Here is a 288,358-nt window from a genome sequence, read left to right as displayed (position 1 = left end):
CATAATACATACATACATTGTTCCACATGTATTATGTAATCTGAGAAATAATATTAATAATTAAGAATAGAATTTTTTTCCAATGCTGATGTGGCAAGAAAATCCAGGACTACTTGCCAAATTCCAGCCAATAAAACTGACACAGTTGTTGAATTTATTGCTACTCCATAAATTTGACATCACGGAAAGACATAAATGTGTCCATCTATATTTCTGTCATAGCATGTTCATGATCCCTGCCCTGAGATTTATAACAATCCAGACACCAGTCACACAGCATGAATGGGGTTATGCTCTGGAAAATGTGTCCTTCTGCAGTTTTGTTACCATGTTAATATCAGTGTGCTTAACAAAGCTAAATTGGCTCCAGTCCCACTAGGAAATTTGATCGTATGGGATTCCCGTGATGTATAAGTTCTGCTGTTGACGGAAACATCTTTATGCAGTGTATGACTATACAGCGCTTGATCTTGTATGTAAAACAAACAGCAATTCTTGTGCATACTGAAGTTTGATAAACACTAATCTGAGAAAGGAGCAAACTAAGTCTCTCTTTGCAGATGTTCAAGTAATCAACCGTTCTGCATCCAGAATAGCCCTTGAATCACTGAAGATTACAAGGATGGGTGGAGAGTTTCAAAACGTTTCTGCCTGCCTGAACAGTTAATTCTATGCTCTTTCAGTGTTAATCTGATATAAGTTTTGAAATGTCAACAGTTTTTTTTAAATGAGATATTGGAATGCCTTGTGTGGATATGTAACTTGTCAAGACATATCACTTAAATTATTTTGGGGTATCACTCCTCTGAGTTGAGACTTTTTCTATGTGATTCTTTTAAATGTTTTACAGAGAACTTTATTGATTTATTTAAAACATATATATATAACATGTAAAATTACCATGGAAACAAAACAAAACAAAACAAAACCCTTTCAATCACTCTCCAATGTTTCTCAGTGACTCTGCTCTTCCCTCTGCCCCCACTGCAGTCAGGCTACTGTTAATCTGCCTTCAGTCACCAGATTGAATTGCATAGACTAGACTTTATATCGATAAACCAACACAGTGTGAACTTAACTCTCTCTGGTATTTTTAAAGTTCAGTATAACTACTTTAACGTTTGCATTCTTTTCAACAATTTTATTGAGAGACGGATCGAAGGGTTGTTGACATTGTCAATCCAAACAAGAAACAAGCAAACGAGCTTTATGCCCTTTATGTCTTAGAGATAAATTGTCTTTAGTTTTCTTCTAAGTCAGGTATCTGCCCCCTCTCACAGCCGCTTCTAATACATGTGCTTCCTTGTATAAAAATAATGGTTTACCATTATATTTCACTATGGTTCATTGTTCTGAAAACTGGTGACTTAGCTGGAATGTTTTAATCAAGTCTGTTTTGTCTTGAAATCTGAATGAAGCCTCTCGTGCCAATCTTTGAGTATGTGCATGTGCATAGGTGCGTGTGTGTGTGTGTAAAATCATGGAGGTGTAAATTTTTCATAGAGTTATCTGTGACTCTTGTACTTTTTCTATCACACTGGTAGCATGCATGGCTCTTAGGGTCCACTAACTTTGTTACTCTTATGGTAAAGCACTTGAGTTCTAGAATATTCCACAGTGTGATCCATTTAGATGGGGGTCCTTTTGCATATAAACTTGAACAAAAATGAATTTTAGTGCTCTTTTTTAAAGATCTATTTACTTATTTTATGTATGTGACTACACTGTCATTCTCTTCAGACACACCAGAAGAGGGCATCAGATCCCATTGCAGATGGTTGTAAGTCACAGGTAGTTGCTGGTAATTTGAACTCAGGACCTCTGCAAGAGCAGTCAGTGCACTTAAGGTCTGGACCATCTGCCCAGCCCATGATGTTAGTGCTTTTAAGGCATATCATTGTGAGGTCTTTCTGGTTTTCTTTTTTCTTTTTCTTTTCTTTTTTCTTTCTTTCTTTCTTTTTTAACTTTTTCCAATTTTTTATTAGGTATTTTTTCATTTACATTTCAAATGCTATCCCGAAAGCCCCATATACCCTTCCTCTCCCCTGCCCCCCTACCCACCCACTCCCACTTCTTGGCCCTGGTGTTCCTCTGTACTGAGGCATATAAAGTTTGCAAGACCAAGGGGCCTCTCTTCCCAATGATGGCTGATTAGGCCATCTTCTGCTACATATGGAGCTAGAGACAGGAACTCTGGGGGTACTGGTTAGTTGATAATGTTGTTCCTCCTATAGGGTTGCAGACCCCTTCAGCTCCTTGGGTACTTTCTTTAGCTCCTCCATTGGGGGCCCTGTATTCCATCCAATACCTGACTGTGAGCACCAACTTCTGTGTTTGCCAGGCACAGGCATAGCTTCACGAGAGACAGCTATAACAGGGACCTTTCCGAAAAAATCTTGTTGGGTGGCATATGCAATAGTGTTTGCGTTCGGTGGCTGATTATGGGATGGATCCCCGGTGGGGCAGTCTCTGGATGGTCCATCCTTTTGTCTTAGCTCCAAATTTTGTCTCTGTAACTCCTTCCATGGGTATTTTTTCCCAATTCTAAGAAGGGGCGAGGTATCCACACTTTGGTCCTTGTTCTTCTTGAGTTTCATGTGTTTTGCAAATTGTATCTTGGGTATTCTAAGTTTCTGGGCTAATATCCACTATCAGTGAGTATATATCATGTGAGTTCTTTTGTGATTGGGTTACCTCACTCAGGATGATACCCTTCAGATCCATCCATTTGCCTGGGAATTTCATAAATTTATTGTTTTTAATAGCTGATTAGTACTCCATTGTATAAATGTACCAAATTTTCTGTATCCATTCCTCTGTTGAGGGACATCTGGGTTCTTCCCCAGAGACACTGAAACTTATAGAGGAGAAAATAGGGAAAAGCCTCGAGGATATGGGCACAGGGGAAAAATTCCTGAATAGAAGAGCAATGGCTTGTGCTGTAAGATTGAGAATTGACAAATGGGACCTCATAAAATTTCAAAGCTTCTGTAAGGCAAAAGACACTCTCAAGACAAAAAGGCCACCAACAGATTGGGAAAGGATCTTTACCAATCCTAAATCAGATAGGGGACTAATATCCAATATATATAAGAACTCAAGAAGATAGACTTCAGAAAATCAAATTAAACCATTAAAAATGGTTCAAAGAGCTAAACAAAGAATTCTCAACTGAGGAATATCAAATGGCTGAGAAGCACCTGAAAAAATGTTCAACATCTTTAATCATCAGGGAAATGCAAATCAAAACAACCCTGAGATTCCATCTCACACCAGTCAGAATGGCTAAGATCAAAAATTCAGGAGATAGCAGATGCTGGTGAGGATATGGAAAAGGAGGGACACTCCTCCATTGTTGGTGGGATTGCAAGCTTGTACAACCACTCTGTAAATCAGTCTGGTGGTTCCTCAGAAAATTGGACATAGTACTACCGCAGGATCCAGCAACACCTCTCCTGTGCATACATCCAGAAATGTTCCAATTGGTAAGAAGGGCACATGCTCCACTATGTTCATAGCAGCCTTATTTATAATAGTCAGAGGCTGGAAAGAACCCAGATATCTCTCTGCTTTTCTTTACTCCTGACCATTGACTCTCAATAGCTTACTCTCAATATCCCTCTTCCAAAACCCCATTTTCTATGAGTGACTCTAGTCTGGACATCCCATACTCTCATTTCTGTGATGTTAGTTCACTTGAAGAGATATTTAAAACTTGCTGGCTTAATGTCCTGTTCCTCTTTTCTGGTAAAACCCTTGGCACAGAGCATCAACAGGATGGAAGTTAAAGTGGACCACATTCCTTGTAGTAACTTCCTGGCTTTATTAGCATGATGCTAGGTGGCACAACCATATTTGATTTTCTAATTTCATATACAATAGTGGAATATCTATGAACAATGTGAGTCTTTTTTAAAAATATTACTTAATGAATGAAGATGTTAAACTCAATATTTCTTTTTCCCTTTGAAAAATATTTTGTGTTTTTGGTCTATATGTGTGGAGATTTGTATGTTGAGTTTATGTGTCCATATGTGGAGGATGGAAGAGAAAATCATCCACTATCACTCCCCCTACCCTTACCATCCTGAGACAACATACCTTACTGAGCCAGGAACTCATATTTTGGGTAGGTTGGTGGGCAGCAAAACCCAGGGAAACTATCTCCTGCCTTTTCCCTCCCCCACAGTTTGTATTGCAAACATAATTGTATCTAGAGTTCCAGAAATCTGAAACCAGCACCTCAAGGTTATTGAGAAACCATTATTATGCTCAAAGCACCACCCCAGCCTCTTGATCTTCCTTTCTTACTCTGAGCTTCCATCTGAGATTCCTGTTGACTAAGAGACTTGAGCCTTGTGCATTCCAAGACCGGATACATGAGTTCTAGAAGGCACAGCTTTCCCCTTGGGAGCTGCTGGTGCAGACCTTCCTGAAGATTTGGAGATGGGAGGTCTCGCCATAGGGCCACATCTGCCCAGATGAAGCTTTGGTCGCATTAAGCCAGAAATGAGAAAAGACAAAACATGTGTTTCATATGTCTTCTGTCTTTCAGATGTGCTTTGTCCTCATTAACATTGAAGAGATGTTATTGAATAACCATTTCCTCATTTACTGTATGTCTCCAGGACAATTCCCAGTGACCTTAAATGATTGTTTACCCTTTGTTTTATTTTTATAGGTTTTACAATGGTTGAGTCTGCCAAGTGAAGTTGTTCCCGATGTAGCTCACTTATTCATCTCAGAATTCCTGTTTCCAGCTTCTATTACTTATAATGTTACTAAAAATATTATTGTCCAAGGTTTGTAATGATCATGTGCTTTTTAAAGAAAAGATTTCAAAGCTTAAAAGGGGCTAGAGGCTTGACCTGTGTATCTTCAACTTTTATTTTTAAAAAAAATTATTTTATTTTTAATTTATTTTTTACACTCTGTATCCCATTCCCCGCACACCTACCCACCCTCAGACTGCTCCACATTCAACACATCCTCTCCAGCCCATCCCATCTCCACATCGATTCCCCCAACCCCCACCCCACCTGACCTTTAAACTCCCTGGGGCCTCCAGTTTCTTGAGGGTTAGGTGTATCATCTCTGAATGAACACAGACTTAGAAGTCCTTCACTGTATGTGTGTGTGTTGGTGACCTCATATCAGCTGGTGTGTGTTGTTTGATGGTCCAGTGTTTGAGAGATCTCGGGAGTCCATGTTAATTGAGACTGCTGGTTCTTACAGGACTGCCCTTCTCCTCAGCTTCTCTCAGCCTTCCTTAATTCAACAACAGGGTCAGCTGCTTCTGTCCATTGGCTGAGTGCAAATATCTGCATCTGACTCTTTAAGCTGCTTGTTGGGTCTTTCGGAGGGCAGTCGTGCTAGGTGCCTTTTTGTGAGCTCTCCATAGCCTCAGTAATAGTGTCATCTCTGACCCATAGTTGATCCAGTCTGAAAGAATTACAGAGATGGAAATGGAGAAGATCCCGAGGAAAAGAGATCCAGTGACAGGCCCAAAATGGGATCCAGCTCAAGGGGAGGACCCAAGGCCTGACACTATTACTGAGGGTATCTTTAACTTTAAAGAAAGTATTAAACTCTTTTCTAAGATATCGAGACACTGTATGTTTGTCTTAGTATCTAGTTATCTTAGATATCCAGTTTGTATAAGATATCCAGTTACCCTACAACATCTGTAATATTTAGTATGGTAACTTTTGTAGATTTGCCTGTAGACCTTTTGGAAGGAATGAAAGTATCACATCATGGCTTTAATTTAAATCTTCCTTACAGTCAATTATATTGACTCATTTTTATGTGTTTCTTTACCTTCTATAGTTTGAGAAAGTATCATTTTACATATTTTGTCCATTGCTTATAATTAGTTTTCTTACTAATGACTTTATATTTCAAGGTGTCTTTTAAATTATTTTTGAGTGCTTTTATATTTATTATTATTTTTTTAGTGGTTTGTACTGGTTAAAAGAAGTGTGATATAAATTTTAGCATGTGTTCCGGTCAGAAAAGCACCAGGGTAGCTAGGGAGCAGGGTCAGCTGACACTCGCCAGCTACCCACAACACCCGCCACAGGATCTTAAGACTTCTGGTGAGTGGAACACAGCTTCTCCTCCAATCCAATTGCTTGCAGGACCTGAGAATGCATTAGTTAGGGAAGCAGAAAACCGGCCTGAGTAGGGCCACAGGCCTCTTCCGGCCGGACCAGCACCAGGGCAGCTAGAGCACAGGGACGGCTGACACCTGCCAGCTACCCACAACCCCCACCACAGGATTTTTGAGACTGCTGGTGAATGGAACACAGCTTCTGCTCCACTCCAATCACGCGGGACCTGAGACTGCTCTGGTTGGGGAGGCAGAAATCCGGCCTGAGTAGGGACACAAGCCTCTTCCGGTCAGAACAGCACCGGGGTAGCTAGGGCGCAGGGTCTGCTGACACTCGCCAGCTACCCACAACACCCGCCACAGGATCTTAAGACTTCTGGTGAGTAGAACACAGCTTCTGCTCCAATCCAATTGCTTGCGGGACCTGAGAATGCATTAGTTAGGGAAGCAGAAAACCAGCCTGAGTAGGGCCACAGGCCTCTTCCGGCCGGACCAGCACCAGGGCAGCTAGAGCACAGGGACGGCTGACACCTGCCAGCTACCCACAACACCCGCCACAGGATTTTGAGACTTCAGCTGAGTGGAACACAGAGTCGGCTCCAATCTTTAAACAGTGACAACGATAACAACTAACCCCAGAGATTACCAGATGGCAAAAGGTACATAGACTGGACCAGAAAAGAAATACCTCCCGACACATAATAATCAGAACAACAAATGCTCTAAATAAAGATAGAATACTAAACGCAGTAAGAGAAAAAGGCCAAGTAACATATAAAGGCAAGCCTATCAGAATTACACCAGATTTTTCACCAGAGACTATGAAAGCCAGAAGATCCTGGACAGATGTTATACAGACACTAAAAAAACACAAATTCCAGCCCAGGCTACTATGCCCAGCCAAACTCTCAATTAACATAGATGGAGAAACCAAAGTATTCCACGACAAAACCAAATTCACACATTATCTCTCCACGAATCCAGCCCTTCAAAGGATAATAACAGGAAAAAACCAATACAAGGACAGGAACCACGCCCTAGAAACAACAAGAAGGTAATCCCTCAACAAACCTATAAGAAGACAGCCACAAGAACAGAATGCCACCTTTAACAACAAAAATAACAGGAAACAACAATTACTTTTCCTTAATATCTCTTAATATCAATGGACTCAACTCCCCGATAAAAAGACATAGACTAACAAACTGGCTACACAAACAAGACCCAACATTTTGCTGCTAACAGGAAACTCATCTCAGAGAAAAAGATAGACACTACCTCAGAATAAAAGGCTGGAAAACAATTTTCCAAGCAAATGGTATGAAGAAACAAGCTGGAGTAGCCATTCTAATATCTGATAAGATTGACTTCCAACCCAAAGTCATCAAAAAAGACAGGGAGGGGCACTTCATACTCATCAAAGATAAAATCCTCCAAGAGGAACTATCAATCCTGAATATCTATGCTCCAAATACAAAGGCAGCCACATTCATTAAAGAAACTTTAGTAAAGCTCAAAGCACACATTGCACCTCATACAATAATAGTGGGAGACTTCAACACACCACTTTCAACAATGGACAGATCATGGAAACAGAAAGTAAACAGGGACACAGTGAAACTAACAGAAGTTATGAATCAAATGGATCTGGCAGATATCTATAGAACATTCTATCCTAAAACAAAAGGATATACCTTCTTCTCAGCACCTCATGGTACCTTCTCCAAAATTGACCACATAATGGTCACAAAACAGGCCTCAACAGATACAATAATATTGAAATTGTCCCATGCATCCTATCAGATCACCATGGACTAAGGCTGATCTTCAATAACAAAATAAATAATAGAAAGCCAACATTCACGTGGAAACTGAACAACATTCTTCTCAATGATACCTTGGTCAAGGAAGGAATAAAGAAAGAAATTAAGGACTTTTTAGAGTTCAATGAAAATGAAGCCATAACATACCCAAACTTATGGGACACAATGAAAGCATTTCTAAGAGGAAAACTCATAGCTCTGAGTGCCTCCAAAAAGAAACTAGAGAAAGCACACATTAGCAACTTGACAACACACCTAAAAGCACTAGAACAAAAGGAAGCAAACTCACCCAAGAGGAGTAGACGGCAGGAAATAATCAAACTCAGGGGCGAAATCAACCAAGTGGAAACAAGAAGAACTATTCAAAGAATCAACCAATCAAGGAGCTGGTTCTTTGAAAAATCAACAAGATAGATAAACCCTTAGCCAGACTCACTAGAGGGCACAGGGAAAGCATCCTAATTAACAAAATAAGAAATGAGAAAGGAGACATAACAACAGATCCTGAGGACATCCAAAACACCATCAGATCCTACTACCAAAGGCTATACTCAACAAAACTGGAGAACCTGGATGAAATGGAGAAGTTCCTAGACAGATACCAGGTACCAAAGTTGAATCAAGATCAGGTTAATGATCTAAACAGCCCTATATCCCCCAAAGAAATAGAAGCAGTCATTAATAGTCTCCCAACCAAGAAAAGCCCAGGACCAGATGGGTTTAGTGCAGCATTCTATCAAACCTTCAAAGAAGAACTAATCCCAGTTCTCACAAACTATTCCACAAAATAGAAACAGAAGGTACTCTACCCAACTCATTCTATGAAGCCACAATTACTCTGATACCTAAACCACAAAAAGACCCAAGAAAGATAGAAAACTTCAGACCAATATCCCTTATGAATATTGATGCAAAAATCCTCAATAAAGTTCTTGCTAACTGAATCCAAGAACACACCAAAACAATCATCCATCCTGACCAAGTAGGTTTCATCCCAGGGATGCAGGGATGGTTCAATATAAGGAAATCCATCAACGTAATCCAGTATATAAACAAACTCAAAGACAAAAACAACATGGTCATCTCGTTAGGTGTGGAAAAAGCATTTGACAAGATCCAACACCCATTCGTGATAAAAGTCTTGGAAAGATCAGGAATTCAAGGCCCATACCTAAACATGATAAAAGCAATCTACAGCAAACCAGTAGCCAACATCAAAGTAAATGGTGAGAAGCTTGAAGCAATCCCTCTAAAATCAGGGACTAGACAAGGCTGTCCACTTTCTCCATACCTATTCAACATTGTACTTGAAGTCCTAGCCAGAGCAATTCGACAACAAAAGGAGATCAAAGGGATACAAATTGGACAAGATGAAGTCAAAATATCACTTTTTGCAGATGTTATGATAGTATATATAAGTGACCCTAAAAATTCCACCAGAGAACTCCTAAACCTGATAAACAGCTTCGGTGAAGTAGCTGGATATAAAATTAACTCAAACAAATCAATGGCCTTTCTCTACACAAAGAATAAACAGGCCAAGAAAGAAATTAGGGAAACAACACCCTTCTCAATAGTCACAAATAATATAAAATATCTTGGCGTGACTCTAACTAAGGAAGTGAAAGATCTGTATAATAAAACTTCAAGTCTCTGAAGAAAGAAATTATAGAAGATCTCAGAAGATGGAAAGATCTCCCATGCTCATGGATTGGCAGGATCAACATTGTAAAAATGGCTATCTTGCCAAAAGCAATCTACAGATTCAATGCAATCCCCATCCAAATTCCAACTCAATTCTTCAATGAATTAGAAAGCGCAATCTGCAAATTCATCTGGAATAACAAAAAACCTAGGATAGCAAAAATTCTTCTCAAGGATAAAAGAACCTCTGGTGGAATCACCATGCCGGACCTAAAGCTTTACTACAGAGCAATTGTGATAAAAACTGTGTGGTACTGGTATAGTGACAGACAAATAGACCAATGGAATAGAATTGAAGACCCAGAAATGAACCCACACACCTACGGTCACTTGATCTTCGACAAGGGAGCTAAAACCATCCAGTGGAAGAAAGACAGCATTTTCAACAAATGGTGCTGGCACAACTGGTTGTTAACATGTAGAAGAATGCGAATCAATCCATTCCCTTCTCCTTGTACTAAGGTCAAGTCTAAGTGGATCAAGGAACTTCACATAAAACCAGAGACACTGAAATTATAGAGGAGAAAGTGGGGAAAAGCCTCGAAGATATGGGCACAGGGGAAAAATTCTTGAATTGAACAGCAATGGCTTGTGCTGTAAGATCGAGAATTGTCAAGTGAGACCTCATGAAACTGCAAAGCTTCTGTAAGGCAAAAGACACCATCAATAAGACAAAAAAACCACCAACAGATTGGGAAAGGATCTTTACCTATCCTAAATCAGATAAGGGACTAATATCCAATATATATAAAGAACTCAAGAAGGTGGACTCCAGATAGTCAAATAACCCCATTAAAAAATGGGGCTCAGAACTGAACAAAGAATTCTCACCTGAAGAATACCGAACGGCAGAGAAGCGCCTGAAAAAATGTTCAACATCCTTAATGATCAGGGAAATGCAAATCAAAACAACCCTGAGATTCCATCTCACACCAGTCAGAATGGCTAAGATCAAAAATTCAGGTGACAGCAGATGCTGACGAGGATGTGGAGAAAGAGGAACACTCCTCCATTGTTGGTGGGATTGCAAGCTTGTACAACCACTCTGGAAATCAGTCTGGCGGTTCCTCAGAAAATTGGACATAGTACTACCAGAGGATCCAGCAATACCTCTCCTGGGCATATATCCAGAAGATGTCCCAACGGGGGAGAAGGACACATGCTCCACTATGTTCATAGCAGCCCTATTTATAATAGCCAGAAGCTGGAAAGAACCCAGATGTCCCTCAACAGAGGAATGGATACAGAAATTATGGTACATTTACACAATGGAGTACTACTCAGCTATTAAAAAGAATGAATTTATGAAATTCCTAGCCAAATGGATGGACCTGGAGGGCATCATCTTGAGTGACGTAACACAATCACAAAGGAACTCACACAATATGTATTCACTGATAAGTGGATATTAGCCCAAAACTTAGGATACCCAGGATATAAGATACAAATTGCTAAACGCATGAAACTCAAGAAGAATGAAGACCAAAATGTGGACACTGTGCCCCTTCTTAGAATTGGGAACAAAACACCCATGGAAGGGGTTACAGAGACAAAGTTTGGAGCTGTGATGAAAGGATGGACCATCTATAGACTGCCGTATCCAGGGATCCATCCCATAATCAGCTTCTAAATGCGGACACCATTGCATACACTAGGAAGATTTTGCTGAAAGGACCCAAATATAGCTGTCTCTTTTGAGACTATGCAGGGGCCTAGCAAACACAGGAGTGGATGTTCACAGTCAGCTATTGGATGTATCACAGGGCTCCCAATGGAGAAGCTAGAGAAAGTACCCAAGGAGCTAAAGGGATCTGCAACCCTATAGTTGGAACAACATGATGAATTAACCAGTACCCCGGAGCTCTTGTCTCTAGCTGCATATGTATGGAAAGATGGCCTAGTCGGCCATCAATGGAAAGAGAGGCCCATTGGACTTGCAAACTTTATATGCCCCAATATAGGGGAATGCCAGGGCCAAAAGAATGGGAACGGGTGGGTAGGGAATTGGGGGGTGCGTTGGGGGACTTTTGGGATAGCATTGGAAATGTAGTTGAGGAAAATATGTAATAAAAAATATTAAAAATTAAAAAAAAATTAAAATAAAATAAAAAGAAAAAAAGAAGGAGGAAGAAGAAGGAAGAAGAGGAGGAGGAAGAGGAAGAGGAAGAAGAAGAGGAGGAGGAAGAGGAAGAGGAGGAGGAAGAGGAGGAGGAGGAGGAAGGAGAAATGACTCACAAGAGCACTGACTGCTCTTCCAGAGAACTCAGGTTCAGTTCCCAGCACCCTCATAGTAACACATAATAACCCCTAGCTCCGGGGCCATGTGGTCCAGCACCCCCTTCTGGTCTCTGTGGGTACTAGATACATAGACAGTGCACTCAAACAGAATACTCATACGACTCATATACATAAAACCAAATAGAAAAATAGAAGGGAGTTTGGGGAAGCACATATTTAGCAGGAGGGAGGTTGAGTAATAGGGGGCACATTGCCCAAAGAAAATTTTACTTATATATGAAGTTACAAAATAATCAGTTTAATAAAAAAAAACAGAAATTTAATAAAAACAGTAAAAAAAATTTTAGCATGTAACAGAAATCTAACAGTTTTAAAATATTATTAATTAATTTTTTGTTTACCTTCTGTCCCAATTGCAGCTTCCCTCACTCCCGTCTTCTCAGTGCCCCCTCAACTGTCTGTACCCTCCCCTCTTCTCTTTCTTCTAAGAATAGGGGAAGCCTCCTATAGATATCAACCCAACTTGGCACAAAAATTCAACTTTTGAACTTTAATTTAAACACTTATGTTACAAGTGGAGTTTAACATAATTGCTTATAAAAATTTAAAAAATAATATGAAATGTAAGCAGAAAGATCAAGGATAAAATTTTCCATATTGAATGGTTTGTGACCTAAAGTAGCATTCCCCAGCCTTGCTAAACCTCTATACTGACAGAGGTCCTTTTTGACTAAAATTTATATTTTGATACTTTTATACATGTATTAAACAAATTCTGACCACTCCTAGTCTATCTATTATCTCCTTCTTGTCCCCACAGCAAACACCTTTACTACTTCAGATTTTACAAGTGATGCCAATTTTGAAAGGTCAGGTTTAACTATAGCATAATCTGTTGATCTCTGGTTCATTTTGATTTACTGACTGAAGGTCTACCATGAGTGGTAAGAACTGAGATGAATTTAAAATGCCTTAATTATCATGGCAATTCAATTGGTTTTGATGGGCAGCCTTATAACTAATTTACAAGGGAGATAACTTAGAATTCTACATGCCGGTTTGTCAGATCCTTACTTTTCTAAATGAAGTTTCTATCTCTAGGTTTTCACTTATTTTGCGTTAAAATTGGGTGAATCAAGGTTAACTCTCAGCCTTTAGTAAAATGAACAAATGTCTTTGTCTAGAAGCCACCAACATCTAAATTAGGATCTTTTTCCGTTTGAATCTCTAAGTGATGAGTTGCTTGTAGATCTGGGCATTTCTTACTTTCTTATCCATCTTTGAAAAGATAAAAAGTAAAACATGCAGTGTGTGCTTAATTATTATCTTCCAGCTTTTAAATAATTCCTTTGATTATTTCTGACACATTTCTGCAGAACTCTTTGGAGTTTTCTTAAGGACTTCTATTCACCCAGCATGATCAATTGCTTCACAAAATGTGCAGCTGTCCCTTTGAACCGCCCCCCCCTCCATTATTAGTTTCATGCTTATTCTTGGATTCAAGATCTTCTTCTTCCTTGATTCGTTTTTTTTTTTTTTCATGTTTACGAGTAAAAATCACTCAACCTCAAAGCAGAAGACAACTTAAAAGATTTATTTTCTCAAAAAATTCAAAAAAAATATACATTGTTGTAGTTAAGGTTTTAATAACATGATCATATCTCAGTCTCTCTATATCTCAAAGCAAACTACATGTTTGTTCCCTTTAAAAGGTCTCCCTTTGCCCCATGGCTGTTAAAGAACCTGGACTTACAGCTGTCTGGGATTAAAGGGAGCTTTTCTCTATACTAGTAGCATCTACATAACAGAAAACAAACTGAGATTATCTCTCATGAAGAAAGGAGACATTTGCAGATTTTTGTACCAGTCAGCATAGTCAAATGAGGGATACATTTTGAGAGTCTTATGACAGGTACATTCACCCATGGAATTGGAAGTTATGTGTAACATTATTCTAACAATTCAAACAGGCCTTGGAAAGACAGGACTTCCCAAATCTAAATCCATCTGACCCATAGTCCTAGGCAAGCTCACACTCTCCATTGATGGTCAAGTACAAATCCAGGCAAGAACTGAGCTTGAGTGCAACTATTGAGCTTAAATCCCATCATACCTCTGGCAGTCACACACATCACCATGTGAGATACCTTCCCTGGGGTTTGCTAATACATGGCTATACATTTACCAGGGTGGCTACTACTCATGATATGTAAATTGAATTTAAACTTGTCTCAGAAGGCAGATGAAGAGGATACTTCCTCAGCTCAGGTATCTGAATGCTAAGTATAAAGTATATAAAGCTAAATAATAGTTTACTATAAAACAAATTTACTTATTTCAGTTGTTTTACTTGTTCTTTATTGAATATGTTCACTCTTTTGCCAGGCACAAAATCTATAGACAGTCCCTTCTAAGAACATTTCACACCTCTAAATCATATTTCTTAAACTTTTATTTCTTGTGTTCCGATACAGAGATGAAACAATATTTTAAAATTCTCTTATTAGACAAAAAATTATTAACAAATTTTGTCTTCTCAAGTTTTGTCCTTCTCGGTAATTTTTTCATGTCTATCATTGTGCAATGTGCATATTCCATTTATTGATCATATTAAAAAGCATTTTTAGCAACCTGTTTTAATTATTAGAATTTAGTAATAAGTTTCTGGGATTCAGAAGTCTTTCTTATTGCTTATATTCGTTGACTTCCAAATGTTTAATTGCATCATAATTTTGACTAGGATACAATTTTAAAAAGATTTTAAGGACAGTGTTTGCATTTTTCAAGACCTTGTTTTCTATTTATTTACTCATGAGCCTTATGTATTAGTCAGGGTTCTCTAGAGTCACAGAACTTATGGGTAGCCTCTATATAGTAAGGGAATTTGTTGCAGACTTACAGTCTGTAGTCCAACTCCTCAACAATGATCAGCAGCAGCTGTGAATGGAAGTCCAAAGATCTAGCAGTTGCTCAGTCCCACAGGGCAAGCAGGTGAAGAAGAGAGAACCTTCCTTTATCCATTGGTCTTATGTAGGTCTCCAGCTGAAGGTTTGGCCCTGCTTAAAGGTGTGTACCACCAAGCCTGGATCTGGGACTTGCTTTGTCTTAGATTACCTTGAATTCAAAGATCTCCTTGCCTTAGTCTGCTGAGATTTATAGCCACTGTGCCTCAAGATCTCCATGCTAAGATCCAGGTCAGAAACTTATATCTCTCAGCCTCAAGATCATGATCACAGGTGAGCCTTCCAGTTCTGGATTATAGCTTATTCCAGATATAGTCAAGTTGACTACCAGGAATAGCCACTACACCTTAGATAGAATTGGTATTAATATTTCTACATGAACATTTTTAGATATTATCCCATATTTTAGGACTATAATATTGTATTATCGATTGCTGGTGGAAGGCACTATGGATATCATTGTTGTGGTTCCTAAGGGAAATGGGAATTGGTTTTTTCAAGATCCAGCTCTATAGCTCTTGGGCATATACCCAACAGACTATTGATCTTACCTAAGAGAAACTTGTTCAATCACATTCATTGATACTCTATTAACAATAACCAAAAATTAGAGAAAAAAAACCCCTACCTGTCCCTTACCAAATGGATAGATAAAGACAATGTAATACATCGACCCAATGGAGTATTACTCAGCTATTTAAAAATGAAATTCACAGGTACATGGATGGTACTAGTAAAAAATATCATCCTTAATAAGGTAACCCACACTCAGGAAGATAAATATGGTATGCATTTACTTCTATGTAGATAATTGCTGTTAAGTCAATAATAAGTAAGCTATAACACATAGAATCATAGAGGTCACGTATTAAGGGATGTGGAGTGGTGCACATATCTATATCTATCTATCTATCTATCTATCTATCTATCTATCTATCTATCTCTATCTCTCTATCTATGTGATATATATATAAATATATACATATATATATACATATATATGTGATGTGTGTGTGTCTGTGTGTGTGTGTGTGTGAGAGAGAGAGAGAGAGTTAATAAAATAAATTTTAATGGGTGGGGGGATTAATGGGAAGATCAAATGGGGAGTGGGTGGGGTTAAGAGAAGGACTATGGTGACAGACAGTTAAGATCATGGGTCACTTGAATGGCAGTAGAAAAACCTACTATGGTAGAAGCTTCCAAAACATGTACATACATGAAGGTAATCTCAATGAAAGCACCAAATAAGAGGGAGACAGAGGCCTAACTTAATACCTCTCATTCAAATAAAGCTTCCAGTACTAGGACTGGGTTACACCTAATGGAGTTGTTGGCCAGAGTGGTTCCCAAGTCCAGGCTGTTGCCAAGGTTATAGATAGCTCTCTATAAACTGATAGCACAGTCCTATTACTAAAGACAATGCCTAGAGAACTGATTGAACACAGAACTGTTGAGATAATGCCTATCTAGGGCCTTTGCCCTTACTGATTAATGTTCTTGGTACCAGAAGATACTCTGCCTGCTACCAAGGAGAAACATAAACACCAATCACACTAACTTTATAGTTTATAATGGTATTGAACCTACCTGGAGTATTATGGTACAAAGCTTGTGGGAACAGCCAGCCAATATGTGATTTGATTTTAAGCCCACTCCAAGAGATGGTATCCGTTCTCAAATAGTGCTTGGAAGACTAATACCCTGAGACTAGATAGCTTACAGACATTGGAGAGAACCAAATATGTTCTAGTTTAGGAACATAGCAATAATATAAACCCTAATGATATTCTGTTATACTCATAGCTCATCAATGCCTTGTCCATCCACTATCAGAGGAACTTACTCCTGCAAGAAATGGGAACAAATACACACCCATATGCAGAGAAGGAGAGATATCAGAACACACAGCCCTAAGCAATGTGTTTCAATCAAATCTCCCTTTTCTCAGGGCTCAGGGAACTCTATGGAAGACAAAGTGGGAAGAGCATAAGAGCTAGAGTGGATGGAGAACATCAAGAAAACAAACAAACAAACAAACAAAAAACAAGGCTCTCTGAATAAACATGCTCAAAGCTCAAATGAACTCCCAGAAACTAAAGAAGCATGTATAGAGGCTGCATGGGTCTGTGCTATGTGTGGTCCTAGAGCTGAAAGGAGAAGTGGAAACATGACCCATCCCTAACCCAAAAACTATCAATCCTCAGTTGAGAACCACGTTCAAGTGAAAACTTTTCTCAGATGAGGCCTCACTGGGATAACAAATTATTCTTTTTTTTTTTTTTTTTTTTTTTTTTTTTTTTTTTTGGTTTTTCGAGACAGGGTTTCTCTGTGTAGCCGTGGCTGTCCTGGCACTCACTTTGTAGACCAGGCTGGCCTCGAACTCAGAAATCCGCCTGCCTCTGCCTCCCGAGTGCTGGGATTAAAGGCGTGCGCCACCACGCCCGGCTAACAAATTATTCTTAATGGTAGGTCATATGCCCAGCAGTAGATGGCCCACAGGAAATGAATGATGCCATGTCAGGGTCAGGAGTTCATTCCCTCGCCTTGCCTTGCCTCTTCTGCCTATACATTAAATAAATAAATAAATAAATAAATCTTTTAAAAATTAATTCAATAGAAAGAGCAAAGTGAAAGTTATAAAATATATGTGAACAGCCTGTAAGGTAAAAAGAAATGAAAAGAAAATTTAAAAGAAAGAAGAATGGAAGAAATGAAGGAAGGAAAGTACTACCTAGTGTAGGGCAGGACAGGTTTCCCCTATCTCTACTCCTCCAAGTTCCTTCCCACCTACCCTGCCATCCAGATCCACCCCCTTTCTACCTCTCATCAGGCAGGGCAGGGCAGGAAAGGAGGAAAGAATGAACTCCTGACCCTGATATGGCATCATTCATTTGCTGTGGGCCATCTACTGCTGGGCATATAACCTACCATTAAGAATAATTTGTTCTTTCGTCACAGCTTCAAACTTTGTCTCTGTAACTCCTTCCATGGGTGTTCTGTTTCCAATTCTAAGGAGGTGCATAGTGTCCACACTTCAGTCTTCATTCTTCTTGAGTTTCATATGTTTAGCAAACTGTATCTTATATCTTGGGTATCCTAAGTTTTGGGCTAATATCCACTTATCAGTGAGTACATATTGTGTGAGTTTCTTTGTGATTGTGTTACCTCACTCAGGATGATGCCCTCCAGGTCCATCCATTTGGCTAGGAATTTCATAAATTCATTCTTTTTAATAGCTGACTGCCATATCCAGAGATCCATCCCATGATCAGCATCCAAACGCTGACACCATTGCATTCACTAGCAAGATTTTGCTGAAAGGACACAGATATAGCTGTCTCTTGTGAGACTATGCCGGGGCCTGGCAAACACAGAAGTGGATGCTCACAGTCAGCTAGTGAATGGATCACAGGGCCCCCAATGGAGGAGCTGGAGAAAGTACCGAAGGAGATGAAGGGATCCGCAACCCTATGGGTGGAACAACATTATGAACTAACCAGTACCCCGGAGCTCTTGACTCTAGCTGCATATGTATCAAAAGATGGCCTAGTCGGCCATCACTGGAAAGAGAGGCCCATTGGACATGCAAACTTTATATGCCCCAGTACAGGGGAATGCCAGGGCCAAAAAAATGGGAATGGGTGGGTAGGGAAGAAGGGGGGAGGGTATGTGGGACTTTTGGGATAGCATTGGAAATGTAATTGAGGAAAAGATGTAATAAAATATATATATATATAAAAATAAGCCATAAAAAAAGAATAATTTGTTACCCCAGTGAGTGCTCATTTGAGAAAACTTTTCACTTGAAAGTGGTTATATCCATACACTGTAGCTGTACAGATGGCTGTGAGCCATCATGTGGTTGTTGGGAATTGAACTAAGGATCTCTGCTTGCTCTAGCCAAAAGATTTTATTTATTATTATAAGTAAGTACACTGTAGCTGTCTTAAGACACACCAGAAGGGGGCATCATATCTCACTACGGATGGTTGTGAGCCGCCATGTAGTTGCTGGGACTTCAGAAGAGCAGTCAGTGCTCTTATCCTCTGAGCCATCACGCCAACCCTCTCTATTGGATTCTTAAATATGTGAACAAATGTGAGTTTGCTTCTATAGCTGCTTCTTTGTGTGTGTGTGTGTGTGTGTGTGTGTGTGTGTGTGTGTGTGTGTGTGCATGTTTGTGCCTTTTTGGTCTCTTTTCCTTTTGTTTTCTGTTTTCTTTTACTTTTCTGTTTGTATTGGCATATTCTGATGTTTCTTGTTTTATTTTAATTTATTATAAACCTTTTTTTTTGTGATGAGAGATAGAAAGGGGGTGGATCTGGATGGCAGGGTAGGTGTGGAGGAACTTGGAGGAATAGAGATAGGGGAAACCATAATCAGAACCTGTTGTATGGAAAAAATAGATTTTCAATAAAATAAAATTCATTTTGTATAATTACAAATTTTTATTTCCCTTGTTATTTATTGTTTAAATCCCAGGAATCCTTAAAAGATATAATAAAAATTATAAACAAAGTTTATGATGTGTAAGACACTCTAAACAATTATTAATAGTCAGTACCAAGATGCATGAGTTTTAAAGTGAGTTTATAAGTTACCGACCAAATTTTTTATTCTCCCGAACTTTTATATACTGTAACAAGAATTGGCTTAGATAGTTGGCTTACTCTCAACTACAACCATTTGAAAAATGACTCTGTAGTCCTATCCTATTTCTGTGACAGAGGGAATGTGGTGAAAATGATAAGATTCCTAATGATTTGTGTAAAGCAAATTTGCATTATATGTAGAGTTATTTCGAACTATCTCAGAAATGTTTCCCATCACTTTCAGCTTCTTATTTAAATGGTTACGGTGATTTATAGAATAAACATCCAGTAAGATCTATTTCAAGAATGTTATTTATCCATTCTCCCAAACATTGTAAGTCAAAGTTTCCTGTGGACTCATATATTTCCCACAGGCTTGGTGATCAACTTTTTCACAACAAAACATTGCTGTTGCCAAGATTTTGGATTAATGACTGTGTTTATCTTCACAGCAATGGAAAATATTAAACAATGCAGAATTTTAAGCTCAGAGAGCTGACTCATGCTACAGAGCTAGTTGAAATGTGCTTAACTCAAGCAGTGTGTCTTGAAAAAATATATAATACTCACTCTCTCTTGTTGCCAGTCAATGTCAAAAAAACCATATTTCATCCCATCAACATGACTTTTCCTTCTCCCTGTGTACATTAATCCCATATTCTTTTGGACTATACAATGCAAAATTAAATATGGCATTAGCTATTATTATAATTTAAATATGTTCAAACATGCTGAGTTCATGACATTATGAATATCACAGACAAGGAGGTTGATCAGCTTTAAAAAAAAATGTCTTCTAGGGCACCAGGTGGGGGATGGGGTTGCCATCCCGCAGTCAAAAACTCTGACACATAATTGTTCCTGTCTGAAACAACTGCAGGGACAAAAGTGGAGAAGAGCCTGAGGGAAAGGATGTCCAGCGACAGGCCCAAAGTGGGATCCAGCTCAAAGCGAAGCCCCAAGGCCTGACACTACTACTCAGTAGAGCTATGGAGTGCTCATAAAAAGGGGCCTATCATGACTGCCCACAAAAGTCTCAACAAGCGGCTCAAAGAGTCAGATGCAGATATTTGCACCCAACCAATGTACAGAAACTGCTGACCCCTGTGGTTAGATTAGGGGAAATCTGGAAGAAGCTGAGGAACTGGCTAACTCTGTAGGAGGACCAGTAATCTCAATCAACCTGGACCCCGAGATCTCTCAGACACTCGACCACCAACCAAACAGCACACACCAGCTAATATGAGGCCTTCAATGCATATACAGCAGAGGACTGCCAGCTCTCAGTTCAGATAGGGAAGATGCACATAGCCCTCAAGAGACTTGAGGCTCCAGGGAGTAGGGAGGTCCGGCAGGGTGAGGGTAGAGAGGAGGTAAGGGATGTGGAACAGTCAGAGGGTGGACCAGGATGAGAAGTGTAAAAAAAGGTGATTAAATAATTTTTTTAAATGTCATCTTATAGCTAGCTTACTGAAGTTTAGACTACTTTACAGGGAACAACGTTCACAGGGATCAAAGTTCAGGTAGAGAACAGGATGACAGGAGTGACCAACCAGGTCTAATTGGCTGCTCTAACAAAGGGGAAGCTGAAAGCAGTGGTAACTTTGTCTACAAGTGTTCAACCAGGCATTGGCTTCTGGGAAACAAGAGTCGGTTTAATAAAATGATTGGTTTTTTATTCTAAGTAAGTGGTTTTAAGGCCGGTTTCTGTTTGTAGCATATAGTTAAATGTACCAGCTACAAAGCAGTGATGGGAATGCAGTCTTTCTATCTGAATGGACGGAGAGAAGCAGAGGAAATGAGACAGCAGTGAAATGATGAACTGGGCAATAAGCAGAACTTACTCCAGGTGCTTTTTCCCTCATTGAAGAAAGACAAAGTCCGGGCCACATCTTCAGCTTGATCAGAGTCCACAAATCTCCTTCTGCTTAATGAGAACTGACTCAACACCTAAGGAAGACAAATTAGTTAGAGGCTCATTGAGCCATTCTAACTATGCTGAATTCAGAAAGAAGCAATAAAAACCGTAGCAACGTCTTGTGTATTACCTCATTATAGTTGGGACATGATGATTTATGGCAGAAACTGTCTGCATAGACAATGCGTATGTGGGCTTGCTAGGATTTAATGAATTGTAAGATAATTAATCTTCCAAAGTTTACATTTCAATCCAGCCATTAAAAAAAGAGATAGATCCATCAGGAAAAAAACATTTTGTTCTCAGGATTCAGACTCTTTTGTTCTTTCCTCCCCTGCAAGCTTCAGTAAATTTCTGATTGTATGCATGCTCACTGCCATCACAAAATGCAGTCTGTGTGGGAAGCCTGAGGTTTTTCAGAACCTTGTCTCCTCACAACCAAGGATCGGCTCTAGTCACGATGTGCTTAGTCAGAGTTATGTTCAGGCATTTGCAACACCTCAGAGTAATGAAGACGTTTAATAGTGGCCCATGCAAGGATCAGTTAAACGTACATGGCTACAGTACTCTCTTACGTATGTATATATCTATTAGTAAAGGCCTACAGGCATCAAATTCATAATTATTTATAAACTATTTAACAAGATATAAATCCAATCTGCTAAAATTAATTTTGGGATTATTGATATTAAGGGGAAAGATGATCTTTTCAATGACGTGATTGTAGATGTGAATTGTCAAGAGCAGAAGTAGAGGGAGAAGCCACCGTTGGAAGATTAAGGGTAAAATAGAATTGGTAAGAACTAAGCAGGATCGAGGCTATGTCCACGGGTGAGACTCATAAAACCACCCAGCAGTTATAATACTGAGGATGTGCTCAGTACTAACAAACAGATCAGAACAGTCAGGGATATGGACACTGATGTAATGGTGGTTAGTTTTGGGGATATTATTGCAAAGAGGTGTGCCATATATATTATATTACATGTCATCAATCAACAGCAGGCTGTGAAGCTACAGAAGTCCTGGACTAAGTTCTATGGAAATTCCCTATTGTGAAACACAATGAGGGGAGTTCTTTAAGAGTTTCATGTGCCACACCTTTATTCTCAATGCCTTCACTCATCCCTTCCCATATGTGTCTGCACTATGTGATTTTTATTGAATCTTTCTTGTACCTGAGGATTAAGCTTCAACATGAGCCTTTTCTTTCCTCCCTTAATGGGACTGACAATTGAAATACATGTATTTCATATGTCCACTCAACTTAAGTGTAGTCTGTTGTGTAGAGACCTCTCTTGATCCATTCTGAGTCATGTGCTAGATAAGCATGCCCCCACAACCAGCATCCATACCATGCATTTGGGTATCCTCCTATTTACATGGAGATGCCCTGACCCAACAAACCAGGCTCCGTGCTCTGATCTACAGGACAATGTTTGTGCTAAGGTTGCAACTCCTGTCGTGTATGTCTAGTCAGTGACGTAAATGTGGTGAGAGCAGGACAAATCAACTCTCAGTCAAGTGGGATTAGTAATTCTGGCTTTTCCAAGGGACTCTTGTGTTTTTCTGGGTCTTCCTTAGGACAGACACATAGCAGGTGAGGACAAGATCATTCACATTGCATCTCTCTTTACTCCATTATAATGATATCATAATCTAGCTATTTCTCAAGCCTTTCTCATTATTCTTCATTGTAGTTCAGATGCATTTCCTCTAGGAGAATCATCTCATAGTTAATCCTATTTTAGTACAGGGTGAAATCTGCTTCTCACAGGAGCTAGAATAAAATTCAAGTCTCTTTGAATATTGGTAACAAGGTCTTCAATTATTTCATGTTACACTCTCTACATTAGATTATCATCCTTTTTGTCTCTACGAATTGGCAGCTTTTCCCTCCATGCTTAGTTCAATATTTAGGAAGAGTTCAACATTGTTTGTCAAATGGAAGACTAAATCCCTCACTTTGCTGAGCTATCAATCCTACAGACAAACATGAATAAATGTATTTAGGAAGTGACTTACTCTAAAGCATTCTGGTTGCTACAGGATACCAAAAGCTACTAAAATAGCTCTCTATTTTTTTTTCACATCTTAATTTTAGAGCCAGAGAGAAAATACAAAGCTACTTTGGTATTGTAAAGGCACATGCCTACAAATGTGTATGTGCACATCTGTATGTATTTCTGTGCAAGAATTGATGTCATGATATTTAGAGATAATAAAATAAGACCTCATCTTGGGTTAAAGAGAATGTCTGTTTCTTCAATGAGCGTATTTCATGTCTGAAGACACAATTATTAAACCAGATAGTGAAAACGGTAGATTATAGTATAGGAGAAGTATAGGAAACTTAGGTATGGGAGCTCATGGAGCCACTGGGCATGAGGAGATTTTGATATCTGCCATGAAACGATAACTCAGGATAATAAGGCTATAGGCAAGTTTAAATGCTGCATCAAAGAACTGTTGTAGGAGGTCTTTCCTCTCATCCTCTGTCCAGTAGCTACCCACACTGGCTCCTTGCTCTCCCAGTAATACTGTACTTAAGTCCACTTCAAGGTCTGTTCACTGCCTTAGTCTCCAGTACAGCTTCTTTCTCCTCTCTTAAAAAATGTTTGCATAAATATTATGTTGTGAACACTTTATTTACAGACCATTCTTTGTAAGAGTCAAACACATTCCAATACTTTATAGCATGCTGCAATAGTTAGCTACACCATGTAGCTCCTAAATATTGTATAAACGTGTAATTTTATAATCCAATTAATAATCTATTCAATTATAAAATTTTGTTCTTGGTAATTAATATATTTCTCTATTAGGACTCATAACCTGTATATTTTATGTAATCAAGAAGTAATGCCTGAATAACTTCAACTACTGAATCAAATGGAAGTTTTCTAATAAAGATGGGTAGATTATATAGAGTACTTTGAAGAAATGCCTATATTTATATTATATTATATTATATTATATTATATTATATTATATTATATTTATATTATATATAGTTATGCAATATATTATATACAATACATTGAAGAAATAGAAATATGGACAGATGATAGATCAGTAGATAGATGATACATAGGTAGATAGGTGGATAGATAGATAGATAGATAGATAGATAGATAGATAGATAGATAGATAGATATCATTTAAAAAATTCACCCAAAGTGAGAGTTACAATGATAGGCAAAGAAAGAAGAAAGTTGATTATGAGAAACAATGGAGGGCCAGGACTGAACATAGTCACAGATCACAATGCAATTCAATCTAGAAGCATCATCATCAAGGATGCTAATGGTAGAGAAGATTCCTTTCAATAGCTCATATCTACTAAACCTGAATATTAGGAAATAAGTTAGTACATAAGTTAATATTTTAAGAGGTACTTCAGGGTTTCTAAACACACTAAAATTTGACAAAATTTATATCAATGCCTATGTATGCATATATGTATATAGGTAGGTATCAGCTATCTATCTATCTATCTATCTATCTATCTATCTATCTATCTATCTATCTATCTATCTATCTATCTTTCTATCTATCTATCTATCTATCTATCTATCTATCTATCTATCTATCTGATTAAGCTTAATTATTTCAATTTACAAGTACACTATTGTGGGCAATTTGATATAGGACATAAAAGAAATAAGGGCACTACTGAAAATTACTTCAAAACAAGGAATCTTGGCATGTGGAAATTAGTAGTTCCACTTCGAAGTGTAGAAAGGACAGAAATTACAAATAAAAGTGCTGAAATATAATTTTAGTGAGAAATCAATATTGAAAAATCATTCATTGATCTACCTATTTATTTGTGGGCATATTATCTCAGATATATATTTGTGAAAGAAAAAGGTAGTGTTTTGTAAATTTTATCAGTTTAATTCACTGTATACAAGGTCCTTATTGAAGTCTAAAGTGACAAATGATTCAGATCAAGTATTGAAAATTTTCAAGGGCTTCTTCAAAAGCAAAGTGACTGGATATAAAATTGACTTGGTAGCCTTTATACAAATTATAAATGGGTTGAGAAATTAGGGAAACAACATTCTTCAAAATACCCACAAATACTATAAAATATCTTTTTGTAACTCTAACTAAAGAAGTGAAATTTCTGTATGACAAGAAATTCAAGTCCCTGAAGAAAGAAATTGAAGAAGATATCATAAAACAGGAAGACTTCCCATGCTCATGGATAGGTGGGATTAATATACTAAAAATAGCCATCTTACCAAAAATAATCTACAGGTTCAATGCAGTTTCCATTAAAACCCCAACACAAATTTTCACAAATATGGAGAGATTTTCAACTTCATATGAAAAAAACCAAAAAACTCAGGATAGCTAAAACAATTCCAGACAATTAAAGAAATTCTGGAGGAATCACTACCCCTGACATCAAAGTGTAGCACAAATCAATAGTGATCAAAACCATAAAGTATCGGTACAGAGACATATAGAAAGACCCTAGACCTAGAGAAAGACCCTTATACCTACAGACATTTGATCTTTTACAAGGAAGCCCAAACCATACAATGAAAAAAGAAAACATCTTCAACAAATGGTTCTGGTCTAACTGGTAGTTCACATGCAAAAAATGAAAATTGATCCATATTTATCACCGTGCACAAAGCTCAAATCCAAGTGGACCATGGAACTCCACATAAAACCATATACAATGAATCTAATAGAAGAGAAAGTGGGAAATAGCTTCAAACACATGACCATAACATCAATGGCTCCGGATCTAAGATCAAACATTAATAAAAGGGACATCATGAAACTGAAAAGCTTCTGGAAGGAAAACTACCCTGTCAATAGGACAAAATGGCAACTTACAGATTGGGAAAAGATCTTCATTAGCAATACATCTGATAGAGGGCTAATATCCAAGATATAGAAAGAACTCAAGAAGCTAGACTCCAAAAGGCCAAATAAACCAATTAAAATGAGGTACAGAGCTAGACAGAGAATTCTTAATAAAAGAATATCTTGAATGTTCAAGAAGTACTAAACAAAATAGTCAACATCCTTAGTCATCAGGGAAATTCAAATCAAAATAACCCTGAGATTCTACCTTACACCAATCAGAATGTCTAAGATGAAAAACCCAAGCAACATTCTGGCAAGGATTCGGAGAAAAGGGAACACTCCTCCATTGCTAGTGGGAGTGCAAACTGGTATAACCAGTCTGGAAATCAATCTGGCAGTTCCTCAGAAAAATGGAAATAGTTCTATCTGAAGAACCAGCTATAGTGCTCCTGGCCATATACCAAATATATATTTCTCAATATCAGAAGGATATATCTTCCACTATGTTCACATCAGCCTCATTGGTAATAGCCAGAAAGTGGAAACCCTCAGATGTCCTTCAACTGAAGAACTGATACAGAAAATGGGGTTTATTACACAGTGGAATACTATTTCCCTATTAAAAACAAGGACATCATGAACTTTGCACACAAATGGGCAGAACTGGAAAATATCATCTTAAGAGAGGTAACCCAGACCCAAAAGCACATGATTAGTTTGTTCTCACTGATAAATGGATATTAGCCAAAAAGTACAACAATGATATACCCCATATACCATAAGAAGTTAAGAAGTGATGGCCAAGAGAGAATTCTTCAATCCCACTTAGAAGGGAAAAAAATAAGCATGGGAGGTAGAGAGAAGGAGGTACATAGGTAGAAACAGAGAGGAGGAGAGAAAAGAGGGGCAGGATCAGGTATAGGGGGAGATAGGAGAGAAGCCTAGGGGTCCAGAATAATGAATAGGAATATGCAGCTGCTGGAGATTTGTGGTGAGGGGAACCTCTAGCAAGTCATAGAGGCCTGACATTGGGTAGGCTTCCAGGACTCAATGTAGTGACATTAGTACAAATGCCTAACAATAGGGGCATAGAACTGAAAAGACTACCTGCAGTAGTTAGACAGGGCCTCCAGGGAAGGGATGGAGACACAAACCCATCTTCAATTTTTTCAACCCAAAATTGTTCTTGTCTAAAAAAAATGCAGGGACAAAGTGGAGCAGAGACTGAAAAAATGGCCAAACAATGACCAGCCCAATTTGAGATCCATCCCATGTTCAGCACCAAACCCCAACACTCTTCCTATTGCCCTGTTGCGCTTGCAGACAGGAGCCTAGCATGGCTGTCCTCTGAGAGGCTCTGCCAGCAGCTGACTGAGACAGATACAGATACTTACAGCCAATCACTGGACTGAGGTTGGGCTTAGGGGAAGGGTTGAAGAAGCTGAAGGAGCTGGCAACCCCATAGGAAGACCAACAGTGTCAGGTAACCTGGACTCCTGGGAACCCTGAAAGATTAAGCCACCAACCAAAGAGCAGATGTGGACTGGTCTGCACACCTCCCCATCCCCTGCACATTTGTAGCAGATGACTGCTTTGTCTGGCCTCAGTGGGTGGGCAAGGATATGCATAGCCTGTAAAGACTTGATGCCCTAGGGAAGGCAGATGCTTGCAGGTCTGGGGGGGGGGGATACTCTCTCATGGTGAAGGAAGGGAACATGGGGACATGGTGGGGGCAAGAACTCTGCAAGGGGGACTGGTAGGGGTGCAACATTTTGGATGTAAATAAATAAAATAGTTAATAATAAAAAAATCCATCAGGAAACCTGAATAAAAAGTTCCCTCCCCCCACCAAAAAAAGATTCTTGAAAAAAAGTCATGCCAAGTAACTAAACTGAATAGTGGGACAGCAATGACTCTTTTACCTAGAATCAAGAACATACATTTGAAAACAGTATTCCGTTTTGTAAACAAGTTGCATTGTTTAATTTCTTTTTTAATTAAACATTTTAAATTATAATATGATTACATAATTTTTGCCTTTTTTTCCTTCCTTCCAACCTCTCCCCTTTATCACAACACACTACCTACCCTTGCTCTTTCTCATGTTCATGGACTCTTGTGGGATGTTTTTCTTAGTTGTCACAAACATATAGATACACACACACACACACACACACACACACATGCATACATATAACCAGGCATTGTGTACATACATGCATATAAACAGACACTCCCAAATATATAGGTAAAACCTGCTCACTGTTACTTGTACGTATGATTACAGAGGTCAAAACCTTTTATTGGATATCACAATGAGAGGGGATGTCTTCCCTGGGCAAGGCTATTTGACTTTCTCTGGGTATTCCTCAGTTGCCTAGAGTTCTTTGTCTAGTGTGTTGGGCCTTGTGGCATTTACCCTTTCCGTGTTAGCATATCTATTGTTTCTGTTCTTGTTCTTGTCTTGTTTAAGCTGCATAAACAAATATTTAAAGATGGGAAGAGATGGGTATGAATAGAAAAGAATCTGTCTCATATTTCATTGTGGACTAAAATTAAGGGAAGAGTAATCCTCTCTTGATATTTCCCCACAGCTGGGTTTATTGTAAAAACCGTTCCCATAGATGAGCAGAATTCCACTGACTAAAGTATGTTTGGCATTGCTTGGAGGGAAGTCACAGAGGAAGCCAAACTGTTTTGTATTGGGGGTGGGGTGGTATTAATCACCACTTCTTTCATGATTCTTCTGAATCTTAATCAATATGCTGAAGCTCGGTAAAACCTTGCTCTCCCTTGATTCTCCATTCCTATAGATGCACATAATAACAGTTATTTCACTGAACACTTTCCTAAATGCTCATGCTGTTAAATTACTGTGGGAATAATTTAATTCGAAGAGTAGCTGCACTTAGCAAAGGCAGAGTGCTCAGCTGGCACTTAGTCAAAAGCCTACTGTAGAAGCCGAGGCCTTAGATTCTATTGTAGTCTCCAGCTCCACGCGTATTTTAATGGATACTGGAAAGAAAAGAAATATAGGTTTATTTGATGAGTGCCTGCTTGAAGTTTTCAAATGGAAGGAACAAGAACATCCGAGGCTTCATTTATTTTTCTCATCAACTATTTTTTTAAAAGATGCAGAGAATGAGATTGCCGAAATGATGTCTTTTATTGCAAAACTGAACTGTTATTGTTTTTCAAATATTAGCTTTACTTTCTCATAATGAGTTTTCACACTGAATTAAAAAGAGTGCTTCAATCCAGTCCTATTGATTTATTTAACATATGAGTTTTGTAGTCCTAGAAAATTGCTTTCTTGTATTATGATTCTTCCAATCCTTTTTTTCCCCATTAGAAAAGTATTTAGGAAGAAAGTTTGTCTCATATTTCTAAATTTCTAATAAAGCATTCTCCAAAGCATGACTGAGTCATTGTCTTTTTGTAAAAGTACTTGGCCAATGAAAGAAGGCAATTCTACAAATTTTCACTCTTTTATGTACCAGATGTTGGTGTAAAATTCAGATTATCATGTCTACTAAAATTTATACACAATATGCTAAGAGTGTTAGTCTCACTAAGAAAAATTTGCAGATATTATATATTCTTATTTTATTTAAATCTCAGGAAAAGGCTATAATTAGAACTATATTGTTTTAGTAATGGATCGCAGATCAGAGAACAGGACAGTTAGATGTTTCTTGAGAATATCATCAGCTCTGGTTGCTAAGAGACACTAAGTGGGGATTGAAGATGCTGGATGAAATGGAGTCTTCGCCTCGGGAATATATACAGCATTTAAAAATCAAACAAATATGAATACTCTGAAGTGTGCATTTGTACTTCCTAATGGTGCTAATGAAACAAGACATGATAAGTTTCCATTGTTAAGTATGAGTGTATTTATTTTGTAATTTTACCAAAAATTTTTCTGATTGCACTTCATAGCCGTTATTTCTATTTTTGGGGGTTTGTTTGTTCAGTTGGTTTTTGTTGTTGTTGTTGTTTTGCTGTTTGCTAGCATGCACAGTATTAGGTTCCATTCTGGAATTTTCAAACAAGTTTTTACTTTTCCTCCCATTTTCACATTCCTCATATCTTACTATCTTCCCTGTTTATTTGGTGCCTCTTTTCCTAGCCTATGGAGTCCTTTCTAGTTTAATAACCTGTGCTCATTTTCCCCCACTTGCATAAATAAATATAAACCATATAAACTTCTATTCCCGTATGAGACATTATAGGATTTAAAAAAAATTCTCCATGTGCAATACTTGCTTCATAAAATGCTTTACACCTCCGTTGGCTTCCCTAAAATTTAATGATTTCACTTTTTCCTTATTTAATAAAATGCCATTGCATGTTCTTACAGTGTATCTATTATCTGATTTTCTGCTAATGGACATCTATACTGCTTCTACCCCCTGTTGTTTGAACATTGCATCAATATCCCTAGGTACACCAGTTCTTCTGTGGTAGAATATATAGTCTTTCCAGTCTATGTAGAGGAATGGTGTAAGATAGTCTCCCAAAGTAGTATAGAGAATATCAAACATTTTAAATCGCTTATTGTCCATTTGAGTTTCCTTTCTAGAGAAACAACTAGTCGGGTTTTTTTTTTTTTTTGATATTTTTTTTCCATTGGAAGATTTAATTTGGGGGGGGTGACTTAATTTTTGCAGTGATCTTTTGTATATTTTAAATAGTAACCTCTTATCTCCTGTACATTTTTATCCTCATTCTATAGACTGTTCTTCCACTGACAGTTTCCTTTTCAATGCAGGACACTTTATATTTTATAAATTACTGATAATCATTGTGGTTATTTCCTGTGTCAATGGAATCCTGTTTAGATTTCTTGCCTATACCTACATTTTGAAGAGTCTTCCTCATGTTTTTTTTTTTTTTTCTGGCAGTTTTACCATTTAACATTAATGTGTTCGGTTCACATTCAATAATTTTTGTGCAGAGTGAGGTTTGGATCCATTTTCATTCTTCTTAATGTTTACTCCTGAACCATTTGTTGGACTGATTGCCTTTTTTTCTTTAATGCAAGTTTTTTTTTGTTTGTTTTGTTTTGTTTTGTTTGTTTGTTTTGTTTTTTTGTCTTTGTTTTTTGTTGTTGTTATGTTTTTTACATTGCTGTCAAAAATGACGTTGCCATCACTGTGTGGGTTTTTGACTGGCCATTCACTAGGGTCCATTGGTTTAAATGTCTGCTTTTAAAGCAATGATAATCTGTCTTTGTCACTACAGCTCTGTAGGATAATTTGAGGATCAGCATTGTGATACTCCCAACAGCGTGTTTTACAAAGCTTTGACTTTGTAATCCTGTGCCATTTTGTGTCTATTGTTCGGTGGGGAATGTCACTGTAATTTGATGTGTGTTGTATTGAGCCAGTGGGGTCATTTTGGAAGTATGGCCATTTTCACATTATTAATTCTGCCAATCAAAGGAAATAATGATTCCATACATAAGCTAGTGTCTTTGTTTCCTTTTTTAGTGTCTCAGTGCTTTATTGTAGAGGTCTTTCACATCCAAGGTTAGGTTTATTCCTAGCTACTTTTTTTCAGAAACATTTAAAATGTGTTATCTTTTCTAAGCAAGCACTTTACTGGCATATATGGAAGCTAATTATTGTATGTTAATCGTGTATTTTGCAGCCTTCTTGAAAATGTTTATTGACTCTAAGACATTTTCACAAGAGCCTGAAGAGACTTTTACAAATATGATTATGTCAACAGAATATAGTCATTTTTCTTTCTTTCTTTTTTTTATCCCTTTTATATTTTTCTTAAGTGATTATTCTTTCAATTATTCTGAGAATTCTATTGGATTATATTGGGAAGAATAAGCACTCAGGTCATTACATATGTTTGGAGAAATGGTCTCAGATTTTCCCCATTTAGTATGTTGTAGCTAGAGCTTTGTCATACATATCCTCAAGTACTTTGAAGAAGGTTTCAGCAATTCCTAAATGCTTAAGGACTTTTGTCTTAAAGAATGTTGAATTTTTGTCAAATGCCTTTCCTGCTTAGATTGAACTGTTATTCAATTATTCTCTAATTATTGAAAAATAAAAAGTATTTTGTACTGAATTGCAATTTAAGAAGCATTTGTCAAAAACATCACAATAGAGGCAAGAAACAAATTTAAATTTCAGTATTCTAATAATACATGCTACAATTAAAAGCAATTTTGAAAGATTATATATTTCAACCTAAGAAACTGGAAAGATGCAAGGAAAGTATAATCCAAGTACAATGTAGATGGAAAACATAAATCTTCAATCATAAATTAGTTCCATTTTACCAAATAAATTTGACTGATCCACTCATAAATGTATTGCCTTGACAGGGAAAAAACAAAATGCATATGAAGATTTCAATTAAAGTGGTAAAGGTCAGTAGTTCCATACACCAAACAAACAGACAGACAGAGAAATACAACAGCAGCAATATATAGATAGCAACTTGGAAATAAACTGTTCATTTCTAAACAAACTGGTTAAAAGATGAAGTCTCAAGGTAGATTAAAATGCACAAACCTGGATGAGAAGGAAAAAATGCCACGCTAACGTATGGATGACAGATGAAACTGAACAGAGAAGTAAATGTATAAGACACAAATCTCTGCATGAGAATAAAGGACTATCTCAATTAATAACCTTAATTCCCATTTTGGTTTTCAAGAAGTCAGAAAACAGAAATACTATAAGCATAGTTGCATATTTGAGGTGTCATAAAGATAAGAACAGATACCAGTGAAGTTTAAAAACAGGCAAATAAAAAAGAAGAAAAGAGGAGAAAATAATCAAGCATAATCAATGGATTAGTAATCTAATACATTGAAAGGCTTGACAGAACTGATGGAATTGATATAAACTTTATCCTCAATATACTGCAGTAGATGTTGATCAGCACAGAGGCCCACTACTGCTCAAATGATAAGAGAGAGCAGTGTGCAGCCCTAAATGAGACATCCATATTCCACTTCAGTTACAAAGCTCAGCAGTCATTATGTAACAGTGGGCAGGAAGACTTTAAGATCCAGATGGATACAACAGTTTTATTCTTAACAGTCACATGTCAAAATAGCCCACATGTCCACTCAGAAGTTGGTAAGCTCCCACATCATGTGACACCCTGGATTTTACTTTAGAGAACTATACTGAGCATAAATAGATATTCTGCAAATGTTGCACAGTGATTGGTTTTATAACTTCTTGATATGATGTGCATACAAGATGAGGAGCAATTATTAGTTTCTGGAATCCAAAAGTGGCAGGGCAGTTGACAGAACCCATGAGAATAATGATAAGGGAAATGTATGAAAAATTTAAATATTAATGATAAGTGAAAATGAAAGTAAAAAGCTAACAAAATAATAATTCTTTTAGCTTGATTTTGGTTAAAATAGGGATATTCTGATTCTTGACTCTGTCAGTATCATATTCCAGTTGTCATTCTTCACTACAACTTTTAACTACTGGAAAAGACTACGTTCAGAGTATAGGAAATTCATCTCTATGGAAAATAAATCTCTATGAATGAACAGTATCCAAACATGAGAAATGTAACTAAAAATCAAGGTACAACAGTCATTGCAGAAATTATTCGTGACATTAATGAATAGAATTAATGAATATTTAAGGATATTCATATATGCAAAATATTACACGTGTTTATGTACCTGAATGAGGCATATATTGCTTGACAGAAAAACAGTTCCGTGAGACAATTGACAGCACAATTGTTTTATGAATTTAATTTATTAGCATTGCTTTCAAGTGAGGGAGAATAGGGTGGTCTGATTACCTTGTCTCATTTAGGAGGACTGAACCTTCTGTCATATCTTTTGACAGATTTTTTCAAAGATAGCTAATAAACATTTGGTTGCATCAAAAAGGAAAATATGCATATTAAAATGTGAGATAAAATGAAATCAGAGACTCCAAACCACATAGGAAATGTAAAAACATTTTCAATAAAAACTTTGTGTTAAAGACTATAAGGTACCATGTTAGCAATTCCCATAGCTTGACTTTGAAACCAGACATCTTGTATTCTGATAATACCTCTCAATTAAAAAGGATGACTGCAGATATAAGTCAAAATGCTTTATGCTAATTATAATGGCAATGTAATGTAATTTTCCAATTAAATTAAAACTCTTGATTATTGATTTGCTAAAAGAATCTAAACAAAACTTAGAATGAGTGCATAAATTAGAAAGATGAACAATCATATATATGGCAAATGCAGACTTAATGGATTAGGGTAGTGATTATAATAAATACATTAGCTAAAATTTATTTGAGCTAAATATAAAGATCATGAACCATATAGTTTTAATAAAATTCACCCAGTAAAAACTATTTGAGACTCAGTATAAAGAGTTAATCACCTAAACCATAATTAATATAAATATAAGAATTAAATAAACTATATGGTATCAATCAGCTAGTCATCATAAATAATTCAATAGTACTGAGTAAATAATAATAATAAAGACTGCATAAAATTTGATTGACAAACTTTTAAATATCATAGACTCTTAAGCAGAAAAAGTTAATTGAGATTATCAACACACATGAAAATGGTCTTCTTTAAGAACATTTGTTTTTACAAGACACCTGACATTCTGTTTACATGCGTTCATTTTACATTTGATCTTAGCCAAAAGGCCGAGAAGCGATACATGCATTCATTTTAATAGCTCTGTAAGTCAGACTCATCATGTCAACTATATCGTAGAAACTAGCTAAACTCTATGAATGTGATTGGGAGTAATAAGAATGACTTTAAATCAAATTATTTATGTTTTTCCCATGACAATAGTTCCTGTAGAAATATAAATCTAGAATTTCAGTCCTCCAGTCTTATTTCCCAACACAGTCCTTCAAAGAACTTGTGATGTGTATATTCAGCTTCACACACACACACACACACACACACACACACATATACCAAACAAACAATCAGGATATACAATCCCAAATAATAGAAGAACTACTTATAAATATCACCATGCCCAAAATCAAATTGTACTTCAAAGTTATAGCAGTAAAAACATACATGATGATCAGTGGTATCAAACCAAAGACTGATACACAGTTCCACATAATTATGAATATGCAGTTTTTGATAAATAAACAAACATACAAGCAAAAAATTCCACAATTCACACTGGAAAAGAGACAGCATCTTCAACAAATGGTGTTGCTCAAACTGGATTCTGGAAGTAGATGAATATAAATAGATCCAAACCCATGTTCCTACACAAAACTGAACTCCAAATTAATCAAAGATTTCAATTTAAGTCAAATACACTGAATATGATGAAGTGAGAAATAATTTTAAGCTCATTGACACAGGAGAAGATTTTCAGATCAGAGCACTGATAACACAGACATGACTGATAAATTCATAAATAGAAAAGTTTCCATCTGACAACAGGCAACATCATTTGTATGACGTAGCGGGGAACAGAATGGGAAAAAATTTTACTAACTAAACATCTGATAGAGGGTTTGTATCTAAAATATAAAAAGACCTCAAAAAACTGGACATCAATAAACAAACAACCCAATATAAAAATGGGGTACAGATCTAAACAGAGAAATCTCAAAAAGAGAAAACTCAGGTGACTAAGAAACACTTAAAGAAATATCCAACATCCATAGTCAACAGTCAAAATTACTTGGAGGTTTCATCTTACTCCAATCCGAATGGCTGAGATCAATAAATAGTTGACAGCTCAGGATGGTGAGGATGGAGGCTACAGCAAACATGCATCCATTGTTGTTGGGATTGCATGCAAATACAGCCACTGGAGAAATCTGTGTGGCAATTCCCCTGAAGCTTGTAGTAGATGTACCCTGAGATCCATCTATACCACTCTTGAGCACATACTCAAAGGGGCATTTCTTTCTACTACAGAGATACTTGGTCAACCATGTTTCTTGCTGCTCTATTCATAACAGTCAGAAATTGGAAACAACCTAGATGTCCATCGATGAAGGAATGGACGAAGAAAATGTGGAAAATTTATGCAATGGATTGTTACTCAGCCATTTGAAAAATGAGATCATGAAGTTCTCAGGTAAATGGATAAAGTTAGGGGAAAAATAATTTGGAATGAAGTAACCAAAACCAGAAAGATAAATATGGTATATACTAGCTTACATGTGGATGATAGCTGTTCAGTCTTAATAAAGCAATGTACAATCTATAATAGCTCAGAGGCTAGGTATACAGTAAGATAATTTATTAAGATGGGGAAATTATTCTCCTTAGGAAGGGAGAATAGAAGAAGTAGTTACAGATAGATGGGGAGGCAAGAAAGAAGTACCATTGTGGAAGGGAGAAAAGGGAGTGGGAATAAGAAACGATACAGTAAAATCTAATGGCCATATGAGGGCTAGTATGGAAAATTAATACAATAAAAGTTTCCTAAATATATACATGTATGAAGGCAATCTAAATTAAATGCACATGTAATGGAGAACAAGCCCCAAATGGACTCTGTTGTTCACAAAACAATGTTTCTATTGCAGGTGCTAAGCTACCTCTAATGGAGTTGTTGGTCAAAAGGACCCCTTGGAAATCCACAAACAACCCAGTGTCTTGCACAAGCTATTTGTTGCTCTCCACAAAATGACAACAACACTTACACCAATCAATTAAGCATGGAGAAGTAGAGATGATGCCCAGTTGTAGACTTTATTGCTTTTGGGTAGTGTTGTTGCTACTGAAAGGCCCTTTGCAAACTACCAATGAAAAGAGGTAAACACTAATGCTACTAAAAAGTCTTCAATTTACAATAGCATCCTATCTGCAAGAAGTGTTAGTACAATAGTGGCACGAAGCTTTTCAGAGTAAACAACCAATATCTGATTGAACTTAAGGCTCATCCCATAAGATGGAACCCGTGCCTGATAATGCTCAGGTAGCCAAGGACCACAGACCAGATAGGGCAGGGACCTAAGTGAAAGCCAAATACTTTTAATCTCTTATACGCATAGATCAGTTTTTCCTCATCCATCATCATAGTAGCTTCTTCTTGCAGTAGATGACGACAAGAAAAGGGAACACAGATGGATCCTTTGCAGACACAAAAAGACCTTGTAACACTCAGTCATAAAGGAATGTCTCCATCAAGTCCTTCCCATAATGGCCCAGGGAACCTGTGGAAGAAAATGTAGAAAAACTGTAAGGGCCAGAGAAGATAGAGGACATTAAGGATAAATGGTCCTCTAAACACAGCAGGATTGACAGACATATGGACTCATAGACACTATGTTAGCATGCACAGGATCTTCATGGTTCTGTAAAAGATGGTTCCAGCATTGATCAGAATAGTGGACACAAGCCTTTATCTCTAATTTTGGAGCAATCCTCTTATTGATAATGGCTCACAATGAAAAAATCAGCTCTCTCCAAAGGAGTCTCTGGCTGTACAAACAACTCTTTTATTTGAAAAGTATTTAAATTTTAATCTCCCCATTTATTTATTTATTCACTTTACATAGAGATCACTGCCCACTCCACCCCCAGTCCTCTTGCCCTGCCCCTGCACAGTTCTGCCCCTTTGTCCCTCCTCTACTTCTCTGAGATGGTTGAGCCCCCCTGTTTTTCCCCTACTCTGGCACATCAAGTCTCTGCAGGGCTAGATGCATCTTCTCCTACTGAGGCCAGAAAATGCAGTAGAGTTAATGGGACTGGATCATGGGTAGGCAAAAATTTAGGGATAGTCCTCATTCCAGTTGCTGGGGGACCCACATGAAGACCGAGCTGTACATCTACTATAGATGTGCAGGGGGAAAGGTCCAGCCTGTGCATGCTTTTTGGTTTGCTGGTTCAGTCTCTTATAGCCCTCGAGGGTCCAGGTTAGTTGACTCCGTTGATCTTCATATGGGATTCCTATCCTCTCTGGGTCCCTCAGTCATTCCCTCAACTCTTCCATAAGACTCCCCAAGCTCAGTCCAATGTTTGGCTGTGTGTCTCTGCACTGTTTTTAGTTATATTCTGGGTGTATCATACTAGACACAGTTATACTAGACTCCTAATAGAGTATCATTAGTAGTGTCATAGTTTGGTCCTTGCCCATTGGATGGGTCTCAAGTTGAGACAATTATTGGTTGGCCATTCCCTCAGTCTCTGATCCATCTTTATCTCTGTATTTCTTGTAGACAGGACAAATCTTGTCAAATGTTTTTTGGAGTAGGTTGTGGTCCTGATCCCTCCCCTGGGGAATCCTGTTTGGATACAGAGAGTAGGCAGACTCTTCAGGTTCCATATCCCCACTGCTAAAAGTCTAAGAACAAAATCAACCCCATATATTTCTTGGAGTCTCTCTCATTCCAGTTTTCTGGCACATTATAGAGATGTCCCCCATCCTGCCATATCTAGCTGCAACTGATTTTCATTCATTCTCCTGGCCATTTGGACCTCTCTCCTGTTTCTTCCCCTACCTGATCCTGACAGCTCATATTCACCTCCCCATACCCACTGCTATCCAGATCCCTCCATCCTTCTACCTCCTATGATTATTTTATTCCTCCTTATAAGTGAGATTCAAGCATTTCCAATTAGGATTTCCCGTTTTTAATTCTTCTTTGGGTCTGTGGATTGTAGTGTGGTTATTCTGTATTTTATGGCTATTATCCCCATTTATGTGAATACACACCATGCATATATTTATGAGTCTGGTTTACCCCACTCAGGATGATAGTTTCTAGTTGTATCCATTTGCCTGAAAAATTCATGATTTTCCTGTATTTATTTAATAGTTGAAAAGTATTCCATTGTATAATGAACCATATTATTATTATTATTATTATTTTATCCATTCTTCAGTCGAGGGACATCTGGGTTGTTCCTAGTTTCTGGTTATTATGAATAAAGCTGCTATGAACATAGTGGGACACATGTCCTTGTGGTATGATAGATCATCTTTTGGGTATATGCCCAGGAGTGGTATAAATTGGTCTTCAGGTAGAACTAGTCCCAATTTTCTGAGAAACTACCAGACTAATTTCCATAGTAGTTGTACAAGTTTTCACTTCCACAAGCAACAGAGGAGTGTTTCTCTTGCTCCACATTCTCTCCAGCAATTGCTGTCACTTGAGTTTTTGATCTTAGCCATTCTAATTGGTGTAAGGTGAAAACTCAGGGTTGTTTTGATTTGCATTTTCCTGATGACTAAGGATGCTGAACATTTAATTTAGTGCTTCCTGAACATTCAAAATTCCTCTGTTGAGAGTTTTCTGTTTAGCTCTGTACACCAGCTTTTTTTATTAGATATTTTCTTCATTTACATTTCAAATGCTATCCCCAAAGCCTCCTATACCTCCCTCCCTCCCTGCTCCCTAACCCACCCACTTCTGCTTCCTGACTCTGGCATTTCCCTGTACTGGGTCATATGATCTTCACAATAGCAAGGGCCTCTCCTCCCATTGATGGATGACTAGGCCATCCTCTGCTACATATGCAACTAGAGACACAGCTCAGGGTGGGGGGTACTAGTTAGTTCATATTGTTGTTCCTCCTATAGGGCTGCAGACCCCTTTAGCTCCTTGGGTACTTTCTCTAGCTCCTTCATTAGAGGCTCTGTGTTCCATCTAATTGATGATTGTGAGCATCCACTTCTTATTTGCCAGGCATTGGCATAGACTCATAAGACAGAGCTATGTCAGGGTCCTGTCAGCTAAATCTTTCAGGCATATGTAATAGTGTCTGGGTTTGGTGGTTGTATAGGGGATGGAACCCAGGGTGGGGCAGTCTCTAGATGGTCCATCCTTCCGTCTCAGCTTCAAACTTTGTCTCTGTAACTCCTTCCATGGGTATTTTGTTCCCCATTCTAAGAAGGAACAATGTATCCACACTATCAGTGAGTGCATGTATACCAATTTTAAATTGGATTATGGGAGTATTTGGTTTGTTACTGTCTAACTTCTTGAGTTCTTTATATATTTTAGATATCAACTCTGTCAGATGTAGGGTTAGTGAAGATCTTTTCCCAATCTGTAGGTTGCCATTTTTTCCATTCACAGTGTCCTTAATCTTATAGAAACTTTTCAATTTCATGAGATCCCATTTATTAATTGTTGATTTTATATCCTGCTTTACAGACATAAAAAAAAATTGGCTTCATACGGAGAAACAAAAAATCAGGATATCTAAAACAATCCTGTAAAATAAAATAACTTCTGAAGGTATCTACACTCCTTACTTCAAGCTGTACTATAGAGCAATAGTAAAAAACAAACAAACAAACAAACAAAAAACCAGTGCATGGTATTGGTATATGGACAGACAAGTTGATCAATGAAATTGAATTGAAGACACATAAATAAATCTTCACACTAATGGACACTTGATTTTTGACAAAGAAGTCCAGCTCATACAATGGAAAAGAGAAAGCATCTTCAATAAGTGGTTTTGGTCTCACTGGCTGTCTTCATGTACAGGAATGCAAATAGATTCATATTCATCACCTTGCCCAAAACTCTAGTCCAATGGATCGAAGCCTCAACATAACACACATTACACTAAATTTAACAGAAGGGAAAGTGGGAAATAGCTTTGAACACTCAGTAATAGAGACAACTTTCTAAACAGAATATGAACCATTCATTTTTAAGTCATTTTTTATTAGATATTCTCTTCATTTACATTTCAAATGCTATCCCCAAAGCTCCCTATACTCTCCCCCTGCCCTGCTCCCTAACGCACCCACTTCTGCTTCCTGGCCCTACATTATCCTGTACAGGGGCATTTGATCTTCATAATACCAAGGGCCTCTCCTCCCATTAATGGCCGACTAGGCCATCCTCTGCTACATTTGCAACTAGAGACACAGCTCAGGGTGGGGGGTACTAGTTAGTTCATATTGTTGTTCCTCCTATAGGGTTGCAGACCACTTTAGCTCCTTGGGTACTTTCTCTAGTTCCTTCATTAGGGGACCTGTGTTCCAACCAATAGGGTAGAGCACATACCCAGCATTGACCACAAAATGAATTCAAGGATTTGAGAGGGCACTTAAAACAAAAAATTTATATTTTTTTGCTTATATATTATGGATCCAGATTTTGTTTTTTAGTGGGTTTCTGTGTGTATGAACATATACGGCTCTAGTCTGTATGTATATCTCTGCTTTTTACTTGGCTCTTTGTCTTTGTTAGGTTTGCCCTATTCCAGCTTTTTATTAGTGTTGTAGTTGTTGTTTTATTTTCTTCTTCTTCTATTTATTATTATTATTATTATTATTATTATTAAGATGCTTCCTGGTCTTCTAATGAGAGTCAGAAAGGGCATCTTAATAGATACCAATGGGAGGAAGGTGGGCAAATATTCTCCAAGAATATGGGGGAGAGGGAACCATAATCAGAATAGTTTGTATGAAAAATCTGTTTTCAATATAAGAAGAGAAAAAAATGGAAAGGAAAGCTTCTCTTAGTTCCTACACATTGTTGAACACAGCTGAAAATGCAGGTCCAAATCTCTTCTCCAGGAGAACAGTGGTTAAGGGACATATCTTACTGAGAAATATGTAACTCTTTTTATTTGTAGTTCGCTGGTACATACTTTGGACTACAGCTCAAGTATGCTATAAAGTTCAATTTGGTGAAAGGTTTGATATAAAAATGCAGTAAGTTTTTCTGAAAGTGTGAAATTTTAATTTTTTTCTCTCAGTCATTGTTAATTATTTCTACTTAACTGTGAAATAAAACAGTAAAAAACCATTTTATTTTATATGAAAATCTTTTAACACACCATTGGGTCAAAACATTATGTCTAGGATTTATTATCATGTATAATTAAGAATTGAATTAAATTTATATTTGATTCAGCAATTGGTCTTGTCTACGGTCTCTACAGGGAATATGTTGCTTATATAACTCATGGTCTTTTCATACAACCTGAAGAATTCAGCCCTGTTTTGAATGATGATGGACGAATCATCTTTGATCAATGACTCAGAAATAACCGACCTTATTATAAACTAAGTATAGTGGTGCATATTACCTTCCACTTAGAAGTAATTACAGTCAGGCTTTTTATTCAAAGAAAAGGGGGAAAGGTCACGGAGTTGAACATTTAAAATAGAAATGAACAATTGGACTATATTGAACAAAGAATGGCTACAAGTTCATCACCTGGTATGTTGTTTGATTTGGTTGCTAAGAAGCAATTCTTTAGAAGTAACAAATTGAAATTAATTTGTTAACCCCTGGGGCTCTAACATGCTCTGCTTTTTCACAGAGGCCACCTTATCCAGGATTAAATGTGCTACATATTAAGTGCAATTATTTTTAATAATCCCTCCAAATATCACCCATCATTTAGGATTCAAGGAAAATATTTGAATAGTAGGATGTGATATGGTGATGTTTTGATATTCATGAAAGAGAAAATTAAAACAAAAGTACTAAGGGAAGTAAAAATGAATACATTCATTGTAACCAGTGCTGATTTAATAAAAGAAACAACTGAAATCTTTTTTGTCCCCACTGAGTTTTCACAAGGTAATACATGTGACACTAGATTGCAAAGACACTCTGAACATTCTTTTCAGACATTTATAGTGGCCTTGAACCCAATATCAAGATGCTCATTCTTTCAAATTTCAGAGCATTTGAATACTACTTTCTCTGGGTAAATTCTCCTGTAACATTTAACTGGGATGAAAAAGTGTCCCCTTTCAAAGACATTGATGTTTCTGTTTCTTCAATAATTGTATTGATATGCATCTTAGGGTTTTACTGCTGTGAACAGAAGCCGTGACCAAGGCAACTCTTATAACAACAACATGTAATTGGGACTGACTTACAGGTTCAGAGTCCATTATCATCAAGGCAGGAGCATGGCAACATCCAGGCAGGCATGGTGCAGGAGGAGCTGAAGGCTCTACATTTTCATCTGAAGGCTTCTAGCAGAATATTAGCTTCTAGGCAACTAGGTTGAGGGTCTTAAGACCATGACCATAGTTACACACCTACTGGAACAATGCCACAACTTCTACTAGTGCCACTCCCTGGGCAGAGCATATACCAACCATCACAATATGTATCTTCTGCCTGTTAGAATGTGTGACAAAATAAATAAGCATTTCACAAATTTAAAACAAGCCAAAAAAAAAAAACCCTCATTGTCCATCATCTAAAGGATGTTGTTATTTCCTTTCTTAGAATCTCTCTTGCACTTAAGTAATAGTTTAGTTCTTACAAGTATTATAATTACTAAACCATGTGTACTAATTCTCAAAAAGACCCATAGGATGACTACGGTGCTAATGTTACCAAATGATAAAGCACACGAGTCACCAGCCTTTTAACTTATATTTGTAGACTGCTTTGCATTTTATAGAAACACATTTATAAAAAAAAATTGTGCATTAAGCACAATGAGAAGCTGGCTTTGAAAGAAAGGTCATGTTCACTGTATGTATCAGCCGGATACAAACCGCTGAATATATTATTTTTTAATTCAATTAATACATTGAAATATGTTTCAATTATACATATTATAATTGAAATATAATTCAATTAGTATATTGAAAACAATTGAAATGATCATTTTGGCGGAGGATGTAGCTCAGTGGTTCCTTGAATGCCTAGTACATATGACATGTGAGAAGCCCTAGTTTTACCCTTATAGTAAAAAAAAATTTGCTGGTAGTTTAAATAAATTGAAAAAAAATAGTAAAAGATGAAAATATCAAAAATAACAAGATCATTAATCTGTGTTGAATAAAAGCCTGAGGATTACTTGAAAGATCAGATTACAGTTCATGGGTAAGTACTAATACTAGAAAACAGTATCACTTATTATGCATGACATAATTTATATAATTAATTCCATGTCTATTTTTTTAGATACTTAGTCCTTTCAACTCATTAGATCACTCCTATGTTACTATAGGAACTTGCATCCTGTTAAATTACCTCATTTGATGCCTAACTAATCAAGTGGCTGAGAAAATGGTGGATTTTTCACTTGAAATGATTACAATTATCGCTCTAAATTCACATTTAATTTCATCCTGTCTAGTGTCTATTTAATCACGCCAGAATGTCAGAGGATAGTATCAGCAAACTCTGGGATTTTCAGTTCTGGGAATTTTTTTCCCTGGCTTCTTGATCTGTTGTTGTCTTTCTGATTTGACGTCCCTATGTGTGGGCATAGCTAAGACATAAGTAGTTACAATGGAGTGTAACTGTTCTGGATTAGAAAGGAAATTAAAGTTGACCTTCCTGCCCTGATTTGGATCTAGTTCATGTCCATAAGAAATGTAACCCCATAGAAAGAACAATATCAACCAACCAGACCACGCCAGAGCTCCCAGGGACTAAGCCTCCAACCAAAGAGTACACATGGAGGGGCCCATGGCTCCAACTACATATGTAGCAGAGGGTGGTCTTGTCGAGCATCAATGGGAGGAGAGGCTCTTGGTCCTGTGAAGACTTGATGCCCCAGTGTAGGGGAATACAAGGGAAGGAAGGCAGGAGTGGGTAGGTGGGTAGGGGAATACTCTCATAGAAGCAGGGGTCGGGAGGATGTGATGGGGGATAGGGTGATAAGGGAGGGAGGGAAACCAGGAAGGGGATAACATTTGGAATGCAAATAAAGAAAATATCCAACAAAAAGGATAAAAGGGAAAAAAACATTATATTTCTATAAACACCAAAAATAAAATATAAATATTAAACACAAAGTCAAGACATCACTTTTAAGTAAACTGCCCAATTATTTTTATTTAAATTACTTACATTCCAAAACTTACCCCCTTCCTGGTCCCCTCTCCCTGAGCACTTAACCTCATCCCTACTCCCCCTGCCTTTGAGAGGGTGCTCCCCCATCTGCTCACCCACCTCCACCACACCCTCAGCATCATCCATCTTCCTTGGGGTATCAAGTTTCTACAATATTGAGCATATTCTCTCCCACCGAGGCCATACAAGTGTCCTCTTCTACCTATGTGTCCAGGGGCATGGACTAGTCCATGTATGCTTCGTAGTTGGTGGCTTAGAGGTGGTATCTTTCAGTTCCATCTCCCCACTGTTGAGTACTTTGGCTTATGCCATCCCCATTGTGTTGGGATATCATCTCACATCCCAGGTCTCTGGGACTTCTAGAGGTTCCCTGTGCCCTCTAACCTCCAGTGCTACATATTTCAATCCATTCTACTGGATCTCTGGGAGTTCTTCCTGTCTCTTCCCATACTTGATCCTATCCTCCTTTTCCCCTTCCCACCTCCCCTCTCCTACCTAGTTTCCTCCCTCCCTCTGTCTTCCATGATTATTTTGTTTTCCTTCTAAGGGGATTTTGGGTATCCACTCTTGGACCATCCTTCTTGTTAAGCTTCCTATGGTCTGTGAGTTGTATCATGGGTATTCTGAACTTTTGGCTAATATCTACTTATCAGTGAATAAATACCATTCATGGTCTTTTGGGTCTGGATTACTTCAATTAGAATTTTATTTTCTGGTTCCTTCCATTTGCCTGCAAAATTCGTGGTGTTATCCTTTTTAATAGCTGGATAGTATTCCACTGTGTAAATAAACCACATTTTATCTATCTATTCTTCTGTTGTGGGACATCTGGGTTGTTTCCAGCTTCTGTCTATCATAAATAAGGCTGCTATGAACTTAGTGGAGCACGTGTCCTTGGCTACAGTGGAACATCTTTTGGGTATATGCCCAGGAGTGTTATAGCTGGATAATCAGGTAGATCTACTTCCAATTTCCTGTGGAACTTCCAGATTGATTTCTAGAGTAGTTGTACCAGTTTGCACTCCCACCAGCAGTGGAGGAGGAGTATTCCTCTTTCTCCACATCGTCACCAGCATGTACTGTTGCTTGAGATTTTGATCTTTAGCCATTCTGAGTGGTATAAGGTGGAATCTCAGAGACATTTTGATTTGCATTCCCCTGATGGTTAAGAATATTGAATATTTTAGGCAACTATTATCTCTCCATTGATTAGAAAATTAAGAATAGGTGAAAGCCAGACTGGTCAGCCCTACCTCCCAAGGCATGTGGGGCAGGTTGACACTACTGCAAGGATATGTGTGATGTGCAATCGAAAGGTGGGGAAGATGGAGGGGCAGGGCTATGCTTCTCCTGTCAGATCTGGAGGCCTGATAGCAGGTACAGCTGTGAGAGAGGACTGTGGTTGACAGTGAAACTCATTGTTCCCAGTTGGGTCAGTGGAATAGTATGTAGGGTCCTAGAGCATATTCATACTTAGTCCGCAAATGTGCTGCCTGGCCTTGGGACTACCCTGGTTCTGGGCAGTGAAGGAGGCAGAGACTTCATTTTCTGGATTGGACCTCCTCCAAGGACTATCATGGTCCTTAATGCCTAAGAGAGACATATGTGGGCCAGTGGTCCTGGTGCTGCCTGAGGCCAGTAGATGTTATTGGCCTACATTTGTCACCCAAAGCCATCCTGGCATCTGTGACCTATACTGCTCCCTGAAGTCACACTGGTGTTCATGAGCATACTGCCCCTAGGGGCCATATAAATATGAGTGGCCTGCAATGCCACCTGAGGCCATAGTGATGCCTGGGTCCTTGTTATCACCAAGAACCATGTCTGGGTCTGTGGTCCTACTGCAGCCAGTATCTGTATTGATGTCCATTACCCATTTTACCCAGGGAAGCCCACTGGGATGTCCATGGTCTGTGCTGTAATCAATTATGCTAATGTCTGATGGTGGTGCTGCCACAAGGGCCATATTGACATGAGTGATCTGAGATGCCAGGCCTTAGTCCTACTGCAGTGAGCAGCAGTGTCTGTGGTCTGTGCTGTTGCCAGAAACCATGAGAAAGCCAATGACTGAAGCCCCAGCTGACTGTAAAATGCAAAGAAGCTACTTTGGGAGCAACTGCAACTGTACAATTGAAAGATTACTATATAGAAAACTCCTGTAATAACCCCAGTTTGTATATGCTGGCCCCGGGAGTGGCCCATTAGAATGTGTGGCCTTGTTGTAGTAGGTGTGGCCCTGTTGGAGTAGATGTGTCACCATGAGCATGGGCTTTAAGACCCTCATCCTAGCTGCCTGGAAGCCAGTATTCTGCTAGCAGCCTTCAGGTGAGGATGTAGAACTCTCAGCTCCTCCTGCACTATGCCTGCCTGAATGTTGCCATGTTCCTGCCTTGATGATGATGGACTGAACCTCTGAACCTTCAAGCTTACCCCAATTAAATATTGTCATATAAGAGTTACCTTGGTCATGGTGTCTCTTCACAGCAGTAAAACCCTAAGACAATCCTTCTTTCTCCTCCACAAAAAAGTTACAGCCTACAAAGTTAACTCTTTTATTTATTTATTTATTTATTTATTTATTTATTTATTTATTTATTATCATTTCCAAATTTTTAATTAGGTAGTTTCTTCATTTACATTTCAAACGCTATCCCAAAAGTCCCTCATTAATACCCCCCCCATCCCCTACCCACCCACTCCCACTTCTTGGCCCTGGTGTTCCCCTGTACTGAGTCATATAAAGTTTGTAAGACCAAGGGCTCTCTCTTCTCAATGATGGCCGACTAGGCCATAAAAAGAACTTTTAAAAATTGTGAGAGGGTGCTGGAGCATAGCTCTCCACAACTGTTGGCTTCTGGCTGGGATGCAGGTGGAGGAGGCCTCAAGTTTTCTTTAGGAGGTAGACAGTGAGTGTTTAACCATGCTCTAGTAATTATATACACGACACAAATTGTAAATTGTTGTTATTGCTGCTTATTTTGTTGTGGGGGAATATTCTCATGGTGAGTTTGGGAGAGGACTGGAGAACTGGGAAGTGAATATAATTGGTATATATGTAGTGAAATTCCAAAACAATCAATAAAAGTATTATTTTGAAAAAAATTCAAGAGCAAATAAAGATAAGTAAATGCCAATAAAAGAGTATTTATTTTTTAGAAAGCAATATTTACTAACTTTTCAAAATATTACTCATGGATTTAGTAATAGGCACACGAGAGATATTCTCAAAATACTTATTCTGTACTGTTATTGACTACAGGTTTGTGCTTGCAATTTAGTTATTTTGATGTTGAACTATAAGCTAGTCTTTCATCATATTGACTGATGGCCAAAGGGTACAGAGAGATCATAGCAACAACCACTCCTTTATAACTGAAAATGCTGAAATATTTTATATCTATGACTTTTGAAAACAACACAAATCTAGAAGAGTCAATGCTTTTCTGCATTTTGTAGCCTCCCTTCTTTATAGGCATAGACACAACATCCTAGGAAGTCCTGGCTGTTTGACTTCTGACCTCCAGGATCTTCTTCAAGTTCTCTAGAGAGGTAAGAGCAGGGATTGCTTCCCACATACCATTCTACTCAGCTTAGAACTCATTTCTAAACATGACACACACAGTTTTGGACTATGAAGAGATGTCTCAGTGTTTAAAGGCAAAAATGACTTCAGTTCCTAGCACCCACTTCAGGAAGCTCACAGTGGCCTGAAGTCTAGCTTCAGGGTGAGATGCAGTACATATTCACCTTCCCCACATACAAAGGCACACACTCGAACACATACACAGGTGCTACACACACACACACACACACACACACACACACACACACATACATACAATTAAGACACATTAAATTTAAACAAATTAATTTACACATCTTAGAATATTTTATATTTACAAATCAACTCAGAGACAGAGTTGTCTCATGAGAAGTTCATATATTAAGCATGTTTATTGGATTAGTGAGATGGTCCATTGTGTAAAAGTCCTTGCCACCAAGCCTCATGACTTCAGTTGGATTCTACACTACACATGGTAGAAAAGAAACAGCTTCTTCCTCTTGCAAGTCATCCTCTGATATTGCGTATGCATTTTTTTTAATTTCTTTTGTTCAAGTGCTTGTGTAACATGACTGGGTCATTTGGTGTTGAGTATTTTGAAAGAAGTCCGCTCCTCTTCCAAAGTGGTTGGACAGGTCCCAGTATTACGGGCTCTACTCCTTCCCTTCCAATTCATTTAAAATGTTAATTTGCTGTGCTGTGAGCTTAAATTTTAATTTCCTCGGTGAATAGTTGCATTGAGTATATTTCAAGGGTGGTTCATCTTTATTTTCCTTCCTGACATGCATTCAAATCCTTTGGGTTTTAAGAGCTCTTGATGTAACTGAGTACAAGATCTATGTCGTGTAAAATATGCTTTGCAAATATATTCTTCCATGTAATGGCTTGCATTGATCCTGTTCACAGCGTGTTTAAAATGATATAAAGTTTAAAATATTCATCCACCCAGATCAATGTTAATATTGAAACAGACAAAGACATTTGAAATATAAAAACAGCTGTCTTTCATGATTCAATTCAATTTTCTCAACACAAGTACTAACAAGAGAATATGGCTCCTCTCTCTCTCTCTCTCTCTCTCTCTCTCTCTCTCTCTCTCTCTCTGTGTGTGTGTGTGTGTGTGTGTGTAAAATGAATAACTAGAATCATAAATTCTTGTCCACATGAAATGTTCAAATATATTCAGAAATAGGATCTTTGCATAATTGTTTATTGAAATTAAGAGGAGGTTGTACTGTGTAAGGATGGGTCGTTACAAGAAAGATATAAAAAGATTCAGCATGCATAGACTAGATATGGTCATATGCAGAAAGTGTCAGACCCTGGAGTAAGGCAGCTTTCTGTGGAGCAGGGAGGAACCAAGGAAATCTGTACAGCCACAGGAAGTGTGAAAAAGGAAAACAAGGATCCTCTGATGAAACCTCTGGAGAAAGGAAAGCTGTGCTCATGTGCCAAGTTCAGAATCCTTGTCCCCAGCCCAATGTAAGAATTTCTGTTTGTCCACTCAATGTGTGGTAACTCATTAAGGGAAGTCAGAGAAACATATGTATAAGGACAGCTCATCATTTGAAAAGCATCCATTGTAACTTACCACATTAACTACAAAATAGTACAAGCCCCAATTATTATCATACTAGAGGAGAAATGTTTCTAAAAATAATAAAGAGCTCTGAGTGGCTAGAGAGATGGCTTAGTGCGTTTGAACACATGTTGCTCTTGCAGAGGACCTGGGTTGGATTCCCAGAACTCACATGTGTAACTTCCAACGTTCTGTTACATAACTCCCTCTTCTGACTTCTGTTGGGACCAGGTGTATTTGCAGTGCACATATATACAGACATAAAATAATATAAATACATCTAAAAGAAAAATACAACTCTCAGGAAAATATGAGATGCCCAATGAGGTCTTTAATAACCTGTAACACCCTACTTTCAACTCTCAGACCAGGTGCTAAGCAAGGCAGTGTGCTTTCTCTTGCTTCTCTCAGGTGCCATTGTATTGGAAATTCTACCTTGAAAAGAAACACAAAAGAAATAAACTTAGATTTGATAAGCCTGTCTTTGCTCAATGCGGATGTTTATATAGAAAATCTAAACAATGTTCAAAGCAACTTCCCAAAAGTTTAAGTGAAGGTAGTGATATTGTAGGTACAGATACAATTAATAAAGTCAATATATTCTCGCCCTGTCTGGTCTGGATCTCTATACGTATATGAAGTTGGCTTTGAACTCATAGAGATCCTCTTGCCTCTTTCTCTGGAGTGCTGGGAGAACGACATGCAGAAACACAGCCATCTGTATTTATTCTTAGTGAAATATTTTATACAAAGTTATGGAAACTAATATATTGAATGTCTATGAAACCCTTCGATTGAGCTTACAATGTTGAGATGTGATAGAGTATAATGAGAGATAATGAAAGATAAATAATAGATTTGTAACATATATAACATATATTACTTTAGCGGTTGAACCCAGTAGTACAAACCTTCTTAATGCCAAATTACACTTTTCTAGAATTTATCACTGTTTTACATTTACAGCATGCCATGGTCATTTTCTTTGCAATCACATGACTTAAATGTTTATCCTTAGTCAATATTATTGTACCTCTAACAAAAAATGTTTATAGGTAATAAAGAAAACAGAACTAAATCTTCTCTAATTAAACTGTTCCTTACTTGTTATTATATTGGTCATATATAATAAAGATATAATACATTGATATAAAGGTAGTTTTACTCATTTGTTTGAATCCGTCTACAGTAAATATTTTGTTTTATGATTTCACATGACATCTCTTTGTTTTTTAGAGTGGTGTTTTACAAGTTTCATTAAGTGTATAGGCAGTAGGTTCTCTAGAGCAGAAATCTTGACTGAAGTTAGAAGGTTCATCTCACTGTAGATGACACTATTCCTATGTAGGTGGGCCTGGGTATATAAAAAAGAAGAAGAAATCAAGTTGAGGCAGCGGGATAGAACAAGAGTAGAGGGAAAGAGAAATCATTTACTTTGTGAATTTTACTCCATGCCCTTTGTTATATTGAGTACCTGCTTTCACTTTTGTCAGGACCACCTACTGATACTCTTATTATCTGCATGAAAGTCATCTTTGGTCTACATTATCTTTAGTAATTAATATTTTTTATGATAAAGTTGAAATCTCTCATTCTGTAAATAGTTTTCCTTTTTATTATTTCAATTGTTTAATTATTCTTCATAAAACACAGTGTGGAGATACACTACTAGTTTTAACAATACTAATTGCATTTAACAATTTCAATTGCATTAAAATCTTCATATGTTGTCTTCTAGCTTATACTTTTTAGTTATTATTGCTTATAGTGGCAGAAACATGGAATATGGCCACCGAGAAAAGCATCTAATACAAATGATTTAGATAATTTTGCTATCAAGTATATTATAGAAGTGATTAATTATAACTTACAGAATAACAATACCTACATGTTTCAGCATAATATAGCTCTCTGATATTCAGGTTGGTAAGCTTAGCAGCTAAGTGTGCTTTCCTGCAAGATGGGCAATGTGAAATGTGCTGTACCCCACACATTCACACACATACTCTCTCACACATACACAGACACATGGATTAAGTAAATAAATAAATATTTTAGTTTTAATTTTTAAGTTATTGAATTATATGAATTGATACTTTACTACTGGTGGTTCCATGCCTAGGAAAATTATATTGGACTCTTTAATATTTAACTAATCAATAAGAAAGAAAATGAAATTTTATGACATTCCAAGGTGAAATTTTTAGTATAGCATTTTCATTCTAAGAAGGCCAACTTTGTTCCATAAATTATTCTTCTATCTCATACTCTTTTCCAAACACCATTAAAATAGCTCAGTCAGAGACTGCAAAGTATGTATTCTTTGTGTTATATCTATTGTTCTTTTATTCAACCTGTAAATTCTACTGATATCAAGAGAAATATCTGATTATCGATGCAAGAAAAGGAGACTGAAATTTTTACACTAAGAGATTTATAGTTTCAAGTTGTTTTTGATTTGCAAAATACATTAATTCTTTTTCCTTTCCAAAGTTGTCATCTTTTAGTTAAAGTATAATAATAAAGTCTGCTTTAAAAAGATAATCTGGGTGAAAAAATTTCAAGCTAATGAATGTTTGTAGAGTTGATTGACTCCCAGGATTTAAACTGCAGGTTGGCTCTAGAAACTTGGTAACCTGGGCATATCATAAAAGGCATATCATTAAAAGTTCTCCATTTTCTTGTCTAAAGAAAAACAGCTGTGATTATACTTTACAAAGTTAAGGCCTTTTCTGCAAGAAAAAAATTAAAATAGTTTTTAAAAAGTTTAAGACATAATTTTTCAAACACAATTGAACTAAATAGTTAAAAACTATTCTCATGTACATTTTAAGCTTCTCTTCAGCTACTAAATTATTACACCCCCATTGCATATTCTATTCACCTAAGTAATAATTGTTAGCAACCTTTAGTTTTTGAAGGATTCTTTAAGGTATGGGGAGAAAGCTAGAATTAAGTCATTTTAGAAATACACCTGAGTTACAGAGACAAAGCTTGGAGCTGTGATGAAAGGATGGACCATCTAGAGACTGCCGTATCCAGGGATCCATCCCATAATCAGCTTCTAAACGCGGACACCATTGCATACACTAGCAAGATTTTGCTGAAAGGACCCAAAGATAGCTGTCTCTTGTGAGACTATGCAGGGGCCTAGCAAACACAGGAGTGGATGCTCACAGTCAGCTATTGGATGTATCACAGGGCTCCCAATGGAGAAGCTAGAGAAAGTACCCAAGGAGCTAACTGGATCTGCAACCCTATAGTTGGAACAACATGATGAACTAACCAGTACCCTGGAGCTCTTGTCTCTAGCTGCATATGTATCGAAAGATGGCCTAGTCGGCCATCACTGGAAAGAGAGGCCCACTGGACTTGCAAACTTTATATGCCCCAATATAGGGGAATGCCAGGGCCAAAAGAATGGGAATGGGTGGGTAGGGAAGTGGGGGGCGCTATAGGGGACTTTTGGGATAGCATTGGAAATGTAATTGAGGAAAATATGTAATAAAAAATATTAAAAATTAAAAAAAAGAAAAATACCTATTTTCATTAATACATAATAAAAAAAAAAAGAAATACACCATGTCTGTAACCAAATTGTTAAGCTAACTGCAAAACCAATACCAATGAATAGTGACTTCATGCAGAAAATGAATTTTAAATTAAAGCATATTCATTTTTTAAAAATCATTCTCCTTCATAAAAGTCTTTATTTTAGACATTTTAAAATTCAAATAATTCCAGTGTTTGCATTTGAAAAGATATATTTGGAAGTGCTAATTGCTGATTATTAACAGACAACTCAATAAGCAGACAGGAAAACACAAAAAGGATTTCAAAAGAATGAATTCAATGCTGACTCAAATTACATGCCAGGAGATGAAATAAGAATTTTAAAGACAAACACATACTGATAAAGTGTGAAGATTTCAGCGTTTGTCAGAGGATGTGTTTATAAGCCGAAAGGAGAACAAAAGAGAAGGATTTTCAGAGTAACAAGCTATTCACACTTCATCCTTAGGTGCCATCATCTTTACTCATTATTTCCATAATAGTGCTTAAAATAAATAAAGTTGATAAAGAGAAGACGAAGAACAATGCAATGCTTACATGTACCAGACACTTTTCTGATAATTCAAATGCAATTACTAAGTTTAATCCTCAAAGGTGCATAGAAGCTGAATGTTGTTATTTTCCCCTGTAACATATGAAATTCAGACACAGAGATTCACCTGCTTTCGCATGATGCATAGAGAGTAAGTGCTAGAGCCTCAATTCCACCTGAAGTTGCTGGACTGCAGAGTTTGGACAGTGAGTACAGACTTCTCAGTCAACAGTTTCAAGCTAGAGACAAGCACTACACATTTAAATCATATTTTTATCAAATGTTTAAAATCTTCCCAGTGTATAACAACTTCATTAATTTGTAGAATAGAAAATAATACACTAGCCATTTGTTTCTTGGCTTAACATGCACTTTCCTTGTATCATAAAATTAAGGGTAGATGTTATACATACATTCTGTGTACACAAGAAAAGAAGAGGGAAAAACTATGAGGGCTTCACTGCTGAGTTCTCATTTGAACTAGAGGGTAAAGTACAGCAGTAACCAGCTAAAGCAAGCCACTTTCTCCCTCTTGACTCTGCATCATTTCTGCAAATGTATACAAATACAGCATCTGAATTCAGTTGTAACAGTCTATTGAAGAAGTTAGTATCTGTGAAAATAATAGTATGATCACTCGGCTGTTTCCAACAGTGAATTCAGAATATGATAGAATGCTTTGCAGGCAGAAGAGTTAAAAGATTAATTGTTATATTAGTGAATCACAACCTTTAGACTTAATAGATCTTGAAGTAGAAATTTCTGGTTTCTTTGGAGACTTAGTTGTGTCATGTGATATATATGTATATATATATATATATATACATATATATATATGTATATATACATATATATATGTATATATATTGTATTATATTATATTATATATATAATACAAATTTATATATATATATATATATATATATATATATATATATATAAATTTGGAAACCTTCAGAGAGGATGTTTTTGCTGAAGCAGACACATGGGAGGATGTATTGCTGAGAACAGACATGTGGTGCCTGGCATTGAATGCTCATGCAATGCTTTGCTAGAGTGGACACTTGAGAGAACACGTGATGTCTGGAAAGGGTATAACTATAACCAAACACACAGTGGATGATGCTGTGTGGTACTGGTTTGCCTGGCCACTCTTTGCAAGTCTTTGTTGGACTTTGCTGACCTTCGTCTTCTGATGATGCTCTGACATTGGTTTACCTTGCCTTCTTCCCTGATCATTGTTTGTCCTGGCTTCATAGGAAGAAGTGCACAAAAGAACTTCTGGTGGTGTCCTAGCAATTTCTCTCACGTTCAGGAAACTCAGGCTGAATGGCAGAGACTTGCAGTTTCTTCTGAATGAGAAGAATTGATCCAGAATGATGATTTGTCAATGATCTTTGTGAGTGCATCAAGCTAAAGCTACTGATTCACATGATCTAAACTCCTGACAAAGAATTATTTCTAAACAATCCCACATCCTCTTTTTGGCTGTATTAACTTTTCCTTCCATTGTCTCTGGTGGGTAGTGGCATAGAAGGGAGGTTAAAACATTTAAGAACCCTTATTAAAGTAGGTTGTGAAAAAATCGAAGCCTACAAGATCTTTCAGTACAAAATTAGAGAAAGAAAACTCATTATCTGAGTACTGTGTCCTTTGGGAACATTGAGTTTGTGCATAAAATAATAAACAACAAAGGCTGAAAATGAATAGTATGGATGGAATTCTTAGTAAATAAACTTTATTCAATATTGGGTTAAAAAAAGCAAGAAAGCAAGCAAGCAAGCAAAGAAAGAAAGAAAGAAAGAAAGAAAGAAAGAAAGAAAGAAAGAAAGAAAGAAAGAAAGAAAGAAAGAAACAGGCTGGGCTGGAGAGATGGCTCCATGGTTAAGAGCACTGACTGCTCTTCCAAAGGACTTGAGTTCAATTCCCAGACACCAGATGGTGGCTCACAACCATCTGCAAATGGATCTGATGCCCTCAGATGTGTGTCTGAAAACAGCTGCAGTGTACTCAAATAAAATAAAATAAATTTTAAAATAGAGAGAGAAAGAAAGACAGAAAGAAAGACAGAAAGAAAAGAGAGAAGGGAGCGAAGGAGGAAGGAAGGAAGGAAGGAAGGAAGGAGGGAGGGAGGGAGGGAGGGAGGGAGGGAGGGAGGGAGAGAGAGAGAGAGAGAGAGAGAGAGAGAGAGAGAGAGAGAGAGAGAAAGGGAGGGAGGGAGAGAGGGAGGGAGGGAGAGAGGGAGGAAGGGAGGAAGGAAGGAAGGAAGGAAGGAAGGAAGGAAGGAAGGAAGGAAGGAAGAAAAGAAGGAAGGAAGGAAGGAAGAAAAGAAGGAAGGAAGGAAAGAAAGAAAGAAAGAAAGAAAGAAAGAAAGAAAGAAAGAAAGAAAGAAAGAAAGAAAGAAAGAAAGAGGAAGAAAGAAAGAAAGAAAGAAAGAAGCTACATTTAGTTAGAGCCTCAAGGGGGAAAAGGAATAAAGAGAAGGCCTATTGAAATAGGAAAAACGATGTCCTGGAAGAGGATGGAGACTTTCTCATCTCAGGTGGGCTCAGGTAGGATTTCTTAGTCAGCAAAGCCTAGTCAGTGTCTTTGGGTCATATCCTTAAAAACTCAATGAATTTTATGAGCAATGAAAGGTGAAATTTTTAAAAGGAGCTTTATTATCCAGAGGAAGTTTAGATCAGGGGTATGAACTGCTGAGAGAAAGTAAGCACGTCCCTCTACATTAAGAAGACTAAGAAAGAAGATGGTAGGAAAGATTGGACCTGGAGGAAGTTGCCACTGAGGAGCTTTGTCTGGGGATTGATGGGACCTTTTTTTCTGCAAAGTAAGTAGGCTGAGGTTTGAACTGACTGGACTTAGATATGGAAAGATGCTGTTGTTGTTCCTGACACTGCAATAATAGAACTCCATGAGGTGCATCTAGGCAATTCACCATCCTAATGACTACACTGTGGGCCCACCCCACACATGTGTGGCTTCTAGTCAACTGCTCATTAGGTTGCTGTGAAAAGATAGAGAGGGAGAAAGAAAAACAAAAGCAAGACATGAACTAGAGTCTCTCTGTGTGAATCAGTCCCTGTAAATGAACCAGGCCTCTTTGTGTGAACCGGCCCCTGTGTGTGCGAAGCAATACCTTTGTGCATGAAACAGAGCCTCTGTACATGGACTAGAGTCTCTATGCATGAGCCAGAGCCTCTATGTGTGAAAAAAGCACCTCTGTACATCAATCAGAGCCTTTGTGCATGGACCAGACCCTCTGTGCAAATCAGAGCTGCTGTGTGCAAACCAGAGCCGCTGGGAATGAACCAGAACTACTGTGCATGAGCCAGAGTCTCTACTCATGTCCGAAAGAGCATCTGTGCATGGACCATAGCCTCTGGGCATGGACCATAGCCTCTGTGCATGGACCAGAGCATCTGGAAGTGGCCCAGAGCCTTTGTGCATGGGCCAAAGTCTTTGAACATTATTCTCTGGTTTATGGATAGGACAAAACTGCTGCTTGGCCGAAACAATGACACCTCTGTCCACAACCAAACTGCTTGCCAAGGGCAATAATCAGAACTGTTTTTCCCCCATGGTCTCTGCCTTAACTGCCTTCTGTCGTCATCATCACCACCCATTTTCTTCCTTTACAGGGAAGTCTTTTAGAAAAGGGAAAAAGGCAGGAAACTAATTTGAGTAGTACATCTCTGGCCAAAAAGATCAGTTCCTATTGGTAGAAGAGTACTGGTTTGTGAAATACTTTAGTAGAGTATATCTAGTCATATGATTGTATAATTAGAATGAATGGTTTATATGGTACCGTTTAATAAATTTTTATTATACTGAGAATAAAGTAGAACCCAAATAGAAATACTTGAGAAAATGATAAGTATACCCATTTACTTTGAAATGTTTGTTAATCTGGACCAGAGCATCATCACAAAGTAAGAAAACATAGACACAGGAAGTCGTGTTGGACACCTCTCCATTTTGTATAATTCTCATTACAATTTTGAAATGATCAGTGCAAATTATTTTTGAATAAGATAACTGATTCCTATAAATCTGATTAATAATTGTGTTTGGCAGAATTAGTGATTGCATCGAGAAACATTTAAATGTTATGTGAGTATTTTATTGAATTTTATCCCTTCCCTTTCCAAGTATAATATTTTGTGCTACCTAAGGGCCCTATGTCAGCCACTTTAAAGATCATGGTTTTCTTTGAAGCAGCTGTGAAGTGGTTCACAAATTAAAACAGAGAGTAAACCGTTGAACGGCACATATGAAAGTAGAGAAACAATATGACAGCTATGCAGAGGTGCATATGTAGTAGCAGATCAAAGGTATAATGGTCATGGGGGAAAAGGATGGGGTTTTGAATGCTAGGAAAGGAGTTATGAACAAATGATCTCAGATAGAAACCACACCTTACAGAGAACCTGCTGCATGGTTAATTATCTGGTTAGAGCACATTGATGTGGATAGGATGAAAACTCATAAGTCCTGAGGTAGACTATCTTGAGCTAGTTTTAGTCCCTTCTTATCCACTTACTGCTCAACTCTGTCACTGACCTTTCATTTTTGGGACTATACAGTAAATGCTTTAGAATATCTAAACAGGGAAGTTGCCCGGGTGGCTTGTGCTGTAAGATCGAGATTCGACAAATGGGACCTCATAAAATTGCAAAGCTTCTGTAAGGCAAAAGAAACTGTCAATAAGACAAAACGGCCACCAACAGATTGGGAAAGGATCTTTACCTATCCTAAATCAGATAGGGGACTAATATCCAATATATATAAAGAACCCAAGAAGGTGGACTCCAGAAAATCAAATAACCCCATTAAAAAATAGGGCTCAGAGCTAAACAAAGAATTCTCACCTGATGAATACTGAATGGCTGAGAAGCACCTGAAAAAATGTTCAGCATCCTTAATCATCAGGGAAATGCAAATCAAAACAACCGTGAGATTCCACCTCACACCAGTCAGAACGGCTAAGATCAAAAATTCAGGTGACAAGAGATGCTGGTGAGGATGTGGAGAAAGAGGAACACTCCTCCATTTTTGGTGGGATTACAAGCTTGTACAACCACTCTGGAAATCAGACTAGTGGTTCCTCAGAAAATTGGACATAGTACTACTGGAGAATCCCGCAATACCTCTCCTGGGCATATATCCAGAAGATGTTCCAACTGGTCAGAAGGACGCATGCTCCACTATGTTCATAGCAGCCTTATTTATCATAGCCAGAAGCTGGAAAGAACCCAGATGCCCCTCAGAAGAGGAATGGATACAGAAAATGTGGTAATTTACACAATGGAGTACTACTCAGCTATTAAAAAGAATGAATTTATGAAATTCCTAGGCAAATGGTTGGACCTGGAGGTCATCATCCTGAGTGAGGTAACCCAATCACAAAAGAACTCACACAATATATACTCACTGATAAGTGGATATTAGCCCAGAAACTTAGAATACCCAATATATAAGATACAATTTGTGAAACACATGAAACTCAAGAAGAAGGACGACCAAAGCATGGATACTTTGCCCCTTCTTAGAATTGGGAACAAAACACCCATGGAAGGAGTTACAGAGACAAAGTTTGGAGCTGAGATGAAAGGATAGACCATCTAGAGACTGCCATATCTGGGGATCCATCCCATAATCAGCTTCCAAACGCTGACACCATTGAATACACTAACAAGATTTTGCTGAAAGGACCCAGATATAGCTGTCTCTTGTGAGACTATGCCGTGGCCTAGCAAACAGAGAAGTGGATGCTCACAGTCAGCTATTGGATGGATCACAGAGCCCCCAATGGAGGAGCTAGAGAAAGTACCCAAGGAGGTAAAGGGATCTGCAACCCTATAGGTGGAACAACAATATGAACTAACCAGTACCCCCTAGAGCTCGGGTCTCTAGCTGCATATGTATCAGAAGATGGCCTAGTTGGCCATCAGTGGAAATAGAGGCCCATTGGTCATGCAAACTTTATATGCCTCAGTACAGGGGAACGCCAGTGCCAAGAAGTGGAAGTGGGTGGGTGAGGGAGTGGGTGGGGGAGCATGTGGGGGACTTTTGGGATAGCATTGGAAATGTAAATGCAATAAATACCTAGTAAAAAATGGGAACCCCCCCAAAAAAGAATATCTAAACGGCCTCTAGCTTATACAAAACCTTAAGATGAAAATAATATCTGAGATCGTTAATAGAGATATTGCTGCCTATCTGATGACCCGATGTCTCAATCAATGTATTTGAGAAGTGCTTTGATTTGTGATGCTTTAATTATTTAAAATACAAAATGTATTTCCTAGAATAAGTAAAGAAACTTCTACACAAACTACTGGTTGATTATAAACACCAGAGAATACAGTATTTTGTTTACAACTTCAGAGAAACAATGTATGATGTGAAGGGCAGGGAGCATATTTCATGTTTTGAAATCTCTCAGTTATAGTATATAGTGACAAAAATGTCATTTACGATAAAATTTTTACATGTACCAGTTTCCGAGAAGAATAAAAAATCTAGCACCATCATTTATTCCTTAGTATAAAGGAAATATTTCTGAAAAAAATCTATCCTTAGAAGATGTGGTCATTGTTCAATTTTCACAGAATTTACTTATGTGGCTTTACACTACAATGGGAGAGGGGATGGAGAAAGGACTGGGGATGGAGTGGTGGATTTAGGATGAGGTGTGTGCAGGTACAGAAAAGATGGCCAGCTGGACATGAGAATGAATGAACAATTGCAACTGATGGGAGTGGGGAGGCAGGCGGCATCTCCAGGACATGACAGAGACATGGCATAGGGGAGGCACGCAAGAATCAATACGGGTGGCCTTAGCAGTGATGCACATCCCTAGGGATATGTAACTTACTGAGGACTACCTAGACAGGAATACCAGTGGAGAAATAGGGACACCAACCCACCCACAACACTGTTCACCCAAAATGTATCCATGTCTACAAGAAATGCAGGGACTGGGCATGAAGTAGAGACTGAAGGAATGGAGAGACAATAACTGGCCCAACTTGACCCATCCCATGGGCAAGCAACAATACCTAACACGATGAAAATATTTGGTAATTCTTGCAAACAGGAGTACATCATGGCTGCCCTCTGAGAAGCTCTATCCTGCACCTGAATCAGAAGGATGCAGAGGCCCACAGCCAAGCACTGGATGGAGCTTGGGGACTCTTATGGAAGAATTGGGGAAAGGCTTGCTGGCCCTGAAGGGGATAGGAACTCCACAGGAAGTCCAAGAGTCAACTAACCTGAATCATTGTGGCTATCAGAGACTGAACCACTAATCAAAAAGCATACACAGGCTGGACCTAGACAAAAGCCACTTCACCCCACCCACATGCTCACAAACCCCTACCTCACATATATAGCAATGTGCAGCTTGGTTTTCATGTAGGTCCTGAACAACAGAGACAGGTATTATCCCAAAAGTTGTCTGTATGTGGCATGTGTTCTTCTACCTGGGCTGCCTTGTCTGGAATCAGTGGTAGAGGATGTGCTCAGCCTGGAAGAAACTTAATGTGCAATATGTCAAGGTCAGAGGATACCCACAGAGGGCCTGTCAGCGAAGAAGGGCAGGAAGAACAGGGGAAATAATTGTGGAAAGGGGTGTCTGGGAGGGAGCAATGATTGGGATGTAAAGTGAATAAATAAAAGAAAATCAACATAGAGTGTAAGGCAAATACAGCACATTGTGTATCTAGATGGAGGCTAACCAGACTTTTAATCTTTGAATCTAGGTTGAATTTAAAGAATTGGAATGAGTATATTGAAATATCATGTCAAGAAGAAACAAAACATCTTAATTTCCCCCAAGGTAAGAAGATGTTTATAGGTTCCAGATGACAGTAGAAGAATTGCAAAATCATCCCCCTTGTGTGTATGTGTGTGTGTGTGTGTGTGTGTGTGTGTGTGTGTGTGTGTATGTGTGTGTTGTGTGTGTGTGCTTTATTTAACTATTTATCTAGGCATGGCATTTATATTATCAATATATCAGGCCACATGAGTTCAGATGCTAAGATTCCTGCATCTGAAATGCTATTGTGCTCCACTGCTTACAAAATTGAGTACTACAGCTGACTACACTTCCCATAATCCTTCTCTGATTTCATTCCACTCAGCTAGCTCATTTTTTCTCCCTCCTGAGAATCTGACAGGCCAAGGAGAATTCTGATTTCAAAGGGATGCTTAGAATCTGTACTGATGCCATCTAGAAATGTAAATGCTCAGTGTCACACTGCTAAGGGGAGAAAGGTAAGACGATTTATTATAGGTTTTTATAGTTTTTTTTTAAGCATTTGAAGAAACAGTGTCTTATTTTGAACTGTCTTTGTCACTTAATTTTTGTTCCATCTCTGAAAATCAAACTGCAAAAAAAAATCATTTGGCAATATTACTGTTATGTGAATTTCAAATGTGACATTAATATGATTACAAAGAAAGAGAAATCTCCCTTAAGACCTCCAAGGTCTCTGAATGCAACTAAGTCAATTGGAAAATAAGCTTTGCACAAATGAATGATCTACTAGACAAAAAAACCAAAACTATTATATGTGCCATCATATTAACATAACGAAAGATGATCTTAAGTTAATTAGTGGCTTACTAGCTTCATAAGTAACACAGGCAAGTATATATTAATAACTGATTCTCAAATAATTTCCTGTTAGAAAGCATTTTTCACACTTTTCCAAATGAACTTAAACCAAAAATATATTAAGGAAATCTCAATGAATTACAACAAAATTCATTACTGTGTTAATATCTTTAAAAACTGATACTTACTATTAGTGGATTAATCCTGTTTCCTAAATAGTATGGAGAGTGGTTCTGTCTTAATCATGTGCATTGAAAGACTCTCCTTAACTGCCTCTGTCTGGGATTGACCTAAAACCAGTGTATGGATATATGGCATGTATGAGGTTTATAGAGTTGCAAATTATTAAACCATTTTTTTTACCAATTAGCACAGTTTCTCTGAAAATACAATTTTGCCTAGTAGAAATAAAAGAGAATTTGATCTATTAATCTACAAATTACATGCAAAAGACTTACAGAGAACAGCACTCTGAAATTGCACAACTGTCTAGTGTGTGGTCATTTTCTCTTCTGTCCCTTCTCTCAAAGCATGGAGAAGAAATTTCTTAAAACATAATCCAGGAAGAGAGACTATTAAACAATGAAAGCCACAAAGATAGCCTGAGGTGCTCAAGACCATGTCACCTCTCCAGTTATGCAGAAAACTTTAGATTTATGTTTAATGTCCTTTTCATGTTTCTACTCTGACTCTGACATTGTACAAAATTAATAGCCTTATTAATTAACCCAGATTAATTATAAATATTTCTCAATCAAGATGTAGCTCTTCCAACTTCTAATTGGAGAATCTTGTCTTTATGAAGTCTCATGCACCTGGAAAGAGACCAGAGTGGCGCTCGCTCTTAATGGTCTGCACTGATTTAGCTTCAATGTGCTATATATACAACTTTGTCACTCTACTAAGAGTTTCAATATATTTTTTCTGCTTAAACTGTAGCAATGCCTTCAATACCAGGTTCTAGCTACATACATTTCTCAGTACCTTCGTATACTCATCCTACTTCAACAATGATTAATAAATTACTAATAATAAATGCCTAGTATTTTTCTTAGAAACTTTGTTGAATGTGTCCCACTAAAGCATTTAACGTGAGGAATTAGTTAGTTGGAAGAGGGGGTTATAATAACACAACTTAAGCTGCTTTCCAGTGTTTCCACAGGTAAAATTAAACCAAATCTGGGATTTTGTGTTCAGAACCCCTATTACTAACCTTTTGCTATGCTTCAGTCCCTGTTATATCCCAACATTTGTAAAATTGACTCTATCCCTTCTCTAAACTTACTGAAGAAACTTATCTGAGGGTCTTATCCACTGCCATTGGTCTTGTGTTCTATGTTTGTAACTTCACCCTAAGCTTCACTCTTAGATAATGTTATTTTCTATCTGGATAATTACCTTTCATTGAATGTCTTCCCACTTGACCCAGCTATTTCACCCCCCTCCCCAATCAATCAAAGTAGTTTAAATTACCATTGTGCACATCATAGAGGAAACAAAAGCCAATAAATATATTTCATTAATATGGGAAAGACACAAGTAATTGATTGTAAAATATAGTATGTCGTCATCATTACTTGAGGATATTTTTTTTGTTGTTCTGAAGAATATGTTTGCTGCCAGGAGTGTTTCCTATGCCAAATATTTCACCAACAATAGTTTTCCAGAAGATATTTATTCACTTTCTGACTACCTCTAGCCTGTGTCTGAATTCTTTAAGAGCATCTAAATTTACTTCTAATGTCAAGGTCTGCTGATGTATTCATGGATCATGGAACTAGGGTAGCAATCAATTTGCATTGAATGGAGGACCCTTTTTTATTTGAAGCAAAGGAATAGTTGTGTTGATGTTGCTCCTGTATCAGGAATGGATGGCTCCAGCCTACTCTTCCCTTCTTCCCATGCTCTTGCTTACTTTCTCTTTCTATCTGAGGCCATCTTTGCTCTTGAATTTAATCCTGACTCGGCTGTGATACTAAGTGAGAATCCTGGGAAAAAGTTATAGATTCACTAAAGGCCTATCCATAAATATCATGTGTTATTCTTTTCCTTTTCCCAAATCTCTAACTTCAAAAGCTAATTTTTTTTTCTGCTTTGGATTGATATTGGTAGTCTATAGAATTACTAAATGGACAGAACATCAAAGGAGTGAAGATTCTTCTCTGGCCCATAGGCTGTCTTGTCCGGCTTGTCTGGCTTGTCTGGTTTGGCTGCTTTGCCTGTGTTGGCTCATAGATGAATTGTTTGCCATTCTTTATGTTAGGCAATAACATCTATGTAGTTACTATGCTGTGATGATTCATTTTTGTCATCTTGTCTAAAGTAGAGTCACCAAGGAAGAGGAATCTCAAGTATGAATTTGTCTCCATTACATTGGCCTTTGAATATGTCTGTGGAACATTCTTTTGATCATAGATTGATGTAGGGAGCCAAAGGCCAGTGTGGAAGATGTGGACTTTGTGTGTATGAGAAGCATAATGTTTAAGCCTTTTTAATGTCTGCCTCCGAGTTTCTCCCTTGAGTTTCTACTTTGGCTTGCTTGGCTCAATAATGTTTTTTTTTTTTTATTAGGCATTTAAATATCAAGGACCGAGAAACAAAAGCTATGACATTGAAATAGATACTGGCCCACATAGGCTTCAGGTAAAGGATTTTCATGGCAAAGTTAACACTATCTTATGACAATTGGAAAAATGAAGGAAAGCTAAACATATTCAATTCTGATGCATTGCTATATCAAGATGCCAACATACCTTTCATATCTTTTTGAATGTCCTAAAACACAGACACACACATAACACATACACAAACACACACACACACACACACACACACACACAGAGAGAGAGAGAGAGAGAGAGAGAGAGAGAGAGAGAGAGAGAGAGAGAGAGAGAGAGAGAGAGAGAGAGAGTTTCATTCTGTATCTACCCTGGCCTAAAAAACTATTCCTCTTTCTTTGCCTTAGAACCCACATCAGTGTTACTATCTAACATATACTCCACTTCAGGTATCATTTGATTTGAACATTTGCAAGTCAGCTAAATTCCAACTGCCTTATGTGATGTCCAGGTATGGAAAACAGTCACATGCCTTGCCTGGCTAGTTAGCAGACTGCAGCTGGATCTAACATTCTTATTCTCTTCCACCTTTAAATAGTCAGCTTGATTCATTAGCTTGAGCACTCATAGAATTCAGAAGGAATACCAAGTTCCTCTTTCTGAAGCCATTCTGGGTGTCTACCCTCCACTACCCTTGGTTTAGAAAAGGAGTAAGAAGGACTGTCATTTCCTCTTTCAAAGGCATTCTGCCCATCCTGGGTGTGATCTCCAGAATATGGCCAATTTTGCTGCCTATGAATCAACATCAATGCTATCTGCTTTCAGTTATCAGAGTTTTTTTTTAACTCCAGATTTTACTCCCATCTCAGTCCACCCTCTGACTGTTCAACATCCCATACCTCCTCCTTGCTCCCCACCCCCAATCTCCATAAGAATGTCCCCACTCCCCACCACCCCTGACCTCTAAACACCCGGGGACCTCCATCTCTTGAGGGTTAGGTGCATCTTCTCTGACTAAGCCTGCTGTTGGAGGCCTCATATCAGCTGGTGTATGTTGCCTGTTTAGTGCTCTAGTATCTGATAAATCTTGGGAGTCCAGGTTAATTGAGACTGCTGTTCCTCCTACAGGGTCTTCCTCCTCCTCAGTTTCTTCCAGATTTCCCCTAGTTCAACCACAAGGGTTAGCAGATTCTTTCCACCAGTGGGGTGCAAATATCTGCATCTGACTCTTTTCAGCTGCTTGTTGGGACTTTCAGATGTCAGTCATGATAGGTCCCTTTTTTGTGAGCTCCCCATAGCCTTCGTAATAGTGTTAGGTCTTGGGGCATACCCTTGAGCTCGATCTCACTTTGGGCTTGTCACTGGACCTTCTTTTCCTCAGACTTCTCCCCATTTCCATCCCTGCAATTCTTTCAGACAGGAACAATAATGGGCCAGAATTTTGACTGTGGGATGGCAACCCCATCCCGCACTTGATGCCCTGTCTTTCTGCTGGAGGTGGGCTCTAAAAGTTCCCTCTCCCCAATATAGGGAATTTAATCTGAGGTCTTTCTCTTTGAGTCCTGAGAGTCTCTCACCTTCCATGTCTCTGGTACATACTGGAGGGTCCCCCCCAACCTCCTACCTCCTGAGGTTGCCTGTTTCCATTCTTTCTGCTGGCCCTCAGGGTTTCAGTCCTTTTCCCTGACCCAATACCAGATCATTTTTCCCTCTCCACCACCCCCATCTTATTTCCCTTCCAGATTCCTCCCTCCCTCCCCATTTGTGGTTGCTTTCTTCTCCCTAACAAGTGGAACTGAGGCATCTTCACTTGGGCCTTTCAGATTGTTGACCTTTTGAGCTCTGTTGGTTGAATCTTGGGTATTCAGAACTTTTTTTGTAGCTAATATACACTTATTAGTGAGTATGTACCATGCATGTCTTTTTGGATCTGATTTACCTCACTCGGGATGTATTGTTTTAAAGTCCATATTGAAAAAAAAATAAAAGAATATATTTCAACAGCTGTTGTTTTCAACTCTAAGAAGAAAAGTAAATTGAAGAATGGTGTAAAATCTAAGCACCATTCTTTATAAACCAGATCATATCCTCATCACCATGAGTAAGACTTATCATCACCCAGGTAATAATAAATACATAAAAATGAAGCAATTTGACACAGATGGCTGATCAAGAGATTTTAAAAGCCCTCTGAGAGATCCCCTTTGCCAATAATGACTGAAGTTGTTAACAAGATTGAAGGGAGCAGATATATGGTATGGAATGGCAGGGAGCTGTAATACTTTTAGACCAAAGAAACAATGAGAAAGCAAAAAGTTTCTGTCTTGGTAGGCTTCTTGTATATTCTTGCATTCTGAGTATAGATAAATTCCTTTTAACAGCATCTTACACAAAGAATACAGAAACCTGCCAGACTGATCATAACAGCTGCTGGAGAACATTTGCCAGAAAAAGAGTCAATAGAATACAAGCTGTGAAAAGACATACCTATCCATTTGTCTTCAGGATAACCTAGTATCCATGGAGAGGTACACAAGATTATAGTTCAGATATGAGATAGAAGTTTTCTGAAGGGGATGATTCTGATGCTAAGGTCTCGTTCCCCAATTGGTTCTTGATTTGTCAGTAAAGAAAGCAGAGGACCAATTGCTAGGTGAAATGTATAGGTAAGGGAAGCAGGGAGATAAGGAAGATAAGGGAGCAGCAAGGAAGAAGGGAGGAGTTTCTGCCATGCTTTGAAGAGATAACACAGCAATCATGTGAGATCTCTTGGGGAGCAGGAGCCTGCGGCCATTAATACAGGCAGGTGGCCAAGGATGCTTGACAGAGGCTAGGTGGGACTAGTTAATAAGTTTAGGGCATGTAGAGAGATGGAGATAACAAATTGGTAATGGCATGCTTTTCCAGGCAGAAGTTATCTGTGCCCAAAAATTGTGCCAAGAAGACAATTTTTAAAGTAACAAACTGTATGTGTGTGTCTTTTATCCATGGATTCAAGGGAAGCTGAGAAGGGGCTGGTAGTATGGTCACCTCTGGAGCTAAAGTCAGGTAGAGCAAAAGAGAAGTCAGGTGGGAAGATGGTAGCTCGACTGGTACTAGAGCAAATGGTGGTAGGGTAGCGATAAAACTACACACAAGTTTTTAACTGGCATATAGTAACAGTTAACAAGCAAAACTAAATTACCAGAGAATTATGGAATCTTTAAAAGAAATTCTTTTAAACACAAAATTTGGGTTGGTACAGAAGAAAGATCACCTTTTTTTTTTTTAATATCACAGATGTGAGACTACTTGAAATACTGGCTACAGCTTATTAGTTTAGCACATTCTTTTCTCAATAGTGTGTTATTGCTCAAGTGTCCCTAGTGCTCAAAGAGTGTATGCACTTGATGGTGGGTGAATAAAATGCTTTTCATACCAGGTGACAGCTGAGAACAACAAGAAAATAGAAGCCAACTTTTATATTCTAGGCATAGTCAGTCTGTAACCCAAATGCACTTTCATTGGATGAGCTCCATACATATTCACGAATACCTTCTATTCAGTGTCAACAAAAGAATACTGAAATTTTACATCGGGGCTTCCAAGATTCTCCCTTATCAAAGAATCAGGCAGGTTTGGAATCTACAACAAACTCTGCAGTTGAAGACCACTTTTCATGGTCAAATTGACCTGTAGCAAAGAATACAGAGACCATTCTTCTCAGGCAGTGAGATGGTGAGAAACTTCTTTAATATGTGGTCAGTGGTGGACAATTCTGAAGAAGGGCCAGGTAAAGTTGCTGTGTGAAACCTGGAGATCAACAGAGATAGGAAAGCACTCTACAAATGCAAAACTTTTGGTGTCCTGTTCACATACCAGACTGCCTTTAAGTTTTACATCTAGCTGTCTTTACCCAGATAGCAATGTAAGGAAAAAGGAGACTCACAGAGATAAAAGATGCAGGAATCGAGACTTTAAAAATATTATTATTATTTTACACCCCATATTGCATTCCCTGCACCCCCTCATCCACCCTCAGTCTGCTCTACATCCCACACCTCCTCCCTACCCCACCCTGAATCCATGTGGACACCCCACATAACCCCTACACTCCCTGGGGCCTCCAGTCTCTTGAGGGTTAGATACTTTTAAAGGAACAGAATCAAAATCTTAACAGGTTCTGATGGGAGGCATGGAAACATTACTCACTGTGGAGTTGGCCATAGTCAGGCACGGCTCGCCATCATCAGCACAAACTAACCAAGAGAATCTTCACAATGGCCTTCTAAAAATACGTTTTGCCTCCTCACCTTCCCCAACATTTTGATTTCCTCCCAACTTTTGTTTAGAAAAATCTATCTATGACATCAAAAAGGTTAAGGGAAGACTCTATGAATGCTAAGATATGTTGCCTAATGGTTCCACGGCCCATTATTCTGATGAAAGAAGATCTATGGTGCGTGATTTTGAAATACAAACTTTGATTTGTTAGGTTAAGATTTATACATTAACTTTCTTTCTTCATTTTCAATCACCTTTAGTAATCTCAACTTTTTTAGAAAAAAAAAATCCTTTTGTTGTGTTAAATTAAAATACAGACAAGTAAATAAACTTTTTTTCTTGTTTTACCAGAAAGATATAGCAAATGTTTAAATGTGAAGGAAATGCCAAAAAACATATTAAGTATAACTGATCTATCTTGAAACATAGAGCATAAACTAGTAGTTTCTGCTTGTGCACAGCTTGGGTCCAGAGATGGAAGGAGTCATCTCTCTTGGCTCCAGTCCCCTTGAAATGGATTCATTTTGGATTTCTGTCACTAAGCAGTATTTGGCCATTCCCATTCTGAGTAACAAATGGTTAACATGAATGTCAAATAGAGTCACCCTTAGATTGACACTAGATTTGCCATTGACATTAGTCCCCTCAATTCATACTTTGAAGTAGGCAGTAGAATTTGTGTTATTTGTATCCTCTACTTAAAATAAAAGGTTCTTATGAGTAGCCTTTCCTATCTTGAAATGAGAAAAAAAAAGCTCTTATAGTGAAATATATCTTGGGAAATTAGAGAAAAGTAGCAAGATGTTTGTTGTTGTATTTACCATACCTTAGAACTAACACTTAAACTAGTATTTTGTAGTTTTACACTCCTTTTTAACTCATTCAGTGAAGAATATTAGATTTTCTCCCAACTTATATGTTAAGTCAATTTTTATATGGACTCAGCATCAAAGACAAACATGTAATAAACATGGAAGTAAGTTTAATTCTGTTAGTGAAATGTTATAAATAAATAAATTAAAAAAACATGAGAGAGAGAGAGAGAATAGTAAACAGTTGTTCATCTACAGTATCAGGATAGTCCCACTTAAATTTAAGTTAGAGTTTAAATAACATACAGTCTTGACATCCATTAGAAACACACCCCCCCTATATAAAATGAAGAGGTTCTGTTAGAACTGTCTAGTGTCTCTTCCAAATGTGAACATATAAGATCACTTGTAGTTGGAAATAACTTAAAACTACCACTAAAGCTGATAACTGAAAGATGAATCTTGTTCACTATTGTCCTATTCCTCAATCCATTTTGAAATCCCTGTTCAAAGCATTCCATTTTAGAATTCTATACAAGCATGTTTAAATATGAACTACTTTCAAGCTAAAAATGATACTTGAAATTCTTATCTACCCATGTGGGTAGGTACATTTACAAGTTGTAATTAAGGGACCTGGTGACATGGATTAGTAGTTAAAGATAATGGCTATGAAAGTGTACAGATCTCAGTCTAAATCCTTAGCATCGACAAAAAGTCAGTAGCAGCAAACATTCCTCCATCACCAGCAGTTTAGGAGGCAGAGACGTGACAGCAGGGGCTAGCTAGACCTCAGCGCCACATTAGGTTCAGCAGAAGGTCCAGTATAAAAGAAGTGAATCTGAGAGTGATAACAGCACTCGGCAATTTCCTTTGACCCCTTCCCAAGACTCCACATAGAATACATACACATATAGTTCCTATATACATGTACAAAAGCAAAGAACTAAGTTTAAAAAAACCAATAAATTAGAAAGTTATGATGGAAAAATTGAAAGCAAGGATTTTATCGTTTTCTTAGTATGCCATAGGCAGTAATTAGTGTAGAGGTATCCATTATAATCAAGGAGCTGTCAAATAACTACTGATTGAATAAATCAGTGCATACAATTCATGGCAGTAAAAAATATGTTTGTGAAAAAAAATACTAGCTCCATATTGACATGTACCATCCCATCTAGTCAAATATGGACACAAGGTATCCTTGACACTGCCTCTACCCCAGACTGTAGACTTAACACAGCATTTAGTTATGTGAACCCCCACAATTCAGCCTTTATTTATACTAAAATGAAAGCATTTTATGTTTGTGCTGGCCAGTAGCTGATGCAGTTTCCTCAAAATTAGCCTCTCAATGCCCATTCAGAGTCTCATTACTCCAAGTGGAAATGTTGAATCTGTTGTTTGCATGTAACTATCTTTTCTGTTCTAAGTCAGTTTGCCATTTTTACCTTGCTCCAGGTGCAGCACGAGTAGTGTTTAAGAAAGATATTTTAATGCAGACTCAAAACTCAAGGGTCAAGAGAAAGTCAGACCCTTATATTGAAGGGCAAGACACATCTGAGACCATCGGTGTAGGCCTCTCAGAGAGAGATGCAGAAAGTAGCACATGTCCAAGTATGAATATGGACTCCTTGAATGAGGTCATGACTCATTTTTGGTGGTTGTTTTGTTTCATTGTTATTATGGTTTTACAATTGTCAAATATAGAATTTTTGTGGGGTGTTAGATTATTATCTTTGAAAGGTTGCTAAGAAACCTAAATGAGATTGCCAAATGTTCTGGACAGGTACAGGATAGAGTTATAATTGATAAGATAAAAGTTTAGTTTCAGAAATAAAAGAAGATAGGATATCTTTACTGTGAAGAAAAAGAAGAAAGGGGAAAAGAAAAAGGAGGAGGAGGAGGAAGAGGAGGAGGAGGAGGAGGAAGAGAAGGAGGATAAAAGTGTTGTTGTAAATCCCCATGCAATCTTTGAGGAAAGCATTAGCTTGTGAGCATTCAAGCCTAGTTTATTGAACTAGTTATATGAACATTCAGGTCTAGTTTATTGTGACTTTAACAAAATCTGTCCACCTATGAAACCTATGGACTGTATACCAACAGCCTTTACAGCAAAAGTCACTAATAATGCTGGAATTCTCTCATCACAAGAAATTTAGTCATACTCTTAGGTTAGTGACTCTTTTCATGTCTCATGTTCCCATAATTACTCTGGTGGACACATACTCATTTCATAGCCCATCTGTATAGTTAAGGGTACAAATACAGGAGTTGGTACTCTCCATCATGTTGGTTTAGGCACCAAACAGATCATTTGTCTTAGCAACAAGTGCTTTTGTGCATTTGTCTTAGTAACAAGGAGCTACCTTACAGGTATTAACTGTGATGTTATTATTCATCAGCCAATGTAAGTAGGCAATTGGTTATAAATTTGGGAATAGCAGGAGGATATTCAATAAAGATATGAATCTGGGGAATCATTATTGTTCTTATTTCAAAATGGACAGGATTGACTCACAATAGAATTGATTGTCAGCAAAACCTGATTCAGGTACAGAGCTGTGACTGTCTTTGAATTTGTTTGTTGGTTTGTTTGTTTGTTTTGTTTTGTTTTTTGAGACAGGTTTTCTCTGTATAGCCCTGGCTGTCCTGGAACTCATTTTGTAGACCAGGCTGGCCTTGAACTCAGAAATCTGCCTGCCTCTGCCTCCGGAATGCTGGGAATAAGAAGTGCGCCACCATGCCCGGCTTTGTCTTTGAATTTTAGAGGTGTAAACATAGTAAGAATAATGACAGATTCAAAGTGAAAGAGGAAGAAAGGCCTGAGGTACAAAAGGGAACCTCTGAGGTACAAGAAGGAACCTGCTGAACATGGAGCTTTGAGGTGGGGAGAGAGAGAGAGAGAGAGAGAGAGAGAGAGAGAGAGAGAGAGAGAGAGAGAGAGAGAGAGAGAGAGAGAGAGAGAGGCATTTTAAGAGTTCTTTTCTTTAGCTCCTTGGATACTTTCTCTAGCTCCTCCATTGGGGGCCCTGTGATCCATCCAATAGCTGACTGTGAGCATCCACTTATGTGTTTGCTAGGCCCTGGCGTATCTCACTAGAGCCAGCTATATCAGGGCCCTTTCAGCAAACGCTTGCTAGTGTATGCAATGGTGTCATCGTTTGGAGACTAATTATGGGATGGATCCCTGGATATGGCAGTCTCTAGATGGCGCTTCTTTTGTCTCAGCTCCAAACTTTGTCTCTGTAACTCCTTCCATGGGTGATTGTTCCCAATTCTAAGAAGGGGCAAAGAGAGGCCCATCAGACAGGCAAACTTTATATGCCCTAGCACAGGGGAACGCCAGGGCCAAAAAGTGGGAATGGGTGGGTAGGGGAGTGGGGGGCAGGTATGGGGGACTTTTGGGATAGCATTGGAAATGTAATTGAGGAAAATACGTAGTAAAAAAAAATATTTTAAATAAATAAATAAATAAACTGAAAAAAAAGAGTTCTTTTCTGATCTCTTTAATTCTGTGATTTTTTTTTCAAGCTTTTTTTCTATACTGTTTGTTCGTTTCTTCTTTTTGGCAAAATGAAGGAGACTAGTGGTAAAGAGAGGAATCTGGAGAGGGAGATGGGGAGTGAATTTAGTCAAATAAACTTTACTTGAACAAAAATATCAGGATGAAATCTGACTTTATGATGAATATGATGAAAAAATAAAATTAAAAGAAAAGGACTAAAGGAATGTACCCTATGATTATATACAAAGATGTCACTGTTTGTACTCACATGTGTATATACATATATGTGTATAATGTATCAGTCAATTTTCATTTTATAAAATAGATCCATGTTACATCTTTAATGCTAAGACTACTTTAAAATTTTTCATAACCTAAGAAACATGTAAGAAATTTCTATAACATCTCTACTCAAGACTAAAGTTTTGAAATAAGTCAGTAAGATTAAAAGATTAAAGAGGTTTTTATTTCAATATTTCGCATTCCATAATCACCATTAAAATAAAATATTGAGACTAGAGAGTTATCATGGGGGTTAAGAGCACTTGTTGCTTTTACAGAGGAAATAACTTCCTTGGCAACACTTACATATAATGCCTCACATCATTTGTCACACCACTTCCAGGTGATTATATATCCTCTCCTCATATTTGCAGTCACCCGATACACATGGTGCACATATATGCATAAAAGAAAAAATTCATACGTATAAAAATAGCCAAGTACAAAAAAAAAGGCCATGGTAAATTTTTAAAAATATTCACAAAAAAACATTGATTATAAATATTGGTATAAATACGCATAAATATTTTTGCACATATGCATATATATGCATAGGTGTTTTGATTTTGCTTTACTTTTATCCTGCTGTGATTAACTACTATAAGTAACAGAAACCCATGGAAGAAAGAGTTTATTTTGGATTATGACTCTGGAGGGATGAGACCCTCAGGGCATGGATGCATACCAGCAGAAAACAGGCATGTGGACAAGAATCAGAAAGCTGAGAGATCATATCCTTAACCACAAGAAGAAAGCACACAGAGTAAACTAGAAAGGTAAGACTATGAACTCTCAAAGGCAACCCATTTTAATGTTTTTACTTCAGCAAGGCTATACCACCTCCAACAACTGCCATCCCCTGGGAAATAAGTGTTCACATATTTGAGCCTATAGAGGACATTTTCATTATAGCCACCAGAGCTGGAGAGTAAGATAACTGAGGATCTTGGAAATGCTGAGAAAATGATGTACTCTTAAACTCCATCCTCCTTCTTGGTTGTATAATTTTTAAGTAATATTTGATATCTTTAATTTTGTAAGCAAAATTCACATGAAAGAATAAACAAGTAAGTGTCCAAGAGAAATATAAAATAAGTTTTTCTTGCTTTCTTCCATTATTCTCAATGAGTAGCAGTAGATGCTGAGTGCTTGTTATTATAATGGGCAATTAGCTTACAGTGGAGCATACATTTTCAGGGGCAAGCAGCAGACAGTTTCTGCTCAGTCTTTCATCATATACAAGTGCTTCAATTTACTAGGCATAACATCTGTTGTTTTGACAAAGGTAAATTCTGTGCCACTTTATTCAAGTTACCCATGGAGTAGCTCAATGATTTTTATCAAATGGACAAGATGAAAAATAGACAACATATTAGTAGTTGCATTGTGTTACTCTTAACATGGGAAAGACAGCAGTAACATGGTGCATTGTTGCCTTGCGTCTGGATATACAAATATTGGATTAATGGCAGTCTATCTGAAGTTAGAAAGAGACTAACAGAGCCCTTCCCTCAGGTGTTCTCCAGAGATGGTTCATTCTTTTTATCATTCTTAAATATTTAGTCACTTATCTATTCATTTATTTAGGTGTTATTGGAGTTGGGGTGCATAAAGATTGTGTGTGTGTTGGACAAAAGAGGACTTTGGGCATTCTTCTCTATCACTTTCCACCTAGTCTTTCAAGAAAGGGGCTATCACAGCACCAGAATTCCTATTTTCTCACCTGGAAATTGGTAAGCCCCAAGAATCCTCTTGACTCTCCCACAGAGTTGGGTTTAGAAGCATATGGAAGATACCCAGCTTACAGTAGTACATGGATGTGAGCTCCAGTCCTCACAGATGTACAGCAAGTACTCTTGTCCTTGAGCTATTTGACCAGTACTGGTACATTATAATGATTAAAATAGCTATAATTGATGGCATTGTATATATCAAAACATGTGAACATGGTATTCTCATTTCTTCAAAGTCACCTATGTACATTCGCAACAATGAGTTGTTTTTACTTATATATAATTACATACCAGAACTTTCACTACTTGTTTTGGTGTTTACTTTTTATTATTTTAGATTTTTTTCTAATTTTCATTATCACTTAATGGAAAGTAGTGAGAAGACATCAGATACTATAAATGATATAATTTAAACTATAAAGCTTTGGAGGACCATCTGAAATTCAAGACACTATTTCAGATTGTTGGATTATTATTTTTACATGGGGAAATTACATTTTGACTTCTGTAAGCATTATAGATTGGATGTAAAAGAATTGAGATCATGTTGAAAACATACTAAGATATGCTTCCCTAGACAGATGAAAGGACATAGCTATCCAGAACCAAGAGTCAAATAGGATAATAGCCCATTCTCAGTTCTTTAATAGCAAAAATACACTATTTTTGCCCCCCAAAATTTTAAATTCAATTTGAATCATAAAAAATTTTATTTAAACTTTTAGGGGGTGATTTCAAAATTTTGATATATCCATATTACTTTCTAAACCATATTATACTAAATTGGTTAATAATGTTGCAAAGACTAGAAGTTTAAGCTTCAAGTAAAACATCCCATTCTATTAATAGCTGCATACTTATTTTTATCCTTAATCAAAACATGACTTTTAAAGAACCTTAAATAAAAGTTAAAACAAGAGTTTAACCTTTATATTATTCTGTGGAATATGGTGTCCTCAACACCCTTAAATATAAAGAAGATGTGTTAAGACTTATGTGAATAGTTACTGCCCCTAATCACTAGAATATTTTTTCTTCTTTATTCTGGCATAAAACCAATCAAATTTTGACATTTACAATTTAAGTTTGAACTATAAAGATATAATAAAGTATATGTTTTATAAGATTGAGACAATTTGAACTTCTATCTTTTAAATTAAATGTGAAATATTTTTAAGACATGACCCAGAGCTATGGAGACGTTCCAAGACTTATCAAATGTTTACTCCCTATAAATGAAGAATCCAGGGTCCTGAATCAATCTGTTTACAGAATTATTTAGTCTTTCATGATAAGAATCATTGATATTGCTTCCTAGGTTGATGTCATCTGATCAGAATTTTATTTTTCTGGCTTTCTTCTAAGTAAGTAAATTTGACCATTGAACTGGGATGGCACATGCTTCATGCTTAGAAATCAGAGGTCAGGCCTACATCAAGCTACAGAGGGTTAAGTCTAATATATTCTAGGATGTTACCTTATAATAATTAAAGTGTTTCTAGTCAAATTTTTAAAAAGTCAAGGATGGGGTCTTTGCCAAACCAACATGAGGAGACCTTCTCTAATTTGTCCCTTGGGGCTTGCTTCATCTCCTTTAAGAGGATTAGTTATGCATCTTATATTTTCAAGAGAAACTCTAATACAGTTTCCTCACAAAAAGCTTAATTTCATATCTACAGTATCATAGAATACCATATTCATCATCAAAAATAATTATTACTTATTTGTGGTAAACTATTTTTTAAATCCCCTCTTTTAGTCTTAAGCTTACATGTTCATTGCATTATCTTCAGTCATTGTGACCATGGACAACTGGGTGTTATATGAAATAAACCAGAGATAGGAGAAATAATATGTGTATTTCATAATCTTCCTCAGATGCACAACCTAAAATGTAAAAACAAAGGGATGGGAGGGTAAAGTGATATGATGATAACCAGGGTCTGTGATGGAAGAGACAAGAGAAAAAGAATTGGTCAAAGACTTCAAAGTTTTAACTGCATGCATTCAGATGGCACTTGGTACTTCTAAGTCATTTTACTTGTGCAGTATTCCCAGTTTTTCTACCACAGCCAGTTATTTATTAACTCACTTTGGTTTCCAATAATTTGGGATCATCATATGAAAGAAGCAGATGAATTTACAAACATGGTTGTTGGTTTTTGCCAATTTGTTTCTGTTGATTTTACATATATGAATGGATTTATGGATAATTTTCCTGGGGTATTTGCTTAGCAACTATGCCAGTAAGTTTCTAGAGAGAAAAACTGTCTGTCCTGACCCACTGAAGAGTATATATAAGTATATCGTGAATGATAGGTAATAGATTTAATATTTAAGATTGTCTTTTATAAAAGATGCATAAATGAGTCTAAAGTTTAACCTCATGATTATAAAATGTAGTTAATAATGTGTCCTATAGACAAACCACAGTATCCTTTCATGACACAAGCACATTAAGCAATAGTAAAAAGGAAAATGTAGTGATAGCGCATTAGTATTTTTTTACCAGCATTAGTAGATAACTTGCAGTTCTATGGGATCTGACAACCTGGTCTGGCGTGTGGGTGAATCAGGTACACATGTGGTGCACATAAACAGAAAAGCAGGCAAACACTTACACATGTCATAAATAAATAAACAATTTTAAAATATCACTTTTTTCACATGATTTAAAATCCGTAGAGCATTTACACAATCTAAGAAAAAAGAACAATTTAGTCACTGGTATATTTAATCATTAATTTTTTTATTGCATGTGGTAACAAAATAATGAAATAACACAATTGAACAAGGGCTTAACACAATGTAATTTTCATTACATTGTTGATATTATTTTTCTTGCCTTCTCTCAACTACTAAAACTTTGATTTCATTGCTATGACAAATTTAATATATTGATATCATATATTAAATGAAGTTCAGCACGTATTTAGGAAGAGTCGTTATATTCTGTAGAGATTCTTAATAATATTCTTCTAACTTTCTCCTTAAAAACCACTATTTTTCTGGATGTGATAGTGATTAGGGGAAGACTATTGAATGGGTAGCTGATGAAAGAATACTTAAAATGTTCCTCCAAACTGACCAAAATAGCTTTAGCAAACTATTTTGAATTTATAAGTCATTATTGAGAATATAAGAGAAATAGGAAATTTTACTCTTCAATCGGTACTAGAAAAGTTAACGAAGCACTCTTCCCTTTTAAATCATACTGACTACTTAAATTAAAATTAGCTCAATGGTCTCTGCAAAACACATAGATTAAAAAACCATGGAGCCTATTATTAAAAATTCTGTAGCTCAGAAAAATTAGTCAAGAAATATGGTAACTAAGGTTTGCAGACCTGTGCAGAAATTCTAAGAAATATATACCTAGTAAAATTTTCATTATGATTCTAAAACACTAAAGCAGGTTCAGAGCTCTTGACTCAACTAGCCCATCCAACCTTTTCTAGTCTCATGTTAACACGTATAAATAATTACCAGATCTTATTAAGATAATTGTCATAACTCCAATACTTTTAGGTATAACTATTACATAATTTTAGATATGAAAAAATAACATATACAATAAAGTTGAAACTATTGGGATCAATGAAAATATTATTTTCAAAAGTACCAGAAGCATAAGCCTGTTTATGTGTTAACTCCATTTCTTCTCAAATATTTATTGTCAATGACATAAAATATTAAATTTAATAATGAAAAATAGGATCTTGAATTGAATTATTTAATTTTTAAATAATTATTCAGTTTAGATGATTTAGTTCTGGAAAAGCAAATAGAAAACTCACAGTGAGAAGTCAAAAGGAAGTGATACCTCACTGCATATTGGAGGTGGGAGAAGTTTTATTTGCATAACTGTTAATGTAAAATATAACACAGCTCCATCAGTCTTCAAAGTTTAGAGTTAACACTAATCGTGTCTAAATGCTAAATTATACAATCTAGTGGTTTCACATAAAAAGATAGTGTAAAGGGAAATATATGCATACAAAAATGCCATTCTAAAATATCAGTTTTCTTTTACCTAGTGTAGAATTAATATGCTACTAAAAACAAAACAATGAGGTATATATATATATATATATATATATATATATATATACATACACACACACACACACACACACACACACCTGCATCTCTTAATATCATCAGGTTAATTTCATTTTCTATTGAAAAAATAACTCTTGATTCTGTAAGTTTTAAGAAAAAATAAATGTGAAACATAAGTAAGCATATAAATGGTAATAAAATCACTACCAACCTCTTTATTAAAATCATGTGCCATTCTGTTATATTGAAAAATAGAATACCACTGAAGTTCAGTCCTATCTGCTGTACTGAACAGATAAACCACTTACAAGACATAATGAAACAAGAATCTTTTTAAAGATATGTGAAGGGAAAATTTGTTTTCCTTATGAGCTTTACCCATTTGATAAATATTCTAATTTCTTTCTGTGGTCGATTCTAGAGTTACGTTGATATTGTGACATGGGAGGCTGTTACAGTGTGAGGCTGCTACTTGGAGCTTAATGAAAGTAAGTTGGGCTTTGAGAAAATGAAGGCAACTGTGGTAAAAGTTTGCCTCCTTGCTAATAAACATGTGAGTAAAACAATGCCAAGAATAATTACTGATACATTAATCAATTTGACGTCAGCCTGTCCTTCCTTCCTTCCTTCCTTCCTTCCTTCCTTCCTTCCTTCCTTCCTTCCTTCCTTCCTTCCTTCCTTTTTTCCCTCCTTTCCTACTTCTAATTTATTTTTAATTTGATGTGGTGTCCAATATAATATCACAAAGGTCAGTAAGAAGGAATATTTTCTACTACAGTAGCTCATTTTCAGAGAAAGAGGAGAAAAACATACATCGATATGGAACCACTATATGATCTATTATCACTTTCCTTAACTGTCATATGTGTGTAATGCTTTCTTTCAGTTTTGTTGGAAGAAGGGAAACATTGTTCTTTATAATAATGTCGCTTTGTGAATGAGGGCTGAGAAACATAGTTTTGATTATCTCTCTATCTCTTTTAAGATTCCTTAATCAAGAATAAGGTCTGAAGAATTCCCTGAGGTTGCTATCTCTTCTTCTTCTCCTTGGAATCTTATACTCAATCTTTTATAGAAAGATTATTAAGTTGATCTTTTCTTTGAGATGACTATATTTATTATAAATCTTAGGCATTAGTAAAGCCATAGTGCAGATGGTTCCTTTCATTACACTTGGAGCTTTTCCATGGTTTATTTATTGTCTTAATCATTTGAGTCTTTACAATAACACTTTTTGCAACAAGATATTTTTATCTGAAATTTTTAAGTGGAATTTGACTCATATCTGTTTGGTAGAGTAATTGGGGATGAAACTGTACTTTCAAAACAGTATTCATGCCTGCACTAAAGTATTTCTATATTTTGGTGATTATATTATATTTACATTTATTTTCTGGGATATTTTTGCTTGGTTTAAGTTTTGTGGTTTTTATTAATGATACTGTCGTTTGAGAATTTCAAGCATGTATATAAAGCATTTTGGTTACTCTCACTTACCAATCCCTCTTATGTTCCTTCTATCCCTGTCAACACAGAGGAGTCTATGACATCCTCAGCCATGGGGTTTATAACTGATTTATAGCACAAGCATAGAATCCCTTTGACTTCAACCACAAAAAACCTAGTTGCCTTTATTGCAACAGTGACTTATCTTGCCTGGTAGTTTAGTACTGTAGTTCATAGTCGAACACCTAGGTAAGCCTGCTGATGCTTTTTCATCTGCAGTGTCCTTCATAATACCTTCAAGCAGTATAAAATAAGACATTACACAGAAGCGTCTAATTTGAGTGTGCCATACTTTATAAACATTCCTGTTTTCAGGAATGATGTTTTATATACTTACTGTACCAAAGCAAAAAGCTTATGTAGTTATGGTGGTAAAGGCTTAAACTGTTGGGGAAGCCTCTGGGGACCTCCTCCAGTAACAATTCACATAATATGGTATCCTACTTCTGGCTTGTATATTTTGTTTGAAAATCCCATAGCTTCTAGCAAAAACTCCATATATTCTATCAGAATATCTCCTTCCTCCTTCTAATTTATTTATGTGTAAACTTACACAATTTTACTTTTTCTGCTCCTTACACCACTAATCTTAATTGATTTCTCAAAATACAAACAGAAATCCAATACCACAACCAAGAAAACACAATTAAACTCCATCCAAAAAGAGAAAAACATAAACCAAAATATAACCAAATAAAAGCATATGAACACACGCATGTGCATGCGCGCACACGTGCGCGCACACACACACACACACACACACACACACACACACCCCAATGGAATCCATTATGTCCATCAGATAATCCTCAACATGAGGCCTACCCTGAGGTGGTTTATATACCCAGCATCACTCCACTTGAGAAAACTTACTTCTCTTCTCCCAGTAGGTATAAATGATAGTTCAGTTATTAGCTTTTACCATAGTGGTTAGGTTTATATTCCTTCATTAAAAAAAATCATATAATGAAGTAAAATATAATGGAGTAAAATACAATCAAGCAAAATACAATAAGATAAAACAAAGTATCATATCAAAGTTGGACGAGACAAACAACAAAAAGGAAAAGCACTCAAGAGAAAGTTAAGAATTGGAGACCCACTTGTTCACACATTCTGGAATCTCTGCCAAACCTTCACTAACCTGGCAGCCAGAATATAAGTGCAGACCCATGCAGGGCACATGGTACATCAGACTCTGTGAGTTCATATGAACTTTGCTTATGTTGATGTTGAGGGCTCTGTTTTCTTGGTGTCCTCCATTCCTTCTTGCCCTTACACTATTTCCATTTCCTCTTTATGGAGTTCCCTGAGTTCTGAGTAGAGGGATTTGATGGGGACATTCCACTGAAGGCTAAGAGTTCAAGGACTTTTAGGTTTTCCTCTCTGTATAATGTCTGTCTGTAAGACTTTCTATATTTGTTTTATTTTGTTGCAGAAGAGAGCTCCTCTGATGATGGTTGAACAAGGGACTAGTCTTTGAGTATAGCAGAATATCATTAGCAACAATTTTTTTTTAGACCAGTATTATTTAGTTGTAACCAAGACACCTTGGCTCTCTAGTCTCAGGGTCTTAGTCATTCAAATGTCATGTATTAGTTACATCTCATGGCATGAGCCTTAAGTCAATATAGTTATTGGTTTGTTATTTCCACAAGCTTCATGCCACCATCGCTCTAACAAATCTTACAGGCTCTACACTATTTTCAATAAAGGGTTCTGGTTAGTTTGGCGTTTATATTTCTCTTTTGATAGCATTCAGAGCACCTTTTTGTAGGAAAGACATTGCGACATAAGAATGAACCCTCTCTGTAGGCACCAGCTCAACATCACCATGTTCAATGAATTGTGTGGGGATTGCCTTCACCAATGGAGTCTTGCTGTCAGTTTGTGGATAGAAAGCTGTAGTCTCTATAACCCATTGTATTGTTTGGGAATTCCCATGGAGCCCCACTACTCAATTAGCCAATAACTCAGTTAGATATAACAATCTTGATACTCAAATTTTCATTTGGGAACAGATGATGGCCAGTTAGGGAACCATTATTTCGTGATTTCATTTAGATTGATTTCATATACATTAATGTTTATAATGTGTTAGGTTTCTGTATCCTTCAAATGCCTCTTAATTTTTGTTGTATGTCTCTCTTTATTCCCTCTTCCTTTACCCTCCCATGTTGATCCCTCATTTCAGCACCATCCATTCTAATGTATCTATTCTATTTCCTTTCCTAACAAGAACAATTGGTTACCTCTTGACTAATGGTTCTCATGATTTGGCTATGACCCATTCACAAGGGTTGCATATCAAATATTCTGCATATCAGATATTCACATTATGATTTGTAATAATAGTAGAGTTACAATTATAAAGTAGCAACAAAAATAATTTATGGTTGGGAGGGTCACCACAACCCAAGGAAGTGTATCAAAGGGTCACAGTCTAAGTAAGGTTGAAATCACTGTTCTAATCCCTCACTCTATAGCTAACCTCTGTGGTTCTATGGGTTGTAGCTTAGTTATTAATTTAAAATCTAATATTTACATATAAATAAATAGATACCATGTTTGTCCTACTGGGTCTGGGTTACTTCACTCTCAGGATGATACTTTTCTAGTTCCATCCATTTGCCTGAACATTTCATGTCATTTTTTAACAGCTGAGTAATTCTTGATTGTGTAAATGTAACTCATTTTACTCATCCATTCTTCTGTTAATAAATATCTAAGCTGTTTACAATTTCTGGATATTATGTATATTGTACATATTTACAATATTATGAATAGAGCAGCAATGAACATGGGTAAGTAAGTGTTTCTGTGGTAGGATGAAGCATCCTTTGGGCATATGCTCAAGAGTAGTATAGCTGGATATTGAGGTAGTTTGAGTCCCATCTTTCAGAAAAACTGCCACAATTATTCCCATGTTACTGTACGAGTTTGCACCTACATCATTGATGGAGGAGTATTCCCCCTTTTCCACATATTCACCAGCATGAGCTGTCACTTTCATAGCAGCAGCAGCAGTAGTAGTAGTAGTTGTTGTTGTTGTTGAACTTGTCCATTTGGACAGTTATGAGCTGAATTCACAAAAGTAGTTTTGATTTGCATATCCCAAATGTCTAAGAATGTTAAACATTTCTCTTAGTTTTTCTCAGCCATTTGAGTTTTCTCTATATATTTTATGTTGTAAACTTCCATATGGCCCTTTGACAAATACTTTGTCATTGTCAATCATTCCCTATGTTCTTCTTCCACTTCAACCTCTGCACCATCTCATTTCTCCCTCTATTTCCATGTTAACATATTTTACTAACTTTCTTTAAGGTATCCTTTTCAATGTCTCCTATAGTTTCTTGGTATTTAGAGAAACCCATGTGAAACACAAAGATCTCAAGATTCAAATGTAGACTGCATCTTTGAGATTGATAATGTGACATTTCCTTTCTGGGTGTGGATTAAATCACTAAGTATATATTTTTTTCTATCTACCTTCAACAATTTGTTTGAAATTTAAATTTCATGTGTGGCACATTAGATTTCATCATTTAATTGACACCTAGGCTTTCTAGTTTTCCATGACTGTTGTGATTTGAGCACCACTGAACATGGATGAACAGGTTCTCTGCAATATGACATAGAATCCTTTGGGTATATGCCCTACAGTGCGATAGCTGAGTCACATGGTACATCTATTCATGGCCTTTTGACAAAACATCATACTGATTTTCGTATGAATTTTCTGGTTTGTGCCACCAGTAATAGAAAAGAAGTTTCTCCCTTTCCTGGCATCTTTACCAGCATTGCCTTTCATTTAGTTCCTACTTTTTTAAAAAAATTTGGAAATTTAAACATTTATTATATCCCAAAGCACTTGAAAGTTCAACTCTAAGCACAAGACAATTCTTCTTTGTCTTCATGAAGTTGCTATCCTGACAATCTTTCCCACACAAGAAACTTATCAATGGTTTCTCAGGATTTCACAAGTCTTCTTCCAGCTTCAGTAACACGCTGTCTTCCAGAATGGATAAACAGAAAATAATCTTAATTGATTTAGTGTCTTTTTAAAATTACTTTTATTTTTTATTGTTCAGTTCTTAACCTTCTTCTGGTCTGCCTTCCACAGTTCCACATCCCATTCCTCCTTCCCCCTAGTCTCCAAGAGGATGGCCCTTCTCCCTCCCATGCCAGGCCTCCCCACTCCATGGGACCTCAAAACTCTTGAGGGTTAGGCACATTTTCTCTCACTGAGGCCAGACCAGGCATTCCTCTGCTGTATATATGCCAGGGGGGTCAGAGCAGCTAGTATATGCTGCCTGATTGGTGGCTCAGTGATATATCAGGGTCCAGTATAGTTGAGACTGATGGTCTTCCTATAGGGTTTCCCTCCTTCTCAGCTTCTTCTAGCCTTTCCTTTATTCAACCATAGGGGTCCCCAACTTCAGTCCATTGATTCAGTGTAAGTATCTGTGAATGTCTCAGTCAGCTGTTTGTTGAGCCTCTTGGAGCAAAGAAGAATGGGAGGTTAGGGACCGTCTAGAATGAAGCAGAAACCTAGAAGGTGAGAGACTCTCAGGACTCAAAGGGAAGGACCTTAGATGAAATTCCCAAGAATAGAAAGAGGTAACTTGTAGAGTCCATCTTCGGTAGGAAGACAGGACATCTAGTGGAGGGATGGGTTTGCCATCCCATAGTCAAAATACTGACCTAGAATTATTTCTTTCTAAAAGAACTGCAGGTAAAATATGGAGAAGAGACTGTGGGAAAGGTGGTCCAGTGATAAGCCCAACTTGAAATCCATCTCAAGGGGAGGCTCCTAAGCCTGACACTATTACTGATGCTATGATGTGCTTACAGAAAGAAGCCTAGCATGGTTCCTTCTTGTAAGCCACTCTGACTGGTGAGAGATCAGACCTCAAAGCCATTTTCATTTGTATTGCCCTAATGTCTAGTAATGTTCAACACTTTAGAAACTGTTTATTTATTAACATTTATCTTCTTTCAAGGACTTTATTTGAAGTGTGAAATTTGAAAGAGCTAGAAGAAAAAACTATGAAGTATACTAGTTAAGTCTTTTGTAAATAAGGTTGTGATTAGGTAGTAAATAAGGCCATATGGGACCCCAGGAAATTATTAAGCAAAAGAAATAATCTTATAGGGACACTGGAGAAAATTATTAGAGAATTAATATCAAAATCATATAAAGAGCACAAGAAGCAAGACATCAAGAAAAGAAGCAGTCCAATAAGATGCTCTGTGATTTATTTAAACATTCAATCTTATTATAGAAAAGACATTTTTCTCATTTGTTGGTATATTGACTTCAACCCACATTTTCTTAACTCTGTTCTTAAGACTGTATATTAATCATTCTGATTTTTGTTATATCATTACTGTAATAAAGAGCACAATACACATTCCTATAAATGATGAAATTTTACATTGATATTTAAGAACTAACTATACCTTTACTTCCCAATTTAGAAAATTAACCGTTGAGAAAGCTGGTGGTACTACTAAATTGGAAACAAACATTCCAGTATTTAATTTTATGTTTTTAATATTTAGAAAACATCTTCTGTGTTAAAGAGGAATAAAAGCATTAAGAATAATAGTGAACATTTTATTCCCAGTAAAGGAAGCAATTTAGCAGTAAAATAAGTCACCTCACTGAACTGACTCACCAGTGTCTTAAGTCATACACTTCTCTGTATCTCCAGCATCTTTTTGCTGCTATTACAAGCAAATTCTTTTGTATCTCTCCTGCTATGTATTTCCAGCATTTCTTGGGCCTCACCTAAACCCACAAACTTGGAATTTTTCTATCCTCTCACTGGCTCTTCAAATCTCCATTCTCAATATTTGTGATTATTACATTATTCTGTTTCTATGGTGATCATTATCATTTACTCTTTCCTGCTAGACAGACTTAACACTCTTCTTCTGGTTTGTCTAAAGCTTGTAATAAATATTGTTATAAAGACGCATCCAGTCACCATATCTGCAACTGTGCCTACATAGATAAGCATAGGGAGAAATAAATGCATTGCTCTCCCTGTGTTACCACCCTTCATCTCCACCATCCTACAAATGTCCTTACAACTTCTTTCCTGCTTAAAGACTTTTGTCTTTCCTGTCCCCTTGCTCCAGAGTCACCCTCTTTACCTTACATATGACTCACTGCACCACATTCTGCCTGTCAGTTCAAATATCACTCCTGCAGAGTCCCTTCCTGACTATAGAATACAATATGCATATTCTATTTTAAATTCATTCTTTCGTGTCCTATAGTTATTTTCTTTTTAAACATCATATTCTTTTATTTTAAAACATATAAAAGAGTTCTGTAGGAAATAAATTATCTTGAGATGATGTTCTATGACATTTAAAAGTATTGTAATGGACCTGCTTTTTGTTATTAGTCCGTTTAACCACAACATTTGGAACTGAATACAGCAATTACTGGAATTGTGCAATAAGGATGGAAATAAGTGGTAACTTTCAACATCTCTAACAGCAATACTAAATTACAAAATTATCTGTGATTTATTTGTAAAAATAGACAAGTAGTGCTGATAGTATTGACGTTTACTTATAATAAAAATTATGACATTTAAGAGAGTTTTATAAAAAATGGATTTTTTTCTCATATAAGTTAGCAAAACCGAAATGTTGTCATGGACTGCTTAAGTGTCTATGACTCTGTCTTATGAAGTAGAATGTCTTCAGATCCTCACTTTCTACATATACATTTATTTTTAATATGTTAAGGATTTGTTGTTATAAATTAGACTTGTACGAAGGGGACATTACTATACTTTTAATGTCATCTCCCTCAGTTCCTCAATGCTTGAATACCAAGACAGAAGCCATGAAGTTAAACAGCTGATATAGCAGAGGAAGTGTGTATATACATACAAGATCAAGATGAAAAACTATCTTTGTGTAGTAGAACTATATTAGTCCTTAAAAGAATTGAAAATTGAATTTCTCCACAATAAAAATCCAACATGTGTGCCCTTCCCCACCATAGCTACACAGCATGTTTTCTGTGGACCACCAATTTTTAATACAGAAAAAGAATGAAAAAATAACATAAAACAAAAATCAAAATATAAAACAAAAACCAAAAATAAAATAAAACAAAAACACTGATTTGTATTTGGTTCCTCATGGTTTTACTCTTTACCTGCCTCTTTTTTCAAAAGATTATTGAAATAGCAGGTGCCAAATATTGTTTGCTGAATTAATAAATGACTGAAATTACCAGAAAATTACATTTTTTCAGAGTATGACTTTGTGTATGTGATATCTCTATCTCTATCTCTAAATGAATAATGACATATTGATGAGTAAAAAGAAAAGATTTTTCTTTGCTGTTGGCTCATAAGACAGCCACACAAAAATCTGTAACATGAAGCCCTAGCCCTAAAATCAAGGTATTGGAACTGTCGTTAGATATGAAGAGGTAATCCATTTACAAACATACATGTAGCATACTGGGCCTAGCCTTGAGTAGAGAAAACAAACTTCTGTTTTTGTAGAGATTTTTTCCCCCAGGAAAATCTCATCTATTTATATATGAGTATCTAGGGTTCTCTAAGGGAACCTTCAAATCTTCCTGCAGGTAGGTGGAAACTGAAATGTTCAAAACGAAGGGTGGAATTAGGCAAGCAAGTGGGAGGAATGAGTGAGATGCTGTAGGCAGGAGCAAAGTACAGCAGTGGGCTAAGAAGATATTTGTCCTGGATGTGGGTGGGGAGAAGACAGTGAGATTTAGGAAGAACATTGTGAGCTACTTGGTAAAGAACAGTATGGAAGGATCACTTAGTGGAAAACCAACACAGCCAAGTGCACAGCTTGAAAGAGCACTGGGCTGTATCTACCACTCAGTGGAAAAACCCACCACTCACAGACACTGGAGCAGCCTTGATGAAAGTGGCTTTCAGCTACCTCATGACATCTGCTGGCATCAGAGCTCTCTATAAAGTGTAAGGTTCCTTGAATATAATCAGAATCTGTGCTATCAAAATCATTTGCTTTTCTCTAGAGTTAAAGAGCTCTGTAGAACATGAACCAGTGCTGTGCCTGCCAGACCCTACATTTTCATGGTTTGGGATCCCATTCTGCATCTCTAGATCACTGTGTGTTATGCAGCTCAGTTTTTACTGAATGAAATGAATCAATGAAGAAGCATGCTCGACAGGTTGTCTAAAGACTTGAGCGCTGTATTGCTCTAGTGTAAGCAGTTGCTTTAGCCTTTCTGTGTGTCAGATTGGAATCTGTTTGTTTTGATTTGTAAGAAGTTTATCATTTTATCATTTTTCTTCTTATGTCAGAAATCGGATATTTTGTGCAAGGCTTTTGGTCTATAAATTGTATTTATATTACTGTGATCAAATAAAGTTCAGTTTGCTCAACATTTAGTAAGAACATAAAAGTTCAATTGAGTTTATGAAAAATGTGGAAACATGAATAGCATTAAGTATACAATGCTTCAGGCATATAAAATGACCATAAAGGACTGTTAGATTGAAGAAATTCTTACAATGCTTTAGTGGTTTTTTTGCTAAACTACATTGCATATGGCCTTTTCCTCACTCTTAAACACATAGTTATATAAAACATACTTCTTTAATATATCCTTAGGTTTTCAAGAAGTTCATAGATTTTTGACAGGTGTTTTGAAATTGTAAAGAGAAAGGTAGACTAAAATAGAGGAAACTGAATGGTAATTCAAACAACTGGTTCTATTTAAATAAAATAACACAGAGAAGAGGAAGAGAAGACGATCCATCAATTGCTAGATACCTCATCATAGGGCATGCAACAGTCAGTTTCTGGATGTTTATTTTGTGATAAAATAATTATTTTTGAGGCTGCGCTACAAGAAATTTTAAAAATCCAATTTGGTTATTTCACCTAATTTGACACTGGAAGTAAAGATATAATTTATATTTGGGGGAAATATGCTCCTTGTATGATGTTTTTATTTGTAATTCACATCCTTCCAAAGGAGCTATGTATATTAATGTACATTATCTGATTAAAGACAAAGCAATAAGGATTGATGCTGACTGACAGGTCTCCTCAGCAAGAGCATGAGAACACTTGGTTGGAGAACATCAGTGGGACAATGTTTCCCAAATGTCCTCACAACTTCAATGCCATTGCCACTGGAAGCCATTCATGGGCAAAAAATTTTAATGAATATGTGAATATGCATATAAAAATACACAATAGAAATAGGCCAAAGAGGAAAAAGTATCTAAATGTTTACAACCTTACTGCAGACATTAAATTGACCTGATAACCTCTGGGGGATTAAAAGGAGGTTGCATTAGTCAAAAGGTTAATTTATTTAAAATGACTTACCAAACCAAAGTAATGATTTGTCAGTCTACATTAAAAATATACACAGCTTCTAATACTGCTGTGAGAAAGTTTATGTTAGTATATATAGTATTCCCAAACTGAAAACTGCTTGTCTTCAAGTGTAGCAGAGAAAAAATGATCGTAGCTTATTTATACAATGAGATATCACATGGGGATAAGAATACTGAGAGTTAACAATTTGAGATCAATTAAGTGACTCACATGAGAATCATATATAATAAAATAATTCAGAGACAAAAACTGTCAGATGTGATTCCATCCATATGAAGTTTAAAAACAACAACTCAAATAACCCAATTAAAACTGCATTACAAATCTAAACAGAAAATTTTCAACAGAGGAATCTCTAGTGGCTGAGAAGCACTTAAAGAAATATTCAATGTCCTTTAGTCATCAAGGAAATGTAAATTTAAAAAATCTCCGAGATTCCACCTAACAGCCATCAAAGATCAAATCTCAGGGGAGAGCACATGCTGGTCAGGATGTGAAGCAATGCAGACACACCTCCATTGCTGCTAGGAGTGCAAACTTGTACAACCACTCTGGAAATCAATCTGGTAGTTTCTCAGAACATTGGGAAGAGTTCTATATCAAGACCCAACTGTACCACTCATGGGGATATACCCAAAAGATACTTCACCAACCCACAAGGGCACGTGTTCAGCTATGTTCATAGCAGCTTTATTCAAATATAGAGAAACTGGATACAACCCAGACTTCCCTCAACTGAAGAATGGATAAAGAAAACGTGATTCATTTACACAATGGAATACTACGGCGGCTATTCAAGACAAGCACATGAAATTTGCAAAAATAAATAATACTAGAAAATACCATCCTGAGTGAGGTAACCCAGACCCAAAAGGACATACATGGTATGTTCTCACTTATAAGTAGATATTACCCATAAAATATAGGATACTCACACTACGATCCATAGACCCAAAGAAACCAAATAACATGGAGGGTCCAAGGGAAGATGGTTGAATCTTGATTGAAAGGGTAAATATAATGCATATTGGAGTTGGATGAAGTAAGGGAACTGGGTGAAAGAGGGGATGGGGGGGGGCTTTGAGAATATCAGGTACAGGGAGAGCATGGTGGGAGGAGAATCATCACTGGGCATGTTAGGGCATCTCTAGGAATTGCCAGAGTTCTGGACTCGGGTGCTGGGTTGGGAAGGGCTGTTGTTGTTGGAAGGCCCCATGGAGTCTATAGAGTGACTATATGAGAATCCTAGCACTAGGGGATATGCAGCCTGAAGTGGCCACATCTTATAGTCAAACAAGTGGAGGGATAATTACAACAGTCCACCAACAAGATCTTTGACCCAAGATGTGTCCTGTCAACAAGATATGCAAGGACAAAGATGTACCAGGGACTAAGGGAATGGCCAACAAATAACTGCCTTAAATTAAGACCTATCCCATGGGCAAGAACCAATCCTGGACACTATTAATGATACTCTGTTTTGCTTGCAGACAGGATTCTTGCCTGCATAATTGTCCTCTGAGAGACTCCACCTAGTAGCCAATGAAAACAGATGGAGAAGTGCAGCCAAATATTAGATGGAGCTTGGGGAGTCTTGTGGAAGAGTTGAAGGAAAGTTTGGGGATAGGGACTCCACAGAAAGACCAAAAGAGTCAATTAACCTGGACCCTTGGGGACCACAAAGAGTAAACCACTAACCAAAAAGTGATTGTGGGCTGGATCTAGGTCCCCTGCATATATCTACCAGATGTCCAGCTTGTTATTCATGCAGATTCCCCAACAACTAGATCAGGGGTTGTCACTCATTCTGTTGCCTGCCTGAGGATCCTGTTACCCTACCTGGACTGTCTTGTCTGGCTTCAGTGGGAGAGGATGTACCTAGTCCTGCAGTGACTTGATGAGCCAGGATGGGGTCTACTAATAGGGGTTTCCCCCTTCTCAGAGGAGAAGGGCAGAGGAGAATGGAGGGACAGTTACATGAGGCAATTACTGGTAAGTAATGGGGTCTGATACTGAGATATAAAGAGAATAAATTAATAAGTTAATAAAAGAGGGAAAAGGAATAATGACATCATGCAGCAAAATTCTGTTCTTTTGTTTATTTATTTTTTATTAGATATTTTCTTTATATACATTTCAAATGCTATCCCGTAAGTTCCCTATACCCTCCCTCTGCCCTACTCTACTACCCACCCATTCCCTCTTTTTGGCCCTGGCATTCCCCTGTACTGGGGCATATAAAGTTTGCAATACCGAGGGGGCTCTCTTCCCAGTGATGGCCAGCTAGGCCATCTTCTGCTACATATGCAGCTAGAGATACGAGCTCTGGGGGGATACTGGTTAGTTCATATTGTTCACTAACCCACCCACTCCTGCTTTCCTGTCCTGGCATTCCCCTACACTGGGGTATCGAGCCTTCACAAGACCTCTCATTGATGTCCTACAAGGCCACCCTATGCTACATATGCGGCTGGAGACATGGGTCCCTCCATGTCCCTTTGGTTGGTGGTTTAGTCCCTGGGAGCTCTGGGGTATTGGTTGGTTCATATTGTTGTACTGCCTTTGAGGTTACAAACCCCTTCATCTCCTTGTGTCCTTTCTCTAGATGCTCCATCGGGGACCCTGTGCTCGGTCCAATGGATGGTTGTGAGCATCACTTCTGTATCTGTCAGGCTCTGGCAGAGCCTCTCAGGAGACAGCTATATCAGGCTCCTCCTAGTAAGCACTTGTTGACATTCACAATAGTGTCTGGGTTTGGGAACTGTATATGGATGGATCCCCAGGTGGGACAGTCACTGGATGGCCTTTTGTTCAGTTTCTTCCACAAACTTGTATTTCCTCCAATGGGTATTTGAGGATAGAGCCTGTGCAGTCTTTTCCTAGACCACATTGAGACAAATTTTGCTGTTTTTGCTACAGTCATTTTGTCCATGTTTATTATTTTTAGTTTATTTTACTGAAACTTTTGGAAGCAACCAGTCCTTGTCTAGTGACATGCATGTTCTGTGTTAAATTCTCTGGGAAAATGATGATAAGTATTAACAAATATAATGTTCACATTCATGATTTGCTACAGATAGTAATCAATATGTGAAGAGAAGACCTTGCTGTAAAAACAGTTTACTTTATAGTTTGGAGTTCTTTTAGAAAGTCATCTGATATTTTTATGTTTTTATTTGTATTTTATGCTGTAGAGATAAATTTTGCATTAGATTGAATTATGTACTCTCAATTTCAAATTTCTTATGCTTTTATGGGATATGAAACAAAGCTGTGCTGGTGTCCTTATCAAGATAATATCATTAATACAAATGCCACACAAATATCACCAGGCACTTTGTGTAGACTACCAGGAAAAGGAATTCTGGTAATTGTGATATGGTTTCTTTCAGTTTAAACAAATTACATAAAGGCTTAGATGCAACATCAGATGCCCTTTATAGAACTAATTTAAACTCAATAATCAAAATTTAAGATTACTTTTGGATTGGTAATGTTAATACAAGGTTTGATAGAACTCAGTATGAGGGATAGGAATTAGATGCAAATTCTTAACTGGAGTTCCCAGAAAAAGAAAGCTGCATAAAATGTCTATGAAGCTGACTATTAGGCTGCAAAGGTCTTGGGCAGTTAGAATATTGCACATCTAGAGCTAAGTTATTTCTCCCTGTCAACCTGCAACCATCAATATATCGCTCACCTCTGTGTGTGCCTTAGCCTCTCCTAGACCAGAGGATAAACACTTCTAGAATATATAAACAGCCCCTGATTTCCACCAAAGCAAAAGCAAAAGCAAAGGAAGTCAGCAGAAGACATTTGAGGCAATGCCAGAGTTCTGCTTTATCTTAATAAGTTCCCTTTTAAAAAATTGAATATTTTAAATTCTTACATTTCAAATGTTATCACCTTTACCCCCTTTCCCCTCTGCAAACACCCTATTCCATCATTCCATACGTATTTTCCTCAATTACATTTCCAATGCTATCCCAAAAGTCCCCCATACCCTCCCCCCCCCACTTCCCTACCCACCCATTCCCATTCTTTTGGCCCTGGCATTCCCCTGTATTGGGGCATATAAAGTTTGCAAGTCCAATGGGCCTCTCTTTCCAGTGATGGCCGACTAGGCCATCTTTCGATGCATATGCAGCTAGAGACAAGAGCTCCTGGGTACTGGTTAGTTCATCATGTTGTTCCAACAATAGGGTTGCAGATCCCTTTAGCTCCTTGGGTACTTTCTCTAGCTTCTCCATTGGGAGCCCTGTGATCCATCCAATAGCTGACAGTGAGCATCCACTTCTGTGTTTGTTTGGACCCGGCATAGTTTCACAAGAGAGAGCTATATCTGGGTCCTTTCAGCAAAATCTTGCTAGTGTATGCAATGGTGTCAGCGATTGGAAGCTGATTATGTGATGGATCCCTGGATATGGCAGTCTCTAGATGGTCCATCCGTTCATCACAGCACCATACTTTGTCTCTGTAACTCCTTCCCTGGGTGTTTTGTTCCCACTTGTAAGAAGGGGCACAGTGTCCACATTTTGGTCTTCATTCTTCTTGAGTTTCATGCATTTAGCAAATTGTATCTTATATCTTGGTTATCCTAAGTTTTGGGCTAATATCCACTTATCAGTGAATACATATTGTGTGAGTTCCTTTGTGATTGTGTTACCTCACTCAAGATGATGCCCTCCAGGTCCATCCATTTGGCTGTGAATTTCATAAATTCATTCTTTTTAATAGCTGAGTAGTACTCCATTGTGTAAATGTACCACATTTTCTGTATCCATTCCTCTGTTGAGGGGCATCTGGGTTCTTTCCAGCTTCTGGCTATAATAAATAAGGCTGCTATGAACATAGTGGAGCATGTGTCCTTCTTACCGGTTGGGACATCTTTTGGATATATGCCCAGGAGAGGTACTGCTAGATCCTCCGGTAGTACTATGTCCACTTTTCTGAGGAACCGCCAGACTTGATTTCCAGAGTTGTTTTACAAGGTTGCAATCCCAACAACAATGGAGGAGTGTTCCTCTTTCTCCACATCCTCAACAGCATCTGCTGTCACCTGAATTTTTGATCTTAGCCATTCTGACTGGTGTGAGGTGGAATCTCAGGGTTGTTTTGATTTGCATTTCCCTGATGATTAAGGATGTTGAACATTTTTTAAGGTGCTTCTCAGCCATTCAGTATTCCTCAGATGAGAATTCTTTATTTAGCTCTGAGCCCCATTTTTTAATGGGGTTATTTGATTTTCTGGAGTCCACCTTCTTGAGTTCTTTATATATATTGGATATTAGTCCCTTATCTGATTTAGGATAGGTAAAGATCCTTTCCCAATCTGTTGGTGGTCTTTTTGTCTTATTGATGGTGTCTTTTGCCTTGCAGAAGCTTTGCAGTTTCATGAGGTCCCACTTGTCAATTCTTGATCTTATAGCACAAGCCATTTTTGTTCTATTCAAGAATTTGTTCCCTGTGCCCATATCTTCAAGGCTTTTCCCCACTTTCTCCTCTATAAGTTTCAGTGTCTCTGGTTGTATGTGAAGTACCTTGATCCACTTAGATTTGACCTTAGTATAAGGAGATAGGAATGGATCAATTCGCATTCTTCTACATGATAACAACCAGTTGTGCCAGCACCATTTGTTGAAAGTGCTGTCTTTCTTCCACTGGATGGTTTTAGCTCCCTTGTTGAAGATCAAGTGACCATAGGTGTGTGGCTTCATTTCTGGGTCTTCAATTCTATTCCATTGGTCTACTTGTCTGTCACTATACCAGTACCAGTACCATGCAGTTTTTATCACAATTGCTCTGTAGTAAAGCTTTAGGTCAGTCATGGTGATTCCACCAGAGGTCCTTTTATCCTTGAGAAGAGATTTTGCTATCCTAGGTTTTTTGTTATTCCAGATGAATTTGCAGATTGCCCTTTCTAATTCGTTGAAGAATTGAGTTGGAACTTTGATGGGGATTGCATTGAATCTGTAGATTGCTTTTGGCAAGATAGCCATTTTTACAATGTTGATCCTGCCAATCCATGAGCATGGGAGATCTTTCCATCTTCTGAGATCTTCTATAATTTCTTTCTTCAGAGACTTGAAGTTTTTATTATACAGATCTTTCACTTCCTTAGTTAGAGTCACGCCAAGATATTTTATATTATTTGTGACTATTGAGAAGGGTGTTGTTTCCCTGATTTCTTTCTCAGCCTGTTTATTCTTTGTGTAGAGAAAGGCCATTGACTTGGTTGAGTTAATTTTATCAGGTTTAGGAGTTCTCTGGTGGAATTTTTAGGATCACTTATATATAGTGATGGTTTGTATATCCTTGGACCAGGGAGTGGCATCATCTGAAGGTGTGGCCTTGTTGGAATAGGTGTGACCTGGTTGGAATGGGTGTGTCACTGTGGGTGTGGGTATAAGATCCTCACCCTAATTGCCTGGAAGTCAGTCTTCCACTAGCAGCCTTTGGATGAAGACATAGAACTCTCAGCTCCTCCTGTGCCATGCCTGCCTGGATACTGCCATGCTCTCACCTTGGTGATAATGGACTGAACCTCTGAACCTGTAAGCCAGCCCCAATTAAATGTTGATTTTTATAAGAGTTGCCTTGGTCATGGTGTCTGTTCACAGCAGTAAAACCCTAACTAAGACAGAAGTTGGTACCAGGAGTGGGGTATTGCTGTGATAGGCCTGACCATGCTTTTATTTGAAAGAATGTGGATTTTGGGACTTTGGATTTGGAAAGCAGTGGAATGCTTTAAATGGGGCTTAATGGGTCATCCTAGTAGGAATATGGAAGACTTTGTTGCTAGGAGTAATTTGAACTGTGTTGACCTGGCCCAAGAGATTTCAAAGGAGAAGAATTTCAGAATGTGGCATAAAGACTGGTTTTGTGGTATTTTGGTGAAGAATGTGGCTACTTTTTGCCCTTGTCTGAAAAGTTTGCCTGAGGCTAAGGTGAAGAGACTTGGATTAATTGCATTGACAAAAGAAGTTTCAAAAAAGCCCAGCAGAGATTTTGTTCTCTGGTTAAGTCTTATGAAGAAAAGTTTGAACAAGCATAGCAAGCTTAGAAAGGAAAAATATAAAATATATGGTTTGAGTATTAAAGGAGTACCAGGAAGTGAAATGGAACAAATTCCTGTGTTCTAGGAGATAACAGATTAAGGGAGTGGGACCTTGGGGCAAGATCCTACCCAGCTAAATTAAATCCAGGCATGGTAGTACACACCTTTAATCTCAGGAGACAGGCATGCTGATCTCTGCATTCAAGGTCAATCTACAGAGCACGAACCAGGATAGCCAAGGCAGTGAAGGATTTAGAAAACATAAAGCTAGTGATAATGTAATAGGACAAGGGGATCATGTTCTAGTTCCTGTAAGCAGCAGAACTCGGCAGCTTCAGCCACGTGGCTCTGGCTCTAGAGTTAAGAATGGAAGAACTACTGGGAAAATTGATGCTGGTTAGCTGGAGCTAAGGAATTAGCGGTGATTAAGAAGAGACCAGCATCACTGAGGTGAAATCTTCTGGAAATTGTTTGCTGGGAGCACAAAGAAGCTGTGTTCCAGAGATAACCAAGGTTGCACCTCATGCTGCGGATGGACTTGGTAATATGTAAGAGTCACTCAGGTGATACTGCTTGTGAAGGAATGAAGGGATAATGGAGAGAAGCTGAGGCTTAGCACTGTGAGAGGCCAAGGAATGCCATTGGAGAAGGTGAAGCCTCAGCTGTAGTTGATGGCCCAGGAAGCCTAGTTGGTGTGGAATACCCCAGTGTATTGGAGATGTCAGTACCATGGAGTGATCACCAAGAACTGCAGTCGTAGTGGAGTGGATCAACCTGAGCTTAGAGTGCTACAGAGAGCAGAGCTGGAAAAGTGATGCCAGCCCTTAGGAGGAGTCCAAAAGATCAAGTGGAATCCCAGACACTGAAACAAGAAGCTGTAACATTGAAATTGCCTTGGAGACTCAAAGGTGTTAAAGATGCCAGAGCCATGGGACACATGCTGAGGAAAGCTGCTAACAGGGAGTGGAACCAGCCCAGGAGAAAGCAGTTTGTTGCAGTCAACAAAGATGAAAAAGGAGTGGAGATCTGAAGACCACTTTGACATCAGCCATGGAGATGCAGAGTTTGGAGTTTGCCCAGCTGGTTTCCTGCCTTGCTTTGGAGATTACAGTTAAGTTGGATGAATCTCAGGAGAGACCTTGAACTTTGGACTTTTAACATTGTTGTGACTGCTATAGACTATGAGGACTTTGAAAGTTGGACTAAATGCATTTTGCATTATGCTATGTTTAAGTGTGGTCCCCATAGAGTCATGTTTTTGAACAAGTCTATGGGGACCAGGGAGTGGAATGTGATGGTTTGTATATCCTTGGACCAGGGAGTGGCATCATCTGAAGGTGTGGCCTTGTTGGAATAGGTGTGACCTGGTTGGAATGGGTGTGTCACTGTGGGTGTGGGTATAAGATCCTCACCCTAATTGCCTGGAAGTCAGTCTTCCACTAGCAGCCTTTGGATGAAGACATAGAACTCTCAGCTCCTCCTGTGCCATGCCTGCCTGGATACTGCCATGCTCTCACCTTGGTGATAATGGACTGAACCTCTGAACCTGTAAGCCAGCCCCAATTAAATGTTGATTTTTATAAGAGTTGCCTTGGTCATGGTGTCTGTTCACAGCAGTAAAACCCTAACTAAGACATATACTATCATATCATCTGCAAAAAGTGATATTTTGACTTCATCTTTTCCAATTTGTATCCCTTTGATCTCCTTTTGTTGTCGAATTGCTCTGGCTAGGACTTCAAGTACAATGTTTAATAGGTATGGAGAGAGTGAACAGCCTTGTCTAGTCCCTGATTTTAGTGGGATTGCTTCAAGCTTCTCATCATTTACTTTGATGTTGGCTATTGGTTTGTTGTAGATTGCTTTTATCATGTTTAGGTATGGGCCTTGAATTCCTGATCTTTCCAAGACTTTTATCATGAATGGGTGTTGGATCTTGTCAAATGCTTTTTCTGCATCTAACGAGATGACCATGTGGTTTTTGTCTTTGAGTTTGTTTATATACTGGATTACGTTGATGGATTTCCATATATTGAACCATCCCTGCATCCCTGGGATGAAACCTACTTGGTCAGGATGGATGATTGTTTTGATGTGTTCTTGGATTCAGTTAGCAAGAACTTTATTGAGGATTTTTGCATCAATATTCATAATGGATATTGGTCTGAAGTTTTCTATCTTTGTTGGGTCTTTTTGTGGTTTAGGTATCAGAGTAATTGTGGCTTCATAGAATGAGTTGGTTAGAGTACCTTCTGTTTCTATTTTGTGAAATAGTTTGTGAAAAACTGGGATTAGATCTTCTTTGAAGGTCTGATAGAACTCTGCAATAAACCCATCTGGTCCTGGGCTTTTTTTGGTTGGGAAACTATTAATGACTGCTTCTATTTCTTTGGGGGATATAGGGCTGTTTAGATCATTAACCTGATCTTGATTCAACTTTGGTACCTGGTGTCTGTCTAGTAACTTCTCCATTTCATCCAGGTTCTCCAGTTTTCTTGAGTATAGCCTTTTGTAGAAGGATCTGATGGTGTTTTGGATTTCTTCAGGATCTGTTGTTATGTCTCCTTTTTCATTTCTGATTTTGTTAATTAGAATGCTTTCCTTGTACCCTCTAGTGAGTCTCGCTAAGGGTTTATCTATCTTGTTGATTTTCTCAAAGAACCAGCTCCTTGATTGGTTGATTCTTTGAATAGTTCTTCTTGTTTCCACTTGGTTGATTTCGCCCCTGAGTTTGATTATTTCCTACTGTCTACTCCTCTTGGGTGAATTTGCTTCCTTTTGTTCTAGAGCTTTTAGGTGTGTTGTCAAGCTGCTAATGTGTGTTCTCTCTAGTGTCTTTTTGGAGGCACTCAGCGCTATGAGTTTTCCTCTTAGAAATGCTTTCATTGTGTCCCATAAGTTTGGGTATGTTGTGGCTTCATTTTCATTGAACTCTAAAAAGTCGTTAATTTCTTTCTTTATTCCTTCCTTGACCAAGGTGTCATTGAGAAGAGTGTTGTTCAGTTTCCACGTGAATGTTGGCTTTCTATTATTTATTTTATTATTGAAGATCAGCCTTAGTCCATGGTGATCTGATAGGATGCATGGGACCATTTCAATATTTTTGTATTTGTTGCGGCCTGTTTTGTGACCAATTATGTGTTCAATTTTGGAGAAGGTACCATGAGGTGCTGAGAAGAAGGTATATCCTTTTGTTTTAGGATAGAATGTTCTGTAGATATCTGCCAGATCCATTTGATTCATAACTTCTGTTAGTTTCACTGTGTCCCTGTTTTGTTTCTGTTTCCATGATCTGTCCATTGGTGAAAGTGGTGTGTTGAAGTCTCCCACTATTATTGAGTGAGGTGCAGTGTGTGCTTTGAGCTTTACTAAAGTTTCTTTAATGAATGTGGCTGCCTTTGTATTTGGAGCATAGATATTCAGAATTGATAATTCCTCTTGGAGGATTTTACCTTTGATGAGTATGAAGTGCCCTTCCCTGTCTTTTTTGATGACTTTGGGTTGGAAGTCAATCTTATCAGATATTAGAATGGCCAATCCAGCCTGTTTCTTTATACCATTTGCTTGGAAAACTGTCTTCCAGCCTTTCATTCTGAGGTAGTGTCTATCTTTTTCTCTGAGATGAGTTTCCTGCAAGCAGCAAAATGCTGGGTCTTTTTTGTGTAGCCAGTTTGTTAGTCTATGTCTTTTTATTGGGGAGTTGAGTCCATTGATATTAAGAGATATTAAGGAAAAGTAATTGTTCCTTCCTGTTATTTTTGTTGTTAAAGTTGGCATTCTGTTCTTGTGGCTGTCTTCTTTTAGGTTTGTTGAGGGATTACCTTCTTGTTTTTCCTTATTATCCTTTGAAGGGCTGGATTCATGGAGAGATAATGTGTGAATTTGGTTTTGTCGTGGAATACTTTGGTTTCTCCATCTATGTTAATTGAGAGTTTGGCTGGGTATAGTAGCCTGGGCTGGAATTTGTGTTCTTTTAGTGTCTGTATAACATCTGTCCAGGATCTTCTGGCTTTCATAGTCTCTGGTGAAAAATCTGGTGTAATTCTGATAGGCTTGCCTTTATATGTTACTTGGCCTTTTTCTCTTACTGCTTTTAGTATTCTATCTTTATTTAGTGCATTTGTTGTTCTGATTATTATGTGTCGGGAGGTATTTCTTTTCTGGTCCAGTCTATTTGGAGTTCTGTAGGCTTCTTGTATAGTCATGGGCATCTCTTTCTTTAGATTTGGGAAGTTTTCTTCTATAATTTTGTTGAAGATGTTTGCTGGTCCTTTGAGTTGAAAATCTTCATTCTCATCCACTCCTATTATCCGTAGGTTTGGTCTTCTCATTGTATCCTGGATTTCCTGGATGTTTTGAGTTAGGATCTTTTTGCATTTTCCATTTTCTTTGATTGTTGTGCCGATGTTCTCTATGGAATCTTCTGCACCTGAGATTCTCTCTTCCATTTCTTGTATTCTGTTGCTGATGCTCGTATCTATGGTTCCAGATTTCTTTCCTAGGGTTTCTATCTCCAGTGTTGCCTCATTTTGGGTTTTCTTTATTGTGTCTACTTCCCTTTTTAGGTCTTGTATGGTTTTGTTCATTTCCATCACCTGTTTGGATGTGTTTTCCTGTTTTTCTTTAAGGACTTCTACCTGTTTGGTTGTCTTTTCCTGTTTTTCTTTAAGGACTTCTACCTGTTTGATTGTGTTATCCTGTTTTTCTTTAAGGACTTGTAACTCTTTAGCAATGTTCTCCTATAATTCTTTAAGTGAGTTATTAAAGTCCTTCTTGATGTCCTCTACCATCATCATGAGATATGCTTTTAAATCCAGGTCTAGCTCTTCGGGTGTGTTGGGGTGCCCTGGACTGGGCGAAGTGGGAGTGCTGGGTTCTGATGATGGTGAGTGGTCTTGGTTTCTGTTAGTAAGATTCTTACGTTTACCTTTTGCCATCTGGTAATCTCTGGAGTTGTTATAGTTGTCTCTGTTTAGAGATTGTTCTTCTGGTGATTCTGATTATTGTCTATCAGCAGACCTGGGAGACAGGCTCTCTCCTCTGTGTTTCAGTGGTTAGAGCACTCTCTGCTAGCAAGCTCTCCTCTTACAGGGAAGGTGCACAGATATCTGGTGTTTGGACCTCCTCCTGGCTGAAGAAGAAGGTCCAAAACAGGACCTTTCCCAGGTGCTGTGTTGCTTTGGCAGGTCACAGAAGCTGTCAGCTTCTGTGGTGCACACTCTCACCTGTGTAGACTAAGTTCCTAAGTTTGGTGGAGTCCCGGAACCAAGATGGCACTCCCTGCTCCTTAGGCAGAGGGCTCGAAGATCTGATTCTTAAAAGGGCCAGAACTGTCAGCTCGAAGAGCTACCTCTCCCATGCTTCTATAAGGTGCTCTCCCACCCTCTTCCTGCCTGGCCCAGCATTTCTCTACACTAGGGCATTAAGCCTTCACAAGACCAAGGTTCCCCTCTCCCATTGATGCCAAATAAGGTCCCTTCAACTCCTTCAGTCCTTCCCCTAACTCCTCCATTGGGGTCCTTGGGTTCAGTCTAATGGTTGGCTGCCAGAATCAATATCTCTGTATTGGTCAGGATCTGGCAGAGTCTCTTAGGAGACAGCTCTATCTGGCTCGTGCGAGCAAGCACTTCTTGGCATCCACAAATGTGTCTAGGTTTGGTGTCTGCATGTGGGATTTCCATTCCTTCAGTTTTTGTCCACTCTTTGTCCCCTTTTTCCCTTTAGAAATAACACCTACACAACTCATTAAACATGGAGAGGTCAAGTTGGTGCCTCCCTACAGCCTTTACCCTTACATACTAACGTTCACAGTACTGAGAAGTACTCTGCACATTGGAAAGGAGAAAGACAAACTCCAACTAAGCCACAAGCCCTGCATAATGATGACCTGCCCATAAGATACTCTGGTGCAATTGTGTCACAATGCTTGTGAAAGTAACCATTCAACATCTAGATCAAGTTTTGGCTCACACCATGACCAATGCTGCCAGTTTGGCCAAGAACCTGAGAATAGATAGCAAGCAAACACTGCAGTTCTGCTAAAGGAATATAGTAATAAAATGACTCCTAATGACATTTTGCTATATGCACACATTAGCGCCTTGCTCACACATCATAAGAGAAACTTCCTCCAATAGTATTTAGTATTAAATACAGATGCACAATCAGACAATTGGAGAATGATGAGAGACCTTGGAACGTTCAGTCTTAAATAGAATGTGCCCATAAAATTTCAATCCTCAAGGCCCAGGCCACTTTCTGGAAGAAAATACAAAAAAAGTGTGAAAATCAGAGGAGATAGAGGATACTACAGAAACAAGACCTTCAAAACACAGTACAACTGATATACATATGAACTCACTAATACTGAGGCAGCATTCATATGATGTGCACAAGTCTGCATCATATGAGGTCTTAGAGCTGAGCAAAGTGGACATATATCTTTAGCACTAACTAAGAAGCCAAAAGCTATAAGCTATTTCATCTTTGTAATGATTTACAAATGAAAATTTAGTTTGCTATAAGGCAGTCTTATCAGAGAAACAAATTCCTATTAGGTCCCATGCTTAGCAATAAATGACAAATGCAAAAGGAATTCAGAGACATATTTGAAGGGATATTTTGACTCATACGGGTGTCAAAGACTTTTTTTTCGTAACCTTACATGTTTTCTAGTTTTTTTGTTTGTTTTTATGAGAACTCTGTGTGGAAGAATGTGTACATTGCTGCATCAAAAGACAAAGAAGAAGAAGAAGAAGAAGAAGAAGAAGAAGAAGAAGAAGAAGAAGAAGAAGAAGAAGAAGAAGAAGAAGAAGAAGAAATAATTATGGCTTCTACCCATAACCCAAAGTAGTATAATATCACTGTTGTATATATATCCTATATATATATATATATATATATATATAGAGAGAGAGAGAGAGAGAGAGACTGTAGCATTAAAAAATATATACACATCCTGTTGCACCCAGCCAAGACGAATTTTTATATCTAAAAAATAAGAAGAAGCAGTGATTAGTTTGTGAAATTAGTAGAACCAATCATTGTTGATACTGAATACGTATTTTAGTGGGCTGTCCTCTAACAGAATAGCTTAGTAAGCAATTACAACTGTCCTCCGGTGAAATCATTTGCAATAAATGCCACTTTTTTTTCTCAAAAGAGAAACATAACATATTTTTAGGAGATCCATAACATTTTCCATGTTTTATTTCAGAATAATTTAATTTATAAAAATTACAATATTGTACTATTTTGTCCTCTCTATAAATTTGATTCTCAAAGGAGACATCTTTTGCAAATACAAGAGATTACTACATTCTCACACAACCACTGCTTATTAGGTCTGTCTCCTCACTCTTGTAACTTCCATACACGTTCATTGTTGAAATTTAATTTTAGCTGTTAGGGTGACGCATTTTCACATCTCCTTTTATTTTTCTAACTGATTTTAATTTCACGGATGTCTTGTGACATGTTCCAGTTGCACCAAATAATGGAGCCTTTTGTATGATAATGATGGCCATGATATTGGCTCGTTGTCACATAATCACTTGGTTTGTTCAATCTAATCTTACTATTAGGATAGAAAACATAATTCACAAACTCACTTAATTTCTGTTTTTTAAATATCTACATCCTCTATAAATGGTACTAGAGCAGTGAAAGTGGGAAATGAGTGGACAGAACAGCATTCTTGTGTGAAATTAATAATTATCAATTATTCCTCTATTAGCTTCCGACACACGTGTTTTATACTCCACCCTGGGATTCTTTCCACCCAATACATTGTTTCTCATCTACCTTGAGTTTTAGCTAAAATACCTTCATGTCTTCTAGTATGCTCAAATGAAGTCTTTACATAGCACTCAATAGATTGTATTTCAACACAAAACATAGCTCTCACTTCAAAAGTAATCAAAGATAGGTCATTTTGGAGCTGCATGAGTGACCATGGTCTGGGAAAATAGATTCAGGCTGAATGAAATAACGTTTTTATAATGGTTACTCTATTATTTACTATTATGTTGCTGTGATAAAACACCACAACCAGAAGTGTACTATGGAAGAGAAGTCTATTTTAGTTTAAAGTTCTAGACAAATGGGTGCATGGTGGCAGGAAAGCATGGCAACAGGGAGCAAAAAGCAAGGCAGCAAGAGCAGGAAGCTGAGTGTTCACATCTTCAAGTGTCAAGGCAAAGCAAGAGACAGCCAACTAGAAGTGGCACAAAGATTTAAACTCTCAAAGACTCTGTATTGATGTAATTCTTCTAGCAAGGCTGTAGCTTGTAAACGTCTCCCAAACATCACCACCAACTGTGGACCAAGTCCTCAAATATCCACACTTACGGGGACACTTCTCATTCAATGACCACATTTAGTTCTAGTTGTCACCTTGACACAGTCTAGCATCACTTGGAAAGGTGATATTATTGAGACATTCTCTAGATTATGTTAGTCTGTGGGCTACTCTTTGGAGATTATTTTGATTGTGTTAATGGATAAAGAAATGCCTAGCCTAAAAGTTGAAAATACTATTCTCAAGGTTTGGGTCCTAGCCTGTATAAACAGGGAAAACAGACACTGAGTGAGCAAAAGTTTGTGTGAATAAATTCACTATCCTCTGTTCTTGACTATGGATGTAATGCATTTACCTTCTTCAAGTTCCTGGCACCTTGGCTTCCTATAATAATGCTGTAATCTGGAAGGGTAGGGTTGACTATCATCCCCCAGTAGCCCCCCTCCCCCCACATACAGCAAGTTTGTGTTGGTCAAAATCTTTTATCACGTATGTAGTAAATGAACCTAATATGAATATAGTGTCATAGAGTTTTTGATCGTTGTAGAACAAAAGCATCTCAAAATGCAAACTATATCCTAAATGGATTGGTGGGAATATGGAGATTCAGTTATAGCCAAGCAAGGGATTCTCTTCTCCAGGCTTCAGATGCAGGCTGTTGGGATCCTCAGCTTTAATTTTGGTGTAAGCAAGTGGTCTATTAAGTGAACATTTCTCCAAATTTTCATCTGATGGCTGCAAGGATGTGAGGTCAGATACAGATAGGGGCAGTGGATATATATTAAAATGGATAAGTAATCCTCAAGGAACATTTTGATTTAGTCTCTATTATATTTCAATTTTCCACTATCTTGGATATCCCCAGGATGTATAGGATTAGACTTGTAGGGTCTTTAATATAGATGTGTTTTCAGAGGTGAACTTCAGTCATAGAAGCTAACATTCCCCAAAAGCTATCTATTCCCCGCACACTCCCTTGAAAACAGAATACTATTCTTTCACTATTTTCAAAATAGTGAAACTTTTATTAATGATAGTATTCATCATTAATAAAGGTGCAATAAATCTGTGTAATGTTAAATTTGTAAAATTGGAGAGGGATTTTAATGCAGCAATGTGACTACTCTGACTGAAATACAGATATGACCTTAGTACACACTTTTATTCTCAAACAGTGAAGGTAAATTAGTTTGTAGAACAAAGCAACCATGTTTTAAAGTGATGTCTAATTGAGTGGCAGACAAAGTGATGAATCAAAGAAAGATCTAACAGAATATGTTTTGCCCAACTCTCAGGAGAAGAGAGGAAAAATGAACTACTGGAGAGAGTAGGGCAGAGAGAGAAGGAGGCAGCTTTACTGGGGGGAGTTGGGAGTTTTACAGAGACAGGTTGGTTGAAGAGAGAACAACCTAAACACAGATGAAGACAGACAAACAGAAAAAAGGAAAAACAGCCAGATTAGAATAGATTGCAAGAGTTAGTTTGCTGCCGAGCAGAGAAATTCAGAAAATCTGAGAGAAACCAGATGGAATCAGTCAGCTTACAGAGGAGTTTAAGACAGAAAAGCTGAGTTGAACCATCCAACCAGAGTTCAGAAAGAACAAGAAAGGGTGAGCTTATTCAGTAGTAAGTCTGAGACTGAAAATAGTCTAGCCCTAGATTAGATTGTACAGATGCTAGAAGCTTCCAGGGCTAAACCTAGGTTAGCAGAAGGAGGCAGTATGCCTCCAAGACAACCATTACTATAGGTTAATAAAAGTTAGAGTTACATAAAATGTTTCTAGTGAAATATACTTTAGGGCACCAAAAATAAAATGAGTAAACTGTGTAACTTATACTAAATGCAAAGAATAAAGTTGAATGCTATTCATGCACTGGTAAATGAAAGCTGCACACACTGTTACTTAGGTTGCCCTAAAATATTAGTGTTTATTGAAGGGAATTTTCTAGAAATGTTCCCCATCCCGAGTCTTCCATGAGGTATGTTAACACATTAGAACTGGAATGATGTGGAGAGCCTGAAATGTTGTAAATCTAGAACCAAATTGTATTAGCCCATAATTCACCCCCTTAATAGCCACTTATTGCCCCCTCTATATATGACCTAATATTTTCTTCATTATCTTTTATACTTGGGGATGCATAAGCAGACTCCAACATCCATCAACCCATGGCTGAGAATACCAGCAGATAATATCTGAGGCTCATAGGACAGAGTTGCCTAGTTTGGTGGAACCCCTGCCTGATGTTTTCACCTGTGCTGGCTAGTCTTATGTCTGGATATACAAATAAAATTAAGCTGAATGAAGGACACTTTAATTGAGAAAATACTTCCATAAGATCTGGCTGTAAGGCATTTTCTTAATTATTTCTTGATGGCAGAAGGTCCATGCATTGTGCCATCCCTGGGCTGGTGGTCCTGAGTTCTATAAGAAAGCAGACTGAGAAAGTCAGGGGGAGCAAGCCATTGAGCAGCACCCATACATGGCCTCTGCATCAGCTCCTGCCTCCACGTTCCTGATTTGTTTGAGTTCCTGTTCTGACTTCCTTTGATGATGAACAGTAAAGCGGAAGTATAAGTCAAATAAATCCCCTGTTTTCCCAACTTGCTTTGTGGTTATGGTGTTTTGTAGTTGCAATTGAAACCCTACCTAAGACATCACCCACATATTTAGAAAAGATCTTGAATTTAGTTTTCATTTTTTGTCACTGTAAATCATCACGAGACTGTTCTCACTTTGGAAAATAGACCTTGGGATAGCTGGAATGTGTGTTTGTGGGCCATGCTGACTCACATTTTCCTCCAGAATAAACTATCTACTATCCTTTCTAAGGCAAGAGCTGTGTTTTTGGTTCCAAAAGTTATTTTGTTTTGATTCTGTTTAATTGTATGAATATGAGAGAGAATAAATTCCAGAAATTCTGTAATATTTAAGAAAGGGGGTAGATATTTCAAATGAGAACAAATATTTCTTACAAAAAAATAATAATGCTCTTTTCAGTGATGACCTTTGAATATAGCACGCAATGCCTACATAGTCTGCCTGAAGAATAAACCAAATGTTACAAATTTCCACCATCATAATCACTTGCTTCATTGTTCTTTTGTTCTGAATAGAAAAGGAGATAGCTACATGGATATATATATATATATATATATATATGTGTGTGTGTGTGTGTGTGTGTGTGTGTGTGTGTATGACAATTCACAGTAATTCCTTCATTCTTTGAAGGTTATAAACAGTGCACAATGCATAGACAGCAAGGTGATCAGTAAATCTTATCTGCTAGGAGACATGTGGGGAGCTGTGTTAGGAGAAAAGCTATATATGTGATTTGATGGTATGCTTACTCACACTGTTCTAAAAATGTTCTCTTTTCTATGTATAAAAGGTGACAAGGCACATAATTTTTCTTGCTCTGTCTCCAAGTGCATTCTTTAGAGAAGAAAGGTCAAATCCAGTGAATTACACAGCACAGGAAATGAAAGGCAAGTTCTAAGAAGACAGGTTAGGAATGTTAAGTGCTTCAGGGCATGAGACATGGCCCAGTGGAATTTCCTAGCAGAGTTCTGAGTACAAAGACAAGAGAGGGCGCCATGCAAATGATATAACTTAATCAGTGACACACTGAAGGAATCGTTCTCCCCTGATCTAATGACCTCACATTTAGATTTACAATGAAATCCTCAGAATAAATAAAACAAAATTAATCTTGCATTTTCACTACCTCCTTTCTTGAGCTCTAATCAATTGTGAAATTTATCAAAACTTGATAAAGCTTGTGGTATTGTGAAGGGCATCCAGCCACTTACTGAGCTGCCTCAGTATCTAATGCAGAAGAGCTTGACATAGAATCATATTAAATAACTTGGCAATGTTTATGAGCTGCAAAAGACCCATGTAACATTTTCCAGTTATAAACTGCCTTGCTTCAACTTCATTAGTTCATTGCAATTCATTAATAAGCATAAGCTCATGTATAAGAAATGGAACGTGCAGGTTGATGCTAAGGACTTTTAATTCCTGACAACTCAAGCATGTCTGTCCCACATATATGAATATGCTGACATGGGTTGAATTTCTATTGTAAAATCGCTTATTTCTGAGCATAATTACAGTATAGCGGGTATAGGATGGTACCAGGAGACAGTTCCTGACTTTGTATTGCATTCTTAAGGATTACTTTTTAAATAACTACGACAATGAAGATAAGGCAACAGAATAACATACAACCCCTGATCTCTTCTTAATTTGATTAACTTAAGTTTCTGGGACAGAGACACTGAAGCCACATCAAATATGTCACAAGGCTGATTGATTAGATGTTCAATGAATGTGGACAGTTGGAATGTTATAAGAATAAAGCCAAATTATCTTCATATATCTTAGCTCCCAAACAGCTGAGTATTGCACACTTCTATGTCCAATATAACATCCTCATAACTAATAGCTTTTTGGAATCTAGAAACTTTCCCCCATTTTTGCCAACTAGATCGTTACAAACGTCCTCAGATAACATGAGACTAGTAATGGGGATTTCCCTGGTTGGCTGTAACTTGTCTCATGTTTTGACAATGTTCATTAAGTGTCCTGATTCATAACTTTCTTTTTTCTATTACTATGAAAACATTATGAATTCATTACCATGTTTGAACATGGTGTTTATGGTAATCACCATGTCACTTAAACATGGTCACTTATATGAGGCTCAATGTTTTTTATTTTCTTTGAGGTGAGAGCTGTATTTTATGTTGACACTCTAAATACAAAACACCATGATTTTCATATAAATTAAATAAACTAAATAGTACTATAGATTTTATATTTGTAAATATTTAATATCTATATTCCAGCTGTTTACTTCTATATATGACATGATATATGCATAGTGTACTTAAGTAATTTAAAATAATGAAAAATAACTCCCAAAATAAAACCTTTATCTTTAAATGTATGACTTAATGCTTCAAAGTTCTGATGCTCTTACAAAATCCTCTGTGCAGCTTCCCAGCAAATAATTAGATGACCACAACCAGATACTGTTTAAGAGCTGGGAAATTGGCTCAGTGGGTCTAAAGTACCTGACTATGTGAGTTCAGATAATAGAGCCAACATAAAAAACTAGTTGCAGTAGTAATTCCAGAGAGCCTATGGAACAGAGATGGGAGAATCTCTGAATTTCACTAGCCAAATGGCTTCATATGCACAGCAATGGAAGATGTGAGACCCTGTATCACACAGGTGAAGAAAGAGCTCATACGTTAGAAATTGCACATGACCCCACTCACACATGAACAAGCAGCAATACACAGCTGCATATGCATGCACATTATTCACAAATGTGCATCATTCATTCCCATTGTACATGTGTGTGTATGTGTGAGAGAGAGGCAGAGCAGGAGAGACAGAGACAGACAGACAGAGACAGATGGAGAGAGACAGAAGGAGGGATACACTGTTTATGAATGCTCATTGGGCTTACTTGTCACTATAAAGTTATTGATTTCTATCTTATGCAGAAACACTATCTAGAGCTACACTTCATGATATATTCTGAGCATAGTAATTCCTGGAGGAAAAAGATAAATGATGCTAAAATTTGATATTACAAAATGCTGGTGTCCTGAAGAGGACATATTAAGAAAACTGTTTTAAATGGACAAGTAAAAAGTGAAACAGGAAAGGTTATGCAAGCAACCAGTACTGTTTTATCTTCAGACTCTGAAGTCACTGACAGAACTGACACAATCTCACAAAGCCTGGGATCTAGGTCTAAGACATTGCTCTGGAATCACTTATTTGACTATTCTGTGGGAGTATAGTGAAGGCAGTCTCATCATCTCTGATCCTACTTAGGAATAAATTCTCTTCAGGAGGAGTTACTGTCTGATAGATTGAAAAAGGGAAGAAAAAAAACCACATGAAAGAAATGAAAGCAGGAGTAATTATGTAATTATGTTTGAAATAAAATTTTAAAAAAGACAAACATAATTCTATGTGCAGGTGAAACTTCCTCCTAGGTAAAATAATTTGTGGTTTGCCTTTAGTACTTATGGTATGTTTCCTTGTCCCTAGTAGCTCCTTAATAAAACTGTATGTATGATCACAAAATGAACCCTAATCTTAAATCATAAAAATAATTCCAATGATTGGTTAGAAAATGCACAAACAGCACAGGAATTCCTCCACTATTTAACATATAATTTTATTGTGTGTTTAGGGGCTGGTTGTGGACTGGGGGGCATTGCCATAGTGTGAATGTGGACGTCCTGAAACTACATGTGGGAACTGGCATTCTTCCTCCCCCAGGTGAGTTCTGATAATTCAACGTTGATAATCAGACTTAGACACCTGTGCATCTATCCCTTGAGTCATCTTATCCATTGATAAGGAAGAGGCGCTTTTGTGAAATGGAGTTCTCTCTATAATATCACCACTCTCATCAATATATTTAAGATTGAAGTGGTTCCTGATGGCTATGCTTGCCACGCCCATGTTCAGGTGTGAGGTTGAAAGGTTCAGGACCTCAGGATCATCCCTGACTCTAGGGCCAGTATGAGGCCAGCCTGGGCTATATGGAATCCTATCTCAAGAAAAACATAAGTCAAGCAAGCAAAATAAAGCAGAAGAAGAAAAAATTAACGTTAGAAAAGATGCAAAGAAAATCATCAGAATGTTTGATGAGCGTATAGCAAAACATAGCTCTCTCTCATTTATAACTAGACTCAAGAGTGCATAGATTTATTAATATCCACATGGAGAGCTTAGCCTACTGTGATGACTAGAAATGTCTGTGCTCAGTCCCAGGTGATACCTCTCACTTAGTGCTAACACTGTCATGAACACAACAAAACTTCCTTAAGAGCCAGTAAAAATCCTAAACCCTTTTTTTTTGTCTAATTTCAAAACAATAAATTTGACCTCAGATGAACATTGTTACTTTGAAAACTTCTTTGTCCATAAGAAAATGAACTTGCACAATCTTTTCTATCCAGTATGAGATCTTCCTCCAATAAAGAAATTATTTTTAAAAGCAGTAATGACTGTGAAATGTACCCTTGTGTTTCTCAAGTACATTTTAAAATTCATCTAATTTCGATACTAAAAACAGCCCAATGAAGCTATGGTATTATTTCTGTTCTATAATGTATAAAGGACAAAACTGAGTCTGAGTGATAGATAAGTCAGTTGTAGAAAACCATAGAAGAATGAAATATTGGTCTGCTGTTTGGATTCTAGATTCGCTCTTTTCATGCTATTCTCATTAATTTCCATTGAATTGTAATGTATCAGAGATCCTTTGGGGATGTGTGAAAATTAACATGTATTCTAACACAAACCAACAAAGAAATTTGTGTGTAAGATCAATTCTTCTTAATTAAAGATTGACTTTGGGACCACCTACCTCAGCCTGTTTGCAGTGGTTCTCAGAAATCCAGTTTTTTCAACTCAATTGCTCACAGCAGTTTAGACACATCCTTTCTTACAGAAGGCAACTGGAGGCAGGTGGAACCCAGAAGTAAATATATGCTCTCACAGACAAGGCAACAGGACTCATGTTGCCCAGGTCCAGCTGTTGACCAGGCAGATGTTAAGTAGCTAACATGGACCCTGTCTGTCTGACTTTGCACAGATCCAGGAGGTGGCTCAGATGATGGTCAGTGTCTCTCCATGTCCAGCCTGCTAGGCAGAGTTGGAGAGAGGAACGACTGCTTTCTTGCCTTCAGCAAAAGGTTTAAAATGCTGAGAGTTCTTGAGTTCTGAGTGGAGGGAAAAGAGCAGGTGGAGGGACTGAGTCTGCCTTTTGTTCAAGGGAATGTTCAGCATATTACAGATCGTGTCACTGTGCTTAGTCAGGCTGAAGTCGATCTTGACCATAGCAGACACATCTTTGCCAAGAGGTCTTCCCACTCTGGGGACTGCTCCTTCACCAGCATGTCAATCAATGTCAAGCATGGACCTGGTGTGGCAAGACTTACAATGTTGTAATTCACAGATGCTTTCCATCCAGGGGTCAACAGCTTTGGATTCTTTTCTGCATCTTTTAGGTTCTTTACATCAGATATGCTTTAAGGTCTCTAATAGCTATTTACTTGGCCATAGATTCCCTTATAAGACTATCAGAAATCACATTCCTAAAAATGGAGAGAAATTCCACATCTTCTTAAGTGAGCAAAGGGCTTTTCCTGTCTGTTTCAGTAAGGTAAATGTGTAGCATTATGGAGTATATTCTTTCCATACTCCTTCCTCCATTGATCATAAAATGTTTATAGTAAAGTTTCAGAATCATTGCTGAAATGTCTCACCATTTTACTTGGAGCAATATGAGCAATCTTCTCTTTGTCCTCCTCTGCAGTTCATCTATCAGGAAAACAAAGAGAGGAGAATATAAAGATTTTGAAATTGAACAGCACATGCTAATATGCCTAAGATAATTTCTACTATATTACATAGTTTGTGAAAGTTGTCCATCTCTAGCTTGGAAATATGAACAACTTTTTCAGCCCCTAAGGAATATTTAGGTAGAAATAACAGAGAACATTGCAAAGTTATTCCAGTTTCTCAGGGATAAGTGAGCTATAGAACTATAATCTTATCTGGTACACATATGAAATTGGTTTTCTCTTATTAGTTGTTAATAAGTCCAAGGCTAAGGATGCTAAAATAATACTCCTTGTGTGCCTTCTCTTTCCAGAACAGAAGTGTTGTTTAGGTATTATCTTAGTTTCCTTTCCATGACACTAACAATACACTGTGACCAAGGCAACTTACAAAGAAAGAGTTTATTTGGGCTTACAGTTTCAGAGCATTAAAAGTCTATGGTGGAGAGACAGCATGCAGACAAGCTGTAGATATTTAGACTGGGGTAGCTAAGGGGTCACATGTTAATACCAAGTAGGAGTCAGAAAGCAGAACACTGGGACTGGCCCAAGATCTTTGAAACCTCAAAGTCTGTCCCCACGTGACACACCTCATTCAATAGGCTACAGCTCCTAATCCATGTCAAATAGTTTCACCAAATTCAGACCAAGTATTTGAACATATCAGCCTACAGATGTCATTCACATTTGAATTCTCATAGCTATTTTCACTATATAAAAGTTTCAGATACAGGAAGCTCTGTTTTTACCAGTTATATTTGTAAGAACTCTGTGTGCTCAATAATCATGACTGTGCTATAATAAGATACTAAATATTTATATGAATAAAATGTTGTAATACTGAGAATGAAAAAGAAAAATGATCAAAATAAAAATATATCTATATAGCTAAATGATAATAGATGTTTTCTGGAAAGTAAACTGTGATTAGTCAAGTAATTTTGTAGTCAGTTCTGAGAATTTAAATTGCAATAGCATTTTCTCTTTACCTATAAATTCTTAAGAAACCAATGAAACAATTATGTCCCTTATTTTATTTCTGCTCTTTGAAAATATACTTAAGAGAAAGAAATGCAAGAGGAAAAGAACAGCCTTCAAAATAATTATGGAGAATAACATTGAAATGAAGATGAACCAAAGACAAAACCAATCTCTAGATACTCAGAAACTCTTGTGCAAAGACCTAAGGTAGAGTTGACAGAAATGGGTACTGAGTTTAATTTGTCTTCCCTAGGTTCTTTCTGATGCTGATTTGGATATACATCAGGTGATTTCTTACTTCACAAAACAAGATAACTTCCTTTCATGTATATCCCCTAAAGTCTAGACTGCTGCCAGCAGACTCTGACATTCCCACAGGAAGTTCTCCAAAGATGAATGACCTGGCCTCTTTATCCAGCATTAGAAATGTTCTATCAGAAGACGCTGAGAATTTCACATTCTACACACAACCATTCTGCTTGGTTTTTTTTAAATTGATTTGTGATGACATCATACACATTTACATTTTAATTTATTTTACTGTGTTTTCGGCTATACACTATTTATGCAAATTGAATGCTTGATTCTTTGTATTTATTTTTCCTTCGTTTGAATAGCTTAAGTCAATATATAGGAGATATATTTTGTATGGGCTCTGTGCGTGAAGGACAGAGGTCATGTCCCCCTTTTCTCCTTATGAAAACTTCCACAATTATCTGCTATCTGCCAGACTGCAAACTTCTATTTCATTCCCAATTTGTGATTGCAAATATCAACATTGGCACCTCTTGACAACTTGGCTAAATAAAAATTAATAATTTCCCAAAGAAAGGATTAGTTAATAGGCGAGAACAGAAATTATAAAAATTAAAAGTTGAATATATGAGGTTAAATATAGTCTGTACTATAGTGAGGAACATTGTAGTCAATCCTTAATCCTGGACATTGGATTATGTAAAATGTTAGATTGACGATAACTGGGGTGAAGGAACAAGAGGTATAGATCTCTTGAACTTCAAAGTAATATTTTTTTGTAAGCAAAAGGGCTTCTTTTCTTCATTAACTTGTTAAGAGTTGATCACAATCTTTGCAGGTTCCAACATGTATGCTTTTGTTACAGCCAGGGATTCTTATTAATTATTTTATTATTAGCCAGAAGTAAAGGGAAATAATACACATGGAGTATTGTTTCATTTGCCATCTGTTTCTCTTTCTAGAGAATTAACAGATTTAGGATGTCCTAAATTATCTTTGAGCATGTATTACTACTGTTTCCTTGAGTTAGTTCTTCAATCCTTGAACTGCATTTCTTTTTTTGTTTGTTTGTTTGTTTGGTTTGGTTTTCTGTTTTATTCTTTTTTTTAATTAGCTATTTTCTTTATTTACATTTCAAATGCTATCCCCTTTCCTAGTTTCCTCTCTGACTATCCCCTATACTCTCCCTTCTCCCCCTGCTCCCCAACCCATCCACTCCTGCTTCCTGGCTCTGGCATTCCCCTATCCTGGGGCATAGAATCTTTGCAAGACGAAGGTCCTTTTCTCCCACTGATAGCCAACTAGACAATCCTCTGCTACATATGCAGCTAGAAACACAAGTCCCGCTATGTGTTCTTCAATCCTTGAACTGCATTTCTGCTTCTAATATAAACCCAATGATAGTTACCATTGAGAAAGAGACAAGGGGATTCTAACCTGACATTCTTTATTTATTTATAAGCAGGGAGGCTGCATGTAAGAGACATTGTATGGATCATCTCGGACAATATGTGTGAAAGCTAACTGGATCTGAGGGCACAAGGAGGAGGAACTACAGTGAGTATTGGAATCATGTTGCCTTTCTCTCCGGGATGGACTATGAGAATGATGGAATGGAAAACTTAGAGTCTCACATATTCAGATGAGGTATCATGCAAGTAGGATGAAACTAGGCAGCCCTTAACAAGTCTCTGTGTATATTTACTTTGTAAATTGGGATATCCAGGGGATTGTTAGGATGATGACTTTGCATAATTGTGGTATATTATCCTGGACAATAGCTAGCAAAAGTTAATTGCAGTATGCTTTGCTGTTCACCTCTGTACAAAACTTAGAAGTCGAATTCTGCTTTAAAGGATTATTTGAAAAGTAATTGAGAAAAAGTCTTTTACTGACTTTTAAGCTCTACTTTTTTCAAGATGAACTCATTTGTTGATGATGTCTTGATTGCTCTTGTACCTGACTATTTATTAGCAACACTATCCATGAATCCCTGAAATTGACTACAACTAGGCAAAGCAAGTAATCCATGTGATAGCAAGAGATCCCTCTTTTTTGGGGCTTTACTGTTCTGAATTGTTAATGTATTGTGACTTTATTATATAATAAAACAGAATATCCCAGCCTCATACTATGTGAGTACATACCACAGCCTTATATTAGATAATCAGTAATTTGCTTGTATACTTGATAATCAAATATATATATGTATATATAATTGTTTTTGTTTTATGTATGTAAGTGTATTGCCTGAATGTGTGTATGTACAGCATGTATGATTAATGCCTACAAGAGAAAGAAGGGCCATGAATAAGTGATCTACAGGGTGTTGTAAGCCACAGTATAGGTGCTGGGAAATAAACCTGGTCTTCTGCAAGAACAATACATTCTCTAAACCACTGGTTATCTCAAAGTCCCCAATGCTCAAATCTTTTCTGAAACGATAAATTAATGTAAATGAATACAAGTTTATTTATATGTATACACACCACACATGACAACATGTACACACAAGCAAACAACCTGTTGAGGCCATTTATTGTTACTCCTTATGTGTATAGGTTTATGGCTGAAATATTTAGGATTGCACAACCTATCATGGGGGGGGATCATACCTGAGAAAGAATGATTCCCCCTCTTTCTGCAGGCTGACATTGTAGCTCTTCATGTATGGATGGAGCCTTGTCAGATTTTGTAACAACTAGCATATTAACCGATGGTGTTAATTTGCCAATTTTATTTGGGCAACTGTATTGTTGAGATTTCATGGTGCAGCTTCCCTGTTATACATAGAAGGCCAAATCTCCCAGACTACCCCAGACTATCTCCTATAACATAATCAGATGTTCTTGACCACTCAATCTTTCTGACTTCTTTTATTGTAATGTTCCCAGAGTCTTAAGTGTAGATGTTGTGTTGCAGATTCATCAGTTGGGTTTAGGTAACCCACATACAGTTGTTCTCTTTCTTTTTTACCAGTTTTTCTGTAATTATGAGCCACTGCTGTAAAAATAGATGAGGAGAAAAATCATCATTTCTCTGTGGGTATGAATGATAAGTCTAGAATGCTATTAGAAAATGATTTCTCATTTAGGAAAGTAGAAGTAGGTTCATCTCTAGATCCATGGCCTCACTAGCCAAGGGCAGTTGACTAGGATCACAGTACCAGCCATGTATTCTTTCCTATTAAGCAGGCTTTATGCACAACTAAATATGTGTCAGATACCACAATGATAAAGTGCCACTATTGGACTTTTGTTGTTTGTTATCTGGTCATATTGGCCATTGCTGTAGCTCATACAATTTCTATTTAGATAGGACTGTTAGTTTTCTCCTTTGACAGCTTGCATAGCACCTTCATATTCAAGGAGGCAAGGTTAATTCCAGTTGTTTCTTCTAAGCCTTGTGTCTACAGTGTGTTTTGTTTTCAACAATAGGGTTTTATCTTTAAATTCCAGGTCAACTAAGGGAAGCAACATTATTCTTTAGTGTTTTGGGATCTTACAGATTATCCTAATCAAAATATCAGATAGATGGTTCTGATGTTTGGAATTGGAGGTTTTGTTTGATAGCCTATTGCTCTTGGGGGAAACATTGTAATTTAAAATCTATCTATAGTTACCTATCATCTATATGTGTATGCATCATTTACATATCTACATATCACCAATCTATCTATACACATATGCCATAACATATATGTGTGTGTGTGTGTGTGTGTGTGTGTGTGTGTGTGTGTAATTTTAGGAAAACAGAATATTTCTCTATTACTCTATGGCTTTCTCATATATACTTTTTCTCTCATTTACCCATGATCTTCTCTTGATTTTTGATTCCTTTCACTCCCCAGTTAAGTGCCCTGACACCCCTAATTTTTCCCATTCTAACATCTGTGTTTTTCTCCTCCTCTTCAATATTCATTCCCATCAATTGACTCAAGGTTCTTTAGAATTTTCCTGGTTCTACAGTTATTCCAATACACACACACACACACACACACACACACACACATATATATGAGTGACATGAACCATTTAAATTTCTTGGTCTGAATTAGTGTAATGTTATCCACTTTTATCCATTTGCCTACAAAGCTTATGAATTCAAATATTGTTATAACTGAATAAAATTAAAATGTGTATGTGCACATTTTCATCAGTTGAAAGACGTTTAGGCTGTATCTATTTCCTAGCTCTTGTGGATAAAGCAGCAAGCAACATGTCTGAGACAGTCTCTGGGGAGTCAGGTGTTGTAATCTTGGGTGTATGACAAAGAATGGTAGAGCTAGGTGATATGACAGGTCTGTTTTAGCTGTCTGAAAGTTCTGCACATTACTGTAGTAGAGCATCTATTTGTGGTCCACCCAACAATGAATGAGCATTCCTCTACCCCTGCATCCTCACCATTATTTGTTTTTAGTTGCTTTCATTATCTTAGCCATTCTGACTAAGGTAAGTTAAAATATCAAAGTAGTTAACCTATATAGCTATAATTTCTAATTAAGGATGTTGGATACTTTTCTAAAATGATTCTTAGCCATTTTTATTCCCTTTTGTACTCTCCAAACTTTTCTTTTAGGCTACAGTACTACTTTTGCCAATTTTTGAGAAGGTATTTTGTAAACAAAAATGTGACTGTGCATAAAATTCATTTGTTTCAATGTTTGTTTATAAGTCTTCATTTGTTCTAGTAAAGAAATATTTGGCCACCTCCACTGAACTTCGGTGTGTTACTCTCTTATCATGATTCCACAAAATTATTTTCCTACCTATAGTTAATTTTTTTTAATTATAGCTTACTTACAAACAAGTTATATAACTCCAAAATACACGTGTACATCTAGATATTTTACATCATTGACTCCTAATTTAGTTCCTCATTACAGTTTAGGTTACAGCTTAAAGATTTTAATCTTTTAATAAGACTTATTTTATTATCTAGCAGATGGTTTATCTTGGGGAATGGTTCAGGCTCTCATGGAAAATTTATATTGTCAGTACTTTTGTGGTGTTCTAGATCAATGATGCTTAGATCAAGAGTAAAGGTAAAGTTATTCGAACTCAACAAGAAAATCTTTTCAAATTTGCACCATCTTTCTCCCAAACATTTACTGTATCAGTAATCTCTACTCTTACTTATGATTTTTTCCCTTTGTCCCTGAAAATACACTAAAATTTATAGTAAACACCATATAATTCTCCCTTAATTCTAAACAAATTAAACATGACTACTTACAGACATGCCTTTTGACAAAATCATAATCTATTGTGGAATTTTTTTCTGACTTCTATCTGTCCAATGTTTCCCCTAACATCTTTGCATCCCAGAGAATTATCTTGTTCATTCTACTTTTGAATTTTGTGTTGTAACCCAAGTGACATAATTACATCACACTGAGAATGAACAGATATTCGCTGGATACTGTATTTCTCCAACTCATTGTGTGATTTCCTCTCTTTTTTCATTGCCTAGACATACTGCCTTGTATCTTGCTCCTACTATGTACGGGTTGAAGGTCTAACACTAGGTGTTTTCTGTCTTGGGCCTAACTACCCCAAGCTATATGATTTTTGATTTTTTTCCTGCTTTGGAATCCCCTAAAGAACTGTAACCCACTCAATGGGATATTTTTGAATTCCAGGAGTCAAACAGTACTCATAGTTGCTTTGTCACTACCTTACTATGTGATTTGGATCGCCATTGTTTCTATATTAGTTATTTTCTTTCATGTTATAATATAGTACTGAAAGATTCTAAGAACTAGATAAGTCATATTGTGAGCTTCTTTTAAATATCTGCTTCCCAGTATAGTGCTTAGCACATAGTAGTCATGATTAAGTATTTATTGATTGATTAACTTAATCCGTTATCTACAAGATTTTGAAGGATGAAAACATGATTGGCTTCAGTATCAGGGGATGAATAACATAGTTAGTAGGACTCTGTCTCTTGACTTGGAAGTTTGGGAAGACTCACGAATGTGTTCTACTTGTTCATGACCTTCACTTTTGCTGTTTAACCTAAAACTTTCTGCTATATTTTTAAATTAGTTCCTCCTGTTTCAAACCAACAGCTGTATGAAAAACAGATGGCTGCTTCTCTTCATATCCTTTGTCTCATTCCAAGACCATCACAAAACCAGACCTCATTCTTTGTCCTGGGCTAAATAATTCTTCCATTTTTAACACTTCCTGGAGTTTTGATTGCCATGCCCAAAATCCTCTCCTGTACCCTCTGTTTGTAGCCTTGTACAATAGAACTTCCCACCATAATAGAAACATTCTACATCTGGGCCGTCTAGTACAGTAACCACTAGTGACATGTGGTGAATACGAACTTGAAATGTAAGACATTGAAGGACTGAGCTTTTAAATTACACTTAATTTCAGTGAATTAAAATGTAAATATCCACATATGGTTAGGGTCTAGCAAATTACCACAGCTGTTAGATACTGTGGAGTTTCTGTGCACTCTTAAGCAGCTGTACATCTTATTTATTAGTAAGTGGCTGATACTAAATATGCATCAAATATTTATTTTAAAGTTTGAATGAGATAGCTAAAACACAATGTATAAGACAAATATTTTTGACTACATGGTCTAAAGTTTGCTTTCAAAGTAAAGGTAATTTAGTGATTATCAATTATATTTTATGGAAGATGCTTCCATAACCTGATGCTTAATATGGAAGATATAATATAGCACTTTCTATGAATTCTTTTCTGTAGCATTTAATATTTTAATAAAACAATATTTATTCACTATGTGTATATATGTATATACATAGTATATCTATGGAAGGTGAAGAAAGGTGGAAAGGGCCAAAGAGGGATCCTATATGGCCAAATTCAGCTGAAGCTGGAGAATTCTGGGAATGGCTGGATACATTTGTCAGGAATGGGAGCAGTTTGGGGCCATTCAAATATATAATGAATATGAGTCTACCTCTACCTTTAACTAAATGAGTTTCCTAGTATTTTTCCCATTTTTTATTAGGTATTTTCTTCATTTACATTTCAAATGCTATCCCAAAAGTCTCCCATACCCTCCCCACTGCCCCCTCTCTCCTACCCATTCACTCCCACTTCTGGGCCCTGGCGTTCCCCTGTACTGGGGCATATAAAGTTTGCAAGACCAAGGGGCCTCTCTTCCCAATGATGGCCGAGTAGGCCATCTTCTGCTACATATGCAGCTAGAGACACGAGCTCTAGGGGTACTGGTTAGTTCATATTGTTGTTCCACTTATAGGGTTGCAGACCCCTTTAGCTCCTTGGGTATTTTCTCTAACTCCTCCATTGGGGGTCCTGTGTTCCATCCAATAGCTGACTGTGAGCATGCACTCCTGTGTTTGCCAGGTACTGGCATAGCCACAGCTATACCAGGGTCCTTGTATTTTTAAAACATGTACCCTGTGATCTACATTTTCTCAGGTGTCCTGAAAATAAAAATGCTTTGTTTAAATTTAAGCTCTGATGCACCTTTGACCTAGTGCTTATTTCCAGACTTCAAGGTGAGGGATGTGTGTTAATTAAAAAACAGCTGGGAGCATTTATAGATGAGCCTCACATTTTTTGGGTCATGTCTGATCCCTTCCACAGTGCTCATTGTTGAGAAGAATTCACTCAACAAGGAAGCAAAGATGAAGTCAAATCTAAGTGTCAAACACATTCCTTGGTTCCAGATTCCTAAGTAATATTTTAATTCTGATTCAGGAGGAGAAACGTGGTTGTTCTCCTTTATTTTTATTTATTTTTCCCCCCCAGGCTCTCTAGTCTGTTCGTTGATGTAACTGTATTTTTTTTAATATTTTTATTACATATTTTCCTCAATTACATTTCCAATACTATCCCAAAAGTCCCCCATAGCGCCCCCCACTTCCCTACCCACCCATTCCCATTCTTTTGGCCCTGGCATTCCCCAAATTGGGGCATATAAAATTTGCAAGTCCAATGGGCCTCTCTTTCCATTGATGGCCGACTAGGCCATCTTTCGATACATATGCAGCTAGAGACAAGAGCTCCAGGGTTCTGGTTAGTACATCATGTTGTTCCAACAATAGGGTTGCAGATCCCTTTAGCTCCTTGGGTACTTTCTCTACCTTCTCCATTGGGAGCCCTGTGATACATCCAATAGCTGAATGTGAACATCCACTCCTGTGTTTGCTAGGCCCCGGCATCGTCTCACAAGAGACAGCTATATTTGGGTCCTTTCAGCAAAATCTTGCTAGTGTATGCAATAGTGTCAGCATTTAGAAGCTGATTATGGGATGGATCCCTGGATACAGCAGTCTCTAAATGGTCCATCCTTTCATCACAGCTACGAACTTTGTCTCTGTAACTCCTTCCCTGGGTGTTTTGTTCCCAATTCTAAGAAGGTGCACAGTGTCCACACTTTGGTCTTCATTCTTTTTGAGTTTCATGCGTTTATCAAATTGTATCTTATATCTTGGGTATCCTAAGTTTTGGGCTAATATCCACTTATCAATGAATACATATTGTGTGAGTTCTTTTGTGATTGTGTTACTTCACTCAAGATGATGCCCTCCAGGTCCATCCATTTGGCTAGGAATTTCATAAATTCCTTCTTTTTAATAGCTGAGTAGTACTCCATTGTGTAAATGTACCATAATTTCTGTATCCATTCCTCTGTTGAGGGACATCTGGGTTCTTTCCAGCTTCTGGCTATTATAAATAATATAAAATATCTTGGCGTGACTCTAACTAAGGAAGTGAAAGATCTGTATAATAAAAACTTCAAGTCTCTGAAGAAAGAAATTATAGAAGATCTCAGAAGATGGAAAGATCTCCCATGCTCATGGATTGGCAGGATCAACATTGTAAAAATGGCTATCTTGCCAAAAGCAATCTACAGATTCAATGCAATCCCCATCAAAATTCCAAATCAATTCTTCAACGAATTAGAAAGTGCAATCTGCAAATTCATCTGGAATAACAAAAAACCTAGGATAGCAAAAACTCTTCTCAAGGATAAAAGAACCTCTGGTGGAATCACCATGCCGGACCTAAAGCTCTACTACAGAGCAATTGTGATAAAAACTGCATGGTACTGGTATAGTGACAGACAAATAGACCAATGGAATAGAATTGAAGACCCAGAAATGAACCCACACACCTATGGTCACTTGATCTTCGACAAGGGAGCTAAAACCATCCAGTGGAAGAAAGACAGCATTTTCAACAAATGGTGCTGGCACAACTGGTTGTTAACATGTAGAAGAATGCGAATCGATCCATTCCTATCTCCTTGTACTAAGGTCAAGTCTAAGTGGATCAAGGAACTTCACATAAAACCAGAGACACTGAAACTTATAGAGGAGAAAGTGGGGAAAAGCCTTGAAGATATGGGCACAGGGGAAAAATTCCTGAATAGAACAGTAATGGCTTGTGCTGTAAGATCGAGAATTGACAAGTGGGACCTCATGAAACTACAAAGCTTCTGCAAGGCTAAAGACACCATCAATAAGACAAAAAAACCACCAACAGATTGGGAAAGGATCTTCACCTATCCTAAATCAGATAAGGGACTAATATCCAATATATATAAAGAACTCAAGAAGGTGGACTCCAGAAAGTCAAATAACCCCATTAAAAAATGGGGCTCAGAACTGAACAAAGAATTCTCACCTGAGGAATACCGGATGGCAGAGAAGCACCTGAAAAAATGTTCAACATCCTTAATCATCAGGGAAATGCAAATCAAAACAACCCTGAGATTCCACCTCACACCAGTCAGAATGGCTAAGATCAAAAATTCAGGTGACAGCAGATGCTGGCGAGGATGTGGAGAAAGAGGAACACTCCTCCATTGTCGGTGGGATTGCAAGCTTGTACAACCACTCTGGAAATCAGTCTGGCGGTTCCTCAGAAAATTGGACATAGTACTACTGGAGGATCCAGCAATACCTCTCCTGGGCATATATCCAGAAGATGTCCCAACCGGTAAAAAAGACACATGCTCCACTATGTTCATAGCAGCCCTATTTTTATTTTTTTTTAATTAGAAAAAAAAAACCCAAAACTTGATTTTCAGGGAGCATGTCTTTTTGTGAAGCTTGTTGAATTGAACAATGCTTAGTAACCAGTCTCCAAATTTCACCTGTTGAAAATAAATAGATTTTAGGGCCTTGAGAATTGGCTCAGAGTTTAAGAGCACTGATTGCTCTTCCAGAGGGTCTGAGTTCAGTTCCCACCAACGACATGGTGGCTCACAGCCATATGTACTGGGATCTGATGCCCTCTTCTGGTGTGTCTGAAGACAGCTCCAGTGTACTCATAACTAAAATAAATAAATAAATGAACAAATCTTTTTTAAAAAAAGAAAATAAGTTAGATGTTTCAATATCTAACTTAGGTACCAAAAGGTTTTTTTCTTTTTAGTTTTCCAGTTTTCCACAAAGCAGGATTATAACTTCATTACTTCTTGTGTATTTCAACATCTCAGCTCTAAGATAAAGATTAACAGCAGCATAGAAGCCCTTCTGCTTTCTTGTTTCATTTTTTTATATTTTATTAGATATTTTCTTTATTTACATTTCAAATGCTATCCTGAAAGTTCCCTATACCCCCTCGCCCGCGCCCTGCTCCCCTACCCACCGACTCCCACTTCTTGGCCCTGGCATTCCCCTGCCCTTCTAAAGGCACTTGTCTTCTTCTGCCTCTATATGTGATCCGTAGAATCTAGATAATGGCAGACCACTGTGCTTGTGAGGTTTCTGGAATTGGCTATCCTTAAATCTCTTTTGTTTATACTTTTCTTTGTAGCATATAGTGATTTCCAGCACAATATGGCAAACAGGGAACATTTTTACAATTAGCATTAAAATATGTTTCAAAAGCATTGAAATGTCTAATTCATCATCAAAGCTCTGGAATGTTAATGGTTGGAAACAACACAGTGCTCCACCATCTGTTCTCTCTCTCTCTCTCTCTCTCTCTCTCTCTCTCTCTCTCTCTCTCTCTCTCTCTCTCTCTCTCCACTTTGTTTCTCATAGGACGTGAATAGCAATTTTAATAAAAGTCAGATGATCCACATACTATCTAGGGTTGTGGTTTTAGTATTTAGCAACACATAAAACAAAATCTAACTAAAATAAATATACAGTGTTATTTCTATAAGTCCGTAGTCTTCAGATAAGCAGGAGTTACTTTGCATCAGTACAGATATATTACATTGCTCAAAATCAATCAATTTATTTAGCACAAGGGAAACTGAAAACTGCTGCTCCAGTGATCACAAGCATAAGAAACTTCTCAGTGTCCTTTAAGAATTAGTTCTTTCCTCTCATGAGAATGCTATACTTTCAGAAGTTTTAATAATATTTATAAGCATATAATAATTTTATAGGCTGTGGTTGCAGCCTATAAGTCTTATGATTTTTTTTAAGGCCAGAAAGTTGGCTCCTAGACAATCAGCATCAGTAGCATAGACACAAATATCAGGCGTCTGTCATTCTCATACTCCGTCCATGAATCAGTATCTTGGAACAAGCTGGTGAGGTAGAAAAACCAGTGCAGAAATCTCTGAATTTAGTGGAAAATCCTGTCTCAAAAAAAAAATTAGAGACTCTAGATGAAGACAGCCATGGACAACCTGCAGTCTCTCTCTCTCTCTATATATATATATAGATAGATAGATATATATAGATATATATAGTCTCTCTCTCTCTCTCTCTCTCTATATATATATATATATATATATATATATATATATATATATATATATACAGACATCAGGCACAAGAACAATGACACACATGTGTGCCTGCAAACATGTAAACAGGTATACCCAATAGTCCATATACCATACGCACATACATCAGTATTATCTTTACCCATTTCTTACTGATATTTGAAAGTCAGTTGATCATGGTATACTGACTTTATACTAGCAAATTTCTTAGCCCTGTAATGAATTCTAAGAATTACATGAGGCTTATTTTGGACAGTAAGTCTGATTCTCTCAACCTTACTTAAATATCGCTTGTGTTTTCAGGTACAGAAAATCTATTTTTATTCTTATTGAAGCTTATTTTTAAAAATAATTATGAAGGTCTTAAATTTTAATTAACTTTTCAAGGCATCTGTTAATGTAATCACACAGTTTTTGTGGTTTAATTTATCGTGACAGCATGAAGTAACTGATGTTTAATTTTACTAAGGTTTAACCCAATTTGGCCATGGTATGATTTTTACACACAGAAGGTTTAGCCAAAATTCTTCCAGGTAGTAAATTATCTATTCTTGTGAGACATTGGCCTGGACATTTTCTGGAAGTTCTATATTCCTCCTTTTACTATTATATTATCGTTTCACTTCTATCCTTACTCTTTGAAAACAAATAGAGAATTTGAGTTGTTTAGACTTTCAATAAAGTTATGAGTCTGGAATTGAACTGGGAAATTTAAAATGATATTAAATATCCTTGATAAAATCTCTTGAGGACATTACATTTTTTTCAGAAATTAATTCTTTTAACTAGATAACATATGTGATGATGTTTGCTGTTACTGTTCATCTAACCTCTGCAGACATTGGTGATCTCTCTCCTCTCTCTCTCTCTCTCTCTCTCTCTCTCTCTCTCTGAGTGTATGTGTGTCTGTGTGTGTCTGTGTCTGTGTGTGTCTGTATGTGTGTATGGAGGAAAATGTGTATGTGAAAACATACACATCTGCGTGTATGGAAACTAGGATGCTGTCTTCCTCTATTGCTCTTCATATTATATTCTGAAACAGGTTCTTTTGTTGGAATCAGAGTCACTGATTCACCTAGCTTAGGTCAACTCTGGGTCATAAGGTTCTTCTTTCTCAGTTTTCCCAGTGCTGGGGTTACAGATGTATGGCCGGTATGATATTAAGTCTCACTTCTGTTGTTTCTGTTGTAGTTGCTTGTCTAATTCCCTTCTTATGCTTAGATTTTCAGTTAGTGTATTTAAATGAATACCAGTGGACAATCTCAGGTACTCAGAATTGTATGAGCCTTTTACTAAATGAGTCATCTTTCCAACCACTGTTTTGCTGTCTTTACCAATTATACCTAAAAGTGTTGGAGATAGGAAGTTCTATTCATAAATAATAGTTGGCCTTTTGGACCTTCTCATTTGTTTTGTATAGCAATATCCATTTTGTTTATGATTTTTCATTCTTCATCTTTATTTTCAACATTTGCTTCTTTTTTCTAGCTCCTTGAAGTGTCTGATTCTATGTAGGCCTTGTATGTCTTTAACAGGTATGGGATGATTTAAAATTACCTAACATTACTGTATATCAGCAATACCCAATTGTTAGTAGGTATTATTTCTAGTATAAAAATCAAAATAATGCATTCCCTTTCAGTTTTAGAATCTTCTAACCTCAATTTTCTTGCTTATGTATTATTTTACTTATTCTTTATTGCTTTTTCTCAATTCAGCATATAAAGTAATGTACTTTATAAATACATGAATATGTATTCATTATATTCTTTCATATATTACGAATACATTCATAATATACATGGACATACATTTCATTATATCTGTATGCATACACATTGTATTTTTATATACAAACACACACACACATATACATACACACACACACACACACACACACACACACCATTCACTGCATTTCTAAATAATCTGCCTCTTTGGCTAGCTGGATCCAACCTCAAGCTAAGCCAACTGTCAAATTTCTCACTATGGTAAAGAAGTCCTACATTTTCATCCTTTGTCACCAAGTGTGTTGACCAAATCTGGCAAAAACAAAATAAAATGAAACAAAACAAAACAAAAACAAAAAAACCCCCAAAAAAACAAACAAAACAAAACAAAACACCCTCTGGAAATCCTCTCCTACACCAATTAAAGATCAGAGGGACTCTTCATATAGAAAAGCCTCTGATTATCTTCTCTGATCCCCAGTGTGTGCACTCTTTCAGCAACAAATGTTTTTACATGTGTTACCTGAATGTGTGCAGTTCTCCAGATGGTTACTTTTGATGTGCATATGTGTGCACACATGCCCTTGTGTGTGGTGGAGAAATTTTCCAATGTCTTCACCCTGTCATATTTGGAAATACTTCCTGAGGTATTTAGTATCTAGCCTACATTTAGGATCTGCACTAAAGGGATTTTTACCCTGTGTTTCATCTGTGCTAATGACAAATGTCCACAAACACTATTAATGAAAAAGTGCCTTGAATTGACCTGACTTTGTGAATTTCTTACACTGTTTGATGATGAGATTTTGAGTGGGAAATCAACGAGGAGTTCAGCAGCAGACCTTAGAAACATTTGTTCCTTTGCTCTAGCTCTAGTAACATTTCCAGACATTCCTGGAACTTGAGGTAACACCTCAAGGCTCCATGTTGTTGTGACTTTCATACTAAGGATCCTGAACTCCAAATGCTACTAAAGGAAATTCTTTCTCTAAAATTACTTGCTCTAGCTATACTGGATTATATCCAATCTCTCATTCAGAGATTCAACTTATAGAAGGATGGCAGTGTCAAAACACTTTTGCTCACAGTCTACCTTAGTTATGCTGCCCTTACATTAATGATAATTTGGTTTTATTCATTTGCTTATTCGAGATAGGTTATGATTATGTCACTCAGTCTGGTCTTTAATCCATGATTCTCTTTCCTTTGCCCCTTTGCCAAGCTAGGCATTACGAGTTTGTACTACCACACTAAGTTTGAAGCTGTGATTCTTTAATATCATGTCAGCTTTTAGAGCATCAGATTTTTAACATTCTGTTTAATAATGCTATTTTTAATGCATTCATATTATATATTCATAAACCTCACCACCCCTATGACAGCAAATGGAACTGACACCCTACCATGAAGGCAGTCATGACATTGGCATAACTCTAAAATGATAGACCATAGTAGCATCTCCAGGACTTGGATTTGGCACACATTTCTTAGTACAAAAGTCTGTCATTATCATGCATTCATTTAAGAAATAACTGAGCCTTCCACAAGTGATAAAACACAGGATGAAATATGTCAAAAGAGATATTGCTTTCTTGCCTTTCTAACCTTATTCTCAATATGGTGAGCAGGCAATAAACAAACAAACAATTTTATATTATAGTATTATGTAATGATGTGAAAGATAAAGAACTACTACAAAGACAAAAACTACATCTTGTTGAAAAATGTTCAGTAGTAAATTGCTATTTTAATTATGTATGTTGAGAAAGAACTGTAGGAAGCATAGGGCAAAACATAGAAGTGAGACTAAAGACAAGTAAAAAATTGTTATCATAAAGTTTTTTTATATGACATGATAAAAAGTTTAGTGTTTACCCAAATATCAGACAATTTTACACAGGAAGAACCTTGGCATAGAATTATAGCATAAGAAACAAACTAGCCTGGGAATAAAGCAAGAAAAACAGATTTTAACTGGAAAGAGATAGAAATCAAGAAAGCCATCAGTTGAGCAACCTACTAGAGCAGTAGTTCTCAGCATTCCTAATGTTGCAACCCTCTAATGTGGTTCCTTATGTTGTGGTGATCTCAAAGCATAAAATTATTTTCCTTGCTAAATAATAACTTTAATTTTGCTACTGTTATAAATTCTAACATAAATATCTATTATGTAGGATAGTATTGGGTAGCAATTTGGGGGTAAATCTACCCTCAAAGGGCTTGCAGCCCACAGGTTGAGAACTGCAGCACTAGAGAGATGGTGTTAGTTCTAGCATTCAAGCAGAGCATATAAGAAGAGTTGGGAATAAAAGGGCAAACTCTGTCTTGAGGAGTCGCTGATGGTGGTTTCTGGGAAAGGGATAGTCACTGGCATTTGAGAATAGAGTCACATCCAGACTACTATGGGAAGCTCTGATTATTGGATTCAATAGATTAAATATTTAAAAGGAGGTTATTACCTTGGGAGAGGGGATATGCAGAAATTCCTGGGGAAGTTAGAAGTAGAAAGTAAAAAGTTCTCAAAGAAATTAAAAGGTGTTCATTTTGAAAACTCCATTACCAAAGATGAATAAATAAGAAAGTACATCATATTTGAAACATCTTACATTGAAACAAAGAGACCATTTTGAATAATATATTGTGGAGAATAGGGCAAAGAACATTCTGCAAACATATCTGGAGATGTAGGCATGGTGGGAAGAGTAGAATTGAGGGATGAATGCAAGGGAATGAACAACAGCTCTTAGCTTTGTGCTTGTTCATCTCTAGTATTCATTATTATTTTTACTTTTTTATTGGATATTTTCTTTATTTACATTGCTTTTATCTACAAGAAAGGAAACTCCACTTTTGAACAAGGAGAGAATTCATACTAGTCTTGAGATGATGGGTGCAAGAAACTATATACTGTATAGACCATTACTGTCATGCATTCTCTAACAATACAGAATGATCTCAAAGGAATGGGACTCTTACCTAAAGATCACACTCTTAGGATGTTGTAGCATCTGGTACTTTGCTAGAAATCCAAGAGTATCTGTTGAAATGAATTTGACAATGGTAAGATCAACCTCAAACAGCTGTTTTAACAGAAGAATGCAGAACAAATTGTCCAAAGTGGAGTGGAGAAGAGCCCTAAAAACAAGACTGAAAAAGAATGCAATATTTTTTGTTGTTGTTGTTGCTACCCTTAAAGAAATTTTGAAACCATGGCAGCTTGACCTCACTCCCACCAGATCCTTCTCTTGCAACACACAGGTACACACAACAAATAACCCTCTATTAAAAACCTTCCACAGTTGAATTATGTCAAGATGTACTCCAAAATTATATTTTCTCCTTACTATATTTGAAAGCAAATTGCTTACTTTTCCTTTACTTTTCTGTTATCTAAAAATGCTTTCTACTTCCATTATTCTAATCTCTTGATATTACATTCCTTGTGCTGTTTCCTCCAATGTCATCTTAGTAATTTCCTGACTCATAATGGAAAGAAACTCTAGTCATGCTCTTAGATCTAAGAGTACATGCTATTAAATGTCTAAAAATGTCTGTACAATCAGGTTCTCAAGAAGGTTGAATCCCAGACTTTAAAAAACACTCATGGACTTCACACTATGCTTTGCAAAGCCTCCAAACTATTCAAAGCAACCACTAATTGAGGAGTATCAAATATAGAAGATGAAAATGCATACTAACCTTTACAAATATGTGTCCCTCTTTGAACTGTTAAAAGCAGAGGGGCACATAATACATAGGGAGGCCATTTCTAGAAGCAATGAACAAGAAAGTTATAATCCTAAATTAAAACTTGTTCAAAGTTTCTTTGCAATCCAGAAAAGAAAAACGAAACCCTAGAGAGGTCTTCAAACTGACTGTTTATGGACAACGAAGAAATGAGAATGTATAGACAAAAATTGATAGCACTATTAATGGCACAAAAGTATATGAAAGGGTATAAAATTTTCAATCTTCATCAATAAAAGTTAAACCTCAATGTATAGTATGTGTTTAAAAGGAAGAGCAATATATTTTGAGGTTTAACTCAATGCAATGTAAAATATTTGAAAAATATAACTATAATAAAGGATTACCATGAACAAGTCTATAATATTAATTGCCTTGGATTTTTGTATCTTAAGTACTACAAAATACTATTGTTTTTTTCCATAGAGTCTCATCAGTTTACATTCTATTGTAAGTACAAAATTTAGGGCTATAGCTACAGAGCTATAGCTACAGAACATGTAAAAGGAAAAACTAAAATGTTTTCATTTGTCAAAAGGAAAACAGGAAAAAAGAAAAAATAAAATGGAAAACTGACCATAAGCAGAAAAATATAGTCATGGCAGACTTAAAATGTCAATCAATATATTTTCTGATGTAACCAAACAAAACTTAAATTTTTAAGAAATAGACTGCCAAACTATATAAGATTTCAAACTTAGGTATATTTTATTTACAAATAATATACCTTAAGCTTAGGAACAGCAAAATTCACTGGAAAAGGACAGAATATGGATTTATCCTCCTTACTGATAATTATAATAAGGAAGGAGGTCCGGAAGGACATAGTTGGGCCCCTGGATGTTCTTTCTGCAGAATGAATTGATATGGTTTTGTGGGACCCCATTTAGTCTCTGAACATTTTTGTTTAAAGGTGAGTTTGATGTGAGCACTTGTCTTTCTTCCCACTAGTAAGGCCTATCTTGCACACATGTGAGCTATGATGTCATCTGGACCCCTACCAGAGGCTACCCCTATCACTTTCGAGGTTTTTCATTTAATTTATTACTATTGATTTTTATTATCTTTTCAATTATTAAGAATGTTGACTTTGCATATAATTGTGGTCTAATGAAGGTCACCTTAAAATATTTTTAATAATTTTTAATTTAATTTTTTATTATCATTCTTTTTCTTTTTATTAGATATTTTCTTCATTTACATTTAAAATGCTATCCCCTTACCTAGTTTCCTCTCTGAAAATCCCCTTTACAGTCCCCCTCTCTCTCTGCTCCCCAACCCACCCACTCCTGCTTCCTGACCCTGGCATTCCCCTATACTGGGGCTTAGAATCTTTACCTCTCACAATCCCACATTTCTTATCAGTAACATGGAATTAAAATTGGTTTTCTTTTGGACAGATGTTTTAAGGATTAAATAATGTCAGTAAGGCTTGAGCACACTGCTCAGCACTTGGCTCCATAATAGCTATTTATGGTTTTCTTTTTTCTTTTTATTGGTTATTTTATTTATTTACATTTCAAATGTTAACCCACTTCCCAATTTCCCCTCTGGAAACCCCCTAACGCATCTCCCCTCCCCTCTGTTCCTATGAAGGAGCTCACCCACCCATTCCTTTCTCACCACCCTATTATCCCCTACATTAGGGCATCAAGTCTCTACAGGACAAAGAGCCTCTCCTATTGATGCTGGATAAGGCAGTCTTCTGTTACATATGCAGCTGGAGCCATGGGTCCCTCCATGTGTAATATTTGGTTGGTGGTTTAGTCCCTGGGAGCTCTGGGGTTCTGGTTTGTTGATATTGTTGTTCTTCCTATGGTGTTATCCCCTTCAGCTCCTTCATTCTTTCCCCTAACTCCTCCATTGGAATCCCTAATGCTCAATCTGATGATTGTCTGTGAGGGTCCATTTCTGTATTTGTTAGTCTCTGGCAGAGAATCTCATTGGATAGTCATACCAGGTTCCTGTCACCATGCACTTCTGGGCATCAGCAATAGTGTCTGGGTTTGGTGTCTGCAGATGGGATGGATTCATAAGTAGGGCAGGAGGGGTAAGTCTATGGATGGCCTTTCCTTCAGTATTTTCTCTACTCTTTGTCTCTGCATTTCCTTTTGACAGGGACAATTCTGTGTTAATACTTTTGAGATTGGTGGGTGGACCCATCCCTCATACTGTAGTATGTAGCTTCTAAACTTCAAATCTGTATGTTTCCCACGTTCTGTCTTAATCACTCACAGATCTTCCTAGGATATCTTAACTATTCCTCATTTATAGTTTTGAATGGTCTTATTTGTATTTGTCTTTATTCCTAATTTCTATAGCAATTTGTTTACATGGTATTTCCCTGAATAAATATTGTGTCAACAGATAAACCACTCTGAACCTAATTATTTTCTTCATAGGCAAAATCAGGGTTTGTTAATTAATCAACCTAACAACTGAATCAGATATTTTGACTTGATATAAAAAGAGCTAGTCAAGGTAAGGACCACCAGTTCCTTCTCTATATTATTGGGGTTACAGTAAATACATCTTTCATGGTTCCAAATGTGGTATAACTTGACCATTTGTTTACTAAGTGAGCAGAAGGGCTGTAGTAAGAACACTAAACTGTTTTTACAAAATCCAGCCCCAGAGCAATTCACTCTCCCTCACCAATTACATCATCCTAATATTAAGGACAGGACACATCTCAACAGATGCATTGGGTATGATCCAAGAACAATATAGTTGAGGGCAGAAGGTAATAACAAAAACAAAAGCCTTAGAGAAAGCAGCATCCAACAGGACTGTCATCATGTTGACTTTGGTGTCTCTTTCATTCTAAGTTACTTTCACAGTGTGGAGGACAAAGCCATTGTTACCTTTCATGAGATTTTTTTTTTTCAGTTGATCTGGTGTAAGATGTTCCAGGGACTGTGTACTTGACATTTTCTGCCTACAACCAGTTTTATATACACATCAGAGAATATACACAGAAAGTCCTTCAGTCAGCATCACAGACACAGGCTGTCATTTGTCATAATTTGTCTTTCTTGATTATTTTAACCACAAGACCTAAAGTAAAATTTTCATTGAATTAAATTTAATTGAAGAATTTGAGTTATGGCCACGGAAGGACAGAATTTGGCAAAGCATTTAAAGACTCTCAGATCTCTCAACACCTTCTGAATTCTAATTAGGAAAATAGAAATTGGTTTCTCTGTCAGAGCACTCTGCCCCAAAGACAAGGCTCTACCACTAAAATTAAAAGGAACAAAATCAGCAAACCTGAGCCACGAGGGTTTCTAATATGAAAATTCTTTATTAAAGGATTGCTGCTTCTCATGTTGCTCTGTTTTTATCCCCAAATGAAAGAAAATAATGAGAACTATTTTTCAAAGGGAGAAAACAAAGATGTCTATATATAAATGCTATATATAGGTACACATATATGGGATTTGATTAGATTACAAATTTTCACTTTAGAAATACTAGTGAGGTCTATTATAATTAGGTACAAAATTAAAAGCATTTTATTAACCAAACAGTAGCTCCAGATGCTCAGTGTTATGCTTTGTTTTAGCTTTGTTTTTCATTCCACTTATATGCATGCTGTTTATGATGCACCAATTAAACCATTGATGGGTGAAGTTTAGGAAGTGGAAGGTCAAATTTTACATCTTTCCTTTTCAAGTAGAGTTCATGAACCAGCCACATTAACAGTTAGATTCTTTCTATATGACATCTTAACTGTTGAATCTAACCAAGTGTGTGTTAAGAGAATTATTTAGAGTGTTGTAATGAAATGAGAATAAAGATGATGCCTATGACCCTTGATGTTCTTTCTTTGGGTTGCAGGAGGAAATCCATCTCTTGTGGGAGTTGGTGTGGGTCTCTCTTGGATCTGTTATTCTTAGGGAATTGTGTAAGTTGAGGGCCATGACTGTCCTTGCTGGGAGTAGAGGAAATTTTTATTGTATCTTTGCATCTCTCATGCCTGGTGCATAGGAGTTCTTGACTGTGATTCCATAAATAAATCTTACTCAGAGATACCTTCTTCAGGTGTGCTTCCTATTCTAATATGCTTGTGTTGCATATTTTTCTCTCCATCACCGTGAGCTCATGGTTGCATGAGTACTTCGCCTGCAGATATATGAATGAGGTCATCTAAGGTGGTCTGCACTCTATGACCAGTTCTTTGCCTACTTTGATATTTTCTCATGATTTAGCCTTGATATAAAGAAAAAGAGCAGCAATCCTCCAAAATTCTTAGGGTACTGTGCATGTTTTAGTTCTCAACTTCTAAACTAGTTTTGTGATCTTCCTGTTCTAACATCTCAAGTATTCTTTAGGGCCATCTTTACGTTTTCATACTATATATAAATTTTATGACACTTCTGACATTTTATGAGGATGAATGAACAATTAACTCACTCAAATCTGATCATTTATCTTCCTAGCTATGCCCTGTCTAGCAGAGTTCCTTATATATAAGTATTCAGTGAGTTGCTTATAGAAGAGCTGAGCAGATAGATCAAATCTGTATCCAAAAAAAAAAAGAATTGAAGGACAACTGAAATGGCACAAATAATTTTTTGGAGTCAGTAAATAAGAGCAATGATTTAGGAACTCTTGCATGAAAATATTACCCAGTGGAGATAAAGGACAGAAAGGCATAATTCCATAAATAATATCTTGCTTCAACTAAGGTAAACAACATAATGTACTAAGTTAGCCACTCATGCTCTAGGAGTAGCAGAAGGTGGAAATAGAAAAGTCTATTTTATCTAAGAAATAAGAATTAAAATAATAAATTAATCATTAATTTTGCATATAGAAACTCAGTAGCCCTTATCATTTAAAATGCAATAATCTCTCAAGACCTGTGGCTAACTCAAGAAAACATGTAAGTCAACATAAAACTTTATTATTTCTTTCTGATTGTTTAAGATTTCTTTAATATCGTTATTCACAGAGAAATGGTTAAACATGAAAACATATCCTTGTTCCTAATAGTTGTCTGATTCATAAACTAGAGAAATCCCTTTTTCCAGATACATATGATTACACAAATTGATAAATGTAGTTATTCTACTTACTTAAAGTTTAATATTTAGAAGCATAAAGAAATAACTAGGGGTGTTTAATAAACCCAGTAACGATGCTAGTCACTGGTACAAAGTCAATTTTACAGAGAGAGTGAACAAATAAATATTTTCCACCATTTTCATTTCCACATAGTTTGTCAGTATCTTGTAAACATGAATATCAGCTGAGAATCTTGGCTCATGGGGCTACAATGAAGGGCATTCTGTTTTCTAAAGCATTCATTTAGGAGGTCTATATACTAGTAAATATGCAGATTGGAAAGTAAAATGATCCTTTATTTCTAAATCCTCATTTCATTTCAGTCTCATAGGAGGAACAGAATTAGAATCATCTTTTGTGTAGTGATGGAGGGTGAGGGTTCACATGATTCCTGCAATGGCCCTCCCTTATGCACACACATTTTGCTTTACTTTGGCACCAATGGTTATCTTCTAAATAGGCAACCATTGTCTCTGTACTGGCTGGTTTTGTGTGTCAACTTGACACAAGTGAGAGTTATCATAGAGAAAGGAACCTCCCTTGAGGAAATGCCTCCATGAGATCCAGTTGTAAGGAATTTTCTCAATTAGTGATCAAGGGGGGAGGGCACGTTGTGGGTGATGCCATCACTGAGCTAGTTCTATAAGAAAGCAATCTGGGCAAGCCAGGGGAAGCAAGCCTGTAAGTAACATCCTTCCATGCCCTCTGCTTCCTGACCTACTTGAGTTTCAGTCCTGAGTTCCTTTGGTGATGAACAGCAGTGTGGAAGTGTAAGCTGAATAAATCCTTTCCTTCCTAACTTGCTCTTCGGTCATGATGTTTTGGGCAGGAATACAAACCGTAACTAAGACAAACTCTTTCCCATTTAGGAGCATGTGGTCATATTTTGAAAGCTTTATAATATATCATCAATATAAAACATGGCATTTCAGAACCTTGAGGTGATAAACACAGACGACAGCCAGATGATTTTTATTATGTATTTCTCATGGTCATCATAAGAATGTTTCTTATCTTTTGCAGATAAAGACAATAATGAAAGGTTAAACAAGCAGATGTTCAGAGCTCATGTTACAACCAGAACTTGAACTCAGTATGTTCACAACCAAGTCCATGCAATTAACCTCAATGGTGCTTCTACTCTCTAAAAATCTTCAGAGACATTTTTTGAGGAGTATGAAATATATTTGTGTAAGTACATAGTCCATAGTCTCAATAATTCAGAAGTATCAATTGGATCTTCATCGGATACTGTATTCCTGATTAATTTGCATTTATGTTATCACAAGTTATTTATTGACCAGAATGGCCAGTCATTCTGAGAAGTACTAGCACGGAGCAAAAACTAATCATACAAAAGTAGTGTTTCTAGAATATTCATTTCAGTGAGAAGAGAAAAATGCTAAAGATAAATGTGATTTAAAAATTAAAGCAGGGCATAATTTTAGACTATGCATGCAAGGGGACTAGGGGATGCATTTTAGACTAGAGGGGGTGGGTGAAGAATTTAAGAAAGCAACATTTAATTCACCCTCTAAGCAAGGTAATGGAGAGAACATTGTCTGACATGTGACAAGTAGCAATTTTTAGTTTATGGGTTGCTGGTTGAGATATACAAGCAAGATGTGTCTGGTTTGGGGCAGAAGAATAGCAACAGTAGTAGGAAGACAGAGAGAGAATGGGACCATAATAGATAGAACTGGAACAGCTATATGACTTAGAACAGAGGATTAAAATGATATGAGATTTTGGGGGGTGGGATCATTGCCAACCAAAAACAAAACTAGGGGTGTGGGAAAGAATAAGAGGCAGTGAGTCAGGAGGCCATAGCAACAGCAAAGGCAGAGCAGAGAGTCTCTTGTTGCCATCACAAAGAGATGCTAATGACTCAGTGAGAATGTTACAGATTCTCACACATACAGGGTGTGAGTCTGAATGTATTTTAAGGATGGATAGAAAAGAGCAGATTTGGGGTAGTAGAATCTATTGAGTCAGTAGCTGACAGTGTCTCATCTTCTGAATCCTAAGAATTAATAAAAGATTGCCATTCATGCATTGTGAGATGCGGCTGGCAGAAGAAAGGAAAAAGTCAACAAGACTGCAAAAATGTTCACTGTTTATTTTTATTATATATGTTTACATATGAGTATATATATCAAGATCACAGTAACTATTGATCCTGCCAAGGCAGTTATCAAGAAGGTAGCACAATATATGCCAGATTAAGTGATAGACATTTGAAATCTTACAGCTTGAAAATGGCCTTTTAGGTTCCAATAGAGAAGAGGTGCTGGAAATGTATTAAACTAGGGTAGACTTGGGAGAAGTTAATAAAATGAAAACCATTACAAAAACATGTCAAGAAAGAGGCAGTGGTTAGCCCTGTCAGGTCCTGCCAGTTGCTAAGGATGAGAAACATAGCAAAACACTGAAATGGATTCCGATGATCACTAGAGTCCTTGATAGGTGATTTCATCCAGCCATTGGCTACTAAGCCTAAGAAGGAAGCATGCACATAGAACAATAGTTACTTTCCTTTTCAGTTTTGAGATAAGGTCTTTCTGTGTAGTCCTGGCCATCTTGAAACTCATTATGTAAGCCAGGCTGGTCATGAGCTCACAGAGATACATCTGGTTCTGCCTCCAAAGTAATTTCTTTCTTAATGTATTTATAAAAATACATCTGCGACTCTTACAAAAAGGTGTTTCGTGTTGTATACTTTACCTGTTCAGAAAAAAATTCTATTAAACACCAAGTTGAAATTTTTCTAGAGTTCTATTCTAGGATGCCCATTAATTGATGGAACCACTGAAATAGTAATCATTATTATTAAAAAATTATCCAGTTTTGAGCTTTGAATTCAAAATGTCCTCCCCAGGTTCTTTTTTAAATAATTACTCTTGAGTTTGTGGCACTATTTAGTATACTCTTGGAGGTAGAGAATTGGCTGTCAGAAATAGTTCCTCAAGGACAAGAATTTGGAGACTATAATAGGCTCCTTGTTGCACTAGCAATCTGATGACTCCTAGTACACAGTGATGTGAATAGAGTTCACCAAATGCTGCCGCAGAAATGAATTGGGCAGCCCCATTGTGCATAACTTCCCACTGCTATTGGCTACCACCCTCTGAACCAGTGAGCTAAAGGAAATCTTTGATGCAGTGAGTTCTTTCTGTCAGAGATTTTTAATGCTGGCACAAAAGTGACTGATGAGATTGGAGCATTCACTATAATGTCAACTACTCAGGAGGCTAATACAGAGGGAGTACCAGCTTAAGGTCTTCATGGGATATACTGTGAATTCAAGGAAACCTTGGGAAATTTAATAATGATTCCTACTCAGAATAAAATTTGAGAACAGGGCTGAAAATTTAACTGGGTGACAGCACTGACTTAGTAAGTATATGATCCTGACTTCAATCCTAAATATCCCAGAAAAGAGGTGATGATTCTATCATGCAAAAGGAACAATAATGTATTTGACATTAGAGTCTTAAACTCTGTTCATTTTTAATTTGATGATCTATTTTGTTATTTATTTACTTTTATTAGATATAAAAAAGGTTAGACCATAAATGAAAATAAACTAAACATGAAGAAGCAGTGTTTTAAAAAAATATATTTCAGAAAGAGACCTGAGTTTTTTTTTCAAGGGTTAAAATTGCATTGTCCCTCAACAAGTAAAAATATAATTTAAAATGAAAGAAATGTATATGAATTCTGTATTATGTTTATTCTTGTATAGGGCTCATAAAGATTTCATAACTGTAAATAAGTTATGTAAATCTAGAATATTATGTACAAACATAGTATACACATGGTATATAATATCTGTATATGAAGATATATAACACGTACAGAATAGATCCAGTATAAGCCAACATATGGAAGGCATGTTATATAGTGTAAATACATGGTATTTTTAATATCTTTTATCATATTTTTATTTTTACATACACTTAACTCAAAGTAGTACAGAAAATATTTTTAGAATATTGTGTATAGATACACAGGTAGAATACATGGGAGTGTAGATACTACTGGAATTTGAGAAAGGGCACAAGATACCATAGAGCTAGTGCAATGAGCCATTGTGGACTTCCTGCTGTAGGTACAGAAACCCAGCTCAGATCCTCTGCAAATGTAGTTTACATGTTCCTATTCCCTGCTCCCCCCCCCCAAAAAAAAACAGCCTTAGGAATATCTTTCCTAGTTCCATCTGTAAAAATTTCAGTCCCATATTTGAGAACAGTACAATTCACACTTTGAAACAATTTAGGCATGAGTTTTCTGTCTCTATTCTTTCTGCATCCCATGGACTGCTTGAGTCTAGTTCCATGGGAAAGATTCCCAAATGTTATTATTTTGTTGGAAGAAGCAAGAGAGAAAGGAATGTCTTGGATTACTTCTTTAGAGCATACTTAGGCCAGATTTCTTTCTTTTCATATCCTTTTCTGCCTCCAGTATTAGTGTGGTCCTTTAAACAAGACCTAGAGCTATTCATTGCTAAATGATTCACCAATGAAAGATTTTCTTACATTTCTTTCTTTTAAAAAATTTTCTGATTTAAAGAAAAAGAAACGAGAAAATATCTTTAGAAATATTGTATCAATGGAAAAATAACAAATATGATCTTTACAAACATTTGAAAAATAGGTAAATTTTACATGAAGCATGTTATATTTAAAGGCATATTACTTTTAAATACAATTTTATCCTTCTCTCTCTTCTATTTTTTCCCTCAAATGAAGCAATTTATTTGAAAAAAATGTTCCCACTGTCAAATCACCATTTTAATAGATGGTTCATGGCTCTTCTGGTAATTTCTAAAAAACAAAAACAAAAACAAACAAAAATCAAAAAACAAAACAAAAACCCCACTTTTGTTTGCTTAACTCCTTTAGAGTGTTATGTATCCTTTAGTGTACAGTATTTAATATCTGCCTTTGGGGGACCTGAACTTCCCACTTTGCATGATTCTGCTATGTTAGTTTATGAATAATTCTTTTCTTCCCATGTCTCATCAAAGCTCATTTTGAAGGAATTCTCTTCTGTTCCTTTAACAGAAAGTTTTTGCCTGGAGCTACCTGTGATGTTGCCTTTCACTTTGTTTTGTTGTGTTTAGATTTGAAGACAGTTCTAAACTGAGTTCACCTTTTGCCCTATCAAAAATGTTCCTAAATAAGATATATTCTGGCACCTTGCTGTCTATCTCTGACTTTTCTCTGACAGACCAATTAATACGTTGCAATTCTCCTTAAACAAAGCATGTTTGTGGAAATGCAGATAATTAAAATCAGATATTTTAAATACAGATATTTTAAGTTTAAATAGAAAACACTTTCTAAGTTCCTATTGACATGGACTATTCTTTTTTAAAGTAATTTTATGAATTTTTCTTCAGCTATTAAAAATTAAAGTATTGTAAAGACATACATACTCTGATTTGTTTTACATTCTCTTTTTGTCATGGGTTTTAAGCTGAACTCTGGCAAAGTTTGGGTGGTTCCTTTCACATGGCTTGTACATGTGATGTGTTAGACTTCTGTCAACATAGTAGGAATGTACCATCAACACTTCAGCCCTCCAGGCACTTGTACATCAATTGTTTACAGAAGTGAGCTGGACCAGCAAGAATTTAAAGTGTCTTGAAATCATTACATGATTTTATTTCCTTGAGTTCTATGTCACCCAGAAAAGTTTCTCTGAAGAACCCATTATATTCTCTTCCCCTGGTACTGATCAAGGAAAGCAAAAATAGAAGCTCTATGGGAGTGCAGTGTTGATTCAAAGACCAGGCATTGTTTAGAAGCGAATTCCTGGAAATGGCTGCATAGCACAAGCATTTGCTCAGACCAGATACACAATGCCAATTGTTTGCCTGCAAGTCTAGTGCTTTTTTAAAAAGTCCCCTTCTCAACGAATACACTCTCAGGAGAATGCTGTGAGGTTATTTCTCTAGGTGATAAGCATGTGGACTGTACTTTCAATAAGTAAATAAAAGTTGATGTAAGCTATTTAACCCAAACAACACAGTTAATAACACAAATGATTGGGTTTTATGTAATAGTTAAATGAGGTAGGAATATCAACTCTTTTCTTGAAAACATTCATAAGTACAACATGGGCATTCATTGTATTTTGATATATATTTTAAAAATAAACTGTGTGCTTCCTGAATGTGATGTATGAAAAAATTAAGTATGGGTTGATAAGATGTTTCAGATTTGCCTTGTTTGTATAAAGATGCCTGAGTACAGAGAAAGCTTGTATCTATAGTCATTTTAATTCTATGCTCACATGTGGATTTTGAAGAATTTTATAGTGAAACATACTATGATGCTACTGATCTTTTCTCCTTAGTCAGTTGGTATTCTAAGAAAGTCTTCAACACTTTTCCTCACTAGCTATCAATTTCAAATCAGTACTAGTAAAATCAATATCACCTTCATTCCACATGTTGCCAATACTATCCTGTGACCCTTTCATTTTTATTTTATAATTTGAATGTTGGTAAAGCCAAAGTATAAAGGGAGGACAATAATAATCAGAACAACAAATGCACTAAATAAAGATAGAATACTAAAAGCAGTAAGGGAAAAAGGTCACGTAACATATAAAGGCAAGCCTATCAGAATACACCAGATTTTTCACCAGAGACTATGAAAGCCAGAAGAGCCTGGACAGATGTTATACAGACACTAAGAGAACACAAATTCCAGCCCAGGCTACTATACCCAGCCAACTCTCAATTACCATAGATGGAGAAACCAAAATATTCCACGACAAAACCAAATTCACGCATTATCTTTCCAAGAACCCAGCTCTTCAAAGGATAATAACAGAAAAAACCAATGCAAGGACAGGAACCATGCCCTAGAAAAAGCAAGAAGGTAATTCCTCAACAAACCTAAAAGAAGACAACCACAAAAACAGAATGCTAACTTTAACAACAAAAATAACAGGAAGCAACAATTACTTTTCCTTAATATCTCTTAATATCAATGGACTCAACTCCCCAGGAAAAAGACATAGACTAACAAACTGGCTACACAAACAAGACCCAACATTTTACTGCTTACAGGAAACTCATCTCAGAGAAAAAGATAGACAATACCTCAGAATAAAAGGCTGGAAAACAATTTTCCAAACAAATGGTATGAAGAAATAAGCTGGAGTAGCCATTCTAATATCTAATAAGATTGACATCCAACCCAAAGTCATCAAAAAAGACAAGGAGGGTCACTTCATACTCATCAAAGGTAAAATCCTCCAAGAGGAATTATCAATTCTGAATATCTATGCTCCAAATACAAGGACAGCCACATTCATTAAAGAAACTTCAGTAAATCTCAAAGCACACATTGCACCTCACAAAATAATAGTGGGAGAATTCAACACATCACTTTCACCAATGGACAGATCATGTAAACAGAAACTAAACAGGGACACAGTGAAACTAACAGAACTGATGAAACAAATGGACTAAACAGATATCTACAGAACATTCTATCCTAAAACAAAAGGATATACCTTCTTCTCAGCACCTCATGGTACCTTCTCCAAAATTGACCACATAATTGGTCACAAAACTAGCCTCAACAGATACAAAAATATTGAAATGGTCCCATGCACCCTATCAGATCACCATGGACTAAGGCTGATCTTCAATAACAAAATAACTAATAGAAAGCCAACATTCACGTGGAAACTGAACAACACTCTTCTCAATGACACCTTGGTCAAGGAAGGAATAAAGAAAGAAATTAAGGACTTTTTAGAGTTCAATGAAAATGAAGCCACAACATACACAAACTTATGGGACACAATGAAAGTATTTCTAAGAGGAAAACTCATAGCTCTGAGTGCCTCCAAAAAGAAATTAGAGAGAGCACACATTAGTGCTTGACAACACACCTAAAAGCTCTAGAACAAAAGGAAGTAAATTCACCCAAGAGGAGTAGACAGCAGGAAATAATCAAACTCAGGGGCGAAATCAACTGAGCAGAAACAAGAAGAAATATTCAAAGAATCAACCAATCGAGGAGCTGGTTCTTTGAGAAAATCAACAAGATAGACAAACCCTTAGCCAGACACACTAGAGGGCACAGTGAAAGCATTCTAATTAACAAAACCAGAAATGAAAAGGGAGACATAACAACAGATCCTGAAGAAATCCAAAACACCATCAGATCCTTCTACAAAAGGCTATACTCAACAAAACTGGAGAACCTGGATGAAATGGAGAAGTTTCTAGACAGATACCAGGTACCAAAGTTAAATCAAGATCAGGTTAATGATCTAAACAGCCCTATATCCCACAAAGAAATAGAAGCAGTCATTAATAGTCTCCCAACCAAAAAAAGCCCAGGACCAGATGGGCTTAGTGCAGAGTTCTATCAGACCTTCAAAGAAGATCTAATCCTAGTTCTTCACAAACTATTCCACAAAATAGAGACAGAAGGTAGTCTACCCAACTCATTCTATGAAGCCACAATTACTCTGATACCTAAACCACAAAAAGACCCTACAAAATAGAGAACTTCAGACCAATATCCCTTATGAGTATTGAAGCAAAAATCCTCAATAAAGTTCTTGCTAACTGAATCCAAGAACACATCAAAACAATCATCCATCCTGACCAAGTAGGTTTCATCCCAGGGATGCAGGGATTGTTCATTATATGGAAATCCATCAACGTAATTCAGTATATAAACAAACTCAAAGACAAAAACCACATGATCATCTCGTTAGATGCTGAGAAAGCATTTGACAAAATCCAACACCCATTCATGATAAAAGTCTTGGAAAGATCAGGAATTCAAGGCCCATACCTAAACATGATAAAAGCAAACTACAGCAAACCAGTAGCCAACATCAAAGTAAATGGTGAGAAGCTTGAAGCAGTCCCACTAAAATCAGGGACTAGACAAGGCTGTCCACTCTCCCCGTACCTATTCAACATTGTACTTGAAGTCCTAGCCAGAGCAATTCGAGAACAAAAGGAGATCAAGGGGATACAAATTGGAAAAGAAGAAGTCAAAATATCACTTTTTGCAGATGATATGATAGTATATATAAGTGACCCTAAAAATTCCACCAGAGAACTCCTAAGCCTGATAAACAGCTTCAATAAAGTAGCTGGATATAAAATTAACTCAAACAAGTCAATGGCATTTCTGTACACAAAGGATAAACAGGCTGAGAAAGAAATTAGGGAAACAACAGCCTTCTCAATAGTCACAAATAATATAAAATACCTTGGCATGACTCTAACTGAGGAAGTGAAAGATCTGTATGATAAGAACTTTATGTCTCTGAAGAAAGAAATTAAAGAAGATCTCAGAAGATGGAAAGATCTCCCATGCTCATGGATTGGCAGGATCAATATAGTAAAAATGGCTATCTTGCCAAAAGCAATCTACAGATTCAATGCAATCCCCATCAAAATTCCAACTCAATTCTTCAACGAATTAGAAAGGGCAATCGGCAGATTCATCTGGAATAACAAAAAACCTAGGATATCAAAAACTCTTCTCAAGGATAAAAGAACCTCTGGTGGGATCACCATGCCCAACCTAAAGCTGTACTGCAGAGCAATTGTAATAAAAACTGCATGGTACTGGTATAGTGACAGACAAGTAGACCAATGGACCAGAATTGAAGACCCAGAGATGAACCCACACACCTATGGTCACTTGATCTTTGACAAGAGAGCTAAAACTATCCAGTGGAAAAAAGACAGCATTTTCAACAAATGGTGCTGGCACAATTGGCTGTTATCATGTAGAAGATTGCAAATTGATCCATTTCTCTCTCCTTGTACTAAGGTCAAATCTAAGTGGATTAAGAAACTCCACATAAAACCAGCGACACTGAAATTTATAGAGGAGAAAGTAGGGAAAAGCCTCGAAGATATGGGTACAGGGGAAAAATTCCTGAATAGAACAGTAATGGCTTGTGTTGTAAGATTGAGTATGGATAAATGGGGCATCATAAAATTGCAAAACTTCTGCAAGGCAAAAGACACTGTCAATAAGACAAAAAGACCACCAACAGATTGGAAAAGGATCTTTACCTATCCCAAATCGGATAGGGGACTAATATCCAATATATATAAAGAACTCAAGAAGATGGACTCCATAAAATCAAATAACCCCATTAAAAATGGGGCTCAGAACTGAACAAAGAATTCTCACCTGAGGAATACCAAATGGCAGAGAAGCACCTAAAAAAATGTTCAACATCCTTAATCATCAGGGAAATGCAAATCAAAACAACCCTGAGATTCCACCTCACACCAGTCAGAATGGCCAAGATGAAAAATTCAGGTGACAGCAGATGCTGGTGAGGATGTGAAGAAAGAGGAACACTCCTCCATTGTTGGTGGGATTGCAACCTTGTAAAACATCTCTGGAAATCAGTCTGGCGGTTCCTCAGAAAATTGGACATAGTACTACAGGAGGATCCAGCAACACCTCTGCTGGGCATATATCCAGAAGATGTCCCAACCGGTAAGAAGGACACATGCTCCACTATGTTCATAGCAGCCTTATTTATAATAGCCAGAAGCTGGAAAGAACCCAGATGCCCCTCAACAGAAGAATGAATACAGAAAAGGTGGTACATTTACACAATGGAGTACTACTCAGCCTTTAAAAAAGAATGAATTTATAAAATTCCTAGGCAAATGGATGGACCTGGAGGGCATCATCCTGAGTGAGGTAATACAATCACAAAGGTACTCACACAATATGTACTCACTGATAAGTGGATAATAGCCCATAAACTTAGGATACCCAAGATATAAGATACAATTTGCTAAACGCATGAAACTGAAGAAGAACGAAGACCAAAGTGTGGACACTTTACCCCTTCTTAGTATTGGGAACAAAACACCCATGGAAGGAGTTACAGAGCCAAAATTTGGAGCTGTGACAAAAGGATGGACCATCTAGTGATTGCCATATCCAGGGTTCCATCCCATGATCAGCTTCCAAACACTGACACCATTGCATACACTAGCAAGATTTTGCTGAAAGGACCCAGATAGAGCTTTCTCTTGTGAGACTATGCCAGGGCCTAGCAAACACAGAAGTGGATGCTCACAGTCAGCTATTGAATGGATCACAGTGCCCCCAATGGGGGAGTTAGAGAAAGCACCCAAGGAACTAAAGGGAACTGCAACCCTATAAGTGGAACAACAATATGAACTAACCAGTACCCTGGAGCTCTTGTCTCTAGCTGCATATGTTTCAAAAGATTGCCTAGTAGGGCATCACTGGAAAGAGAGGCCCATTGGACTTGCAAACTTTATATGCCCCAGTACAGGGGAATGCCAGGGCCAAAAAGGGGGAGTGAGTGGGTAGGGGAGTGGGGGGGGTGGGTATGGGAGACTTTTGGGATAGCATTGGAAATGTAAATGAGGAAATACCTAATTATAAAAAATGAAAAAAAAAAAAGAAGACCCATGTGAAAGAGTTGTTCAACTCTCAAGTTGGTCATGAGCCACAGGGTTGAGATACACAACTTGTTATATATATATATATATATATATATATATATATATATATATATATATATATATATATATATGCCAATATGCCACAAAATATGCCCAGTAGTTCAAAGGTGACACAAATTTTATAGGTGTCACAAACTCCTTTTTTAAAATTTTTTAATTTTTTAATTTTTAATTTTTTAACTCACTCAAAAGGAATGAATTCATACTTGATATTGAAATATTTTTCTAAAGCCATCACTAGGAAAGATGTTCTCTTGCCTCAATCTGAATAGTCATGAGATTAAAGGCATACATCACCATGTCTGGCATTAGTAGTAATTCTTGGTTAAAATCATATGTACTGTCTCTGACTTTGTATAATTTTGATGTTTGCTTTTTATTCCATAGCCATCATGTAAGACAAAAGGAACTTTAGAAAATTCATTTCCAATAAATCATTAAATATTAAGCAAGGTTATTCGTAATGATTCTGGGCCACTGTTAGAGCCTAGACATTAGAAAGGTTAAAATTTTTCTGTCCATTGGAAGTATAAAGCTTTGAAAACAACAGTAATTTTACAGTCAAATTGCAAGTACACTAACATAATTTTCTAATTTTAAAAGTAGTTGCATAGAAAATAAAATACTGAATTTGAAAAGCACCATAACATTGAATCACAAGATAAATTTTGCCAAATAAAGAAGCCAATCATACATTCCCTAAGGCCCAAAAATATCTTAAACACAACATAAAAAAAAAACCCTCGATCCTAGTCACTTGTTTTACATTTAGTTTGTCTCTGTACAGCAGCTATATATACACACATACACATATGCAGAAGCATGCATACATAAATACACATATCCATACACTTACACATGCACATACCTATACACATAGGAACACAAATGCACATGCACATAAACCCATGTACATGCACATAAATACATACACATGCACATAAATACATGCACATGCACATAAATACATACACATGCACATAAATACATGCAAATGCACATGCACATAAATACATACACATGCACATAAATACATGCAAATGCACATGCACATAAATACATACACATGCACATAAATACATGCACATGCACATAAATACATGCAAATGCACATGCACATAAATACATACACATGCACATAAATACATGCAAATGCACATGCACATAAATACATGCACATGCACATAAATACATGCACATGCACATGCACATAAATACATACACATGCACATAAATACATGCACATGCACATAAATACATGCAAATGCACATGCACATAAATACATACACATGCACATAAATACATGCAAATGCACATGCACATAAATACATACACATGCACATAAATACATGCAAATGCACATGCACATAAATACATGCACATGCACATAAATACATGCACATGCACATAAATACATGCAAATGCACATGCACATAAATACATGCACATGCACATGCTTATTTGAATTTCTCTACAAGTCCTGAGCATTAGGAAACTTGTCTTCCCAAATTCAGAAGTGGTGATGAAGGTTAACTTATGGAAACATTTACCTAGAAATGTGCTTAAGTTTCCTATACAGCAGGTTCAAGTCTGGCATATGTGTTTTGCTGTTTATTCAAATGATATATTCAGGATGTATAGAAAATTTTTATTTTCTATACATTCAGGATATATGGAAAATACGGGCAAAGATAAAGATAAAATGATATATGAACATTTTAGTCCTTGTTAATCCTTTTATATGTTTGCTCTTTTGCAAGTCATTTTCTATGCATGTCTGGTGGTTGGACAGGTGTGTGAATACAAGCATAGCTTCTTCATATTGTTATGTAGTCCCTCCTAAAGAAGACACTCTAGAGTAACCTACCCATTCAGAAAATAGTTTGAATTTTGAATTCAAAATTCATGTTTTAAATCATTTATTTTCATAAATATTCACTCTTGCATTAAAAGAAATAGTTCTCACAGCAGATATTCTTCATGGAAAGAGAATGACTAAAGTCACATGTAAATGGATTGCCATACACCTGCTAGCCTTTATTCTTCAGGAATAAGAAGTGTACTGAACCACAATAAACCCAACAAAGCTGATTTACAGTTAGTGCTTGCAGAAGATGTGTACATCTTTAAGAGCAGTGAGCACCACTCTGATACTTCAGAGCTTCCCAGCATCATCAGAGTGCTTGATGCAACAGTAAAATACAACATATCTTATCATGAACAAGGATCGGCATTATACAATTTATGTAATGTTTAGACATTGTCAAAGGAGGCAATAAAGAAAGGCTAAGTTTTATTGAACAAACCACTCAAAGTCACAGGAGGAATTTGTATCTGGAACCCAGATACCCCAATATCAATATCTGTGTTCTTATTTTTCATATTGCAGGTTTATTTATTAATTTTTTATAGATAAAGGGAGTCCACCAGCATTAGATTAATGGCTAACCAAAAATATAATTAAATGAACATAAATTCACTTAAAGTCACCATCCTTGAGGATGTATATTTCAAGAGAATAAGAAATCTCAGAGTCATTTTGATTGGCATTTCCATGATTACTAAGGTCACTGAACATTTCTTTAAGTGTTTCTCAGTCATTAGAGATTTTTCTGCTGGAAATTCTCTGTTTAGCTCTGAACCTCACTTTTTAATTGGGTTATTTAGGTTGTTGGTGTCTAATTTCTTGAGTTCTTTATATATTTTGGATATTAGATCCCTGTCAGATATACAATTGATGACGATTTTTTCTCAACCTGGAAATAATTTAACACTTTCTCAGAAAGATGGGAATAGTTCAATCTCAAAACCCAGCTATGCCACTCCTAGGAATATACCTAATAGGTGCTTCACCATCCCAAAAGGACACTAGATCTATTACGTTCAGTTCATAGCAGCTTTATTCAAAATAGCCAGAAACTAGAAAGAACCCAGATGTTCAACTGAAGAAGGGGTAAGAACTTGTGGTTCTTTTACACAATAGAATAGTGATCAGTCATTAAATACAAGGACATCACGAAATTTGCAGACAATTCCATGGAACTAGGAAATATCATCCTAAGTGAGATAACCCCAATCCCAAAAGGATCTGAATTGTATATATTCACTTATGTATATATTCACGTATGTATATATTCACTTATGTATATATTCACTTATGAGTGGATATTAGCCATAAAGTTTGGGCTTACTACACTACAATCCACAAACCCAAAGAAGCCCAGGAGTACCCAAGGGAAGATGGTTAATTTTTTCTCAGAAGGGGAAATAAAATAGATATTGGAGGTTGTTGAAAGAGGAGAAGTGGGTGAGAGAAAGGTTGGGGCAGGGAGCAGAGTGAGAGATATCACAAGTAGGGAATAGCAGGGGAGAGAGTATTGAAATCAGCAGTGGACTGGGGTGCATTTTTAGAACATGCCAGAGACAGAATGAGGAGTGTTGGTGGGAGGTCTTAGGATTTCTCTGGAGGTGACACTAGTGAAAACTCCTGGCAGGGGAGATATGGATCCAGAAGTAGTCACTTCCTGTAGCCAAGAAGGTTTCCCAGTGGAGGGATAAAGACAACTTTAAAGACATCTTCCCACATACCTTTGATCAAAATGCGTCCTGTTGATAAGATATCCAGGGACAAATTTAGAGCAGAGAGAAAGTGAATAGCCAACCAATGACTGCCCCAAATTGAGACCCATCCCATGGGCAAGGCCCATTTCCTGCCACTATCAATGATACTTTGTTCTGATTGCAGGCAGGATCCTAGCATAACTGTCCTCTAAGAGGCTCTACTCAACCACTTACTGAAACATATACAGTGACCCACAGCTATGCATTATAGGGATCCTGAGGAGTCTTGTGGAAGAGTTTCAGGCAGCATTGAGGGACCCAAAGAGAGTAGGTACTCTATCAGAAGACCAATAGGGTCAACTAAGCTGGACCCTTGGGGACTCCCAGAGATGGAACCACCAACCAGAATGCAAGCATGGCTGGACCTAGGCACTTTGCACATATATAGCTGATGTGAAGCTTGGTCTTCCTGAAGGTTCCCCAACAACTGGGACAGGGACAATCCCTGAAACTGTTGCCTACCTGTGTATCCCATTCACTTAACTGGGCTGCCTTGTCTGGCCTAAGTCAAAGAGCATGGGCCTGATCCTGCAGTGCTGTGTTCTGTGTGTGTGTGTGTGTGTGTGTGTGTGTAGGGGTGGTGGTGATACCTAGGTGGCACTCCTTCCTTCTCAGAGGAGAAAGGAAGTGGTAAACAGGGGGAGGATTCATAAGAGATGGGACTGAAAGTAGGAGACTTATAATGGGCTATAAAGTGAGTGAATAAATAAATAATGAAAGAAAAGAAGAAAACCAAACTTTGCTCCTACTGCTAAGAGTTTCTAGGTCATTGGGATTATATTAGAAAGTTATTATGGGATCTCAGTCTTTTCTACTTTATTTCTTTCCCCTCTAACCACCATAATGTAAAGGATATGTGCTCAAGCCATGATGGATTGCCTGGCATTTGGCCCCAAAACAGTATCACCAAGTAAACACAAGACCTCTACAACTGAGAGCCAATATCAATCTTTGAAGATATTTTTACCTAGGATATTTTTTTACATTAATAAACATTTTCTGAATGCAGAGGCAAAGGTATCTCACCAGCCAGGGTCTAGCTCTAGGCAATCTTTATTTCCCATGTCCTGGTTTATCCCATATTCTTTCTGATACTTGGACTCAATGAATCTTTCCTATGTGCCTAAGAAATTATTAATTCCTTGGTTCATTGTAAATGTTAACACATATAATTATTTACACTATCTCATGAATAAGATATTTATGATAGGGTACTAAATTTGGTCTCCATGAATTTTTTTCTATCACATGTATCATAAATAGTACCTTTCATAAAACTAGTGTTTTACCAACCAAAGAATACTTTACACTTAGAGAAGAAAGTATATTTTTCTTGCAAGTATAAAAGATATCCCAATGGAGACTTCCAATTTACATTGTCTCTCTACATAATGTCTGGCTGTCAACCTATGAACCTGCTGTATCTCTGAATCTTACTTGCTCTTGGGACCCATTTCCTCCCATTGGCTTGGCTTGTCTAGCCTAAATATAAGAGCTTCACCTTGTGCTATTGTATCTTGTTTGTCTGCCATCTCTTAGAGGCCTTCATTTTCCTGGAAAGGAAACAGAAGACAGTGGATTTAGGAATGAGGGAGATTGGGGAAGAATGAGTAGAGAGAAAACTGTAGTCAGAATGGATTGTATGAGAGAAGAGTCTATTTATAAGAAAAAAAAAAAAACAATAACAGATTAAAGACATTCCAACATGTTTTTTCTAGAAGGCTCAAGTGTCCTTAAATCCAAAGCTATAAATCAAAAGATATGTTATTTACATACAATTGTGTTCTTTACAACAGTAAAGTGGAAAATTAGAACTCCTGCATTTACCACAACGTTACTATTACTGAGATTGGAATTCAGTACTAACTGCCTTTCCTTCTAGAGATAAAAATTAATTAAAGTCTGGGATGTGGAACAAAGACATGCAAGAGTTCCAATTCCCCATTAAAGAGCAGTGGTACTCTAAACATGGGAATCCATGTGCACATGGAGCCATTTGTCTGCTGTGGAATCAAGTGCAGGGGAAGGGTATTATACAGGATCTGTCTGTGAAAGCAAATATTACAAGTAAATAGTTACAAAAGTTCCATGAAGATGTGGGAATTTGGACTCATAGGGATTTTTAGCCAAGAGTTTCAGAGTTGCTGTTACCAGGGAAGACTGGTCAATAAAATATACCTGTTTTATTGTGTTTCTAAAATTTATTCTGTCTGAGTACCCAATGATTGGAATATTTTTAATTCCACATTAGTTTAGTAGTTAGCATATCCTATATTTATATCTATGTCTGTGTCTATCTATGTTTATCTAATACTATACATATATATATATATACACACACACATATATATTCACACACACAGAGACACACACACACACACATATATATATATATATGTATATATATATATATATATATATACATACTATATATGATAGGTAAGTGTGTGTGTGTATATATATACATATATATGTATATATATATACAAGACTTTAGATCTATACTCATTGTATATGCAACAATGAGTTTATTACTCATTGTGGAAAACACTCCCACTGCCCTTTCATGCTGTTTTAAACTGGGGAAAGGAAAAATCTCTGTAGATGTAATTAAAAGTAAAAAAAATTGCAGACCTAGCTAACATGTGTTTATTTCCTGGAGCTGTTCCTGCTGACTTCACACACATATTAAACATTCCATTATACTACTAAATGCACTGCACTGGGATTGCATCTCCAAAGATGATACCATCTAAACCCTATCAGTGGACAACAAGCTTCGTAGAAAGACAAATTCACCTTTTTGATCTGCCCATTCTGTGTGTTTCTCAATGACATGCTAGAGTTGTTCTATGTGCTCTTAGCCTCCCAGTGCTTATAGTCTGTGGCACACATTTCCACATCTCTACCAGCACTTTCAGTCTGAGAGCAAAATATTTCTAATACATTTTCCGACAACCAGAGGCCACTGGAAGATCAACTCCACACTCCACTGACCTCTGAAAATGTTTTCATGCTTCTCTTAACTAAGCTGGTGAAAAATGGAATTCTTTTTTCTCTAGAATTTTACCCTCTGTGTACATTTCCTTGATTATTTATCACACAATTTTCTAGCCTTTAATCATTTACTCAGAATAACATTTAATTACAGATACTTAACTGGTAACATGTTATTTCAGCTTTTTCCTGCCCTTACCTCAGCTTTGGGAGGAGCTGTTATAAGAAAGCCCAGACGATTTCAGAGAACAAGGACGCCTTCCTAGGAATGTGTAGTTGAAACATATGCTCTGCTGTGAAGTTTGTGTCATGGGAGCTGTGGTATCAGCATCATTGACCTCTCCCCACTGCGTGTTCTCATTCCTCCTGTCCTCTGTCTCCCGCCTCTATACATTTCAATTTCTCCAACAACCCTTTTGTTCTTCATCACCTCTTCCTATGTTTTCTTCTGTTTTCATTATCTAATTTTTATGTTTGAAATAAGGCCTGTCTACATCATCTTAGCATCCCTGTTTGCTTTTAATTATCCTGTAAATACACACCCAGTGTCTTATCCTAATCAAAACATGCTTTGGAGTTTATATTTTTGTAAACTTCTTACTTGAGCACTGCATCTGCATCACCCCCACTCATTAACCCTTAGATACACCCATTCCCAACTCTTCAAATTCATATTCTTATTTCATAATCTTTTTAAGAACTATTATTGTTACATATGACACTATGTCAGTCCCTTCTAGTGTGATATGTGTATATGTATATATGTTTGAATGTGTGTGTGTGTGTGCGTGTGTGTGTAATATGATTCCATCTAATGTGTTGCTTTTATGCACATCTGTATATCCTGGAATGACCTCTCTGGTTTGTGCAATCTATATGGGAGCTTATCCCTAAGGAGACGGATTGTTCATTTCAATAGCAGCCATTGACCACTTGAAGCTCTTCATCTCGGGGTAAAACTATATGGAATGATCCCCTGTATACCTTGGCATGCCAACACATCTTGTCATTATGACTTTCCTGTTTAGACAACCATATTCTTGATATTTCATGAAAACTTTTTCCCTGTCATGACTATAGGAAATTATCTAAGGGCAGGCATCCTGGACCTATAGCTCTTACAGTCTTACCACTGCCATTTTCCCTGAACCAAAGGTTAATTGCAAAAATATCAGTTGGAATAGGCAGAATACAATCACTTATTTTCTGTCTTTTGAACAGATGTGGATCTTTATAGTAATCTCCATCTGATATATAGAGAACCATCTTTGATTAGGGTTGAGATTTAAGGATAGTTATAATATAGCTAGACACTATACACATTTACAAGAAAGAGCAGCAGGTATTTCTACTACTACAGGACCTATAGCCACTCTAGCCATCGTTAGTGGGCTAGGTTTACAATATCAAACACAAATTCCTTCCTATTAAGTAAGCACTCAGTCTAATTCGACAGCTATTAGTTCTCCCCAAGATAAAAATGCCACTGCTGCTTCATTTTGAATATATTTCTGGTCCAGTCATTGCTTCATCAATGCTCCTATTTATTGGCATCTTTCAAGGCAACTTCTGATACAATGAGAGCTAGCACTCTCTAGTGGTATGCTTCCAGATCAGTTTCAACTCCATTTCCTTAGTTCCTTTGTCAGAAGTATGTGCTATCTTCAGCAATAGGGTCTCATCTTTCACTTCTGGAAGGTAACCAAGGCCATTATCAATAACTAATATGTATGTAAAATATATGTTTGTATATGTATGAGATTCTTGTATTCCTCCAAGAAACAACTTGATGGGAGATTTTCCATATCTATATAATTTTAAAAAGTAGTTGACCCTTAGAGTCACTGATCTTCTGGTAGAAAAAGTAGAAGAGGCTGCTAAATATTAGAGAAGCTGTTTCTAGCCAATTATGTTGCTAAAATACCCATTTATCATCTATGCTAGAAGGCGAACATTAGCTAATAATTTTAATTATGTAGCATCAACATCCAATATCTAATCATAGATAGCAAGACTGTTATCTTCTTTACTCATTTTATATTGAGAACATTAAACACACACACACATATGGATATATATATATATATATATATATATATCCATTTAAAAAAGAATATGTCCAAGAATCTAAACTTATAGAAGAAAGAATATGCATAAACTTCATACTACACACGCACCCATACACACTACTTGGAGTTCAAGAAGCTCTGTATGATAGTCTCATACTTCAACTAATTATTTGTAATTAATCTTTTTATTATCAAGAATGGAATTTTCATGTGTGCTAGGATATGCTACAGCTTCTGGCAAATAAGCATACCCCAATGATCTTCTCTACCTTCTCAGGTCATTTACTTGGCCTATAAACTCCACAAGCAGAATCTTTATGTGATCATCACATTGCTTCTTCACATGGTACCTGCTCCATCCTGTTAATGCTATTGTAAAAATATTTCTCTGTGCATTTTCTCACTCACTTCTATCACAGGCACCAATCCTGGACCATTTTATATCTATGTTGCTAATTTTATTAACTGATCTTCTTTTCTTTTTGTCAACTATAACTTTATTCTTGTTATATCTGTTGACCTGAATCTGTCAAAACCATTATTTGCAAAATTTAATTTAAGTATCATTTTTTACTGTCAATGTCCTCATTGCCTGTGAGATGAAATTCAAGCTCTTTATCAAATATTAATGCTCAGATAACTATTCTTTGTTAAGAATTCTCATAATATAGTGGAAATATTAGCATTTGAGTTGAGAAATAATGTATCAAAATGGCTGTATCTCTTTTGGTTTAACTGTGGGAGGAGAAGGAAATTGCAAAATACTTCAACAAGCAAAATAGATGTATATATGTCAAGGAAGTCTGCTGATATTGTACTTCCTCATTTGGGAAGGTTTAGAGCCAACCTTGATTCTAATCTTCATCAAATTCATTTAGCTTGGATTGGAAATTTGTATAATTATGAAATTCAGTAATTTTTTTTATCTCAATCAGATGATACATATGATTCCCTTCCCAGTAATGCCAAGTCCTCAATCCTATGTAGCATACAGTCATGCTGACCACCAACCACTTTATACTTTCCACTCTGATTCATTCTGAGGGCTGTTATTGGAGACTGTTAAAGGAAGAGACTTCTGCAACAATGGAGCAAATGGAAGAGCATAGGTAAATCCTCGTTGTACAAATCTGAATGCAGAGAACGTTTTCCTGAAACCAGACTACAATCTAAATGCAGAGTTTCTTTCTTAGTTTCTCGTCCCAAACCACACCTCTGATGAAACGAATCACCCACAACACACCTATAATTGCCTTTGTTTGGAAGTATTTCTCTTAGTCGGAGTTATGGGACTCTTCTTCATCCTCAGCATCCAATTATGACACACTCAGCATGCCTGGAATGCCAATGATGACCTTGTATTTTAATTAGCTGCTTGCACATCACTCTCCTGGACAAGACTTAAGGTGTCTCAAGTATAGTGCTGTGTTCTTTATATATCTTTGTTTTCAACACACACGATCCTGCTGCAATACAGGTCAGGAGGTGAGCAGCTCTTGTTTAGTGAAAAGAAATGCATTATCAATGTTACTAATTACACTTTAAAACGACCTTTTTTACTTTCTAAGGTATGTTTACTCTGTTCTGTTGTGTGACTAAGCATACCTTGTGCCTATAGATGGATTGTTCAGCGTTAAAGTTCTTTCTGAAGCATTTGGTATTCATAACCTCACTAGGAAGCAGACAGAGCTGATATCATTTGTCTCAGCTTAGAGACGAGGGCATTGGCATTTGGAAGAAAGCAAACAAAACCAGGATCACATCGTGAAAAACATTAACCCAGATATCCTGGCCACAGGACCAACAAATGCAATGGAAAATAGCTTGTGTCCATCTACCATATATAGGCAAGAGAAAAATGAAAATGTTACTATAAAGTAATCCTCAGTAAAGAAAGAAATACAAAAGAAAATAGGGTGAGTCTTTACAGATATTATTCAACTTATGAACATGAGAGACTTTTCTGATGTATAGTTGTAGAATTGCTTGAGTGATCTGTTGAAGATGCTCAGATAATAGGAGCCCTGAGGGGTATGAGCTGGAAGGCAAGAAGACCAGTAATAAGGTCTTTAATGTCAGCATTCTCTTTGGCTTAGTCCATTAACTTATTCCAGCCAAAGGAATTCTCCTGAAACTGAACTTGTCCTTCTCAGGCACTTGTTTACACTCTCAACCAGAAAACGTCTTTAGGAATAAAACTCTCAGTCTTTATTCTGGTTTGTAAGTAGTCACCATTCAAGTCTCTGTTCAGATTTTTTCCTGAGTATAGAAAGGCACTAAGCCACATAACTTTTCCATGCCTCCAGGTTTGATCATAATTATTGCAAAGTCCATACCCATCTTCAAACCACTGCCCATATTCTTGGATTGGTTGAAGAGTTTTGGTCACAATGAAGTTAGAGTATTGAACATAAAGATCCTTTCCAGCAACATGTCTTCCTGCATGCTGCCATGCTTCTACCAGAAGAATAATAGACTAAATCCCTGAACCTGTAAGTCTTAATTAATTTTTCTTTTATAATAGTTGCTGTGGGCATGATGTCTCTTCACAGCAATAAAAACTATAACTAAGACATGAGGTGTGGCTGATCCTTCTTACATGAACAGCCTCAGTAACCTAACAGTAATTTAGGCAGGTATATTTGTATTGAATCCTAAAGTTCTATACAAATACATTAAATCTTCCCATTAATGTTATGCTTGAGGGTGATGTTTTAACCTCTGCTCTGGGAATGTACTGTTTACCAAGGCCTGGTTATTTGTGTATTTATATGACGGAGGTGGGTGAAGTAGTGGTCACTTGTAATGGAACTTGTTTCCATGAGCCATTATCAGACAGTTTGAGCAGCTTCTTGCTGTGCAGCCCTGAATCACAATGCAAGAAACAATCATGGAAGAAAGGCTGGAAATCATTCTCAGAGCTCTATAGAGTAACCTGATTCTTAAATAGCTGAGGGTCTGTAGCTGCATATAAGGTAGCTTGACCTAATTAGTTTATGTAAAGATTCCCAGTCTTATCCATTTTGTGGCAAACCATCAATCAAAGGGACTTAATGTCTTCTCCAGGAACATCTGGCTTTCGTTGTTGTTTCCCCATAGTACACTGACATCCTATTTAAGAAGAATGAGTTTTCTTATAAAAAAAATCTGTCCTTTTCTGTTTACCATTTCAAAGGGTACCTATCCCAATTTCCATATCATGTAGCATCCAGGTTATTTGCTACTCTACAAAGATGTCTCTGCTACTGTCCTAATGGCTTAAGATTTTTGTTAATGACAAAGGTCAAAATAAGAAGGTGATTCAAATTATCTTTAATTCTTATTTCCATAATATAATTCTAATTAAAATACAACTCAACTTTTGTTTTCTTTTACATGATTCCCTGTAAGTATATGAAATAAATAAAAACTACTTTTTAAGTTTCAGGTTTTTGCATACAAAGGTAAAATTATTTCATTTATATAAAGAATATGAGTTTGGTAACTCTATATTACAGTGCTATAATAAAAAAATATAGCATAGATTTATCTGGGCAAAAGTTAGTGGATCATGGGTTCAAAGCCAGCCTCAGCTGCTAAGTTAAGAGTCTCATGTAAGCTGAACAGTGATAAATTGTCTCAGAAATGACAGATATGTACTTCAGTTGGAGAGTCTAGCATGACCTGAGAGTGATCTTTAACAATGGAAAAACTATACACTAGTGTATAAAAGCATACATGCTAATATGCACACACACACACACACACACACATATATAAACGTTTGTTCTGTTTCCTCCCCTCATTTGCTCTTTCCTTACCAACAAATTGTCTTGAATACCACTAATAAGTTCTTTCACTATGGCACATAAAATCAATAAATATCTCATCTCTTTCTGATAGATAGAGATAGGGATAAGGATAGGAATAGAGATAGATATATAATGTGCTTTTTGCTAACTGTATTGTTTCTTTTCCATTATTGATATATATATATATATATATATATATATATATATATATATATATATATATATATATATATATATATGAGATAATATGGACCCTGTTACTATCCCTAAATTTGTTTCTTCACAAACCTACAGCACTCTTTACCTGAAAAGTCTGCTAGCACCAGTCAACTTACTAATCTATATTGTTTTAAAACTAGCAAAGAAGATTTCTTTTAACCATTTAGTTTTTTGTTATTTGCATAAAATCCAACATCTACTGGTAATTAAGGAAGTACATCCTTCTAGTGGTAAGACTCGAAGCGATCACTAATGTGAACTTGAAGGCTTGCTGCTACAACATTTACTGGCATTGCCTTTCCTGTCTCTTTCTGAATGCTCTTTTCTCTGGAATTCTTGTAACAGAGGTTCCTTCACCTTACCCTGAGGATGGTCTCAGATTACAAAGTACTGCTTTCTCATATAGTTATCCAAGCCCCAAACTCCTTTTAGAGCATCAGTTCTCAACTTGTGGGTCATGTGCCCTTATAATCCAGTGACCTTCTCACAGGGGTCACATATCATAAATCCTGCATATCAGATGTTTATATTATGATTCATAACATTAGCACAATCACAGTGGTATAGTAACAATGAAAATAATTTTATGGTTGGGGGAATCACCACAATATTTGGAACTGTATTAAAGGGTCGCAGTATTAGGAAGAGTGAGAACCACTGTGTTAGAGGAATCATGTGGTCACACAGTCATCAGAGCTCTGGGAATCAGAATTTCTACAGGAAATACCACTCTGGGAGTGAAGTGGCCTACTCCATGAGCCCAGACCCCTAGTAGCAGGAAAAGAACTTACCTCCAAAGAAAAGATCTCATCTTCCAATTCTAGGAACAGAATCACTACATTTGGATTCTTGGCTTATGCTTCTTATGTAATTTTTAAAATTATTATAGGCTGAAGTTATAGGTAAAGACAAATTGAAAATTCCTCACTTCTCAGGCATGACCAAATTATTAAACACACACACAGAGAGAGAGAGAGAGAGAGAGACAGAGAGAGACAGAGAGAGACAGAGAGAGACAGAGAGAGACAGAGAGAGACAGAGAGAGACAGAGAGAGAGATATTTCACAATATAGGCCAGCATTAGGACCTATGGTCTAAAGTCCTAAAGAAAACATTTTACCTTGATAAACGCCCAAAACTTTCAGACACAAAGTAATATTCCCTACTGCAGACACTTAGCTGATGGACATTTGAACTGAATACAATTTTGTCTGTTTCTCACAAGGTTACTGTTAACACATGTGTATAAGACTCTGTAGACATATGCTTTCCTACCATTTGGGGAAATACTGTGCCTGAGATACACACAAAATATATGAGATTGAATTCTAAAGGACAGGAACTCCACAGGAAGACCAACAGAGTCAACTCACCTGGACCCTCGGGGCTGTCAGCATCTGAACCAGCAACCAAAGGCTAGAACTAGGCCTCCTTGCTCTTATGTAGCAGATGTGCAGATGTGGGGCCCAACCAACTGGAACGGGGCTATCCCAAAAGTTGTAGCTTGTATTTGGGATATGTCCTACCATCTCTGCTACCTTGTCTGGCTTCAGTGGGAGAGAAAATGTCTAGCCTTGCAGAGATTTGAAGTGCCAGGGTGCAGGGGATACCTAGGTGGGTCACCTCCTGCTCAGAGGAAAGGGGCAGTGGGCATGATATAAAGTGAATAAGTTAAAAAAGTAAGTTTTATTTTATAAAAATATTCCCCAAATAAGAAGCAATAGAATTCTTTTAAAATATATTTTTAGATTAAATTTCTCATATCACCTTACTCCTTTCCTTTCTTTCACTCATCCCTTGAACATCCAAGTCCTATGATGTGCCCCCCATCTCAAATTGACTTCCTTATTTTTCTTTCATTATTACTAACACTCCCCCACAGACTTTTTATGATATATATTAAAACAAGCTAGCCTGTTTGTTGTTGTTGTTGTTGCTGTTGTTGTTGTTATCTCCACACAATCTAGAATCATTTGGGAAGGGGAAATCTCAATTGAAAAGATTCTTTCAACAGATTTATCTATAGCCAAACCTGTGAGGCATTTTCTCTTAATTGGTGATTCACATGGGAATGGCCAGCTCACTCTGGGCAGATTGTTTAATAAAGCAGACTGAGCAAGCCAAAGAAGGAAGCCAGTAAGTACCATGCCTCCATGGTCTCTACATCAGTTCCTACTTCCAGTTTCATGCCCTGAGTTCCTACCATGACTTCCCTGGATGGTGATCTACAAGCTATAAGGTAAAATACACTCTTCACATCTACTCAAGTTTCTTGTGTTCATAATTTTTAACACAATAGAAACCCTAATGCAGAAGTTGGCCAAGGAGTATGGTATTTTTCTGACAGACCTGATTATGTATTTTTGGGAAGATCATGGTGGGATTTAAACTGGGACAGGGAAAGCCCTTATGTGCTAAGAAATCAGTGGTCGTTTTTGTGTGAGACTGGAAAATAAAATTTTCAGGAAGATTGTAGATAATGGCTTGTGGCATTTCAGGGGGGGAAGATTGAGTCTCTTGAAGACTCTGTTAGAGCTGTTCAATATTTTCATTAAGATACATGAGTATGAAACCTTAGCTTTACTGGAATAATCAATGCTGGGTAACTGGAGAAGGGAGAATTATCTAGGATTAAGAAGAGACCAGCATCATTGAGGTGAAATATTCAAGAAAGTGTTTCCTCAGAATCAACACGCAGAAGCTATGGCCAGAAAGGGCAATGAATGGCGCTATTGGCAGCCTAACTTGGTAACATGTAAAAGTCTCCCTGATGATATTGGCTGTAGAAGCCTGAACAGGTCACGGAGAGCAGCAGCTGATACTGAACACCATGAAAAACCAGAAGAGGTCAGTAGTGAAGTTGGATCTTCAATTTTTGTAGAAGCTTCAGGATTCAATGAACCATGGACAAAAGTTGAGGTTTGGTACCATGAGGTGTGGCCTGAGTCCCAGAGGAAAAGTTCAGATGGGGTTATTGGTGAAGGTACAATCCAATTACACTTGATATTCTAGCATTTTAGAGACTCCAATACAGTCAGATGACAACCATGGACAGTGGCAGGTATAAATTAGACCCAGCCAGAGCCTGGGAAACAAGTTGCATATGCTGCAAAGAGCAGAGCTAGAAAAGTGGTCCAGGCCCTTTGGAGTCCAGATGATGAGTGAACACTGGTTATCTGACTCCAAGTGTTTTACACTGTTGCACATATATAATGACCATGCCCTGATTCTCCTCTCTTAGAATAACAATTTTTTTTTTAATGTTACAAGAACCTACAGTCATGAAATTTTCCATACTTTATAGGGATTTTGAACATTTAGAGAGACTGAATATTTTAAAGAAACTGAACTTTTAAGTATCAGAAAATTTAAAGACTGGGACTTTTAAAACCAGGTGAGGGAAGGACAGAGGGAGTACTGGGAGAGACAAGTGCATTTGGGGAACATCTCTGGGATGAGCTAGAAACCTAATGCAAAGATTACTCCCAGGAATCTATGAGAATACCCTAGCTAAGACTCCTAGCAGTGGGGTACACAGACTCTGAATCAGCTGTCTATTACCATGGAAAACTTTGGGGTTGGCGGATTGTGACACCAACCCAGGCAATAAAACCCCAACCTATAATTTGTCCTCGCTACAATTTATGCTGGGGTAAAAATATTGCAGAAATTATGGGAATGGCCAAACAATGGTTTGTCCAGCTTGAGACCAAAGCCATGATAAAGAGCTTACCCCTGACACTGCCTGGAGGGTCAGAAACCAGAGTCTGGATAGCTCAGAGAGAACCAAAAATGAATGGCAAAAAAAAAATGAATACAAATAACTCAGTGAAATGATTCCTAATGATGTGCTGCTGTACTCATAGATTGTTGCCTAGCCAAGTTGTCATCAGAGAGCTTTCCCCCAGCAACTGATGGAAACAATTGCAGAGACCCACAGACAAACATTAGGTAGAAATAGGAAAATCCTCTGGAAGAGAGTGAGGAAGGATTGTAGGAGCCAGAGAAGTCAAGGATACCATAAGAAAACCTACAGAATAGACTGACCTGAAACCATAGGCACTCACAGAGCCTGAATTGACAATGGAGGAGCTTGCATGAGAGTGACCTAGGTCCTCTGCTCATATGTGACAGTTGTGTAGCTTGGTCTTCTTGTATGACTCCCAACAGTGGGAGCAGAAGCTATCTCTGACTGTGTTGCCTGCCTTTGGGAACCATTTCCTCCTACTGGGTTGCCTTACCTTGCCTTAAGAAGAGAGGAGGGGCTTAGGGTTCCTGTAACTTGATATGCCATGGCTGGTTGATATCCATAGGAGGCCTGCCCCTTTCTGAAGAGAAACAGAGGAGAAGTAGATGGGTGAGGAAGAGAGGAGGTAGAGATAGGGCCTAGGAAGAGAAGAGGAAGTGAAACTGCAGTCATGTTGTATAAATAAATAAATAAATAAATAAATAAATAAATAAATAAATAAATAAATAAATTCCATTGTTCTGTGTTGTAAATAAAGTAGTTCCAATGTTAAATGTTTGATAATAATATTAACTTGTGGTTTTAGACACAGATGAAAAGAGAGGTTTTATTTGAATAGTGATGTATTTTCTGTCATATTTTCAAGGGTACAATTGTTCTGGTAAATCCTCTATCACCTTGGCACAGGGTGGAGTCATTTAGGATGAGAAAATCACAATTGTGGAAAAAGCCCCAACAGATTGGCATGAAGATAAGCCTGTAGGAATATTTTCTTTATTGAAATTCCTGTGGGAAGACACAGCTCACTGTGGGTATTGTTGCCCTTGGGCAGGTGGTTCTGTGCTGTGTAAGAAAGCAGTATGAGGAAACCACAAGGTGGAAGCCAAGAAGCAGAACTTCTCCATGGTCTCTGCTTCAGTTCTTGGCTACAGGTTCCTGCCTAAGTTAGTTCCTTCACTGACAGCCTTTGGTGGCAGACTATGATATGAAAGAGTAGAATAGGAATAGAAACCCTTAGACAGCAAAGATAAAGGCGTGTTCACTGTTCTACATCATTGCTAGCACATACTGTGACAATTACTGTTTTTGTTTGTTTGTTTAGGATTTTGTAATTCCTGTGAGTTAGTTGTCGAATTTCACTGTGGTTTCATTTTGCATTTTCCTATTGGTCAGTACTTTTATGTGTCTTTTATATAAATAAAACAAATATATGCCAAGCCTGGCAGTATATACCATTAATCCCAGCAGCAATTGGAATGTGAGGACAGGAGGGCTAAGAGTTCAAATTCACAGGAAGCTTGATTCTGTCCTGAAGTTCATGAGACCACATCTCATAAATTTAGAAGGAAAAAAATGTATATTTACACTTATTAGCATCTTAGAAATGTCGATATAAGTTACCCATGACTTTATACCCATTTTTTCTTGGTTTTGTTTTTGTTGCTAGATCACTATTGACATGTTCTAAAAGAGTTTCTAATAATTTATTTTTCTGAAGCATTCATATATATATATATATATATATATATATATATATATATATATATATGGGAAGAGAGAGAGAGAGAGAGAGAGAGCAAGTACAAGGTACAATTTTCAGTTCTCCTCTTTAATTCTGGAAGCTTTTGGAAGAAATCTTAGAAATTTTATTTACCTGTATATATTTACCTCTTGCATACCATTTAGTAAATTATTTTGATATTTTGGTACCTGTGGTCTATATATCTATAGGCTCATCGTCTCCCACTGGGGCCAGACAAGGAAGTCAGCCCTCTGCTTTATATATGCCTAGTGCCTTGGGCTAGCCCATATGTGCTCTTCAGTTGATGGGTTCATCTTTGGGAGCTCCCTGGGGACCTGGTTAGTGTTTAAACTAGTTTTACAGTTGATTGTAACTCTTCTCTTCCCTAAAGGTTTCAAAGATTTTAAATATGAAGAAGACAGGTTTAAAGTCTTTGTTGAACAAATGGATTGAGAAGTTGAGGAAATGAGCTGTGTGGAGAGGAAGGCAAGAATTAAGAGTTTGATTTTTGACATGTTGAATTTGAGATACCAGTGAGACATTCAAAGTAGATGTAAATTAGGCTGTTGGAAGTTCCAGTTTGGAACTCGGGGGAGAGAAGTGGGTTGCTGGTATAATTTTGGTAGTCATTAGCATAGAGATGGTAATTAGAGTTCTGGGAAAGTATGAGGTAATGTAGGAGGGAAAGGTAAAAGGCAAAAGCAACCAGGGCTGCTCCTGAGGTCTCAGATATGTAGCATAGGCTGAGTGGTGTTTCTCTGCGAGGTGGACCATTGGCAATTCCTTCATGTAATAGATCTGACCATCAGGTTGATTCCTTAAGCTAGCTGATTCTGAGATGAGGCAACCATGGTAGAGGCTTTTAAACTAATAGTTCAAGCAGAGTAATGCTTGATGCTTCCTTACAGCCTTTGTCATTTTGATCATGAAAGCAGTGTCATGAGGAATCATCAAAAAGACTGACTACAACTAAGGTTATGTGTTGCCATCTAAATAAGCTGTCTATGTGAGCAGTAGCTGGTCTGTACTTGACCCATACACCAAACAGTGACACTTTATACCTAGACTTTAGTATGTACAAATACACACAAATATTTGCACATGCATGCACATGTATGTTCTATGATTTCTGTAGTTAAACAAACCCTTACAGAAAGCAAGCCCATTAGCTGGATGCTTTAAAAGGACCAAGCAAAGTAAGGATAGATTTTAAAGTACGACTAAATGTTAATCAAGAATCTTATTAAAATGACCTAGCAGATTTGCATCTAGATATGCTCCCCTTTGTTCAACCTATGTCTCTAGTTGGTAGCATCCTTAGGCATGGAGGAAAGATAGGTCTTGGATAAGGAAAGAATTGTTGACTGGAGACTTGGCCATCTATAAATGGAATCTATGGGATCTAATGGTTAATGATCTGCTGACCATTGTGCCTCTGTGTCCTGTGAATGCCTTAGTTACTCAGTATTCTTAATTTTCAAGGGAGGTAAAGAGAACAGTGTTATTTAAGGTAAATTCACCTTATTATAGAAAAATTTAAAGTAGGTGATGGCCAAATTTAGTGGCAGAGTTGAGCAGAAACAGGGTGATCCAATGGCTCAAGTGACAAAGGAAACACATAGCATGGAAAGATGAGATTCTAAGCTTTTCCTTTTGGTTTTTGTCATGCATCAGAAATCTGCCATCCCATATAACTTTTAAGAACCTGAAAAGTATACTAAGCAAGCATTTCATCATAACCCACACACATCAAAGATCTTATTTCTGCCGGGAGGTGGTGGTGCACGCCTTTAATCCCAACACCTGGGAGGCAGAGGCAGAGGCAGGCGGATTTCTGAGTTCAAGGCCAGCCTGGTCAACAGAATGAGTTCCAGGACAGTCAGGGCTACATAGAGAAACCCTCTTTCAAAAAACTAGAAAAAAAATCTTATTTCTATGAAAGATGATAGGAGGCTAATATATTACTTAGTTTCCTGGTTGTAAAACCTGTCTATCTGTCTGTTTGTCTGTCTTATCCATCTATCCATCTATCCATCCATCTATCCATCTATCTATCTATCTATCTATCTATCTATCTATCTATCTATCTATCTATCTATCTATCTATCTATCATCTATATGCCTATTGTCTATTCTTATCTAAGTGATTATCCATATACTTATCTACTAACCTTTCAATCTATCGTCTATCTGAATATCATCTATAAATATATCCATTATCTATGTATCTATATGTCTTTTTCTCTTCACACAGACACATAAGCACATACACACAAATAAAATTGATCAAGTGCTTTTAATAATCTATCATTCAAATCCCTTTGTTATCTATCACCTAACTATCACATAAAAATACATACATGTATATATCATATGTATGTACACACACATAGACACACATACATATATGAGAATGTTTGGAATAAAATTCAGAGTTTTGCACATGATCAGCAAATGCATACAACTGAACTATATCCATAGTTCCAAATTAATGATTTTTGAAGACAGACTGAAAAGGCGTGATGCTAAAGCATTTACTTAATGATTTCTTTGAATATATTCTTAGGTTGCTTCTTATCTACAGATAACACTGAAAGTTAACACCAAAGTCTAACACAAATAATAGTACACAAAAAGGGTTGGGATATTCCTGAAGTCAGGCAGAGTCCAAATAAGATGGAAATGTGAAGTATAAAAGGTAAAATTTGCATTTTTCTTCTAATTTCAGCCTATCAGATGAAATCACTGTTTTGCAAAATTAGATAAACTGTACCAAGCCCAAGTTTGTTTAGGATAACTTCTATTTGTAAGTGTGAGACTTACAAAGATAAAGCTAGATTCTGTGTGTAAATTCTTTCAGGTATTTTTATGAATTCCGAATCGCATGGACATGAGGCTAACTGAAAACAACTCAGCTCACAAGGTGACTGCAGAGAGGAAGAAGTGAGCTGAGATGGAAGCTGCCCCAGGATTGTGAGTTGATCTGTGAAATCAGCTCAGATTGATTTTCTTCTTTAAGAGAATAAATCAGCAAAAATATAAACTATATGGGATAAGTACAAAGGGATTCAAATTTTGACTTTATGCTAGATAAATGTCCAGTATATCATGCGGAATTATTGATGAATGAACAACAAAGAAAGTAAAAGTTTGTCCTGAAGATATAACCATCCAGTGAGATTGCCTCAGCTTTATCCAAGTATTAAGTGAGGATTGCATATCATTATTGATGACTAGTATACTTCTCGCTCCAAAAAAAAATATGAAATACTTTATTCTGTGGGTAAACATGATATACCATGGTCAGGAAAAAGAAATTTATGCTCAAATGGCATGTTCCACAGTGAAAGCAGTCACATAAACACAGAGTATCAGAATATCATATATGTATTTCATTCTTTAAGGTCTACCCTATATTTTGCAGATAATAGCCCTAATTAAGATAATATAATCTATGTGGTATTGAGTTTTAAAGACAATAATAATAATAACTTTGAATTATCATGTGCTATACTAAACATTCCACTTGGGACACAGATACTAACATCTAATAAATGCCTAATAAATGTCTAAAAATGTCTAATATAAAGGCATATTTGTAATTATCACCAAATAACTTAGGATTTTTTTTCAAGAAAACCACACACACACACACACACACACACACACAGTTGTAGTCAAGAATTGAGAACTTTACAAACATACACAAGTATAACAGATTTTTCTATTCCCTCAAATTCTACAGTCTGATAAATTTATCACAGTTTACCCATGTCTACAATTGCATATCATAGAGGACTACAAATAAACAGATTCCTTGTGCCACACAACTGAGATACATTGAGAGTCATTCATATTTAGCCCCATAGTGGAGGGAGAGCAATGAAAATTGTGTTATTGTCTGAGATTCTAACAGTAACTCCAAACTGTCAGGACTCTAGAGTTATGTTCTAACAGTAAACTGTAAGCTCTTGATGTTCCTGTATGAGGTTCATGAGTCTTGCCATTTGGAAGATAACAGACTCTGCCTAGGTAATTGTTGCATGCATCCTGGCTCACTCCCTGATCCTAATTAGATGCAAGGTGTTTATTGTCTAATGGTATATAAACATGGATGTAGACTCATAAAGCAGAGACGCAGCCCAACAGAGTGAACCTACTGCTTTCTATTACTTCATTGCAGTAGAAATCAAAAGTGTATCCCATTTATAACCTTCTTAGAGCTATTCTATGATTTTATAAAAATCAATACCTTCATTGATATGATATAATTACTCTTTGTTGCCAGCTTCTCATTTGATCCTGTGTAGAGATCCCTCCCTGTTCATTAAAAAGTATTCCTTCTCTACTAATCTAAGCATTGAAAAGGCATGTTGTATTCTCTGGTTTGATTTGATTTGAGAGAAACTAAAACTTTCACTTCTAAACATAACACGGAAAACCATACATCGGTGGCCAGAGGGAATATTTCAAGTTAATTAGCATCCATTGTGATTAGCCAGGATCTCTCTACTGACCTCTCCAGAGAGAATCTGGTGTGATGTTCCATTTTATAACAAATGATGTTTACCTAAATGCCAGCAGAATTTCTTTCACAGAATTATTATGCTACCAATTGGCAATTGGTTCTTCATATAATTTCTGTCTGAACTCATTAAAAAAATATATAATTGCCTGTCAATGCACTGCTGAGAACTTATATAAAAATTTCTTCTTAAAGCTTGCATGTTTTATTAATACTCATACTTAAAGGTGACATATCCCTTGATACATAGATTTACTTAGCATCCATATTACTTTATGCATGCTTTCCTCTAATAACTAAAATATCAGGAAAGTGACTTTTGAAATTGATTGCCACATTAGCAGTAACCTTTTATACTGGAAAATGAGAAAGTGTAGACTATTTTACCTAAGGCTAGCATGATTTAAAATATGAAACCTACTTTTATTGTTTGTCAATTCTGACAAGTGAATTAAGTAGCACAAAGTAATTTTAATGACAAGAAAAACTGTTCATGCAGCATTAGAAGAACCAATACTGTGGTATCTTTTATATTCTTCAATATGTTAAGTGTCACTGGGGTTAAGCCTAAGAGAATTGAAGCAAGGAGTATATTTACACTATATATTATAATGATTCTAAACTATCAAATTGAGTATTTTGAAAACAGTATAAAGTTTTAAAACAAGGAAATTAATGTTCAAATAATAAACACCTTACCATGATGCTCCAATTTGTTCCATTTTATTTTTATTTTATTTTATTTTTTTTTATTTTTGAGACTAGCTGTGAAATTGCAGAGATCCATCTACCTTTGCCTTCCATGCTTTATAACTAAAGGGTGCACCATGCATCATCTCAGCCTTATTAATTCCTTTTTATGCATAAAATGGTTAATTTTCTAAGCTTGAGAGATGAGGACTCATGAATCCTAGCTACCATAATAATTTTATCTCTTTAATGAGATGTAAGATAAGAATTTATCTTTATTCACCCTGATCTCAATGTAGGCCTGTGTCTTCAATGTGATATTTTAAAATAATTAGTCTCTTTTCTGTCAAGACACAAACACCTTACTCTGAACAAAAGCTTCAAATGAGGTTTTTAAAAATCAATTATTTAGAATTCTGCGTGCACTTTTTATAATCTGGCAACCTTAATCACATACAAGAGTAAATTTCTAGACATTGCTCAAGCGACAGGAGCTTTCATTCTAGTTTTCACGACTTTTCACCTTAATTTTGCTTTTATGTTGTCAACACACTATCATAAATCTTTTACTATTGACTACATCAAACTTAGTAACTTTAAGCATTATGTCTCTTTAGGGAAATCATAATATACATGGATACATTATTAGTATACAACGATTTTAAGTCATTTGTAAATCCTTCAGTATGTTCATAATTAAATATGTAGACATATGCTATGTAATAAGCAGGACAAAAGGATTTAGTGTTTTTAAGGGATTTGATAGGTGTAAAGTGTTGTGCTTTAAATCAGATTTTTTAAAACTTTATTTTTATTTTATGTTGGAACCGATCTCAGTCATCTAGAAGAGGATCAATTACTCTTGACTGTTCATCCATCTTCCATGAGCCTCAAATCTTTAAAAGCAATCAAGCAAAAAACAAACAACATTTTGAAACTAGTAAATATTTCTGGTGCTGAGAATATAGTTACTTAAAAAGATAATGTCATTATCTTTTGAGTGTGAAGACTCTGATTTATGATTACAATTATTTGTGCCAAAACAGGTTAATAATGATTAGGATACTTCTATAACAAAATTAAACAACCTATTTGTAGTTAAATTATTTTTCTTTGCACCTTTGACCATTTATGTTTGTGGATGAAAGACACACCCAGAAGCTGTATATATTAATATGCCTTAAACAGCAAAATATCTGGGCAAATGCCTATCCTCCATGATACCTCCTATCCATAACTCAAGTTATTGCTATGTTTCTTCTGGGATGCTCTTAGCTCCTATTAGCCTTGTGGGAATATTTCTCTTGGCCCCTAGCCAATGGCAGCTCTCCTTTCTCCTCATCTGCACATTCTTACTCTTTCATAAGGGTTCCTCTTTCTTCCTCCTTCTTCCTCCTGCTTCCTCCTCCTGGTACCAAGCCTAGGAAATCTGAATCCAGACTAAGTCTCTACTCCCCAGCTATTGGTTGCTGGCATCTTTATTTACCAATCAGAATCAACTTGGGGTAGGGTTCCTCAGTCTATGTGCAGACTCTAAATCTTAGAGGCCAGCACTTAGGATTACAATAAACACTAAAACACAAAACCTTAACACCAATTCCCTAGCAAAATTGAGTGTCTCTGTTGTGTATGTGCGCATGTGAGCATGCATGCATGTATGTGCATGTATGTGTGTGTGTGTGTGTGTGTGTGAGTACATGTGTGTGAGAAAGAGATCAAGCTGTCCAGCCAATTCAGTTTGGGTGAATAGAGTTTAGTAAGCCATTCTTGCACCTACCTCTCCATCTGTAATAAACAGAAGAGGCAAAACATTTTATTACTTCATATTTTATGCCACCATTGCAGTGGAGAATATGACAAGTACTTTGAATTTCATTTCTTAAACGAGATATTGGACCACCACAGCCATAACCTAAGTAATCAATTTTAGATGAGTAAGGAACAATGATAAGGACAGATTTGTGGCGCCTCTAAAGCAGATCACATGTGCTACTGTAGTTTTTAAATGCACTTGGTTATTTTTAAATTCTTAATTTAAAAAAAAAATTAGTGCCAAGTTTAAGTAATGGTAGCTAATACTTAGCATTGTGTGATGGTTTAAATAGCACAAATTAATAAATATCCCCTATTACTCCACAACATCTGAAATGTCCTGCTGTAGAATAGTATAGTAATTTTCTTGTTCGTATTTTTTTCTTCCATATTTACAAACATTGAATGAGTCTCTGTACTTATAGTTTGGTTAATATAAATTTAAGTGGAATTTACAGAGTAGGTACAAAGAAAGGATGCACTGTGTTCTCCATGTTCATATTTACCAGTCATAACATATAGAAGTGTCTATCTATCTACCATCTATTATCAGTCTCTTACTGCTCTAGCTAGATGAAGAAAAGGGGACAAAAAGAATTTTTATTGAAAAGAAGTTTAACTGGCCTTATATACACACAATGTGATTCATAGGAGCAAGTCCTGCTCTAAAAATTCTAAAGGGAAAAAATACAACTCCTATAGTTAATTAAAAGGAGAATTAATAACATTACAGGCAGTCAACACAAAAAACACAAATCATCTCCTTATATCAATACTTCTTGTAGCACTGCAGTAAAAATTCTCTGTAAGTGCAAGATGGTAGAAGAATAAGGGAACCCATGCCTGACACTAGCAATGATACTCACTATACTTGTAGATAGGACCCTAGCATAACTGTCATCACCCAGCAACTGAACAAAATGATGCAGAGACCCACACCCAGACATTAAATGGAACTTGGGAAATCCTGTGGTAGAGGAGGAAGAAGGACTGAAGGAACCAGAGGGGTCAAGGACACTCCAAGAAAACCTTCAGAATTGATTAACCTTGTCCCATAGGGGATCATAGAGACTGAACAGCCAGAGAGCATGCATGGGACTGACATAGGCCTTCTGCACATATGCAACAATTAAACAGCTGGGTCTTTAGAAGTCTTAAAAGGAGAACAGGGGCTGATTCGTGACTCAATTGCCTACCTTTGGATCCCATTCCCCTAACTGAGCCGCCTTGCTAACCTCAATAGATGTGCCTAGTCTTACTGAAACTTGATATGCCAAAGCTGGTTGATATCCATGGGAGGCTTCTCCTTCCCTGAGGAGGAGAGAGGAGGTGTGGATTAGGAGGGAAGAGGAGGTTAGAGGGGTGGAATTGGAGGGGAGCAGGGAGGGAAAGCTGACATCCAGATGTAAGTAAAAAACTTAATCAATAAAAACAAAACAAAACAAAAGCTATTCATAGATGAAAGAACTGTTATAAGCCCTGGAGAAGCCAACAGCAGCTGGTTTAGCATAAGAGAAAAGAGAATCATTGGAAAAAAACAGAAAAGGATCTGTCTGGGTTGGTTGTATCTCCATTGCCAAGCTGCAGAGACAACTTTCAGGTTGAAGGAACAAGACTGAATAAAACATGGGCTTTAGAAGTGGAAGCCACATCAGGACTAAAATGGAGAATAACAGTACCTCCCAGAGCCCCATGATCCTTATTTGCAGGATAAGGCCTGTAAAGGGAGCCTCTGAATTAGCATCAATAAGATGACTCAGGAACTGTTTATACCTCTGCTTTTCTAACCGGAGCAGGGAGAAAGGCTTCATTCACTAGAAAATGGGACAGGGAAGTAAACAAAGGACTTAGTACTGGAATTCAGGCAACTGTTTAGTGCAGTAGAAATTAACATCTCACCAATCTCTGTAAAACTACTGCCCAGGCCAAAGCTGAAGGACATAGGCTCTGGATCCAACTTCTTAGACTCATGAGGCCCCATTTGTACAGACTTGTATTTTGACCAGCACCACTTCAGGCAAATAGGGTCTCCAGACATAACTACAGACAATAATATAATGGGTGTGGTTCATACCCTGGGGTTTATGAGTTCTGATGATCCACTGTAAACTTGTGTTGTAGTATGAGCAGTTAAGGAACTCCCTGGTTCATCTTTCCCACATTTCCAACAGCTACAAAGGAGAGATGCATCGGTGCTTAGGGAAAGAGAAAGCTGATAGATGCAAGCACTCACTAAGGATCTCAGAGCCAGACTCAGAACCAGAAAGCCTAGTATCAAAAGAATCTTGCAGCCCCCACCACAGAATGGAGACAGTACATAAGGCTGGACCCTTCCTAGCCCGAGGTAAAGTTTTCCGGGAGACAAAACATCCTTTTAATGCACACTCTTTCTCAGTCTTGTACAGCACACCAACTGTAGGTTCATGACAAACTTGGGATGGAAGCACCCTCTAGTGCTGAAATGGCTACATTAACAACAGGCTCAGAGAAAAGCATCCAAAGATAAACAGACAGATTATAAATCGGTGAACAGATAGCTAATCGTTTAGTACACATCTGTCTTATGTCAATGATCATTAAGAAATGTCAAGGAATTGTAATGCCTACGCAAAGCACCAGACATTGATTGTCATATAGTTTAGTTGTCAACATGATATACCTAGGAAGAAGTAATGACAATTTAAAAATTGTTTCCATTAGCTTGGCCTGTGTAAATGTCCATAGTTCATTTCCTTAATTTTTAATTGACATAGGAGGTCCCAGACCATTGTGGATAATCCTGTCCAGAGCACATGGTCCTGGGTTTTATAAAGATGGTGGCATAGCAAGTCAAATGTAGCAATCCAGAAAGCAGTATTCTTCCAAGGTCTCTATTCATTTCAGATGGGTAGAGTCTCTTAGAGGACAGTTATGCTAGGCTCCTGTCTGCAAGTGTAACAGCATCATTAAAGGTGTCAGGGACTAGTACTTGCCCATGGGATGTATTTAAGTTGGGCCAATTATAGGTTGGACATTTCTTCAGTCTCTGCTCCATCTTTGCTCCTGCATTGCTATTAGACAGGACACATGTTGGGTTGAAAGTTTTGTGGGTGAATTGGTGTCCTTATCCCTCCACTGGGAGTCATGCATGTCTACAGGAGGTGGCCTCTTCAGATCTCAGTTTCATTTCATGATTTTCCGCCTCAGCCACAATGAATGGTTTACACTAGGCAAGATAAAATAAGCCTTTTCCTGCCCACATTACTATTGGTCATGGTGTTAATCACAGTAACAAAGATGTAAAGTGGGGTATTGACCATGAAATCATCCAGGATGATGAACACACAGACTCTTCAACTGAAAGATACAAGATGAAATATATACTATGCATAATTTAAAACATGATGGAATGTTTAATTGATATTGACATAATTGATCCAACAGAAAAGCCAGTAAGCTTGAAGGCATGGCTATTAATACCACAAAGGCTGACTGCAAAAACAAAAACAAACAAAAAACAACAAAAACCAATCAATTAAATAAGACAACTTAAAATTATTAAAAGTGAAAATATTTGGATACATTGAAGTCAAGATGGACTTGACAATATCAACAGGAGAGAGAGCTTAGTCAAGATAATAGAGAATAAATTGTCAAATATTGAAAAAGTAGAAGGTCACTACTCAGATTCTTTCCAATCAAGGCTACTAGAGCCATATGAACAGACACTTAGAAATACAAACAAAAGAAGAGATATTCATGGGATTTCAAATTACCTAGAGAAAAGAGATAAACAACATGAGTTGATTACAGATCACCTGGGAACAGAATTCTAAGTAGAGAGGTCAGAAGAAAGAATGGAAGATGAGATATTCTCCGTATTGAAAGTGAGATCAGCAACAAACAACGGGGCTCCAGCAAAGACAGTCCTTAAAATGTAAAAAGATAATGTCACTCTTAAACACATGAGAGATACCACTAACTCCAAAGCTATTAACTATTAACATATTAATATTTAGTATGCATCAATTAATATTATTTATTAATTATATATCATAACTAATATATTATTTATTACTTAAATTCATGATATGTTTATTGCATTAACTGCATATTATACATCATATATTATATATATTATATATTTCTATGTTTATGTGTATCTGTTACAGGGCTTTACTTCGCAGTTATTATGAGACTAAAGAAAGTTTTCTACTGATTTTAACAAGCGATCTTGAAATGATAGCAACATAACACATGATTAGAGAAAACTCACCTCATTGTTTGTTGGAGGTTTATTTTCAAACATGGTTTCTTGTAACACAGGCTAACTGCAAGCACATCATATAGCCAAATATCTCTCAGAAGTACTGATCCTACGACCCTTATTTCCTGAATTCTTGGGTAACAGGCATTTGTCATCTTGCCTGTTCACTGGAAAATACTGTCATCGATATATCTCCCAAATTCATACTACAAAGACTCAATATATAAACAAACTATTAAGCACATGGAAAAATAATAGTCCAATGTTTCTTATAAATGTATGTAAATATTCTTAACAAAATACCCTGAGTTCAACAGTCCACTGAAATGACTGCCTCCATAATCATGTGAGATCTATCCCAGAGATTCAAGGATGAATTCTTGTATGCAAATAACTAAACATGACACCTGCAATCAACAGGCTGAGTGACATAATTAAAGCAGTAAATAGCCACTTGGTAAGACAAACTTAAAGTAAATTGAGTAGAACACAAACACCTTTGGTAGAAGGAAAGAATACTTCAATGAGCTTGCTAATTTAAGTACAAAACTGATGTAGATGCTAGGGTCTTTTGGGTCAGCCAATCTATCTGAAACAGTAGACTACACATTCAGTGAGAGATGGATTATGGCAGGAAAACACATGATATATAACTCTGACATTCAAACATCCATGAATAGGTTAGCATGCATTCAAATGCAACACACACACACACACACACACACACACACACACACACGCGCGCACACACACACACACACACACACACACACACACACACAGCTTTTGTTATTTTTTTAATCCAGCTAATTTTAGAAGACCATTTTCCTACCAGGTGATTAGAAAAAGTAATTGCTATTATTTTCGTATAAAATAATATAACATACCTTCTAATGTATAACTATGTGGTTCAAAGATGGAAATATGGTCTTTCCATCACTGGTCTTTAGAACTTTTGCAAAGATGGATAGGGTACCACCAAATACCTGTGTTCACATTTACTTTTTACTTTAGGAAAGGAATTCTATAATTAGAATTTAAATTCTCATTATTGGTATAATACATAGATAGCAACATCATTTATTCTAGGTCTTGGGAGACTATCTTTCCAATGAGGGTATGCACCACTTCGAGTGGCCAAGAAGTATATTATCCTCTGAGAATGACCATTTTCTTCCTCTACAATTACACCTCCATGTCCCGAAAGATCAGCACCAAAGTTTTAGCAAAACAAAAATCCTAGACTAAGATCTTTTGATCGTGGTTTCTCAGGCATGTTAGTTACTCTCAGGACATGTATATGTTTCAGTGTGTCTGGCTGGCTATATCATCCTCAGTAGCTGTATGACAAAGAAAGAAGTTTAAGCTTTAACAACGCTATTTCACAAGAACCTTCCAAATTCCAGGACCAATCCAACCAATGTATTCATAAGGAGGTTAAATTTCTTTCATATTTGGAAAAAGTAGAAATAAAGTCACAAATTTCAAATTTCTAATGTTCTTCATTGAATTTCTAAGTAAATTCTAACATGGCCTCTCTCTGTCTTACTTGCCCTTTTCTTCATTTTTATTTTTCTCATTTACAGTTTTATAAATTCCTTATGGCTAAGAAATTCCACTTCATGACTTATACATTCATGTTTATATATTTAGCTAAATATTACATTTGGATGATAGTTTAGGTCTGCATACAATGTAGGTAGAAAATCTTGTTCAGGAAATGATTGATAGTACTTTTAGCTTGTAGTTTAATTCCCAGTGTTAGCTAAAGTACAGATGAATGGGGATCTTTAACAGATATGGTAATATGAATCTTTTTGATGAATTTCCTAACAATGTACATTAGAAAATTTTAAGATCTTCAAGTCCTTTGTCTTTTTCTAGAAAAATTTCCATAGAATTAGAAGTTTGTCTTGATAACATTACACAGCTTAATCTTATTTATGTTAAAATTTGAAAATAGTTGTAATTATAAGTAAAAAGTTCAACAATTTTTTGAGAAAAAATTACCAATATTCTCCTCTTCCTTCCTTCCTTTTCTTGCTCCCTCCATTCCCCCTCCCTTTCTTCCCATGTTCTCTTTTTCTATATATTCCATCTTCTCTCTTTCTTCATTTTTTTTGGTAGACTATTTCTTTGCTATGTAGAGCAAAGAAATCTGAAGCTTCTGACTATCTTCTCTCAGCCTCCTAAAGTTTTAGTCATGCTACTTTCAAAAGAAAAGATATTTTTTTGCAAAATAGGAGCCAATAATATACAAATAAATATTTATGAATGTTTATACAGATAGTGAGAAGGTGCTCATACAGATACAAGCAATAATTATTATCACTAGATATCTCATCATGAAGATTACTGTCTTCCATTTCATTTATGAATTTCCCAGGCCCACAAAAGACAATCATCAAAAAGGAAAAATTAAATTGGGTTCCCAGAGCAAAACAATTAGAGTTATATTTTTCCAAATATGTTTATCTTTCTTTATATGGAGAGATGGGATTTTTTTGCTCTGTCACTAACCGAAGGAAAAATAAAATTTGGAGATAATTTTGACTGTCTTAGAAAGAGTGCAACTAGAACTGCCTACTTGGACATCTTGTCACGATGGTGGTAAATTTCCATCCTTGAAGGGGGAAGTATAAAATTGTTGATCTTTTCAACAAAGTACCAATGATATCTATCTCTAGAATGCCTTGGTTATCCAGAGAACACTGATCTGGGTGATTGGTATGCTACAATGTCAAAGCACTGAACAGGCTAGCATTTTAATGATCCCTTCCACTGTACCACTCAGAGCCATAGAATAGGAAGTGAGGGGAAGGTGTGATGTGCTGTTCACTGTGTACTTCTGCTCTAGGAAAGAGAAGAATCTTAAATGTTAGGATTTCTCAGTGTTCTTCAAACCAGGAGAGTAGAAATCTTCAAGCAAATGGTTTAAAATGTAAAATAAATGAAACTAATGACTAATCTAATATACGCTATCCATAAATATATGATAAAATATTGTAATACTTTAGAGTAATATTGTCTTTGCTATTAAACATTATTAGATGTTAAATAAAAGTATTCATTATTATGATAGCTCAAAATAAACAGGTGTCTAGTAAAATTCCTACAAAATCGAAAAATATATTAAATGTTTGTTGAACTGGAAGAGAGAGAGAGAGAGAGAGAGAGAGAGAGAGAGAGAGAGAGAGAGAGAGAGAAGAGGAAGAAAGAGGAGAGAACACAAGTAGGACATAAGCAATAGAAGCATAAAATATGGAGGCAGTATATTTGAGCTCTCAAGTTCAAGCACCTAAATACTCATGGGCACAAACAACTCCTTGTATCTCTCCTTCCAAGGGGTCTAACTCCATCTTTTCATGTCTGTGTGCACCCTATAATGTGCACACAGATACTCAAATAAAAATAAATTTTAAAGTGATTTAAAAGAACATAAACCATGACAATGTTTCAGGCACGATGGGCAATCAAGCTGAAAATACAGGAATTAGCTAGAGTCGGACTGAGATTGAGATCTAAGATCAACTTGAAATTAGCAATACTCCTTCCTTATTCTTGTCTTCATCTTCTCTACTTAGTAAACTGCTGGGCTGTGCTTCCTTCATTGTTTTGTCTCTTAGATCTAGTTTAAGTCTTTCTAACCTTCATGTAGTAGCCTGTTTCTTGCAGATTCATATTAATACTTCAAAAAGCTGATTTCCATAAAGTTATATTTACTTGTAACCCAATCCTCTGTTAGCAGTTTTACTAATAAAGCTAAAGATTTTAATATAGAGTCAGAAGACTCGAGCTTGAGATACTTTTGTAGTCAAATGATATCTACTTAATTCTAGTGATGCTAAAAATTAACAGTCCTTCAAACAGAGATAGTCTTGGAAACAATGTGTCTCTCATACATCCAGTATAGCGCTGGAAGGTGATTAAGACAATTACTAAAACCATAGGGGATGCGAATTGAAAATACTTGTCAGCTAAGGTAGTATTTTTCCCATCTAGTTGGTGGCATGAACCTGGGAGAATGGGCCAAAAAACTGTGGCAGACTGGAGTCTCATGCAAAAGCGAATATTACTCAGATCGTCAGACAATTTGTACTCTGAAGATCACCTGAATAAAGTTCTCATGAGTTTAAGTTGTATATAGTCACCCAGCAAAGTGGCACATGGCAAAAACATGTTCTCCACAGAGGTATAGAAACAAATAATAGCCAGGTTTAATGAATACTCTGATATACACTCACACCTATCTCCTATGCCTGGAAGGGGCATGAAATCACCGTCCACTAACAATTCTATGGCTTTGAGAAAACGGAGGTCACAAGACTCTTCTCTTGTTTTCTTGGAGTTTTCTCACAAGCACTCAGAATTTTCTGTGTCTCTATTCATGGACCAAGTTCTGAAAAATAATTAACTGAAAGTTTCATAATCTGCCCTGTGAGCAAATATGACCTGAAAGTACTCAGAATAAATATTGGTCATGAAATTTCATACCATCCAATTTTTAAAAGCTGAAAAATTTCAATATCCTAAGACATTTTTTATTATAATAGAACATGTGACTATTTGATTTTACATCACAGTTTGGCAAATGCAAGAACAGTTAGAAAGATAATTAACATGGGTATTTTTTAAATAGCATTTTATGATACCATTTGGAATGATGGCTTGAAATTGCAGTTTTTTTATACATACTTTTTCTCCCTGTTATGTAACAATGTCCTCCAGGGTCAAACATTCTATTTTGCAGGAAATCTTCTTAAGGAGAAAGGTAAACAACTCAAAATAGCTTCAAGAAGTCCCTGAAACTGACCAGATTCACTAGGCTCCCTTTTTCCAAGAGTAAAAGTGCAAATACTCAAAGAAAACTTTCATACCAGACTTTCTCTTTCTGTCTCTGTCTCTGTTGTCTCTGTAATTTGTGGTTGCATCTCAATATGTAATCTCTCAGCTTCTACTCTATCATGTGTCTGCCTTCCTGCTGCCATGTTCCCTTCAACGATGGGCAGACATTCATCCTCTGAAACTCTAAGTTCCCAATAGACTCTCTTTTTTTTTCTAAAAGTTGCCTTGGTCATAGGGACTCATCACAGCAGTAGAAAAATAACTTACAGAGATAGGTACACTGCATTTATATAACATGCTTTCTACATCTTAACAAGTATCTTAACATATGTCTACAAAGGCATAAAGTCAAAGTTTGAAGTCAGTGTGTCCCTCTTAGGACATCTTCTTTGTTTTATGTGTCAATCTTCGGTAAAGTAGTGTTTTCTGTTTGCTTTGAGACTCTCTTTGACACAGCTGCAACTCCTGTTATTTTTGAACTCATGGATGACAAAAGGCAGTGCCTGTTATATGACCATGCTGTTACACTATCTGTTCCTACCTAGTCATTTCTTGTAAGTGAAAACCAAAACAAAATACAATGAAGATAATACAAGAGTTGGTAGAGTCTTACTAGCTATGTTTTGGTAACTCCACTTGCATCTTCAGTAACACGCCTATGGTTTTATTACAGGGTGAATACTATATAAGCTACCCCAACTCTAGCATTATTGGGGTTCTCTATTTGGAACCAATCACTCCCCTTTTATTTGAAGATTAGCGGCTCATATTTTCTCTGCATCCTGGGAAAGATACCCTTCTGATCTTCAGTCTAACCATTGGCATCTATTTTGCTATAGTGAAAATGTATGTTTTTCATTTCTCTACTTGTACTCCACAGTGCATCTGCTCCTAGAGCTCTGATATGCCACTGTCAAACCAGGCTCCAGAGAGCACCATGAAGCTCCAGTTTCCTCTTTTGCATACTTCTTTTCCAAAGGAACAGTTGACCATGCCATCTGTAACTACTATGCCATTCTACTCAGTTGTTGCTGCTGGTGACAGTGACACACTCTGCTGATGTCTGAGTCCTTGTGATAATTCTTGAAAGCAGACAAGGTTTATTATTTAAAAAATTGCTTTAGGTCTTTAAAAAATCACCTTTGTTTCCCATTAAAGTTTTATTTTTTAATAAGCTTTTAACTTTCCTGAAAGCTGCTAGAAACTTGATTAGGCTTGTGCTGCTTAAGGAGAAGACCAGATAATGACTTCAGACCAAAAATTGACTTTCGTGATATAAATTAAAGAACTATCCAATTAAAGAAACAAAGATTACCTAATGAGAAAAGTATAGGAAGCATGTGGGAATTCTGTGAGCTTTTAATTAACTGAAATAAAATAATATTCATATTTTTTTCTTTTCTGAAAGTTAAAACAGAGCACAAATCTTCAGTATGGCAGTAGATTTATACAATTATTCCATAATGACTTCTTTAAAATCATTCCTGTCTATTATTCTACTATGGAATTGATTTTCTCAGTGTCATATAGCCTCGAGCTGCTATTGGAAAATGGATAGAATAAATCAAAAAACACTTTAAAAAGAAAACCTTGCTGAGTCTACCAGCCAAATATATAATAGCTAGAATCATAGTTAACATTTGAGTAACTGTTGAGTAAAACAGTTTTGAGTTTATAACTTATCGTACTCATAATGATAATAGCTGAAATCAGAGTTGCCAAAAGATCTAATTCATGAAAACATGGCAAAATGTCCTTAGAAGATAATGATGGAAACCAGAGTGTTGGTTACAGTATGTTTTCAGGAATATTTTGAGTAATCATAATCATCACATAAGTTCTTTTTTCTGCCTTTATCCAAGTGCTGAAGAAATTATTCCAGTTGTTTCCAGTGATAAAAGAACAATAACATTAGCATAATAAATAAGCAGGGTCAGAATTATATTATGCTAATGTTGGCCTTCCATTAGCATGGTGGTTGTCCTAACAACATGAAGTATCTACATAGAATATTATAAAATCTTTACAATAGAATCAGATAATGAGAATAACTTCTAAGGCTCTAAAACACAATAGAGTGACTATTATTAATAGTTATTACATATTTTGTGAAAATTTAGAAGAGTTTAAAATCTTTGAATATAAATGTATTATAAAGAGATGGAAGTGCTGTCCAAACTTGATTATTAAAAATTGTATACATTATAAAATGGACACATTAGAGTACATAAACATGTATAAATATTATGTATCATTTAAAAGAGAAAAATATACACACAAATATACAGCCATGCAACTTAATCATACCAGCATTTTGCATAATAGATACCAACAGTTATTTATTTAAATGTGTTTCAAGAATAGAAAAATAATTACTATTTGGCTAATATAATATTATTCTGCATTACGGGCAGTGGTGGCACACACCTTTAATCCCAGCACTTGGGAGCAGAGGCAAGCAGATTTCTGAGTTTGAGGCCAGCCTGGTCTACAAAGTGAGTTCCAGGACAGCCAGGGCTACACAGAGAAACCCTGTTTCAAACAAACAAACAAACAAACAAGCAAACAAACAAAAAAAGTCTGGAGAAGTGTAAACCAGGTAAATCTTTAAGCCGGGCGGTGGTGGCACATGCCTTTAATCCCAGCAGTTGGGAGGCAGAGGCAGGCAGATTTCTGAGTTCGAGGCCAGCCTGGTCTACAAAGTGAGTTCCAGGACAGCCAGGGCTATACAGAGAAACTCTGTCTCAAAAAGACCAAAAAAAAAAAAAAATTATCCTGCATTACAATGAATATACTGTATCTTCATTGAGTATACAAACTACAAATAATAATTTAATCTAAAATAAAAGATGAAAAGTGCAAAATTATTATTTTTTATTTTGAAGATATCAATTTGTTTATTAAAACAGTTGGCTTTATATGTCCCAATATAGGGAATGCCAGGGCCAAAAGAATGGGAATGGGTGGGTTGGGAAGTGGGGGGCGCTATGGGGGACCTTTGGGATAGCATTGGAAATGTAATTGAGGAAAATATGTAATAAAAATATTAAAAATTAAAAAAAATAAAATAAAAAAATAAAAAAATCCAATGTATAAAAGCAAAAAAAAAAAAAGTACACTGAGAAAGTGTACTGTAGGTAGGACATTCAGCTGCTCAGGGTATCTTAAAACTGAATTGGTGGGGACTGGAGAGACCGCTCAGTGGTTAAAAGTACTTGCTGCTCTTACACAGGACCCAAGTCTACTTTCCAGTACCACATGGTAGTTCACATCTTCCTATAACTTCAACATCAGGGGATAAGAACCTTCTTCTGGCTTCCAGGTACCTCCAAACAATGGTGCACATATATATACCTGATGCGATCACCTTCTATGCAGAACAAGAACGTTCTCTGGGGTTAAAAGGCTGTGAATGGTGTCAGCCCTATCAAGACTTTGCCTATGTCTTCTTCTCAGCACAGACTTATTGTGAGTCTGAATCCTTCTTCTCACTGTTACTAATGACCTGCTTATTGAGTTCTACTAATGTTACACAAGAAAATGAAAATAAACTTTTTAACATGAAATTTTATTATTTGGGAATTACCCATAATGCATCTTGATCACCCTTACTTCTCATTCTCCCCAGGTTCACCCACCTAAACCTATTGCCCCCCAAAAGATTTAAAACCACAACAAAATGACAAGGAAATGTCTAGTTTGTGTTGTTCATAAAGTCATGGACACGTAGCCAAACTCCTACTGGCCAGCCCCTTAAAGAAACGGGAGTCCTTCTCCACCCCAACCTCTGACAGTAGCCCTCTATTGTGGAGAGCTACACTTCAGAATTCTTATACAATTTTTTAAAAGTTCTCTTCTAGGCCTCCTGTCTAGGTTCTTCTTACTTCATATAGGAGGTGTGAAATGTGAGGGGGGCTGTTGCAAAAGCCTCTGTCTCTCTTTCTGACTTGTGAGTCTACAGTCATCAATATAGCTGCAGAAGAATCTTCCTTGCCCTTTACAGTCAGCAGCAGCACAGATCATGGACTTCCACATGGAATCCAGAAACAGCAAGGATGACAGACATCTTCTTGGTCTTCAGTGTCAGCATGATCTCTGGTAGCAATACCATCACCCAACCCACAGGCATCAACATGGTTTTAAGTGGCATCACATGGACATTGCATGGCTATTGGTGGCAAGTGATACCAACTCAGCCCTGACTGCAAAAGAAGAGGAACCCAGACATGCCTCCCATCCCCAGCAACATAGCCTCAGGCAGCAGCAAAGGCTATTCACATCTGCTTGGCCTGTGTTGGTAAAGCGGGTCACACAGGCCACATATGCTGCAGCACGCCCATGTACCCAGTCAAGGCCCATGGAAATCAAAATGCCTTCAGGCAGCACTATAGGCCATGCACATCAATATACCTTCTGGTGTGCAGCTCAGGCATTGGACATTAACATGGTTCAGCCTCTCTCTACAGTGTAAGAATTGATTAAGTCCTCCATTCTTCCTCACTAGTTGCAGTGCCATTGTAAACTGCAATACAGCACTCAGTATATTTATTTTTGTTCCCACAGCTCTACATGCAAATACTCATTGCCAGAAGTCAGTGTCCTGGCTCAAGGCCTCTTGCCTCATGCACACCACACATACTGGACCATCACTGAGACATTTATTATTATTATTATTATTATTATTGGTTATTTTATTTATTTACATTTCAAATGTTAACTTCCTTCCCATTTTCCCCTCTAGAACCCCCCCATCACCTCCTACCTCCCCTTGCCTTTATGTGGGTCCTCCCCCACCTGTCCAACAACTACTGCCTCAGAATATTAATCCAGAATTTGTCCCCAGCAGGGACAAAGAGTAGAGCAGAGACTGAAGGGAAGGCCATCTAGAGACCTTTTCCTTCAGTAGCCCCACCTAGGGATCCATCCCATCTGCTGACACCAAACCTAGACACTAGTGCTGACGCCAAGAAGTACTTCCTGACAGGAGCCTGGTATAGCTGTCCCCTGAGAGGCAGATGTACACAGACAAACATTGGCTTCAGTGTGGGGACCTCAATGGGGAAGTTAGGGCTAGGACCTTAGGAGCTGAAAGCATTTGCAACCTCATAGGAAGAACAACAGTATCAATCAACCAGACCCCCAAAGCGAGGGACTAAACCACCAACCAAAGAGTACATAGGGAATACCCATGGCTCCAGCTGTATCAGAGGATTGCCTTATCTGGCATCACTGGGAGGAGAGGCCATTGGTTCTGTGAAGGCTTGATGACTGAGATGTCTTTGAAACAGCCATCCTTCAGGTTTTCCTCCTCCGAGACAGATCCTGGATCTAGTTCTGCATCGCTGGCTCCTCTTAGCTGTTTAGCAACTCGTAGATGGTGTAGGTGTTGGGGTTGACCAACTTGATCTGGACCTGGATGGCTGCTGAATTGGTCAGGCCACCCTGAAGTAGCTACTCTAGGTGGAAAACAAACTTTTAATGAGCCACAATGCCTAATTGTCATTAACTATACTTCACTTACACAATCAAGTGCGGCCATATTTGTGCTGTGTGATTTTAGATGTTGCATGAATATGGCTTACTGGTGCCTGTTTACGTCCCTTTCTCTTCTCATAATCTTGACAGTTGAAAGTGTTAGGATTCCAAGGTCAACCAAAAGCCTATTTATTATTTATTCTTTTTATCATATACTCATATACCTTTGTGTAGATTATGAACTGAAGTACATCTCACCTGGTTTAAATAATTATCTTAAAGCGTTTCCTTTTTGTGATCAGTATCTACTTTTCTTGTCTGTGCAGTGTGTTTATTTTACTCAAACAGTGCATTCGCATTCAAAGCAGACCACCAAGCAGACTTGAGAGCCTCCACAGGATCAGACATCACTCAAGATGAGGGCACTGAATGATAAAAGCAAAGCACAGCAGAAGAAATAATTTCAGCTTCACACTTTCATAGAAAGTTAAGTGGTTTAAAAAAATTTTTAAAATCACCTAGGAATATAAATAACGGCATGGGGAATTCCAAATGTGTCAAACAAACAAAATCAGAAAGTCTCTGATTTCTTCTTACAAGACATGATAGCATGGCATAAAAAGGAAGCAATAGCTTTGTTTTATAATTTGAGAAAGAATCATTTCTTTAAACACCCCCTGTGCCTTTTCCTGTTATATGAGACATGAGAATGAACTACTGGATACATTTCTCTTTTATCTCTGGAATTATACATAAAGATGAGTTAAAGCCAGTTCCTCAAATAGACTTGTACCATGTACAGACAACTTTGTCATTTATTAGATGTGTAGCCTTAGAGAATTCTGCTGCCTCATTCTTTTTCTGCATGTCTCCAAAGCTGTGTCTTCTGGGGTCCTTCTCTTATTCTGCGTGAATCTGTTTGTTTATGTGAAATACCTTGAAGACTGTCCATTTCATGATAAGCTATTAACACATGTAACATTTAGTTTGTTATTTCAATATATACATGATAAATTCATTTTTTTAAGTTTTAAATATAGATAATATAGCTGTGGGCATTAAAATATTTTCATTTATTTCTATCAACTAATCACTAGAACTAACCACCAGTACTGACAAATTTTCAGTTTTCAAATTAAGATTAAAATTTAGGTTAATTTTAAAAATTACAAATATTAGCGTAGGTTGTTGGATTCATCAACAAATGCTTTGGAATTCCCAGAAATGCCCAGAAAAATGTGTCCAGATGCTTTGCACAGCCCAGCAGATTCTCAAAGGTGGCTCTGAGGCATACTCAGGATGCTTTGTTCTTCAAGATGTGTGCTTTGGTCTGTGGTTATGATGGCTTATAAGAAAAGAAGCTCATTTGTCCTTCAGACAATGTATCATGTTGAGCACTACAGTTGTGTGAAGTCACTGACACTTATTTGTCTTTAGTTACAAATCACACAAACATACACTATGCTTGATATGAGTGTGAAACATTCATGTCATTGTTTTATTATATTAATATAATTGATCAAACTCAATTTAAATAAGCTCATATATTTTTATCAAAACATTTTGAGAATTTTATATATGAGCAACATGTTTTCCTATTTTCCCTTCTATATACCCTGTAATTCTTCCTACAACCCTCTCATTACCTTACAAATTCATGAGCACTTATTCTTTATTGTTGCATTACATAAATATGTGTAGTGTGTAGTATGAATTTCTAGTCCAAATAATCCCATATAAAAGACACACAATACTGGTATTTTATTTCCAAGCCATATGCCTAGATTGAGCAGTTCTAGGGCTAATACTAACTTATTCCCCAGCTATTAAAGCCCCTTCTTACTTGCAGTTTCAACTTGGCATGCAGTTCTGGTCCATGCTTGTTTCCTCCTGCTTTGTGTTCCTTCTCTCTCTCTCTCTCTCTCTCTCTCTCTCTCTCTCTCTCTCTCTCTCTCTCTCTCCCTGCAACCCACTCTCTTGAACCTCCAGTTCCCACCTTTCTCCTTCCACTGCCCAATCACAGGCTCTAGACTTTTATTGATGGGTTAAATGAGAGAACCGGTTCACATTACATTACTTGAGTACATGAGGATCTGCTCATCCAGGCGAGACATCTTGGGAAAACTGTATTTAGCACTAAAATACAGGCAGCATCAGATCAAGCCACTACATGAGTATGTGAGTGGGAGGATGAGCTTATAGATGTAAGTATGTGTGAGTGTGAGTGTGAGTGTGTGAGTGTGTGAGCGTGTGAGTGTGTGTGTGTGTGTGTGTGGTGTTGTGAACATACAACCTACTGAATTCTTGCAATGCTTTTTATGTACTCATGTGTCTATGATTGACTCTTTGGGATTTAACAGCCTGTCAGATGACTCAACCCTGGAAGAAAACTGGTTCTTCCTCTCAGAGCAGTGATTGCCTATAGCTATTAATCTAGGGTTAGGACTGGGTGAACTTTCCCTGATCCAATATGGCATGTGTATTGGTATGACTGTTAGGCAAGTTTTAATTAGACAACCTATTGTGGAGATTTCATAGGAGTGGCATCCAGGTCTGTCGCGTCCCTCTTGACCAGCAAGCAAGACGCAACCACAGCTTCTTCTTAAAGCAGTTTACTCAGGCAGCTACTCTTTACAAAATCCCCTTCCAATTTGAGCTTCTCTGGGTATATCCACTTTGTTTTTCCCCACTCAAGCCACAACCACGCCCCCACCAATCACCACAGGTCACAGCACCTCACCAGGCAGGTTTGCTCAGCCAATCAGGGATTAGGGGCGTGCCATCCACCAAATATGGGCTTGTTTACTACCTGGAACAGACTTCTGTCTGTCCAGCTGGCCAGGGAGTCCAGAATGGCTCCCCACACAGGTCCTATAGCTCTTACAATCATTCCAGCTCCTCTTCCTCAGAGTTCTGTGATGAACCTACTACAGACATTATCCTAAATCCATGTAGTTTCTAACTTCATTCTAAATACTTATTCTTGTACCCATAGGTAAAGAGAGTTTTTGTTCAGCCTTGAGTTGATGGAGAGTACTTCAGAGATCTTTAAATGAAGACAGATAAATGACAATGGAGAAATAAGCACAATTTGGGACTCATATTGTCATGGGGACTCAATAATTTCCCTTAAGCATATAATTTTTTTGCAAATGGTTCATGTAAAAGATGATTCTAGAAACTACTTTAATTAATGGTGTTGTAAGCATCACACTTCCATGTCAGGATCATAGAACACTTGGTGAAAGAAGTTCATGGTTAAGAAAGTTTCCATGATTCTTGTCTATAAAAAGTCAAGGTCTAATGACATTTCAGAGAAACATAGCACACATAGAAGCAGATCCAAAGTAATAAATGACTGGTCCTGGGATAAAATGGAATTTCATAAATTTCTTTGTGAGGAGATAGATTTTATTTAATAACCCAAAACTCATAATAGTCAACATTTTCCTGCATACCCAGGACAAAACAACAAAAATGCAACTCTAGACTCACCAAAGCAGGGATAGAGATGAGAATTACAGTAAGCCAAGGATAGGATACCTGGAAATGACAATTTTCAGAGTCGGACAGATGAAACAAAATTTAAGAGACAAGTAAGTACTAACTGAAAAGTTTAGGAAAAAATACCCAAAGAGTTATTTTCAAATGCTAAGCAAACAGAATGTATTAAGAGTATTGGAAGCAACAATAATACTGGAGGCCATGATGTACAAAAGTTATAGCCATAAAAAAAAGAACTATTGAGTTTGGTAATTAGGAGTTCAGTAGAAATAAATTTACTTGGTGGCTTGTTTTTGGTGTCTACCTTAATGTTTTTAAATGAAAACATTTCAAGTTTTCTTAGTTACATTAATTTATGGTGTATGACACAGACCTATTTCTCAGACATAAATGAAAAAAAAAACACCACTAGTCTCTATTTCTCTTCATTTATAACACTGTTTGTATTATGTGCTAGATCAAACTTAAAGACTATATCCATGAGTAATCAGTATATTAAATTTCTATAATTTTAGCAATATAGTTTCTTCTGTTCTAATTCTGTCATCATTTTTATAACCAAATATATGTATCACAAATACTTATACACAACCAAGTTGCTTGTAAGTATTATTATGCATAGGCATATTATGTACAAATTATGTTGTTTTAAGGAATCTAAGGAGATTACTTCCAGTCTCAAGATTTTTATAACATAAATTAATTCATATTATGCCTTGATACTAACTGATTCTTGCCAAGTAATTCTAGTTCTCATATTCTTAGTTAGAATGTCAGATTTCAGCAGCTAGTAGCCCCTAAACTCTATGGATATTGTAAAGACTTAGAAGAATATACTGAGTATCTCAGCACAGAAAGAGGTAGTATTGTAAGCATGGAATTGGGAAAATCTATGAACAGTTAGAACAAAGGAATATGGCACAAAGTACATTCTGTGTTTATTTGGTTGATAGTTTTGTAATGGAATGGCTTGTTTGGTTATCAGTTGTAAGAAGGAAGACAAGGAGAAGGTTAATTTTCTTTTATTTTTCGACCACATCGTGCTCATTTCCTGTTAATTGTTTATACTGATAATACTATTTTGGTGATGAGGATATATGGACAAAGATAAGTCATTATCACATTAGTGATTAGTCCATTTAAATGAAAATAATAAATCACAAAATATTGTATAGTATCAAAAAGCTATGATATGCCAATAGATATATGAATATTCTTTTTTGAGCTCATTTTAAAATTATAGCCCTTATTGGGAATCAAGATACTGGGTATGGAAATCAGCCATTATATTTTCCACTATTATATAAAAATTAGTAAATAGATAATAGATACATTATTTGCATAATTTATGTTATAAAATAATTGTTAGAGAAAACATAATAAATTAATATATATACTCTTTTTCAATGAGAAAGTAATCCAGATAGAAGTAGTTTCTTCAGTGTGGGAAACAGAGTGAGAAATGTGAAATGGTACTAACCTTCTTTTAATGCATTCATCTGTGACAACACAGACAAGCTAAAGATTTCATCTAATATGCAAAATAACAAATGGCTGCTTTTAAAGCCCTTATGATTTTGTAAATTAACACTTTAAGCAAGCTTACACTAATTAACATGAAGACAGAGTGTTCAATGGGTAGATATTGTATAACTAAATGTTTGAATCATTTTCCTCTTGTGAAAATTTCCTTTCAAACTCAAATGTTTCATAAATGTTTGGAATCATTGTGTTTAATAAGTAAAGCTCAAAAGACATAACTTTCCTAAGTCAACATTGTGTCTATGCTTTAACCTCCTTCAATCTGTCAGTCTATCTATTCATCCTCTTTTCTTTCGTTTTGTCTTTCTCTTGCTCTCTCCCCTGCTTCCTCATCTCTTTCTCTCTCTCTCTCTCTCTCTCTCTCTCTCTCTCTCTCTCTCTCTCTCTGTCTCTGTCTCTCTCTCATCTATCTATCTATCTATCTATCTATCTATCTATCTATCTATCTATCTATCACCTACCTATCCAATCATCCATTAATGGTCTGATATATATGTGATGCATATAATATATATTACTGTTTGTCTCTCATCTATCCACAGTAGTATTTGGTTTGGTATCTGTATATGGGATGGATCCCCAGGTGAGGCAGTTTCTGGATGGCCTTTTCTACAGTCTCTGCTCTACTCTTTGTCCCTGTATTTTCTTTAAACTAGAGCAATTCTGGATTAAAATTTTTGAGATGGGTGGGTGGCCCCAACCCTCAGCCAGGGGCCATGCATAACCTCTGGATGTGGTCTCAACAGGTTCTCACCCCTTGTTGGGTATTTCATATTTCAGCTAATGTCATCCTTGTTGGTCCTGGGAGCCTCTTCCTTTCCTGGAATCTGGCACTTTCAAATGTAGCTGTTCTGCTGCATCTGAAGAGATGCATTATATTGTATAATGAAGCCTATAGGATGATACAGTTTAAAAATCTTTATGGATCATTAACAGTATGAATGCTTTAGAAAAGGATCATCATGGATTACGATTAGATTGAACTACAAAAATTAATTTGATTTTGGAAAAGTCAGGTAGTCGTCACTGTATTAGGTGTTGAAATTCTATATATTTGGAATCCAAGACAGGGAAAGGTGTCATAGCCAACCCAGGCTATATACTTTGAGAGAACAGATTTGAGAGGATGGTTTTCAGATGCCATTCTATCTGAAGCCAGGACATAGTCCGGTACAGAACTATAGTCTTTTAAATTAGGATAGCAGACCATGTTCAATTTTATTGGCAAAAATATGATTCTGGTTGTTAGGTCTATCTTATTCCATATAAATAACAAGATGGAAATAGGTGTGCTCAATTTATATTTTGAGAGAAAGTTTTTATTTTTTATTTCATTAAACAGTAAGGGTGATATGTTGCAGGATTTTCCCTGTCCAATTACATTAGTGCAGAGGAGGCCTGTGATTGGACATGGAAAAGGAAGGTAGAGCTAAGATTTGTAGAGACAGGGAGCGTCTCGGGGTAGAAGAAGGCTGCAGATGAGAACTCACATGTCATTTACCAGCCACTAGTAGTTGTGGTATCATAAGCTTAGATTAATGGGATAAAGCTTTTATCATTATCAGTTGGCTCTGAAATTATTGTATTGGCATCTTATAAATTGTGATATTATTGATAAATAAATCTGATTATGGTTAATTTAAAATTCTATCTATTTTATGAAGTAATTAATGGCACTAGGGTTTTTACTCATAAACATGTTGGGAAAGCATGGTGCCCTTTTCACTTTCATGTGCCATGAGCTGGTAATGAAAACTAATGTAGGGGAAACAATGAATACATGATAGAAATTGATTTGATGTCAGTACAAAAATTCTGGTTTTAAATAAAGTGTCATGGCATCCAAAAGATACCTATTTATGTTTTGTTCTTTCAATTATGTAATTCTAATATTTTATGGCATTTAAAATTTAGAAATATTAAATATATTGTACTTCATCTGGTCTTCATGACCATTCAACCTGAAAGCTGGTTTTATTTTAGACTGACAAAACTGAAGCTAGAATTATAGCATCCTGCACTGCAACAGGATCCACAAATCAGAATTTATGGCTTCTTATACCATAGGCTCAGTTTTCTGTTCAATTTTACTGCTCACAAAGTGAATACTGAGGCATTAAAAAGAGTCAAAATGGAAAGCCTTTCCCCCCTTTTATTTTTAAGTTTTCTCAAATTTGCATACTGAATTGAGAAGTGTGTTACTTTAAAATATATTCACAGACTAATTCAATATTAAACTGAAATAAATATTCAGTGTCCATTCTCTAGGAATTATTGAAAAATATCTAAGTAAATGCCAGTGATAATTATGTAAGCTTTATAAATATTAGAAATTTTGGAGATTAAGTAAACCTAAGAGAATAATAAAGTATTTCAAATAAGACAGCTCAGTTAGAGAAGTCTTATTTAAAATCTTATTTGAATCTTTCCCAAAAAGGAGTATTGTCTGTTATTTCTTATCATATATCTAAACTATATTTAACACCCTGAAGATATGTCAATGTATGTAGGTTTTGTGATTCAGTAAATAGAGCAAAGCCTTTTAAATATATATATGACTTGATCAAATTAATGGATACATTCTGAAAAGTGATAACTTTTAAATAATAAGTTTGAAATCAGTTAAAAAAATTTTAAAGCACTATTAATTTTAAAGAGAAACTAATCAGGTAACTAGATTTATTGGGAGCTTTCTTATAGATAGATGAGGTTTCCAGATGGGCAGCCTTAAAATAGCTTTAGTGATTTCTCTCTGTTGCCATGACCAAAGGTTGTGTAATCTTTCTGTGAACTCTGACTTGGGTATAGTGATGACCTTAAATAAATGGAGTAATACAAAAACTGGAGGATGGAATGTCTTGGATTAACTAACAAAGAGTCTCTGGCTTCTATCTTTTCTCCCTTACTCTAAGAGCATGTTCGTTGGGCACAGAATGATGCTATGGGATGAACTGTGTTTTCATTGCTTGTTGTGATTCATTTTTGTCTTAGAGGAGGATGTCATGTAGCTGAAGCAAGCCTTTAAGTCCTGATCCTCTATTTTCCTAGGGCTGGAATTACACACATGTGCCACCATGCCTATTTGTGATGTTCCCCCGTATGCAAATATGAGGTACAAATGTCTTTACCCAATTAGGTATGCTTTGAGGCCTTGCCACATCTCTGTGAACTAATTTAGATGGAAAGTCAACCAGAACAAAGTTTTGCAATAGCAAAGGATAATAGTACATTCGGTATTCTGAATAATTAAATATATATATATCATATATATGAACTAAGCCAATGGTACCTAGCTAACCCAAACTCTGAATACTGATTAACATATATGGCAAGATCATAAATATTTGCTATTTTAAGACACATCTTAGTAATTTTTAGGTAGCAATGACAACTTAATACACACATCTCCAGAAGACCTTAATAATAAACAAGGAATTTAACTAAACTCCTCCACATATAAGTGATTGCATAAAATGAGAAGCTGAACATAGGGGAGAAGCACTCCAGCCTTATCAGCTGAAATCTCTGTGATGTGATGTTTTTAGTTCAGTCTATAATTCACAGCTGTAGGTAATCTCAGTTGCAAACGCCCTGCCCTTGTCAACAAATCAGCTCACCAATCCACATCTCTACCTTATGACCTATCGCTCACTATAGTCTAGTTCTTTGAGGAGTGATCCTATTAGATCCCCTAATAGTTCCTGGGGAAGATGCCTGGAAAGGTCACATTGTACGTACCATATCTTTATACACACCATTCACCCCCCCTTTACATACAGCTTGTATTCCACCACAGACTATTAATCAGCCTCTGTCACTTTTCTATGAGATTATATGTTATGTCAGCATGTTCCCTAAAAAAAAAAAAACCAGCTCCATGTAAGTACTGATTTGGTGAAGATTTGGAGAGGAATGTCTCCTGTGTGTGACTGCTACAGAAGAATATGATAGAGAAGCATCAGTTACGGTTCCAGAGGCTTGAGACATTTCTCCCTAAACGTTTGGTAAAACTTTTAAGTTTAAATCAACTGAGTGTTAAAGAATAAATCTCAAGGCATCAATGAAATATGAATTATATAAGGATAATATTGATCCACCAAGTACCCATGTCTATGTCATGATCTGTATGGATCACTGCTTTCACTATGCTCAATAGATCAAAGACATAAGCAGGGGTAAGTCTTAGCAATATGACCCATTCAAGGGGAGAATGGTTTCTTCACAATAAAGGTGCATTGAAGCCCACCATACTTATTGAGAGGAGATTTTACTTTAATCTTTGCTTTCTCATAGTAAATAAAATTGTATGATAGCATAAAGAATTATTTTCGGGGCTGGTGAGATGGCTCAGTGGGTAAGAGCACCCGACTGCTCTTCCGAAGGTCCAAAGTTCAAATCCCAGCAACCACATGGTGGCTCACAACCATCTGTAACGAGATCTGGCGCCCTCTTCTGGAGTGTCTGAAGACAGCTACAGTGTACTTACATATAATAAATAAATAAATCTTAAAAAAAAAAAAAAAAAGAATTATTTTCAGCAAGAAAGGTTATTTTATCCTAACATGATAAATAGTTCTCCATCATGATCCGATATGATCGCTACATTTTTATTAGCAGGAATTACAAACATTATTGTTGTTAATATGTAATATTTATTAATCACAAAAATAGTTTTAAAGAAGTATTGAAACATGCTGTCTTTCATATATACTGGCAGACATATTTATGCAGAACTTTGAAAAGATAATCATATTTATCATTCAAATAAGGTTGGAGATCAATCAAATAATATTTAAGCAAATGACATTCAAAAATGAATAACTATACGAACATTGATGGTTTAATATCTTCATAGTCTTTGTTTTGAAAGTAAGTTTAATTTGCAAAATATTTAAAGTTTTGTTTTTGGATCAGTTTTAAGTTTATTTAATATTTGTCAAAGTGTATATATAGTGTTGTCATTTATCTCTTGCATTTACTTTCTCCCCAAAATTATCCTTATTTTATCATCATGATTAATATGGTAGAATTATAATCACCAAGGTAATAATATTTTATTAACTTCAGTCCATGATTTACACAAGGTTTCATCCAACATTGTGTCATAAGTGGAGTATACCAATATAATCAATCATACACATTTAACACAGAATCATACAGAATATTTTATACCTTAAAATCTCCATATCCTACTTGTAGTCCTAGTTTAAAAAATAAAAATGAGTAATTGTATGTTCTATTGATATTTTTCAATAAATTATTTAATAATTACCTTTACTAATGATTTATACCTCTCAGCCTTTCTATATGACAAGTGGATAGTACATAAAAAAAAATAAATGGATATTTGGTTGTAGAGGTTACTGTCTTAAAATTGGTCAGGTAAAGAACTATGTAGAAAAAAGCCAAACAATTTCAATGTGCACAAGCGATTATTATATCATGTGGGCTATGTAAAGCAGATAGGTCCAGGTAACACAGGTGACATTTATGGGAGAAATATGATTGAGATATAATGTTCAAAGTACAAAATGATGGGGTCATGGATTCCAAACTTTAGGAGATACAGTCCTGACTCTGCAGGCCACACTGAGTACTTATAGAGCCCTGTTGTTGCCCTTAAAGATTAGCAATCATATGTGTGCTAATCTTTGTCTATCAGAATAGAAGCTCAGGCCACCTAGGCAAGTGATTTACACCATATCCTATACACTTTTCACACAGTCTATACCGTTTTAATGGTGGTACACTCACTTGTACATAAGAAAGTGTTAAGCCTGAAAGCTAGCCCATGACACAAGCTCCATGACAATAAAAAAGTTTCCAATTTCCTGTTAAATTTGTTATTATTCGCTGTGCTTACATAAATTTTATATAGCTTGACACAGGTTACAATCATCTGAAAGGAGAGAACCCCAATAAGATCCGGGTAAGATTCTTAAGATTGAACTGTAGGCAAGCCCACAGAATTTTTTTTTTTTAAAAAATGACCTGAAGTAATAAATGATTATAGGACAATCTGGTAAGTATATTTTTAATTGGACACACAAACAATAAACATTAACATTTTTTTCAAAAGTATTTGCCCTTTCCTCATATCCCTGCCCACAATGTGTGAGACACTTGGTTATAATTAATTTTCAAGAGCACTTGCATTTTGTGACATTTTAATTGTATAGCCATTCTAATAGATATATAGTGATATAAAACATTGGTCTTAATATACTGTTCATTGATGACCAGTGATGAAAGACATGTTTTGAAAGTTATATTTGGCATCACTATTAAACTTTGATGTCAGAATTTTGCAACTCTTTTGATCATCTCAGACATTTGTATTCACATGTGGATTATATGCTTTATTTCCAATATTATCTTTCTATTTTAATGTTATAAAGTTAAATCATTATTTTAAAATTTATTTAAGAGAACTGTAGTTAAGCAAGATCACTAGGAATTTATCTTAAATTTAATCTGAATATTTTATTGCCTCAGATTTTAAGTCTTTATGATTTTTTTCTAATTTATCTCATTTTTGTCTTCATCTTCCTTATTTTGGAATAAAGATGCAAAATTATTCAATCATCCTTTTGTCAAAGGATTATTCCTTTCCATTGTTTTGCTCTTGAGACCTTTTTTACACCATAATATAATCAACTGAACCAACCAACTAGCCATTATCAACCTAAACATCCAGTGGAAAAAAGACAGCATTTTTAACAAATAGTGCTGGCTCACCTGGCAGTTAGCATGTAAAAGAATGCGAATTGATCCATTCTTATCTCCTTGTACAAAGCTCAAGTCTAAGTGGATCAAGAAACTCCACATAAAACCAGAGATATTGAAACTCATAGAGGAGAAAGTGGGGAAAAGCCTCAAACATATGGGAACAGGGGAAAAATTCCTGAATAGAACAGCAATAGCTTGTGCTGTAAGATCAAGAATCAAGAAATGGGACCTCATAAAACTGCAAAGCTTCTGTAAGGCAAAGGACACTGTCAATGGGACAAAAAGGCAATTAGAACACACATTTAGAAAAGATCTTAACCAAACCTATATCTGAGAGATGGCTAATATTGAATATATAAAAAGAATTCAAGATGTTAGACTCCAGAAAACCAAATAACCCTATTTAAAAATGGGGTACAGAGCTAAACAAAGAATTCTCAACTGAGGAATACCAAATGGCTGAGAAGCACCTAAAAATTTTTCAACATCCTTAGTCATCAGGGAAATGCATATCAAAACAACCCTGAGATTCCACCTCACACAAGTCAGAATGGCTAAGATCAAAATTTCAGGTGATGGCAGATGCTGGCGAGGATGTGGAGAAAGAGAGACACTGCTCCATTGTTGGTGGGATTGCAAGCTGGTATAACCACTCTGGAAGTCAGTCTGGCAGTTCCTCAGAAAACTGAACATAGTATTAACAGAAGATCCAGCAATACTTCTCCTGGGCATATACCTAGAAGATGCTCCAACATATAATAAGGACACATGCTCCACTATGTTCATGCAGCCATATGTATAGCAGCAAGAAGCTGGAAAGAACCCAGATGTCCCTCAACAGATGAATGGATACAGAAAATGTGGTACATTTACACAATGGATTATTACTCAGCAATTAAAAACAATGAATTTATGAAATTCTTAGACAAATGGATGGATCTGGAGGATATCATTTTAAGTGAGGTAACTCAATCACAAAAGAACACACATGATATGCACTCACTGATACGTGGATATTAGAAGATCAGAGTAACCAAGATATAATTTACAAAACACATGAAGCTCAAGAAGGAAGACCAAAGTGTGGATACTTCGATCCTTCTTAGAAGGGGGGAACAAAGTACCCATGGAAGGAGTTACAGAGACAAAGTTCGGAGCAGAGACTGAAGGAATGACCATACAGAGATTGTCCCATCTGGGGATCCATCCCATAAACAACCATCAAAAACAGACACTATTGTGGATGCCAACAAGAGCGTGCTGTCAGAAGCCTGATATAACTGGCTACTTAGAGCTTCTGTGAGTGCCTGACAAATGCAGATGTGGATACTCAATCCATTCATTGTTCAGAGCACAGGGTCCCCAACGAAGGAGCTAAAGAAAGTACCCAAGGAGCTGAAGGGGTTTGAAGCTCTATAGGTGGAACAATAATATGAACTAACCAGTACCCCCGGAGCTCCTGGAACTAAACCACCAATCACAGAAAACACATGGTGGGACTCATGGCTCTAGCTGTATATGTAGCAGAGGATAGCGTAGTTGGTCATCAATGGGAAAATATCTAATAAAAAATCCATTTTTTGATATTCTTGTGAGTTTCAATGATTTAAACAAATATTCTGTTTTTACATATATGCTATGGGATTTTATTAGTATAGTATAATAGTATATTATTAAATCATGCTGCACTTATTTTGAAAATTACTTGTTTTAATTTTTTGGATTTTCCATTTCTTTTAAAACTAATCATTATTGAAAAGTTACACCAACTAAGAAAATAATTTTGATATATTTTTTCTTCTAACATATCTATTATATACCCAAGTTTTCGTTTACTTTCTTTTGTTGACTCTGATTTTAAGAATCCCCAAACTTTGAATAATTTATTAATTTATTGTTGATTAACTTGCTTTAAATGATATTGTAAATTTGAGTTACTTAAAGACGCAGATGTTTTTTGACTCTGACCAACAAGAGGATACTAAGGGCCATGTGCATCTAGACCGGAACATTCTAAGAAATTCCAAGCACTGTTTACAGCTAATTGTCTCACTTTTCCAATGATACAGTATACGTACGCTGTGACTATATTGAATAAAGATCTGAAGAACTGACAAGGGAGAAACACTCTTCCTGGTGAGGAAAAGGAGTCCTGTATATCTTCATCTGTTCTGAAAGGTTATCTCACTCGTGTTTAATAGGGGTAACTGGAGAAAGGCAGACAAATACTGCTGCTGTACGGAGGTACATCATTCAGAAGAACCCAGCAAAGGGGGAGGGGAGCGTCGGGGGGACCTAATCTTTAAACACTGAGAATGATTGTCACCATCATTTATGTTTGCTGAAACCACAGATAGACTGAGTCTTGCTGACAATGGGCAGGAGGGCTCTGAGCTTTTAAATGACACTGTTAGGACCCATTTCTTCCCCCCTCCCATCTTGCCAATCTTACAATGCATTCAATTATTTTTATTTAATGAAAATCAAAATTATACAAACAAAATTATGTTAAATAGCATTAAGTGAAAATATACTCCCAATTCTTTGGATTCTAAATATAGGCAACCCGGCATGAATATTCATAATGTAATTAACTGGGTTGCATATTCTATTTGCACTGAAAACTAATAGAGATAAATGAAACTGCCTTGCATGTAAATTTGTCTGACTACTTGCTTCAGTATTATTTTGCGTTCAAGTCTTCTCAAGCTTGATTTATGTTGCCTTTTGCATAGAACAGAATGTTACCCAAACTGACGGAGGTACACATGAGAGATAGAATCCATTGTTCCATTTATAAGTGAGAAAGAGAAAGACAGATGGGAAACTTGAAAAAAAAATAATGTACATGGTTACACTAGGATTTGGGAGTCATTTATAACAGTTAAATATATAAATGCAGTTATATTTCCAAATCCAAGGCATCAAAATGACTTCATTGTGATACATTGTGGTAAAGATGAAGACAAATTAACCAAAACCCCAACAAAAAGGACACCCTCTTCCCTACACATGGAGTAAGAAATGCAGGGTCATTTAATGTGTGGATTTTTACACTGTTTCATTACCATCTGTTGCTGTGATAAACCAGCTAAATTCTTCATGGGAAATTACTTTGGACCCTGCTTACGGAGTATCTATCCACCCATTATTTGGTTCTATTGATTCTGGGCCTGTGTTGAGGCACATCATCATAATGGGGGCTGGGTTGGGGGAATGCATGAGATAAAGCAGAGATGCTCACCTCACAGCAGTTGGAATGTGGGAAAGAGAACACAAGCCAGGACACAGGATATACCTGTCTATGATCCCACTCATCTATTCCTTTCATTTTCACAGACTCCACCATTAGACCAAGCCTCGAATACCTGAGTCTTTGTGGAACATGATGGATTGAAAACAAAATGCTTCTTACTGAGGTAATGGAAACTAATGTCTACATTAATTAATTTCCATGTAGCAAACAAAGATTCAAACTTCATATTTGTAAACTAGAGAAAAATCTCTTCAAACAAATCGATAAATAATTTTCTTAAATTATTTTCCTATGAGCTACATAGAGACTGCTACATTTCATTTACATTATTTTAAAATTCATTATCATTCACTTTGTATTTTATCTTCATACTTTGACATTGAATCTAATTATTACATACATTAATTTCAGCTTACCATCTGCCATGTTGAGTCTTCTCTCTCTCTCAGGTTAGTATCAACCACAGCTATGCCAACAAGGTCCAGATTATTCACACAATCCAGTTCTGTCACCTACAGCAAACATGGAATGAGACCATGTTTTCAAGTGTCTTCAGGATCCCTAAATGAGCACTTTACCAGCCAGAGTGACATTGCCAGCCTTTCAAAGGTCACAGAGAAACTAGCTACGACCTCACACCTCTCAGGACTGCTGGATTTCAGGATATCGAATTCTCATTTCAAAATGATTGCAAAGCATTTTTCTAAATAGGTTTAAAGATTATTCCAATTGGAAATCCTGTAAAATAAATTAGAACTCTAAATACATTTATTGGAATTTGGAATTTATAATAATGACTTGGCTCAAGCTTAAGTCTAAAATTAGAATGCCTTTTCAAATAGAATATTTGAATTCTGTTTTATTCAGCTGTGTTCCACTTTTACTTTAAAAAGGAAAATTAAAAACTGATCTGTTTTTCTAATGCCTTCCAGATTGGATAGTGCTAATATTTTCAGCTAGGAGAAACATATTGAATTTATCTGTTTTTATGATCTAAATTGCTTTTCTGTCTCTATTTGTTTTTCAATGGCAAAAAGTTGCAGGTTTCATATGGCATTTTCATATATAGTATACGTTACTATTCTTCCTTATCTCCCTGCCATTTCCCATGTATCTTTCTATCATCAATAGCCCTGTTATGCCTTTCATGTCACATGCATTACTGCTCTCTGCCCTTTTGAACCCATATCCTCCTCTTACGGTTCCTTTTCTAGTTTCACAATATATCCCAACACTCACTCCCACAGAATTATACATTCATACAAATTCAAAGCTTGCACCACACATGAAGGAGAACATGTGGCAGTTTTCCTTCTGAGTCTGGCTTGCTGTGTTTGGTGTAATAATTTCAAGATCCATTTGTTTTCTTGCCAAGTTAATAATTTCATTTTTCCTTTTCTCTGAATTAAATTTTGTTTTGTATATGGACCACATTTTCATTATCCATTCATCCATGATGAACATCTCAAATGATTCCACTCCCTTATTATTATGAATAGGCTCAAAACAAACAAGGCTGTGCAAGCGTCTCACCGGTAAGGTTTAGAGCACTTTGTAGATGTGCTGGAGAACTGTATAGTATGATCTTGTGATAGTTTAGTATTAGGGTTTTTTTTTTTTGAAACTTTCATACTTACTTCCATAGTGTCTATGTCAGTTTATTTCCCAGAGAATAAGGGTCTCCATCTCCCCACATCTTTGCTAGTATTTGATGTCATCTGTTTCCTATAGAATAGACACACAACTGCAGTGGAGTGGAAATTCAAAACAGTCTAAATTTGTAGTCTCCTGATGTGTGAGGATGATGAACAATTTTTAAAATTATTGTCCCTTGGTGCAGCATTAGTAGAAGAGTAGTGGACATCCCTGCCCTCTACAGTATTTTTAAAATAGAAAATCTTTCAGTGGAAAAAAAATGGAAAATCAAAGTAGAGCATAACAATACAGACACTTAAAACAGGAATGCAAGATTTTAAAATAACCCAGTTCTTGTTTTGGAGTACTGCAAGTCTTTCACCCATTTATCCATTACTCTCTCACAATGCTTTCACATAAATAGTTTTTAATTTAGCATTGTGTGGATTTGGGCATTACATGTGCACAATAGATGTAATGGATATACTAATATTCTGTTGTAATTTTTAATCCAGGAATTTAATCCCTGATCTGGCAAGGAATCACAGCAATTTAGATGCACCCTGGATTACAGTATGATCTGGCTAGAATACAGACACACCCTTTGGGCACACTTCTAATCACTAACAATGAAAGTAAGATTAGTTTGAACAAGTAAGCAGATATGTTTGAAAATAACATCTAATGACCAAAGAAGGATTTGACAAAATGAATCAGAGATCAAATATACCCAACTCCCAGAATAACAGCAGAGGAAAAAGAGGATATGAGAGAGAGAGAGAGAAAGAGAGAGAGAAGGTAGGGTTGGGGTGGGGTGTGTGTATGGCAGTTTTGCTAAGACAGTTTTACAGCGAGAACAAGCTAGACATGGGTGAAGACAGAAAGAGCCAGAGAATGAGCAGGAACCAGAAGATTAGGACACTTTGCCAAGGTTTAGTATGAGACCAAGCAGAACAATTCAGGCAGAGGCTGAGAGGGGCCAGATTAAATCAGTCAGCTTGGACAATTAGGTTGTACATAAGCTAGAAGCTTCAGGTCTACGTTTAGGGATATTTAGGGCAGGAGAGAAAGAAATGTTCTAGGCTCAACTCAAGCCATGTAGTCACATAGCTTGGGTACTGCTCTCATCTCTTCATGTTATCTGAGGAAACAAGAGCATCTTTTACATTCTGTTGTTTTCCATGAAGGATAATATTGTATCAGTTGGTTTTCATTTGATGCTGTTTAGAATAAAATGAAGGTAGTACTTTTTAGGACTCATTTATTCCATATATATATATATATATATATATATATATATATATATATATATATCCAATGTATGTATCTCCTTAATCTCATTGTCAACTTAACCCAACTCTAATGTTTCCTGGGAAGAACGAGCCTCCACTGAAGGCTTTACCTCAATCAGACTGATTATGTCCAAGTAAGTCTGTGAAACATTTTCTTAAGTATTCCCATATTGGTGTAGGAGGACCATATCTATTTTCAGCAGTGACATTCCTAGGCATTTTGGTTTGGGCTGAATTAGGAATCTACCTGAACTATCAAGAGGTAAGACACCAATCCATACCTTTTCTCCATGGTCTTTCTTTCGGTTCCTGTCTTAAGTTCCTGCCCCAAATTCCCTTGGTAATTGAAATACCTCAAGATATAGGATAGACTAAAGCTTTTATTTTTCTCAACGTTCTTTCCTTAAAAAATACTTTATCATGGCAATATCAAATATCTGAGCATAGTCGCAAAAACACTAGTGATATATGAATGAGTTTAGACATTTTAAGTTAATAGTTGCTTGTGTATTTTGAGATGTTAGTACTCAAGATTGGACAAGGTGAGTTCTAAACTGATAACTGAAACAACTTTGGAACCGATTACCCCAATGGACTTCATACTAAACATCCAAGTAAATCTAATTGGTGTCTTTGAAAGCGGAATATTTGTTTTATTTAAGGTGGATCACATGATTTAATTTTTTTTCATTGAAGAATGACCTTTCTGGTTTGTAAACCAGATGCTTCATTGAGCATCAAAACGGTGATACATGCCTTCAGTACAGAATGAGTTCAGGGCCAGTTTCTGTGAAATGCCATTTCAGAAAACAAAGAGAAAGAAAAAAATTCAGATACAGGTTTCTTGAAAGTAGAGCTAAATAAACTTTTACCAGGAACAAAATAGGATTCTGATCTGTAGGTAAATGAAGAAGTATAGTTGCTGAAGAGGATGCCCTTACATTTGATGAATGGCTATGCCTAATTTCATTCATCACACTGCATACCTGAAGACCAAAATCACTTACGCTATACTTCTTCAGGAAGTCTTCTCACTCCAGTCATAATACCTGAAAACAGACTTAAGCAGAGCTTTCTATATTATTATACTTCATGAACAACACTTCAACTCTACGGTGTTTGTTCCTCCTGGGTAGCTTCGCCAAGCCACCAGACACTACCCTGGCTTCTCTCTTTCTCTGTCCATCTTTGCTCTGCAGATGAAAAACACTTTGACAGCTTTATTTTTTAGAAATTGTCAGATAACACAATTGCTGTGTGCAGAATCTCCTTCCCTTCCCTTACGAGCTAGCTTATAACAACCAGCCTCTGCTGGTCCTAGCTACCCCAAGATCTTACATAGTTGTTGTGTGCTTCTCATTCCAAAGCCTGGCCAAAAAGCCCTTTCTCTGTCCTCACCTCTCTTTTTCCTCCTGAGACCTGGAAGCCCCATCTTGACACTTCTCCCAGCAATTGGCTCCTTCTTCTTTATTGCCCAAATCAAGAACCAATTAGGGAACTAGACTTTAGTATCAGCACCTGCTTCTATATCCTGGTATAAAGAATGAAAAGTTTTCATCCTCAGAATGATTGTGGGGGTTATAATTTTCACTATTGGCATCTGTCTCTTTTCATTCTGCATATTGAACTGAACAAAAAAGCATTCAATACTAAGTGAATGACTTCAAAGGCCAATGTTATTTCCTTATGTCATTGGGAGACCTGACTTAACAAGGAATTATTGGAGAAGTAATTGTAGGAGTTCTCCTTGGGCTTCTGCAGGTAGAGATGGAAGTATCACACCTAGGTACAGAGCAGAGCAGAGTTTTATACAATTCTCCTTATTTGGTAAGAATTTATTATTATAAAACATATAACCATTTTTGATCTGGAAGAATGAACATATTCTTCTTTATATCATTGCCCTCTTACTTCAGTTCTCACATCACCCCTCTCTGTGTCTCTGTGTCCTTGATGGTGAAACAGAGGCTTCATCCACATAGTTTCTGAGGCTCAATTTCATCTTGAAGTTACCCTGGTTTTATCACAGTTAACTCCTACACTCTGGATAGGAAAAAGGAAAAATGTCAGCTACATTACTATATTAGTCTCTTGCATGTCAGTTAGGGAAAAAAAAGTCCCCAATGTGATATGACAATTGGGTTGCTGCTGAGTTTCTTGCTGCCCCTCCCATTTCTTTCCACAAGGTTTTATCTTCATACGTGAGGATAACTAGACTGACAGCACCCATGAGTTTTCATCAAGTTCCCTGAAGGTTTGTTATGGAATTAAATAGAATCCCCACAGCAGAGAAAGATGTTAACCATTAAGAGCACAGTTGTGCAGCCCAGTCACATGTGTGCATACATCTCCATTGCAAAGTCGCTCTAATTTATAGACAATACGAATAGCTGAAACATGTTCTCCTTCAGAGAAGTCCTTTCAAGTCAATTTTCAAGTAAAACTCCAAAAGACTGTAGATTACAGCCAGACGGCCGCCTCCACCTCATCTCTGATGACAATTCAAGACAGCTGCTAAATTTAACATGCCATTACTGGAACCCGGGGCTTCCTGCACAATAGCTGTCTGTGTGTTGCCAATCCCCAGGATGCACTCAACTTTAGAATTGCTGCACAGCAGTCCTGCTGGCCCTTAATCCTTGTGAATACAGCATTGACACATAGCCAAGAATTTCAGAGGATTCGTTTTTTTTAAAGGGAAAAATAGGAACAAAAGGAAAAGAAATGCTCAACCCAACATGTTAAGATGCAGCCTGTGAGGCAACAAGGCAGGGTGGGGTGGGGGTGGGAGGAGGGGGATAGCTCTGTAAACACAAGCAGGCCTCACCATGCAGATGGTTCTTGTTCTAAAAGTTCATTTGTAGGCCTGTCATTTGGAAACCAAAATGTATTTCTCTATAGAAATAGCATTTTCCTTCTTGTCTTAATTACTTTCCTGTTGTTCTGACAAAATACTGGACACAAAACAAATTACAGAAGGAGGAGCTTACCTGGGCCTTCAGTTACAGAGGGTTAAGGATCCATCACAGTGTGAAGGCATGCCAAGAGAAATGAACAGTGGCAGGAGCAGGAAGCTGAGAAGAGAACTTCCTCAGCCACAAGAGACTGAGAGAGAGAGAGAGAGAGAGAGAGAGAGAGAGAGAGAGAGAGAGAGAGAGAGAGAACTGGAAGTAGGTTGAGGTTATAAAATGCTCAAAGCCTTTCCTCCAGCAAGGCTGTACTATCAATGGAGATGTAGTATCAAAAAATCTGGTCATATGGATGATACTTTTCATTCAAACCACCACCATCATTTATGAACTAAGTTCCCAAGTTAGATCAGAACAAGCAATGTGCCCAATGAATGTATTTAATATGTAAACGAGTCCACCATTTGACAATGCAGCTATTAGAAAGATAGGCTGGTGAGATAGCCCCGTGAGCAAAGTGCTTGTTAACAGAGGAAGATCTGAGTTTGGCTTCAGCATCCAAGTCTTTAACACTTGTGCTGTGGGCGTGAACAAGAAGCTCCCTGGAGTTCTCTGGTAAAGTCTAGCTCATCTTCCTAACGTTGTAAACCTTTCCTCATATTGTGGTGACCCCCAACTATAAAGTTATTTCACTACTACTTCACAACTAAACACTTGTTACTACTGTGAATCTTAATGTAAATATCAGATATGCAGGATATATGATATTTGACCCCTGTAAAAGGGTCCTTTGACCCTCAAATGGTACCATGACCCACAGTTTGAGAGCTGTTGGTCTGGCTGCATCATAGCCCTTCAGATTCAGGAGAAACCCTGTCTCCAAAGCAATAATGGGAGAAGCCTGATATTGGCCTGTAGCTTCCATATTGTGTGTATTTGAGTGCAAGAACCACCCACTTCCCAACACACTATCACCAACACCTCACCAACCATCAATCCCAACACCGCTACCACCATCACCACCACCACAACAACGACAAGAAAGTACAGAAAAATACGGTCAGAGGGTATAGCTCCGACAGCCACAAGATAACATAATATTTTTCTTTCCTCTTTATATGTTGTTTATCTCAATCTCTTATTATAGCAACTGCTGATTACTACAAATTGGGTTGTCACCCACGCACCCAGGAGTTAGGGATGTATATCAGTTTTTTAAACTAATTGCTTAGCACAGAGATAACCCTGGGTTTGGTCCACACATAAAACCAACTCTGGTGGTCCATGGTAATCAAGGACTCCAGAGGTAAAAGAATTAGTTTAAGGACATCCTTAGATACATAGTGAGTTCCATGATCGCCAGCTACAGCTTAAGCCCAGTCTAAGAAGAAAATGAAAAAGAAAAAATAGCACAAGATAAATACAGATGTCTACTTTCAAGCTGATTTGTTAAGCCTGTTTCATTCATTCGTTCACCAAATAAATTAACATCATAATAACTTGAAGCTGGAAATTATATAGCCAAGGAAACAGAACACATCCTTGCCTTCATTGGCATATTGAAATCTGTTGGCCCTGCTGAGATCCTAGCCCCATTTGCATTTATGAAACCTAAAAGGAATTCAACTATACATTTCAATATATAGTGTTCACAGGTTCTGAGTGGTCTGGTTCTCAGAGTGTGATAATAACCTATAACTGTAACAAAGCAGTAAGACAACAAGATTTTAAAGGAGGAAAGTTTATATTACCTCATGTTTCCAGTCTGTGGTAATTAGGCCCCGTTGTCTTTAGGTATGTTGGTGGCACAGTGGATCCTGGCAGGCATAGACAGCCAATAGCTGTCTACTTCATAGCAGCCAGGAATCAAAGAAAGAAAAAAATTGTTGACACCCCATTATATGTTTTAGGCTTATGTCTTCCTGGTTCTTATGTCTTCCTAGTAGTCTCCATCTCCACAACAATTCTACAACCTAGCCACGGGCTTGAGAACACACTATCAGGATATGAAGATTTGGGAGAAATGCGACATCCAAACCATAGCAAAATTCCTGTTGCTGGGTTTTGGCAAAACTGTCAAAAGAGTAGTAGCATGATGGCTAGGAAATGCATTGGACTAAATGGTGGTAATAGATCTTAAGTTACAAATGGAACCACTCAGCATTTAATTATCAATGACTTCTTACACCCTTAGAAATGAAAGAGCTGGACTCTTGAAGCTTGTCTTTGTGTCCCAAGTCTGTTGAGACAGACTTTCTTTCTCTGACACGTGATCACCAGCTAAGAATACACTGATTTTTCTTTCCTTAAGAGAAACGATTTCACCAGCACTGTTCAGCATCTGTGTTCATGTTTGCTTGTGACCTTGTATCCAACCTAGCACAGCAGAAAACCATTTCCTTTCTATTAGTAGTCCCCACAGTCTTGTGGAAGATGTGTTCCTCCTGCGTTTCAATGTCTCCTGTTAAACCTCCTGCTAAGTTCTTTTTGACAAGCTTTCAACCTACTAAATAAGGAGACCATCTGGGCCTGGCCTAATTTCCCTGTGTTTCCATCAATGAAGAACCCTTCAATCTCCTAGTTCTTAACTACCTAACTAGTCACCATAAAAGTGACCCTGACCTGTTGAAGCTCTCAAGACACTAATAATAGAACAGGTTCTGGATCTGCACAGATAGAGTCAGCATACTCTAAGTAAGTAATCAACTTGAGCTTGGGGGGGGGTGACTCAAATGTCTCAAGATAATTTAGGACTTTGGCTGAGTGAAGACATAAACCTGGTAATAAAACCTCCTTCGATACTTCTCTGAGGACCCTAGTGCTTATCCTTCACAAAGGTCACGAGATCAGCATGTACTACCTTTCTTTCACCATATCCGTCCTTTTCTCCCTTTCTGCTGGTGCCAAGAATAACCCTGGAGTTCTCTTCTTGTGCTTTAATCCCAGAATTGACCTTTTTAAAAAAAATTCAAGGGACTTTTCTGCTCCAAGAAAATAGAGTTAGATGGGAGGTTAGAGGTCCCTGTCTGTGCTCTTTTTCTCATTTTTACCCTACTTAGACTGGGCAGAGGAAGACAAAGGCACAGATAAGAGAAAATAATGGGACTTGGAGTTTACAAAGAACAAACTAAAATGTAGGTCTTTCATTTTAGAAGAAATCCAGACTTGTGGGACTTGTGCTGGAGTGCTGGAGGTCATTTGTGCTGCCCTCCCCTGCCTGGATGATGGTTTGATTTTAACATGAAGGTGCTTGTTTCAGAGTAATTATAAATCATATGGAGAACTTGACAATGTTTTCGAAGGAAAAATACTCTCCCATCATGTTCAGTTTGTAAGGGAAGAGACAGGAAAACTCCTCTTAAAAAACAAATGAGACTTGTGTGACAAATAAATAAATAAATCCAAGATGGCAGTTCAGCTACACAAACAAGGAAGTCTAAATACATGCTTGGCAGCAATCAAGACCACTTTGAATTAGTATAGATGCATTGTTCTAATCTCAATATGAAGTACAAGAGAGTGAATATATTTCTTTGCATGGATTGTTTAGAGCTAAGAGAAGTTGGTTTTGTTTGTTTGCTTGCTTGTTTTGTTTTGTTTTGACTGCAGACAGCACAGGTAGGTTTTGCAGGTTAAAAAGATATTAACCGTACTCAGGATCACTTAGAATAGTAGATGCATTAGTAGATATACTTATGAGTTAGACACTTTAAACACGTGGCAACTTTCTTCACAACAATTCTGCAAGAGTGGATTTATTGTTCCCATTACTATTAAGAAAATATTGAAATCCAAGAAGGTTAAAAATAATGTGTCCAAAGATAATAGACCAAGTAAAAGATCAAACAACGTGACCCCTGGTTATTTGGGTCTGCAGAATTGCTGTATTTTCATGGATCAGTGCCAACTCTGCCAGTAAGCCACAAAGCCATGAAGTCATACAGTCCAGCTCTGGGAAGCATGAGGGGCATCTCTCAGCATTAATGTAATGTTTATGCTTTGCTTTCCCGAATATGCTCATGAGTCCTGGAAACCAAGGCAAGGTAAGATAATGTTAGTATATGAATTTGACATGCCCACCCCAGACTGAGGCTTTGAATTTTTTCCTTCACTTGTGGCCCTGTTTTGAAGGTAGTAGAGCCATAAGATGTCTCCAGGCTAATAGATGGGCTTCTGGAGGCTTCCTTTGAATTTGGTTCTAGATGTTCTCCAATTACCTGGTCTCACACATTCATGTATGACTTCTTGTGGGTGATGGGGAAAATGTATTACATTCTGACCACAGTTTCCCTGCCCTCCACTGCCCCCAGTACTTCCCTACAGTCTGGCCCCATGCATGCTTCCTCTGCTTCCTTAAAAAAAAAAAAAAGCACAACCTTCCCAAATATATCCACCGACGATGGCCCAACAAGTTACAATAAAACTTATCACAAACCATGATATCAAGGTTGGACAAGGCAACAGAGTAGGAGGAAAGGGGTCCCAAACACAGGGAAGAGTCAAAGCCCACTCCCACTGTTGGGAGTCTCACAAGAACATGCAGCTATATAACCATACGTTATACACAGAGGACCTAGTGCAGTGGAAACACCCTGGAATCTACGAGCTTGACCCTAGCAGAGCTTACTTTATAAGTTTTAAGGGCCCCACCTCCTTTCAGTAGAGAATGTTTCAATGCTGACAAAATAGCTACACAGCATGCCATTTCTTCCTCCAGTTTTTACATTCTTTCCTACCCTCTTCTGTCATGGTTAGTGTGGAGGGGTCAAAGAGATGTCTGATTCTTTTTCTTCTTGTGCATACAATTATCATACCACAGTATCATTCATTTCTTCTGGGTCCTGATTAGTTATGTCTCTGTAATACTTCAAAAATTTAAAAGAAGATCATTTCTTCCAGGACAGACCCAGAGTAATGGTATCATTAATCTGTGGTTACAAATAAAAATATTTTAGAAAGAAATTTTTACAGGCGCACTGTCTCCATTTAACTATGATGAAACCCCAAACTAACAACAATAACAACAACAAAATAGAAGCAGCAGCTGGTCCCCCACTAGGACATATGACCTGCCCATACGTAGCCATTTGAACTAATAGTCAGTTGACAGTTGTCTAATTTGAAAGGAACAAAATAGAAAGCAGTTGGTTGCACCTGTGCCGTTAAAACTACTATTGTACACAGTGTGTACATATTCCTTACACTATTGTTACTCTACAAGTCAGGGTCCATAATTATCAGGACTTCAGCTGACAATTTTCTACCAGTGGCCTGAATGACAACTTTAGCCAGGAGCAGTGAGTCCTCAGCTCATTCCAAGCCCCATAGTCAAAGTGGGCAGGCCTCAGCAATCCTGTTTCATCATCTGGTTCTGGCATAAACCAAACAGTAGTCACAATAGCTGTTGGCAACCAAAAACAATGACTTATGGTTAAATATTCCAACACTGGTATTGGAATTATTTCCAAACAACTTTATGGGACCTATGATGGCTATTCTTGGTCCTCAAAGTGATTATATCTATAATTAACTAAAATCCAAAAGTCAAGGCAACAGCTATGAGGTATTTTTTCTCAAAGTAGAAAAACCTAGTTCTTCATACAGATCTTTGATATAGGAAGACACACCTTTAATCCAGATCATTAATCTAGATATAATCTGGACCAAGCCTTCTGCTGGGGATATATATATATATATATATATATATATATATATATATATATATATTGCTCTTCTCTTGGCCTGCTTGCTCTCACTTTGCTGGTAAATCCATTCTTTCAGTCTAATAAATCTAACTTATATAACAAAAACCCTGTCTGCCCTATGTGCTTTCAAAATGTACAGGACATTCAATAGTTAGCATTACCTAATGAAGCCTTTTAAGGTGGTGGGCAGAATCTCTGAAAGCCAAGTATTATCCATACTAATAGTGCCATTTCATGTTGTAAGGAAGAGCAGATATTTTAAAAGATCTAATAAGTATGACATGATCCCTTTACTTTTATCAATTGCTCCAACAAAGAGCAATGTTTTATATACTGACATGAATGATAGACACTACCTTATTTAGCCTTACATGATGTACTGTAAACTGTAACCTTTCAGGAACCATCAACCATTCTCATTATGGAATGTTGTTGCTGGTAAGAGACCACTGCACATATCTCCACCTTAAATGGTCTCTGGGATTCTTGCCTGTCATAATCTGCCTGTCTCAGGTGTAGGGTGGCGTGTGGCACTACTTTGCCAATCATACTTGCCACTGAATAGCTTTGGGATCAGGACTGAAGCTTCAACCTGTCCATTGGTCACATCTGGCTGCTGAAAGGACCCTGGGTTAAGTAAACAGCCTGTATATACTTACTTACAGGGGGAAAACACATGCAATATGTTTAGGGCAGGATAATACATCACCCCTAGGATCATATTAATCTGTTTTGTAACTTTGATATCTTATTATTTAGGTCTTCTGAAAACTATTGCTCAGTCTGTAAAGCCTTCGTGAAGTTCAGTAGCATAGAATCTAGATTTCTGATATTTGCTTTTCACCCTAGGAACTCCAGCTCTACGTGAATCCTTGCACATTTGTTTTCAAGTGACAGGGATAAACTAGATTGTTGTTGTTGTTGTTGTTTTCATTTTCATCCTCTCTTGATTTCATTTGCAGACAAAATTTACATGTTAATCACTGCTATTCATATCTTTCAGCTTCTCCTCTCCCTCATAAAGATCCTTCCTCACCATGAAAATCACCAAACACATCAAAATCCCATACCAGTATAGAGATCCCTGCTGAATTAACCTTGCCTGTAGGCTTTCTGTGAACACAGTTCTACCTGACCTGGTGAATATGGCATCAGCACCACTTGTCAATGCCTAAATCCCTAGTAGTGCTTGCCCTTCCCATGCTGTCTTAAAGCCCAATCCAATAATAGCCAACTATTTCCCATAGATTGTCCAAAACATTATTTGGACTCCGTTTCCTGAATAGTCTCAAGTTACACAGCCATTGTCCCAATGACAGATGAGATGATATGGCTCAGTTTTTATGCAACTCAGACTGAATACCCCTGCCCTATGCCCTGTAGCCTCTGAATCCAGCTCATGGGAGACTTTCCTAATGCTTGTATAAAGCCTTTGCCATTTAAAACAGCTGGGTGAATATCTCCTCATTATCATCATTTCCTTTGCTCACATGCTGAGGTGTGAATTTTCCCTCCTTATGTATTAAAGAACATACATGAGAACAATAGTCTGTGACTTCTACCTCTTCCTCTCCTGTTTTATGCTCCAATTCCTCCCACCGGTTTATTCAACAACTTTCTCCTGAGCTGATGCTCAGGAGAGGCTCTTTTAGCATAGCTCCAATAGCAATTCTCCTTGTATACTTTCTACTGTAAGAAATGCAAGCCAATATCACCACATGACTTCCTACCTTCTGTTTGTTCTGACGCATAACCGATTTGATTGACATACATTTGTGAGTCATAATGTAAATATGACTCAGAGTCAGTATAGTACTGAATCAGAGTAATTACCATAAATATGATCACCATGAAAATTCCTCTAGGGCAAGAACAAAGAGCATTTGAACACACACACACACACGCATACACACACACACACAAACATACACACACAAGTAAAATTGTTCATTGTATTAAACAATGGAAAATAGGTAACCCACACAGAAAATTATAATTGAGTAATAGAGCATTTTAGAGGTATGAGTAGCCACTTGAGTATATTAATTTAATATATAATTATCCTAAACACTGTGTTGATTATTCTAGCAATGTTCACTTGTACAGGGCAAACAAAAAGGCACAAGTAGTTTGCAGCAAATCAGGATTACGCAAGTTTAGAAAAAAGGCATGGAGAAGTAGAGAATCACTCACAAAGTAAGAAAAATAAATGCAACGATATGACTTGTATTCCTTTTTGAAATGAGAGAAGTTCTAGTCCTAGTTTGCAAGCCTGTAACTTGACAGTAAAGCATTAGAAATGCTTCAGTTTCCCTGGTAATCAAGAAACACCCAATTAGCAATCATCATCATTGCTTTCATGTTGCCATGGGTTATAAATATCTATGGCAGACAATGAAGGAAGTTAAGAAGGTGGAGGGTAATGAATAATGAGAATGCAGTGGGCTGGCAGATGAGATGTTTCAGTGAGAACAAATACAATTATACTGGGAACTTGAGTAAATAAGACTAAGCTAAACAGAATAGAAGGCTTTATAGAGAGTCTGTTGGGTCAATCAGGTAGGAGGTATGGCAACATGAACCAAGAGCAACATGCTTCAGATGAACAAGTTGTTAGCAAAAAGCAGAAGCTATTGTTTCAAGCCACCAGCTTCCAACAGAGAGGAACTTCAGTTCTTTTTAGTGACTTGCTGTGGGAGGGATAGGGGAACTTTCATTTCATTGAAACAAATCAATTTCCTTGTAGGACAGCTCAATTTTCCATAAAAACATATATAAGCAGGGGGCATTGACAAACGACATATGAATTTAAAGTCAGTCAGTGATTAAAGATTTGGAATGCAGAAGATCAGTGTCGTGGGATGTAAAGAGAGGTACTTATCCTCCTTTCTTTTGAGACATTGAGTCAGGGATGCTTGAATACTGGCCAAGAATGATCAAAGCAAGTAGTAGTTTGTCTACCATGTCAGAGACATGGAATTTTGATCTGTAGATAAGTCCCACACTCAATGACACCCTTGGAAGCCCAGGAAATAATGCAGAGCTTAAGGACTTTGTAAGTTTGCCTGCTTTGTGCTATTTATGTTTTCTTACTTCATTATTTTGTTACTTTTCACTATTGTTTTGTGACCAATTTTATGAAGCAGAGTATATAATTCCTAAAATAAATGGTTTTCTTTTAGTGATTTCATGTGGCACAAACTAAATTACAGCAGCTCAGAAAGAGTTAAATGTGCTTGGAAACTGATTATGGGATGGATCCCTGGATATGGCAGTCTCTAGATGGTCCATCCTTTCATCACAGCTCCAAACTTTGTCTCTGTAACTCCTTCCATGGGTGTTTTGTTCCCAATTCTAAGAAGGAGCACAATACACTAGCAAGATTTTGCTGAAAGGACCCAGATATAGCTGTCTCTTGTGAGACTATGCCGGGGCCTAGCAAACACAGAAGTAGATGTTCACAGTCAACTATTGGATGGATCACAGGGCTCCCAATGGAGGAGCTAGAGAAAGTACCCAAGGAGCTAAAGGGATCTGCAACCCTATAGGTGGAACAACATTATGAACTAACCAGTACCCCTGAGCTCTTGACTCTAGCTGCATATGTATCAAAAGATGGCCTAGTAGGCCATCACTGGAAAGAGAGGCCCATTGGACTTTATATGCCCCAGTACAGGGGAACGCCAGGGCCAAAAAAATGGGAATGGGTGGGTAGGGAAGTTGGGAGGAGGGTATGGGGGACTTTCGGGATAGCATTGCAAATGTAATTGAGGAAAATATGTAATAAAAAATATTAAAAATTAAAAAAGAGTTAAATGTGCTTAATATTTCTGAAATTGATTTATTATCTGAGTATTTTAAAAACCACTCTGTTAATTTATATATGTATATGTATTTACATGTATACAATAACACTATTTTATGCCATTACTCCCAATAAAATATATATCTTCAGAATGAAATATGAGTGAAAGAAAAACACTGATTCAATGAAAACTTAATAGTATTGTTTTTATATTTCCTCAATGGTGGTAGACTTTTTGCTCCTCTTGAGTTTTTATATGGTACATTTTTATTTCATTTTAAATTGTTGTTTTGAAATTTTATACTTCTAAAATGTAATTTTATCATAATTTTCCCAGAACCTCCCAATATCCCCCAAACACCCAAGTGCATAATTTTTTTCTCATTAAAGAGAAAACAAAACAACCTCTACTAAAGCTCACCAATATGGGGCTGGTGAGATGGCTCAGTGGGTAAGAGCACCCGACTGCTCTTCCGAAGGTCCAGAGTTCAAATCCCAGCAACCACATGGTGGCTCACAACCATCCGCAACGAGATCTGGCGCCCTCTTCTGGAGTGTCTGAAGACAGCTACAGTGTACTTACATATAATAAATAAATCTTTAAAAAAAAAAAAAAAAAAAGCTCACCAATCAAAACAAGAGAGCAAAAAATCAACCAAACTATAAAGTACATTCTGTGTTGATGGACTACACTGGAGCATGAGGTCCATCCAGAGTGTGACCAATGAATATGGAATCAGGGCTGAGGTTGAGCAGTAATGTTTCATGCAGACTCATTTCTTCAGTAACCCAAAGGGCTCCTATCAGTCCTTCCAGTGACAAAGATATTGCAAACAATTTCACACAAATATCTTTGCCACTAGGTTTTCAACAAATCAAACACCTTCTTGAATTTGGAAAGAAATGGGAAAGCAATAGAATGTGTAAAAGTAGAAATATCTCCACTGTCACAGGCTTGCCTCATACAAGATTCTAAGCTTGTTTTATGGGAGGGATGATTTTGCTTCAGTCTCATAAACATTTCGTCTAGACTTCAGTCCCTGGATAATTCTAATTCAAATCTTTGGACTTGTCTCTTCAATTTCATTTGCACAAAAACATAAGAGTCTGGTGAGCATAGCAGATAAATTGGCAAAAATAGCTGATATTTTTAAGTAAAAATACTGCCTTGAAGGCTGTACCTTTTACATACCAGAGTTTTTGCTCAGATATCTCATCAAGGAAAACAAACATCAGTGAGGACATTTAAGAAGCACTTGTTCCAAGCTACATTTCCAAGATGATATGCATTATTTTTTAATCTGTATTTATGGAGGTTTTTTTGTTGCTTTCATAATTCTACAAGTGACATGTCATTTTCCTCTCTTTCATAAAAACCTGAATGAGAAAGGCAACACACATTAATTATCTGCACTTTAAAATATATGTATTAACTTTGTTTCTCATTAGAATACAAATAGGCATCAAAATAAGATAAAATAGAAACAAACAAACCAAAATAAAACAAAAGCAAAGCAAAACAAAACAAAAACGAAATGAAACAAAAAACAAACACAGAGGACAAAGAGCCAAAATAAATCACAAGAACACACATTCACACACACAGAAATTCCATATAAACACAAAACCACAACATCCAAGTAAAGAATCTGTGAGATTAAAACAAACAAACAAATACACACACAACAAACCACAAATGTCCCGGAAAAAATCATTATAAGATAAAGTGCCTCCAAAATGTTATTCAGCACATTTTGTGTTGGCCATTTATTGCTTAAGAGTGGTTTGTATACTTCAAGAAAATTCCTTGGAAAAACCCAATTTGTCATTTGTGAATGGTTATCAACTAGAGATAGCTTCTGAATCAGTGATGGGGTGTCTACTTCCACTCTCAATGCTGGGACCCCATCTGCCCAAACTCTGTGCTACCTCTATGCATGCTGCCACAGTCTCTGTGAGTATGCATATGCTGGTTCTGCTGTGCTTATAAAGCCTTGTTTCCTTGGTATCCTCAATGTCCTCTGATTCTTTTTTCTGCAGGATTCCATGAGCTCTAAAGAGAGGGATTTGATGTAGACATCCCATTTAAGAGTGAGTGTTCCATGATCTCTACACATTGTACAATTTGGGTCTCTGTATTTTTCTGCATTTACTGAAGGAGAGAGGGGAGAAAATCTAGGAAAGGCTGGGAGGGAAAAAAATCATAATCAGAATATAATGTATGAAAAAATATTTTCTTCAACAAATGGAACCAATCAAACTGGCTGGCTGCATGTAGAATAATAAAATTGGATCCATATTTATTATTCTATAAAAAACTCAACTCCAAAAGGATGAAGACTTTGGAATAAGACCAGATACCCTGAACCAGATAGATAGGAATAAAGTAGAGAATAGGCTTGAACTTATTGGTATATGAAAGGAACTTTCTGAAGTGGATATAGATAGCAGAGACACTAAGATCAACAACTAGTATATAGAAATTCCTGGAGGTCAAAACCTTCTGTATAGCCAAAGGAAAACTTCGCGTGAGTAAAGTGGATACCTACAAAATTAGAAATAAACTTTACCAATTATATATCAGAGAACTTGTATCTAGAATACACAAAGACCTAAAAAAAATCTGAATGTTAAGAAAGCACTCAATCATAAAGTCAGATATAAAATTAAACAGTATTCCCAAAAGAAAAAGTATGTATAACCAAGAAATACTTTAAAATGTTTAATATCCCTAGGCATCATTAAAATGAAGATCAAAATTATTTTATGATTTCATCTTACCGGAGTAACGATGACCAAGACAAATAAAACAAATGACAGCAGAAGTTGGCAGGGACATGGGGCAAGGGGAAAACTTATTGTTTAGAAGGCAACCTTCTATAGTAACTATGAAAATCAATGTGGAGGTTCTTCAAAGAGATGAAAATGGATCTACCACAAGACCCAGCTATCCTCCTTTTATACCCTAAGGAATCTAGGTCTTAATACAGAAATAATTGATCATCCATGTACTTTACTGCTCTATTCATGATAATCAGAAATTGGAAATAACCTATATGTCTAAACTGTTTAAATGTATAATGGAAACGTGGCACGATTACACAATGGGATATTATTCAGCTGTTAAAAGAAATGAAGTGTGGGTGGGTGTATGGGGGAGCACCCTCATAGAAGCAGGAGGAGGGGGTGGCAGAGGGTTTGAGGAGGGGAGACTGGGAAAGGAGATAACAGTTGAAATGTAAATAAAGTATCCAATAAAAATTTTTAAAAAATGAAGTAAAATTTTATGTAAGGAAGTAGAGCAAGAGACAATCATCCTCAGTTAACACAGAGCCCCAAATGCAAATGTTACATATTTTCTCTTAGAAGTAGAAGTTAGATATACATGGATCAATCTGTATCACCACAGATGTTAGGTAACTAGTAAGGGACCAGGAATTGGTGAGGGATCATTCAAGAAATGAAAGTTAGTCAAAATATCGTGTTATAAAGAGATGGATGGGAAGCTACAATAGGACTCTTAACTAGGGAGCATAGAGAAGTTTAACGAAGGGAGTATGGAGAGAGAAAATTTACAATAAAGCCTCTTTAACAAGCTATATGGAAATCTGCTACTGTGAGAGCTTCCTAAACTGTATGCGCATGTCAATGGATATTAAATAGAGCCACATAATAGCTAGACATTTTATGCCACCAAATAAAGCTCCCTGTTGCCAGGAAGTGGGTGTATTTTGTAGAATCATTGGCCGAAGCAGCCTTATATACACAGGTTATTTCTGAGGCTATCCTTTACTTTCAACAACCCCAATGTAAGAGGCTGTTGCAGAAAACACTGAATACTTATAATGTTGTCCATGCAGGAGTGGAGCTGGTGCCAAAATACAAGGATAACCTCTATGTACTTGCATTCGTGATATGAAAAGTATACTACTGGAGGAGAAAATCATTATCAACCCCACCAGCTACAAACCCTGAGACCTACAACAATGATATGCTTGCATAATATACACAAATTTTATTGTAGTAATCAGCCACTTTGGATTGTCTATAAGGCCTATTCCATGATATAGAACCTGTATCTGACTTGCTAAGGTGGCCAATAACCTAAAAATAGATAGTTCTAAGTGCAAACTGACTGCCATTTTTCTGCTAAAGTAACATAAGCAATATAATGACTCTAATGACAGTATGGCTATATTCATGAATCAGATCATCATTCAGCCTTCATCAGAGAAACTTCTTTCAGTAGATGGTTGGCAACTGAGCAGTAGACAATATGTAGAGAATGAGGGACTATGAAGCCCTTAGCCCTACCTAGGGTGTCTTTATCAAATCTCTTCCCTTAAGTTTCAAGCATCCATTCCTATGTATATAGTATATAAATTCACAGAGATTGTGACAGCATGCACAAGTCCTGTAAGAGTTCAAACCAGACAAAATCCCAACATAGACAAGAAATTGACACAAAGTCCTATTCCTAACCAAGAAGCTATTTTCTTTTTTTCTCTTTCTTTGTTTCTTTCTCTTTCTTTGTTTCTTTGTTTCTTTGTTTCTTTGTTTCTTTGTTTCTTTGTTTCTTTGTTTCTTTCTTTCTTTCTTTCTTTCTTTCTTTCTTTCTTTCTTTCTTTCTTTCTTTCTTTCTTTCTTTCTTTCTTTCTTTTCTCAAGACAGGGTTTCTCTGTGTAGCCCTGGCTGTCCTGAAACTCATTCTGTAGATCAGGCTGGCTAGAACTCAAAAAATTCGTGTGCCTAGGCATCCCAAATGCTGGGATTAGAGGCGTGCGCCACCATGCCAGGTAAGAAGCTATTTTCAATGGATAGTATCTGGTAAGAGGAAAATCTGTTTTTCCCAACAGTGTGACTGGGCATATCAACCACATTCCAGTTTACATCCGTGGGCCCATACTCCACATCTTTGGTGAGATTTTGGTTATGGTTTTGTTTTGTTTTGAATTTTTTTTGTCTCATTGGTTTGCATTTCTTTATTTTGATTTTAGTTTTTTTGGGTGGGCAAATGTGTGTGTGTGTGTCTATGTGTGTATGTGTGTGTGTGTGTTTGTGTGTGTGTTAGTATGTATGTATATATGTATGTATGTATGTATGTATGTATGTATGTATGTATGTGAGAGAGAGAGAGACAGAGAGAGACAGAGAGGGAAGGAGGAAGAGAGAAAGAAAGAGAGAGACAAAAAGAGAGAGAACATGAATTTGTGTGAGTAGGGTAGGTGGACTTGTCAACAAAATGTTATTTTAAGCAAAATTATAGTAAATATTCACCAAAGGCTTCAAATTATAAACACACCCACTTAACATAATAAACTATGTAGCTTGACTTGTGAAATTATCATACTGAAGAATACTTGAGGGGAAAGTAAGCCATGTAGTTCCTAGTCTATTGCTCATTAATAGCCCACACCTTATATTCTGGCATAAAATATAATAAAAGCATGTTTCCTCTACTTACATTCAGTCTATTATGCTGCATTTGGGGGCTTAAAATCTATGTTAAAGGCTTAATAAAAATGCTTACAACTGAACCATGATTTTTGTGAGTTTGAGTTAAAGGTACTTTAATGAAGTAGTATGAACATTTGATTATACTTACTTTACTTAGTGAGTATTTAAATGGATTTTTAAACTGCTGAATAGCTCTGAAAAGAACTGAGATTCTTCATTTGCAAGAACAAAATGCTCTTCCCTCACTTCGGCAGATGCTCGCACAATTGAAAAGCAAGCAGTGCCATCCAGATGAGCATTTAGCAGCAGAGGGAATTATTTCGTAATTATTTCAGACATTCTATTTATTAAAATATGCAATTATATTTGAGAATGACTTTTTGAAAGCACTGCTGACATTATTATGGATAACACTAAAGGGGGAAGGAGTTTAGGAGACTGAAAATGAAATTGCTTGTCAACTTTCTTTCTATAAAGTGCTTACTTGCAGAACAACCTACTTCAACTCTGTGTCTTTTACTCAATTATCATGGTACCCATTATATAGTGAGAGAAACTGGGGATAAAATAGATTCAGTAATTTTTCCAAAACCACAGAGATAGTTCGCTCAGTGAAGATATGACTCTTGATATCCTTGGTTCATTATCCCCAAACTGATCCCCAATCTGTGCACATTACCAATAAAGAGTCTGTCATAACCCGGAGCATCAGAGTAGACAACAGAATAGAGAATCCCCCGAGTTAGAGTGTACAGAATTCTGTTTTATCATGAAAGCTTTAGATCGGCAAGGTGAGAGGCACACTGTGTATTACTTTAAGCCTGCCAACAAGCATGTGATCTGAAGACAGAATGTAAGCACTGTACTACACCAGCAAAAGAAGATCTGTCCAACATCAACCTGACTGCTTCCTCAATGTGCTGCTTGACAGTATTTACTGGAAAATGACCTTTTCCAAAAATATAACCTGCCTGGCTTGATAATAAGAAATTCAACATTTACTGTGGTTGCTACACTCATCATCCTAAGAAACGTTACAGCATTGGCCTTGATCCCTGCAGCTTGTGTCTCCGCAGTTCCATTCAGTAGTAAACACAATAAAATAATAAAAAAATAAAATAATTGGAAGAAAGAAACAAGAAAAACTGACACCTAATTAAACAAAATATGACAGAGTTTCTGAATTGCTTGTGGATTCCCTAACCTTTCTTAGCATTTCTCTAAGGTTTTCTCTATAGAAAAGATGTACAGACATTGAAAGCATGGGTGCTGAGGGGCTTGCCTTGCATGCACAGTGGCCAAGGTTGAATTTTCACATGACATAAATGTGGGTCATAAATATAACACTGACCATCCTGGACAACATAGCTCATTTAGGACCAGCTTTGGAAGCATGGAAAGAACCCTGCCTTTTAATGAATGAGTGAATGAATGAATAAATGAATGAATGAATAAATGAATAAATGAGTAAATGAATGAATGAGTGAATGAATAAATAGGAATACAATATTTACTCTCAGCAAAATTCCACATGTTTCTTATGTGCTGTACCTACCTTATTGCAAGAGCAGCCACTGTGGCCAATTATTCGTGTCTCTCCATAGGCCTGGATGGCTCTTGGATGCCATAGGAGGCCACGTAGAGTTTTGTTTCTTGTTATGTGTGCTTTTGTCTGCAGGAAGTGTGACTCCTCAACTTTAATATTGAAAATAGGTAGAAAGAAGGGCCCCCTTTATCCTTTTTTTTTCCCACGTGGTCTCAGAGTGACCAACTGTGTTCTCAAGCCAAGTGTCTCTAACCTTCTTATGAAAATGTGAAGGCTTCAAATGGAAATATTGCAAGAGTCAGAGAGAAACCTAAACCTCTAAACCTCTGCCTCTCATCGTGAAGTATCCCTCTTGGGCATTATTAAATAATTGGTTTGTTGTTGTTTTTGTTTTTTTATGTTCTTGTTAAATGTTTAAGGTTCTTACGAAACAGGAACATTGGTGCATTCTGGGTAATCTTCTAAAGAAACCGAGACGGTGCCAGTAAAGAGCCCAGGCAATAATGAGGGAGTGAAGTCAACATAAATGTCTTAGCATTTTATAAATTTCTCTTTGCTATGGTTGACTTTTGCTGCTTCAGTTCTATGCTGTGAATCACTTTGAGATAATAATAAGTGGAGAGCTCCGCCTCCACTGAAGTGGCCTACTCCTTCATTTCCAGAAAGTGGGAGGCAGATGCAGGGGAAAATCTCTGGGACTGTTAAGGCCAGCCTGACTTAGATATAGTGAGGTCTGGAGCTACATAGTGAGACTCTGTCTCAAAAAAGAAAAAAACAAAAGATTACAAAGTGGAAAGCTCCACAAAGCTCCTCAGGGAGAAGCAGTTCATGACTATTTGTGAAAAATATATATATAACTTTTTACCTAAGGTTTATAATCTTAGTAATAATAAAAAATGTACCTGTTCTCAAATATTGGCAGCCAATGCTAAATGATTTGACAAGAGAGTTCTGTAACCTATTAACCTGTAGAATTACAGTGACCAGGACTTACCATAATGATGGGATTCGGTCTTATGATTTTGCCAAATCACTACGTGAAATGGCAAGTGCTTCTGGCATATCTAGGCCCCTGCACCTCTGCTTTAATACTTAATTTATCATAAAAGTATATGTCTTTATATTTAAGTTTTTCTACTTGGAGATTAGAGCTATATGCCAGGTTTGGTATTGCTTTAACCATTCAGTTTACTTATTCCAACAGGTAAATCTGAGAGTAAGTACTATCGCCTTATACTATCAATACTGGACCCCAACAAAGAGTTCTCTAGAGTTAAAGATGTGTTTGATGTGTCATCTCCAGGTCTTCTGTTTGATACATTCAGAAGTAGATTTTAACATTAAGATATTCAGCCCTTTACTTTACAACCGCATGTATCAAAAATTTGACCCATTGTTTCTTCAAACACTCAATTACCTGGAATTTCAAAAAGATAATAAAGTTCCCAGGAGTGGTACTCCTTTAAGTGCCTTTATAAGGTCTTGGTTTAAAAGTATAGCATTTGTTAGAGTAGCTGCATGTAGAAGAAAAAGGGTCCAGAGAAAAGAAGAAAAGACTAATGACACAAATGATTGATTTGGCATTTTAATTGGTTATAAAATACTTTTTTTTTGGATAGCATCGTTGCCACAATCTGACAACTACATGTTCTTAGTATCATTTTAGAAATATTGGATGACAACTGTTTTAGTGATATTTTATGGGACTACCTAAGACAATTTCAATTTCATGAATAAAATCTGCCATGAAATTTCAACAGACTCAATAAAGATGGGGACAAATACTAGCCTTGGATAAAACAACCAAATTTGATCATCTTTCTTGAAAAAAAAAATAGTTCACAGATATTATACCTTATAGTTCATCGTCTTTTAAAATAAATGAAGTAAATTAGTACTCCCAGGGAAATAGAATTGGTCTATAATATTATTTATAGACGGTAACCTAAACTTATCCAAACAGGAACAATCCAACTCATTCTCGGCAAAGTAATACTCACCAGGTATCAACCATGAAAGATCCCAGATGTCTTACTGAGTATACAAAGAGAGTTATAAATGATGCTCTAACAGAGCTCAACTGGGGAAAGTTGGATCTTTTCCCAATGAAGGAAAAAGGCAAGGATTTCAGCATGAGACATGAAGCTATGAAAGAAAAGTAAATGAGAATTCAAGGACATAATGATACCATGGACAAACCTCAGGAACAATTCCTAGATGGCTTATTAGGTGAAAACCTCTATAGACACAATTTGTGAATAAAATAATTAAACATAAACAAGGAAAAATATCCCAAAGAAAACTGAATATTCATGGATTTGAGAAGTTATTTCAGAGGGCCTCCAGAAGGAAATCACAGAAGGAATTGTATAAACAACAGCAACCATAATGACTACTGATTTTTCCCCAGGGATTAAACTATAGAATGCAAAAGAGAAAAAGAACCCAACATATTTCAGGATAATGGTTTGGATCAAGAAATCTATACATCCAATGGAAATATTCTTTAAAATGTTATTACTTCTTCTCAAGATGCCATAACTTTATACCACACATTGGACACATAAACAATAGAAATTTATTTTTCATCATTCTGGAAGCTAGACACTCAAGATCGGTGAGTAAACAGTGTTGGTTGGGGCACTCAGCTGGAACTGTGGGCAGCTTCCTTCTCACTGTGCACACACTTATTTGCTTCAGAGATTTGGTGGTGTTTCTTGTTTAAGAATACAAATCTAATTGGATCAAGACCATACTGTTACTACTGTGCTTGTGTTTACATGATTTACTTATTTTCTCATAATATGGCCATGTTAGAAGTCATGAGAGCAGCATCATAGTTTATGGGGACTCACAGATTCAGCCACAAAAACAATGAAGACAGTGCAAAGGTATTTTTCCATGATAGAAATATGGAGAACTTATCATGAGCAGATTGGCACTACAAGAAATGCCTTCGGAGTTTGCATGAAGGGCACAGCACAACAGCAAAGTGATTTCTATATTCTTCTGGAAGACCAAATTGTAACAGATATAGCAAGTATCTGAATAAACACAAAATCACTTTTTTCATTTAATTTATTTTAAGCAGTACCACCAAAAGTAAAAACTAATAATTTTGCTTGATTTATGGATAAATTGAATGCATGGGGTAATTATAACATGAAGAATGGGGCCTTATAAGTGGGTTTCTGGGTTTTCATGGTACTTCTATGTGGTTTGCCTGCTGGACAAATCAAGACTACATTGTAGAAATTTTGGAAATATATTAATATATGGAATTATTAGTTTTCCCCATATGCCCTCAGTGTCAAAAATTAACCTAAGGTCCTATCAGTCATTCAAGTTTGTGGGTGTATTTCTAGTCTGTGGCATTTAACAGCTTATTTTTTCTAAGAAGAAATGTATCCATTACATTAGCCTGACAAGAAGTCCATCTCTTAATTACGTATCAGCTGTTGGAATCCTTCAAATTGGTAGTGTTGAGGTCTGGGAGTCACCACACAAACCACTCAGACACCAACCGTAGTCAAAGAAGGATGGTTTATAGAACACTTTACCATAGACCAATTGATCAGGGCCACAAGTCAGACTTTGGAACCAACTGTGACATTGAATCAAGATCCTATAGGGCTTTTTAAGCTTGAGATCTACAAGCAACTGCGCCAAGTTATTCCACCAGTTGGGATTTAGGTACAGGGACTGCCTTAGAAAAATGTCTTTGTCGTACATTCATCCTGCTCCATTTGGTTGCGATATTCAACTGTGGCAGGGGACTTGTTTTGTCTAATTTTCATGTCCTAACTTGTCAATCAGGATGGGACTTGTCTATCATTGATGTCTTAACTTGCCAACCAAGATTTCAGTTCTGGTTGGCACATACATGTCTCTTTCTGCCAAGTAGGATGTCAGTTCTCCCCCTGGGGGCGTCCTGGGAACATAAACTCTACTCCCCTATTCAAAACAGAAGTCTTATTCTAAATAGATACAGGTGTTTCTCTTATGCTGGGGTCCATCCCAGCAGCAGCTTATAAACATAAATACTGTAAAAAAGCTCACACACAGGTATCAGAAGTGCTGCTGTGTGGTTTGGGTCCAAGCATCCTATGGCTAACTATGCAAAGTAGTTCTAACTGATTTCTGTTGTGACTAGTTTTGAAGATCACAGAATATGCAATAAACTTGAACATGAGAATGTTTCTTAATAATAGCAATAATAACATATAAGAAAATTTCCCTATTACATTAGTAACAGCAGAAATATCCAGGTAACAGTTATGTAGGTCTTAACATTTCACATAAGCATTAACATTTCATCTAGGCTATATTTTATCTAGGTATTAATAGCAGTGGCTTTTGTCATTCCAGCCATATCTGTTGAGATCCTCCCATATGCCTGGCATCGCTCTACATTCTGAAAATCAGCTTTATGGCCTATATGAGAATTAATATCTTTTGTCTCCTTAAGCTTATAATAATTAAGGTCCAAACCTTCCCCAAATCAGTAGGCATATAATACTTTTGACATGTGCTTCTTTTATATATAGATATATAATCATTATGCCCACCTCTCTCTTTCCCCTTCCAGCTTTGTGTGTACACACATACCTTACTGAGTCCACTTAATGTTTTACACATGCATGTGAGTACTGTGCTGTCCACTGTAGGTTGGGTGACTTAACAAAGGCACAAGCAAAAAAAAAAAAAAAAAAAAAAAAAAAAACAAACAAACCTAACAAAACACACACAAAAAATCTTACTTTCTCTTATAACAGTTGTTGATTGTGTGTAGCATGTCAAGTACATGTGGGGTCATGTGAGCCTACCTCATCCATGCTGTGATATTGACCAACTGTTTGAAAGTGAAAGGGTAATACAATGAAAGTTTCTGAGGCTGCTGGCAGTCTTCACCGAGGTACTGGTGTGTCCTCAACAGACCAGACAAGAAATAGATTTTTATTTTGCACAAATGACTATATAGCAAAGCACATGTAGCAGATAGAGGATTCTGCCTCCGGGTCACTACTAATTTTAAAGCAAGCTGAAACAATGCAAGCGACAAACTTTAGTTAATAAAAAAAGTTATTTAATAGACCTTTTTTTTTTTCAACAACATATATAAAAGGCACTGTTGTAGGCCCAGGAAACTCAACTGAAAGCAATTCTGAGCTATCTTTTGCTCCCACTTAGTATTTTTTTTAATTTTTAATATTTTTATTACATATTTTCCTCAATTACATTTCCAATGCTATCCCAAAAATCCCCCATAGCGCCCCCCACTTCCCTACCCACTCATTCCCATTCTTTTGGCCCTGGCATTCCCCTATATTGGGGCATATAAAGTTTGCAAGTCCAATGGGCCTCTCTTTCCAGTGATGGCCGACTAGGCCATCTTTCGATACATATGCAGCTAGAGACAAGAGCTCCGGGGTACTGGTTAGTTCATCATGTTGTTCCAACTATAGGGTTGCAGATCCCTTTAGCTCCTTGGGTACTTTCTCTAGCTTCTCCATTGGGAGCCCTGTGATTGAAATGAACACAGTAAACAAGAAAGTAAATAAAAATATGTACTATATAGTGTGTATTATAAAATATTATGTATTGGAGATAATGCCAAGTGACATTCCAGAAAACAGTAGAGGGGCTCTGACAAGTGATGTAGTTCCAACAGTCATTTCTTTGAAGCTAACAATACAACAGCATTGCTATGCAATGGTTCTTCTCCTTCCTAGTGCTGTGACCCCTATTAATACAGTTCCTCAGGTTGTGGTGAGCCCCAACCATTAAATTACTTTCATTGCTACTTCATAACTGTTACTTTGCTACTGCTATGAGTTGTAATATAAATATCTATTTTTTTTCCTAATGGTCTTATGTGATCCCCTGAGAAAGGGTCCTTCAAACCCCCAAAGGTCTCATGACCCACGGGTTGAGAACAACTGTTCTACAAAAATATTTGATCCAGTGCATGACTTACGCGAGGAATTAGTCAAGTCATTCTTTTGGAAAAAGTATTTCCAGCATAAGAAGTGGCGTGGAAGATCTGGTCACATTTGAGAAACCAAAAGATCATGGTAAGACAGGATCACACAGGAATTTTTGCGGGAGTAGTGGGCAGTCTAGAGTGCAGTGGAAGGGCCATGGGAATCAGAGCAAGGGTTTGAAAGTGATGAGCCCCTGGTAGATTAGGCAATAAAAAGGGATCATCCCTAGAAACACACACCTATATATAGGCACTGCTGGACCCAGATGTGACCCCCTTCCTTCCCAAGTTCAATGCTCCTCTTCTTTAATCACTGTTGTTATATGAACATAGAAACCACTCAACGTACACATGGAACCTGAGGTTTTCCAGCAGTGCATATATGTGTGTGTGTGTGTGTGTGTGTGTGTGTGTGTGTGTGTGTGTGTGTGTTTCTGATAAGGGAGGCAGAGATGGTATAATAATATTGTAATAAAAACAAATTGAACTTAAGTTTTCAAAAGTGCAGTGGCATCATTTTACTAGATAGTCATGTTTAAACTCAGCCTGGGCACATGGGGAAAATAGGCTAAAGGAAACCAGGGAGAAATAACAGTGGCTAGTCCAGGAACTACTGTTCTGATCCAAAGAGTTGATAATGGCTGTTTGGAACAGAGTGTACAAAGGGAAGCTTCAGACTGACTGATGCCTATTCTTTCTCTGAAGACTACAGGAATGCTGTTTACAGCCCTCCTTGCACTATAAACTCACATTCCCATTTTAGACTCTGCCTTTGTGACACAGAATAAATCTCATTCATCTCTTGTTTTCCATCTGGGTGTTAAGTACTTTATACATAGCAAGTAACCAAAGATTATTTGCTCAAAGTAAACAAAGTTACAATGTTCTCTGTGCACGGTCCTATTTTTATCTGTGGATATACATAATATATTTGGATATAATTTAATAAATAATTTGTTATGCTTCAAGCTTTATATTGTGTAAGATTTCTTTAAACTTGGCTTGATTTTTCTTTTCTCTTGTGCAACAGCCAAGGGTGAAGTTTTTAATCTCCTTTGAACTAAATCAGTGCAAACAAAGTTTAGAACAATTGTTAAGTGGGGAGTTTATATTTCTAACTATAACTAAAAAAAAAAAAAAAAAAAAAAAACCAATCCTACTAATTTTACTCTTAAAGATGGGGAGTTGGGGAAGAAATGGTAGGGACAGTATGTGAAACCTAAAACTAACAATTTTATACATCAAGGTTCTAATCTCTCAATTTCAACCTATTTCTTGGAATATGTTGAATATGTTGCTGGAATATGGAATATCTTCCCCAAGATATGGAAACTGCCATGAGAATCCTTATTGCTTTTGAGAGAAAGCTCTTCCAGTTTGACATCAAAGTCTTAAAGCTGGCATAAATCATTTGTGATTTTAAAAACAAAAACCATTTTGGGAAATCCTTGCCTGAGGTTGATGTATGGATGTGTCTAATGCATTGCTGGCAGGAAACCATGGCCATTACATATTGAGGAATGAGAAAGCTGAGAGGAGCAGAGATTCTATCTAATGATCTCTATCTCTGCACATGTGCCTTCTTTGTTGATTATAATTTCTGATCACATCTCCTATCCACCTTCCAGTAAAGATATCATCAACCCTGTAAGTTTCCTTTTCCCTCTATGATAAATATCAGTTTTTTGTGGCTTCATACATCACCCCCAAATTACATAAAGCTCATCCTTTTCCAAGGCACTCACATTTATTTTGTTCAAAATGTAGAGCTTAGATAAGTACACAAGTCATCAGAAATATTCATGAGATACTTAGCCTTCTGAAATGTACTCCAGAATAACATACCATCAGGATGTGAGCTAACTCTTGGTCAAACAGGAGAGGCAGGAAGAGAGCACTTACTAGATATTGGTATGAGGGAATTTGACCAGCAGCAGATGAAACCAACATCATAGAGAGACTAACATTAAATTAATTCATTACAGTTTTGCTTCCACTGCCTCCCAAACTCCTGTATTTCTAATCAGGAACACTTGCCAGTATGCTTTAAGAATAGATACTTCCTGTCCATTTAGTTACAGCAAAATGACTTACTACTTACATCTTAGACATTGCTTAGTAAAACTTTTCTGGCTAGGTTAACAATCTTTTTCATATTCAGTCTCAGAACAGGGTTTCTGTCTATGTATGTGCCTGCTAGAGTTTTTCATGTATTTTCTACTATTTATGGTGTTAACTACATTCACATAATTGGCAATTCTGAGTGATACTCCTCACATGAAAATTCAGTAATTGTCATTTGATATTTTCTTGATGAATATATCAATGAGTTGTATCTTGGATATCTTAGCAAGATAGATATAGTTTTATGATAGATAGAAAGATAGATAGATAGATAGATAGATAGATAGATAGATAGATAGATATAAAAATGACAAATAAAAACAGGTAGGTTGTGGGAAGAGATATATCTTCAACCAGCTGAAGTGAAGATGACTCAGTCCCACTTGGGAGAAAGCAATCACAAGTGGGGAGGGAGGGAGGGACCTGGGAGGGAAAGTGGATGTGGAGGCAAGAGGGGAACCTCATTTGGTATTGGGTGATGGAAAATAACTGAAGCTCTAAGGACCAGCAGAAAGAATGGAAACAGGCAACTGCAGGAGGTAGGAGGTTGAAGGTACCCTCCAGGATGCACCAGAGACCTGGGAGGTAAGAGACTCTCAGGATTCACAGGGAGGGACCTTAGAGGAAAGGCCCAACAGTAGAGAGAGGGAACTTATAGAGCCCACCTCCAGCAGGAAGATAGAGCATCAAATGAGAGGGGGCATCTCACAGTCACAACTCTGACCCATAATTGTTCCTGTCTGAAAGAATTACAGGGATGGAAATAGAGAGGAGCCTGAGGAAAAGAAGGTCCAGCGACAGGCCAAAAGTGGGGTCCAGCTCAAAGGGTCTGACACTGTCACTGAGGCTATGGAGCTCTCACAGAAAGGGACCTAGCATGACTGCACCCCTGAAGCCCCAACAAGCACCTGAAAGTATCAGAGGCCGATAGTTGCACCCAACCAATGGACAGAAGCAACTGACCCACGTAGTTGAATTAGCGAAAGGCTGAAAGAAGCTGAGGAGGAGGGTGACCGTGTAAGAGGACCAGCAGTCTCAATTAATTTGGTCCCTGGAGATCTCTCAAACACTGGACCACCAAACAGGCAGCATACACCAGCTGATATGAGACCACCAACACACACACAGTAAAAGACTGCTGGATATGTGTTCATTCAGAGTTGATACACCTAACCTTCAAGAGACTGGAGACAACAGGGAGTTTAGATGTTAGGTGAGGAGAATGTAGGGACATCCACATAGAGGAGACAGGGGGTTGGGGAGGAGGTATGGGATGTGGATCAGTAGGAGGGTGGATGGGGGCAGGAATAAAATATGGGGTGTAAAATATACAAATAAATTAATTAATTTTTAAAAGTATTGATTATTTTCAATAAAACATAAAAACAACACTCAAGCATCAAAAAAATGAAAGCTATAAATAGGTAGCTTATGGGGAGCGATATAACTTCAAACATTATCTTTTATTATTATTATTATTTTGGTTCTCTCTGTGCCGTATACAGTTGTAGTCATGCTTATGACATAGCACATGTATGGGTGTTAGAGGACAACTTTATGGGCTCTCTTGTTTTTCTTCCCCCTTATTAGGGATTCTGAAGCTCCAGCTCACGCTGTCAGTCCTGGAAGAAAAGTGGCTTTACTATCTTAGACACCTCAGCAGACTAAAATGTTTGATTAATTCGTTTTCTATCATATAGCTACTACAAAAGGAACTTCTACAATAAGCTAACACATTCTGAATATATATATATAATAATTATATACATAATACATAATGAAACTATATTAAGAACCACTTTCAGAAAAGCAGTAGAGGAATCTCCAAATTCTTGGTCATTAAACAAGCTATTTAAAAAATAATCAATTGATCAAAGATTAAAGCACCAAGAAATAAAAGCCTTAAACTTTATTATAATTTATGAAATTAAACATCTATTTACTTTATTTATAATATATATATATATTATATATATATAATATCATATCATACATATGTATGCATATACAAACCATATCATATATATATGGTTTGTATATTCTTATCCCAGGGAGAGCAAGGAGTGGCATTATTTGGAGGTGTGGCCTTTTTGGAATAGATGTGACCTTGTTGGAGTAGGTGTGTCACTGTGGGCTTGGGCTTTAAGACCCTTGTCCTAGCTTCCTAGAAATCAGTCTTCCACTAGCAGCCTTCAGATGAAGATGTAGAACTCCTCCTGCACCATGCCTGCCTGGATGCTGCCATGCTCCCACCTTGATGATAATGGACTGAACCTCTAAACCTGTAAGTCAGCCCAATTAAATGTTATCCTTTATAAGAGATTCCTTGGTCATGGTGTCTGTTCACAGCAGTAAGACCCTAAGACTTATATATATATATATATATATATATATATATATATATATATATATATGACTATATATATATATATATATATATGCATGCATATTACACATGTAATATCCAAAATTGGATTCACATATTGATAGAATGGGGGAGATGTTTTATATAGGTTTGTATGATATATAAGGCTATACCATAAAACAATAGTAATCACAATTTTAAAACTTGAAATTCATTCAAAATAGTAGCTGAACACAATGAAACTATATTAAGAACCACTTTCAGAAAAGCAGTAGGGGAATCTCCAAATTCTTGGTCATTAAACAAGCTATTTAAAAAATAATCAATTGATCAAAGATTAAAGCACCAAGAAATAAAAGCCTTAAACTTTATTATAATTTATGAAATTAAACATCTATTTACTTTATTTATTTGCTGATGGTGTTCACCCTGATGAGCATGGCTAGGTTAGAATACCTGGAGAATGAATTCTTCTTTTCTGCCACGTGGGTTCCAGGGATCAAACTGAGGCTGTCAGTGTTGGTGCTATGTACTTTAATCCACTAAGCTATCAGTCATCTTCCTAACTTAGGAATGCCATGTTAAAAGTACAGGAAATATAATTCTCCTTCTCTCTGACTGCTGTGAGGAATTTTGTCTTACGGACTGGTAAAGAGACTGTAGAAAAATCTTAGTGAGTCAAGCTCACATAAACCTACAACACTCTGCCTATAAGCTTGATGGGTGATTGGGGTGGGTACTAAGAAAACCAGGATGATGGTGGAGTTAGGGAAATTAAAGTGTTATTGGTGTGAGTTTTAGACAGAAAGGAAGATTCTATAAAAAAAAAACTGGCCTATAGGATACCTTCATTATATTGAGCAAAGTTTTGCATAAATATTATGCTTGACAGAAGACTTATAAGTAGCCTAAGCTGCAAGAGGTTTGTAGTTTTCATGATAAAGGGCATGCCATTTATATACATCTTCATGCACAAACACATGTCTTATGACTGCTTGTATGCAGACATACCATGGCAATTTGCAGAAAAAGCATGCAAAGTAAAAATAAAATATCTGATTCAGGATTAAAAGGAGTGTTTAAAGGTGCAGTCAAGTAGGTCACAATTGCTAAAGAAATGACAAATTGTTTATCATCCTACTATAGCTGGTATGCTTAGCAGGTGTTACAATAATCAACACTATTTTTAATGAACTCAGAAATTTAGAAATTCTAAATTGCAAGTTTGTTTCAAGGAAAACCAAAACTATAGATTTCTGAAAAGAGATCCCTGGGTGTCCTGCTCCTTTAAGGTAGCATAAGCTCTCATGGTCCTAAGGTAAAGTGGAGTCAGAGTTTAAGAAGATTCTGGCACATTTAATTGTGTGAAAGACATTGGCAATATTTAAGGGATATGGCTTTTGCAGGCTTGCAAAATGTAAGAATTATTGGGTCATGGAAACTTCTATTGAGAGTTCAAAGGTATCTGTGAGAGGCTAGCCTAGCGATTGCACTTACTAAAAGGTTGGAGTACTCACTGCATTCTCCCAAAACAGACTGTGTGCAGCCATGAGAGGGAATCAAGGTATAGGCAAAACTCCTAGAAGACAAAAATGGTAGGAAAATAGAATGCTTGCTATGGGAACCTGCAGACAGCATGTGAAGTCAACTCAAGATATTAACCACTGGGATTGCTTCCAGCATGGCCATAGGCAAGTGTTGCCTCTCTCCTCTAGGATCCTCCGTGAACCCATCACCCTGTGCCCCAAAGGATTGATACGGATATAAAAACTTCATAAATAAACACGTTAACCCAAGCATGATATTTAAAGAGCATAGTGGGAAGCAAGCTTATTAGATGGCATGCCAAGTTGAAGAGAAATAACAAAAACTCTTACAAACTATTTTGAATCACACATTAAAAGTAATATCCAAAACCCTTTTGAAAATGATTGTGAAAAGACCAAGTACATATTTCTTAAGGTATAGGTGGAAAATTAGTTCATTTTTGTGAACCACATTTAAGGGAAGATTCTAATTTTAATAATATTTTGTGTAATGACATTTTTCTTAGGTGAGTAAAGAAAAAGCAGCATGACTTTCAAACGTCTTCTTGGATATTAAAAAGCCCTACAAGATAGAAAGATCAAACACTTACACCATGGGAAACAGTAGCAGAGGGAGAAAATCTATTGCCCATGATTTTAAACCTAATAGAAAAATATAAAAGAACTGTCATTTGAAAAAGTAATTATATTAATTACTACTAATTATTAATTATTAGTAGTAACAGTGTTGAGAACAGAATCTAGAATTTCACAAATGCTAGACACATATTCTACCACTAAATTATATTAGTCTAGAAAGTAAAACATTTTAAATTAACTGTATTTGGTCATTCTTTCTTACAAGTATATGAAAGCATCATATTATACCCCATATATGCATAGATTATTATTTATTAATTAAAGTTCGAATGTTTATAAGGTGGTTAAATGGTTCAGAGATGCAGTGATTGATATAGGAGGAAAACCTTCTAATATCCTATGATCCATTAAAATTACTTCAGTTTATCAAAAATTAATGATGACTGTTTTAATATGGTTAGTCAATAGGAATTTAAAATTTTTTTCAAAGTAGATGGTAATATGTTGCAGGAAATATTTTTAAAAAGTGGCACCACCCTGTGTTATACTTAGCTACTCTCTGCCCATGGTCTCACCACCTCTGCCTCTAGGCTAGCCCTGCAGTGACAGATCATAGTTCTTCTGCTGCTGCGGATTCTGCTCTCATTCCCAGATATTTGTGGGCAGTGGTTCCAAATCCCAGTAACCCGGTAAAATCAAAACTCTAGATGGCTTGTCATTTTTAAGTCAGATTTATATCAGTAAATTCTCACCCCTCAAACCGTCCACACAATTTACTCAGAGCCAATTGATATTGATATAAACTGCCCACCTAGATAAGACAAATTGTCCTGTAATTATCCATCCCTTATAAGATATTCATAACTACCTGTGGCTATTTAAAGTCATGTGGAATCTGGGTCATCTTGTTCTTTGTCTATCTTCCTTCCCTCCTCTGTCCTCTCTCTGCCTCTGTCTCTGAAACTTCTAGCTCCACCTTCTTTTTCCCTGTCCAATTACAGGCTTTCTGTTGCACTAACAATTAAATTAATAGGGGGAGGGGGGCTCTGCTACAGTAATATGCTGTAGTTACACATTCTATGGAAGTATTCAAATGTGACCTAGACTCCGTAAAGATATACAATTGTATGCCTTAGAAATAGCAAGTAAAAATAAAAGAAATTGACATAAGTAAATAAATTATATGTGTCCATAGACTAGCACTAAAATAATGTTTCAATATGGTCTAAATACAAAGGTGTCTATGTAAAAAGTTGTTTCTGGAAAGCAACAGATCAATAATAAACTAAAACAACATCGTATATAAGCAGTCCTCTGAATATAATTGATGATGTTCTTGAATCCCAAGTGGTGTGTCTTTAATAGGTTTGTTGTGTATTACTGATTCTAAGATTATACGATAAAGACTCAAGAAGTAATATTATTTTATATTTACCTAAAATTATACCTAAGATGTGACTGTGTATAAACATACATCCTAAAGGAAGCTAAACCATTTGGACTGACAGTTATCACTACAAGAATTTAACAGACTTAAGAAAAACCCCAGTAACAAGCAGAGGAACCTGTCTTTCAAATGGTTGCCTAGGGTAATCCAAGTTACTACCAAGACAATGTGCATTATTCATACTGTCCTTGATTGCCTCTCGGGTTAAGGGTTGGCTCCTATTGATAAAGACACTGCACACTTAGGACACATATCCACTGAGTTGAGCTTAATACGATCTGAAAGCCACTTTCCTGCAGTCTAGCTTCCCTAATTCCAGAAAATGCTATACAAGCTACTAAGGCAGGAAAGCAATTAGCCACCTATACCCAGATGCAGTTCCTGTGAACCACAAAAACTGCAGCATAGCAAGACATGCGTAAAGGCATAGTAAGTCACACTTGCATAAATGTGGGACCAACAGCTTTATAATTTGGATGTAAAGCCCATTCCATAGGAAAGAAATGTCACCTGATCCTAGAAAGTAAGCCAGCTTCCCATGACCATTGAGGTTATAGAGTCTATAGACCTTAGAAAAGAAAGTAAATTAGAATAACAATATTTTAATATTTATTTTATATTTTTATTAGATATTTTCTTTATTTACATTTCAAATGTTACTCCCTTTCCTAATTTCCCCTCTGAAAATCCCCTACCTCCTCCCCCTCCCCCTGATCACCAACTCACCCACTCCAGCTTCCAGGCATTCCCCTACACTGGGGCATAGAACCTTCATAAGACCAAGGGCCTTTCCTCCCATTGATGACCAACTAAGCCACCCTCTGCTCCATATGTACCTAGAGCCATGAGTCACACCATGTGTTTTCTTTGATTGGTGATTTACACCCAGGGAGCTCTAGAGAGTATTGGTTAGTTCATATTGTTGCTCCTCCTATGGGGATACAAACCCCTTCAGCTAGCTCCCTGGGTAATTTCTCTAGCTCTTTCACTGGAAACCCTGTACTTGGCCTGATGGATGACTGTGAGCATCCACTTCTGTATTTGTCAGGCCCTGGCAAGAACCTCTCAGGAGACAGTTTTTCAGGCTCCTGTCAGCAAGCTCTTGCTAGCATCTGTAATAGTGTCTGGGTTTGGTGGTTCTTTGTGGATGGATCCCCAGGTGGGGCAGTCTCTGGTTGGTCATCCTGTCAATCTCTGCTCCAAATCTTGTCTCTGTAACTCCGTCCATGTGTTCCCCCTTCTAAGAAGCATTGAAATATCACACTTTGGTCTTCCTTCTTCTTGAGATTCTCAGGATTTGCAAATTGTATCTTTGATATTTCAAGCTTCTGGGCTAATATCCACTTATCAGTGAGTGTATATCATGTGTGTTCTTTTGTGATTGGGCTACCTCAATCAGGATGATATTCTCCAGATCCATCCATTTGTCTAAGAATTTAATAAATTCATTATTTTTAATAGCTGTGTAGTTCTCCACTGTGTAAATTTACCACATATTCTGTATCCATTCCTCTGTTGAGGAATCTCAGTTCTTTCCAGCTTCTGGCTATTATAAATAAGGCTGCTATGAACATAGTGGAGCATGTGTCCTTATTACATGTTGGAGCATCTTCTGGGTATATGCCCAGTAGTGGTATAGCTGGGTGCTCAGGTAATACTATGTCCAATTTTCTGAGGAACAAACAGGCTGATTTCCAGAGTAGTTGTACCAACTTGCAATCACAGCAGCAATGGAGGAGAGTTACTCTTTCTCCACATCTTTACCAGCATCTGCTGTCACCTGAGTTTTTGATATTAGCCATTCTGACTGGTGTAAGGTAGAATCTCAGGGTTGTTTTGATTTGCATTTCCCTGATGACTAAGGATGTTGAACATTCTTTTAGTTGCTTCTCAGCCATTTGGTATTTCTCAGTTGAGAACTCTTTGTTTAGCTCTGTACCCCAAGTTTAAAAGGTTTACTTGGTTTTCTGGAGTCTAACTTCTTGAGTTTTTGTATATATTGTATATTAGCCCTCTATGGGATTTAGGGTTGGTAAAGATCTTTTCCCAATATGTTGGTTGCCTTTTTGTCTTATTGACGGTGTTCTCTGCCTTACAGAAACTGCAGTTTTATGAGGTCCCATTTGTTGATTCTTGATCTTAAAGCACAAGCCATTGATGTACTGTTCAGGATTTTTTCCATGTGCCCATATGTTTGAGACTCTTTCCCAACTCCTCCTTTATAAGTTTCAATATCTCTGCTTTTATGTGGAGTTCCTTAATCCACTTGGACTTGAGCTTTGTACAAGGAGGAAGGGATGCACCAATTCACATTCTTCTACATATAATTGGCAGTTGAGCCATCACCAATTTTTGAAAATGCTGTCTTTTTTCCACTGGATGGTTTTAGCACCTTTGTCAAAGATCAAGTGACCATAGATATATGGGTTCATTTCTGGGTCTTCAATTCTATTTCATTGATCCACCTGTCTGCTGCTGTACTAGTAACATGCAGTTTTGATCACAATTGCTCTGTAGTACAGCTTGAGGTCAGGGATGGTGATTCCACGAGAGGTTCTTTTATTGTTGAGAATAGTTTTTGCTATCCTAGGCTTTTTGTTATTCCAGATGAATTTGCAAATTGCCCTTTCTAACTCTGTGAAGAATTGAGTTGGAATTTTGATGGGGATTGCATTGAATCTGTAGATTGCTTTCTCAAGATAGCCATTTTGACTATATTGATCCTGCCAATCCATGAACATGGGAGATCTTTCCATCTTCTGAGATTTTCTTTGATGTCTTTCTTCAGAGACTTGAAGTTCTTATTATACAGATCCTTTACTTCCTTAGTTAGAGTCACATTAAGGTATTTTATATTATTTGTGACTATTGCCATCTACTCCTCTTGGGTAAATTTGCTTCCTTTTGTTCTACAACTTTTAGGTGTGCTGTTAATAGTGTATGCTCTCTCCAGTTTCTATCTGAAGGCACTCAGAACTATGAATTTTGCTTTTAGGACTGCCTTCATAGTGTCCCATAATTTTGGGTATGTTGTGGCTTCATTTTCATTAAACTCTTTAAACTCTCTTAAAGTTTTTAATTTCTTTCTTTCTTTCTTTCTTTCTTTCTTTCTTTCTTTCTTTCTTTCTTTCTTTCTTTCTTTCTTTCTTTCTTTCCTTTCTTTCTTTCTTTCTTTCTTTCTTTCTTTCTTTCTTTCTTTCTTTCTTTCTTTCTTTCTTTCTTTCTTTCTTATTTGACCAAGATATCATTAAGAAGAGTGTTGTTCAGTTTCCACACGAATTCATCTTGGTAAACTTTACCTTTGATGACTATGAAGTATCCCTCCTTGTCTTTTTGGATAACTTAAAGATGAAAATTGTTTTTATTTGATATTAGAATGGCTGCTCCAGCTTGTTTTTTGGGACCATTTGCTTGGAAAATTGATTTCCAGCCTTTTACTCCTAGGTAGTGTCTGTCTTTGTCCCTGAGGTGGGTTTTCCATATGCAGCAAAATGCTGGGTCCTGTTTACATAGCCAGTCTGTTAGTCAATGTCTTTTTATTGGGGAATTGAGTCCATTGATATTAAGAGTTTTTAAGGAAAAGAAATGGTCACTTCCTGTTATTTTTGTTGTTAGAGTTGGGATTCTATTCGTATGACTATCTTCTTTTAGGTTTGTTGAAAGATTATTTTCTTGCTTTTCCTAGGGCATAATTTCTGTCCGTGTGTTGGAATTTTCCATTTATTATCTTTTGAAGGGCTGGATTGTGGAAAGATATTGTGTAAATTTGGTTTGTCTTGGAATACTTCTCCATCTATGGTAATTGAGAGTGTTGCTGGTCATAGTAGCCTGGGCTGGCATTTGTGTTTTCTTAGAGTCTGTATGACATCTGTCCAGGATCTTCTGGCTTTCATAGTCTCTGGTGAGAAGTCTGGTGTAATTCTAATAGGCCTGTCTTTATATGTTAATTGACTTTTCCCCTTACTGCTTTTAATATTCTTTGTTTAGTGCATTTGGTGTTTTGATTATTATGTGTCTGGAGAAATTTTTTTTCTGGTCCAGTCTATTTGGTGTTCTATAGGCTTCTTGTATGTTCATGGGCATCTCGTTGTTTAGGTTTGGGAAGTTTTTCTTCTATAATTTTTCTGAAGATACATACTGGCCCTTTAATTTGAAAATCTTTATTCACATCTATTATCCTTAGTTTTGGTCTTCTCATTGTGTCCTGGATTTCCTGAATGTTTTGACTTAGGATCTTTTTGCATTTTTGCATTTTCATTTTCTTTGGTTTCTATGGCTCCTGATTTCTTTCCTAGGATTTCTATTTCCAGAGTTGTCTCTCTTTGTGATTTCTTTATTATTTCTACTTCCATTTTTAGATCCTGGATGTTTTTGTTCAATTCCTTCACCTGTTTGGTTGTATTTTCCTGTAATTCGTTAAGGGACTTTTGTGTTTCTTCAGTAAGAGCTTCTACCTGTTTACCTGAGTTCTCCTGTAGTTCTTTAAACGATTTATTAATGTTCATCTTAAAATCCTCTACCAGCATCATGAGATATGGTTTTAAATCCAAATTTTGATTTTCCGGTGTGTTGGCATATCCAGGACTCACTGTGGTTGGAGTGCTGGGTTCTGGTGATGGTGAGTGGTCTTGGTTTCTCTTAGTAAGATTCTTGCATTTGCCTTTCGCCATCTGGTAATCTCTGGAGTTAGATGTTCTTGCTGTCTCTGGCTGGAGCTTGTTCCTTCTGTGAGTCTGTAAGCCTGGGTAAGCATTCCTGGTAGACCAGCCATCTCCTAACAAGACCAGTGCACAGAGAGCTGTGGAACAGCCCCACATTCTGGCTGCAGATATAGGCCTGTAAGACCCTGTCCCAGCTGCTCTGCTGCTTCTATGTCCTGTGCGCTCCTGAGTAACACAACAACATTCTAAGTCGACCTTATAGCTGCTACTACCCTTCATTTGACAAACCTTTCTTTACAGAGAATTAAGACTATCATAGAAAGAAAGAAAACACACACACACACACACACACACACCAGAATACAATTTAGAGATCAACAGATTCCAGGAAGCCAAGCCCCAGTAAATACATCTACAACACCGCACTTGCATCTATGTCTCAGAGAGCAACACAGCAGAGGATTGAAAGATTGTTAAGAGTCTGATGAGAATACCAAGGAGTCTGATGTGAAACAGTCTTTCCAGAAATGGCTATGTAAACAAGACTGCAACAATTCTGATATCAATGGTCATATTAACATGAAAGGGGGGGTGTGCTGTGGTATCACAGATTTAGATAAACAAGTCAATGACCACATGAATAAAAGAAAATTAAGTGTCTCATGGATAAAGTCCTTATTATTATGCTGTACAGAATGGTCAGTCTTGAAACCATATACACGCCAACAACAAAGAAGGATATCAGCAGGGTATTTTATGTATATTTGTATATAGTATACAATGAATATACATACAGATTGTGTGTGTAGTGATAATAATTAAAGAAACAGAGACCATTAACTTGAGAATGAGGAATGGAGGAGGTTCAAGGGAGACTAACTGGGAGAGGTTGGAGAAAGGAAAATAGGGAGGAAGTGATGCAAATCTATCAATTGAAACATGAAAAGGAAAAAAAAGAGTAAGAATGTGATTCCTTTCTGCACTCCTTTTTTACCTTGAGAATATTTTTCTTATTCAGCTTCACACATCAAGTTCCATTAGAGCGACTGTTGCTTGAGATAATTTTTATAACTATAAAGGAACATAATGAGACTTTGAGTGAGTAATGAAATAACAATCTTGGTAGAATAAGATGCTATGGTTAAAAAGTGAAAACTTTCAATATAATAAAAAATGCAGACACAATGCAAAATATCATTTTAATAGTAAAGCAGTCAATACTGATAAATGCATAATGCAAAGCAGACCCTAATGTTTGCTCCTTTCCCCTACTGTATCCACCATTTACTGAGATAGCTGAGCTCCACTGGCCCCCTAGCGGTGATGGTCCAGATTATAGATTCCTGCTCTCTGAGGGTATAAAAAGGAATTTTATTTCAGAAGCACTAAAGTGAAACATTTTCCTGTAAATGCCAAACTCCAGAAATATATTTTTAAATCTCCGTGTGGGAAGCAAGTAGAATTTTCCTCAGCCAATGTGGGGTTTCTTCTTGTACCCCTCAATAAAAGATATGTCAAAGGAAGATGACAAATTGGGATCGCACATGGTACATCATAATAACTCAGTACTTTTGCCACGTTGGATTTTGCAAAAGGTTGCAGATGACTCATAGCATGAAGTTCTGCAAGCCTTGCTATGTAGCTTGCTACTGCACCTTAATTTTGGATGGAGCCCCCTCTTCAACAAACCCTTTTTCCTGGAGCTCTGATGTCTTTTTCAAAGGTGCTGGTACAGAGATATACTGAATTCAATGAAGTTTCACACTAAAGTGTGTTTATATGTCCCTTTGACATTACCCCTGCTTAGCAAGCTTTTATTTCCCTTTGTTAGTGAGGAAATCCTCCTAGACCCAACATTAAGTGCAATTATAAAAAAAAATACATTCCACAGAGCCTACTGTTTATCAGTTATAACTCACAGAAAACAGTATTTTCCAAAGAAGATGCCTTAAGAAAGAAGACAGCACAAGGGGTGGACTCTCTGGTAACTCTCTGGTGCTAATGTGCATCTTGAGCTAATTTTCATGAGCTGGTGCCCAATCATCCCCTAATGAATCATGAACATTCATAAGAATTTTAAACTATTGTTTTAAAAACAATACTAAAATCTAAATAATTTATTCTCTAAAAGAGCAACCTATGATATTATGCTAATGGAAAATAATATTTAATCAATTAGATATGTAACTAAATGATTACTTGGGAGACCTGAATACACTCTGGTAGAAGATGAATGGGAAAGGAGAGAGTTAGCACATGTCTTCTCTGATGCACTGTCTCCCAACCAGGGCATCATTGGCTCACAATGAACAATGTATGTAAAGGAAGAAGTGGGGAGAGGGAAGAGGGAGAAAAGGAGGGAGAGAGGGTATAGACAGAGGAAAGGAAGGTGTTGACTTTTCTGGCTTTTATCTTGTCTTTTCATATGCAATATTACCCTTAAGTAAAGAATATTTCTTTCCATTAATTTAGAGATACTAAAGTATATATTTTCCCTTTTCCTTTTATTTTTTATGAAGAAACATATAGATTGATTGTCAACATTAAAGATCCACAGAGTTGTAAAACTCAAATACCCTACCATGTAATTATTGCAAGGACATTTCTGATATTGTGTAAATACACTGAAAAGCCATGGTAATTATTATGTATCATTATAAAACTAAATGTCATTTGACACTTGTAGATGAACTAGTCTCACTGTATAGTCATAGTGATAGAGGATTGGTCCTTACATTTCATTTAGTCTGTTTTTCAGGTACTTGTCTGTGCAAACTCAAATGTTTAGGTATGTGCTGAAAGTTCTGGTTTTATAATATTTATGGTCTCTTGACCTCAGAAAATTTAAGGAATATATGACGTGCACATGCATGCAACATATAAAAATCACAAATGCATATATATGTTATTTATATACATAGGCATATTCAAACAGCCATATATAATTTAAGTTCACAGTACTAATATTTCCCCAGTACTTATATAATCTAGAAATATTACTAATTTTGAAAAGAGAGAAATGAAAAATACAAACTATATTATATTTAAAAAGCTAACTAAGAGCTCTTTAAAATGTTTCTCTTTTACAATGTAATATAACTATGCTATAAAAATTATACTAGCCCTCTAAATACTTATTAAAATCATCAATGTCAACTATCTATGTATCTATTCAGGGCTATGATTAAACACAATCTTTTTTTTTATATACTTTCTTTGTCTTAGAAATCTTTTTTATTGGATATTTTATGAATTTACATTTCAAATCTTCTCTATTTCCAGGTTTCCCCTCCAGAATTCCCTCTCACCCATCCCTCTCCCCCTGCTTCTATAAGGATGCTCCCCTTTACATCCACCCACTCCCAGCTCACTGCCCTAGCATTCCCCTACAGTGGGGAATCTAGCCTTCACAGGACCAAGGGCTTCTCCTCCTATTGATGCCAGATAATGCCATCCTCTGCTACATATATAGCTGGAACCATGTCTCCCTCCATGTGTACTCTTTGGTTGGGTATAGTCCCTGGGAGCTCTAGGGAGTCTGGTTGGTTGATATTGTTATTCTTCCTATGGGGTTGCAAATTCCTTCAGCCCCTTCAGTCCTTTCACTAACTCCACCATTGGGGAGCCAGGTCTAAGTTCAATGGTTGGATACATGCATTCACCTCTGTAAATTTCAGGGTCTGGCATAGCCTCTCAGGAGACAGATACATCAGGCTCCTGTCAGCAAGCACTTCTTGGCATCTGCAATAGTGTCTGGGTTTAGTGTTTGTAAATGGAGTGGATCCCCAGGTGGGGCAGTCTCTGTATATTTCCTTTAGACAGGAGCCCTTTTGGGGTAAGAATTTGGAGATGAGAGAGTGCCCCCATCCTCCAACCAGGGGCCTTGCCTAACCTCTGGGTATGGTCTTTTCAGGTTCACCCTTCCTTTTGCTAGGCATTTCAGCTAGTCTCATCCCTGTTGGGTCCTGGTTGCCTCTTGCTTTCCTGCCATCTGTGACTTGCTGATGGCTACACCCAGTTCCCCATCCCCCATTGCTACACACAGCTGTTCAAATTCCTGACCCTCTGTATATCATCCCCATCTCCTCTCATACCCGATCTTGCCCCATTGTCCCCCTTGCCCCCTCCCCCTCCTCTTTTACTCCCAAGTCCCTCCCACCCATTGCCTCCCATGAGTATTTTCTTCCCCCTTCTTAGGAGGACTGAAGCATCCACATTTTGGTCTTCCTTCTTCTTGAGCTTCATATTCTGTGAGTTTTATCTTGGGTATTCAGAGCTTTTGGGCTAATATCCACTTGTCAGTGAGTGTATACTATGTATGTTCTTTTGTGACTGAGTTCCCTCACTTAGGATATTTTTCTAGTTCCATCCATTTGCCTAAGAATTTCATGAAGTTATTGTTTTTAATAGCTAAGTAATACTCCATTGTGTAAATGTACCACATTTTCTGTATTCATTCCTCTGTTGAAGAACATCTGGATTCTTTCCACCTTCTGACTATTATAAATAAGGCTGCTATGAACATAGTGGAGCATGTGTCCTAATTATATGGAGCATCTTCTGGGTATATGCTTAGTAGGGGTATAGCTGGGTCCTCAGGTAGTAGTATGTCCAATTTTCTGAGGAAGCGACAGATTGATTTCCAGAGGGGTTGTACCAGCTTGCAATCCCACTAGCACTGGAGGAGTGTTCTTCTTTCTCCACATCTTTACCAGCATCTGTTGTCATCTGAGTTTTTGATCTTAGCCATTCTGACTGGTGTGAGGTGGAATCTCAGGGTTGTTCTCATTTGCATTTCCCTGATAACTAAGAATGTTAAACATTTCTTTAGGTGCTTCTCAGCCATTTGATATTTCTCAGTTGGGAATTCTTTGTTTAGCTCTGTACCCAATTTTAATATGGTTATTTGGTTCTCTGAGGTCTAACTTGAGTTCTTTGTATATATTGGATATTAGCCCTCTATGGGATGTAACATTGGTGAAGGTCTTTTCCCAATGGATACATCATGGAAACAGAAATTAAGAGAGACACATTGAAACTAACAGAAGTTTTGAACTGAACCAAATGGATTTAGCATACATACATATATATGTATATATCTAATAATATATATAAGTATATATATATATATGTATATATATATATATACATATATATATATATATACGAGACAGAGAGAGAGAGAGAGAGTACATTTCATCCTAAAACAAAACAACATACCTTTTTCTCAGCACATCATGGCACCTTCTCCAAAACTGACCATATAATCAGTCACAAAACAGGCCTCAACAGATACAAGAAGATTGAAGTAATCTCATGCATCCAATCAGATCACCATGGAATAATGCTGGTCTTCAATAACAACAACAAAAAAACCAACCAAACAAACAAACAAAACAAACAAACAAACAAAAAACAGAAAAAAATAACAAAACAACCCCCCCAAAAAACCCAGAAACCCCACATACACATGGAAGCTCTACTCAATAATAACTTGTTATAGAAAGAAATAAAGTAAGAAATTGAAGACTTTTTAGAATTTAGTGAAAATGAAGGCACATCCTACCCAAATTGATGGGACACCTTGAAAGTAGTGCTAGGAAGAAAATTCATAGCTCTGAGTGCCTCCAAAAAGTAATTGGGGAGAGCATACACTAGCAGCTTGACAGCATACCTGAAAGTTCTAGAACAAAACGAAGCAAATTCACCCAAGAAGAATAGACAACAGGAAATAATCAAACTCAGGGCTGAAATCAACCAAGTGGAAACAAAAAGAACTATAGGAAGAATCAACAAAACCAAGAGGTTGTTTTTTTTTTTTTTGAGAATATCAACAAAATAGATAAACCCTTAGCCATACTAACAAGAGGGCACAGAGACAGTATCTAAATTAACAAAATCAGAAATAAAAAGGGAGATATGACAACAGAAACTGAGGAAATTCAAAATTTCATCAAAAATGCCTCTACTCAGCAGAACTGGAAAATCTGGATGAAATGTACAATTTTCTAGATAAACACAATCTTACTGGTGCATAAAACATTTTAAAAGGACAGTAATTCATTGTGCTTCAATATGAAATTTTAAGTGAACATTTTAATCTAACATTCTACTACTTTGGCTTGCAAGTTTCCAAGAATGTCTTACAGGGTCATGGTTGTTACTGGCTAAGGTGGGAGAGTCAAACTTACATCAATAGACTCTTTGCATTGTTACACAGTATCTTAGTTCCCTTATTCCAAATACTATGTGTCTGTGAATCAATTTACCCAACTGTAAAGTTGTATTCAAATCCCAGCATTGCTTTTTAGGCAATAGTGACTGACTCATTTGTTGAACACTAGAACAATGACTGACAACTATCCAAATTATTAGAGGAGACAGAATATGCCAAGTTCTTCCTGACAGAAGGATGTACATTATAACTGAGGGCTAATGATTATTATTACTGCTGTTACTGCCGTGATTTATACAAAGGAAGAATGAGTCTGGACATGATGGAGTGTGGTACAAAGGAGAGTAGGAAGGGGAAAGGCCATGAGAAAAGAGGGCAAGCCAATGATTATTTACATTATGAATGGTTTTCTTGACAAATTAAGTGCATGGAATGATGAATTAATTCCTCATTTTATTTTTGACCATTTTGGGTCACAGATGATAACATTTGTTTGATTCATGGATAAAATTAGTTTTATTCTCTAAAGAAGTTTTATCATAAGTATAAATATAGATAAATGATTGATGAGAAATTAAAATTTTCACAGTTTCATACGCTTGGATAAGAATGTCAAAAAGATGTTTGAAAAATGAATTATAATTACCAGCTTTTAAAATAAAGCAAAATGTCTTTGTGGAAAAGACATAAAGATGAAGATGCACCATCCTGACTCTTTGTTTTATTTTTTTTCATCAGACTGCAATCTGAATACACCCTATCATGGATTGATTTTAAGGTAGCTCCTGACTCCTCTATTTCAGAAATCAGAGACATGCAATGCTGTGCAGTATTCCATGATGTTCTCCACATTCACAGGGAATGAGCTCAATAGAAACTTGAGATTCTGCAAACCTGTATTCAAGTCTCAGCATCATGTTTCCCGTTATTTTGACCAACACAGGAGATTCAGTAATTGAGAACATTTCAGGATAAACTAAGCAAAGGTGAATGTAATTAAAATCATATAATCATTCTCAAGGTGAGCCATCTTTAGGAGGACTCTCAGGTCTGGAGGAAAAAACATGAACCATAAGGATCAAGGCCATAACCTAACAAACAGAAGATGCATGAAGTGGCTGCTTGCAATGTCACTTTCATTAAAATAGTTACATGAAAATCAGTTAATAACAGTTTTTGAAACTAAAATTATACCCAAACGAACTAGTTGAGAATTGAGTGAAACTGATAGCAATCTAAAGGTTCTACATGAATTAGCGGAGCTACGTGGTAGATCTTCCTACCTAAATGTTTTTAAGAATTTAATTCTACCAGCACCTGACCAATACAGATGCCAACTCACAGCCAACCATTGGACTGAGCCCAGGAACCCCAAGGGAAAAGTTAGGAGAAGGACTGAAAGAGCTGAAGGGGGTTGCAACCACATAGGAAGAACAATATCAACTAACTGGACCACTCAGAGCACCCAGAGACTAAACCATCAACCAAAGAGTATACATGAAGGGATCCATGTCTCCAGAGATGTAGCAGAAGGTTGCCTTCTCTGCCATCAATGGGAGGAGAGGCCTTTGGTCCTGTGGAGGCTTGATGTCCCAGCACAGGGGCATTCTAGATTGATGAGAGAGGAGTGACTGAGTGGTTGGAAAAACACCCTTATAGAGGCAAAAGGAAGGGAAGAGAAGAGGGATGGGATGTGGGGCTTGTGGAGGGGTAAACAACTGGGAAGGATAATATCATTTGAAATGTAAATGATTAAAATTATTATTTAAAAATGAATTTAGTGAATGAATCATTTGTGGATCTGTAAAAATGTCATCAGCAGAGTCTATTTATTACTTATTCTTCTAATAATTATTTTAATTCCTCTAATCCTTTCATAATAATTAACAATTTTTGCACACAGACAATGGAAACCTACATCAGAGAAAGACAAATACACACCACATTTTCTATAAACAGAGCTGTTATGCATTACTATCTATGTCTGCACACACTAAATTGTCTGAAGTTACATTAAAACAATTCCCAATTTGAAATGGTAACTGTGTCAGAGACTTCAATACAGTTGGCAAGTAAAAGACATGTTTTAAATTATCATCCTTCTCTTGTATTTAAAGTGTTTCCCTTTGTGGAAAGAGTTTAACATTTTACAATAATAGAACTTACCACAAATTGAGAATTTTAGAAACTTTGAATCCAAAGTGGTGTTAGATTTATTTGATCTAGTCAGAAGGTAAATGTGTCCACTAGTAGCTAGACAAACACATTTGAGTGGAAAAACACAGACAAATGGGGAGCTGCAGAGACAAGACGGTTCAGATGCTAAAACCTTTGCTTACTCTTTCGGGAGACCCAGGTTGAATTCCCAGTACCCATGTGGTAACTCACAGTCCTCTGTAACTCCACTCCCAAAGAGTTAAATGCTCCCCCTCCTGCCTCTGTGGGCACTGATTGCAATGGAAAAAAGATATACATGAAGGCTCCAAACCCATCCATGGGAAGGCATATTTAATTCTTTTAAAAAGCAGAAAAAAAATCATAAAATGATTCTGAAAGGGTTAGTGGCTAGGACTTTTCATCCATTACACATGAAGGGTGAAGTTCTGTCTGCAGTTTTAGTCCATGCTCCTTCTCTGTGAATTCATTTTTGCTATGTGACTCTCGAGTTGCTTCCATAAAGCTTCCATTCTTCTGTGGAGGATCAACAGCTTTGTGTGATTTGATTTGATCAGTTGCACAATAGTCAATTTTTATAAGAGTTTGCACCTTTCCACCTTCCTTTTGACTCCTCTACCATGTCCTAGAGAGAACATGTTCATAGATGGTCATAGAAGATGGATAAGAGACACATGGAGAAGCCCTGACGGTAAAACCTAACATTCAACTGATTCACACTTGTGTTCATCAGTGCCATTTGCATTCTTGGATTGTTCAATAGAGAGGAAGTGGTTATGTGGTGTGTGGAGTAGGAATATGGCTCCATGGGCTCACTCTTGATATGCAAGCACAGCATGCATACACTCACACTGACACACACACACACACACACACACACACACGCTCACGCATGTGTGTGTGCTTACTCATGGAAAAACATAAACTCACACACAAGTACTGACTCATACACCCCACAATTATTCACATATTGCCATGTACACTATTCACACACAAACTATTCAAATGTATCCACACATATACTCACAGACTCATACACATACTCATTTGAACACACACACATGCACTTACAGAAACACATAGAATCACACACACTACACTTATTCACACACAGCCACATATACTACTCACACCCAAACTATTCACACACAGACATTCACACAAACTCAAACACAAACTCGTTTGCCCATACACTCATTTATAAAGCACACACACACACACACACACACACACACACACACACACACACACCACAAACAGATACATCTCGAAATCAGAGACAGCTTGCCAGAGTTGGTTCTCTCTCTTTTCAGCATATGGGTCCCAGATATTGAAACCAAGTCATTAAACTTGGCAGCAAGCACCTTTACTCACTGAACCATCTCGCCATCCTTCAACAGGTATTAATGTGATCACAGGTGCAAGCCATCTGCTGACCAAGTTACCTGCAGATACTTTGTAAAACCGGGAATGGTTCAGCCTGCTTATAAAAACCTCATTTACCAATGGAAGCTTAGGCTTCTATGCTTCCATACAGAATCTTAGTACTACAATGACTACAAACAGTTTCCCCCCTGACCTCACATCATATCTCCATTATCCTTTGATGTCTGCCTCTTGGGTCAGTAGCATCTTATCTTTCCACTGAGTTTGCCACATAGATAGAACAGCTGATTCATAATGGAGAGTACTCATCATTCAATAAAAGAGGGATTTGTAAAAGGGCCAAAGGGATGACTCTTTGCCCATCAGAGCCACGTGGCAATCAGGACACAGGACCAATGGCTAACTTTTCTGTGCCGATTGAACTTGAAGTCACTGTCCTCTCGTGTGTGCTTTTAGGAAGGTCAATGAACAGTCTTCAGGTCTTCATTGATGTTCACATGCTCAATCAGTTCTCCAGGCAGAATTCTCTCCAAATATAATCATCACAATATGTGAAATTCACTTTGCTATTTACAGATACTCATTTAACTAACTGTAAATGCTTCAGTATGTGGCACGTTTTCAATGAATAGTTTCTGAAATTGTAAAATTTAATTTGTAAATGTTAAGTGTTCATCATCAAAGGTACAGAAATAAAAATAATTTTTTCAAATAAGGTTTATAAAATTTAGCACCATCTTCTATTTGTTTTAAATAGGATGTTATACATTCTTTTTTGCTTATTATTTGGCCTTAGTTAAATTTCATTTCTATATATGGTTTCTTAAATATGTACTTAGGATCATTAAGTTACATGACATTATATTGTATTTTATATTTTTAAATGTCTTATTGTTTTGTGCTATCTTCATTTAACATTATTTCTGTCTTCCTTCTTTTTTTTCACTGTGTGTGTGTGTGTGTGTGTGTGTGTGTGTGTGTGTTGGGAGGCTCAGATTGTGCCACATGCTGTCCTGAAATTCAGCGTGTTTCTTAGACTGGTCTCCAACGTATGAATCTTCTCCTGCCTTGGCCTACTAATCAATTATCTCCTTGTTGAAGAATGTGACAACCTTTCACTTCCTTATTTTCCTTACTGATTATTGTGTTTAACCCAAAGTATATCATAAATTAATATTTTACTGACTGAACAGAAAAAAATCAGTGGAACTAGTTTTATATGATTAGAAATCAGTGAAAAAACAATCACGATGTAAAAAATAAATATTTAAAACTGTATTAATATTTGTTCAAACAAAAAAAATCCCCTGACAGATATTTATTCATAAAATACAGTGATATTGCCAAAGTTGACTCAAGGTCAACCCTGAAGCACAGGACATGCAAGGAATCCTAGAAAAGCATTGCTGCCCTTAGTTCCCATCCTGAAGCTTCAAGACAAGTAGCAGTGATCCTAACAGTCTAGGACACACTTCTCAAGTTGGAGCAAAGACCAGGACTGGAAGCAGGGTCTCCCACTTGCTAAGCTCATGCTCTGCCCCACAGCTATAGCCTCAGTGTCCTCTGTTTGAATCTAATTTAACTGACCTAGGACAGCTTGCTGGTGACTCCGTGTTAGACTAAACCTATAGCATCCTGTAATAATACTCTGACAAAGTTTCTATGTCTTAAATGAAATAGACACTTGCTTTTGGACCACATGCTTAGAAAAATAAAATAGGAGATTAATTAAAAGAATCAGAAATTCTAACAAAGTAGCTTGAAAATTATTGGATGGACCCATTGCTAAGTGGCTTTATTCATAATACTTGGTGTGGAGGCATTGCACTCCATTTCTAATGTCAGATAAAAAGCACTCTCTTCATTGCCTCACTGCAGAGGGCTAGCAGCCCGTTATCACACAGTTACAACTGTGCGATAACTAGACACCAGAGTTTTATGAAGATGGAGGGAATTTTGAATGGTTCAAGGAGAGAGCACAAGAAAACTTAACCCTCAACTGTGCATTTCCTGTGTTTTGAAGCAGGAACTGTAGCTGTCACGGTGGCTGGTCATTTGTCAACTGTAATTTTCCTTTCTTTTCTTCTCAGGAGGACAAGACGATCTCATTCTTTCCTATGAACCTGTCACGAGGCAGGAAAAAAACTACACCCGGCCAGTGATTATCCTGGGCCCCATGAAGGATCGAATCAATGATGACTTGATATCTGAATTTCCTGATAAATTTGGCTCCTGTGTGCCTCATACTACGAGGCCAAAGCGTGACTACGAAGTCGACGGCAGAGACTATCACTTTGTCATTTCTAGAGAACAAATGGAGAAAGATATCCAAGAGCACAAATTCATAGAAGCTGGCCAGTACAATGACAATTTATACGGAACCAGTGTGCAGTCTGTGAGATTTGTAGCAGAAAGGGGCAAGCACTGTATACTTGATGTATCAGGAAATGCTATTAAACGGTTACAAGTCACCCAGCTCTATCCCATTGCCATCTTCATAAAGCCCAAGTCTCTGGAACCTCTGATGGAGATGAATAAGCTTCTGACAGAGGAACAAGCCAAGAAAACTTATGACCGGGCAATTAAACTAGAACAAGAATTTGGAGAATATTTTACAGCTATTGTCCAAGGAGATACCTTAGAAGATATTTACAACCAATGCAAGCTTGTTATTGAAGAGCAGTCTGGACCTTTCATCTGGATTCCCTCAAAGGAGAAGTTATAAATTAGCTACTGCACCTCTGACAACGACAGAAGAGCATTTAGAAGAACAAAATATATATAATCTAACAAAAATAAAATAAAATAAAATACAGTGATATCTAAATAGTCTGCTTATTGTCCCTTTCAGGTGAGAGTATAAAAGTGAAAACCTAATTATCATGGACATTTACCTGGAAATTCAAACTCAAAATATATAATATACATCTTTTGCTTCTTTCCTAGTCAGACACAAGCTGTAAGTATTACTTCTATCACTTTTTTTTTTTTTTTTTTTTTTTAGTTTTTCAAGACAGGGTTTCTCTGTGTAGCCCTGGCTGTCCTGGAACTCACTCTGTACACCGCCCAGCTCTTCTATCACTTTTTAGGACTGTAAAGTAGGAAATAGATTCCTTTGAATATACTTTTCACTCAGCCAGTGTTTACCTATTGTTTTGCTCTTTCATGTTTCTTCCTCTGATTTCACCATGAATCAGGAAGATGACATGCACAGTAGATGTATTGATGCTACAGATCATAGTAAGATCCTGAAACTAGCTGCTCCTGTCAAAGTCTACCCACTGCTTGTCTGAAACACTCATTCCTCTTATCAGCTAAAGATACCTGCTCTTCATTACCAAAGCCACGCTTTGCTCAATACATGGGGTCTAACATGTTAAGAATGGGCTTTCAGGTCTGGTATCAGTTCTAATATCCAACACATTATGAACATGAAGTAACTTTGTTTATAGAGCTGGAGTCTAGTAAACAATTTTTAATTTCCCACACAGTCAATCTACTATGTGACTATACTGTTTCCCTTTGTATATATTTTTTAAATTTCTGATTTCAAAATACCATTATATAAATCAGTGCTTGAAAATATACACACATACCCCTGTGTGGCTTTCTCTTTATTGTTTTTTATGTATGTCTTGTTTGTTATTCCTAATTATGAATTCTTCAAGGGAAGACTTCTATTTAGTCTCCAAACATCTCTAAGTTTGGGAGTAAAATTGAAAGAATGAGAATATATACTTGAGGATTGATTGACAGGATGGCTTAGTTAGTAAGGAACACTTGTCATCAAGCCTTAGGACCTGAGCCAAATCCTTGGAACCTATATGAGGAAGGAGGAAATTAAACCTAATTACCCTAAGCTTTCTTTTGACCAAACACATCATAAATATTACATGCAATTTACATAGAATAGATAGATAGATAGATAGATAGATAGATAGATAGATAGATAGATAGATAGACAGACATAGATAGATAGATAGATAGATAGATAGATAGATAGATAGATAGATAATATGGTTGATACAATGAATTTAATAAAATAAACTTATAAACTCAGTGTTCAAAGGTTTAACCTTGGGAAACAATTAGAGATGGTGGATATTTTGGCAAGGAAGCCACTTCTTTACTGTGGAACTAGTATGTAAGAAGTGTACAGAATTGGAAAAGCCTACTCTTGTTTTTTGCCCAAGGGCAGGCATGAGCACAGAGCAGCTTGGTAGAGATCAGAGATCCATACTCCCTGCTCAGCCATTGATTCTCAGTCCTTGACTGAGTGGCATGTCATGCGAAACCCTGAGACAGAGTGTTCATAAGAAAAGATTTACTGAACTGCAATAATCAAAATCCTAACCTAAGTCCTCAAATTCCACAAAGGAAAGAAAAAGTTGGTACTTTTTAGGAGATCTTGATTTACATAAGAAACAGTAGTTCTTGAGGGAAAGGGAAGGAGGCAATAAGGCCATGGGACCAGGCTTATCATGTATTTCCAGTTTTGTGGAGGAAACAAAGCACTTTTGCCAGGTATGGGATGTTAATGTTATACTTGGGGCAGTGTGACTATCTGATATGGTTCAGGCTCTGGTGTTGCTTTTTGCTGAAGTGCACATTGCTCTATTTCCCTTGACCTCATGGTGTGGCCAGTGTTTTCTGGTTTTGAGAGCCTCTGTTTATCAGGTTGAGCAAGAGAAGGCCACTTCCAAGAACTAGGAAAACAGAAACTACCAAGGTTGCAAAGAACAGCAGTGATAACTTCATGTGCTTGGAACTCCTCCATTCTTCCACAGCTCTCCTCTATAAGGTCTACTTCCTCGAGAAATACAAAAATTCTATTTAACGTATTCGTTTTCAGATAATCTCTGTGTATAAGAAGACATAGAAGGATTATTAGAAGCAACTGGCACTGCCAAGATGTATGTGTGGTTTCACCTCGCATCAATTAGTGTAGACTTTTCTTTCTGTGTCTTCTGTATCTGATCTTATTCTGACACGAATCGCTGAGAACAATGTTTCTTCAGTGCAGTTTGAAAGTCTTCAGGGTACAGAGTCTTATTTTAACACCTTGCCACACTTGTAAAATACATCCTTTAGCACTGGAATGTCGACATGAAGGAACTGTATGGAGGGATGACCCAGAGTGATGATGCACAGACCAGAGTTCGGGCTGCTCTGGAATATTCCGTGATACAACTGTACAAAGCCAGAAGGCAAGGAATTGTAGTACATCTAGCTATCTTTCTTTTTTGCAACCAAATTGCCTTTAAAATTATTGTTGTTCTTAATTTTAGCTCTCAATTCACTGGGGCTAAATTAAATATAATAAGTAATAAGAAATAATCTCACTGAAAATAAAATTTCAAACATAAGGCAGCCTTCAATAAACGTTGGACCTCAATCATATAAATAAAATGAATAAAAATATTACACACAAATTGTAAACAATTCCTTGTTAAATAATATTTACTATTTATTTCTAATACTAATGTTTAAAACATGGTAAAATTCAATGGAACTCTGTTTACCTGTTTCAGGAAAGTGTTGCTTTTGACTCCATATTGATAGGTCTTCAGTATTGCTAGTATTGCTAACTCCAGGCCTCCACATGTGGATAGTGGTCTCTACATCTGTGCCCTGATCCTGACAGGAGTTTCTCTTTTAAACACTCAAATTCATCAAATATAACATATCGCATTTTAAACAGTGTGTGTCAAATATTTTTCCCACCTTCTAGGATATTCTTGTATGCAATGGAGCTATGATTTTTCACATTGACTTTTTTTTCCTTCTTGTCCTTGTAAGAGCCTGTAGGTAGGGCCAATCTATTCCAATTAAAGTTTAATGAAAAAAAAAATAAAGGAAAAAATCCGGAGTAATGTTTTCCATCTGTGGCTATGCATAAAATATCTGCTTTTGGCAAGTAACTATATGCAAATTAAAAATTTGAGTGCAGTAAGTGTTACGTAACAGATTTATATATGCCTAAAATAAAGATTGTCCCACTGTTCACCCATCCTTCTATTTTTGCAATACCTAGGATCCCTATAAATACAGTTACCGATAGAACGAATTGACTTTCTACTTGTATACTTAGCTTGGCTTTCATGAGAAATGTATAAAATATGATTAGTCAGTAAATATTAATCAAAGATAATAACACTGCTTTTGGTGTCTCATTGTAACATGCCTATGGCTAGGTTCTTTATGGGGTTATCATAGTGTTCCTCCAGGGCCCAGTCTTTAGCACATATTTTCTGTTTTAAATCTATATGAGTTTGCTATAAGGAAAGCTATCCTTATGACTCATGTGTTTACATATATCAATGGCTCTGAGAGGTCTCATGTGCAACTATGCAAAATGTTAACTCTTATTTCAGGAAAGAAATCATATAGTGTCTGTGAACCATATCTCTGATTAGAATACAAATCAAGGTAGCATTAGTTTTCTGAAGCAGTGGTTACAATACGTCTCACATATTGTCTCAAGGGGTTGTCATCTTGGGGGAGCCTTCCTCTTGAAGATGAACTATAGATTTGATAATGGTCTTGACACTAACTGAACAAAATCAATAAGAATAGCGTGACAAGAGACGCCTCCTCAGTTGAACAATTTACAATTGAAGTGCTATCAGTGAGCAGATGATGCTCTGCTGCATCTAATGCAGGAAGTCAGTGTTTGTGAATCAATACCCCTTGCTTTGTTGCTGGCTAGCAAATGTCTCATCTCACTTCCTTGCTAACTGGAAATTAAAGAAAGAAAGGGTGGTGAAAAGCAGAGCCAGTCTTTGAATATAAGGCTATGTTGTACAATTTCCAGAGCACTCCATTTGTTTTTCTGTTTCTTTTGTTCTTTTTTTTTTCTTTTTGAGTCAAGGGGGAGATATGATAAGTTTCCATTATCTTTTGAAGGGACAATATAAGGTTGCTTTTAATTACTTTGTAGAAAATTATAGGTGCTCTTCACCTTTCAGTAACTTCTGAAGTGTACACTGTAACTTGTAAACCAGTCAGGAAGATTCTTTCTCTTGAGAGATGTAATTATGAATGATTGCCTCAAGTGAGAAAAGTAATTTGGAGATGTGTTTGCAGAGGAGCTAGGCTGTATCTATGCCGACCTTCATTCCTTTCAGATATTTGCAGAATTGAGCTGGGCTTTCTGCATCTCTGAGGAATTAGAGTCATCTCACTACCAGGAAATATTCAGAAATTGAAAATAGAAGCTCTGAGAAGTGGAGGGAATCCTTGATGTTTATTCAGGGCAATAGCATTTCCGATCAGGCAAACTGTGGATGTGACAAAAAGAACCAGCTTTTCTGGGATATAAGGAAAAACAGATGCACAGGTGGAACATAATGGGTTGAGGTCCTGGAACTATTTTCATATCATTAGGGTGGATATGTTTTTCTGTACATCTGCCAAGGGGATGCATAAAACCAAGACCTTAGCAGGAATAACGTTATGTGAATGTTGTTGCTTCATTCTTGTAACAGAAGCAGGACTCAAGAATAAGAAAAATCTCCCCTTAGCTGCTCAGTGAACCCCAAACTTCTTTTAAAATAGTTTATTTTTGAAAGCAATGCAATGCTAAAGATGTTACATAAGAAACATTGAATAAAGTAACAGAAAGTGACTCATACAGTAGGCTAACACCAGGAGTTAGAAATCAGCCACAGAAGTAGGCAGAAATACATGCTATGAGTGGGGAGACTGATGTTCTCTGGGCCAGGAGATGTGTATCCAATACTTTGGGAGATACATTCCAGGCTCATCCATGGTCTGTTTCTCACGGATCCCATGGTGATCAGCATAGGCAGTGTGTTCTTCATCATCAGTGTGTACCTGCTTTCCTATAGTATGGCTGGATGTGGTCTGAGGCCTATGAACATCTCCAGCTAGGAACAAATTGCATGGAAAAGGCCTGCATTTGGGGTATAGATGGGAAGTATGTGATGGCATTCCTCGGTCAGCTGTGCAACTCAGCGATGCTAAGAGAGAAAAGTAAAGCTACATATAAAACACACAAACCAGCCGACATGTGAAAGCAAAAGTCAATCCATTTCAGTTGTCCCTCCCTCCCATTTCCATTAGATACCTCTATTCTAACCCACCTCTGTCCCTCTTGTCTCTCTGAAGTGATCTAGTCAGGTCACAGTTAATTCAATCTCTAGTTACTTCTAGTCAGGTAATTATCAGCTCATGGTTTTACATTTCCTAGTATACTGAAACTAGTATTACCCATCTACCAAGCCTGCAGAGTCATAGATTCACCTGATAATATTCAAAAGAAGGAACTTGATATGAAGCCAGGTAGGAAATGCAAAATTATTGAGATTAGCCTTACTATTGTTTACTTGTTCCTTACTATTGATATGTCTCAATGTTAGCACAAACTGCCATTTAGTTTCAATGTTTCACGATCATTTACAGAACAAAATATGTGTCAAAATGTGGGCCAATTTCCAAAGCACATATTTTATCTCATAAAAATGGGGAACATAAGTATAATTAGATTGTGCAGTTGTTTTTCTGGGAAAATGTCCCCCTATGCTGTTTTGATGTATGCAACAAGGACTAAAGAAGCTAGCTAAGAATGAATAGAAAGACAAACTGACAGGCTTATATACTGTAACTATTATATAAATTGATAGGATGGTGAGAGCCAAGTTTCACATCAGTGAGAGATAAATTTAAATATGAGAAAAGGCTAGAATGAGCCTAGTGGTGATGGATTAGGTTTGAAGGTGTCAGTGAAATTTCATGCTTAGTTGAATGCAGATGCATTGAGTAAAAAATGTATAGCTAGCTATTTAGAAACATGTTAACATAAGTATACTAATAGTATGTATATAATATATATATATGTATATATATATATATATATATATATATATATATATACACACACACACACACACTAATAGTAGCAAGTACATCCTAGCAGAGGCTCTCAAATGTGTAATCTTATTATCAACTGAAAGAACCAGAGAAACAATGGGATCTAGAAGTGGGCTCAGTAAAAGTGTAGGGAAGGTATCTTGCATTGCTGGAAAGTAGGAAGGTATTTACCATGCATCTTAGTCAGGGTTTCTATTGCTCCAATGAAACATCATGACCATGGAGCAAGCTGGAGATGAAAGCATTTATTCAGCTTATATATCCACATTGCTGTTCATCACGAAAGGAAGGCAGGACTGGAACTCACACAGGATAGGAACCTGGAGGTAGGAGCTGATGCAGAGGCCATGGAGGCTGCTGCTTACAGGATTTCTTCACCTTGCTTTCTTATAGAACCCAGGACCACAAGCCCAGGAACGACTCCACTCATAGTGGACTGCCTCTGCCCCCCCCCCCCGTTGCTAATTGAGAAAATGCCTTACAGCTCAATCTCATGGGGCATTTCATCAAGGGAGAGGCTTCTTTCTCTCTGATAACTCCAGCTTTTGCCAAGTTCACACACAAAACCAGCCAGTACACAGTGTTGATAAAGAACAGCAGTGGGTCATAGAAGATATCTAAACATTTGTCCTACAGCCAAAGAGAATATAATTTTATCAATAAAATAACTGAGATAGTCCTGGGTTATAGAACAGAGCATAGAATAAGTATGTACATTAGTGCATAGTGATCTAAATTATTCAAATAATAAACAGGAGAGAAGATAAATCTTTATGATAAGAACTTGAAAAAGTCACATAGGTACCCTGCCAAAAAGAAAATTGTGCATAACTCATCCCTTTCTATATCTGGGTCGAGTAGATTACTTCATTCCAAGTACAGTATGGGAAGGAGTGCAGCTAGACAAAAACAACATCAGTCAGTAGTCAAAAGCCATGTAATAGGTGTACATGAGAGGATAAAAATGTATATAAAAATGTAAATTATTCTCTCCCACCACTGTTCATGGGAGCATTACTTTTTAAATGCCATTTTAGGTTTGCAATGCAAAATTCTTTGTTTCAAAATAATCAAGATTGTCAAAACCAGAATAAAAATCAGAATAAAAATCTGAGAGATGGGAATGGCTTCTTTGGTCAAACACTTGTTATGGAAACATGAAGACCTGAGTTTGTTTTCCAGGTCCCATATTAACAAGCTGCTACAGCACTATGTGTCTACAATCTCTATGCTGGGAAGACAGAGACAGGGGGATTCTATCAGGACATTCTCACCATCTTCCTAATAATCTACCTACCCAATATATCCTAATAAACTAATCTATCAGCTTTGAGGTTCAAGTGAAAAACCCTGGAGCAAAACAAACAAAGTAAAGTAGACCCTAGAGGCATTACAGGTATGGTTACTGGGTTACTGTGTCACATGTTTGTCAATAGGTGCCATAGAGGAGACTATGCACAGTGTTCTGACTTATGAACATCTGATGGCTAATAGCCTACCATTCCCTAACAAAAGCAAGCTGCTGCCAGGTGTCCCTGTCAGGGAGCTAATCTGAGACAACCACCAAGCCAGGATGGGCTCCCAAGGCAGGGTTGGGGGCAAAGAGTAGTGGGACCAGAGGCCATAGACAGGAGTGAGCCCCCAGAACATAACCTATCATGTGACCACTCAGGTGGGCAGGACAAAGAGACAGCTAGGAGCCTCCAGACATACAACCCACCATGTGGCCACCAGATCGGTGCCATGGGACATGCAAGGGCTGACTTGACCAGCAGCAATGAGGAGCAGGTCGGCCTGAAATGGACCCTGCCCGGTGTCATAATGCATGAGTGGAGCATATCACACCTGACGTGACCCCAGAAATTTGGGAAGCAGGTATGGCCGCAAGCCCAGTGAAACCCATTTGTTTACTGCCTTGCCCAAGCATGCACAGTGAGGCTGCATGCATAGGCTGCGTGCCAGGCTGGACTGTTCCTTGTGATCGGGACCTGTCAGCCTATCTGTGAACGACCTGAACTCATGCCTGGGGCCTGTGTGAGTTCTGATTGGATGAGGTGGGGTAGAGCTAGAAGGAGGTGAGTCAGCGGGAGTACTGAAAGGAGTTGTTTTAGACCTTGCTGTGAGTAGAAGTAGAGTAAGAAAAGCTGTTGTAATAGGAAGAGTTTAGCCCTTGCTGCTAGAAGGATGGAGTAGTAAAAGCTGCTGTTGTAAGTGATAGAAGCTAACTGTTGTAAAAGAAGCCAGAACTAGTATGGAGAGTGTTGTAAGAGGGAAAGCTGCAAGAAGGAGTAGAAGTAGAAGCTAGTATTCGTAAGAGAAGCTGTTGTAGTAGTTGCTGTAAGTAAAGCTGCAAGAAAGAAGGATGGTAGAAGGAGAAGCTGCTGGGGAAGAGAGCTGTAAAAGAAAAAGCCGACACAACTGGTGGTTATCATGTAGAAGAATGTGAATTGATCCATTCCTATATCCTTGTACCAAGGTCAAATCTAAGTGGATCAAGGAAGGCTACATAAAACCAGAGGCACTGAAACTTATAGAGGAGAAAGTGGGGAAAAGCCTCAAAGATATAGGCACAGGGGAAAATTTCCTGAATAGAACAGCAATGGTTTGTGCTGGAAGATTGAGAATTGACAAATGGGACCTCATAAAACTGCAAAGCTTCTGTAAGGCAAAAGACACCATCAATAAGACAAAAAGGTCACCAACAGGTTGGGAAAGGATCTTTACCTATCCTAAATCAGATAGGGGACTAATATACAATATATATAAAGAACTCAAGAAGGTGGACTCCAGAAAATCAAATAACCCCATTAAAAAATGGAGCTCAGAGCTAAACAAAGAATTCTCACCTGAGGAATACCTAATGGCTGAGAAGCACCTGAAAAAAATGTTCAACATCCTTAATCATCAGGGAAATGCAAATCAAAACAACCCTGAGATTCCACCTCACACCAGTCAGAATGGCTAAGATCAAAAATTCAGGTGACAGCAGATGCTGGCGAGGATGTGGAGAAAGAGGAACACTCCTCCATTGTTGGTGGGATTTCAAGCTTGTACAACCACTCTGGAAATCAGTCTGGCGGTTCCTCAGAAAATTGGACATAGTACTACCGGAAGGATCCAGCAATACCTCTTCTGGGCATATATCCAGAAGATGTTCCAACTAGTAAAGACACATGCTCCACTAGGTTCATAGCAGCCTTATTTATAATAGCCAGAAGCTGGAAAGAACCCAGATGCCCCTGAAAAGAGGAATGGATACAAAAAATGTGGTACATATACACAATGGAGTACTACTCAGCTATTAAAAACAATGAATTTATGAAATTGCTAGGCAAATGGTTGGACTTGGAGGGCATCATCCTTAGTGAGGTAACCCAATCACAAAAGAACTCAAATTATATGTACTCACTGATAAGTGGATATTAGCCCAGAAACTTAGAATACCCAAGATACAAGATACAATTTATGAAACACATGAAACTCAAAAAGAACGAAGACCAAAGTGTGGACACTTTGCCTCTTCTTAGAATTGGGACCAAAACACCCATGGAAGGAGTTCCAGAAACAAAGTTTGGAGCAGAGACAAATGGATGGACCATCTAGAGACTGCCATATCCAGGGATCCATCTCATAATTAGCCTCCAAACGCTGACACCTTTGCATACACTAGCAAGATTTTGCTGAAAGGACCCTGATATAGCTGTCTCTTGTGAGACTATGCCGAGGCCTAGCAAACACAAAAGTGGATGCTCACAGTCAGCTATTGGATGGCTCCCAGGGCCCCCAATGGAGGAGCTAGAGAAAATACCCAAGGAGCTAAAGGTATCTGCAACCCTATAGGTGGAACAACAATATGAACTAACCAGTACTCTGGAGCTCTTGACTCTAGCTGCATATGTATCAAAAGATGGCCTAGTCGGCCATCAGTGGAAAGTGAGGCCCATTGGTCATGCAAACTTTATATGCCTCAGTGCAGGGGAATGCCAGGGCCAAAAGTGGGGGTGGGTGAGTAGGGGAGTGGGGGGACGGTATGGGGGACTTTTAGGATCGCATTGGAAATGTAAATGAGGAAAATACCTAATAAATATATTTTTAAAAAAAGAAAAAAGAAAAAGCCCGAAGTAAAGGTGCTAGATGAACCCGACTTGGTGTCTGTGTCGTTCCTACCGTCGCTGGCTCGGAGGACCTGAGACTCAGACACTCAGAGAACCCAGGTAAGTGGTGGAGAAATAGAAGAGAAAGAAACTGAAGGATGCCAACACAATGAAGAGAAGCACAAAACTTTATATGCCCCAGTACAGGGAAATGCCAGGGCCAAAAAGTGGGAGTGTGTGGGTAGGGGAGTGGGTGGGAGGGTATGGGGGATTTTTGGTATAGCATTGGAAATGTAAATGAGGAAAATACCTAATAAAAAGTATATAAAAAAAACTCAAAAAAAAAAAAAAAACCTCAAAAAAAAACAACCCCCCCCAAAAAAAACAAAAAAAAAAACAAAAAAAAAAAAGAAGAGAGGCACAGCTGGAGACTTGAGGGGAGTAAAGGACAGCTTGATGTGAATAGCTCATTGGTACCCACTGGGACCATGGTGAGTTGATGGCCTATGCTGCTCTCAGGGGCAACATCTGGCTACATGGCCATGCAGCAGCAGGACTCTGTTACCACCAAGCATCCCTGGTCTGGGCTGTTATCCAGAGACATGTTGAGGTCTCAGGGCTCCACCCTTCACCTGGGCATTGTGGGAAAGATGGCCCTGGGGACATGAGAACAGGAGAGCTGTCTGGGACCCCTTGCCTGCTTTCAGGAAAGCAGGCCCCGCACAGTGCCTAGGCAGTAGAGCTCTACCAATGGAGGGATATAGACTGAAGAGATTCAGAGAGGAGTTACTAAACTAAGGCAAGGGGCAAGCTCAGATTCATCTGAGAATGGCCAAAGGAGTTTGAGTAAACATTCTAGGTCAGGAGCATGCTTTCAAAGTCCTTCAAGGCTAAAGAGCAGAATGATAGAGACAGTGGGGCAGGAAAATCAATACGATTGACCTTTCAACACATGGGTAGAATGTTCTTCCTCCATCTGGCTGTCTTATTTCCCACTGAAGAATACATAAGAGACAGGTGATAATATTAATGTTGGAGAGTAGTTTATATTCAGAATATCAGTCATCTCTCTTTCAGTAGATTGCTACAGTGCAAATTCACAGCATCTCTTGAGCAAAATGTAAAAACTTTGGAGTTCTGTATTATATGTCTTCTGCTTTCGGTAGGATTTGCTCTCCTTAACTATAAAATTGTCCTTATATCCAGAAATGGAAAAAAAAAAGAGGATGAAAATATTTCATTTAGTATGTATAGTGTTCCAGGATAATATTACGTAATTGCATCCTTGAAGAACCCCTGAGGAGGGTGATATTAGGTTGCTATTTCAGAGACTTGGGCCATGGGGTCTAAGATAACAGGTATCTCTCCTACATCACAGAAACACAGCGTTGCACTTTCATTCTCACCATTCTGTCTCACCTCCTGGCATACTGTTCTCTTTACAGCCCAACTATAAGCACAGAGGCTTATGTTCCCTGTACAGAACCCAACCCAAACTTCTTGGTAGTTGACTCTCCTCAAGCTGCCAGCTTCTGCATCTCTTTTACTGCATAGCATCCAATTTTCCTTTCATCTCTGCTGAAATCCATGAACTACTTCAGTTACCACTGTGGTATGTATTAGAACTGCAGTTCTTCCCAGTGCATTGTGTCATTTTGGTCTCTGAAAATACATCTCTTGAAAGATAGAAGAGTATAGGCTCTCTATTAAAGAAAGTGTCACACTCTCAGCAAAACACATCTCTGTGCGGTTAATTCCAAATAGCGTCTTAACAGTGCTCTCAGCTTGCAAAACAATGTGGCAAATCAGAATGCTCTATCTTCAGGAAACAAAAAGAAATTATGTTGATGAAGAGAAGAGGAAACACTCTTTTAGGGGGTCAAGCTTGACCTAAACTGAGATGAAAGATTGCAATGATCTAAAATGTTGACAGAATGCCTTCCTTTCAGATCACCAGATACCAGTTACTGGTATAATTACAGCTAAGAAACAAGCTGAGTGAAGTGGCCATCTACAGTCTATATATGGAGTGGCAAGAAGGTTGTGTTGCTTCTTTTAACTTATATGGCTATGCTTTGGCTGAATAGCCAAGTGAGTTAAATTATGCTTCCCTTGCTTTGTTAGTAGACCATCTAACAACATCAATATATGGGATATTTTAAGGACCACTCAGCAAAAAATTCTAAAGCCTTCAGCTACAAAGGATATCATTTAATCTCATGGTTTTAGGTACCATAATTATTGAAATGTTTCCTAAATCTTTATCTTAAGTTATTGCTCTTTTCTGTGAATAGCACTAAATGTCTAACACAAATGAAGTATATTTCATACCTTTCACCCCAAACCACTCCTTCTCTGGGCTACATTGTACTTACAAAATTGCTGTTATAGTTCTTTTAGGAACTAAAGCTTAGCTCCTAAATGGATATTCTAACTAACCCCAAATTCTTACCACCCACTTAAAAATATTTTGTTAAATTATTAAATCCTTGCTTCATATATTTCTAATTTTTTACATTATGACTTCAGATACCTGGAATTTTAGTGCATCTATATAAATTAAAGACTTTTAAAATCAATTTCTGTGAATTTTTCTGGAGTTTTATGAGAATTGCATTGTATATGTAGATTGTTTTTGGTATGATGCACAACATTGCATTATTAATCCTATAAACCATGTGCTTGGTAGGTCCTTCTCTCTTCTGGTATCTTCTCAATTTCTTCAATTCTTTGAAGTTTTCATTATACAATTCATCACTTGCTTAGCTAGAGTTATGTCAATGCATATTTTTGAGGCTACTCTGAATGGTACCATTTTCTTGATTTCTTTCACAGTATGACTGTCACTTGTATATATGACTCTTGTAATACAAAAGTTTTGAGCCGGGCGTGGTGGCGCACGCCTTTAATCCCAGCACTCGGGAGGCAGAGGCAGGCGGATTTCCGAGTTCGAGGCCAGCCTGGTCTACAAAGTGAGTTCCAGGACAGCCAGGGCTACACAGAGAAACCCTGTCTCGAAAAACCAAAAAAAAAAAAAAAAAAAAAGTTTTGTGTATTAGTTTTGTATCCTGCTACTTTGCTTGAAGTAATTATCAACTATAATTTACTTATGGGTCTTTTATGTGTAAAATAATATCTGCAAATTAAAGATATTTTTACATCTTTCTTTTCTATTTGTATGGTTTTATTCTCATACAGTTGTCTTATTGCTGTAGCAAAGATGTCAAATACTATATTTAGGTATTATAGGTATGAGAATGTGGACACACCTGTTGTATTCTGTTTATGAGTTAGACTATATTTGCTGATTTATATATGTTGAACCATTCTCTTATCTCTGACATGAAGTCAGCCTGATCATAATGGATAACTTTTTTGAGTATGGTTTGTGAGGATTTGAGAATTTTTCCATCTGTATTCAAAAGGAATGTTGTTCTATAATTTTCTTTTCTGTTGGGTCAAGGTCATATTTGCTTAATAAAGGAAATAGAAGATGTTACTCTCATTTCTATTCCCTGGAATACTTTAAGGAATATTGGTGTTGTTTCTTCTTTCAAGGTTCAATACAAGTCTGAATTGAGTCTATCTGGCCATAGACTTTTGCTGGTTTTAATTACTATATCAATAGGTGTTATAGGGTTGATTAAAATGTTTGTTTCATTTTGATTTTAATAAGGTAGGTCACATTTATCAATAAATCCACTTTGATTTTTTGAGTTTTGTAGAATATATATACATATATATTTTAAATTATGTTCTTAATTTTATTTGAATTTCCTCAGTATCTCTTTTAATGTCCCTCCTTTTAGTTCTATTTTTATTTTTTTAATTTATTTTCATATTAATGTACGTTGAGAATAAATGTCACAAGGTCTGACAGTTTAAGACTCCATGTTTTTTTGCTACTGAAAGACTGAAGCATCTGAATGTTCACCCCTGAAAATCTGAAAAGTCCAGTAACTTCAAGCCTTCTGAGAGGAGCCATTTACTTTCTACCATTTCTTGAGAAAGGTCAAGATAGTTCTAATTTTGTTAATTTGGATCCTTTCTGGGATTTTGTTTTTATGGATAAAGGCTTATTAACTTTATTGAATTTCTTACAATGAAACAACTCTTCATTTTGTGATTCCCTTGTTTGTTTGCATTTCATTCATTTAGCAGAATTTAATTATGTCTTTCTGCATCTCCTGTTAGATATTATTTCTTCTTGTTCATCTGAAGATTTCAAATGTAATGTTATGATTAAGGAATCTGTTAGTTTCTTTGATATTGGTATGTAGGGTTATGACCTTGCCTCTTATTATTGCTTCAAGTCCCATAGTTTTGGGTATGCGATGCTTTCATGTTCATTCTACTCTAAAAAGGTGGAAATTTCCTTTTTGTTTTCGGTTTAACTTCCATGAGTTTGTATGTTTCATGCCAATTCTCTTCTTGTTGATATCTAGCTTCAACTCAAGGTATTAAGAGAACATGCCAGATGCTATTCAATTTTCCTAATTCTTCAGTGATTTTCTTTGTCTTTCTATTTCCGATGTCTTTTCATCCATTAGTGAGTCTTCTCTCTGAGATTTTTTTAATGACTTTCTAAATTTTTTATTTCCAATTTCAGTTCAGATTAGGGTTTTTAGTGGTTCTATTTCTTTTCTAAATTCTACTTTCATACCTGAATTATTTTATTATTTTATTATCTCATAGTTTTCATTAACTGGTTTATTCATATCCTCTTTGAAGTCCTGGAACATATTTAATATTGTTATTTTTTTAGTCCATGTCTTTTTGCTTTAACTAGATTGCCCTTTTTCAGAGCCTAATCCAATAGAGTTGCTAGCATCTGAAATAGGCATGTTGTCTTGATTGTTCATGTTTGTGCTCCCTTGTTAAGATATCTAATTATCTGGAATGGTGATCCTTTGTTGTGTTTCTTTGTATAAGTACCCAGTTTTACCTTGCTTGAGTTTTGTGTTTGTTATTTGGTTGTTGCTGCCCACTCTGGGTCTGGGTTTGTCTTAGTCAGGATTTCTATTCCTGCACAAACATCATGACCAAGAAACAAGTTGGGGAGGAAAGGGTTTATTCAGCTTACACTTCCATACTGCTGTTCATCACCAAAGGAAGTCAGGACTGGAACTCAAGCAGGTCATGAAGCAGGAGCTGATGCAGAGGCCATGGAGGGATGTTCTTTACTGGCTTGCTTCCCCTGGATTTCTCAGCCTGCTCTGTTATAGAACCCAAGACTACCAGCCCAGAGAGGGTCCCACCCACAAGGGGCCTTTCCCCCTTGATCACTAATTGAGAAAATGCCTTACAGCTGGATCTCATGGAGGCATTTCCTCAACTGAAGCTCCTTTCTCTGTGATAACTCCAGCTGTGTCAAGTTCACACAAACTAGCCAGTACAGGGTTCTAGCTAAATATGATGTGGAGTCCCTAGAAGAAAGCAGTTCTGTGGGTGATTCGAAAATCACAAAGAAATAAAGATGGTTTAGAAGGAGAGGCTTAAAGGTATTAAAGAGAATAGCTGTGGGGATGCTGGTTCTACACAAAGAGGAATAGTCTCAAGAGAATCTCATTTCCAATCTCATAATCTGTAAAACATTTCCAGAGGGTAATGTGTTTTTATCAGTTCTGGTAGCTGTCTAGTACATGTCTATGGGGAAAATGAAATTAACATACTTGTTTGTTCTCTGTAGAAAATAAGAGAACCTAAGTAAAACATTCTTAGAACTATGTTTTTTTTTTCCACATAGTTCTATCTTTCTTTTGAATCTGTGCACATTTGGGGGATTATAATTATATCATTCTCCCTCAAATTCCCTCCTTCCAAACCCTCCACATGTTCCCCTTAAACTTATTTTAAAAATGGTAACAATCACCAAAATTGAATATTCACAATAATTATAAAGTTATTTATTACAATGTTTAACTGTTTTGTTATATTTAAAAATGATTTGATGAAGGATGTAAGCAAGCAGATGATAGAATTCAGAAGAGTAATCCCATATTTTGTAGTCAGAAATGTTTCAAACTGAAAGGAATTAAACATCTAAACAATGCTAGCTGAAATAATGCTTTCAATTCTATGCATATCATGGGGTATGAAGGTCGTGAAGTATGGGTGTGAGTACCCTAAACTAGCAGCATGATGATGGTTAATTTTTGCAGAGTGACATGTTCTAGATTCACTTAGGACGCAAACATCTGGGCATGCCTGTGAGTGTGGTTCTAGGATGAATTAGTAAGTGTGAGAAAACTCATCCTAGCTATGAACAACACCTTTGCATATGTCAGGGAACTGAGCAAATAGAAAGATATATGTTAGCAAAGCACCCCAGTTTTTGGTTCTGATTCCTGTGTGTGCAAGGTAACCAGCTACCTTAGGTGTTTATTGCCATGAGTTCCTCACCATGATGGACATACATGTGCCCATGAACTCTCACCCAACCAGCTATTCAATCTCCAAGTTGTGTTTTCCAGGTATCTTTTGAGGTAATGAGAAGAATAACCAACACACACACACATGAGAGAGAGAGAGAGAGAGAGAGAGAGAGAGAGAGAGAGAGAGAGAGAGAGAGAGAGAGAGGAGAGAGAGAGAGAGAGAGAGAGAGAGAGAGAGAGAGAGAGAGTAAGTAGAATGCTCTTGCCATCACCTATGTTCTCCATACTGTGGACCCTGCAGCTATCAATTTGCCTAAAGACCACAAGGTAGAAGACAGTGGTTGGTTCACCACAGAAGCAAAGCAGGCATACAAAGAGTTATGTCCAGTTTGCTCCCTTTGACATTTTATTGGCTAGTGCTGCATTTCATGGGGAGCTCTTGAGATGTTGATGATAGGTGGTAAGAGCTACTACCATTGACATATCTCAAGGTATGTCTACTTCAAATTTCCGAAAGAAAATTTAGAGCATAGGTTGTTACTGGGAATTTTAAATTATACTTTATATTATTTTCTTGAAGACAGAATTAGGGTAAACGTTGACAGTGTATGTTTTTGTAAGGACTCTGAAAGCAGTGCAGCCTTTAAGCATTCCTCAGTGGAATATTTTTGTTAGTGTATTCTACATCGTTTAGCTCTATTTGGAAATAATTCTCTCCTAAGATGTTCATATGGCTGAATCCTTTCCAACATATAGTCCTGATTTCTATTTTTTTTTAATTAGGTAATTTCCTCAATTACATTTCCAATGCTATCCAAAAAGTCCCCAATACACTCCCCCCCAGTCCCCCGCCCACCCACCCCCACCCCTTGGCCCTGGCATTCCCCTGTACTGGGGCATATAAAGTTGGCAAGTCCAATGGGCCTCTCTTTCCAGTGATGGCCTACTAGGCCATCTTTTGATACAAATGCAGCTAGAGTCAAGAGATCTGGGGAACTGGTTAGTTCATAATAATGATCCACCTATGGGGTTGCAGTTCCCTTTAGCTCCTTGGGTATTTTCTCTAGCTCCTCCATTGGGGGCCCTGTGATCCATCCAATAGCTGACTGTGAGCATCCACTTCTGTGTTTGCTAGGCCCCGGCATTGTCTCACAAGAGACAGCTATATCTGGGTCCTTTCAGCAAAATCTTGCTAGTGTATGCAATGGTGTCAGCGTTTGGAGCTGATTATGGGATGGATCCCTGGATATGGCAGTCTTTAGATGGTCCATCCTTTCTTCACAGCTCCAAACTTTATCTCTGTAACTCTTTCCATGGGTTTTTTGTTCCCAATTCCAAGAAGGGGCACAGTGTCCACACTTTGGTCTTCGTTCTTTTTGAGTTTCATGCGTTTAACAAATTGTATCTTATATCTTGGTTATCCTAAGTTTTTGGGCTAATATCCACTTATCAGTGAGTACATATTGTGTGAGTTCCTTTGTGAATATGTTACCTCACTCAGAATGATGCCCTCCAGATCCATCCATTTGCCTAGGAATTTCATAAATTCATTCCTTTTAATAGCTGAGTAGTACTCCATTGTGTAAATGTACCACATTTTCTGTATCCATTCCTCTGTTGAGGGGCATCTGGGTTCTTTCCAGCTTCTGGCTATTATAAATAAGGCTGCTATGAACATAGTGGAGCAGGTGTCCTTCTTACCAGTTGGAGCATCTTCTGGATATATGCCCAGGAGAGGTATTGCTGGATCCTCTGGTAGTATTATGTCCAATTTTCTGAGGAACTGCCAAACTGATTTCCAGAGTGGTTGTACCAGCTTGCTATCCCAACAACAATGAAGGAGTGTTCCTCTTTCTCCACATCCTCGCCAGCATCTGCTGTCACCTGAATTTTTGATCTTAGCCATTCTGACTGGTGTGAGGTGGAATCTCAGGGTTGTTTTGATTTGCATTTCCCTGATGATTAAGGATGTTGAACATTTTTTCAGGTGCTTCTCTGTCATTTGGTATTCCTCAGGTGAGAATTCTTTGTTCAGTTCTGAGCCCCATTTTTTTTTTTACCTTAATGATAAACAAATTTACTGATTGTGCTGGTGAAAATAGGAACTGGCCTTGCCAAGCAGCAAGTGGATGAATGATCCAGGTGAAAAAGCATATTCATCTTGGAGATTAGTTTCTTGCTTTTTGATGGTCGTTTTGACTGTGTTGTTAAACTTCCGTGTGGGTTTTGTAGAAAGTCTTTTCTTTTTTGAAGAAAGCAAAGGATATGTTTTGAATGAATAGATATTCTCATTAAGTACAGGAAAATCAAAACAAAACAAAACAAACAAACAAAACAGAAAACCCCAAACCTCTTAACTAAAGAACCCTTAAGTTGGGACTGGAGCCATGACTCTTGCAGAGGACCTGGTTTGGTTCCTAACACTCATATGAGAACCGGAACTCGCTCTTTTTTTTTTTTTTGATTTTTAATATTTTTATTACATATTTTCCTCAATTACATTTCCAATGCTATCCCAAAAGTCCCCCATAGCGCCCCCCACTTCCCTACCCACCCATTCCCATTCTTTTGGCCCTGGCATTCCCCTATATTGGGGCATATAAAGTTTGCAAGTCCAATGGGCCTCTCTTTCCATTGATGGCCAACTAGGTCATCTTTCGATACATATGCAGCTAGAAACAAGAGCTCCAGGGTTCTGGTTAGTACATCATGTTGTTCCAACAATAGGGTTGCAGATCCCTTTAGCTCCTTGGGTACTTTCTCTAGCTTCTCCATTGGGAGCCCTGTGATACATCCAATAGCTGACTGTGAACATCTACTCCTGTGTTTGCTAGGCCCCGGCATCATCTCACAAGAGACAGCTATATTTGGGTCCTTTCAGCAAAATCTTGCTAGTGTATGCAATGGTGTCAGCGTTTAGAAGCTGATTATGGGACAGATCCCTGGATACGGCAGTCTCTAAATGGTCCATCCTTTCATCACAGCTATGAACTTTGTCTCTGTAACTCCTTCCCTGGGTGTTTTGTTCCCAATTCTAAGAAGGTGCACAGTGTCCACACTTTGGTCTTCATTCTTCTTGAGTTTCATGCGTTTATCAAATTGTATCTTATATCTTGGGTATCCTAAGTTTTGGGCTAATATCCACTTATCAATGAATACATATTGTGTGAGTTCTTTTGTGATTGTGTTACTTCACTCAAGATGATGCCCTCCAGGTCCATCCATTTGGCTAGGAATTTCATAAATTCATTCTTTTTAATAGCTGAGTAGTACTCCATTGTGTAAATGTACCATAATTTCTGTATCCATTCCTCTGTTGAGGGACATCTGGGTTCTTTCCAGCTTCTGGCTATTATAAATAGGGCTGCTATGAACATAGTGGAGCATGTGTCCTTTTTACCGATTGGGACATCTTCTGGATATATGCCCAGGAGAGGTATTGCTGGATCCTCCGGTAGTACTATGTCCAATTTTCTGAGGATCCGCCAGACTGATTTCCAGAGTGGTTGTACAAGCTTGCAATTCCACCAACAATGGAGGAGTGTTCCTCTTTCTCCACATCCTCGCCAGCATCTGCTGTCACCTGAATTTTTGATCTTAACCATTCTGACTGGTGTGAGGTGGAATCTCAGGGTTGTTTTGATTTGCATTTCCCTGATGATTAAGGATGTTGAACATTTTTTCAGGTGTTTCTCTGCCATTCGGTATTCCTCAGGTGAGAATTCTTTGTTCAGTTCTGAGCCCCATTTTTTAATGGGGTTATTTGACTTTCTGGAGTCCACCTTCTTGAGTTCTTTATATATATTGGATATTAGTCCCTTATCTGATTTAGGATAGGTGAAGATCCTTTCCCAATCTGTTGGTGGTTTTTTTGTCTTATTGATGGTGTCTTTAGCCTTGCAGAAGCTTTGTAGTTTCATGAGGTCCCACTTGTCAATTCTCGATCTTACAGCACAAGCCATTACTGTTCTATTCAGGAATTTTTCCCCTGTGCCCATATCTTCAAGGCTTTTCCCCACTTTCTCCTCTATAAGTTTCAGTGTCTCTGGTTTTATGTGAAGTTCCTTGATCCACTTAGACTTGACCTTAGTACAAGGAGATAGGAATGGATCGATTCGCATTCTTCTACATGTTAACAACCAGTTGTGCCAGCACCATTTGTTGAAAATGCTGTCTTTCTTCCACTGGATGTTTTTAGCTCCCTTGTCGAAGATCAAGTGACCATAGGTGTGTGGGTTCATTTCTGGGTCTTCAATTCTATTCCATTGGTCTATTTGTCTGTCACTATACCAGTACCATGCAGTTTTTATCACAATTGCTCTGTAGTAGAGCTTTAGGTCCGGTATGGTGATTCCACCAGAGGTTCTTTTATCCTTGAGAAGAGTTTTTGCTATCCTAGGTTTTTTGTTATTCCAGATGAATTTGCAGATTGCACTTTCTAATTCGTTGAAGAATTGATTTGGAATTTTGATGGGGATTGCATTGAATCTGTAGATTGCTTTTGGCAAGATAGCCATTATTACAATGTTGATCCTGCCAATCCATGAGCATGGGAGATCTTTCCATCTTCTGAGATCTTCTATAATTTCTTTCCTCAGAGACTTGAAGTTTTTATTATACAGATCTTTCACTTCCTTAGTTAGAGTCACGCCAAGATATTTTATATTATTTGTGACTATTGAGAAGGGTGTTGTTTCCCTAATTTCTTTCTCAGCCTGTTTATTCTTTGTGTAGAGAAAGGCCATTGATTTGTTTGAGTTAATTTTATATCCAGCTACTTCACCAAAGCTGTTTATCAGGTTTAGGAGTTCTCTGGTGGAATTTTTAGGGTCACTTATATATACTACCATATCATCTGCAAAAAGTGATATTTTGACTTCATCTTTTCCAATTTGTATCCCTTTGATCTCCTTTTGTTGTCGAATTGCTCTGGCTAGGACTTCAAGTACAATGTTGAATAGGTATGGAGAAAGTGGACAGCCTTGTCTAGTCCCTGATTTTAGAGGGATTGCTTCAAGCTTCTGACCATTTACTTTGATGTTGGCTACTGGTTTGCTGTAGATTGCTTTTATCATGTTTAGGTATGGGCCTTGAATTCCTGATCTTTCCAAGACTTTTATCATGAATGGGTGTTGGATCTTGTCAAATGTTTTCTCCGCATCTAACGAGATGACCATGTGGTTTTTGTCTTTGAGTTTGTTTATATATTGGATTACGTTGATGGATTTCCGTATATTGAACCATCCCTGCATCCCTGGGATGAAACCTACTTGGTCAGGATGGATGATTGTTTTGATGTGTTCTTGGATTCGGTTAGCAAGAACTTTATTGAGGATTTTTGCATCAATATTCATAAGGGATATTGGTCTGAAGTTTTCTATCTTTGTTGGGTCTTTTTGTGGTTTAGGTATCAGAGTAATTGTGGCTTCATAGAATGAGTTGGGTAGAGTACCTTCTGTTTCTATTTTGTGGTATAGTTTGTAAAGAACTGGGATTAGATCTTCTTTGAAGGTCTGATAGAAATCTGCAGTAAACCCATCTAGTCCTGGGCTTTTTTTAGTTGGGAGACTATTAATGACTGCTTCTATTTCTTTGGGGGATATAGGGCTGTTTAGATCATTAACCTGATCTTGATTCAACTTTGGTACCTGGTATCTGTCTAGGAACTTCTCCATTTCATCCAGGTTCTCCAGTTTTGTTGAGTATAGCCTTTGGTAGAAGGATCTGATGGTGTTTTGGATGTCTTCAGGATCTGTTGTTATGTCTCCTTTTTCGTTTCTGATTTTGTTAATTAGGATGCTTTCCCTGTGCCCTCTAGTGAGTCTGGCTAAGGGTTTATCTATCTTGTTGATTTTCTCAAAGAACCAGCTCCTTGATTGGTTGATTCTTTGAATAGTTTTTCTTGTTTCCACTTGGTTGATTTCACCCCTGAGTTTGATTATTTCCTGCCGTCTACTCCTCTTGGGTGAATTTGCTTCCTTTTGTTCTAGAGCTTTTAGGTGTGTTGTCAAGCTGCTAATGTGTGCTCTCTCTAGTTTCCTTTTGGAGGCACTCAGAGCTATGAGTTTTCCTCTTAGAAATGCTTTCATTGCATCCCATAAGTTTGGGTATGTTGTGGCTTCATTTTCATTGAACTCTAAAAAGTCCTTAATTTCTTTCTTTATTCCTTCCTTGACCAAGGTATCATTGAGAAGAGTGTTGTTCAGTTTCCACGTGAAGGTTGGCTTTCTAATATTTATTTTGTTATTGAAGATCAGCCTTAGTCCATGGTGATCTGATAGGATGCATGGGACAATTTCAATATTTTTGTATCTGTTGAGGCCTGTTTTGTGACCAATTATGTGGTCAATTTTGGAGAAGGTACCATGAGGTGCTGAGAAGAAGGTATATCCTTTTGTTTTAGGATAGAATGTTCTGTAGATATCTGCCAGATCCATTTGATTCATAATTTCTCTTAGTTTCTCTGTGTCCCTGTTTAGTTTCTGTTTCCATGATCTGTCCATTGGTGAAAGTGGTGTATTGAAGTCTCCCACTATTATTGTATGAGGTGCAATGTGTGCTTTGAGATTTACTAAAGTTTCTTTAATGAATGTGGCTGCCTTTGTATTTGGAGCATAGATATTCAGGATTGATAGTTCCTCTTGGAGGATTTTACCTTTGATGAGTATGAAGTGTCCCTCCCTGTCTTTTTTAATGACTTTGGGTTGGAAGTCAATCTTATCAGATATTAGAATGGCTACTCCAGCTTGTTTCTTCATGCCATTTGCTTGGAAAATTGTTTTCCAGCCTTTCATTCTGAGGTAGTGTCTATCCTTTTCTCTGAGATGAGTTTCCTGTAAGCAGCAAAATGTTGGGTCTTGTTTGTGTAGCCAGTTTGTTAGTCTATGTCTTTTTATCGGGGAGTTGAGTCCATTGGTATTAAGAGATATTAAGGAAAAGTAATTGTTGTTTCCTGTTATTTTTGTTGTTAAAGTTGGCATTTTGTTCTTGTGGCTGTCTTCTTTTAGGTTTGTTGAGGGATTACCTTCTTGTTGTTTCTAGGGCGTGGTTCCTGTCCTTGTATTGGTTTTTTCCTGTTATTATCCTTTGAAGGGCTGGATTCCTGGAGAGATAATGTGTGAATTTGGTTTTGTCGTGGAATACTTTGGTTTCTCCATCTATGTTAATTGAGAGTTTGGCTGGGTATAGTAGCCTGGGCTGGAATTTGTGTTCTTTTAGTGTCTGTATAACATCCGTCCAGGATCTTCTGGCTTTCATAGTCTCTGGTGAAAAATCTGGTGTAATTCTGATAGGCTTGCCTTTATATGTTACTTGGCCTTTTTCTCTTACTGCTTTTAGTATTCTATCTTTATTTAGAGCATTTGTTGTTCTGATTATTATGTGTCGGGAGGTATTTCTTTTCTGGTCCAGTCTATTTGGAGTTCTGTAGGCTTCTTGTATGTTCATGGGCATCTCTTTCTTTAGATTTGGGAAGTTTTCTTCTATAATTTTGTTGAAGATGTTTGCTGGTCCTTTGAGTTGAAAATCTTCATTCTCATCCACTCCTATTATCCGTAGGTTTGGTCTTCTCATTGTGTCCTGTATTTCTTGGATGTTTTGAGTTAGGATCTTTTTGCATTTTACATTTTCCTTGATTGTTGTGCCGATGTTCTCTATGGAATCTTCTGCACCTGAGATTCTCTCTTCCATCTCTTGTATTCTGTTGCTGATGCTCGTATCTATGGTTCCAGATTTCTTTCCTAGGGTTTCTATCTCCAGTGTTGCCTCATTTTGGCTTTTCTTTATTGTGTCTACTTCCCTTTTTAGGTCTAGTATGGTTTTGTTCATTTCCATCATCTGTTTGGATGTGTTTTCCTGTTTTTCTGTAAGGACTTCTACCTGTTTGATTATGTTATCCTGTTTTTCTTTAAGGATTTGTAACTCTTTAGCAGTGTTCTCCTGCAATTCTTTAAGGGATTTTTGTGCTTCCTCTTTAGTGTCTTCTGCCTGTTTAGCAGTGTTCTCCTGTATTTCTTTAAGTGTGTTATTAAAGTCCTTCTTGAAGTCCTCTACCATCATCAGGAGATATGCTTTTAGATCCGTGTCTAGCTTTTCAGGTGTGTTGGGGTGCCCTGGACTGGGCGAAGTGGGGGTGCTGGGTTCTGATGATGGTGAGTGGTCTTGGTTTCTGTTAGTAAGATTATTACGTTTACCTTTCGCCATCTGGTAATCACTGGGGTTAGTTGTTATCGTTGTCACTGTTTAAAGATTGGAGCAGAAGCTCTGTTCCACTCACCAGCAGTCTCTAAATCCTGCGGCGGGGGTCGTGGGTAGCTGACAGTACCCCGGTGCTGGTCCAGCCGGAAGAGGCCTGTGGTCCTACTCAGGCCGGTTTTCTGCTTCTCTAACTAATGCAGTCTCTGGTCCCGCGTGCAATTGGATTGGAGCAGAAGCTGTGTTTCACTCTCCAGAAGTCTTAAGATCCTGTGGCGGGTGTTGTGGGTAGCTGGCGAGTGTCAGCCGACCCTGCGCCCCAGCTGCCCCGGTGCTTTTCTGACAGGAAGAGGCTTGTGGCCCTATGTAGGCCGGATTTCTCTCTCCCCAACCAGAGCAGTCTCAGGTCCCGCGTCCTGAGCCCCATTTTTTAATGGGGTTATTTGATTTCCTGGAGTCCACCTTCTTGAGTTCCTTATATATATTGGATATTAGTCCCCTGTCTGATTTAGGATAGGTAAAGATCCTTTCCCAATCTGTTGATGGTCTTTTTGTCTTATTGATGGTGTCTTTCGCCTTGCAGAAGCTTTGCAACTTTATGAGGTCCCATTTATCGATTCTCGATCTTACAGCGCAAGCCTTTGCTGTTCTATTCAGGAATTTTCCCCCTGTACCCATATCTTCCAGGCTTTTCCCTACTTTCTCCTCTATAAGTTTCAGTGTCTCTGGTTTTATGTGGAGTTCCTTAATCCACTTAGATTTGACCTTGGTACAAGGAGATAGGAATGGATCAATTCGCATACTTCTACATGATAACCGCCAGTTGTGCCAGCACCATTTGTTGAAAATGCTGTCTTTTTTCCACTGGATGGTTTTTGCTCCCTTGTCAAAGATCAAGTGACCACAGGTATGTGGGTTGATCTCAGGGTCTTCAATTCTGTTCCATTGGTCTACTTGTCTTTCGTTATACCTGTACCATGCAGTTTTTATCACAATTGCTCTGTAGTACAGCTTTAGGTCAGGCATGGTGATTCCTCCAGAGGTTCTTTTATCCTTGAGAAGAGTTTTTGCTATCCTAGGTTTTTGTTGTTCGAGATGAATTTGCAGATTGCCCTTTCCAATTCGTTGAAGAATTGAGTTGGAATTTTGATGGGGATTGCATTGAATCTGTAGATTGCTTTTGGCAAGATAGTCATTTTTACAATGTTTTAGTTACATTTTTACAAAGTCATACAGATCTTTCACTTGCTTAGTTAGAGTCACGCCAAGGCATTTTATATTGTTTGTGACTATTGAGAAGGGTGTTGTTTCCCTAATTTCCTTCTCTGCTTGTTTATCCTTTGTGTACAGAAAGGCCATTGACTTGCTTGAGTTAATTTTATATCCAGCTACTTCACCAAAGCTGTTTATCAGGTTTAGGAGTTCTCTGGTGGAATTTTTAGGGTCACTTATATATACTACCATATCATCTGCAAAAAGTGATATTTTGACTTCATCTTTTCCAATTTGTATCCCTTTGATCTCCTTTTGTTGTCGAATTGCTCTGGCTAGGACTTCAAGTACAATGTTGAATAGGTATGGAGAAAGTGGACAGCCTTGTCTAGTCCCTGATTTTAGAGGGATTGCTTCAAGCTTCTGACCATTTACTTTGATGTTGGCTACTGGTTTGCTGTAGATTGCTTTTATCATGTTTAGGTATGGGCCTTGAATTCCTGATCTTTCCAAGACTTTTATCATGAATGGGTGTTGGATCTTGTCAAATGTTTTCTCCGCATCTAACGAGATGACCATGTGGTTTTTGTCTTTGAGTTTGTTTATATATTGGATTACGTTGATGGATTTCCGTATATTGAACCATCCCTGCATCCCTGGGATGAAACCTACTTGGTCAGGATGGATGATTGTTTTGATGTGTTCTTGGATTCGGTTAGCAAGAACTTTATTGAGGATTTTTGCATCAATATTCATAAGGGATATTGGTCTGAAGTTTTCTATCTTTGTTGGGTCTTTTTGTGGTTTAGGTATCAGAGTAATTGTGGCTTCATAGAATGAGTTGGGTAGAGTACCTTCTGTTTCTATTTTGTGGTATAGTTTGTAAAGAACTGGGATTAGATCTTCTTTGAAGGTCTGATAGAAATCTGCAGTAAACCCATCTAGTCCTGGGCTTTTTTTAGTTGGGAGACTATTAATGACTGCTTCTATTTCTTTGGGGGATATAGGGCTGTTTAGATCATTAACCTGATCTTGATTCAACTTTGGTACCTGGTATCTGTCTAGGAACTTCTCCATTTCATCCAGGTTCTCCAGTTTTGTTGAGTATAGCCTTTGGTAGAAGGATCTGATGGTGTTTTGGATGTCTTCAGGATCTGTTGTTATGTCTCCTTTTTCGTTTCTGATTTTGTTAATTAGGATGCTTTCCCTGTGCCCTCTAGTGAGTCTGGCTAAGGGTTTATCTATCTTGTTGATTTTCTCAAAGAACCAGCTCCTTGATTGGTTGATTCTTTGAATAGTTTTTCTTGTTTCCACTTGGTTGATTTCACCCCTGAGTTTGATTATTTCCTGCCGTCTACTCCTCTTGGGTGAATTTGCTTCCTTTTGTTCTAGAGCTTTTAGGTGTGTTGTCAAGCTGCTAATGTGTGCTCTCTCTAGTTTCCTTTTGGAGGCACTCAGAGCTATGAGTTTTCCTCTTAGAAATGCTTTCATTGCATCCCATAAGTTTGGGTATGTTGTGGCTTCATTTTCATTGAACTCTAAAAAGTCCTTAATTTCTTTCTTTATTCCTTCCTTGACCAAGGTATCATTGAGAAGAGTGTTGTTCAGTTTCCACGTGAAGGTTGGCTTTCTAATATTTATTTTGTTATTGAAGATCAGCCTTAGTCCATGGTGATCTGATAGGATGCATGGGACAATTTCAATATTTTTGTATCTGTTGAGGCCTGTTTTGTGACCAATTATGTGGTCAATTTTGGAGAAGGTACCATGAGGTGCTGAGAAGAAGGTATATCCTTTTGTTTTAGGATAGAATGTTCTGTAGATATCTGCCAGATCCATTTGATTCATAATTTCTCTTAGTTTCTCTGTGTCCCTGTTTAGTTTCTGTTTCCATGATCTGTCCATTGGTGAAAGTGGTGTATTGAAGTCTCCCACTATTATTGTATGAGGTGCAATGTGTGCTTTGAGATTTACTAAAGTTTCTTTAATGAATGTGGCTGCCTTTGTATTTGGAGCATAGATATTCAGGATTGATAGTTCCTCTTGGAGGATTTTACCTTTGATGAGTATGAAGTGTCCCTCCCTGTCTTTTTTAATGACTTTGGGTTGGAAGTCAATCTTATCAGATATTAGAATGGCTACTCCAGCTTGTTTCTTCATGCCATTTGCTTGGAAAATTGTTTTCCAGCCTTTCATTCTGAGGTAGTGTCTATCCTTTTCTCTGAGATGAGTTTCCTGTAAGCAGCAAAATGTTGGGTCTTGTTTGTGTAGCCAGTTTGTTAGTCTATGTCTTTTTATCGGGGAGTTGAGTCCATTGGTATTAAGAGATATTAAGGAAAAGTAATTGTTGTTTCCTGTTATTTTTGTTGTTAAAGTTGGCATTTTGTTCTTGTGGCTGTCTTCTTTTAGGTTTGTTGAGGGATTACCTTCTTGTTGTTTCTAGGGCGTGGTTCCTGTCCTTGTATTGGTTTTTTCCTGTTATTATCCTTTGAAGGGCTGGATTCCTGGAGAGATAATGTGTGAATTTGGTTTTGTCGTGGAATACTTTGGTTTCTCCATCTATGTTAATTGAGAGTTTGGCTGGGTATAGTAGCCTGGGCTGGAATTTGTGTTCTTTTAGTGTCTGTATAACATCCGTCCAGGATCTTCTGGCTTTCATAGTCTCTGGTGAAAAATCTGGTGTAATTCTGATAGGCTTGCCTTTATATGTTACTTGGCCTTTTTCTCTTACTGCTTTTAGTATTCTATCTTTATTTAGAGCATTTGTTGTTCTGATTATTATGTGTCGGGAGGTATTTCTTTTCTGGTCCAGTCTATTTGGAGTTCTGTAGGCTTCTTGTATGTTCATGGGCATCTCTTTCTTTAGATTTGGGAAGTTTTCTTCTATAATTTTGTTGAAGATGTTTGCTGGTCCTTTGAGTTGAAAATCTTCATTCTCATCCACTCCTATTATCCGTAGGTTTGGTCTTCTCATTGTGTCCTGTATTTCTTGGATGTTTTGAGTTAGGATCTTTTTGCATTTTACATTTTCCTTGATTGTTGTGCCGATGTTCTCTATGGAATCTTCTGCACCTGAGATTCTCTCTTCCATCTCTTGTATTCTGTTGCTGATGCTCGTATCTATGGTTCCAGATTTCTTTCCTAGGGTTTCTATCTCCAGTGTTGCCTCATTTTGGCTTTTCTTTATTGTGTCTACTTCCCTTTTTAGGTCTAGTATGGTTTTGTTCATTTCCATCATCTGTTTGGATGTGTTTTCCTGTTTTTCTGTAAGGACTTCTACCTGTTTGATTATGTTATCCTGTTTTTCTTTAAGGATTTGTAACTCTTTAGCAGTGTTCTCCTGCAATTCTTTAAGGGATTTTTGTGCTTCCTCTTTAGTGTCTTCTGCCTGTTTAGCAGTGTTCTCCTGTATTTCTTTAAGTGTGTTATTAAAGTCCTTCTTGAAGTCCTCTACCATCATCAGGAGATATGCTTTTAGATCCGTGTCTAGCTTTTCAGGTGTGTTGGGGTGCCCTGGACTGGGCGAAGTGGGGGTGCTGGGTTCTGATGATGGTGAGTGGTCTTGGTTTCTGTTAGTAAGATTATTACGTTTACCTTTCGCCATCTGGTAATCACTGGGGTTAGTTGTTATCGTTGTCACTGTTTAAAGATTGGAGCAGAAGCTCTGTTCCACTCACCAGCAGTCTCTAAATCCTGCGGCGGGGGTCGTGGGTAGCTGACAGTACCCCGGTGCTGGTCCAGCCGGAAGAGGCCTGTGGTCCTACTCAGGCCGGTTTTCTGCTTCTCTAACTAATGCAGTCTCTGGTCCCGCGTGCAATTGGATTGGAGCAGAAGCTGTGTTTCACTCTCCAGAAGTCTTAAGATCCTGTGGCGGGTGTTGTGGGTAGCTGGCGAGTGTCAGCCGACCCTGCGCCCCAGCTGCCCCGGTGCTTTTCTGACAGGAAGAGGCTTGTGGCCCTATGTAGGCCGGATTTCTCTCTCCCCAACCAGAGCAGTCTCAGGTCCCGCGTCCTGAGCCCCATTTTTTAATGGGGTTATTTGATTTCCTGGAGTCCACCTTCTTGAGTTCCTTATATATATTGGATATTAGTCCCCTGTCTGATTTAGGATAGGTAAAGATCCTTTCCCAATCTGTTGATGGTCTTTTTGTCTTATTGATGGTGTCTTTCGCCTTGCAGAAGCTTTGCAACTTTATGAGGTCCCATTTATCGATTCTCGATCTTACAGCGCAAGCCTTTGCTGTTCTATTCAGGAATTTTCCCCCTGTACCCATATCTTCCAGGCTTTTCCCTACTTTCTCCTCTATAAG

General features: G+C 37.2%; 1 non-coding gene and 1 pseudogene across 11 annotated transcripts; both read left to right on the top strand.

Moving 5' to 3' along the window:
• The first annotated feature begins 62,386 nt into the window (after nt 1–62,386).
• Nucleotides 62,387–258,090, top strand: LOC115032127 (disks large homolog 2 pseudogene; annotated as a pseudogene). Of its 10 annotated transcripts, none has more exons than XR_015048552.1 (9): nt 62,387–62,473; nt 112,506–112,594; nt 115,730–115,854; nt 117,368–117,459; nt 139,182–139,349; nt 170,730–170,842; nt 204,577–204,656; nt 221,880–221,930; nt 257,375–258,090. The product of XR_015048552.1 is annotated as a disks large homolog 2 pseudogene, transcript variant X6 (transcript). The 10 variants fall into 10 exon arrangements; XR_015048553.1 differs by having other exon boundaries at nt 117,365–117,459; XR_015048549.1 differs by lacking the exon at nt 115,730–115,854 and adding an exon at nt 80,456–80,522 and having other exon boundaries at nt 62,413–62,473.
• A 7,460-nt stretch (nt 258,091–265,550) lies between these two features.
• LOC115032248 (small nucleolar RNA SNORA17) lies at nt 265,551–265,679 on the top strand. The gene has a single exon (XR_003837898.1). It is a non-coding gene; the product is annotated as a small nucleolar RNA SNORA17 (small nucleolar RNA).
• The last annotated feature ends 22,679 nt before the right edge of the window (nt 265,680–288,358 follow it).

The sequence above is a fragment of the Mus caroli genome, unplaced genomic scaffold (assembly GCF_978045245.1).
Source record: "Mus caroli unplaced genomic scaffold, Mus_caroli_1 scaffold_9, whole genome shotgun sequence".
Lineage (NCBI taxonomy): Eukaryota > Metazoa > Chordata > Mammalia > Rodentia > Muridae > Mus > Mus caroli.
This window is presented reverse-complemented; position numbering and strand designations above follow the sequence as displayed.